This window comes from Ursus americanus, chromosome 28 (genome assembly GCF_024610735.1).
Source record: "Ursus americanus isolate L20-20 chromosome 28, mUrsAme1.1.p, whole genome shotgun sequence".
Classification (NCBI taxonomy): Eukaryota; Metazoa; Chordata; class Mammalia; order Carnivora; family Ursidae; genus Ursus; species Ursus americanus.
In genome coordinates this window covers 29,181,903-29,392,631 of record NC_142154.1, presented here as the reverse complement: position 1 = coordinate 29,392,631, position 210,729 = coordinate 29,181,903, and the positions used below count along the sequence as shown (strand labels likewise).

General features: G+C 50.5%; 3 protein-coding genes and 2 long non-coding RNA genes across 9 annotated transcripts; 3 read left to right on the top strand and 2 right to left on the bottom strand.

The window, feature by feature from the left end:
• Window positions 1–4,795: 4,795 nt before the first annotated feature.
• Window positions 4,796–7,020, top strand: LOC148107587 (uncharacterized). The gene is made up of 3 exons (XR_015722136.1): window positions 4,796–5,019; window positions 5,275–5,495; window positions 6,280–7,020. It is a non-coding gene; the product is annotated as an uncharacterized LOC148107587 (long non-coding RNA).
• Window positions 7,021–33,168: 26,148 nt separating this feature from the next.
• SEMA7A (semaphorin 7A (JohnMiltonHagen blood group)) lies at window positions 33,169–56,490 on the bottom strand. Its single transcript, XM_045795207.2, has 14 exons — window positions 56,276–56,490; window positions 43,219–43,370; window positions 42,653–42,694; window positions 42,200–42,292; window positions 41,900–41,984; window positions 41,670–41,780; window positions 40,875–41,014; window positions 40,074–40,258; window positions 39,012–39,120; window positions 38,731–38,929; window positions 35,792–35,919; window positions 35,442–35,596; window positions 35,170–35,231; window positions 33,169–34,860 (listed from the first exon to the last, which is right to left on the bottom strand). Exons 1-14 carry the CDS (start codon window positions 56,442–56,444, stop codon window positions 34,499–34,501), a joined length of 1,992 nt encoding a protein of 663 aa, XP_045651163.2. The 5' UTR covers window positions 56,445–56,490; the 3' UTR covers window positions 33,169–34,498.
• Window positions 56,491–66,801: 10,311 nt separating this feature from the next.
• UBL7 (ubiquitin like 7) lies at window positions 66,802–79,917 on the bottom strand. The gene is made up of 11 exons (XM_045795206.2): window positions 79,817–79,917; window positions 78,036–78,248; window positions 76,958–77,077; window positions 73,225–73,307; window positions 72,345–72,429; window positions 71,765–71,822; window positions 70,888–71,021; window positions 70,577–70,626; window positions 70,184–70,351; window positions 69,513–69,635; window positions 66,802–67,051 (listed from the first exon to the last, which is right to left on the bottom strand). Exons 2-11 carry the CDS (start codon window positions 78,217–78,219, stop codon window positions 66,914–66,916), a joined length of 1,143 nt encoding a protein of 380 aa, XP_045651162.1. The 5' UTR covers window positions 78,220–78,248; window positions 79,817–79,917; the 3' UTR covers window positions 66,802–66,913.
• Window positions 79,918–80,034: 117 nt separating this feature from the next.
• LOC123790732 (uncharacterized) lies at window positions 80,035–88,746 on the top strand. 2 transcript variants are annotated; one of them, XR_006779181.2, is made up of 4 exons: window positions 80,035–80,268; window positions 80,526–80,645; window positions 86,108–86,173; window positions 87,132–88,746. It is a non-coding gene; the product is annotated as an uncharacterized LOC123790732 (long non-coding RNA). The 2 variants fall into 2 exon arrangements; XR_015722135.1 differs by having other exon boundaries at window positions 80,035–80,645.
• An 83-nt stretch (window positions 88,747–88,829) lies between these two features.
• Window positions 88,830–198,265, top strand: ARID3B (AT-rich interaction domain 3B). Of its 4 annotated transcripts, XM_087856788.1 has the most exons (13): window positions 88,830–89,351; window positions 113,403–113,638; window positions 125,581–125,724; window positions 127,921–128,282; window positions 132,029–132,221; window positions 147,256–147,887; window positions 177,920–177,991; window positions 178,190–178,262; window positions 190,557–190,740; window positions 192,075–192,355; window positions 192,463–192,717; window positions 194,085–194,186; window positions 196,196–198,265. In XM_087856788.1, the coding sequence occupies exons 6-13, from the start codon at window positions 147,333–147,335 to the stop codon at window positions 196,357–196,359; spliced, it is 1,686 nt and encodes a 561-aa protein (XP_087712914.1). In that variant the 5' UTR covers window positions 88,830–89,351; window positions 113,403–113,638; window positions 125,581–125,724; window positions 127,921–128,282; window positions 132,029–132,221; window positions 147,256–147,332; the 3' UTR covers window positions 196,360–198,265. The 4 variants fall into 4 exon arrangements, with proteins under 4 accessions (XP_087712914.1, XP_045651159.1, XP_045651161.1 ...); XM_045795203.2 differs by lacking the exon at window positions 113,403–113,638; XM_045795205.2 differs by lacking the exon at window positions 113,403–113,638 and having other exon boundaries at window positions 88,832–89,351; window positions 194,088–194,186.
• Window positions 198,266–210,729: the final 12,464 nt, after the last annotated feature.

Genomic DNA, 210,729 nt, shown 5'->3' with positions numbered 1-210,729 from the left:
AGAAAGGGAGCCCAGAGCTGGTAGTCTGGAGCCGGCGCGTCGGCCCTACTGAAACCCAAGCTCTGGCTCCCTGCTCCCTGCCTGTCGGTACCTGGCTTGCGTCTCCTTGGCCACATCTCAGCCCAGGATGCTGCTGGAGCTCTAACCGTGCCGCTGGCAAGAAGGAAGAAGAGAAGAACACAAAAAGGGCAGTCCCTGCTAAGGAGCTCCACTGAAGGGGCCGCCCTCGAGGGGCCGCTCAGGCCCAGTTACGGCTCGTTGGCAGAGCCTGACTGCATGAGGGCGCCTAGCTGTGGGGAGGCTGGGAAAGGCAGTTTTCACTTTGCTGGCAACATGGCTGCTGTAAGTTAGGCCAAGTCAGGAAAGAACGGCCAGGGAGCCTAGTCCCTCCATCCGGTTTCACCAGGATGCAGCTGAGAATCTGACTCAGCTGAGAATCTGACTCGTCTAACATGTGCGTCTGTTGTTCAACCCCTGCAAAATTTTCAGGGGGCAGGAATGTACCTGGGACCCCAGAAAGCCCCTAGCACAGTGCCTCACACAGCACTTTCAGTCGTGCAGTAGACACTCAGTAGGGGAGTTCCCTATCCCATGATAAGCCCCTCTTCTCTGGGAAAGACCCCCAAAACACAGAGGTGGGTTGCAAGTGACCCTCCCGTCTGGCCACAGATGATAGTTCTACCTGAGTTATCAGTTGACCCAGAATGGGTCATTCATGGTCCCTTCCAGAACCTTCAGAAGGTCATGTGAGGAGACAGCATCAGTCCTTCTGTGGCGGCCAAATGCTGAGATGTCCACCCGGAGAAAAAAAGCCAATAGAGAGAAGGAAGCCAGAGCCAGAGCTCCTCAGAGAAGAACACTACAAAACACACGAGTCACAGCCGGGCCTTGTCTCTCATTCCCAGAGCCCCCAGAGGCCCAGCTACTCCTCCATCCTCCGGTCCAGTACAGAGTGGACAGGCCCCCAGCCTTGCCACCAGGGGCCAGCAGCCTCCGGGGTTGGTGGGGGCCTCGGGAACCACACAAGATGGGGGAAAGACAGTGTCCGAAGGCAGACAATGCTGGGTGGACCAGAGCCATAATAATACAGTTTTACATCATGAAACAAGCAAAGGCTTCGGAGCGGACGGATGCGGGTCAAATCCCAGGTCCACCACTGAGCGGTCGGGTGGCCTTGAGCAAGCCACTTGAGCCTTAACTTCTTCATCTTTGAAATGGGGCATCACACCTGCTTTTCAGGATTGTCGCAAGGATTAAGATAATGAGGCACTCAGAATATGCGTGGGTTCCCAGAGGAGCCTCGCTAACTTCCCCGCATTTAATGCCCCCCCCCCCCGCCACCCCCTGGTTAGGTTAGGATATAAACACCATACAGGAAAATTCTGTTTCTTCCCTCGTTTCTTTCTTTTCACATGCCCAACTCCAGACTGGGGCAGACTGTCAGGAAGTCAGGCCACACCTCCCCCCCCATACCCGGCTCAGGATGAGTTTCTTCTATGTTCTAATGCCACCACTCACACTCTAACAGTTCAAGCGTCCGGGGTTGGGGGGCGGGTGAGGCAGGACCCAGACAGTTTAGAGAGAAACCAGCCCTGGTGACAGGCCTCAAGCTGTGGCATTTCTAATTTGAAGCAGCAAAATGTGACTCAAAACTCAACACTAAATTCCTTTTGTTGTTCACTGTTTCTCCTCTCTCTCTCTCTCTCTCTCTCTCGCTCTCTCTCATTCTCGTGTTTTGTTTTGTTTTGTTTGGCCTTGGGAGGGGTCATGTGGCCATTTGCCAGTGGTGATACCTTCCCAGGAAGAAATGACATCTGTCCTCCCCACCCAGGCTGGCATAACCAGGGTTTATAAGGCCTGAGTGTTTGTGCCCTGGAGGAAGGGGATCCCATTTGGGGTACTTTTAATGGATCCTGGTCTATTCCTTCTAGCCAGAGAGAGTGAAATAAAGGAGAATATGGGACTGAGTTGACAGAACTTTTGGGGTGGAAGAGAAGTTGGGTGGGGGAGGGGAGAAGAGGCCTCCCATAACAACCCCCTATAAGACCTCGCTCCACTTGGGCCAAGCACCCATATGAACTTCCCATGGGGGAGAGCAAGCCTGAACCCTAATCTTCCCTCAGAGGCCCTGTGGCCCCTCCCTGCTCCGAAAAGACCCCAGACCCCTGTACATCCAGAGGAGCCCCTGCACCCCAACTTGAGAGGTTGAGTAGTACTCCCAGAAGAAGCGAAAGAAGAGGACACTACCACTCCCTCTCCCCTTCACCATTCCTGTCCCCACCCTGTCCCCTGAGGCTTGACTGTGCCCCACTGCCAACCCCACCCCCTCATCCTCACTGATATCCTATCTCCTGCCTCACCCTAAGACAAAGAGCTGTTTTTAGGACCTCTGTAGGCCCTGGCGTCTTTATTTCTGACAGCTTCACCCCAGATCAGTGCAAGCATATTAAAATATTCAAAATCTGCTGTAAAATTTTTGAAAGGATATTTATAATTTTGCTCTTGAAACCATTTGGCTAAGAGGAACTGATTTAAATCACAATTGGGAATTCTTGTAAAACGTAGCCCACACATTCCTTCAAATGTAATGAAAATTTTATGAATCCTAAATTTAACAATTAATGAGGTTGATATAATGTTACAGTCGGACTTTTGATTAAGAATTTATTGATTTCAGGGGCGCCTGGGTGGTGCAGTCGTTGGGCGTCTGCCTTTGGCTCGGGGCGTGATCCCGGCGTTATGGGATCGAGCCCCACATCAGGCTCCTCTGCTGGGAGCCTGCTTCTTCCTCTCACACTCCCCCTGCTGTGTTCCCTCTCTCACTGTCTGTCACTCTGTCAAATAAATAAATAAAATCTTTAAAAAAAAAAAAAGAATTTATTGATTTCAGTTTTGCAGTGTTCTTATTTAGAACCAATCATTTGTTAAAGCTGTCAAATATTCACATGGTCCCCTTTGGGGGCTCGGGCCATGGGTTCCTCTAACGGGTAACACAGAAGTAACCTGGACCTGTAGGTCTTCCCTATCTTCCACCCAAGCATGCACACCTTCTCTCTCTCTCTCTCTCTCTCTCTCTCACACACACACACACACACACACACACACACACACACACACACCTAACAACAAACATCGCCTTGGCTGGACTGGGGAGGCAGAGCCCAGCTGCGATGGGGAAGACAAGGGAACCAGTTCAGAGCAGGGAGGGAAGCGATGTCATGTCATGTCCCATCAAGTAAGAAAGGACTTCCTTACTGCAACCAGTGGAGGGAGCTGCTGAGGGCACAGAGTCTGAGACAAGCTGGCCTCAGAGGCTGCCACAGACACTTCTTCCCTCCTGAGGCAGGTGGGTACTGGCGGCAGGAGAAGGCACCACTCACCCTGATTTTCACGCAGCAGTTGCACAAACATACGTGGGGCCTAGAGAGGCCGCTGGACACAGGGGCTGGAGGGTGGGAAAGGCTGACAGCGACGCAGACAGGCATACAGTCAGACACACAGAGAGGGCGGTGAGATGGGGCAGAGAGGGAGGGAGGGAGGAAGGGAGAGGAAGAGGGTGGGGAAAGCAAATGGTTGAGAAGAAGCCCAAATGAGGGGCGCCTGGGTGGCTCGGTCATTAAGCGTCTGCCTTCGGCTCAGGGCGTGATCCTGGCGTTCTGGGATGGAGCCCCACATCGGGCTCCCTGCTCCACTGCGAGCCTGCTTCTCCCTCTCCCACTCCCCCTACTTGTATTCCCTCTCTCGCTAGCTGTCTCTCTCTCTCTCTGTGTCAAATAAATAAATAAATAAAATCTTTAAGAAAATAAAAAGAAGCCCAGATGAGGGCAGGGAGAAAAGTAAAGTGGGAAGAGGGCTGGTCTGGGTGCCAGTACTCAGGGGGAGGGAGGCATCTCTTGGAATTGTGGGAGCCCTGGGACAGCAGCAGCTGGTGTCAAGGCCAGCCCAGGGATGCGAGCGCAGGGCACCAGTTCCTCTGAGAGTCCTTGCTTGTTAGGTCACCAAAGCCTTCTGGAGGCAGAGGAGTCTGAAGGGGCATCTGTGCTTGGCAAGAACCTCGCCAGCACCCCAGCACCAGAGGGAGGGGCTGGGCCGAGGCAGAGAAAGGCCACTTTGTGCTCATTCCAAGGTCACTGGGGTGAATCCAGGTACCCACCTGCCGCCGCCTTAGCCCCAGCTTGTCAGCGCCTCGGAAGTTAAACATTGTGCCACTAGGTGGAGCCAAAGCCCACGGCAACGACATTGGGCTGGGCTGGGAAGCTCCACCGCCCGGGTTTAAGAGGATGGTGGGCTCGGGAGGCAGAGGACTAAGGGAGAAAGGAGCTAAGGCTCGGCCCTACGGCGAGGCCAGGGAGGGGACGGGACAGCCGGCCCCTGCTCAGAGTGGACTTATTGCACCTACAAAGTCTGCCTTAGCCGTAAAGGTTAAACGGTGTCAGAGAGGACCGGGGGCCGAGGGGGCGGGGGCTCGCACGTGAAGAAGGTGCCGCCTCCGGATAGGGAGATCCCGGGAGCGGGCACTGGCCGGGTTCACACTTGGCCCCGGGGTAGGCACCCTGGCCGCCGTCCCTTCCAGCACCCCCAAGAGCGGAGCGCAGGCCTAGGATTCCGTGGACAAGCGCAGACGACCCAGCAGGGGAACGCGTCCGCACGCCGCGGCTGCAGGTGGAGGCGGCGGGGCGGGGCTCGGGCCGGGAGGCTCCGCATTGGACGTGGGGGTTGCTGGGGCTCTCGGATTGGCTGGGGTTGAGGGGCGGGGCCGAGGGCGGAGCTGAGAGCCGTAAAAACCTGAATAAAGACTGTGTGGGGAAGGTGCGCAGACCTGGCGCAGGTGTTCTTAGGCTGGAGCGTGAGCCACAGAGCTGATGCGACGTCCGGGTTAAGCGCCGGCCATGTTGTCCCCAGGCACAGGTGTGCGGCGGGAGACCAAGGTCCAGGCTCCCCTCACCTCCGGGACAGCCTGAAACAGGACTCTTGCTGCCCCTCCCCGTGGTCTAACTGACCTCCCTCCGGCCAAACCAGGTAGGTGTCCAGACCTTTTCCAACCCTCTCGCCCCCTCTGGCCAACAGCTATGCCCTCCCTTTACCTTCATCTTTCCCTCTAAATAAGTCTCCTCCCAGAGTCTATTAGCGCTCAGCACAGAGCCCGCCCGCCCCCCGTAATGCCTCAGTGGATCCCCCCCCCATTCTTCTGTGGTGGCCCTTTCAATAGGATGAAGGAGGGGCAGGGAGCCACAAGGCCACATGGTTGCCATGAGTGCATTCCTCCTTCCACAGACAGGTACATGTGCCAGACCCTGTAATGGGCACCAGAGATAGAGCTGTGAGCAAAACGAACGGTCTCTGCTGTTCCCCAGTTTCTACGCAGACTGTTGGACGAAGAAGAAGAGACAGAATTTGAGAAAACGGACAGGTTATCCCCACACTGGGGTGTGGGTGATAATGTTTAGCTTCGACAGTGGAATAAAGAAGTTTGCAGAAATGTATTGGGGTTAAAGGTAATCACACCTGTAAAAACTGAAAATGATCAATTAACATCGATATCAAGAAGAAAAATTGCCCCCTTGTAGCTTTTCCATTAAACAGGGTGCTGCTTCAAGCAAACCAATATGCAAATACCAACCCAAAGGTGACTTCTATTTGGGAGGAAGGGGAAGAAATTAGTTGTTTGATTCTATCCAGGAATCAACCATAAGGTTTCCCTTACATGGCAAATTGCCTTTGAAATCTGAAGGAAGAAATTTCCTCTGTGGACACACCAAGGGTCCCCTCAGGACAGTGCAGCCAGTGTCCACTAGAGGGCAGCAGAGAGCTAGAGATGCTAGAGAGAAGAGCCCTCAGAGGAGTAGCCTAATAGAAACAATACCAATAATAGTTCACCTTTATTGAGTGGTTACTCTAGGCCAGGCATCCTTCTAAGGGCTTTATAAAAAATTACCTCATTCCACCAACCCTATGAGGGGGGGATCCATTCAACAGATGAAGGAACAGAGAGGCTAAGTAATTTGCCTAAGCACACACAGCCAGTAAGTACATGCCAGATGCAAACACTGAAGGGGAGCTGTAGAGCCTGCATGCCTCACACCGTGCAATTCTGCTTCCCGGGAAGAGGGCAGACAGGATGCAGAATGGGAGGAGGCAGCTGAGGTCCCTGCAGGCATAACCCCAGCGGGCTCTCCAAGGCCACTTGCAGAAGCCAGCACCAGACAAGGGCTTTTAGCTCATTGAGGACCTCGAGTCCTCTGTCAGGTAAGGTCAGGACATCTGAGCTTCCCACCGCAGATGCCGCCCATGCCTCGCCAGGGATGTAGCCGTGGGGAAGTGGCACCAGTCCACCCCAACACCACCGAAGCTGGACCCAGCTCTCCAGGGCCCACCGCCATGGTAGACCCTTCCAACTGCCGTGGCCTCTCAGGCTTAGACATGTGAAGCTGGCTTCAACCCACCATCTCCCTCATCCCTTAGGCAGCCCCCACCCCGCCTACCCCCACCACAGGCCTGGCTCACTGCAGTCAAGAAGGGGCTGGTCACAGAGGTTGGGGTCCAATAAACAGAAGACATTGATGAGGGGGCACCTGGGTGGCTCAGTCGTAAAGAGTCTGCCTTCGGCTCAGGTCATCATCCTGGAGTCCTTGGAGCCCCGCATCGGGCTCCCCGCTCAGCAGGAAGCCTGCTTCTCCCTCTCGCACTCCCCCTGCTTGTGTTCCCTCTCTCGCTGTCTCTCTCTGTCAAATAAATAAATAAAATCTTGAAAAAGAAAAAAAAAAGGCATTGATGAGGACCCTGTGCAGGATAACCCCGAGAGGCGTTTTAGACCAGAGCCCAGTCCTTTCTCGTTTTCGTCCCTGCTAAGCCGCCGCCGTGTGCCGTCGCTGTGCTCACCACACAGGTTGCGAGGCGATCTCGCTGGGTGACCTGAAACAAGCCGTTTATCCACCCTGCCTTCTGTTTTTTCCTTTTCCATGAACTACGAATGGGAGACCAGGAGTTCTTGACTGGGGACAGACATTGCGTGGGTATGCCTGAGTACATCTTTCTAGATCAGGGTTTCTCAGCCCTGGCACTGTGGATGTTGTAGCCTAGATCATTCTTTCTTGTGGGGGCCTGTCGTGGGTGCTGCAGGGTGTTTAACAACATCCATGGCCTCTCCCCACTCATGCCAGTAGCACCCCCGCCTTCCCAGTTGTGACAGTAAAATAATGTCTCCAGACATTGCCCAGTGTGTCCTGGGGGGTTCAGAAACATTGCAGAAGAGGGGCGCCTGGGGGCTCGGTTAGGCATCTGACTCTTGATTTCAGCTCAGGTCATGGTCTCGGGTGGTGAGACCAGGCTCCACACTGGTTGGGGAGACTTCTTAAGATTCTCTCCCTCTCCCTCTGCTCCTCCCCCTGCCTTGTGCGTGTGTGTGGGAGCGAGCACGCACACACACCACACACACACACACACACACACATTCTCTCTCTCTCCCTCTCTCTCTCTCTCAAAAAAGAAAAGAAGAGAAACATCGTAGAAGAGCTGCAGGAAGCCGCCGGGCTAGGTGAACTGCAAGTTCATCGGTGTCCTCTCCTGTGGGGGGGGGGCGGGGGAGAGCAGGGCTGCCTGCCGGACGGTTAAATGAGGCAATGGGTAGGAAGCACTTAGCCTCCATCTTCTTCCTCATCCCTGACCTTCTGGGATTCTAAAGGGTCTGCTACCCACAGAGGGGCAGGGATGCCACTTTTAAGAAAGAACCTGAAAGGCCCAATTCTTACCCCAAGTTCTAAGGGCGGGGAGCACTTCAGGCACCCTCTCTGAACCAGCCCAGCTGCATGGCCTTTCTGCCTGCGCCCCCCACCCCACTTCTGTGGAGAGGCTGGGAGGGGTGCACAAGGGTGGCATGCTGCCAGGGACCGTTTGGGAGAGGAAGCAGCAGGACCTCCCCGGGGCCCCACTCTCTGTGCGCCCTGCCAAGGCCGCCCACACCTACCGCCTCTCTGGGGCCCCTCAGCCCTGGTCTGGGAGAGCTGGCTCCCCTCCAGCCCAGAACCCACAGACACAGGCCCCAGCTGCAGGTCTTCCCTGTGTCCCCATGGAAGCCCCAGGACAAAAATGGGGCGGTCGATAATCCTGCTTCCCAAGGCAGACCCTGCATTCCTTCTCTCACCTTGTTTGGTGGCCTTCATGCAGCACTGCTATGTCCCACGCCCTGCTGGAAGGGCCAGAAGGTCAGAGGGGAACTCAGTGGTGCCCTGTAAAAAGTTTACACCCAGCTGCCTGGGCTGGGGGAGGGGCCCTGCTGCGTGGCACGTGCTCGTGTCTGCGGCAGCAACATTCCTACCACGGCGGGGACCGAGGTGCCAGTGTGATGTCAACGAGTGCGAGTTGTGTCCACCCCCGGACACAGTAGCCATAAATAACCTTAGTTTAGATAACAGTAAAATAATTGGGAAGTAATGCGTTTTTCGTGCATATTTCCCTTTGTAAGAAAATATGTTTAATTGTAAGTTTGTAAAATCTGTAAAATTTAATTATTAACAATGACTGAGTTTAACAACCAATTCAGAAAATTCCTAAAAATTCAACCACCAGCTCTCGAAAGCCACTGCCAGCCAGCTCCAGTCCCCCTCTAGGCATCGGATGTGGTCCATGACCCCGAGATCACACTAGCTGAGTAAGGAAGATGGGCTCACCCATCATCAGCCGGAGCCAGAGTGGGGCCATGGAGAAACCTAGGGAGGCACTGACCCTACCCAGGGGTTCAAGGAAGGCTTTCTGGAGGATCCCAGAGAGGGGTGCGGAGTGTGCCAGGCTGAAGGGAGGGCTGGCAAAAGACCAGGAGAGGAGAAAGTGCTTGGCACACACCAGAAACCAAAGCGGGAGGCTAGTCCTGCTGAGGGGAAGGCTGGGCTCCTGTGCAGGTCCTGCACTGACACCTCTGTCCCTTGGGGCAAGTCCCCTCCCTTCTCCAGGCATCTCCCTTCTGTCAGACCGGGGCCTTGAGCCAGATGGTCTCCCGGCCAGTTGGCTGTCTAGAGCTCCCAGGAGTCTGTGGAGGGGCCTGGCGAGGGGTGGGGGAGAGGCGCCGGCCCACAGGATACTCTTTGCAGCCAAGTCTTTACCTCTCCCCCCCTTCCACCAGTTCCCCCAGGTGATGCCCGAAACTCCTGGTTTGGCTGCAGAAAGTAGCTCTAATTACAGTCATTTAGAGAACAGTGTGCTGCGTCTCCTAATTACCAAGCCGTGCAGCCCCAATTACATGTCTAAGGAAGCATCTCAGGAGCCCCCTTCCTGGGGCCAGCCCACCAGCTGCAGCCCCAGGCCAACCAGAAGTGGGGGGGCAGGCTGGCAGCTGCTGCCAGGCCTCCCTCCATAGCTCCCTTCGTGCCAGACCATGCAGGAAACGCTGCTTCAGAGGCCTGCCCTGGAATGGGCATGAGGTGAAGGGAGGCAGGGGAAGCGCCCCCAAAAGCGGGGCTTGCGACCCCGGGAGGGCCAGAGGCAGGAGGCCTCCACATACACAGCGGGTGTGCTGGCCGACCACCGCACAAGTCAGAGTCTGAGCCGGGGAAGGAGGCTGGTTAACGTTTAGGAAGCGATGCCCCATGACTAAATGCAGATTCTCTGGCCTCATGCCATCACCACCCACCGCAAAACCCCCTCAGAAACAGCCCTGCCCCTGCAGAGGGGCCGTGTAGCCCTGCCTCGCATGCCTGCTGGGTCAGGGAACTCAGGACCCCAAGAGGACCCCAAGAAGAAGCCTGTCTTCTCTTTGAGAGCTCCATTTATGAGAAAGAGAAGTCTCCCTCTGTGCGATTCCTACCCACGGGTCCCATCTCAACCCCCTGGGGCTGCTGTTTGTCCGTCCTGGGGGTCTCGATGGATGCCGCCCACTGGTCCTCTCCCAGGCAGGTGTCCGGCCCCTGAACCTTGCCTGGGTCCTCAGCCAGACCAGTTTCTGAGAGGACCCTGATTTGTGGCTCCCGGGGCTTCTCCCTGAACACGTGCTCCTGGGGGCCCACATCCAGTCCCCCAGCACTGGGCTGACAATTTCCAAGTGGTTTCCAGCTTGAGTCCCTGACCATTGCTTCCTACCCCCTCCCACAACCTGGCCATCCCGGGCTGCCCGCAGGCCCACACCCACACCCTGCCCCAAGCTAACCCCACAAGCTTCCTCTGCCCTGCCCCCTTTATACCCAGTCCTCACGGCCTCAAACTCCAGCACTTCCTTCTCCCAAGTACAACCAGATTGCATCCCTCTCCTCCAAGACCCCTGGTCCTGCCCCACTCAGGCCACCATCCTCGGCCACCTAGAACCCGGCGAGGCCCCAAGCTGGTCTCTCCACTGCGTCCCAAGAGGCACGGAGCCTGGAAGTCAGGTGCATGGCTCCGTGGGTTCCATCGCTGGCTCCTCCGCTGCTAGCTGGCCTCCAGGTCTTGAGTGAGCTAGTTAGCATCTCTGTGCTTCGTTCTCTTATACTGGTATCTGTCTCCTCTGTGCCTGTGAGCAGGGTGGTTCCCGAGGAGTCAGACTGGCCACTGGGGGACAGGGACAAGAGGTGATAAAATGAGGCAGAGAGGAGCCAGGAGGCAGGTCTCTGAAAACATCTGTGTTCCAATAAGAGGCCCATGAACTTGCTCCCAAGATGAGTGGAAAGCCTTCAGGATAAAATCTCCCACCGATTTTGTATCTTAGATGGTGCCCAAGGATGTCCTACTTCCTCTCCTGCAGAAGCTGAGAGCCTGCCCTGCCCTGGTTGGGGGGGGGGTCTGGCTGCAGCCCCCACATCGGCTCTAGAACCAGCAAGTAATGGAGCTCTGCTGGGCACAGCCCTGCCTCTCTCACCACAAGGGACCGGGACGGGACAAGCTGAATCCCAGCCTGGGAGGGTGGGCCTGCGGCCAGCAGGCGCCGCTTGTGCAAGCATGGCCCTGGAGGCGGGGGTCGGGGGAAGAGTGACCTCACATCCGCCACCTACGAAGCTGTTTCACAAACATATTATTAGCTTGTTAATTAATTCTCATAACAGCCCTGGGAGTTGGGTGTCATATCCCATTTTATAGGCTCACTGAGCAATGGTCCTATTACACACCCATCAGGACCCTGCTCGAATATTTAGTGCCTGGGTAGGAGGGAGGCTGAGGGTTTCTCCTGAAGCCGGTGAGGCCTGCAGGTGGGAAAGGGGTCACAGGCTGGTGGAAGGTGTGCCCAGAGCTGAGGCCTGCCTGATGCCAAGAAGAGGGGTGGGGAAGGGCGGGAGGTAGGCTGAGACAGGTGTTCTCAAGCTGAGGTCTGGGGGAAACCTCCTTGAGCCCCCCTGATTATCATACAGATGGGGAAACTGAGGCCCAGGCAGGAATAGAAACATGCATAAGGTCACTCAGCCTGTCAGCGGCTGAGCTGGGACCTGTCTTTTAGGCTGGGGCTCCACCTCTACCCAGGGTATTCTGAACTGGCCAGAGGAGTAGGGGGGTGCTGGTGGAAAGGGAGGCCCTGTCCCAGGGCCTTGGGGAGAACTGAGGATGTAGCCCTTCTGGGGCCCCAGCAGCTCGCACTGGGCTGGCCAGCAGGCACTGATGAACTTCCTGGACTCTCTGGGTGGCCAGCAGAGGGTGATGCTGTCCCAAAGTGAAAGCTCCCAGGCTCCCAGCCACCTCTTCAAGTCCATCCCAAGGTCCCCAGGCAGGTGCAGGGGAGGGGCGAAACAGAGTTCCCAGGAGCAGGAAGAGCATGCAGGGCTGAGAATCAGGATCCCTGGGCTAGTCCTGACACCAGTCCCCTCTTGCCTAAGGGTCCAGTTTCCCCAGCTGAGCACTGGGGGGAAATCAGCCCTTTTCCCCCTCCTTACATGCCCACCAGCTCCATCCAACCTCTGCTCTCTGGAAAAGAGAATGCATCCTAGGCCGCAACCCCGCATAGAACTCTTGCAAAAGAGGCTAGACCTAAGGAGGAACTTCCCGAGGTCTCCACAGAGTGTCCCCAGTGGATTCCCCGATTGTCCTTACCTAAGTCCTACTCTGGGGGACGAGAAAGATGGTCAGACTGCTGTGCAGAGGGAGGAGCTGTGTGTCTCTGCCTCTGTCTCAGGCCTCCCCTTAGGTGAGGGGAGAGAATTTTCCCCAGGACAGCCGAGGGAGAGGAGTGGGGGTGATGCACCAGTCCAGGCCCCAAAAGAGATCCCAGTACAGGGCAATTGGCCCATTGTGAGAGGGCTCCCCGTGTCATCCCCAATAGCCTATGACCCTTCCCACTGGTGAGGTTTCCTAGGACCAGTCTTCTAGAATCTGGTCGCAGCAAGAATCTCTGCTCTGACTGAGAGCTCACTGTATCTCCTGAGGCCTCCGCTCAGAGTCCCAGAGGTTCAATGTCTAGGGGCAAAAGTCCTGGGACAGACGCAATGCAAGATCTGGGGCACTGAAGATATTGAGATCCCCAGGTCAGAAAGAACCCCCAGCCCGGCCTCCCCCCACCGAGATTTGAAATGCCTAGAAGGCTGGAGGCTGTCATCCAGGTGGGCTGTGCTTTGCCGTGGTAAGTCGCACCCTCTCTGGTCCTTGGCACCCAGCCTGGCTGTGCCTGGTCCGGGACAGACCAGATGGTCTCTCAGAGGCCCCTTCCAGCATCGCGGTTCTTGAGTTCCCAATGCTGTTCCCACATACTCCCATCCAGGCACTGTCTGCGGGAAGCCGCTTGTAAAGCCAGGTGTCCCACCCTCAGCCCTACAGTCCTCACGAGCTGACTGGCTTCTCTGCCCAGAAAGTGGGCAGGGGCTGGGGGTCGTAGCGGGCAAGAAACATGGAGATGGTGACCTAGGGGGGGCAGTGTCCTGGCAGGTGTAGGCTTGCACCACGGAGAGGGGCTGGTGACTCACAGGGACCCAGAGGGGCATTTCCTCCTGAGCCGAAACCAGACAGGGAGCGCCCAGACAGGGAAGCATGGGTGGGAGGGACACACATCCTGCAGCTTTGTTCTCCCAGGTGCACGTCCAGGCCAGCATTTCCGGGAATCACGGTGACCCTCCTGCTGCCTCACGCTGTCGTCAGAGTCTGTCCCCCGCCCTACTGCTCCCGACTTTACAGTCAGAATGCCCCCCGCCCCCACATCCCACTGCCACCAACACCTTGCTTCAACCGCCGTCTCCTCCAACCTGGACCACAGTAAGAGCTCCTTCATATCATCCGTCTCCACCCCCGTTCTGGGGCTTTCATCCCCCCACCCCATGTCCCCACCCCACCACCCAGCTCTTCCTCAGCCCCTCCCACCCCATACTTTGCCCATTTCGTACATACTCTTCAGGTTCAAGCCAAGTCATCTTCTCCTAGAAGCCTTCCCTGACCCCCCTGGCACCATATACCCCTCTCCGGAGCCCTGGAAGTAGCTGAGTATATGTATGTAACTGTATGGTCCGCGATGAGTGCCTGCATCCCCCACGAGGTCAGAACTAGGTCTAGTGTGGCCTCCGTGGTCTCCACAGCACGTGGCGCAGTGCCAGGCACTCAGTGAACACACGCCGAATGAAGGGATGTCCCGCGGTGCGTCTGCAGCCCCGCACCAGCTCCTCTCGGAAACCCTCGTCATCTGCGATCCCTGGAGCCTCCTACTGGTTGGGCTGTGTGGTGGGAACTGCGCAGCCTGCCCCCAGACCCCAAGATCAGGGCCAGACTCAAGACCCCTGTAAATTCCCCAGCAGGTGCCAGGGATAGCCTCAGGGACACCAATTGCCATGACCTACTGACTCAAAGGAACCGCCCCCCCCCCCCAACAAGAGGAGTCCCAACTAGAATCAGATGCCCAGAGAGGGTCAGGGCCCAGCCCAAGGTCACACAGCAAGGCTGCCACAGAGCTACACCAAGAATCAGGGCGCCAGCTCCGGCTTAGGGTTCTCCCCGCACTATAATAAATGTGACTATTTTTAGGAAGCTAATTAGCAAGTCAAATATGACTCCTGCTAATAATAATACCACCTTTATGCTTTTCAGTCTCTGCATCACCTCATTTGCTCCTGCAACGGCGGGGTATGCCAGGCAGTGAAGTAGGAGGTGATCTCATTAGAAAGGTGTGGTCAGGAAAGAGGAAGTGACTGGTCCTTCTGCCTGTCCCACCAGCTCAGTTTACTGATGCTCCCAGAGGCCACAATGCCCCAGAGGCTCATGTCTCCAGGGGCTGGCTCAGAGCCTCTCAGGGGGCCTGCTGTCCTGTCCTCTTAGGGTGCCCAGCCCCACCCACCCAGCCGAAGTCAGCCTCCTGCTGGCAGCCCCCCTCGTGCTGGCTGCAGCCCCAAACCTGCCTCTCACAGCTGCTGGGCTTCAGGTGGCTTCGAGGGCTGGTCTCCACTGGGTAGGATTGTTTCCCCTGCAAACCTCTAGCACATGGAAAGGATAGTTCTGGGCAAAGAGGCACGGGCAGCCTAGCCTGGGTTGCCCCCCAACTTGGGACCCATGCTAGAATAGAGGACATCTTCCTCCCAAGTGGCACTGGGTCAGGACCAGCCTCTCATCCCTCAGGCCCATCTCCTGCCCACTCCCCCCTCCCCTGCAGAAGCTCCTGGGACATCCGGTAGCACCAGACAGGGCTGGGTGGATGCAAACATGAGGTCAGATCCTCGATTGCTTCCTGCGACTTCCCAGAGGAGGGAGGTATGTCCCACTGGGATGCAGCTGTGCTGTTCTGTCGGGGAAATGGGTCAGGGCAGGGTGCGACAGAGGCCCTGTTTCTCAGCGGGGCAGCCAAAGCCTAGGCCGGAGCGCTGTGCCCCTCACCTCCAGTGTAAGAGTTCGCACCACCTGAGATGGTGGTGCGGTGAGACCCAGAGTTTCCAAGAGTCTCAGCTCACAGCACAAGGACCCCTTGGGGTAGGTCCTTTCCCCGGACTCAGGCTGGGGAGCTGTGCAGTCAGGAGGGCTTCTCAGAAAGGGGGTGCTGTGGGGACTCACAAGCAGACTGGGCACAGCAGGTGCAAAGGTGTGGAGGAGAGGATGGGCTCTGTGATGGTCTCTCAGATGAAGGCCCCTGTGCCCCACCTCAGCTGGGTAGCCTGGCCTGCAGGGGAAGAATCTGGACTCCTGGCCCCCACAAGTTTGGCATGAATTGGTCCCCAGCTGTGGCAACTGCCCCAGGCACTGCCCTTTGGAGGCTCTTCACTGAGAAGTCGGCTGCAGCTACTGGTCCCTGCTGGTCTGGGAGGAGGGGGCTGCTTCCAGGAGGGAGACAAAGGCCATCCTTTGAGAAAGAAGTAGAGGCCTCCCAGGGGGGCCCACAGATGCCCTGGGGGCAACAGGTGTCTCTCCCTCCCTCCACTACCTGCTGGGATGAGGTGGGCACCCCCTTCACCCAGTCCCAGACCTGGTCCCCACCAACAGGGAGCCCCCACCCTAGGGGAGCTGTGTTGGCTGCAGGACAGCGGCTCCCCTGGCCGGGGACGGCAGTGATGCTGACACGGCAAGAACAAGGCTATCGCTGAACAAAGAGAGATGGAACGGGGGCTGCGTGTGCAGGAATGGTTCCTGAGCTGGCGGCCAGCGTCATTGGCTGTGTCTGAGGGAGGAGGCACAAGATCGCCTCTCCCCGAGCGTTCAGTCCAGCATGTTCCTGATCACAGCCTTGGAAACAGGGCTGGCATAGGCCCCTTGTGGCCACAGCTCAGGGCATACTGCAGCGTTCCTGGGAAATCCCTGTCACCCCCGCCAAGGGCCCTCCTCTCCCAAAGAGAAAGGTCTCTGAATTGCTTCTGAACCCTGATAGCAGGGTGCCTTAGCCACTCCCACCGCCCCTTGCCCTCTCTGGGCACCGCACCCCCCTCTGGGGTGGGAGGGGGAATGTACATTAACAAGCTAGCCTAGAAAGGGCCGTGCTGAACCCAAAGGCAGGCCTCACCAAAAGGGGGGGGCTTAGATACCTAGAGCCTTGCGGCCCCCACCCCACTGTGGGGGGGGGGCAGCAGGACAGGTGCAGGAGCCCTGCAGTCGGGCCTGTCACACGGCATCAGAGAAGGAGCTGCCAGCACTAGTGAGGGTTAGGAGCCCCGGGGAAGCTGAGGCTTTTCAGCTGAGTGAGCGAGAAACATTGTCTAAAGTAGAGTCGGTGCCCCACTTTCTGGCACAAGTGGGAGAGGGCTGCCCACCGCCTGCAGGGTCCAGGACGGAGTAGTCCACAGAGCCGCATGAGGCAGCCTAAGGTCAGGGTCCCAGAGAGGTGGGGGACAGAGGGCAGCAGACACCCCTCCCCAATCCCGTGTAAGGAAAGCTCAGCCCGCTAGGTAGGAAGGGAGGGGCTGGTGCTGGAGAGGAGCCCCGATTCTGATGGCGGGGGAGGGGGAAGGCCAGCTCCCTAGACCGAGAGCTCAGCGAAGCTCAGTGGCCTTCATCACCCTGGTCCCGTGGGGCTCAAGTGCAGGGATACAAGTAGGGTGGGCACATGCACCCCGGAGCAGGGTCCTGGGGGTGCCCCAAGATAGCCTCAAGCTTGGACCCAGGCAAGAAGGGCCCCTGCCCTGGACCCCACACTCTAGACGATCCCACTCTGTCCCTCCTCTGACTTCCTGCCCACCCAAGGCCCATGCCCCTCCTCCTAATGCAGGACCCCAGAATTCCCCGACCCACAGTCTGCATGAGCCTTCCCCCCCCCCCCCGCCCTGCAGCTGGCATGCACACCCCGGGCCCAAGGGGCGGCCAAGAGCAGCTATTGCCTCCTCCGTGGATAAAACCTGGCTGGAGGGGCTGGGGATGGGCTCTCCCCATGCTGCCACATTCCAGCAACCGGACCCCAGGAGTCCAGGAATTCTAAATGCACCTTGGCCTTCCAGGTGGTTCTCAAGGAATGTTCATCCACGTGGGAGGCTAGCGTGTGTTCTATTTCTCAGTTTGTTAGCTTGATTTATAACTGAAATATCTAGCCATACATGACGTGGCCTCCACTTGTGCCTCTGCCCCGAGCCCCACGACCGTTAGGGGTGGGCCTAGCAGCGGCGCTTCATGCAGGGTCCCACACCCCACCACGTGCTTCCTCATTCTTGCTCTGAAGCTCGCAGCCTCCTTCCTCTGGGATGCCCTGGAAGGGATATGAACCCCAAGCTCCCAGGCTGGCCCACCAGCTCCCTGAAGCAGGGGCCAGGCCCCAAAACTCCACTCCCTCTTCCATTCCCGAGCTGACTCGGGCCCCTCACCTGGCAGCTGGCAGCTGGCAGTGGGGGTCGTCCCAGGAGGCTGGGGGCCTGGGGGGAAGGAAGTAGTACTTACTGAGCACCTCCTGTGAGCTAGGTTCTGGAACCATCTCCCCTAATCCTCAGGAGCCCTCTGGGACCTTGTCGTTGTTAGCACCCCTTTGTTGTAGGTGAGAGGCTTGCCCAAGGTCACACAGGTGCCACAGAGCCTCACCTCCGAGCCCTGAGCCCTGGCTCCTTGCACTTGAGTAGGCAAAGGAAAGTGGGGGGCATTTGTGGCTGGGACATTTGTGGGAGACAAGGGATAAACAGAGAGCAGGCCTCTGTGGGTCACAACAGGGAAGCCAGATCTAGCCAGCATGTGGGGACCCCAAGCCCTGACCGCCAGCCCCCTTAGGAGCCAATCCCCAGTCCGCAGTGGAGGGCCCTAGGGACTGAGGGGGGTCCATGAAGCAGTCTGTGTGCTGAGCACTCTCAGGCCCCGAGGGCCTCTCACCAGAGGAGATGGAAATCTTTCACGTGTCTGTGAGAGCCTCGGGAACCCCAGGCATCCGGGAAACCAGCCCCCGAGATAAGAGGGGAGATTAGATTTACCCGGCCACATGGAGTGTCCGGCCGGCCATGTGCAGGGGACAGATAACACCATGGCCAGGCCTCTCCACACCTTCGTTTCAGTGCCCTCCGTGTCACCACACAGTGTGGCCTTGCGTGAGTCGCTGAGCCTCCCACAGCCTCAGCTTCCCCACCTGTCAAGAAGGAAAAACAACAATGTTCTCTCTGTGAGGCCTTTTCTTATCAGGTGAATAATAACGCTCCAGGCCTGGCACCTGCTCGGAGTGCGTGTGTGTGTGTGTGTGTGTGTGTGTGTGTGTGTGTGTGTGTGCAGGGGGAGGTTAGTTCCTTTTCCCCGAAATTAAGAGGTAGTTCCGATTTTCAGAAAAGAGGAAGTAGGTAGATTCCTGAGAACCTTCCACCAGAGGGGAAGACCACCCCTGGCAAGCGTCTAACTCTGCCCATTCAGTACATGAGGTCCATGTGTGCCTGTGAAGGGCGAGGGTGACCAGACACGGGCTGTAGAGCCAGCACCTCTCCCCTGAATTCTCGCCTACCTGGCCCTGCCTCCACACGGCCGTTCCCTCCTGGCACGTTTGGCCCCGGCCCTGGCCCTGGAGAGGGTGGGAGCTCAGGAGGTCTTCCCAGGCGGGAGCCGGAGGCGGACACAGGGCCAGTGAGCATCTCTGGCCCAGTCATGCTCAGCAGAGCCCCTGCCTGGCAGGCTGGGCTCCACGGTCGGGCTTCAGTCCGTCTGGTCCTGCTCCCCAGGAGCTCCCTGGCTCCAAGCCTTTGCTGGGGTGGCCCTCCCATCTGGCCCACCCTTCTTCCACCTCTGTGTCTGCCGTGTTGCCGCACCTGAGAGCCCTTCTCTAGCCAGGGTAGGACAGGGACCTATACCTGCGTTTTCCAGAAATCTGTTCAAAAGACACCTCTGTTTTCACCGGTTTCTCTTCTGGTCTTCTCACCGCAGCAGGAATAGCCATCATGTTACCTGAAAAGATGTTCCTGCCTCTGTCCCTCCCCTCGCTCTGACCAGTTCCCCTCTCATCACCTCCTTAGCACCCATTCCTCTCTTCTCAGGACGCAGCAGCCAGAGTGAGGTGGGAGGAGGTCATCTCTGCCGCATCTCAGAGAGGCTCCGGGGAACCTATGGCCCAACCTCCCCCACCTCCGGCCGCTGCCTCTTGGCATCAAACCCTCTGCTTCCGCCCTTCCCGTCCTCCAGGAACCCTCTCAGCCTCACCTCCAGCTCTGCCTGGCAGCTCTTGAAAGTGTTGTCCCCACTCTGGCTTCATGGCCCCCCGCCTCCCACCTCCCCTTGACCTGAGATCTGACTCGCACCCCACGCTCCACCCAGGGCCCTGGCAGCCTGTCTGTTGTCGCTCCTTGGCACTGGCACACGGACTCGGCTCCTCAGCGTTGTCCCACATGGCTGACCACTCGCCCCCAGGCCTCCTCCCACCTCCCTGGCCATGCCTCCCCCAGGCCTCTTCTTCTCCCTTCTCCCGATGCCACCTTCAAGTGAGCCCCCACCCAGAACTCTGTCCTGGGCCTCTCCTTCCATGGAGACAGACCTCTCCCTCCCCTGGCTTGTACTCCTCCTGCACCCCCTGGGGTTGGCCCGCTGGCTCCGCTCCTGAGCTTCAGACCAGATAATCCACGTGCTACGGGACACTGCTTCTGGCTGCCTCTCGGGATCTCGCTGGAACCTGCCCTCCCCCACCGTCTCTCTCTCTCTTTCTCTCTCTCTCTCTCTCTCTCTCTCTCTCTCTCGTTGACCCAGATGCTGAAACCAAGCACACCTTTCACTTTCTCCCACCAGATCTCATCCGATCTCGAGGCATCGAGTCCCTCCTCTGTTGTGGACACCCGCACACCCACAGCTGCACCTGCCATCCCCTGTTCAGAGCTCTCCCCAGTTGCCCACGCTGTGCCCCACTTGACGTCTGACGAACACCTCGGGTGTCCCAGCTCCTGCTCCTCTGCCTGGAACGCCCTTCCTCCACGGAGGCGCAAGGCTCACTCCCTGGCCGCCTTTATGCCTTTGTTCAAATGTCACCATCTTGGCGAGGCTTGCCCTGACCACCCCATTCAAAACTTCAGAAGCTTCCTTGACCAGGCCTGCCAGTCACCCTCAGCTTTATCGTATGTTCTCCACGCTTGTAACAGACTCTGTAATTTACGTATCGTCATATTTATGGTCTGACACCCCCAGCTAGAATGAAGGCTCCTTAAGGGTGGAGATTTGTCTGTTTCAGTGAGGGACGCCAGCTCAGTTCTTGGAGCAGTGACCGGCATGCAGTAGGCATTCAATGAGTTTGCTACAGGAGTCAATAAATGGTGGGATCTGGGGCTCCTCCCCTTCCGCAGTAGCCACACCCCACTCACCAAGTTTCCACCTCCTTAAAAGCTTTCAAATCTATACCTGAGTCCTGCTCCCCAGAGCCGCTGCCTTCGCCCCAGGCCATGTTGCTCCGATGTCTGGCTTGTCTGACTCTCTGTGGCCTCCAGGCCACCACGCTGAGAGGCAGGACCAGGCAAGGGCTCAGGAGCCAGGCTGGCGGGGTTCTTACCCTGGCTCTGCCAGTCACTGTCTGTGTGACTTGGGGCTGCTTCCCTAACCTCTCTGTGCTCAATTCCCCCATTTGTGAAAGAAGGATGATGATAATGGCACCTCCCTTGTGGGGTTTGGAGTGGCGGAGAGGTCTCCGTGAGACAATGTGGGTAAAGCATATTATAAACCGGGGCGACTGCTGCAGTTGCCAGACCCCGTGACCAGACGAAGCAGAGTAAGACCTACTGAGTCCAGTCCCTGGGCTCCTGGGGGTTTTCGGTTTCTTCTCTGAAAGACAGGGACCCTCCTGAGCTGGCCTCCATCTGACTTGCCTGGCATTGTCCCTTCATTCTGATCACCCTAAATTCCCCAGGTCTCCTGAGCCGTCATGCGGCGTCCTGCCCCTGCCTGGCATGGACCACTTTCTCTGACTCGTACTTGCTTTTTCACTGGACAGAAATCCCAGAGCTTTTTTGCACCTTCACGCACAGAGAGCTTCCACATTCCTTCTACAGCTGCGTCGTGGTCCGTCATGGGGAGCTGCCCTGCCGGGGCCACCCCACGCCAATACTCACACAGGGGATTCCCAATCTTTTGCCGCCACAACAGCGCTGCTGTGGATGCTTTTATCCTCGTGTCACCTGCACGTAGGTGTCTCTGGGGGGCAGAATCCCAGAGGTGGGATTGCCGGCCCAAAGGTAACTAGTGAGGTATGAGCTGCTTTCCTGGCGCATGCCCCCGCAGAGCCCAGAGCCAGACGCGGAGACGGGGACCCTGAACTCAAGCCCTGCCCTCCGTTCCAACCTGCCTCCCTCGGAAGCGGGACCTGAGCCTGCAGCAGGACCGAAGGCCGGCTCTACTTTCTGCCCCTGTTGTGGTCGGTGCTCTTGAGCCCGTATGGAGGGATCCTGGGGACACAGCCGGGGGCACTGGGGAGGCCGGCCCCCAGACTCTTGAAGAACACTTTGAGCTTTCATGCGTGCCAGGGGCGAGGGGTATGGACTCCCGCCCAGGGTCTCCCCACCTGGGTCCCCTCTTCTGGCCGCTGCCACTGACCTCCCCATTGGCACACACAGGACCCCGTGTTGGCCCCCTCAGAGATCGAGCAGGGGTGGGAGCCGGTGAGCAGGGTGCAGGGTCAGTGCCCAGCAGGGCCTGGGCAGTCGGATGGATCCCTGAAAGAGGGACAGGCAGAGCTGTGAGACACCGAGGTGAGCGCAGCTCCAAAGAGCCAGGCCGGGCCATGCCACACAGCTCACATACCCGCTGGCCCTCCCAGAGACAGAGCCCAGTCAGCCGCCACCTGCCATGGGGTGGGGGCTGCCCGTGCCAGCTTCGCGCAGGAGGCCTCCCGGCGCAGAGGTGAGGGGCTCGGGAGGGTCCCAGCTCTCCTCCGCTTGGCTGAGGCCTCAAGGTCCTGTCGGAGCCTCCCTGCTCACCCTCTGCCCTCTTGTCCCCACACATCCAGTCCACCCCAGTTGGTCATATGGAGACGCTTGAGCTCCCCACACGGGCCATTCTTTCCACCACCGTGCCTCTGACCACGCAGGTGCCCTCGGCCCAGGTTTGCCTGGCTAACACCTACTTTTCCACAAAGACAGAATCCAAGAATCACTTTGATTTTAAAGCACCCCTCCTCCCCAGTTCACTGCTGTCAGACTCTGGCCCCCACTGGACAGCTCGTCCCAAGGGCACCAATGATGTCCCGAGGTCTATCCTCACAGCACCACCAGCCTAGGCAACTAAGCCCTCCGGGGGAGTTTGAGCCATGCCAAGCCCTTGGCCTTGCCAAAATCCCCCACCTGACCGTGCCGCAACACCAGGGCAGCCCCAAGGAAAAGCCAGTCCTTGAGGCCCTTTGCTAAAGATCCAGAAATTGCCCTGGAAGCCCCACAGGAGCTCCGTGATGGGGAAGTAAGGCCTTCCGGAGGCCGGAGCAGCGGGAGGCACCTCAAGGACATCATCTTCTGGACTTTCCCGTGCCCCCATGACTCAAGTTTCTCCACAGCATGGGTGCTGCCAGGGAACAAGATCAAAAGATAACGTCAGCCCGAGTGCACTGAGCCCTAAGATGAAGAAATGAGGGGATGTAGGGAGAAGGGGACAAGTGGGCAGGGTGGGCTTGAGAGCCACAGGGCTCCCAGCTCCTAGAGCTCCCAGCCCGCCCCCCTGAGCACCCTGGTCAGGCTGGTCCCACCTGTCTATGCCCCACTGGCACTACCACCACTGCCTTTACCAGGGCCGAGGGTGCTGACGGAAGGACCAGAACTGCTCTGCTGTCTGGGAGGACAAGGGGCTGCATCCACCCTGTCCCCACACACCTCAACACCTGAGATGGCCAGGAACTTACCCAGGGGCCCCATGAGTCACTGAGAGTATGAGGAAGAGGGTGAGCTCATTTCAGCTTGGTCCTAGAAAGTATGAGTTCATCGGGCGGGCATTCCCCAAATCTTGCTTTGAGGCCAGCCATGGAGGCTCTAAGCTATGAGATATGAATGCAGGAGAGACCACCAACTCTGTCTGCCAGCCAGGTCCGGCAGTAGCTCCCCCCTCCCACAGAGAATGACCCAGCCGGGCTCCAGCCTCCTCCCTCAGACTGCAGGACCTGGGCAGGTGGAGGGGGTGGGACAGGAAGGCAGGCTGAGGGAGGTAACTCTGCCTCCGTGGTGGGCCCATCCCCTACCCCCACCCCTGGGGTCTCAGGGGGCAAGTCAGGCAGAACTGAAACTGGGCAGAGAACAAACCAGTCGGAACAGGCCCCAGGGACTAATGCTCACGCTTCACGCACACACACCTTGCCCAGCCCCTCCCCCCAGCCTGGGAAAGTCTTCGAAGCTTGCTTCCTCCTGCCACCTCCCCTTCCCTACCCCCTGCCCCATGCTCCCCAGGCCTCACCCCATTCGGAATTGAAAGGACCACAGCCTAGGGGAGGGGTCTAGGCTCCTGTTTCCCTCCACCACTGCCTTCTAGGGTGACCTTTGACAGACCATTCCCCACTCTGAGCCTCAGTCTCCTCATCTGGCCTGGGCCGCTGGCCCATGATCTGGAGAGATGAGGACTCGGCACGAAAGGAACAGGCTGTGTGGGCAGACGGGAGGCAAGGAAGGGACTTTTCAGCCGGCAACGCTAAGGCACTTGGCACCTTGACCATCGCCCTTTCCAGGGACGTGAGTGCTGGGAGGGGGCAAAGGTGGGGCGCGGGCCACGGCAGAAACGGTGCCTCTGCTGGAGTCTTCCCGCTTGTCCCTCGCACGCACATAGGGCCCCGGGACTCTTCCTTCACTCCCCTCGCCACGGGCGCCACGGTTTTCAGTCTGGGTCCCCTCGGCTCTGCCAGGGCGGCTGGAGCCTCTGTGTCCCCGCTCCCCCGACCCCGACCGCAGGTGCAGGCCTCACACCAAGTAGGTCCTCGACAAAATAGGTATTGAAAGAAGAAAGGCACGGAAAAGAACAAGCGTTGGTGAGGACGTGGAGAAAGCGGACCCCCATCGCTGGTGAGAATATAAAATGGTCTAACTCTGGGGAAAGTGGTTTGACAGCTCCCCCGAAGCTAAACACCATGTGTTTCCTCAACTCTACCCCCAGGCAGACAGACACCCCGAAGAATAGAAAACAATGCCCGCAGGAAAATGCGCACACCAGCGTCCACACAGCACTACCCACAACAGGCAGGAGTGGGAACAACCCAGGTGTCGGTGAACCGATGAGCGGGTAAAGAAAACGCGGCCGAGGCGTGGGTGGGCTATTACTCAGCAGGGAGCGGAGGGGAGGGTGTGAGTGACAGATACACACTGCGATGTGGGTGAAGCTTGAAGACCGTTACGGTAAGTGAAAGAAAACCAGGCTCATAGGCCACATCGTGTATGACTCCATTGATGTGAAATGTCCAGAATGGGCAAACCCCTGCAGACAGAAGATAACTTCATGGGGGGAGGGGAAGGGCAGTGATTGCCAAGGCACAGAGTTTCTTGGGGGATGATGAAATGTTCTGGAATTAGACGGTGGTGATGGTCACGTAACGTTGCAAATACAGTGGAAAGCACTAGATTGTACATTTTATCTCAATTAAATATAAAACAAAATAAAACAAAGGCACGCTACCTCCCTAGGGATGAGTTGGAAGACCAACCTATCTGGCTGGCTGGTTTGCATCTGAAAACACCAGCCCACGGGAGCCACTCTTTGCCCCACCGGCTCACCGCACCCCTGCCCCCAAGCTCAGCCTGGGAGGGGTAGGCGGGCAGGGCCCCGGGAGACCCAGTGGGCCTTGTAGTGGGATGGAGCCCTCTCCTTGTGTCCCCGGCTTCAGGACAGGTGCCCCCAGGACAAGGGGACTTGAGGTGTGGCTACCGTCTGGCCTCTGACCCTGGTCCTGTCCCCTCCTTCAAGTGCAGCAGCTGTCTGCCTCACACGGTAAGTGAGGGTGACAGCCTGAGGACTGGCCACGCCCCCACACGAAGACCTCTCCTTTGGCATGTGTTCCAACAGTATATGGATCCGCAGTTGGGAAGTTCTTCCTTTGGTCTGACTATAGTATCTGGCTCGGAGTCAATGAATCAGTCTGATTCAACGTTACTCAGCTTCAGGCCCCCACAGGGGTCCTCACCCCACAATGTTCACTTCACCATGATGGAGCAGGATGTGGGCTCCCTCCAGCCCCCTTAGCAGCTGCTTCCTGATGTGGTATTGGTGGGAACCAGCGAAACGGCAAGGCTGACACCCTCTCCACCCACCTGCGGCAGCCCCCCAACCAAAGCGGAGGGGCCCCTCCCCCACCCTAGGAAGATGCATTGGCGGCCGCCCTCCCCTCTCTTGAAACAGGTGGTCCCATCATCTTTCTCTGATGGCCAAGCATCAGGTGCGAGCGGATGGCGTGTGAGAGGTCCCAGCCCACGGGGCTGTTTCTGCCCCAGGCGTGACCTTTTTCATTTCACCAGAGGGACCCCATGTGTCTGCTGGCCTCTGCTCTGTACATCCTGTGTCAACCGCAAGCCCAGCAAAGCAGAGGAGTTTAATGAGTAGCTGCAGAATGAGTAAGCGAGATCAGATAAACTGGTCTGGAGCCCATTTCTTGAGGACAAAACCCAGGTGCATGTTTTTGCTGTGCAGTGTTAATAAATAAATTACTTACCCTCTCCGTCCCCATTTCCATAAAATGGAAATGATAACAGTCTCGACCTCATAGGGCTGCTGAGAAAATTAGGGTAATTATGTAAAACTTCTAGAATCGTCTCAGGCATATGCATCATAGGTGGTGTAGGGCCACCTCTCTAACTGCTTGTGACACTGTCCTCATGGTCGTCCCTGTTGAAGCCAAGCCAGGGCGCTGGCTGACCAATGCCCCTCACGGCAAAAAGGGAGGGTGGAGATAAGTCGCACGTCTCAGAAGGACCTCTGGGCTCCACTGGGTCAGTCCCAGGTCCTGGAGGGGGGCTTTAGCTCCTGCCCCGCAAGCCTCCTCCACACAGAGCCTGTGTTTAATAGGTGCTCAGTGAGTGGGCTGCTCACAACAGACAGGCTCTGGGGACCACTTGAGCCCAGATGCCAGGGCAGGGCAGGTCCTTGGTGACTCCAGGGGCTTCCTGCCTGCCCAACGTCCCCTCCCCTCCCCCGCCATGGGATCACTTTGACCCTGGGAGACCAGGGAGGCTAGGCATTCCAGGAAAGCCCTGATCCGCCCAGGAAACCCAAGTACCTGGTAGGGCCTCATCTGGCCCATTGTCCTGAAAGGACGGAAACCGAGGCCTCGGTCACCATGAACCTCCCCCAGGGACATCCAGCCCCCAGCTCTCTATGGGTGGGGTACATGTTCAGCCTTCCTCCCAACAGCCTCCTGACCCTGGGGCTTCCTACGGTCCAGTGTTCCTCTGTTCCCAGCTCCCCAGTGGGCCAGAGGGCATCTGGGCAGAACTCCAAGGGAAGGGGCATAAAATGGGGCTGGGGCTGGGACCCCGCGGGGCCAGTGCATCATCAGCTCCACATTGCCTCTTCGTGTCCCTCTCTCCCCTGCTCACCTCCAGGGCAGTCTCTCTGTCTCTCTGCAAGTGATGTTGGCCCAGTGATCCCCAGTGGATTCCCCAGATACCAATGGGGGTCCCAGCCTATGTCTTCAAGCCCCCAGTTGTCAGTGCCAGGGAGGCAGGGACAGCTGGAAATTAAATGTGGGTTTGCCTTGAGCCTGTAGCACACGAGAAAATAGCTTCATGCCCCCAGGTCGGTGGACAGGACCCAAGATGGTCACGCCTGCAGGTGTGTACACGTGACCAGATAATGTGCGCGGTCCTATGTGCCTACATGTTATGTGTACACATGCTTATTCCATGTGAGTGAACATAAGAGAACACAGAGAGAATCAAAAGGGACATGAAGAGACAGACCAGCCGACACAGAAGGAGTGAGACTGAGACACAGAAAGGCCATCTTCCCTGGCAGGGGCTCTTCTCTCATTACACTGATTGGGGTGGGTCTCTAGACGAGGCGAGCAGACAACAGGTGGAGTTCAGGAAGGGATGTATCAGGGCCAGGATGATGACAGTCCCGTGCCTCCTCATTCAAAGGGCCAGTCTGGGCCTTTTTCAAGGGCTGTAGTTTCCTCAAGCTAGGGTCCCAAGGATGCCATCCAGGGTGCAGAAGAGCCCCAGATGACTCTGGAGAGGGAGGGTCAGGGAGGGGAGCACCCCTGACATGCCCCGGAGCCAGAGATGAATGTCCTAAGACTGACACCTCATGGTGGCCAATGTGCACACTGAGGAGGGCCCCCATCTCCTGGGAAATGAACGCAGTGGTGGGAGTAAGAAAACCTCAAGAGTCTCAAAACTTCCCCAACACATTTACCTTGGCCAAAAAACATCTAGATCACACCCACCCTTGCCTCTTTGAGGGCAGGTGCTGTGCAAGGGCGGGAAGAGGCAAGAGTCTTGGGTTCTGGGCTAGGCTCGCATGGGTTATGCAGCTCTGGGCAAGAAGCTCCCTTCCCAGGCATCATCTCCCCCATCAACTGCAGGACAGTAATGCCCACACTGGCATTCTGCCTCCCAGGGCCTTGGCCAGCTTATAAGGAGATGTTGGGGCAAGAAGGGGCTTTGGTAATAGGATTCCCGGAACCAGCAATAGGAAGATCCGCCCCATGAACTCAGCATTTCCCTGAGAGTCACCCTCCCAAAGAGGAAAAAGTGACTTCCGCTGCCCCCACTTCCGGCAGCTGGGACCCTGCTCAGCTCAGAGTGGGGAAACTATCACGGGCCAGCAGCGTCACCTGCTCGCTCACTCTTGCCACAGAGCGGGCCCCCAACCCCACGCTTCATACTCAGAGCAGGATGTGCTCTCAACGGCGATCGTCCGACCACAGAGTGAGGGGATGAGTCGCAGCAGGGCATCAAGATGTGGAGGTTTTGGTCCCAGCTCTGGCAGGCACTCCAGGTTGCCTTGAATATCTCCTCTCTCCGGGCATCAGTGGGGAGTCCTGCCGGCCCACTTGCCGCTTTACCAGCTGGCGGGAACCTCAGAAGCTCAGAGCTGGAGGACACCAGGGCTTCCCGCGAACCATAGATATGGATGACCCAAATGGGGAGATGGCCTTGGCACTGAAAGCTCCCCCTGGGCTCTACACTCAGTATGGACAGAATGGCAACAGCTCTACCACGGGCTGCCAGATCTGAGAGGGGCAGCCCCTCTCTGGAGGGCAGGACAGAGAGAGCTGGAGGACCCCTGCCTGGGGGATGGGAGCCAGCAGACTTCCAGCCTGTGCCTGGCCCCACCACTCCAATTTGTTCCACCAGTCCTTCCATACAGTTTACCCTTTGCCACGCACTGTAGCCTCTCACACCGCTTGGTTTTGCACCTGCTGGTTCCACTGCCTAGACTTCCACTTCACCTTGACTCTGTGTCCAGCCAACATCCATCCCCCCAAGAATGGGAAAGTGGACAGGACATGGGGTTTGGAGGTCCAGGGGGTCAGGGCCCTGTCTGCTTGAGAGGGCAGAGCAGTAGGCAGACCCCCAGCAGGCCTGACAGTGGAAGCACTGAGCTCAGGGTCCCCAGGGGCCGAGATGGGACCAAGGCCGAGAAGACAGGGGGTCGGTAGCTGGGGCCGACTGTGCAGACAATCTGGGCTGTGGAGGAGCTGGCAGGCGCAGGGCCCGGCTCGGCGCGGGCAGCTGTGGGGGAGGCTGGAGCTGCAGACTATTTTTAGGCTCCTGCTGGATGGAGACACAAGGATGCTCCAGGCTATCGCCCTTGCTTGCTGGGGAAAGACTAAAGTGGCCCCAGTTGCCCCTGGAGCTCAGGAGCTTCCTATTTTGTCCCTAGAGACTAGGGGCTGGGGCCAGAAAGTAGACTGGAAGCATCGCCAGCACCCCGGGGGAGGCAAATGCCCCTAAGAGGTGATTTCCATGTCATTTGCATGCTGCCCTGCTTCCTCATCAGAAGGACCCAGAAGTTCCCGTTCAGAGGACCAGTGGTGGGGAAGAACTATCACCCAAGTCCACCTCCAGCTGCCCCTTCTGGGCTTTGAGAGTCCCGAGAAGGTGATACGTGCTCTGAAATTGGAAAGCACAAATGGGGATTTTAACACCCTGTTGGAGCTCTTGCCTGAGCTCAGGGTGGCAAATGCGTTCTATCTGATTCATTGGCGGTGGTTCCCTGAAGAGCAACGTTGACAAGGATGCATTCATTCATTGCACAAATAATTACTGAGCACCTACTGTGTGCCAGGCACTAATCTAGGTGGAGATTTAGCTGTGAGAAAAAAGAGAGAGGGGCGGCTGGGGGGCTCAGTCGGTGAAACATCTGACTCTTGATTTCGGCTCAGGTCATGATCTCAAGGTCATTAGATCGAGCCCCACATAGGGCTCTGCGCTCAGCAGGGAGTCTGCCTGAGCTTCTCCCTCTCCCTCTGCCCCTCCCCCAGTTCGCACTCCCAAATAAATAAAATAAATCTTTAAAAAAAGACCACGTTCCCTGTCCTCACAGAGCAGATACTTCCCAGCAGTGCAGTCCAACAGAAACATCTGTGAGCCACAGGGACACTTCTCAGTTTTCTCGTAGTCACATTAGGTAGAAGTTAAGAGAAACAGGTGAGATTAACTTTCACAACATATTTTATTTGACCCAATATATCCAAAACATTTTCATTTCCAAGTGTAATCACTGAAACAATGTTATTAATAATTTTTTTCCCTATTACACCTTCAATATCCATTATGTCTTTTAGACTTATGGCACCTCTCAGTTCAGATGAGCCACGTCCCAAGTGTTCGGGAGTTTTTGAAGAATGTCGTTCCGGAGGAAATCTGTCACTGATCTCAGGAGAAAGAAATGCCGCCATTGATTAGTAATGTCTGCTGTGGGCATGAGTCAGCCCCCTGAGCTGGGTAAAGTTGCAGGCCACGTTAGCCCACATGTTCTAGGTTATGGGCCCAACCCGAAGCATGTGTTCACCCTGCCTGAGCCCTCCGAGCCCATCCACTGGCCCAACCTGACTGAACTGCCAGTGTGGGAGGCCAGGCCTTCGGGAACTTTATTCAGGTGCTGGCCCGGCAGTCCTGGCACGCGCACCATCCTTCAGAAAGGCACCCGCACGCCAACGGGACAAGTGCTTCCCGGGTGTGGCTCTGGGCTCTTTCCTCTCGCGTGGGCTGGCCTGTGGCCACTGGCGACCCTGGGAATGTGGTTTTGTTTTTGTTTTCTTCCCAAGGACTCTTCCTCCCAGAGTTAACCAATATCAACATAAAAGTGTTTCCTGAGCCTGAGTTAGCCGTGTCAGCCCTATTCCAGCCCACAGACCTCCTGGCCGGAACCCCAGCTGGGAGGGCCCCGTCCAGACAATGAGAGGCTAAAATTGGGCCACGGAGGCGGCTGGAAATGGCTGGGGATGCGAGAAGGGCGTGAGCTTGGGGTGAGGCAGGCGGGGATGACGTGTGGGCACTGGAGGCCCCCATCAAGCCCTGATCGTCTTCACCATCATTAGACTCATCATCACCCTCCCCCTGCTCAAAATCCTTCGATGGCTCCCTAGTACCTGCAGGACGAAGATCGAGGGCCTTAGCTCCCAGGAGCTGGCAGTGACGGAGTCATGCGATCGCACTTCCAGATACTCGCTCCTCTTTTACCCATGGATTCAACAAGAATGTGCTGCAGGCACTGTTCTAGGTGCTAGAGACTCAGCTGTCACCCAAACTGGCAAAAGACTCCCTGCCTTCCCGGAGCTCACACTACTGCAGCCAAGCCCGGGACGCTGTAGGCCCTGGTACATCCCCAGGCCTTCGCAGATGCTATTCCCTCTTCTTCAGGGATTTCTCCACTCTAGGGACTTCTATTGTCCCCTAAGTCCCCCTCAAACCACCGCATAACCACCACCATGGGCTGGGTAAGTGCTTCCCAGGATCATCACCGTCCAGCCCCACTTCTGCCTCCCCTGCCAGGCTTCGAGGGTCTCAGGGGCAGGGGCTGTGCCTTCCTTAGCCAAGGACCCTGGAGCCTGACTCACCCTAAGTCTCCATCTGCCCCCTCCCCAACCCACAGCTCACGACCAAGCAGGCCCAGGCATCAGTGGTGCTAGTGGAAGGGACGGTTCTGGACTCTTCTGAAGAACTCAAAGTCGTTGTGAAATCTCTACCTGGGATCATGCTACTCCTGGCATTCCAGGGGACAGACTCACAAGAACGAAGGTCGTAGGGGACTGAAGGAGACCAGGGTAGAGAAGGCAGGGATGTGCGGGGCTGTAAATGGCGGTTAAGGACATCAGGCAGCAGAGAGACTAGATGGCAGCGGCCTTCCTGCAGCGGAGATAGGACAGCAGGAGGCGGAGCCACCAGGGTAAACCTTAGTGGCCCTTTTGGGTCAGAAAGGAGTCTCCCATTCCTTCTAGCTTCCCTAGCGGAGCTGAGCTTTGGTGTTTAACAGTCTTAACTCCCTGTTTTGCCCAACCCCTCCTCCCCTCCAGGTGGCAGGGGGTGATGCAAAGAAAGAAGGCAGAAGGACGGGCCTGGCTCCTGCCCGCAGCCTGGCCCCCAAGGGGCTGATGTTGGTGCCCTGATATCATGGGGGATCTCCATGCCTCCAGGCCCAGCCAAACGGTCCTGATGGTCCATCACCATCCAGGACCCACTGTGTTTCTTGCCCACGGGGGGAAAACAGGTCAGGAGCCTTGTGCCTGGCCTGGCCTCTCCCCGCCGCCTCATTTACATGGATTTACAGGGTCTCATTTCATGCCTCACTGCGCACGGCTTCCTCCTGCCCAGCCTCTGCTGGCGCCTCTATCGAGACAAAGGAGTGTGTTCTGTCCCTCCAGTCTTCTCCCAGAGGCCCATCCGGGTACCGAGAGCATCCCGGCTGGAAAGAGGGAGACTGCTGAAGTCCAGAGAGAGCAGGGACCTCGCTGGAAGCCACCCAGCCGTCGAGGCGGGGGCGGGGCTTGGTCCCACACTTTCTCCACTAGCTGCCCGTAACACCCACTCCTTCCTGCCTTTCCCCCACCACGGGGCAGGTGGGCTTCCTGAGGGGTGAGCTCTGCTGCTACTGCTGCTTGGCTGTGAGCTGGGAAACAGACAAGGCCAAGACATAGACGCTGAGGTCCCTCCAAGACAAAGGAAGTTGGTCTCAGAACAGAACTGCACGCAAGAAGGGGCCCCACACGGGGGAAGGCGAGGTCTGCCCAGATCACGAGGGCAACAGCGGACCCACATCTCTGCCCCCAGCCCAGGGCTCTTCTGGGTCCCCCCAGACTCCCAGACTCCTGGCCTCAAGCGCCTGCTGTTGCCTTGGTCATCCTGGGGAGGCTGGGTGTGGGGAGGAGAGAACCAGGCAGAATCTTCAGTTGGGGGACTGGCCCAAGAAAGCACAGGTCAGACTGACAGGGAGGGGGTGCCATGGGTGGGGGTGATTCTAGTTTTGTGGGTTTCCGCCAGAGCCACCCGGAAGCTGGGCTCAGACTCAGAGAGAAGAACTGTCCCAAATCTGCCACGTCCCCCTTTCCCGCAGTTATTGCTCAGGACAGTCTTCCACCCAAAAGGCCTGTGTCCCTCCCGCAAGGGGCAGGAGAGGAAGGAACAAACGGGAGGCGAGGCCCCAGGAGGCCTCCAGTTTCCCTCCTCTCTGCATCCTTCCCTCTGGGCGCCCCCATTCCTGGTCCTGCCCTCGGTCTGGCCCACTATCCCTCTGAACAGCCTCCTAACTCCCCTCCCTGCCCCCCACCCCAGCCTCAGGGGCCCTTCTCATCCATCCTTCTGGGTTCTGAAACCTGTGCGCTTTATCTTAGCCGGAGCTCAAGAGTTTCCAAGGCACAGATCCCACCCCGGCCCTCATCGCCACCCCGGGGGCTGAAAAGCCAAACTCAGGGTCTAGCACACAAAGCCTGCACCCCGCCTACCAGTCCCCCCTTGCTCACCAGCCAGCCCCTTTGCATGCAGCCCTCACCCAGGCCCCGGCCCTGCGTGGCAGGCCAGGCTGGAGGGAGTACTTCATCTCCACTTGGGCACCACCGCCGGCGGCCCTCCAGCCTTCTGCACACATACTTCCATCACCACGCATTTGTGCCACCGGGGTCTCCCTCCCAGCGTGGGCCCCCGGAGGGCAGGGGGGCCTGAGGCTGTTGCTAGCCTGGCCAGGCCAGGCCTCTCAGGAGAGTGGTGGGAGGTGGAGCCTGGGGGGAGAGGAAGGCCAGCTCCCCGAGGTGTGAGGAGAGGAGGCAGAAGCTGCCTGGGTTCCAGTCGACAGCCTGACAGGACATGCACTGCTCGGGAGGTGTGGGTCCAGATCCGGTTCCTGCCTCTCCCTAGCTACGAGCTCTCCTGAGGGCTTCCTGGGCTCCAAGGACAGAGACGGTAAGTGTGTGAGGCTCACACAGGCAGGAGGTACTGAGCCCTGCACAGGAGCCCCCCACCCCCTCCCCTGGCCGGGATGGCTTTGCAGGCAAGGAGCAGGCACAGGTAAATAAATAGTTTGTTTATTAGTAATATGTTACATTATTAAAGTGCATTGAGAAGAGATGCAGGGGCCAAAGCTGGAAGGCCGCCGGCCCCAGGCCCTGCCCTGGGCTGGCCAGACGCAGCCAGAGAAGGGCCCAGCTCTCTGCTGAAATCCATGGACAGGGCTGGGAGCGGAGCCACGCCCCTGGAGAGCTTGGCCCAGGCTGTCCCCACCGGAATTCACAGTTTAGCCTAAGTTATAACATGTCCTGAGCTGAAGGTGGGAGACAGGAGCATGGAAGCACAGCCCCTGGGGAAGGGGGCTGAGGGGAGGGGAGGGGACCCCCCGCCCCCCAACCCCCAATGCCAAGGGCAGAGTCCTGGAACCTCCCCCTGAGGACCCGGCTCCTCCTTCTATATGAATGTGGTGAACCTAGGGCTCAGTTTCTCCTTCATTCTCCCCTGTCTCCCTCACCCTACCCCCTCCCATAATTGCCCCCCATACCGGGGGACTGGGACCATGTTCCCCTCAGACTGGGATCCCAGGGCAGAGCCAGCTCATGCCACTCTCCGCGAACCCATGCCTGTCCCTAGATTCTTATCCTGTCCCCGGAGCCTCAGACTGGGAACCCCCACCCCAGCCCATGTCTTCCCCAGTCCCTCCCCGTCCCACCCCACCCCCAGCATGTAGTTTTGGTATTTTCATACAGATGCAGTCAGAATTAGCTATACATGAAATAAGCCTAACATAAAAATAGAGCTTTTTCCGTCCTTCCGTCCGGAAAGCAAACATCCTTCAATAAACATGCAAGGCCACTGCCTGCTGGGACCCAGCGCCGATGAGGGAGCCTCAGAAGGCAGCCCTGGGCCTACAGGAACAGCGGCCACCCCTGGCCACGGCAGGAGGGAGGAGGAGGGGGTGGTTTGGGTACGGAGAGTCCGGAAGGACTCAGGCCTCAGCCCCAAGGTCCAGAGCCGGGGTCCCAGCTTCCCTCTCCAAATCCCACTCTCTGGCCCACGGGCTCTTGGGCTGGGAACATCACTGCGTTCAGTCAAGTCTGAGGAGGAGTGTTCGAAAAGTAGTCTCCAGAAGATTAAGTCTGAAGTCATCAACACCCCAGCTTCACGGCAGCGCCTTCCTTCCACGGCCCCCAGCCCCGGCGCCCCACTCGGGCCCAGCAGCCGCCTGCGGCTGGCCGTCTCCAGGCCTGGTGTCCTTCACCGGGATATGCAGTCCCCCTGGAAGAAGCAGCGGGCCAGGAGCTCGCCGGGCCCGGCCGTCTCTGGATGGGAGACTCTTCTCGTGCCCCTGAGGCTGTAGGAACCCACGCCATGCCCAGCCCCAGGAGGCCCTAGTGGACCAGCAGGCCAAGAGCGAGCGTGGGCAGGACACCCAGCCAGAGGGAGGTGGCCAGGGCCCGGGCGCGGCCCAGCAAGTGCTCGGCCGTGGCGCCGTCCTCGGGCAGCAGCTCCCAGTGCTGAGCCTCACGGAAGTAGGAGCCCTCCTGGGCCTCGCAGCGGTAGTGGCCATACTGGCGGGCTGTGAGGTTCTCAATGAACAGGATGCAGTTGGGGCTCTGGTGGCCCGGCTCGCAGCTCTGCTCCACGTTCTCCTCGTGGCGCCAGGAGTACGTGGCATGACGGGACTCCATGGGGCAGCTCAGGTAGTAACGAGAGTTCCGAGCCAGGGAGACCTTCTGCAGGGGCGCCTTGTCTGGAGAGGGATGGGGGAGGCAGCCGTGAGGAGGGGGCCGAGGGCTCCCGAGGCAGCTGTGTTCTCCCCTGCTGACCAGGCCTCCAGGGCCAACGCTCCTAAATGAACACGGTGCCCCACCTCCTCCCGACTCTCCCCTGCCTCCCTCACCATTCCCCTCTCCACAACCAGCCCATACCGACGGGGGCCCCCTCCTCAGGACTGTCCTGCCCCATCTGCCTGGGGCCCCCAGGACCAGGCCATGTCTCCCTCAGATGGGGCTGTACCACCCTCAGCAGACAGGGGCCCCAGCAGGGCCAGATTGGCTACCTGGTTTGGGGTTGGGGCACTCCGTGTGTGGCTCTGCCGGATTAATGGACTGCAGCACTGGCCTGGAGTTGGAAGGTGGGGTGAGGCTAAGTGGACAGGAGGCCACAGGTCTGGCCCCTTCCCTGTCCTCACCCCCACCCGGAATCAGCTGCAGTGCCGTCCCCCCCCCCCCCAGAGGAGGGCATGGCCCAGCACCTCTTGCGGCCCACCAACACCACCCCCACTCCTGTGTTCACCTGCCCCCAAGGGACAAGGGATCCGGGCCAACGTACCCTTGGGAGCTGTAGATAGAGACACAGCGGCCCTGGTCCCAGCCGCAGTAGGGGTCTCGGGCCATGAGGCAGCCATGGCAGCCCCCACCGTAGACCTCACACAGGTCCAGGGGCACCTGGCTCACCTCCCACTGGGAGCTCACATACAGCTTCCGCTGGAAGGAGAGCAGGACTCAGGTCAGCTCAGGGCCCCCGGCCCCAACACTCATTTCTAAGTCACCAGGCCAGCCCTGCCTTGGCAGGCCCTGGGGCCCAGAGGCTCTTAAAAGGACATGCAAATCACATGCAAAGGAGCTCTGGCCTGCGGCACCGGCTAGCCCCATGGGCTGCAGCGGGGTGGGGAGGCTCACCCGCTCGGTGTCCAGCGACAGGGCCTGGATGGCGGCCGGGTGGTGAAAGGGCTGGATCTCCATGATGTTGAAGACGAGGCTGCGTTCCCGCTCCTCCGACTCCACCACCTTGTGGATGGTGCCCCTGTCTGTGGGTGAGGGGCAGAGGGTCAGCGGGCCGGTGGGCGGGAGTTCCACCACAGAGCCGGGCAGCCTCCCTCTAGGCTGGGCCAAGCGAAAAGACGCATGGGGGAGGGCTGGGCAGTCAGGGCTCAGGCGGGGGTCACAGCACTGGGGTGGGGCGGGGTGAGGAGAGTAGGACTGGAGAGGGATGTGGAAGCCTGAGGACGACTAGGGAGCTTTGTAGGCTGGGCCACAGAGGCCATCCCAGGAGGCCCAAGGCTCCCCAAGGCCACAGGGGCAGCTGGGCCATGAAGAAAGGAACCGGCTGTCCTCAGTGCGGTGTGGGGCCTCTGTGCGTTAGCCTTGCGCACTGTCTAATCCTCCACACTCTTAAGAGGTGGGTATTACCTTCCCAATTCCGGGACGAGGAAATGAGGCTCAGAAAGGCCAAGCAACTTAGCTCAAGGTCACATAGCCGGGGACTGGAACCCAGAGTCGTCAGAACCCCACCCCTCAGCTTCTATGACTCCCCTGCTTCCTGGACTCTTTGGGGATGTTTGCTTTAAATAAACTTTTCATTTTGGAATATTTTTAGCTTTACAGAAAAGTTGCAAAGATAGTACAGAGTTCCCGAATACCCTTCACCCAGTTTCCCCCAATGTGAACATCTTACGTAACTGTGGTACATGGTCACAATGAAGCAACTGACACTGGGACATTACTATCACCTCAACGACAGACTTTATTTGGATTTCTTGGGTTTTTCCACTAATGTCCTTTGTCTGTTCCAGGATCCAATCTAGGACTCCACATTGCACTTAATCTTTGGGGATTTTTTAAATTTTTATAAAATCTTTGATCTGAAAAGGACCTCAGATGCCACATAGAGATTCCCAAGGTCAGAACCAGGCTGCCTGCCTCCAAGGCCATGCTGTGTCCATTCATACCTGTCAGGGACTAATGGGCATTCTGACCCCTGGGTTCTCCCATTCCCACCTCACCCGCTGTCCCAGTTTCTAGAATAGCCTACCTCCCTCTCCCTCCTTCCCAATTTCCCAGGGCATCACTTGCCCCAAAAAAGCAGTCAGATGATCAGATGATCACCCACTTAGGACTTTCCTCTATGTGGCTATGTTCCCCCTCTGCGGGCTCCGAGATGTGACCAGATGCTCCTTTGTCCTGACTAGCCCCCAGCCTCGCTGCTGCCTTCACGCCCACACCTGCTCACTCCCCTCCATCGCCTCCACGGCAGCCCCTGAGTGCCTCCCATAGCTTCTCCCAGGTGTGAGAGCCTCCCACTCTCTGCAGAGGGCTCTGAAAGTTCTATTTCTTATCTGGCCCCAATCCTTCCTGCTGCAGACTCCAAAATGGTACCTCTCCAATGGCCCTCACGGAGACACCAGGACAAATGCCTCACTATTCAAGTGCGCTCACCTCCCAGATCTGCAGGAGGGGAGCTCACGGCCCCACCCAGCTTTCCTTGTCCTGTCTCCTGCTCTCAGTCCTTCCTCTCCTGCACCCCAGTGCCCTGCCGTCCCCCCCGGCTGACCACAGCAGGTAGGCCAGCCACCACTGAGCAGAGCAAAGACAGGGGCCTGTGGGTACAGCCAGGATGAATGGAGGAGGAAAGAAGTGAGGGCTCAGGACCTAGAAGCCAGGCCCCTTGGGGAATTCCTCTCCCCAAGGCTTCCAGGAGTCAAACAACCACAGAGATCACTATGGCCCCGAGAAAGCCATAAGGTGAAGCAATAGCAGAAAGCCACATGGCAGGGGAGGTATTGAGGGTGGGTGCCTGAGGCCCTGACCATGTGGCCCCAGAGGTGCTAGGCCCCTGGGGAGACGCTGCCCTTTCTCATGGCCCCACCACTCGGTCTCAAGGAAGGCCTGCGGCCCCCGGCAACACTGACCTCCACGCCTGCTCCCAGGAGCCCCTTTGCCCACAGACTGGGACCAAGAAGATGCCAAAAACTCAGCTCGGGGCTGGCTCCTCCACAGCTGTTGGCTTCCCAGAATACAGGGGTATCTCCCAAGGCATTCCCCCCAGCTTCTGGGGTCAGCAAAACCCTGACCCCCATGGAAGCCCCTCGGTGGTCCTCTGCACGACTCCACAAAGGGGGGCGGGGAGCCTGGGTGGCTCAGTCGGTTAAGCATCTGCCTTCAGCTCAGGTCACGATCGCAGGGTCCTGGGATGGAGCCCCACATCCAGCTCCCTGTTCAGCTGGGAGCCTGCTTCTCCCTCTGCCTCTGCCACTCTCCCTGCTTGTGCTCTCTTGTGCTCTCTCGCGCGCAAATATATAAAATATTTTTTTAAAAGAGACAGAGAGAGACTCTGCAAAGGCTCTGCTTTTTGGAAGTCCTTCCTCATGTCACACTAAATTCTTGGCTCCCACATCAAACGTTTCCCCTCACCTGCATAGTCCCACAGACGGGGAGAGAATCCAACTTCCTCATTCTGCCCGGCAGGGACCCGCGGGATACCAGTGACCCGCTCCTTCCTCCTGACTTTCCAGTTTCCTTCCTACCATCTTCCCAGGGTCCGACATCTGGACTACACCCAGCTTTGCTCAGACTTGCTACATTTCTGCTTCTGAATGCTCACACTTGCTCTTCTCCCATCCTAGGATACCCTCTTCCCCTCCCTCTGCCCCCACCTCCTCCAAGAAGCCCTCCCTGCCTGACTCTTCCACAGCCACACATACTAACCCCTGACAGCTCTCGGTCCATCAATTCTTCCTTCCAGGTATAAAGATCCAACCGCAAGTTAGTTGTATTATTCTTTATGCCTTTCAGATCCATTTTTACAAGGCAGGCCGGAAGGCCCCAGGGCGGCCCCTCACCTGTGGTCAGGTAAAGCACGTGGAAGGTCTCCCCGCCGCTGGCCTGCATGCGGTGCACAGCCACTTTCTGGTAGTGGTACTTCGAGTGGAACAGTGGCGTCTTCAAAGGCCCCATAGGCTCCACCCTCTGCGCCACCTCAGGGTGGCTGTCAGCCACCTGGAAGGTCTCCGTGGGGATGGGCTGCCGGTCTGGGAGACACTGCGCAAGAGGACAGGTCCAGGTTAGCGGCGCGGCTGGGAGGTGGGGCTGACGCCTGGGCCACGGTAGGGGGTCAGCCTACCTTGCCAGGCCGAGGGTTGGGAAGGCTCGTATGGTAGCCCTTGAGTGAGGAAGTACGGAAGACCTTGTCGATGTCCCCAAGCGAGTACACACAGACGGCCGAGTAGTTCCTGGGGGACACAGAAACTGCCTCACTGGGGGGCCAGGGACCCCCCCACACACACACACCCCCACTCACCCAGGCCAGACCAGCACCAGACAGGGACATAACCAAGCCCCCCCCCCCAACCCCCCGTGAACTCTGTGAGGACAGGGACTATCCTGGGAGTCAAGCCCAGTGCCTAAGATTATCAAACGCCAGTGAAGGAAGGAGGGAGGGACAGTAGGGGGGAAGGAAGGAGGGAAGAGGGAAGGAGGGAAGAGGGAAGGGAGAGAGGCAAGTTCAACCACATTTCTTTCTGCTGCCATCGAAAACCCCAACCTGTGTTCTGTGACAGAATCACCAAGGGCAGAGGCCAACCCCGGGGCCGGAGCATTCCAGCTGGGCCGTCCTCCAACCTCCCTGGGCCCAGCGGCAGCCTGCTGCTGCCAGAGGAGGCCAGACTCCTCGGAGGCTGGGTCTCCCCGCACAGGAACATCAGAGCAGGGGCTTGGCCTCCCCACCCCGTCCCACAGCTCTCCCCGCACACTACCCAACCGGCACTCTCGCCTGCCTTGTTTTCAATCAACGGGAGTGATTAAGAGGTGTGAATGATCAGGTGTGGGCAGAGCCTGAGCGGGTGTGATAGCACCCGGCACCCTAAGTGGCCTCGGCCGCCTCTTCCCAGCGCCCCGGCACCCACTCTGAGCACACAGCCGCTGGACTCACGGGCACAGGTGTGGCCATAAGCACGCATACGGCGCGTGCGCGCGCACCCGTGTGCACAGACTCCCAAATGTACCAGCGCCCGCATCTCCCTGAGCACGGGCGATCCCCCACCCCAGGCCCAGCAACAGCCCCGTCCTGTGACCCTGGATGCCCTGCTCATGCCACATAAGCCCTCTCCTCCGCAGCGCCCAAGCCTTCTGATGCCCACTGGCCACTTCCCCGACGCCGGCCCTGGCCCCGGCGAGGGTCACTCACCAAGGGTTGGAGAAAACGCCATAGACTCGAGTGTCCCTCCACTGGCCGTTGGGGTCAGGGAGCAGAAAGACGTCCTGCAACCTGTTGAAGTTCTTGTTCGTGGCCACGTCGCTGCACACCAGCATGGCCTTCAGGAAGGTGTTCCACTTGGAGACCGACAGGGAACTCTCGCCACCCTGGTCCCCCTGGAAGGGTGAGGAGGAGGGAGAGGCCCCTGAGCCCCTGCCCCGGCTGCCGGGCTTCGGAGCAGGCACGGAAGCTCCGAGAAGGGGGCGTGACCTGCCAGGTGCCCAGGCACAGCTGCCTGTCCTCTCCGGCCAGGTGCTGGGGCCGGGCTCCCGCCGCGGGCCTGGCTGACCCAGGGCACAGGGCCAGCAGTGGGGACGCGCAGGCTACAGCGGCCTGGTCCCCATGGAGCAGGCCAGCTCAGATGCGCATTTGCCCGCCCGCACACACACACGCTCACACACGTGCCACAGACACACATCATAGCTCCTTCACACGGGAAACAAACACATGTAAACGTACTGCCACACTCACGAACACACTCGAACACATTGCACATGAAACCACGCATGCCCACGAGCCCAACCACCTTCGCCCACTCACAGATGCACAGACCCCCCCCCCCCGCCATGCACACACATTCGCTCCACAGTCCCACACCCAGACTCATTCACACATCTCACACGCTCCTTCATACAAACACGTATGACACCTGACCCAGGTGTGTTTTCACACATTCGCTCACTCCTGTGCAGGCACAGACACACACTCTTGTCCACTCAGCCACCCGCTCACCCTGCACAGCTGGGCCACGCGGGACACGTTGAGAGGGGCCTCGGGGTTTTTATCAGGATTGTCCTCCCGGAAGAAGTAATAGATTTTGTCATCATAGGCCTGGTCTTGGTGCACAATGGTAGCCTTGATGAACTGGGGGTCTGCCAGAGACACGGGCAAACGGGTGTGAGGTTGGGAGTCTGCTCAGAGGACCCACCGCTGTGCGCACCCACCCTGTGTGCACGTGAGCACACACACACCCCGAGTCTCTACAAACAAACCCAGGGCAAATCAGACCTAGAAGAAAAGTCAGAACATCGGGTCCAATAGCCCAAGGGACCTGAGACTCTGCACCCCCACCCCACACCTGTTTTGCCCTCTCCTGCAAAGATGTCATCGGCCCAAGAGCAATGACTTCATGCCTGGGGACTGGGGGGAGGTCCCTGGGGGCCCCTATGTCACTTCTGCCTAATTGGCAGAGCCCTAATGAGGAGGGAGGAGGTGTTGCCCCCACATGAGCTCAGCAGAGAGATACGCTATGGCTCTTGGGGAGCCCGTGCTGGGTCTGCGGCTTCCTCCGTTTTGCTCCCAGAGTGTTCTGGGCCCATTCTGCCTCCACACCATTGTCTCTGCTGTTCCCCTGCTCCCTTACAGGTCAAACTCCTCAGCTCTGGCTACTCAGGCCCCCGGTTTCTTGAGTGGGCTGGGCTCCAGCGGCCTTCGGGGAGCCCTCCAGGGGAACAGGAGGACCCCATCCACCACCCTGGGCATTCACACCCCTCCAGCCCCTTCCAGCCCAGCCGGAGCCTGATTTACTCTGCATGACGGTATCACTGGTGTACAGCTCGATCTCGCCCTGGATGCGGCGGAACCGGGGGATCTTCCCGTTGTATTCCTGCTTCCGGATTGTGGAGTACACCTCGTCCCCTGGGCATGGGGGGAGGGCCATGGGTAAGGGCAGACAGCTCCTGGAAGTCCCTCCTCCGAGACTGGGCCACTGGACATGGAGCTGACCACCCTCCCCCAGCCCAAGGCAGCAGCCCTACCGTCAAACAGAACCAGCGAGTTCTCATCCGGGCTGAAGGGGGCATAGCCTCTCCTCTCGCCAAGTGACTCCACGGTGCCATTCACCTGGGGGAGACCAAGTAGGGTCAGACAGCCATGTGACGCCACGGCCACTGCCTCCCACGGGCGCCAGCTTCCCAGCCAGGGTCCCCCTCCTCTCAGGGACTCTATATAAGGTGAGGCCAGCCTCAGAGTCCGCCCAGCTCCTTCCCAACACGGAGGGCGGAAGCCCACTCAGACAAGACTGGGCTAACCAGGTCCACGGGGAGGGGCCTTCTCACCAGTCTCCAGCAGCTGGGGCGCCGGGCATTGGTGCCGCAGATGAGCAGACCCCCCCCCTGCCTCTCCAGGAGTGTGATGTAGTTCTCGCAGTCCTGCCAGGGAGAAGGGGAAGGAGACAGGTTGGCTGGAGGCCCCGGCAGGCCTAAACACTAGGACCCTCAGCCCTGGGGAAGGAGGCATCAGAAGTGTGAGTACAGGAGGCACCCTCCAAGGGAGAGCCCAGAGGGGATGCTGCTGACTCCAACCCCCCAAGAACAGAGTAAGGGCAGAGAGGCCTTGGAGAAGGACCATGTCTCCCCCTCAGAACTGGGAATCCTGAGGCAAGGTTACCTCTCTCCTCCCAGACATGGCTCCCAAGGCAGGGCCATGCCTCCTTCCTCAGACTCTCAGGGACTCCTGTCCCTTTTCCAAGGAAGTCAGCCTCCTCTCTGTATTACTTCTCCCCCACTCACCCGCTTGTCCAGGCAGGACCCCTTCTTGGAGCCAATGTTCACCTGGGGGGGAGGGGAAAGCATCAGTCCACTCTGTCAAGGCAAGATGCCTGTAAGTACTTCCCATGCATCCTCAGGATGGGCTCATCTTATAGATGAGGGCTCTGAGAGGCTGAGTGATTTACCCAAGATCACACAGACTGTTTGGCCTGATACCCGGAGCCAAAGCCCAGGGCCAGAAATCTCTGAAGACAGGGGCCATGGGGTTCTGGAGCCCAGCTTCCTGTCCAGGTCTCCCGCAGCAGCACTAGCCACTTGGCCTGGGGGGCTAGCTCTAGGCCTTTCTCCACGCCGCCCCAATATCCACGCCAATCTGGGCTACCTTTAGGGAGCCTCTCCCAGGCCATATATGGGATATAATAGAGAGTGGACGGTTTAGGAAGAGGGCTAACTCCCATGGATTCCCTGAGACCCCTCACCAAGGCCAGAGGGGAGACAAGGAGAGAAATGGGCGGAGGAGGAAGGGAAGGGCTCAGCTCTGATCCTGGGGCCCACAGAGGGATCCAGGCAGAGGGGTCTAGGCTCACCGTGCGCACGGAGGCATTCTTGCCCTCGGGGAAGTCGAAGAGATAGACCTTGCCACGTCCGCCCACCCACACGGAGGAGCTGCCCGGCTCGTGGAAAAGCACTGTGTGAGGCTCTGCCAGGCCAAAGTCAACCCAGTCCTGTCCTGCGCGGCCTGGGGAAGAGGCAATTGGCAGAAACGTTGAGGCTGGGCCCTGGGCAGGAAGAGCCTGCCCCCACCCCCCGCCAGGCACATCAGCACCTGCCTGACAACTAGGGTTTGGGTCAGGACTAGGGCAGTACCAGGACTCAGAGCCATGAGTGGGAGAAGCGAAGGGTCCCCTGCTAGGGTCCAGCAACCAGCTGTCCTCGCCCCAGAGCCACAACCCCTATCCTACAATATGTGTAACCTCTGCATGAGGGCGGGATTTAGGGGCCCCCTGGGGAAAACAGACCCCTCTGCCCCCAGCCAACATACACACACACACACACACACACACACACACACGCACACACACCGCACACACAGTCTGTTACTCCTAAGAAGCTGGGCTCAGGCTTGGGGACTTGACCAGGACTCCCCTGGCTTTGGTCTGTGAGGCTCACCACTGCCAGGACAGAGCCAGCGGCTACCTCAATCCCCTGAGGGTAGCAGGGCCTCAAAGCAGCCCACTTAGAGTCAAGGTTCCCAGGGATCACTTTGGTCAGAACCCCAACCCCTCCTTTGGGAAGCCCTCTCCAACCCTTCCTGGCCTACCCAGCCCCTTAGTGAGCAGACCAGCTTAGATCAGAGCTAGAAAGGAATCTGAGCCCCCACTCGTCCCCATTTCTATAGATGGGAAAATGGAAGTCCAGAAGGAGGCAGCCCAAGGTCACAGGGTCAGTAGCAGGTGCTGAATGACACCCCACACCGCAGCCCCCCCAGCTACACTCAGTGGCCTGGCCTGCTCTGGACTGGTTTCACAGGGGTGCGGCTGGCCCCGGCGGGGGATGATCGGCCCTCCCTCCGCAGCAGCTCTGGGTCAGGGAGCCCTTCACAGACCACAGCCTGGGCCTTTAAGCAGAAGGGCTGACCAGGGCAATTTTGCCCAGAAAAGAAACTGTCTGTAGCCACTACCTCCAGGGAGAAGATGTCTCATCTCCGGTGACATTGCTGAGGTCGGCCCGGTTGCAGGACTAAATTACAGAGATGGGACGGCCTGTGGCTGGGCCCCCCGCAAGCAGCCCCAGCTAGTGTCTCCCCGCCCCGACCAGCTTGGGGCTCACCCCAGAACTCGGCCCGACTGCTGTTTACTCAGCTGCAGCAAATTCAGGGGCAGCCACCTTCCCAGGGACACTGAACAGGACACAGCCCAGCTGGCACAGAAGAGCGTTGCCATGTCCTTGTGTCTGCCCCGGGGCCCTCTCATTGCCATAGGAGCCAACCCTACTGATTCTGCATCCAACGGGGCGCACCTTGTCACTCACACCCGCGTTCCCTTCCCTTAGGCTACCGCCCTGCACAGTCAGGTCAAACCTGGAAGTGGGATAGTCTCAATCTTCACCTCCGTTTTGGCCTGGCTCACAGCACAGAGGAGAAACTCAGGGCCCCCGGGGGACACGCTAGCCCAAGGTCACGCCAGGAGGGAAGACGACTGGCTCACAGTATCCGTGCTCAGAGGTGCCAGCTCCGCAGACCACCGAGAAGCACTGAGCTCACTGTCTTCAGCTTCCCCCGGCTCTCCTGGAGCGCTCCACGCACAGCCTGAGCAGCTCGGAGTGTCAGGCCTCACTGTCCCCCAGGCTCACCCGCTCAGCCCCAGCTGCGCAGGCCGGTGCTGGGAGCCCAGCTCTGCACTGGGTTGGGGGTGGAGTGCTGGCCAGGGCTCGGGCACCGCATGGCTGGCAGGTCTCGGCGCCTGGGCTCCCCCGCCTTTCCAGTTGGGGTAAAATTAGAGTGCTAGGGTCAGCTGCCCGGCTCCCCTTTCACTGGCAGCCAGCCAGGGATCCAGACAGTCTGCGGCTGCTCCCCCTTCCACTCCCCTAGCCAGCCATGGCCAGGAAAGGCTGCATGTCTGCATCTGGAGATGGGCTGGGGCCTGAGAGCTGAAGCCCCCAGAAGCCTACGCCTCAAACCACCCCGGCCTCAGAGGAGGGGCCCGCAAGGCCAACCACATCTCTGGGAGCGGGGAAAGAGGCACCAGAGTGCTCCCCGGGGACAGCTTTTTTCTGGGGGTGGCAGTCCTGGGGAGTCAAGCCTGATGGGAGACGCATGGCCTGGCCTTGGAGAGCCAGATGTGAGGAGGAGATGCGGCCCTACACTGAAATCCAGACAGAGTGAGACAGCGACCCGGAAGCAAGCTTCCCTGAATCGCGTGCAGAACTGTCCCGGTGCAGAACTCAGGGCTGCTCGCAAAGTATCTTGGAGCACACAAAGGGAGGGAGGGCGAGGGCTGCCCGCAGCGGGGCTGCAGCGTGGCGGGCTACCGCCCCAGGCCCAGGGCAGTCCCGCACGGATGTGCAAGCCTGAGTCCCATGCCCTTCAAATCCGGGCTGCAGCAGCCAGGGGTGGGTGAAGCAGGGACCGTTCGCCCCATTTTGCAGAAGAACACACAGGAGCCAGGCAGCATCGCCTCCCTTGACCCCCAAGCTCCCGCCCCTCCCCACCCTGTGCCTGGTGATGTGTATGGGTAGGACGGCACCAGCTCAGCCCCAGGACGAGGCCTTGGCCCATTCTCCACCCCAACCCCAGCCTGGCTCCCGAACTGCCCAAGGCCCTCAAAGGGCCTGATTGTGCCGGGGAAGTGTCTGAGCGGCAGCAGCTCGATGAATACATGAAAGGAAGCTTTGTTCAGGTTGCAGGAGCGGGGGCTGGGGGGCTCAGGGGCAGGAGGTCTGCCTGGAAGTGAAGGCAGCACCAAGCCTTCACAGCCAGGACCCGTGGCCCCATGGCACCATCAGAGAGAGCTGGGTCAGGGAGGGGGTGGCCTTCAAGGCTCTGCCCAGGCCGGGGCTGAGCAAGGCCAGAGCTTGCCCCTAAGAAGGCCCAGCCGGGTGAGCAAGTGTCACCTCCTTAAATGCGTCTTTTTGCTTCCCAGTGAATCCAAAGGGCTGGGGGAGGTGGATCAAAGCTAGATGGGTCGGGAACAGGCAGGAAAAGAATTCCAGACAAGGGCAAGAGCTGAGCCAAGGTGGGGAGGCTGACTGAATGGGGGGTACCTGGACCTAAGGGCCCTGAGCGTGACGGGGCAGGGAGCCCAAGGATACGGCACATCAGTCTGCAGTGCTGACCCCCCCTCCAGGCAGGGCTAGGATCGGGAGAGCCGCCCCTCTTCCAGCATCCCCCCTGCTCTCCTTGCTTGACCAGCCCCCTCTGCTTCCCATCCTGGATGTCTAAAAGGAGAACCGTCTGGCACCGTGTCTCCCCCCTCACTCCCCAGCCTGACGCATTAGTGGCTGACTAAGTGGTAGCTAAAAGCTCCCAAAATAACCAGGGGTTCGGGCAGGGGAGGGGGCTCGGGGCCCAGGGGGAGGGCATGGCCCCAAAGGTGGGCCAAGACACCAGACCCCCACCCCCATGTGATTCTGAGCCAATCCTTGCTCCTTCCAGACCGAGAAAGAGCACACTCAGGCTGCTCTATACCCATCTGGCCTCCATGGTCCTGACTTGCCATACTCCTGATGGCAGCAGGAGCCACAGGGCCTGGCCCCAGCCAGAGAGGAAGGTCACGAAGATGGCTGGGTGTGGAAGGCAAGATGCCATTGGAAAGAATCAGACCTGATTGCTCTTATGGCCGCCACCCTCCCACCACTATCCCAGTGGCCTAATGGCTGGAGCAAGTGTGGACCCCCAGAGGGTGGGTTTTCTTAAAGCTGGCTGGCCTGGAAGGGAATCGTTCCTCCTCTCCTTCACTCTGGGTGCTGTCACCATCTGGTCCTGTCCCCACATCCTCATTGCTTACGAAAGATAGGGGCAGCCCAAGAGGAGTGTAGGAATGGGGGCTGGAACATAGGGGGTGATGTTATCCATGAAGGCAGCAACAAGGGACAGGCCCCGTGGTCTGGCCCGGGCAGGGACAGCCTTCCAACCTGACCCACTGACCCGAAAGGCCTTGAATGCTAACCTCAAGGAGCCCTTTGAAAGTGGGCATTGAGGCAGGCTCTAAGAATGGTAGGAATGTGGGCACCCAGCAGGGAGTGCCTGAGTCAGGCAGCCAGGGAGACCCAGGCATGGGGCAGGAGCCAGGCCAACCTCAGACTGGGGACCCAGCCACATCCTCCCACCCTGCACCCCACCCTGCATTGCCAGGCCCACCTCACACCCTCTCCGACCACACACACCTGGCTGAGAAAGAGGAGGCAGGGCCCATGTGTGACCCAGGAATCAGGGTGCAGCCTCTCCACCCTTTGCAAGCTATACCCCACAGGTCAAGGTGGAAGGGAGAGGATCTGAACAACCACTGAGCCCAGACAGGCTGTGTCACTGGCCCAAGGAACCAGAGGTAGGGCCAAGCCACAGCGCAGGGCTTCTGGTACCCATCCCCAGCTCCAGCCCTCCAGGACCACATCGAAGACCTCCCTGAGAGCCTCTTGATTTACAAAACACTGTACTTCTCTACTTCCCTGAGTCATCTCCTGTTCCCCTTCCTTCCCTCCCTTGCCCACTAGGTGAAAACTTGCTGCGCTGAAGGGACACATCCTCCCACCCACCAAGGCCAGCTATGGGTGGGAGGGGAGCATGCCTCACATGTGGGCTCAGCCCCGGCTCCAGGAAAGCCTATGCTTCCTTTGGCAGCCAGGTGGCTGGTTGGTTTGACCAGGGCCTTCCCGGGTTCGGTTTCCTTCTCTGTGGATTGAAGGGGCTGGTACCTGCTAAGGTCTAGGTTTTATGACCCAATCTTTGTTCTAAGGACAAATCACAGTACTGAGTTCATGGGTCATTTGGGGGAAGTGTGGGATTATGAGTCCTGGAAAAGTCACAAACAGCTTTTTGAATGGAGGTGGGAACAGCAGAAGAAGCCAACATCCCCCTCTACCTCCATCAACTAGCCTGCAAATTCCCCAACCACCCTGCAAAGAAGGCAGGACAAGTGTCTGTACCCCATTTTATAGACAGGAAAACTCAGCCCCCCCCAAATCAGCAAGGGCTGTGTGCTCCCTGCACTGTCCCACTGTGCTCAAAGGACCACAAGCCTGGCTGGGGTGGGGGGAGTGGTGGTGGAGACAAGCGGGGGCAAAGGCTTTGGAGGAAGGGGCAGCGTGGACGGCAAGCTGTGGGGGCACTGGACTGAGCCAGACTCGGGGGACTCAGGGAGGGAAGGCTGACCCCGAGGCCCACATGGAGCAGGGAGGAGTCCCCAAGGCCTAGGGAAGGCAGGAAACCCAGGATGGACAGCACGTCCTGCCCACCTTCCGTCTGGTCTTCAGCCCAGCAGGTTCTAAAAGCCCCAGAGTGAGGTCGAGGTCAATGAGTGGCTCCGTCAAAGGAGAGGACGGGCAGAAGGGCAGGGCCTGTCCTTGGGCCCAGAGCCAGGGCAGAGGTGGGGGAGAAGGCAGAGCATGGCTTCACCACCCCAGTGGAGGAACAGAAGGCTCCCCAGCTCAGCCTTAGCCTGGGCCGGCGGGGAGGGTGGGGGTAGGCAAGGGCATCCCGCCAGCATAGCTGGTGAGGGAGAGCGGGCAGAGGCCGGGCTGCGCAGGGTTGCATCTCTCCAGAAATCAGAGCTGCCGAAGGAGGAGGTCAACAGCAATGGCGACAGAGACGTCCCTACCACCTCACCCTTCCACTGCACTTCCTCTGTGCCAGGCTCTAGTCTCAGGGACTTTTAGATACATTAACTCCCTTAATCATCGCTGAACTCTTCTAAGGCGGGTTCTCTCATTCCCCGCATTCTACAGTGAGGGCATTGAGACACAGAGGACTCGAGCACCTTGCCCAGGATCACACCGCTATCGAGTGGTGGAGTGGAGGTTGGGGCTCAGGCAGAGTGATTCTGGAATCCGTGCTCATAGCACTGCGCCCTGTAGAAGGGCCCTTGGAAGCTTCCAAGCCAGTGCCTCCCACACAAAAGAGAAGACTGGGGACCAGAGAGGGTGGAGCCTGGTCAGAGGCCTCTTGGCACATGAAGGCCTGACCTCTATCCACGATGCCCTAAAGAGGGTATGCAAAAGTGAGCGTGGGTGTGTAGGCCTGAGGCATGAGGAGTACGGGGCGGGTAGGAATCTGGGGGTGCAGCACAGCACTGAGTGCTGGCCAGCATGACTGATTAGGAAGATAAATCTCTTGAGATCTCTGTCCAAAACAGAAAACACTGTGCGGCCTGGGGTCGACCACAGTGAAGGGCAGGATACGCTCATGAACCCTCCTTTACTATCTGCCCAGCCAGGTTTCTACCCAACCAGCACCTGCCAAGAACACTTGCCTCCACCCCTGACTCCTCAGCTCAAGAACCCACCATGGCTCCCACATGCCTATCCCAGCAGGGCCCTCCCCCTCTGCCTGGCAGTCGAGGCCCGTCTCTGCTCCTCTCTGCCGCAGCTCTTTTCCTCCTCCTCACCTTTGCTTGTGCTCTCCTTTCCCGTGATTGCCCTTTCCCCTTCTGTCTGTGCACATGGTCTTACCTGTCCTTGAACACCTGGCCTCCACCCCCCTGGCTTTAGGAAGTGTTCCAGTTGCTTCAGCCCTCACACTCCTCCCTCTGACCTCGTGCTACACACCATCTGGCAGACACCATCTTCTCTCAGACCACACTGTCTGGTGGGATCTTGCCTCGACAGTGGGGTCCTTAAGGTGAAGGCCACACCCCCTCTCACTCCATGGGCCCTGCCAAGCCAAGGCTAACGTTGGGCAAGTAAGGACAGCTCAGATAGTAGGGAGGGGCGGACAGGGACAGTAGGGCAAACTGCCGTGCCAGAGGAGCAGACATCTTGGAACAGGTTCCTGGGCTACTGACAGGGCACCGAGTTTATCGAGGTGACCTTCCTTCCTCACTAGGCTAGGCGAAAGCCCTGGGCCCAGAAGATAAACAGCATGAGTGGTTCTCCATGCCCCACTTTGTCCCCACCCCATGCACCTGCCCTTCGCTCTCGCCTGGCTCTTCCCCTCCCCGGGACATCTCCCCAGTTGTGCCACCCCGCACTGACCTGTCCTGCTCTCACCACCTGTCACAGTCCTCGGCTATAACTACAGGTTCCGGATCTCTCAGATGCCCTCCCTAACCAGGCAGCAGGCCCACCTCTCCAGGCACCGGTGTGCTCCCCAAGGGCAAACCCAAGCCTTCTCCTGCTCTCTCCCCTAGAGTTGCTGAGCACGGACGGACCCAGGCCCGGGGGCAGGTGCTGGCCGCCCTCCACAATGAGAGCTGCCCCTGAGGGTGTTAGCACGGAGCCCGAGCCCCTGATGGCAAGCAAGGGGTGCAGGAGGCAGGGCAGGATCAGCCTAATCCCAGGCTGCCTTGACGGTTAAACCCAGATTAGCCCAAGCCGTGACACAGATCAACCTGCCCTCAAGACCTGAGGCCCAGCTGCCCTGAGGAAAAGACCAGAAGAGGCACACGGAGCTGGCCCAATCCAAGGTCCCAAAGGGAGAATGGTCACGGCCGGTGGGGCTCCTGGGAGCAGACAGCACTGGGGCAGGAACAATCGGGGCTCAGCTCAGCTGGCCAAGGAGGAAAGGGCTCAGTGAGCCCCAAGCCTGGGGAAGGAGCATGTAAGCAGGCAGACAGGTAGAGGGAGGCCAATAGCTGAGGCCAGGAGCAGGCTTGGGCGGAAGATACAGCCCTGGTCCCAGCTCTGCCTGTGTCATTGGATGACCTTGGGCCAGTCCCTGTCATCTCTGGCCTCAGTTTCCCCCATCTGTGGCATATGCGGTTGGCCCAGCTGATCTCTGACATCTGTCTTCTGATGTCCTAAGCTCTGCCCCATCAGGCTGTGGGCTGCAGTCATCCAAGGTTTCTTGGAGGAAGTGAGACAGAAATGGCAGAAAGGAGGAGAAGGGTGATGGGGGTGACAACCAGCAGGGCAGCAGCCCCAAGGCAGGAAAACGTGTGTGCTGGGGAGAGGTGAAGACAGCTGTATGGGAGATAAGGGGAGTGCAGGGCCTGGCCACCAGGCAGCACTGGGGAAAGTAGTAACTCTGTTGCCGCGTGTTCTAGGTGAACCGTTCAGCACAGTGTCGTGGAAGGACGGAGGGGCCACAAGGGGACAGATCCCCTGGTCCCTTGTGGCCTGGACCAGCTAGGAGAGGGGGACGCACATGTTCTCTGACAGGGAGGCCAATAAGGAACCACCATCCTCCAGGCTCTGGGAGGACCCCTTCCCCCCCTACCCTGGGAGGGAGGAGGCTTCTGGGGGCAGGCAGGCCTGGCCAAAAAAGGAAACTAAGAGAAGGGGAAGCTTTCCGGCCCCAAACCTACCAACCAGAGTAGAGGAAGTATGGTCAGTCTCTTGTGACATAGCCAGACGCTGCGTGGTGGCTAAAATGAGGGACACGGGGCTGGGTGGGGGTGGAGGACAAGACGTCAGCTGGGACCTCAGCTGTCAACTCCAGGGCTACCCACACCCACCACTGCCCCCTTGCTGGCTGCTGGACCCCTGCCCCTGGTCCGAGCCTCGGCTCACCACCTACACATTAGGGCCTTGGCCTGGCACTTCGCAAAGAGGGGTGCCCAGTTGTCCCTGTTTCTCCTGAGGGATGGAATGAGAGAGGGGTGCACAACTTACACAAGCACGCCCACCTCCGGCCCTCACCTAGCCCACTCCCCCCAGTCCCACTAGCCCAAGGAGTGATCTCCCCCCGCTAAGGAGGTGAAGGTTCCTGGAAGGGGAAGCTGGTCACAGGAAGGGCATCTGCCCCTCCCCCACCAACAATGCGTAGATGGTGCCAGCGGACTCTTCCCCACCATGGAGAGTCTCTGCTGAGATACAGCCTGCCTCATCTGGAGAACCCTGCAGTCAGGAGTTAGGCAGAAAGCTCCAGTCTCCCCCAGCCAAGCCCTAGCTTCCCATCAGGGAGCTATGACACTCAGGAGGCCTCCCCTGCCAGCCATGGTCCTTCCTCCCACTGGCTATGTAAGGTCAAGTGGCCCAACTCAGATGTCCCCTCCTTCAAGAAACCTTCCTGGAGCCCCCAAGCCCTGGCTTACTCAATATCTCCTTCCTGGGGTACCCACTCAGCTCCTCTCCTCTCCCTGGTCCTAGTTGCAAGTTTTTGGGTCTGAAATCCTGTCACACCAGGTACTTCCTCCTGTCCCTCCCCTCCCCAGCTGGCTTCTACTCCTCCTGCCTTCCCAACTTACCACCTCTTCCAGGAAGCCCTCCCTGATTGGGCAGACTGGGTTAGGTACCTCCTCAGCCCCCCCCCATAGCTGCCCTCTGTTATGGGCCCTGCCACATTTTATTGTAACCAAAGGTTGACCTTCTTGTCTGTCTCCCCATCTACACTAAGAAGTCTACAAACTTGTCTACTTTCTCATCCCTGAGTCCCTGAGCCCTGCCCTAGGACCAATACAAGGCTGGCCCCAGCAAATGTCAAATGTCAAACATGCTACATTACAATGCCACCTTTGAGACTACAAACTAATGAACCACTTCCCCCAGCAGGTCTCAGCCTTCAGCTTATGAGACAGAAAAATAGGAAAGAAAACAAAACTCGAGGATTTCCCCTGACTTCCCAGGTTTCGATTTCTCCTCAATGCTAAGGTTTGAACCGGCCACCACAGCCTCTGCTCATCCCAGAGAGGCAGGAGTCCCAGGGGATCCGTGCTCTGGTAAGTATAAGCTCCCCCCCCCCTACCTGCTTTGGACATCTGAGGAAGCTGAGCCTCAGAAAAAGGCAAGTACCCATCCAGAGTCACACAGAAAATCAGGTCAGAGCTAGGACCAGAGCCGGGCTCCTGACCTCTGCTCTCTTTCCCCCACACCTTGGATGTCTTAGGCCTATGCCCGCATCCACCACACCTCAGCCTGCTCTCAGAATCGTCACTCTCCAGGATGGAGGGGCCACACAGCTTGGCCGGACGCTGCCAGTGACGTCACCGAGTAGCTCTCCCAGCTCAGGAAACCCCCTCTCTCCTCCTGGGAATTGCCCCCCTTCCCTGGTTCTGCAGGGGGAGTTCACCTTGAAGGTGATGAGCACATCTAAGTCCCCAAGGGGGCAAGGATTTCCACTGGAAATGCTGATGCTTGGGGAGCCCCAGCTGTGACCTCATCCCCTGGAGGAGGTGACAATAACCCCCTGCCCTGGGGAGTCGCCCCATAATGGCTCCCCCAGCAGCCACCAAGTCAACAATAACATCCTGTTGTTTAATTGGACAAGAGAGAGCACAGAACCGGCTGGGCAAGTGGAGACAGGAGACTGGGCTCTCTTTCTCACTGTGGACATGCTGGCTCCCCTCCGATCTTGGAGGTCAGGACCTTCCTGGGCTTCTCCATCTCCTCCAAACAGGGATAGCATGAGAGAGGAGTACTCAGCTTACACAAGCATGCCAACTGCCTGCCCTCACCTGCAACCCTCTAGTCCCTGATGGCAGGGAGGTCAGGCCCACACTTTGCATCCATGACTGGTCCATGTGTCACTGACGCCCTCGGAGGACAATCTCCAGAGCCCTTCCTGATCTGGCGAGCTCTGAGGGTCAGAGACAGGTGCAGAGTTCAAGGGCACCCAGCAGGTCAGTGCTGGCACATCTGTCTCTCTCCGGGCCAGGCCTTCATCAGGCTAGAGAGGCATCGACCTCCCCAACAAGTGCGGGCTGGGTATCTCCCCAGAACTTTCTGACCTGATCTTTCCCTGAGGCTTAGGAATCTAAGCAACACAAAATAAATGAAAGAGAAGAACCGTCCATACCTATTCCAGTCCCCACACCTGTCCTGGCTGAAAACTAACACCCCAGGCTCTGCCTCAGAGAAAAGTGGCTCCAGAAACACCATTATCTTTGGTCTGGTCATTGGTGGAGGCCCACCCTCACAGCACCCTACCCCCTGGAAGACAGGGACCTAGGTCTACAGCAAGGCTGGAAGGTCCTTTTCTCAGCCTACTCCCTGATTTGCCCTGCCCAAAACCATTCCTGTCCGACTGCCATGTGTCACCCCACAGGAAACAGGAGGCAGCTGTCAGCCAGGCATACCATCACCAGCTGGTGGTCCTGGGGGAGAGGTTGATGGCAGGATCTGTCTGGCCAGTGGGGCACCTGGCACTGGCAAAGATGAGCGAAGACTGCCTTTGGACAAGATAGGTGAGGGGGTGGCAGATCCCAGTAGGGATCAATAGTGCATTACCAAGCAGAGGGCATGGCCAGTGCGAGCCAGGGTGGTACAGTCGTGAACTGTGTGCAGTGGAAAGAGAGGTGGAGCTGGGTTAGGAGCTTTGAAAGTGGGTAAGAGGACTGAAAGCATCTTTAAATAGCCCCAGGGTGGGGACTAAGTGCCCTGGATGTGGAGGTTCACATTAAGTGCTAAGAAGTGGCTGTGCATTAAGTATGGGGGGAGGGGGCTTAGGAAGACTTGGGGGTAGGGGCAAGCAGAGCCAAATGCAAGGGGTTTGGTGCGGGGGTGGGGGGGGGGATCCCAGAACACTCAGATATGGCCACATGTGCTCTTCAAAGTGCCCAAATGCTGTGCTGTCCAGGAGAGCCAAGAGGACTGACGCAAGGCAAAGATACTGGGAATGCAGAGCTGATATGAGTGAGGGGTGTGCAGGTATCCACCATCCACAGATGACCAGAGGTCCAGCTTCCTGCTCTACTCCCACCAGGAATACCTCTGGCTGGGTAGCAGAGCTGGCCCCCAAAGTTCCTCCTTTATGGCCAAAAAATTGCCTAAATCCTTCTCCCCTCCCTAACTCAGAACTAGCCCTGGTCCTGTGCCAGATCAGAGTCCCCAGTCTGCACTGTGAGCTCACACGCTGCAGAGTGACCTTGGGCAAGTCACATTCATTCCCTCCGCTGCAGCTGCAGATCGGGCCACTCGTTTTGTGTGTGGGATTTTTTTCCGCTCTCTGCTAAGAATACCTGCCCCAGATAATGCTCAGGCTCCCGGCAATTCCTGCAAACCGCATCAGGCATCAAAGGCTCCCGGCAGGGCCAGACCAGACCAGTCCCCCAACCCCCACGAAGAGTCCACCACCACCACAGGGGGGCCGCAGTGCCGCCAAATTTGGGGGACAGAGCCCTGTCGGTCTAGGGGCGGAGAAGCATTTGTGTGCAATGCAGGGGAGGGAAGCTCACTCCCTCGCGGCAGAAAGCCTCAAACCCCATCTAGCCCGCTTTCTGACCCATTGTACAGGGCTCTAAAGTGAGGCGCCCCTGGGGGAGACTCTGGTCCCCCAGGTTCACATATCCATCGCGGCCTAAAAGCTGCACTCCCGCCCCAGATCCGCCGCCTGGGGGTCCCAACGACCGCGCCCCACCCAACGGGCACTGCCCCCCACGCTGGCTCCGATTCCTGGTGGCAACTGCCACGTGCGGACAAGGGGGGAGCGGCCGGTCCCGGCATTGCAGAGGCAGCGCCCGGGTGCCCCAAGGCTCCGCACCGCACCGTGGCCGGGCTCACCACAGGGTGCCCACCCCTTTACCCGGCCCGCACTCTGGGCCGGGGCGGGGGCGGGGGCAGGCAGCGGGGTCTTTGTTCCCGCAGCCGGAGCGCAGCGGCGGCGGCAAGGGGTCCGCGCCCCCCTTGCCGGCCCAGCCTGCGCCCCGCGCGACAGCGGAGCCCGCCGCTGAAGAAGAGGAGACCTGGGTGGGGAGTCCCGGCCGAAGAAAGGGTCCTGTACAGAGGTTCTGGGGCTGAAGGACCGAGAACGCCCCTCGGCCGAGAGAAGGGCCCTCTCCCTCCCCTGCGCCCCGGCGCTGCGGTTCCCGGCTGGGGGCGGACTTGGAGCGACTTAGCCGGGGCTCCGGCCCCCGCCGCTCGCTCACCGCAGCGTTACAGCCCGCTCCGGCGTGCCTGCGCGCACACTCACACACTCACCCAGACCCACACGCTCCCCGCGGGGACAGCCCGGGACCCGCAGAGCCGCGCACGCACTCCCTCCGGGGCCCGCACACTCCGCACTCGCCCCGCGCGGCGTCCGATCCCGTGCCCCACCGGCCGCGCGGCGCCACCTACCTTTCCAGACAGCGGAGATGCGGGGTCCGCTCTTCGGGTGGCCTTGGGTGGCGGCGGCCGTCCAAAGCAGCAGCAGCAGCCGCAGCGGGAGCCGGGACAGAGCCAGCGGGCCGGGGACGCGGGCGCGCGGGGCGCCAAGGGAGGCGCATCCGGGCGGAGGCGGTGTCATCCCGCAGCCCGGGAGCGACAGCGGCGAGCAGCCTAGACTGAGCCAGCGCCCCACCAAAAGCAGAGCTAAGGCGAGGAGGCGGAGTCAAATGCCTGACCCCACCCTCCCCTCCCCGCCCCCTCTCGCAGCCTTTCTCGCCTCGCTTCTACCCAAGGGGGGCGCAGTGCCCACCGCCTGGAAACCTTCGCCACCCCCTCCTCGGCAACTCCAAGGAGAGAACCCAGGCCGCCAAGGACTAGACAGACTTGTGGTCTTCTGTGATCGATGGCGGGCCCTGTCCCCTCTCTGAGCCTCAGATTCACTCTCCACCACCCCATGAAAAGGTTGGCCTAGAAGTACCGGGGGAACTCTGCCAGGGTACAGACCAGGTAACCTCACTAATGGCCAGCTAACTGGTTTGGACTCTGAAAGCTGTGGTTCTCAGAGGACAGACTGGCTTGAGTGGACACGGTTCTCTCTGAGCCTATAGGGAGGAGCAAGATGCTTTCCCCTAGAGGCAAGGGTGCTGAGGGTAGATGATCTGTGGGGAGCACTCAGCACCCCATCATTGCTCTGCTGTGAGAACACGGGATTTTCATCTTGGCCTGACTCCTTCCCCTCTCCCTTCTCCTCCCTTCCCCAACCAGCAGCCTTCTGGGCTGCCTCCCCCCAGCCAGCTGGTGTATGCTCAGAAAATCCAAACTCATTTCCATGTGAGTGGAGGGGGATATAATTAAGAAGGTCCCTTTCCCCAGTAGAAAGAGAAGGGAGCATCCTGCATTCCCAAGCCTCACTGTCCTGAAGGCAGGGTCAGACCAGCTTGAGGGAGTCTCTGTCCGCAAGTTGTGCAGGGCTCAGCCATGCAGGCAGCCCGACGCTGGGCAGGATCCAGACCCAGTCCCTCCACAGTTCCGTGAACAGTCCGGGCAGCTCCTCCATTAACTCATCCTCTCAGAGCCACATGCCTGCCCTTTGTAAAGGGGTCTCCTCTCCCTCAGGCCAGAGACGGCCCAGACTCTCCACCTCTGCTTGTGCCTGAGGGAACCACGGATGGGAATTCCACTTCTCCAGGGCTTACTGGATACCTATCTCCAGGTGGGCTGCAACAAGAGGAGACAGAGGCGCAGGTGGGCCTCTAGGAGCCACACATCTAGCTGGACTCCATTCACATGCTGCAGATCCCAGCAAAAACAGGGTGCAGGCCGCCCCAGGCCGCCTCGGCCCCAGCCTCAGCCCCAGCCTTTTGCCCTGCTCCATGGCCAGGAAAGTTTTGTTACCAGGAAGTTTTGCTTTACCATTCCATAATTTGTTTCCAGCTATCCCCTTCCTTCTTCCCTATGAGCCCCAAGATACCCCAACAGACCAAAAGGTGAAATCAAGATGCCTCCAGACAGTGCAGGGCTAGGTTCCTGGCCTCCCGGGTGGGACCAACAGCTTCCAGAGGTACAGTGCCCCAAAGAGGGGGAGGCTGTGGACAGTTCAAAGTGTCCCTCCCCATGCATGCACTCGAGCCTGAGGCCCTGATATGTGGCAGCATATCTTGGCCCAGGCTAAGTCTCCAAGATACTCTCTCTCTCTCCAGCCCAGGGCCTCATCTGCTGAGCTGTGTGGCCTCCAATGTCTGCCCTCTCTGCAAAGATAAGGAAAATTAAGAAATCACCTGCTCCTGCCTTTAAGAACTGAGAATTTCGAATTAATGATAATAACTGCCCATGTGCCAGGCAACTCACAACACACTTCCACCTACGTGACCCCCAGCAGTCCTACATTGTCTCTTTTGCTGAGGGAGAGGGTAGAAGCCCATATGACAGGACAGTGAGGCACAGGGATGGGGAGCAGGCTTGCCCAAGACCAGCGGGCTTTTCAGACTGCAGTGCCTGGCACAGAGGTCACTCTGCGCTGTCCGCGCTCCGCTCCGCGGCCTCGCTCTAGCTCTGCCCACCTCCATAGTTTTCTAAGGTACGGGCTTTTATTCAGCTCCCTTTGCGCAAGAGAAAACCAAGGTACAGAGAGGGAATGCGATATACCCAAGGTCACACAGCTAGGTAGAGAGGGGTGGGGTAGCAGCTCGGACTGTCTCCCTGGGGCCCCCACCCTCATCCTCTGCATCATAACGCTCAGCTCTCCGTGCACTGCCCCCTGTTGCTGCTGCCTGCTGTGTATGGCTGGAGCCTAGATCCAAAAAGACCCAGACAGGGCCCAGGTTACCAGGTGCCGGGCAGAAGGGCAGGCCAGCGCGGCTGGGCTCAGCCTCCCAAGCAACAGGGCAGCAGATGGAAACCGGGGTAGATGCCAGGGAAGTTTTTTTCCAGGCTGGGGTGCGGATGAGGGGCTAATGCTGAAGACTGTTCCACCCCATGTCCCAGGGTGGGCCTCTGGCTGGCCTTCTCCAGGCCCAGCTTAGCACCTGCTGCACTAATGGGCACCCCCACGCTGGCCAATCCAGGGGCAAAGGGCCAGATGGCAGCCCACTCCTGGTTGGCTACAGGCAGCCAGGGGAGATGAGAACTAGGCCTATGATTGGGGCAGTAGATCTACAGAAGAAGAGAGCAACTAGACTGTGGGCATACAGGGGAGCAGGGACCCAGGGTGGGGGAAGCAGAGCAGGACTGGTGTTTGGGCATGGACTTCCCTGCCTCAGGCAGCACAGGGAAATCCACTGAGAATAGTTAAGGTGATGACAGGAGCCTGTCTGCCTCATTGGAGGCCCGGGGTAGCTTTGGGGCCCGGAGCAAGGGTGGGGGCATAATCCCCACTGACAGCAAATGGTGGGAAACTGATCAGCAGAAGAAGCCACAGATGGGAATGCTGACGGGTGTGAGGGGGTTGTATTCCTGTCCTCCCCTTCCCCATGGCTCCCCCTATGGGGGACAGGAGCGGGGGCGGGTGGGGGGAGAAGGCTGAGAGAAAGAAATGGTGCAGGGGCTCCTATCTAGGAGAAAAATACCTTGAAGAGGTCTTCCCTTTGGGTAGCTGAGGCACAGTCAAATCCAGAAGGCCCCTTGGAGAGTCCGAGTAATGGACACACACAGACCTGAAGTTCAGAGCCCCGAAGCAGCACTGGGACCCCTCCCCAGCCTTCCAGGGCCCTACTCAGAGCATTCCTCCTCTCTCCAAGCTTTCTCTGACCCCATCCTCAGCCCTGATTCCATGGTTACACTTGGTCTTCAAGGAGTGACCAAGCCCTCACAAGAGCATCGTCATAGGCATAAGGATCCCGAGCCCCTAACAGCCCCTGCATGCAAGACCCACCATGCTATGAGGCCTCAGAACTTGGTGTCCACCCAGGCCTTCTGTCCACTCACAATAGCAGCTCTTACTGCCCACCCCCCAGCCACCACTAGCACCCACGGTGGGGGGAGGGGAGGCGGCAGAGCCTGGGGAAATCCTGAGAAGAGAAAAGCGGATGGGGTGGGGCTGGGGAACACTGGGAGGGCACACGCTCTGTCTACAGGGCAGCTGCTACTCAGCCCCGGCCGGAGGGGCCATGGGAAAGTACACCCAGAATGACAAGCAGTCTGATTTTTCAAGAGAAGCTGAAAGTTGAATTTTTATTGAAACTCCCAGTTTTAAAATATTGGCAAACACTTCAAAGGTAAAATGTTTATGGCCATGTAGACCATGTCTGGAAAGTCCAGCTTACTGCGTACTCGCTGTAGGCAGGCCCGTGACTATCTCATGGACACAGGCATAGACACCACAGTCTTAGCTTCCCCTGGACTTGGCCCAACCCTCTGAAGACCACGCCAGGGTTTAGGGATGGACCACGTGAGGTGCACATAGGAAACCCTTCTCGGCTTGTGCGGGCCCTGGTCCCACAGTTCACCTTTCCCTTAGGGCTCTGCCTGCCCCTAAGACTCTGCCAGGATGTCCGCCTTGAGTCTCAGCCCCTCCCCACCTATCCAAGCCTGACTCCTCCTTCCAGGCCAGCTCCGGGCCACCACCTCCACCCCCCGCACCTGAGGGCCAGCACTTCCCAGCAGCATTCCATTCCTGCATCTCTGGCCTCTGTTCTAGTTATTCTAGATGCATTGTCATTCATTTGGCTCACCCTAAATTGCTAAGATTGGGGTCTGGCCTGCTAAGTGGAGAGACAAAAGCAAAAACCCACGGTGGGGGGGGAATATTCAGTGATTCAGGAGATCGGCAGATAAGACCTAGACCTTTTCTCCTTCCATCAGGGTATTCAGCTCACCTAAAAACATGTCAGGTCCTGACATGGCTTCCAGGAGCAACCCAGTGTCTTAGCCCCAAAACTCCGCCGGCTAGGCACTGGGCTTGTGGCAGGAGTGCCACCTGGTGGCCAGTTTGGAACAGAACGGAGTCGGCCTAAACTAGACTCAGATACCCGCAAGCCTTTCTGGAGACAAACTCCTCCCTCCGCCTCACCATACCCCCTACCCCCATCCCCATCTCTGAGCCTCCATTCTCAGTGCCCATGGCCTGTGGCAGAGAAGGATCTCGTGGGAGTCATGTGGAACCCATCTAGACTAACAAAGTCTCCTGACTAGAAGTGGCTGGGAGGTCAGAGAACAAATCCCAGCATGGCCATCGACCCAAGTTAGGGAAGGCCCTGCCCCAGCCCGAGCCTCCACTCCTTTGTTTACAGAAGGACAGAGAGGAGCTATGCTTCTTCTGGTCAATCTCAGCTCTAAACCAGAGATCAACAAAGCTCTCTCATCCTACTTTCTCCATGTCCTTCTTGTTTGTAGGTTGAAATACATATGCTTTTAAAACTATCCCGGTAAGATAGGCGTCCCAGGATGCTCCCAGCTCCGATGTAATGCCTGAGCCTGCTGGGCCGCCTGCATGAAAAGAAACACTTGCAGACATGTGGTCTCCCATAAACCATTTCTGGTCTTCCATAGATACAGTGATCTAAGAATCCCAATTCTTGACTCTCAGAGGTCTGATCCGGGAGCCCCTCACAGCAGCCCTGATGGCGGTCATGCAGCCTCTTGCATACCTCCAGTGACAATGAGCTCACCTCTAAGGCAGCCTTGCTGACCCTACTTAGCTCTGATGAAGCTGTCTCCCCCAGGGAAAGACTCCTGCGCAGTGGTCCTACATCTGTCCCCTTAGGCCACACAGACCATGTCTAATCCCTCTTCCTGGGATAGAGCCAGGGGATTTCAACAGGGGATTTCAACACAGAGGCCATGCCCTTCTAAATCTACTCTTTTTTCAGGGTAAATAACCCCAGTTCCAACTCAGTCCCTCATGGGGTTTTGCTTGTTCTCTGTAATCCTGGCTGATTCCTAGGACATCAGCAGTCATTTAAGAAACTACAGAGAAGCTCTTAGGTGCTGGGCAGCCCGGTTTGTGTCCACCTCCTTAAAAAATAGGGTAGCAGATCAGAACACAACATTTAGAGAAGAGGCTGAGTAGTAAAGGGTTGGAAGACTGACTTCCCTCCTGACCAAGCCCCTCCAAAGGCACTGCCTTACTGGGCTGGGACAGCAGGCTGCTAAATCCTATTGATCTTAGCCCCGAGTCATCCTTGGGCCAATTCCCACCCATCAGCAGTGGCTTTCTGGAACACTGGTTGAGAAAGATGGTGAGTATGAATCTGGGCCTACGAGGGGGAAAAATGAGACCCCATCCTGCATGAGAGCGATTGGTTTTCCAGTCCCCACCACAGGACCTTAGACTGTCCGTATTCCTGTCCCTCTTCTTAGGGTTGCCTCGTTATCAGGACCCTGACTCCATCAGTCATCTAGAATATTCACCAGCCCAGCTCTGAGTGCCCTGCCATCTCCGATTTGCACATTGTCAATCTCCACTTATATAAATTGAGGGAAAATGTCAAACAGGACACAAGTAAGCTCCAAGAGGTTAGGCTGTCTGAGGAAAAGACCTAACCCTCAGCCAGTCTCACTTAGAAGACGGAATCCCTTCTAAGACGCAAGCTGCCACTTCCTGGAGGGATGAGTGCTGAGCAGGCCCCACAGTGCCTCCCACGGGCTTCCAGGGCCTGGCGGCCAGGCACGAGGCCCCAGGTGATGGACCGATGGAATCATGCCGATCCAATCCCACCCCAGTCCCAGAAAGGCCAGTCTCCCGGCATGGTCACGTCCTGTGACAAGAGGAAGCACTCGTCTGTAAAAGGGGGAGTATCTACTTCTCAGGGTTGTTATGAGGTTCAGCTGAGATGGCATCTGTGAGTGCCTAGCTCAGGGACTGGCACAGAGGGGGGCTTGATAGATGAGTACCAAGGTACCGCATTGCTGTCGGCCGCTTTGCCAAGGTACAGGAGGGCAGTGCCTGGGTCTCTGCACGAGGCATTTCAAGCATACAGGAAGCTGAATTCTGTTACCAGCAACTTCACTACCAGAGCGTGAAGGAGCCAGACAGGGCTGGGCCCAGGGAAACGAGGGGCAGAGCCAAGCCAACCTAACCCCCACCCAGGCTCAGAGGGGGCTTGGAGAGGCTGGGTAAGCACACGGAAGCCTGGAAGTTGGAGGTGATTTAGCCCCCCCACCCTGACTTTCTCAGCAAACATGCGATGCCATGGCCTGTGGCAGAGGTGACATGCGATGCCATGGCCTGTGGCAGAGGTGACAAGAGGCCAGCTCAGGGTAGGGCTCTGAGAGCTTGGTCTGGGGCCCAGGCCAGATGGGGCCCATGTGCCCGGCAAGCTGTGCCAGCCCAGCCCATGCCAGCCCAGCCAAATTTGAGTTATATCAGGAGAAGAGATCTGTTCAGAAAACTCACCCATCTTTGCATATTTACATATTCTATTTTGGGGTCTCTTCCTTTTTTTTTCTCCCCTTAGCTTCCTAGAAAAGTTCTCGTGATCAATTCCAACTTCACCTCTGCTGAACTGCAAAGGCTCACTCTCAGCCTCATCTCCCCTCCATCTGCCAGCCGTCTTCCCTCCAGCTACCCCCTCACAGGCAAGGCTCCCCGGAGCGCTCTCCCTTCCCTGCCTCTGCTGCCCCCACCTATTCAGGCCTCGACCCCTATCACTGGGCTCTGGGTCCATGCTAACATCTCCCCAAGGTCGCCATGGCTCAAGTCGGCAAGTCCAAGGTTACAAGCCCCAGTTACCAGGTCTCTCCGTGACAGCTCACGGCACCTGACCAGGCCCTCACTGCCCAGTTCCTTCCACTCTGGCAGCTATGACGACTCCTGGGCTCGCCATTCCCAGAAGCAGCAGAAGATATCATCCGTTCCGTGTTCCATGGTCACCAGTCACCACCCCTACACAGTCTAACTCCTTAGAGTCCCTTTCCTGCTACCTGTCCCTGAAGTGTTGAATTCCCTTCTCACATGACCCAGGCCCAGTCCTCAACTTAAGAGCTCCTGATCATTACTGTCTCCAGCCTCAGAACCATCCAACTGTTCGACAAGACATCCCCACCTGGCTGTCCCATGGCACTGTGAGTCCAACATGTCCCAAACTGGCCCTGCATTCCAAACCCCATGCCCCATCCCTTATTCTTGCTGCCCTATCTATCCACGCCTACCCTGCCACCACCCCCTCTCCCTCGTCCCCACGGCTAGTCTGTCTTTCACATCTCACCTCCCTCCCCTCCACCCAGCCCCCCTGCTGCGGCTCTCGTCAAGGCCCCCACTTGTGTCCCATCTGCAGGCAGCAAGCCTCCTAACTGGTCTCCTACTGCCAATCTCACTTCCCACAAATCCAGCCTCCACACAGCTGTCAGGTTACCTCACAAGAATCCGGCTCCCCCACTGCCCTGCCTAAAGCCATTCACGGTGCTCTCTGGTGTCGGGATAAAGCCCAGGCTCCTGAGTCTGGTCAGACCCTGCAGCACCTCCCACTCCCCTCCCCCACCCCATGCACCAGCCAGGGCCAGTAGTGGGAGGTGTAGGACAGACTGGAGTTCCTAAGGCGGACTTGCCTAATGCCTGAGACTGTGGCCAGATGACCTCACCTCTCAACCCCAGTGTCCCCATCTGATAACCGGGGGTAATTAGTTTGCTCCCCTTTCCCAAGATGCAATATGAATGGATTCCTCAAGGCTAGTTTGCCCTCCCCTCACACCACCACACTGCCCGGTGAGCCCGTGGTCAGTGCTCAGTGGATCACAGCTTCCTCACTGGCCTTCCCCCCATCAAGCCTGCCCTGCTCCCCACCTGTTCACCCACAGCAGCCAGTGGCCTCTCTAAAATGCAAACCCCGCTCTCCCGATTCAAAATCTCCTGTGACGCCCCAGCGTCCTTAGGGGAAGTCCAAACTCCTTACGACATGGCTTAAAATGACCCAGCTTCTGCCCACCTCAAAATCTACCCTGCCCCACAGGGCTACAGGAGTCCTGTTGTCCCCACTCCCAGCCCACTCAACATGTACACCTTCCTGCCCGATTCCTCCTCCCCCTCAGCTCTAGGTCAGGCGCCACTCTCTCCAAGAAGCTCCCCCTCACACACACACCCCCACCCTCACCCAAGTGAGCTCCCCTTCCTAGGAGCCCCAAGCCCAGGGGACCTGCCTCACGGGCTCTCATCAGGCTTTAGTGTAAACATCTGTTTTCCTGTCTTCCCAGTGACGTGGCTCTGTGACAGCAAGGACCCCAGCAGGTTTACCTGGCACAGAACAGAAGCTGGATGTTTGTTGAGAGGGTGAAGGGAACAATGGTGAGGAAGGAGTCCTTGGCCCATGGAAAGCCCCAGACTCCGTAGGGCCACTTATCAGACTCAACATATATTATTTAAAATGTGGCCAAAGGAAGCAAAGCCAACTTGCCAAGACCCTGGAGGAAAGAGCTGACAAAGAAGGGAAAGGGAAATCGTGGAAACGGTTCAATTCTGGGAAGCAGTGCAACTGGTATTTGGGAGTCAGTTCCAGGGACAGGACAGGGTTACCCAAATGTCCCAGAGCATAAAGGGGAGGGGGGAGCGCCAGTGCCTCTGAAGGCAGTCCCCAGGGGCAGAGTATGACCTGCCACAGAATGAAACTAGCTCTAGGCAGGCAGCAGTGTGGGGAGAGGAAGGGCTGTGTCAGCCCCATTTGACCAAGTGGTCCCACGAGGATGGAAGGAGCCTTTGTTTCTACCACAAACAAGCCAGGGGCACCGGGTACAAAGACAAGAGATTCCTAGAAGAGGCAGCTGGGCTCCAAGCAGACCACTGAGGCACAAAGAGGCTTGGCACCAAGAAACCTGGTGAGTTCTGAACCTTTTCAGCCAATGCGAACCTTTCAATATTAATTCTAGGACTGAGAGGGGAATGTAGCAAGACTTCACGTTTTCTGGCGGAGGGAGAGAACAATGTGCTATTCAGGCCATATCTGGAACTGTGGGTCCCCCCCCACCAAGTACCTCTTTTTAAGAGCATCCCTGATAAATGGGAAGTCACACAGAGAGACCAGGATGTGCTGGGTACCAACACGAACAGAAGCCAAAGGGGCAAGGGAATTGCCCTTCCTCTCCGTAACTAGAGCCACGCTAGCAGAGCAGAGAGCGGCAGGCTTGTCTGTGGGACTAAAGGCCAAACGCTCTGGGGAACAAAGGACAGAGGAGGCAGTCCTTAGGACGGGGGAGACCTCTTGTCCCAGGAAGTGACAAGCAGAAGCTGAAGGACCGTGACTGTGGATGCTGCGGACAGAACGTCTGCCGAAGGCACAGGGCAGGAGCAGACCTCTGAGCTCCTTTCCACTGAAACACCATCTGAGGAGAAGGATGTGACAAAGTACTCAAGGCACATGAAACCCACTCGCTCAACTTGGACGTGTCTGCAACGCAGTAGGAAACGCTGTGCCAAGGGGAACGAGAGCTCAGGCAGATGGAGCGGCAGCTTGGGGGTTGGTGCCCTCTCTTCAAGATGAAAGCTGAGCCCTGTTCGTGTTGGTGTTGTTGTTTAGTATTGTTATTTAACTGCTCTTGTATTTACGCCTTCAGGACAGAGAAGAGGGCCCTGCCTCCTGGCACCGCTCTGAGGCCTGGAGTCTGCCGTCATTACAGCATCAGTGGCAAAGACTGCCTGGGGAAACTAGGCCAGGAGAGGGACACAGAATCTTCTGGAAGCCTGTGGGAAGGCAAGCTGCCCTACCTGCTCCCAGTAAACGTACCCCTGGCCACTCCCCAGCCTGGGGTCATCTCAGAAGCACACGCCTCCTCTGGCCACAGCGACCATACAGCAGCCACCCTGGACACTGGGTGGCAGCCTTGCTCCAGCCTTGGCCATGTCCTGAGGATGCCACAACACCCCAAAGTACCAAAGGGTCTGGGGCTATCATGGGAAACTTCTCCTGAAAGACAGTATGGGCATCACACAACATCCCATGACATGGGTCTAACATTTTCCACCCAGGGCTCAGAAGCGGGGGCGAGCCACACACCAAGTCCCACATGCCATGCTTGCCCCCCTGCCTCCACCAGCTCAGATCAGCCAGAAGGGCCACGCAACGGACAAGGCGGAAGGTCAACCATCAGATGTATTGGGGAGAGGAGAGATGGGGCACCTGCAGGAGTGCCTCCCATAGGCAGCCAGCTTGGCAGTTTGCTGGGGGGGGGAGAAGGAACAGGAGGTCATGGGGCTCCCCCGGCAAAGATGAGCTCCAGGGCCGCTTGGATGTCGCCACCAGTGGCCTGCAGGGCCCGCAGGCTCAGCTCGTCGTCCTGGATGCCCATGTCCCGCAGCTGCTGCAGCTGAGGCTGCCACTGGCTCTGCAGAAAGACAGGAGCGGGCAGAAGCCGTCAGCTGGGACCCTACGAACCCCCGCTCAGGGGCAGAGCGGAAGGTGGGTTCCCACAGCAAAGTCAGAGGGGCTGGAGGCTTTAGAGAACAAACGAGAAGTTTTCCCAATTAAAAAAAGGAAAATGTCACCATAAAGATCAAAAGAGAAGGCGCAGATTACTCACAGTCTAAATTTCAAAAAATTAAACGACTTTCTTTCTCCCGTTCTATGTATAGACCGACAGATACGTACACACGAAATGGGGGGAAGGCGTACATTTTTAAATTAGTTTTGTTTCTGAGAATGATGCAGAGTGAAAAGTCTCACTCTATCCACTCCCATTCCCACCCCAGAGAACCTATTTTACTTTTTGAGAGAATACAAATATGTATCCTTATATCTACCCTTTTCTGAGACCCTTGTTCTACATTCAGCAACCCCTCCCACTTTTTTCCAACATAATGTATCCCGCTGATCTCTCTATGCCACGAAGTAAAGACTTCTTTATTTATTTCTTTTTAAAGATTTTATTTATTTATTTGAGAGAGAGAGAGAGAAAAAGCACAAGCGGGGGGAGGGGCAGAGGGAGAGGGAGAAGCAGACTCCTCACTGAGCAGAGGAGCCTGATGTGGGGCTCGATCCCAGGACCCCGGGATCATGACCTGAGCCGAAGGCAGACGCTTAACTGACTGAGCCACCCAGGCATCCCTAAGTAAAGACGTTTTAATAACTGTACGATATTCCAACTCATGGACGTCCTAAAATGTACCGTAACCACGCTGTTTCCAACCTTTTGCCGTCACCAACGACGCCGCAGTGACTGCCTCTGTGCAAACGTCACTTTCTACATGCACGTACCTCCATCTCCAGGATGAATTCCAAGAAATGGGGCTCTAAGGAGTCACAGGGCTTTAAGGCCATCAGTATTTCCTTTCCACAAAGAGTCTGCTCCTGCCCTTTGCCCATTTTTCTATGGAGTTCTTAATTCCAAATTACTAGAATTCTCCATACCAGGAAAGTTTGCCCTTTGCCTGATAATGTGTTACAGACTTTTTCCCAGTGCGTTAGGCTTCAGGACTTTGCCTGTTTTTTGTTTGTTTGGTTGGTTTGGTTTGCTGTGCAGAAATGTTCACTTACAAACTCAAAATGTATTCCTCTTCATGTAATGGCTCCTGGATTTTGACCCTCAGCTACAAAAGAACTCTTCTACTATAAAGGTTTAAAGAAATTAACCCACATTTTCTTTCAGTACTTGCAAAGCTTAATAATACCTGTACCTCATGAAGAAGGAAGTGCACAACTTAGCGAAGACAATGTGCTCACTTGTGGGAAGGAAAAGGCAGCGGGGATGACATGCAAATTCAAGAGGCGGGCATGCAAGGCTGAGGCGTGGAGGGCTTTTCAAAAACCACACCAACCAACTCGGCCCCATTTACAGGCCAGGTGGAGCCAGTGAAAGCTCCTGAGCTAGACAGCAGAGTGAGGAGGCATCTAGCTGGGGAAGACAAAGGAACAGAGAAGACAAGCTGTCCCTGGGTCCTGTTCCTGTTCCCCTCACCGTCCACCAGGGCCACGCGGTCTAGAGAAAACCACAGGAGCTTGAACCCTGTCTTTCCCACTGGATGGCTTCATGACCCTGGACAAGTTCCAGAAATGCTACTCACCCCCAGGCTCAGGTGAGGAGCAAAGGAAACAGAGTGCAGCAGACAGCTCATGCACGAAGATATGCAAGCAAACATCGGTCCCTAGGGCCTTCCACTTAGCTGCTAGGGTGACCCTCCCAGGAAGCAGAGCACTGATGGTAGCCTTCCCTGCTTAAAACCTTCCATGGCTCCCTGCTGACTGCAGAACCCAGGCTGGTGTCCTTACCCGAGCAATCCAGGCCTTCATGCTCGGGCTCCCGCTCCCCTTTTCACTGTCTCCATCTAGGATCTTCTCCACAAGAACACTGCCTTCTGGCCTGTAGGCTTGGGTATGTCACATGTACCTCTACAGGTGGCTGCCTCTGCGTGGACACCATCCTCCCATCCAAATACCTCCTTCCCCACCTGGCTAACCTCTAACTAATTCTTTGACAATCAGCTCTGCTTGGTACACCTCCATGGCAGGGATGATGATGGCTTGTCTCTGCCCCAGGAGCTGGACCCAGGTCTGGTATATATGCACTCAACACTCGGTCAATGCTCGTGGAATGAATGAATGACTCCTTGACTCAAACTGCCCCAAGTATCCAAGCTACGCAGTCAGTGGAGTCAGGCCACAGTCACAAGCTACAGGAGTGGAAGCCACAGGGACAACAGCCCTTGCTGGAAACAGCCTCTCCTGTCACCCGCCATGCCCCAGCTGTTTCTAAAGTGAAGAAGGCCCTCTGGAGAGCAGAAAGAAGCTGACTATCCAAAGTAGCTAAGAAGTCGCCAGTAACTAGGACACCAGGAGGAGGGAAAACTGACCTGAAGGCTGGGCTGCCCCGAGGCCTGCAGGGCATGCTGTAGGGCTTGGCTGAAGAGATCATTGGTGATGGGCGTCCCTGACTGGACCCCAGAAGACATCGGAGAGGTCCCCGAGGAATGGCCCTAGAGACGAATCAGCAGTCAGTGCCACCCTCAGAGCCACCTCAATCTTCCAGCCCATACCAGCTGTTGTCACAGCACGCCATCGTGGGTCCCTAGGGGACCCAACTACTGCCTCCCAACAGAGACCTACAGGAGATAACCACACAGGGGTAACTAAAAGCTCACTGTGGCCAGGAAAGATTCTATCCTCTTCTGCTCCAGGGAAATAGAATCAAGCCCCTGACCTAGCCTAGGACCCCAGCACTGGCAGAGATGCCCTTGGCAGCTAGAGTGACGATTACCAGGAACACTTAAGCTGGATGGCTGAGCCCCATCAGGGATGAAGAAGGGCACATTGTATGAGGGGAGGTTCTTCTGAGGGCAAGGAATTCTGGACTATACTGAACCCCGGAGGCTGAGCCTTAAGGGCAAGGGGTGGGGGGAGGTCAACCAAGCTGCCCTGAGAACCCCACCATGGCTCCCAAACCAGATGGAGTACCAGGGTCAGTACCGCTAGGGAGCTTCTCCCCGGAGGGCCCGGCCTCCCTCTTCAGGGCCTCCCTCCGTACCTGGGTGCCAGGAGTCGGCGTGTGAGAGCTGCTCTCCGGAGTGCTGGCCAGGGCTAGGGCGGTGGCCAGCTCGCTCTGGGTGATGGGCCGGGGGCCGGCAGCTCCACTGTACCCCAGGGAGGCTGGGCGCGAGCTGGGGGTGCTGCTAGAGGGCGTGGACCTGGAGCTCTGGAGAAGGGAGGCACTCAGGGAGGTGGCACTGTGACAGTCCCAGATGAACCCCGCCCCTGCTACAGGAACCACCTGAGCGGCTGCCAGGCTCAGAAGGGAAGAGTAGGTCAAGACTGGCCACTAAAGGGGTTAAGACCACCTCCTAGCTTGGGTGTGCCAAGTCCCAGGGAGAGGCACATCCCTGGCACCACCTCCTCAGTGGCAAGCAGCCAGGCCACTTACTGGGTGAAAGTCGTCCTCGTCGTCGGAGAGCCCTTCAAACAGGAAGCCACCTGGAGGAGGGAGAACAGATTTGGGGAGGAAGAACAGAAAGGCACAGGCGTAGCTCCAGAATCTCAGCTCAGATACTCTCCAAATTCACATTTTCATCCCTCCCCTTGGAAAATTACAGGACAGATGCACTCCCTGACTCAAACCGAGAGTTCCCAAGGAACGCCCTCTGCCAGCGCTATACATAGCTGCTGAGTAAAGCAAATCCCTGGGCCAGGGCCGGCTCCCCAGGGGGGCTTACGTTACACTGCCCTGGGGCCCACCTGGCATGTCCCGGTACGAGCTGGAGGTCGCGCTCCGTGACGAGGAGTCGGCTCCCGGCAGTGGGGTGCTGCCAGCCACCGAGTGCAGAACCAGGACAATGGCATTGACCAGGGCTGGGTGAGCAGGCACCAACCTGGGACAGAGGTGGGAAGAAACAGAGGGTGACCAGGAAGGACCGAGCACCCTGGGCATGACAGAGGTTCTGGGTGCCCTCCAGACAATCACACTGCCCGTGCCCACCTTTGAATTCCTCAGCACCTCCCATTGCCTGGCTCTGTCCTCCTGTTGCTCTGCCCCCAGCAACAGCGGCAAGGTCTGTGGTCCGAGGGTCCACTGCAGATGTTCACCTGCCCCTCCAGCAAGGCATGATGGGACATGCACAGTCTAGGAGGCTCAGGGGTCCTTCTCCAGTCTCGACTCCATCTCAACTTTCCTCTGGGAAATCTCTGGGAGGACCCTTCTCTTCCCGGGGTTGGGCCATTTTCTTCACTTGCAGAATAAGGGATATGAACTTTACTGTGTCCCTTCTGGCTCTAAAATTTTAGGGATCAATGCATCTGCTTCTTTCCCCATCCTTAAGTATTTCCAAGACTCCTCCATGTCTACAGAAAGAGAGCTGAACTGAGCCTGGCCCGCAGAGCCACCGCCCTCAGAACGCTGCTTTGTCTCCACATCTCCATGTGTCCTTGCCCTTGAGCTTTGTAGGTCTACCAGTAGCCCCTGCTCTTTCTCACCTCCTGACTGACATACTTCACAGGTGGACTCAGGAATAGATGAGGTTGGGCTCAAAGAGCAGAATCCTGGACGACAATGAGGTTTCTGGGCCGACCATCTGGGGAGGAATAGGGGACCCTTTAATAAGATGGGTGTACTTACGTATCAAGCATGCTGGGATCAGCGAAGACAGAGAAGAGGTCCTTGTCCTGGAGAACGCCTGAAGGAGAACAGGGCTCACCTCAGAGACTGGGAATCTAGCCAGATCCAGGAGGGTAAAGAGGCTGTAGGCCTCAGAACAACCGGCTCGAGAGGGACATAGGATCACAAAGCAGCTCCCATGAGAAGACGGTAAACGAAACACCAAGAAGCACAAGCCAGGTGTTCTTCATCTTGTGCCCCTCTCACTGCCTCCCCCTGCACTTAGGTCACACGCCTCGGACTAACACGCCAGCCTCTCTTCCCCATACGTCTGGGTTCTTCCCTAAGCCACCAATGAGTGCAGGAAGTCTTCCCTGCTGGGGGCTTACTGCTGCCCCCATTTGGCATCCTCACGTCTCATTTCTGACGTTAGGTAGGCCATGATTTCTCGGTGGCACTGACCGCTCTCCGAGGGCTGGATATAGGGAATGCGTCTTGGTGTCCCTCCTCCCCCAACAAGACCGGTGATTCTGGACAAGATGGTAATTGCCTTCCCCTGGTTTCTCCTTGTCCAACAACTCCCATTTCCTCCGGCGCTTACCGAGAGCTATAGGGTCACTGCTGAGGCCTGGGGTGGCCACGATGATCTGATCCAGAGACTCTTTATTGCCGAGCATCTTGAAGACCTGCAGGGGAAATGGGGGGGCTGAGCACTCGACTAGCCCAATCCACTCAGCTAACACCCGCACGCTGCTGAAGGGCTCCCTCCCGCTACAAGCTCACGCACACACCACCACAACGGAACCACAGCCCCAGGAACAGACGAACCTCTTTTTGCTCTAAGATTGTGGCTTACTAGAGGGTAAACAATTAAAAAAAAAAAGCAAGATCAGAGTAAACCTTCCATTTCTATTCTTTTCCCTCATCTACAGTTCTAATGCTTCCAAAATAAAAGCTCTCTTTAGGAGCCCAGGAGCAAACGTTCCTCTAGGTCCCAAAAGCCCTTTTCAATCTCTGTAAAATTATCATTTTGTCTGCATACATATTGGGAAGTTTGCAGCTCTATTAATTTGGCTTATCAATTCTCCTACAGAGACACCTCAGCGCATTTTCCCAGTGAGGAAATCCAGGTAAGGAGCAGTGGGCAGGCAATTCAGCGGAAAGTCAAAGAACGAGGCCCAGCAGAAACAGTATGTGGATCCGCTGGCTGCAACTACATTCATGCCATGAGGCCAATATCAGGAGAGGTGGTACCATTACCATTAGAGGGAATCAACAACACCTAGCTGAGAGCGCCTCTTTGGGGGATGATAGGGCCCTACTGAGACCCACAGGCATGACAAAAACTCCCGGAGGAACTCTCGGTAGCCATGGCGACGGGCTGCCGGCTCCCACTCTACACCACTCACCAGCATTCGCACCCTCACCCTCTCCCGCCATCCGGGCAAGAGGCTCGGGAAGGGGCCTCGGCACGCACTCACCGCCTCCCTGTAGGAGGAGCTGCTGTGCAGGGCAGTGTGCAGCACCCGGAACTCCCTCAGGGCAGCCACTTTGTCCACAGGTTCTGGGGACAAGACACTCAGTTACCTACAAGCCGGCCCTGGCCCTGGGCAAAGGCAGAGCAGCATTCCCGCGCGCTCCCTCAGCGCCCCGCTAAGCACACGCGCGCCGGTGCAGAAACACCCACCGAGGCCACAGATGTGAAAACCCGCGCTCTCTTTTAAGCCTCTCCTGTATCTAAAACAAAGAGATTCCAGTTCCGGCAGAGGTCAATCTACCCACATGGAAGAGACGGTTCTGATCGATCCCCCACTGCGGGAATTCTAGACTTCCTACATTTGCAAGGGGGACGGTATAATCCACTCGGTAGACTTTTCTACAGAGATTTAAAATAAGTACCAAAAGCCATCTGAACAACACAGAGCGATGCTGACACAATATGTTAAGGGAGAGAAATAGAACACAGAGTTGTACATATGTTCTCTAGTAAAACTACGTAAAATGTGTCCACGTGCACGTGGTCCCGGGCTGGAAGGGGACAGAGGGAAGAACAGAACTTAGGAAGGGTGGCAGGATCAAGGCTGATTGTTTCCTCTTTGATATCTTCTTTCAGACTTCAGTTATATTATTTTGAATTTTTAAAAAAATGTATTAGAACGACCCAAAAAACCACACTGTGCTCCTAGGGTTCTCTAACAACCTTGTATTACATGCCCCATCGCAAGTGCTTCGCTGAGACTCAAAGCTCCCTTCTGATCTTTGGACACTAGGATTCATTGCATACATGGGAAAGTTCAGCAGCTGTCTTAGTTTACTTGGTTACTTCACTATTTAGGACATCAGTCCATTTCACAGGTGAAGAAATCTGGGTAAAAGGAGGGCGAGGAAGTAGGAAGTCCACACGGGATCACACTTTTAAGTGTGGTTCTCTTCACCTAGGACAGCTAGTTGTGATTATACACACTGTGTACTGCCCAACTCCAGGGGCCCCCATCCCAAAGCAAGGGGAATGGTACCCCGGGGTCTGGGGCAGCAACCATGTCCTTACCTATGCTTCTAATCAGGACAGTGGTGTCTTTCAAAAAATATTCATCTTAAGTGAATTACCCAATTTATTCATTCAACAAACATGTACTAAGCAATTTACTCCAGGCCTGGTTTGGGGAAAGGCACGGGAAGGCAAAAAGATACGACTCCCCTGCCACAACAAGGAACTCTTGGGACAGGGGAAGCAGCGAGACTAGATCAAACCCACAAACACCCCATGATAAAATAGCGTGCTGAGGCGCTCTGCAGAGATGTGGACCTCCGTTAGAGCACTGGGAGCCGGAGGCAGACAGCCCTCGTGCAGAGGGCAGCCTAGGACACAGAGCCGTCTCCCAGGGGAGGCCATCTGAGAGGGTGTTCAAGGCAAAGCAGATGTTTACTAGTGGGAGAAAGTCCTAAGCTTAAGTGAGAACATGTGCAAAGTCATGGGAGCATGAAACAATGAAGTGCTTTGACAGAACAGCAAGTTGGTCTTTGTGGCTGGAGCTCAGGGTACATGTCGCTGCTGGAATAGCAGGCAAAGTGAGATCCTGAAGAGATTTGTAACCTGCCACAGAAACCATCAAAGGGATCCAGGTGGGAAGGAAGGGACTGACAGGTTCTCCTCCTACAGGCGCTAATCTAGGGGGAGATCAAGAAATGTGCTTCCTTTTATAAGAGCACTCAAGGATAAAATATCCAAAATGCCATCATGATACGTTTCTTTTCGGATCTGAGTTTATTCTCAACCCCAATAAAACATGCCTTTGTTTCAAAAAGAAATCTCCAGGCCAAAGGAAGGAGGAAAAGGACTCTTAATAGCTTAAGCCAGCAATCGGCTAAGAGTTATGGTTGTCTCTACAACACCTCTGAGCTAATCGCAGTCTCACTCTTTGGAAGTGGGAGGCAGCCAGCCCAGTGGAAAGAATGTGGGCTCAGGAGCCAGGAAAACCCGATTCACATCCCAGCTCTTGCACTCACTTCCTAAGTAGGTGACCTTGAATAAATACCTTCTTTTTTTTTTTTCTTTTAAAGATTCTATTTATTTATTTGAGAGAGAGAGAGCACGCTCGTGCACGCATGCAAGCAGGGGGAGGGGCAGAGGGAGAGGGAGAAGCAGGCTCCCCACCGAGCAGGAAGCCCGATGAGGGACTCGGTCCCAGGACCCTGAGATCATGACCTGAGCCGAAGGCAGATGCTTCACCGACTGAGCCACCTAGGTGCCCCAATAAATACCTTCTCTAAAGCTCCTTTTCTTCATCTATAAAATGCTAATGCTGTCATCTGGCCTGCAGGTCTAATGATTAAATGGGATATCAAAGAGAAACAATCTGGCTCGAAGGACCAACAAATGTTACTTTCCTTCTGGCAGTGCCCTCCAGCCAAAGACCAGAGGGGCACACCTGCAGTGGACCGCGTTGGGTTTACTGCTCTGTACAGAGAGGAGGATGCATACCACGGGAAGTGTGGGCATCTCGACCAGATGATGTTAGAGAAGACGCAGGATCTGGGCTTTGGCTGTGATGTGGGGGGACATTTAAAGAAGCAGGGCTGTGTTCCGGGTTGAATGCTGTCAGGAAGTGGGGGTGATTTTATGATTGGATATCTTAACAATTCTTACCTAGAAGGAAGGAAACCAGAGCAAGGCTGAAGCTGTAACTAGTAAAGAGGGAGCTGTCACTCATGATAGCCAGAGACAGGGATATGGGGTCATTTTTGTGATGCAGGCAATGTTCAGGGTTTTGTCTCTGTTAAGAAACGAGAGGGATCTTATTGTTGTCTTGATCCATTACTTTCTCAGAGTGGGTGGCCTTATAGATGTTGGTGATCTGTGAAACTGTTCATGTTTCAAGGCCTCGCTGAGGGCCAGGCCAACCCCTGAATGTCAGAGGCTGCCTTTCTCTTTCTCACTTCCCATGAGTGGACAAAAGGAGATCCTTTGTCCTTTACGTTTAGAATTGAAAAGAGGAGAAATTTCAAGCTGATAACCAATCACAGCAATCATGAACGTACAAAAACATGTCAAACTGCCAGTTTCACAAAGCTAATCTTTTTATACAGCTTAGCTTTATCCTTGGGGAAGCTTTTAAAACACAGAAAATTTAAATTATGAATTCTAAGCAGCACCTTTTATTAATAAATCAAAAAGGCATTAAAGGTCTTGAAAGTTTACTCCAAGAACTACTTCAATACTGTTATTTTCAAGCTTCAGGAAAATACATTACTAGGCTAGCAGAGGGGGGCCTGACCGAATAAATCACCGCCTAGGGCCACTTGTGGGAAGATTTGCGAAGGAGGACTAACTACATCATTACAGGAGCACAAGGAGTTTCCAGCTTTTTTCTAATGAGAACAACAACAACAAAAAGATACAAAGTTCATTGAGAAATCAACTGTTAATCTAAAGGAGTTTAAACAGACACACACTCCCTACCCCACTAGGAAACAGTGGGTAATAAACTTAAAAAGTGGAGCAACAAACCCCCTTCGGTTAGTGGTGTTGACAGCAAGTAGACCAAAATCTCACTCTGTCATCAAGGGAGACTAATCCAGTAAGTAATACCGATATCCTCCATCACCATCTCAGTAAATCACCTTTTTATTCCACCCAGGCCATGCCTCAAGAACACGCAGACCCTTTCCTTGTAGAGATTACAGGGCTCTCCCTATCGAAGGGTCCTTACTCACCTGGTTTCTGATCAGGCTCGGGCCAGGACTTCCGCAGAACATGGACTGTGGACCCAGGCTGAATGCCGTAGAAGTCAAGGGTCTGGTCATCTTTAAGCTTCCGGCCACAGTATATCAGATCTAAAAAGAGAACGGCCCATGTATATTTTGCTCCTCAAAACAACGTAGATGATTTCTGCCCCTAAGAAACTTATCTTGACTGGACAGATAGCCAGAGAATGATACTTGCTTTAAAAAGTACACTTATTTAGGGGCGCCTGGGTGGCACAGCGGTTAAGCGTCTGCCTTCGGCTCAGGGCGTGATCCCGGCGTTCTGGGATCGAGCCCCACATCAGGCTCCTCCGCTATGAGCCTGCTTCTTCCTCTCCCACTCCCCCTACTTGTGTTCCCTCTCTCGCTGGCTGTCTCTATCTCTGTCGAATGAATAAATAAATAAAATCTTTAAAAAAAAAAGTACACTTATTTAATACATAGATTTTAATAAAAATCATTAGCTAGTACAAAGTCAAAAAATACAGAATCTATGCACAGGAAAGCTCTAGAGCTTAACATCCCGGAGACTGCTCGATTTAAATGAATGGGAAAATGCAACAACAAAAAGGGATGAACCAACGGATCCCTCAGCTATTATAAACTACGTTTATAATTTAATTCCTTCTTCCTCCACCTAGGATACCCTTGCCATCCTCCTTTCCTTTTTCATTACCTTTCCTCTAACGAATCAAGCAATCAAAAATCTTTCTAATCATCCCTCAAAACCCATCTTGAATACCACATACTGGGGGCCTCCCCGGACAATGCGCTCCTCCTTCTCTAGTCTACCCCAAATTCTTGCTCTTCCATGTCATAGCTAAGGAACTCTGTGATAAAGTACCTCAGTATAACACACAACTGAAATGGCAACAATGCTTTTATTACATGGTTTGTGTTTCTATTCACCCAACAAGACTCACTTCCCCGGACAGGTAACATGATGAGGCAACAAATCCCAGACTCTTAATTTACCCTTGTAATTCCAGAAGTACCTCCCCAGAAAGAGATCAGAGCAGCAGCCCATTCCCAGTCCACAGAGACTCACCAATCAGCTCAGGGTCTGGAACAGACTCCTGGAGTTTGCCAGCAATGAGCTGCTTCAGAAATGAAATACTGTAGCCCCCCAGTGAGTATTCACCCAGCTCTGACTCTGGCAACTGGAGAATAGACTTTGGGGCAAGTGGCTGGTCAGCCAGCTTCACCGCCAGGTGCCAATCTGAGAGAGACATCCTCTCTCTTTCGCGCTCTCTCTTTCTCCCTGTAAAGGAACAAAGCCTTAGTAGTTAAAGCGCAGACCACCACCCTGCACCACCCCCACCCCACCAAGGGGTTGAATAAAAGCTAATTCAGTGTGACACTGTTGGAAAAACACAAGATGCAACATCGGGAGGCCAGAACTAGAATCTGGGGTCCTCTCCTTACTCATCCTATGATAAACAGCACAAAACTTCAGCTCTCTAGGCCTCAGTTCCTTCATCTTTAAAGTGGACATAAAAACACCACCTCACCTAATAGGAATGTTGTGAGGTTCAAATGAGATCATCCAACCCTCTCCCTAATGTATGCTCCTTATTTCCAATTTTCTTCATCAACTCTTCTTGAACTGCGATAGCTTTATAACAAGCTCCCTGCCTCTTGCCTCTCTCCCTATCAAATATCCATGCCGCAAGCCAACTCATCACTTTATTTTTTTCAACTCAGTATAGTTAACATACAGTGTTGTATTCCTTTCAGGTGTACAATTCAGCGATCTGACAATTCTATACATTACTCACTGCTCATCCTGATTAAATGTATTCTTAAGCCCTATCACCTAGTTCACCCATCCCCCCACCCAGCTCCCTTCTGGTAACCATCTGTTTGTTCTCCACAGTTAATCATCGCTTTAAAACACAGACCTTATCAAGTCATTCCTCTGCTTAGAACTCCTCCAATGACTCCAAACCACTTCTATGAATAAGTCTAAACTCCACAGCCTGGCTTATGACAACATTCTTTCTGTTCCCTCTGCTGGCCTTCCTCCCCAAACAGAGCCCTGCCCTACCCTAACCTCCCCAGCATCGAAGTCCAACCCCCAGGAAGCCTTCACTCACACTGCAGGTATTCCTCCTCTCTTAGGTCTCTTAGCAAACTCCAACCAAAATCAACTCAAATACAACATTCTCAGTCCCCTCTCCCTTTCCTCTGAGTTCTCACATTCCCTGAGTTCTCTCAGGGCAAAGCGTTACAAATACCTATTTAATTCTCAACCCTCCACCCCCAACCCATTCTAGGAGGCCCTGGAAAGCAAAGACTAGAATTTTTGCCTTTATTGTCCCAATGCTTCGCAAATGTGCCCAGAAAATGAATCAGGAACTCCGAGGGCGGAGGAATCTCATAGGACAAAGCAAGCCCTCGTTATAATCATTAGTGCTTCCAAAGAGGCCTCTAGCAGGCAAGACTGTAAAAAAAAAAAAAAAATAATAAATAAAATAAAAAATGTTAAAGGCCATGTGGCTTCGAGGCTGCACAGCAGACCCCAAGGAATCCTCAAGGTACCGATCTACTTTAATAGTGTTCAGGTTTATGAGAATAAATAGGTCTTTTTATATACCATATCACATTTAATCCTCACAATTGTTCCCTGAGACAGGCATTATTATCATCCACATATTACAAACGAGGGAACCGAAACTCAGAAAGGTGAAGTCACTGGCCCAAGGTTACAGACCGCTAATAGTGGGGCAGGGACACTATCTTTTAGGTGACGACCCCACCGCTCCCACGGAACCAGCTAACTAGTAAACACACTTCCAGCCCGCGCGGCCCGGGGCCCGGCGCCCTCACCCGTCCCGCGGAAGGAACCCGGCCGCAGAGCCGCCGGTGTAAACACACTCCGGTCCACTCGCCGGAAGCCGGAAGCCCTGCGCTGCACTCTGGGAGTTGCAGTTTCTGCTGCAGCCCCGCCCCTTCTGAGGCCCCTGTAGGCTAGTGGAGCTAATGGCAAAGCTTCCGGTTGACGGGAAGGGCGTGGCTTCTAGGCCACTTGAAATTTCCCGCGGGAGGGTATCTCCGCGGCTTTCGCGGGCGACGGGCCTGGTACCTGTCTGCCTTCCAGGGCCCGAGTCGCGGGACGTGGGCCTGGCGCAGCCCGGGAAGCGTGCAGAATCCGTCGGCTACGGCAGGCTGTGACGGCGCCGCGGGAGAGAAAGCCCGCCCGCATCCCCTCCCGCTGCGATCTTGGCCCCCCTCACCCCCGAGGGCGCTTTCCCGAGCGATCTCCTCAGACTCGGCCAGCGGTACGTCGCCGTCCTCCCCCTAGAAAATCGCGTGCCCCCGGGTGAAGTCAGCCTCTTCTGTGTGCTTCTCATCGCCAACCTGCCTGTGGAGGCACATGGGGAAGGGAGGGATGACTCCCTCTAAACCGTGGAGGGGTGTTACTAAGTCGAGATCCTGATACCTCAACACGCAGTGGCGAGGTTTATAAAACAGTCATCCACTGAATTTGGGGAGAGGAATTTCCACTGAACTGTCATAGAGAAACTTCTTATTTTAGATGCACGGTTAGAATTGGATTGTTTGCACAGAAGTTAAAATTAGCGCTAAAATGTTGAAGAGGGGCTGCTTCTAATTGGACTCTATTCGAGGATGAAGGACTAAGGAAAGAAAAAAACAGGTAAATATAAGAAGTTAACGAAGTTGATCATAGCAGCTGAAGGCTGATCTGGTGTGCATAACCGTTAAAGTGTAATTCCAGAACATCCCAACGTAGGCCAGGGATTGGGGCAGCCACTAATGAAGATAGCTTGATTGAGGAGAGCAAACCGACTGCATGGTCTGGGAGGGCCAAAGCATTGAGCCCCTCAGAGATTGAAACACACCGATGCATGAAATTGAAACCTTTAAAAAGTTTGCACCCTATGTCAAAGGGCAAACTGAAAAAAAACAAAAAACGATGCATCAACACTAAGAGAAGACAGGAAAAATTCTCTCTGCTTGGTTGGGCAGGACCTGATGTGTGAAAGAATAGTCTTACCTGAGAATTTGAAACCCCAGGTCTATACTTTATGCAAGTTTGTGGTCAGACTTTCCCAGAAACATCCAAAATTGGTCCTAGGGTCTGCATTTTAACATACAGTAACAGTAGTATACTACGACCAATGAGTAGTTGCAGAAACTGAAGCACTATTAAGAGATTAAAGATTCAGTGGCAGGTGAAAATGTGTAGCTGGGTGGCTTTTGTATGAGTTAAGTTGATTTTGCCGAGGTCTGCTATTTAATAGGGGAAAAAAGGCAAATAACATGTCATTTGAGCATCTACAATTAAAATCTTTTAATCTAATGTATTCTTTTACAGAAAGCAACAAAACCCAGATCTATATGAATAAAAAATACAAAACTAAAGATGTGAGAATAAAATCAGATAGGATGCACAAAGTGTCATCTTAAGTATTACCACAAGTTTTGTTAAGTCCACTTTAGAAAGAATTTATATACAATAAAATGTACAGTTTAAAAAATGGTCCTGGGGCTCTTGGTAAAGCACATTTAAATTATTAAAGACATTAAAGAAGATATCAAGCCTTTAAGAATAAGACATGATGAAAAAGAACAGGCATATTTCAGAAGAACCAAAAAGAACTTTTAGAAATAAGTATTGTCACTGAAATTAGGAATTGCACAAATGTAGGTCCTTGTCAAGAATGTGTATTGTGAATATCCTCCCAGTTGGTGGCTTGCTTTTTTACACTCTTAATGGTGTTTTTAAAGAATTTCTTATAACTCCAATTTATGAAATTTTGTGTTGTTGGATAGTGCTTTCTATGTCCCATTTAAGAAATCTGTGCCCTAATTTTTTATTTTTATTTATTTATTTTTAAGATTTTATTTATTTATTTGACAGAGAGAGACAGCCAGCAAGAGAGGGAACACAAGCAGGGGGAGTGGGAGAGGAAGAAGCAGGCTCATAGCGGAGGAGCCTGATGTGGGGCTCGATCCCAGGACTCTGGGATCACGCCCTGGGCCGAAGGCATACACTTAATGATGGAGCCACCCAGGCGCCCCTGCCCTAATTTTTAAAAAAAGATTTTATTTATTTGAGAGAGAGAGAGAGAGAGGAAGAGCACAGAGGGAGAAGCACACTCTCCACTGAGCAGGAAGCCCAATATGGGACTTGATCCTGGGACCCTGAGATCATGACCTGAGCCTAAGGCAGATGCTTAACCGACTGAGTCACCCCGGCACCCCTCTTTGCCCTAACTTTGAAGATATTTTCCTGTTATCTTCTGTAAGTTTTATCTTTCACATTTAAGTCATGATTAATTTCAAATTAGTTTTTATGTGCAAAGTGATATAAGGAATCAAGGTTTCTATTTTCCACATGAGTATCAATTGATCTAGCACTTTTTTTTATCATGTCCCCACTGAATTTCAGTGGTAGTTTTTCATAAATAAGGTGACTGTTTTGTAAGTGTCAATTTCTGATTATTCTATCTCAGTGGTGTATTTTTCTATCCCTGTGCCAATACCATACAACTTGATTTCTGTAGCTTCAGAATAGGTCTTGATATCGGGTATTTTACGTCCTCCAAATTTGTTTTGTTTTAAGATGGATCTATCACTAATAGATGACAATTGTTAACTTCTTTTATACTTCTAAAAATTATATTGATTTAGATAAATGCATGTATTCAACAAAATTTAGATTATACTGCATATGTTGAGTAAGCTAAATATTTCCCGATATGCTCAAGTGGCCTTTGATGACATGACTTTTCCATTTGTTTTTAAAGATTTATTTATTTTATAGAGGGAGAAAGTGCGAGCAGAGAGAATGACAGAGGGGGACGAGAGAAGCAGACTTCCCCCTGAGTGCAGAGGGGGATACAGGCCTGGACTCCAGGACTCTGAGATCACGACCTGAACCAAAATCAAGTCTGACACTCAACCGACTGAGCCACCCAGGCACCCCCCATTTTTATTTTAAAATAATTTGAAGTTTACAGTCAAGTTGCAAAAATAATACAAAATAACTCCCTTTTAACCTTTACCTGAAGCCCCAGTTGTTAACATTTCACAACATTTACCTTTTCATTCTTTCTCACCGTCTCTAGATACATTATTCTTCTCCCACCCCCATCCCCAAGCCATTTGAAAGCAAGTTGCAGACATGATGCCCCATTACTCTTATATATTTTAGTGCGTACTTCCTGAAAACGAAAACATTCTCTCCTACATAGCCACAGTACAACCTATCAGAATCAAGAAATTAATATTAATACAGTACTACTATCTATAGTTAATCCACAAATGTAATTCAAATTTCAACTGCCCCCGGTAGATGGAGACTGCTGGGTTTTTTTTAAGATGTGTTTATTTGAGAGAGAGTGTACGCGTGCACACAAGCCAAAAAGTGGGGAAAGGGTAGAGAGGGAGAGGCAGGGGGAAAGAATCTCAAGCAGCTGGGCACGGAGCCAAAGCGGGGCTTGAACCCAGGACTCTGAGATCATGACCTGAGCCATAATCAAGAGTTGGACATTCAACCAACTAAGCCACCCAGCGCCCCCTCACTGCTGTTTTCATGAGTGATGTGGGAAATTTTGACAGTCTGTCCTATTAGTCATCAATCCAAACGGCTTTGGTTTATTTTAGTAGGGAATGGTATTTAGAAGGCAAGTCTGGATGCTAGGTGTGTTTATTGCCACTGGGATGTAGTTATTTCCAGTCCCTCTCAGTGGATAGACCTAGGAAATAAATGAATGTTTACACACATAAACTCATTCATCTGTATTTCTATTTCATATGTATATGAAATATGTAAATGTAAGTTATATATGTTTTAACACCAATACTTCAAATTCTAATCCAACACCACGCTTTTTTTCTAGTCTTCTCCTCCTGTTTAATTTTACTGCTCATCAGAATGGCTCCCATTTTCCACAGTATATTTAGCTGTATTTTCTCATGTTGAAATTCATAGCACTATCACAGTAGAGCCCCTTCAACTTGAGGCTGAATCCTTCTAACATACAATCCTGGAAGTTTTTGATGGTTTCCACACTATCTGGCATGACAAAAGTTCCAGGCTCATCTGCCCCAGACACACGAATGAGCTATTCCTTCAAGAAGCTCAAATGGTTTTTAGGGGGAAATTGTATTTCCAGATCACAGTCGGCACTGGAGATGCTCATTGCTGCCAGACTGATCATTATTTCTTTTTTTTTTTTTTTTTAAGATTTTATTTATTTATTCGACAGAGAGAGAGACAGCCAGCGAGAGAGGGAACACAGCAGGGGAGTGGGAGAGGAAGAAGCAGGCTCATAGCAGAGGAGCCTGATGTGGGGCTCGATCCCGTAAAGCCGGGATCACGCCCTGAGCCGAAGGCAGACACCCAACCGCTGTGCCACCCAGGCGCCCCCAGACTGATCATTATTTCTAAGCCGCTTTGGTGGTCAGAGCTAGAGAGAGCTCTAGACCTATACTAATTTATATCTAGATCTATATTCATAGAGATAAAAAGTTTATACTGCTACTTCAAATTCAAGACCGCAGGGTTTTTTGGTAACCTTTTCTATATTGCACGTTTATTTCCTGTCTTCCACATTGAAAACCCTAGTTCTCAAGAACATAGGGGGTAATCCATAATTACTCATTTACTTTAGCCCACATTACATAAACAACACTCTCTAAAATAGCAATACAATCATCATCGATATAATTATTAAACGTTTAAGGGGCACCTGGCTGGCTCAGTCAGAAGAGCTTGAGACTCTTCATCTCCAGGTCATGAGTTCGATCCCCACATTGAGTGTAGAGATTGCTTAAATAAATAAGTAACTTTTAGGGGTGCCTGGGTGGCTCAGTTAAGTGTCTGCCTTCAGCTCAGGTCATGATCCCAGGGTCCTGGGATTGAGCCACACATCGGGCTCCCTGCTGAGCAGGGAACCTGATTCTCCCTCTCCCTCTGCCTGCCACTCGCCCTGTTTGTTCTCTCTCTCTCTCTCTCTCTCTCTGTCTCTCTGTCAAATAAATAAACAAAATATTTTTAAAAATAACTTGGGGTGCCTGGGTGGCTTAGTTGGTTGGGGTCTGCCTTTGGGTCATGATCCTTGGGTCCTGGGATGGAGCCCTGCATTGGGCTCCTTGCTCAGTGGGGAGTCTGCTTCTCCGTCTCCCTCTCTCCCTGCTTGTGTGCGCTCTCTCTCTCATTTGCTCACTCTCTCTCTCTCAAATAAATAAAATCTTTAAAAAAATAAAAATTAAAAAAAATTTTTAAATTAAAGAGAAAGTTTAAAATTTTTTTTGCATATACTTTTCACTCTACCCCTCTATTCTCCACTTCAACAGACATGTTATATATTATCTGAATCTATACCATTAAATACTTTACCTTCTTCCTTTTAGCACTTTTAGTTTCCAAAGAATTCTGTGTTTAGTGCTCACCACTAGTTTTTTACAACTGTAACTCATTCTCTACTAGATTTCCCAGGAAGGTTTACAATATTCCCTGAGCTTTTTCATATCGATAGCCTTTACATGTGAAACTCAGTTTGTTTTTTTTTTAAAGATTTTATTTATTTATTCGACAGAGATAGAGACAGCCAGCGAGAGAGGGAACACAAGCAGGGAGAGTGGGAGAGGAAGAAGCAGGCTCATAGCGGAGGAGCCTGATGTGGGGCTCGATCCCAGAACGCTGGGATCACGCCCTGAGCCGAAGGCAGACGCTTAACCGTTGTGCCACCCAGGCGCCCCAAAACTCAGTTTTCTGAACATAAAATTCTGGGCTCACATTTTCTTTCCTTGAGATAATTCATTTTCTTATAATGAAAACCTAATTTTCTTTCCCTTACAACTTGTTTGCTCTTTTTACTCGCTTCTAGTTTAGTCAAATATTTTTCCTTTTCGGGGTGCCTGGGTGGCTCAGTCAGCCTGACACTTGATTTTGGCTCAGGTCGTGATCTCAGGGTCGTGAGATCAGGCCCCAGGTTCAGCTCTGTACTGAGTGTGGAGCTGCTTAAGATTCTCTCTCTCTCCCTTTCCCTCTGCCCCTCCTTCCTTAACACGCACGTGCAGATGCATTCACTCTCTAATAAAAATAAGATAAAATTTTAAAAAATAATAATTCTCTTTTTCTGTAAGGTCCTGTGATTTTACCAGACGATGTCTTGGTGTCGCTTGTTCTAGGTCAGTCTTCTCAGGCATGTGGTAAGATCTTTTAAAATGTAGTATCAATTTTTTTTTTTATTTCAAGATAGCTTTTTTGAATTACAAGTTTTAAAATAGTCCTGTTCTCTTGCTCTGATTTGCTTCTTAAGGAGACTCTTGTTATTCATATGTTGAATCTTTTTTGTCTTTCTTCAATATTTGTTGCTTTTTCTCCAATCTTTTTATATCTTTCTTTTTGATTTTTAAGATGTTCCTCCTTTCCTCCTTATATTTCTCTCACAGTATTATCTGTTGTATTTATTCCTTCTTGCATCCCTTTTGGTTTAGACTCTATTTTGTATTGGGTTTTTTTTTTCTTTTATTTATAATGTTCCTTCCTGAGTTCTGTCACCTCATTTCTGAGCTTTCCTAGTTCTAATTGATGCTGTGCTTTTTCTTAAGATCTTTTAGTTCATTTTGGGATGCCAGGGTGGTTCAGTCAGTTGGGCAACTGACTCTTGATTTCAGTTCGGAACTTGATCTCAGGGTTGTGAGTTCAAGCCCCATGTTGGGCTCCACTCTGGGTGTGGAGCCTACTTAAAAAAAAAAGAAAAAGAGGGGCGCCTGGGTGGCACAGCGGTTAAGCATCTGCCTTCGGCTCAGGGCGTGATCCCGGCGATCTGGGATCGAGCCCCACATCAGGCTCTTCTGCTATGAGCCTGCTTCTTCCTCTCCCACTCTCCCTGCTTGTGTTCCCTCTCTCGCTGGCTGTCTCTATCCCTGTCAAATAAATAAAATCTTTAAAAAAAAAAAAAAGAAAAGAAAAAAAGAAAAAAAGAAAGAAAGGTCTTTTAGTTCATTTTGAAGTAGGTGGTTGTCATTTATATCTGTCTCTTGCTCGTATCCCATTGGTATGCTTTCACTGTCTTTAGGGATAGAATTCTTCTCCTTATTCTCTTTTTCTTATAATAATCTTGTATGAGATTTGACTTTCTTTTCTGTTGTTTATTATGTATAGCTATGAACACTTATGTTAAAAGGCAAGAAAGGTCTCCAATCAGCAGCCTACTTTACAACTTAAGGACTAGAAAAAGAAGAACAAACTAAACCCAAAGCTAGCAGAAGGAAGGAAATAACAAAGATGAGAGCAGAGAGAAACGAAATACAGAAGAGAAATATCAGTGGAACCAGAAGTTGGTTCCTTGAAACAATCAACAAAATTGACAAGCTTTTAGCTAGATGGACTGAAAAAAAGAGAAGACAAATTACTCAAATCAGCAATGAAAGTTGGGACATTACCACTGACTCTACAGAAATAAAAAGACTGTAAGAGAGTACTGCGAACAATTGTATGCTAACAAATTGGATAACATTGATGAAAAGAACAAATTCCTAGAAACACAAAACCTACCAAGACTAAATCATGAAGAAATAGATCTGAATTAGAACTATAACTAGTAAGGAGACTGAATCAGTAATCACAAATCTCTCAATATCTGACAACTAGGTCATGTGGAGAAATTTTGAGTAACACACTTTGCTTAAAAAACAAACAAACCAAAAAAGAAAAGCCCTGAACTTACTGGCTTCATTGGTGAATTCTACCAAACATTTAAAGAACTAATACCAATCCTTCTCAAACTTTTCCAAAAAACCGAAGGGGAGGTAACACTTCCCAACTCAGTTTACAAGGGCAACATTATACTGTTATCAAAACCAAAGACAGGGGCGCCTGGGTGGCTCAATCGTTAAGTGTCTGCCTTCAGCTCAGGGCGTGATCCTGGCGTTCTGGGATCGAGCCCCACATCAGGCTCCTCCGCGAGGAGCCTGCTTCTTCCTCTCCCACTCCCCGTGCTTGTGTTCCCCCTCTTGCTGGTTGTCTCTTAGTCTGTCAAATAAATAGATAAAATCTTAAAAAAAAAAAAAAACCAAAGACACTACAAGAAAACTACAGACCAATATGCCTTATGAGCATTGATGCAAAAATCCTCAACAAAACACTAGCAAACAATTCAGTAGCATATTAAAAGGATTATACACCATGACCAAGTGGGATTTATTCCTGCAATGCAAAGATAGTTCAACATAGAAAAATTTATTAATGTCATTTATACCACGTCAACAAAAGGAAGGGGGAAAAACCACATGAGCATTTCAATACAGAAAAAACACTGACAAAATCTGACACTCTTCTAAGATAAAGACACTTAACAAACTAGCAATAGAAGGAAACTACCTCAACAAAATAAAAGGGGCCTTCTTAATTATATCCCCCTCCACTCACATGGAAATGAGTTTGGATTTTCTGAGTAAACACCAGCTGGCTGGGGGGAGGCAGCCCAGAAGGCTGCTGGTTGGGGAAGGGAGGAGCAGGGAGAGGGGAGGGAGTCAGGCCAAGATGAAAACCCCGTGTTGGGGCGCCTGAGTGGCTCAGTCAGTTAAGCATCTGGCTTCTGCTCAGGTCATGATCCCAGGGTCCTGGGATGGAGCCACACTTCGTGCTCCCTGCTCAGCAGGGAGTCTGCTGCTCCCTCTCTCTCTGCCTTTCCCCGTTTGTGTGCTCGTGCTCTCTCCCTCAAGTAAATAAAATTTTTTTTTAAAAAACTTCTGTTTTCTCACAGCAGAGTAAAGATGGGGTGCTGACCCCTGCCCTCTGCCCGCCTCCTGAAGGGAAAGCATCTTGCTCCTGCTTATAGGCTCAGAGGAAGTGATGTCCACTCAAGGCAGCCTGTCCTCTGAGAAACAACTTTCAGGATCCAAACCACTTAGCTGGCCATTAGTGAGGTTACCTGGTACTAGACCTGTCTGCTGGTTTGTTAAGACCCCCCAGCTTCTAGGTCAACCCTTTCATGCGGTGGGGGTGAGTGAGGCTCAGAGGGGACAGGGCCTGCCATCGATCACAGAAGACCACAAGTCTGTCTTGGCCCCGGCCGGCTGGGTGGCGGCGAAGGTGGCCCGGGGCCGTTGGCACCGCTCACTCGCGGCGAGGAAGGCTGCGAGGGGCGGGGTGAGGTCAGGCGTTTGACTCCGCCTCTCCGCGCGGAGATCGCGGGGGCTGGGCGGCTGGCTCCTCTTGCTCCAGGTCCTCGGGATGTCACCACCTCTGCTCACAGGCGCCTCGCTCAGACTTTGCTCCTTGCCTCCCGGCTCCCGCTGCGGCTGCTGCGCCTGCTTTGGACAGCCGCCGCCACCCAAGGCCACCCGAAGAGCGGACCCCGCATCTCCGCTGTCTGGAAAGGTAGGTGGCGCCGCGCGGGGCGGGTGCGGCGTGTGCGGGCCCCGGACGGAGTGCGTGCGCGGCTCTGCGGGGCCCGGGCTGTCCCCGCGGGGAGCGTGTGGGTCTGGGTGGGTGTGGGAGTGTGCGCGCAGGCAAGCCGGAGCTGGCTGTAACGCTGCGGTGAGCGAGCGGCGGGGGCCGGAGTCCCGGCTAAGTCGCTCCAAGTCTGCCCCCAGCCGGGAACCGCAGCGGAGGGAGAGGGCCCTTCCCTCGACCGAGGGCGTTTGCTTGCATGTTTCCGTGCACCAGCTGTCTGCTGCACTGTTTCCTTTGCTACTCACGTGAGCCTGGGAGACGACTGTCATTTCTGGAACTTGTCCAGGGTCATGAAGCCATCCAGGGGGACAAGGTTCAAGCTCCTGTGGTTTTCTCTAAACCCCGTGGCCCTGGTGGACAGTGAGGGGAACAGAAGCAGGACCCAGGGACAGGTTGTCTTCTCGGTTCCTTCATCTTCCCCACCTAGCTACCTCCTCACTCTGCTGTCCAGCTCAGGAGCTTTCACTGGCTCCACCTGGCCTGTAAATGAGGCCGAGTTGGTTAGTGTGGTTTTTGAAAAGCCCTCCACGCCTCACCCTTGTGTGCCAGCCTCTTGAATTTGCATGTCATCCCCGCTGCCTTCTCTTCCCACGTGTGAGGCCCTACTTGGAAGGAAGCCCTGTCACGTAGTTTTAGGGTCCATACTGACTAGACTGCTCCAGTCCCTTCAGACCTAAAGCGGACCCTTTGCCTTTAGCCACCGTTGGAATGGACGAAAAAACCTTCGTTTCAGCCGCTGTTGTCAAAATGGTTAGGCTTTTCAGTGCCTATCTGTTGACTATTTATACGAATTCCTATTCTCAGATCTGTGACATGCCTCCTTACTTCCTTCTGCTTCTTTCTGCACAGATGCTAATACCCTGCGAGTTTGCAGTTACCAACAGTTTGTCCTCACCAGCTTGTATTTTGGAGTTCATGGAAATACCATCACCTCGTATATAATTCTCATAATGCTGCCATGAAAAAATACCACAGACTGAGTAGCTTATACAATAGAAATGTATTTCTCACAGTTCTGGAAAGTCCAAGATCAAAGTCTAGCAGGATTTGGTTTCTAGGAGGACTCACTTTCTGGTTTGTAGATGGCTGCGGTGTCCTCACCTGGCCTTTCACTTGTGTATGTTCATGGAGAGAGAGAGAAGGAGAGAGATCTCTCTCTCTTATAAGGCCACCCAGCTTATTGTATTAGGGACTCATGACTTCGTTTAACTTTAATTACTTCCTAAAAGCTCTATCTCCAGATAATGTCATATTGAAGTTTAGGGTTCAATGTATAAATTGGGGGGCAAACAGTTCATAGCACCTAGTTTTTATAAATACTGTCCTTGGGTTTTGGGTTTGACCCCAGTTGCTTTGTTTTTAATTGGGGATCCAGAGAGATTAAAAAGCCTGCCCCCCATTATCTTATCCTTTTTTCTGGCTAGAAAAAAAGACAAATATATGATTTCACTTATATGAAATACCCAGAGTAGTTAATATCATAGAGACAAAAAGTATAAGGGTGGTTGCTAGGGTCTGGGGGAGGGGAGAATGGGGAGTTACTGTCTGGTGGTCATAGAGTTTCAGTTTTGCAGGATGAAAAGAATTCTGGAGACGGATAATGGTGCGTTGCAATGTGACTGTACTTAATACCGCAGACTTCAAATGCTTAGAATTTTATGTGCTTTTTATAACAATTAAAAAACAGGGGACACCTGGCTGGCTGAGTCAGTGAAGCATGGGACTCTCGATCTCAGGGTTGTGATTCCAGCCCGATATTGGGTGTAGAGATTACTTAAAAAAATGACATCTTAAAAAAATTTTTTTTGAAGAAAAAACAGGGGAAAAAAGCTATGTCACCACCATCATCTTCCAGAATCCTTCTCTCCAAACTTCTAATCCTTAAACAGTGTTCCAGGTTAAAACCCATCAGCACCTAACTCTTCACATCCTTTTCAACAATGAGTATTATCTTTCTTTAGTCCCTGGCTATTGGATAGACTTAAAAAATGAACTACATTAAAGTTTTAATTTGTCTTAAAATAATGACAAAAGATGTCACTGTAGTACACCGGTCAGTGTTATGAGTTACAAACAACAAACACTTAACTCTGGTTAACCTTAGCAGAAAGGGAATATATCGGAATGGTGCTGTGAAGCTCCCAGAATCAGCGAAAGCAGACATAAACAAACATAAAGGGAAGCTAGAACCAACCTTTAGAAATATCCTATGTCAGTCTACTTACGACCTTCTACCCATAAGCCTAGTTTTGAAATCATGGTGCTTGCCACACTCTGGAGATTGTTCCTAGGGCTAAGGTCTTATCCTGTTCCTAAGTTCCTGGGCAGATTTATCCCCTCAGAAAAGTAGTTCTTTTTAAAATTTTAATTCCAGTATGGTTAACATACAGTGTTATGTTAGTTTCAGGTGTACAATAGAGCAGTTCAACCATTCTATACATTACCCAGTTCTCATCATGATAAGTGTACTCTAATCGCCATCACCTGTTTCACCCCTCCCTCCACCCATCTCTCTCCTGGTAACCATCACTTGTTCTCTATAGTTAAGAGTCTATTTTTGGGTTTGTCTCTTTTTTTGTTCATTTGTTTTGTTTCTTCAATTCCACATGTGAGTGAATTCATATAGTATTTGCCTTTCTCTGACTGACTTATTTCATTTAGCATAATACTCTCTAGCTCCATCCACATTGTTGCAAATGGCAAGATTTCATTCTTTTTTTTATGGCGGAGTAATATCCATCGTATATATTTACCACATCTTCTTTATCCCTTCATCTGTTGTTAGACACTTGGGCTACTTCCATTATTTGGCTATTGTAAATAATGCTACCATAAACGTAGGGGTGCATATATCTTTTTGAATTAGTGTTTCTGTATTCTTTGGGTACATACCCAGTAGTGGAATTACTGAATCATAGGATAGTTCTATTTTTAATCTTTTGAGGAAGCGCCATACGGTCTTCCACAGTGGCTGCACCAGTTTGCATTCGCATCAACAGTGCATGAGGGTTCCTCTTTCTCCACAGTCTCGCCAACACCTGTTGTTTCTCATGTTGTTGATTTTAGTCATTCTGACAGGTGTGAGGTGATATTTCATTATGCTTTTGATTTACATTTCCCTGTAATTAGTGATGTTGAGCGTCTTTTCCTATGTCTCTCTCTCTTTTTTTTTTAAGATTTTATTTATTTATTTGATAGAGATAGAGACAGCCAGCGAGAGAGGGAACACAAGCAGGGGGAGTGGGAGAGGAAGAAGCAGGCTCATAGCGGAGGAGCCTGATGTGGGGCTCGATCCCGTAACGCCGGGATCACGCCCTGAGCCGAAGGCAGACGTTTAACTGCTGTGCCACCCAGGCGCCCCATCCTATGTCTCTTGGCCATACATATGTCTTTTACCCATTTTTACTTGGATTATTTGTGAGTTTGGGTGTTGAATTGTTCTTTATTTATTTTGGATACTGGCCCCTTATTGGCTATGTCATTTGCAAATATCTTCTTCCATTAAGTAGATTGTCTTTCAGATTTGTTGATTGTTTCCTTTGCTGTGCAGAAGCTTTTTATTTTGGTGTTCCAATAGTTTATTTTTGCTTTTGTTTCCCTTGCCCCAGGAGACATATCTAGAAAAATGTGACAGCCGATGTCAGGGACATTACTGCCTGTGCTCTCTTCTAGGATTTTCATGGTTTGAGGTCTCACATTTAGGTCTTTAATCCATTTTGAATTTATTTTTGTGAATGGTGTAAGAAAGTGGTCCAGTTTCATTCTTTTCCGTGTAGCTGTCCAGTTTTCCCAGCACCATTTGTTGAAGAAACGATCTTTTTCCCATTGTGTATTCTTGCCTCCTTTATAGAATATTAATTGACCATATAAACAAATCATGGGTTTGTTTCTGGGCTCTTTATTCTGTTCCACTGATATATGTGTCTGTTTTTGTGCCAGGACCATACTGTTTTGATTACTGAAGCTTTGTAGTATCTCTTGAAATCCGGGATTGTGATGCCTCCAGTTTTGTTCTTTTTCAAGATCGCTTTGACTATTCAGGGTCTTTTGTGGTTCCATACAAATTTTAGGATTGTTTGTCCTAGTTTGGTGGAAAATGCTGTTGGTATTTTGATAGGGATTGCATTCAATCTGTAGATTGCTTTCGGTAGTATGGACATTTTATCAATATTTGTTCTTCTAACTCATGAGCATGGAATATCTTCCCATTTGTTTGTGTCCTCTTCAATTTCTCTCATCAGTGTTTTATAGTTTGCAGAGTATAGGTCTCTCACCTCCTTGGTTAAGTTCATTCCAAAATATTTTATTATTTTGGGTGCAATTTTAAATAGGGTTGTTTTCTTAGTTTCTCTTTCTGCTACTTCATTATTAGTGTATAGAAATGCAATGTACTTCTGTATACTGATTTTGTAGCCTGCAACTTTATTGAACTCATTTATCAGTTCTAGTAGTTTTTGGTGAAGTCTTTCAGGTTTTCTATGTATATAGTATCATGTCATCTGCAAATAGTAAAAGTTTTACTTCTTCCTTGTCAATTTGGGTGCCTCTTATTTCTTTCCATTGTTTGATTGCTGAGGCTGGGACTTCTAGTACTATGTTGAATACAAGTCGTGAAAGTGGACATCCCTGTCTTATTCCTGACCACAGAGGAAAAGCTGTCAGATTTTGCCCATTGAGGATGGTATTAGCTGTGGATTTTTCATATATGCCTTTATTATGTTGAGGTATGTTCCCTCTAAACCTGCTTTGTTGAGGGTTTTTATCATGAATGGTTGTTGTACTTTGTCAAACGCTTTTTCTGCATCTATTGAAACAATCATCTGGTTTTTATCCTTTCTCTTGTTGATGTGATGTATCATGTCTTATGATATTGAGGTATGCTCCCTCTAGTATCTTGGTGAGAATTTTTGCATCCATGTTCTTCAGAGATGTTGGTCTGTAATTCTCCTTTTTGGTGGGGTCTTTGGTTTGGGGATCGAAGTAATGCTGGCCTCATAAAATGAGTTTGAAAGTTTTCCTTTGATTTCTATTTTTTGAAACAGCTTCAGAAGAATAAGTATTAATTCTTCTTTAAATGTTTGGTAGAATTCTGCTGGGAGGCAATCTGGTCCTGGACTCTTGTTTGTTGGGAGATTTCTAATTACTGCTTCAATTTCTTTGCTGGTTATGGGTCTGTTCTGGTTTTCTATTTCTTCCTGTTTCAGTTTTGGTAGTTTATATGTTCCTAGGAATGCATCTGTTTCTTCCAGATTGCCTAATTTGTTGGCATGTAGTTGCTCAAAATATGTTCTTACAATTGTTTGTATATCTTCGGTGTTGGTTGTAATCTCTCCTCTTTCATTTATGATTTTATTTCTTTGGGTCCTTTCTCTTTTATTTTTGATAAGTCTTGTTAGGTGTTTATTGATCTTATTAATTCTCTCAAAGAACCATCTCCTAGTTTTGTTGATCTGTTCTACTGTTCTTTTGGTTTCTATTTCATTGATTTCTGCTCTAATCTTTATTATTTCTCCTCTCCTGCTGGATTTAGGCTTTATTTGCTATTTTTTCTCCAGCTCCTTTGTTAGGTTGTGTATTTGAGACTTTTCTTGTTTCTTGAGAAAGGTTTGTATTGCAATATACTTCCCTCTTAGGACCACCTTCGCTGCATCCCAAAGGTTCTGAGGAGTTGTGTTTTCATTTGTTTCCATGGATTGTTTAAATTCTTCTTTAATTTCCTAGTTGACACATTCGTTCTTTAGTAGGATGCTCTTTAGCCTCCATGTATTTGTATTCCTTCCAAATTTTCTCTTGTGACTGAGTTTCAGTTTTAAAGCACTGTGGTCTAAAAATATGCAGAGAATAATTCCAGTCTTTTGGTACCAGTTGAGACCTGATTCGTGACCCAGTATATGATCTGTTCTGGAGAATGTTCCATGTGCACTCGAGAAGAATGTGTATTCTATTGCTTCAGGATGAAATGCTCTGAATATATCTATGAGGTCCATCTTGTCCAGTGTGTCATTCAAAGCCCTTGTTTCCTTGTTGATCTTCTGCTTAGGTGATCTGTCCATTGCTGTGAGTGGGGTGTTAAAGTCCCCTGCTATTATTGGATTGTTATCAATGTGTTTCCTTAATTTTGTTATTAATTGGTTTATATAATTGGCTGCTCCCAAGTTAGAGGAATAAATATCTACAATTGTTAGATCTTCTTATTGGATAGACCCTTTTATTATGATATAGGGTCCTTCTTCATCTCTTATTACAGTCTTTGGTCTAAAATCTAATTTGTCTGATATAAGGATTGCCACCCCAGCTTTCTTTTGATGTCCATTAGTGTGATAAATGGTTGTCCACCCCCTCACTTTCAATCTGGAGGTGTCTTTTGGTCTAAAATGAGTCTCTTCTAGACAGCATATCGATGGGTCTTGTGTTTTTATCCAGTCTGATACCATGTGTCTTCTGATTGGAGCATTTAGTCCATTTACATTCAGAGTAATTATTGAAAGATAGCAAATTAGTGCCATTGTATTTCCTGTAAAGTCACTGTGTCTGTATATTATTTCTGTTCCTTTCTGGTCTTTGTTACTTTTGGACTCTCTCTTCACTCAAAGGATCCCCTTTAATATTTCTTTTTTTTTTTAAGATCTTATTTATTTATTTATTTGAGAGAGAGCACACAAGAGAAAGCATGAGTGGGGGGAGGGGCAGAAGGAGAGGGAGAAGCAGGTTCCCTGCTGAGCAGGGAGCCCCATGCGGGTCTGGATCTCAGGACCTTGGGGTCATGACCTGAGCTGAAGGCAGACTCTTGACCAGACTGAGCCACCCAGATGCCCCCTCCCCTTAATATTTCTTGCATGGCTGGTTTAGTGATCACAAATTCTTTTGGTTTCTGTTTGTCCTGGAAGCTCTTTATCTCTCCTTTCATTCTGAATGGCAGCCTTGCTGAATAAAGTATCTTGGCTGCATATTTTTCTCATTTAGCACCCTGAATATATCATGCCAGTCAATTCTGGCCTGCCAGGTCTCTGTGGACAGGTCTGCTGCCAGCCTAATGTTTCTACCTTTATAGGTTATAGCTCTTGTCCCGAGCTGCCTTCAGGATTTTCTCTTTATCTCTGAAATTTGCAAGCTTCACTATTATATGTTGAGGTGTGGCCTATTTTTGTTGATTTTGAGGAGGGTTCTCTGTGCCTCCTGGACTTGAATGCCTGTTTCCTTCCCCAGATTAGGGAAGTTCTCAGCTGTAATTTGTTCAAATAAACCTTCTCTCTCTTGGGGCACCTGAATGGCTCAGTTGTTGAGCATCTGTCTTCGGCTCAGGTCATGAGCTCAGGGTCCTAGGATCGAGCCCTGCGTCTGGCTCCCTTCTCAGTAGGAAACCTGCTTCTCCCTCTCCCACTCCCCCTGCTTGTGTTCCCTCTCTCACTGTCTCTCTATCTGTCAAATAAGTAAATAAAATCTTTAAAAAAAAAAAAAAAACTTCTTTCTCTCTTCCTTCTTCTGGGACCCAAATTATTCTAATATCGTTTCACTGATTATGGTATCGCTGATCTCTTGAATCCTCCCTTCGTGATCCAGTAGTTTTTTATCTCTCTTTTTCTCTACTTCCTTATTCTCCATCATTTTGTCTTCTATATCACTGACTCTGTCTTCTGCTATCCTAGCAGTTAGAGCCTCCATTTTTTATTGCATCTCAGTAATAGCCTTTTGATTTCAACCTGATTATATATATATTTTTTTAAAGATTTTATTTATTTATTCGACAGAGGGAGACAGCCAGCGAGAGAGGGAACACAAGCAGGGGGAGTGGGAGAGGAAGAAGCAGGCTCACAGCAGAAGAGCCTGATGTGGGACTCGATCCCGTAACACCGGGATCACGCCCTGAGCCGAAGGCAGACGATTAACCGCTGTGCCACCCAGGCGCCCCTCAACCTGATTATATTTTAAATCTTTTCTTTCTCCAGTAATGGATTCTCTAGTGTCTTCTATGCTTTTTTCAAGCCCAGCTAGTATTTTATAATCATTGTTTTGAATTCTAATTCCTACATCTTACTTGTATCCATATTGATTGAATCCCTGGCAGTGAGTACTGCCTCCTGTTCTCTCTTTTGGGGTGAATTTTTCCATCTCATCATTATGTCCAGAAAAGAAGAGATGAAAGAGAGAGAAAATACAAAAATAACAACAAGACACCGGAAAAATATACACTAAACAAATCAGAAGAAACAGAACCCCCCCCCCAAAAAAAAAAGAGAGAGAGAGAGAGAGAAATCAAACAAGAAGTAGAACAGAACAATAAACTAGATTCTGGGTGTATTTTGGTCTGTTTGTTAGAAGAAACTAGATCCCAAAATAGGAGAACAAGAAAAACTTACACAAAAATAAAATTAAATACAATGTAAGGGAGCCAAAAATGAAAAAAATATATATAAAATGTAAATGTAAAAATGAAAATTTAAAAAAAGACTTAAAAAAGAATTGATAAAATAAGAAAATAGCTGAAAAGGAAAAAACATAAAACTGAAAGACTAAAAAATAATAAGAAAAAAAGCATGAATGCTATATACTGTTTTCCCCAAGAGCTGAAGTTTTGCAAATCTCTTTGATCAGTAAATTTGATATTAGCTGATGTTTCTGCTGGTCTTCTGGGGGAGGGACCTGTTGCGCTGATTCGCAGGTATCTTTCCCAGGGTGGAACTGCACACCCCTTGCCAGGGTGCCAGGCTCAGTGTAAGTGACTCCCTCAGATCGCACTATGTGGCTGTTTTGCTCCCTGAAGGCTTTCAGCACCAGTTGGGGGGGTGGAGGATGAAAATGGTGGCACCCCGATCTGCAGCCCCCACTCTCCAGTGAGCCCTCACCGAAAAGCAGTCAATCACTCTTATCTCCCTGGCTTCCGTCAGCACTCTGTGTTCACCTAGCCCGTGACCCAGCGCTTCTATTTCAGTCACACATCCTGCTTCTAGTGTCCAAACCCTGCAGACTCCTGTGGCCCACACCTGTGCTCTTCCTCCCAGAAGAGGGAGGGGGGTTTCGCTGCAGTGCTGCCTCTTGCTGGGCTTCTGCTTGGAGAGCAGTCACCCCACACTGCCTCGGTTAGCAGTTTATGGCAACACGGAGTGGAAAGTTGGTGCCTAGGTTCACTGTTTGCAGATGGCTTCCCCGCTCTGACGCTTGGGGACTCTGCGCACTCAGGCACCCCCATTCTTTTTGTGACCCCAGGGATCCTGAGATCACACTGTCCCACCTGGGATTCCACCCCACATCGCCCCCTGAGCACCTTTCAGGCAAACTTCTAAAAGTTAGGTTTTGCATGCTGCTTATAATACTTTCTGGAACCTGGCTTATGAAGGCTCCCTCCCACCGTGGTTTATCTTCTGATATATTGTTTCAGATTTATATCTCTGCAACTCCTACCATGCAGAATTGTAGAATTGCGGCAAATTTTTTTCTCCAGTTAATTTCACAGGTATTCGGAAAGATTTGATAACTCTCTGGCTGAATTCCAGGGACCAGATGAAATTAGGGTCTCCTACTCTTCCGCCATCTTAACTCCTCCCCCTATAATTGTTGTCCTCTTGTTGGATTGTTCCCTTTATGATTACATAGTGTCCTTCTTTGTCTCATTACAGTCATTTTAAAGTCTATTTTGTCTGGCATAAGTATTGCTACCTTGGCTTTCTTTTCACTTCTGTTTGCATGTTAAATGCTTTTCCATCCCTTCACTTTCAATCTGCAGGTGTCTTTAGGTCTGAAATAAGTCTCTAGTAAGCAGCATGTATGTTTAAAAATATTTTATTTATTTACTTATTTGAGAGAGAGAGAGTGAGCAAGAGAGAGAGAGCATGAGCAGGGAGAAGGGACAGAGAGAGAAGGAGAAGCATACTCCTTGCTGAGCAGGGAGCCTGATGTGGGACTCGATCCCAGGACCCTGGGATCATGACCTGAGCCAAAGGCAGGTGCTCAACAGACTGAGCCACCCAGGCACCCTCGTAGGCAGCATATAATGGGCTTTGCTTTTTCATCCATTCCATCACCCTATATCTTTCAATGAGCATTGAGTCCATTTACATTCAAAGTAATTATTGGTAGGTATGTACTTATTGCTATTTTGGTACTTGTTTTGTGGTTGTTTTTCTAGTTCCTCTCTGTTGCTTTCTTCTCTTACTCTCTTCTCTCGCAGTTTGTTGGATTTCTTTAGTGATGTACTTGGATTCCTTTCTCTATTTTTTGCATATCTATTGCCAGTTCTTAATTTGTGGTTACCATTAGATTTAAGTATAGCATCTTATGCATATAGCAGTCTATATTAAGTTGATGGTTGCTTAAGTTTGAACCCATTCTAAAAGTGATGAGGGAACAGAGGGCAAGCTGAGGACGGGGCAGAGGCTGACACCCGGCAACACCCCCCCCCCCCATGGGATGTGCGTGGCATTCCTCAGGCACCCCTGGCTGCCCAAAAGCTAAGGAAAAGAAAAACAAATGGTGAACTAACAGAGATCGCAATCCTGCAAGACCTGAGTCTCCCTCAGTTTACCCATGTCCTAGTGATTTACAAGGAAGAAGCTTCTTATCAATAGCCTAACTTCCAGAGACCCATAATTTGGTTTCCTGGAGCCCTAACATTACCAATTCTCTCCATAAAATTGAGGGAGGCTGAGGCAGAAGGACATGTAAATAAAATGGAACTTCTTTTAAACCTGCAGCCCATTGACAAGGACATGTGATAGGAGGAAAGTAACATTCTCCCTGGAAGCTCCCAACTACCTTACTGTTAACACCTTCTAGATGGTCAACAACCTTAACTTGACAATAGCAAGGCCTCCAGTGTCCTGCGAGTCTTCTTTAACATATGAAAGTACTTTCTCAACCTCCCTTTTTCCTCACCTCCCCCAACCCCATGGTATACAATCAGCCACCCCTCACAACCCCGGTGCAGCAGCTCTTTCTGCCCACAGGTCCTGTCCCCATGCTTTAATAAACCACCAATTTTGCACCAAAGGCGTCTCAAGAATTCTTTCTTGGTCGTTGGCTCCGGACTCCACCCCACTGAACCTCACCTATATCCCACAACCTCATCAAAAGCACTAAACTTTTACTCCTGTCCCCACCATGTTTTGGGTATATGATGCCATACTTTAGATCCTTTTATTTTGTGAATTTCTTGACTGAATTTTGTAGATATACTTAATTTTACTGCTTTCATGCTTCCTACTTTTCTCCCCCCTACTTATCATCTCTCCTTTCCACTCAAAGAATCCCCTTTAACATTTCTTATAAGGTTGGCTTAGTGGTCATGAATTCCTTTAACTTTTGTGTGTCTGGGAAACTCTTTATCTCCTTCTATTCTGAATGATAGCCTTGCTGTATAGAGATTCTTGGTTGCAGGGGTTTTTTTCTTTCAGCATTTTGAATATATCATTCCACTTCCTTCTGGTCTGCAAAGTTTCTGTTGAAAACTCAACTATAACCTTATGGGGTTTCCCTTTTACATAACTGTTTTCTTTTTTTCTTGCTGCTTTTAAAATTCTCTATTTATTACCATTTTTTTGCCATTTTAATTGCTATGTGTCTTGGCGTGGACCTCCTTGGGTTAATTTTGTTGGGGGCTCTCAGTGCCTCCTGGATCTGGATGTCTGTTTCCTTGCCCTGATTCAGGAAGTTTTCAGCTATAATTTCTTCAAATACATTTTCTGCCTGCTTTTCTCTTTCTTCTCCTTCTGGGATCCCTATAATGCAAATGCTATTATGCATGGTGGTGTCTCTGAGTTCCCTTAATCTGTTTTCATTTTTTATTATTCTTTTTCTTTCTCCCATTTGGCTTGTTTTCCATTATTCTGTCCTCTATTCTGTTCTGCTTCTTCTAATCTACTAGCTCTTCCATCTTGTGTATTGTAAATATCAGTTATTGAGTTCTTCATCTCTGATTGGTTCTCTCTCTCTCTTTTTTTAAGGTTCTATTTATTTATTTGACAGAGAGAGGGAGAGAGAGAGAGCAAGCATGACCAGGGGAGTAGCAGGCAGAGGAAGAAGCAGGCTCCCGCTGAGCAGGCAGCCCGATGCCGATGCTAATGCCGGGTTTAGAGACAAAGGCAGATGCTTAATGACTGAGTCACCCAGGCATCCCTCTAATTGGTTCTTTTTCATTTTTTCTATCTCTTTATTGAGGGTCTCACTGAGGTCCTTCAATCTTTTCTCAAGTCCAGTGAGTATCTTTATGACCATTATATTAAATTCCCTATCAGGCATATTACTTATCTCTGTTTTGCTCTCTTACTGCAATTTTGTCCTGTTCTTTCATTTAGGACATATTCCTCTGTCTCCTCATTCTCTCTAACTCTCTGTGTCTGTTTCTAAGTGTTAGGAAAGTCCGCTACGTCTCCTCTTGCAAGTAGTAGCCTTATGAAGAAGAGGTTCTTTGGTACCCCATAGTGCAATATCCCCCGTTTACCAGAACCCGGCACTTTTGGGGTGTCTCCTACATGTGTTGTGTGTGCCCTACTCTTGTGGTTGAGCCACCTTTGCCTTTGGTCCAAATGTCTGCAATGGTTCTCTTTGCCTGCTCTGAGCAGGGCTTGGTCCCTGTGTTGTTAGTGGGCCAGTCTGGGGACACCCTGGGGTTGAGTTGAGTCAGAGCAAGTGTTTGCCAGAAATGCATTAGCACCAAACTTCGGGGCACTTTCCCTGTGTTGTCCCCTGAAAATCTTTCACTGGAGTGTGAGGCCTGCAGTCAGACCAGATATCTGCCCCCAGCCCACTGCTAAGGCTGCAGTTAAACTGTTGTGTGGTTGTCTTCGCCCTTCCCCTGGGCAGGAGTCACTCTGGTGGGCTGCTGACCCGTTGAGGTGGCTTACACACTGCCCCGCTTGTGGCTCTGCTTTGGGTGGACTCCTGCTAAGGGGTACATGTTGGATCAGGCAAGAGAATGTGGGTGTGGGGTATGTGGTGTTAACAAGGTATGCACTGGTTTGTAGCTGTTTGGAAAATTCCTGCCCAGGGCATGTTGGATGGGGCAGGTCCACAAGAGAACATGGCTATTAGCAAGCTGGGTGGAGCGTGTACATAGTGCCCTGGTTCCCATTCCTAGGTGGAATTTGTTTTGCATGTAAAAGGACCACATCACTTCACAATAAGCAAAGGTAAAGCAACCCAAGTGCCCGTCAACAGATGAATGGCTAAACAAAACGTGGTATATACATACAATGGAATATTATTCAGCCTTAAAAAGGAAGGAAATTCTGACATATGCTACAACATGGATGAACCTAGAGGACATTATGCTGGTGAAATAATCTGGTCACAAAAAGACTGTATGATTCCACTTATATGAGGTACCCAAAATGGTCACATTCGTGTAGATAAAAAGTAAAATGGTGGTTGCCAGGGGCTGGGAGGTTGGGGGGCAGGGGGAACGGAGAGCTATTGTTTAATGGGTATAGAGTTTCAGTTGGGAAGGTAAAGTTCTAGGGTGGATGGTGGTGGTGGTTGAACAATAATAAGAACGTACTTCATGCTGCTGAGCTGCACCCTTAAAAACGTTAACATGGGGCTGCTGGGTGGCGCAGGTAGTGAGGTGTCTAACTCTTGATTTCGGCTCAGGTTGTGATCTGAGTTCCAGGCTCCGCACTCAGCATGGAATCTGCTTGAGAGTCTCTCCCTGTCTCCCTCTGACCCTTCTCACACACCCCCCCCACATGCACACATACTCTCTTTCTCTAAAATGGATAAATAAAATCTTTTTTACAAAGTTAAGATGGTAAATTTCATGTTATATATATTTTACCACAATATTTTTAAAGATTTATTTATTTATCTGAGAGGGAGAGAGGTGGAGGGTGTGCATGCTTGGTGTAGAGGGGAGAGGGAGAGAGCATCCCAAGCAGAGTCCTTGCTGAGTGCAGAGTCCCAGGCGGGGCTTGATCCCACAACCCTGAGATCACGACCTGAACCAAAACCAAGACTCAGACACTTAACCAACTGTGCCACCCAGGCGCCCCTATTTTACCATAATTTTTCAAAATGAAGAAGACCCCCATCACCAAGCACCCATCCAAAAAAAGGAACACATCAAAATTTGAATGATCCCACCCATCAGTCAGTGGGCTGGAACTCCTCCAACCCTTCACTTGACAGGAAACTCTTCTATGAATAGAGATTATGAGCTCACTGAAATGACTATAAAATATAAAGATAGGTATTGGTATGTATGTGGGTCTCTTCCTTCCTCTGGAGCCTGAAATAAATAGGACTACCTTTATGGCGGAACATTAATTTCACAAATGTTCAAGTGCCTATTTTATGCAAGGCGTTACGCCAGCAGCTGGGGGAAAATGTGAAAACGAAGCACATACAAGAAGTTCATAGTCTGGAAGGGATATGTCCATGCATAAATTTTTTCATGAATAATTTGAGTATGAGATAAAACATGAAATGTTCCCTTTTCTGTGCCCTTAAAGCACCCTGTACTTCTCAATTATTGTATGTGTTTCACTGTACTGTCATTAGCTTCGGGTTTCTTATTCCCACACTGTGGGAGCTTGTATTCATCATCCTCCCTGTGTCCGTGCCCTTTACCACGAAACTGTGCGATCAATGCCTGCCCAGCATGAGAAGAGTAACTTGCCCGCCCCTTGACTCTAGTTTCCACCATTTGGCTCGCTTTGGCCAGTGGAATGTTAGCAGCTATGATGGCTTGATATGGACTCGAACATCGGGAGCTACCCTTCGTGCATCTCTGCTGTCACGGTGAGACCACGCCTGGGCTGGCTCGTGGTGGGTGACAGGCATATATGGCAGAGCTGATCTCCTGAATTACCCTAGCAGAGGCCAGCCCAGAGAGCGAGTGTCCGCTGAACCTCTAGCCACGTCCGTGAGCCCAGCCAAGGAGACTGTACAAATTATAATTGTACAACTTGATAAACTTTTCCCTAAGTGCACACATACGTATAATCACCACCCAGATAAAAAACCAGAACATTCACAACACCTCGGGAGTACCTCCTTTCCAGTCATTACCCACCTCGTCCTCCAAAGATAACCATTATCTTGACTTCTAACACCAAAATTTAGGTTTTGCCTGCTCTTGAACTTCTTCTGAATGGAATCATACCATATATCGTCTTTTGGTCTGGCTTCTTTTGTTCAACATTATGTTAATGAGATTTTCCCCAGTTGTTTGAACAGCTGTAGTTCCTTCATCTGTACTGCTTTGTAGTATAAATGGTATGACTGTAACACAATGTATTTATTAATTCTACTATTTGGGGTGTTTCCCAGTCAAAGCTATTAGGAATGGTGCTGCAGCAAATATTCTTTTTTTTTTTTTTTTTTTAAGATTTTATTTATTTATTTGACAGAGATAGAGACAGCCAGCGAGAGAGGGAACACAAGCAGGGGGAGTGGGAGAGGAAGAAGCAGGCTCATAGCGGAGGAGCCTGATGTGGGGCTCGATCCCAGAACGCCGGGACCACGCCCTGAGCTGAAGGCAGGCGCTTAACCGCTGTGCCACCCAGGCGCCCCTGCAGCAAATATTCTTACGTATGTCTTTTGGTGAGCCGTAGGCATGCATTTCTCTTGTATACGTAGTTAGGAGTAGAATTGCCGGGATATAGGATAAGTGTGTGTTCAGCTTCATATATGTTGCCAAACAGACTTCCCAAGTAGTTATACCAATTGACACTCCCAAAAGAAATGCATGAGTCCCACTTTTTCTACTTTCTTGCAAACACTTGGTATTGTCAGTTCTTTTAATTTTAGTCATTCCAGTGGGTATGTAGTAATATCTCATTTTGGCTTTAATTCACATATGGCTTATGACTTAGTGAACAAGAATACATTTTCCTATGAGCATTCGAATATCCTCTTTTCTGAAGTGTCTGTTCACGTAAGATTCAAGTTTGTGCCTGATAGACTTCTGCTACAGGATCAGAAGGACAGCTAGGCAGGTCATGAGGCTTCCAGAAAGAGATCCTGAAGATAAAAAGGATTTGCATCAGCTCAAACCCAGCCTTTTCTACATTAGAAATAATACATCGGGATTCCAATGTAAGACCCTGAATGCTATGAAATCAATACCCACGAAGGAGGTGATGGGTCGGACACATGGTAATGTGGGGGTCTTCAAAGGAAACCCATTGGGTGGTTGCTGATAGACTCACAAGTTTTCAGGTATCTTGGAAACACCAGGACTTCAGGGTCTGGTTCATAGCCACACAGGCTCAAAAAGGACCTTTTGTAGACACAGTGAGTCAGAAGTTAATGTAAAAGCCAGAAGGCTGATGTATTCGTTTACACTGTGAACCAGAATTGCCAAGCATTCTGGTCTCTGATTAGAGTACTCTCTCCCTATAAGAAAATAACTTGGGAGGTCAAACACAATCAGAAGCCTGCATGATGAGCTGGAATCAGAGCACCAGAATGAGAGATGGGGGCTGGGAGTAATAGGAGCATGCTTCCAAGACCTTCACGGTAGAAATGGATCTGCTATTGGAACTGGACAAGATATGACCTTGGGCCCGGTCTTCCTCTTCTCCACCAGTGCTTGGATCGATGAATGCTGTCAATGTTACTTTAGAGACTCTCTTTTTTCTTGCTGTTTCCAGTGCTAACTAATCCCCTTCTGATTGATTCCTTCTTTCTTTAGCTGTCCTGGAGGACATTTGTTGATTGTGTTCCTATCATCCGTTTCCCTACCGTACTCCCCAGAGGTCCCTGGCCCCTTTTCAATAGACCATAGTTTCAGGGCGCCTGGGTGGCTCAGTCATTAAGCGTCTGCCTTAGGCTCAGGGCGTGATCCCAGAGTCCTGGGATCGAGCCCCACATCAGGCTCCTCCGTTGGGAGCCTGCTTCTTCCTCTCCCACTCCCCCTGCTTGTGTTCCCTCTCTCGCTGGCTGTCTCTCTCTCCGTCAAATAAATAAATAAAATCTTTAAAAAATATATAGGCCATAGTTTCCATTTGGAGATCTGATCCATGTAATTCCTGGGATGATTCCACCCCAAATCTAGGTTTGGAGCTTGTTACCTAGGCTGAGCAAGAGCACATTCCATCCTCTGAGCCCCGTCTTGGGTTGAACGTGTTGGCTGCAAATGCTGAGAGCCTGATAACCCTCTATTTGCTGTTGGGCATGAATGACAAACTTGTAGCCCTGGGAGCCATCTGAGGACCAAAAGGGGAGTCAGCCTCAAGATTATTCTGACACAGAAGAAGGCAGAGTGGAGAACTAAAGAGAAACCGGATTTTTGGTGATTTCATTAAGCTGTTGGATCAAGCTGTTGGACTTTTCAGTTACTTGAGCCAAGGTATTCCTTTTCTTGTGTAAACTGTTTTCATTGGTCTGGGCAGACCCAGTTGATTATCCAATATCTGTTCTCCTCTTTTTCCTTATTTACAGAACCTCCAGAACCTCTTATGAATAAAAATATTCAGCTCCTGGGACACCCAGGTGGCTATGTCGGTTAAGATACTGCCTTCAGCTCAGGTCATGATCCCAGAGTCCTGGGATCGAGTCCCACATCAGGCTTCCTACTCAGGGCAGAGCCTGCTTCTCCCTCTGCCTGCCGCTCCCCCTGCTTGTGTGCTCTCTCTCTCTCTGACAAATAAATAAATAAAATCTTTAAAAAAAACAAAAATTCAGCTCCCCTGGAGCAAAGGGTTGCAATGTGGCCGATAAGATGCAAGTGAAACTCACTAGGAAAATTGATTCTGTAGAAGTGATTGACTCCCTGACTTAAAAAAAAAAAAAAAAGAGGGCAGATTCACTGGTGCATGCATTCTGCCTTCCTCTACCCCCTTCTTCCAGCCTGCAAAGCAGATACAACATCCAGAAGAGTGACAGCGAACTTGTGCTTATAAACCAAAAGACATTAAGGATGGCCAAAGAAGATAGAAGGAGCCTAATTCCATGAACAGCTGTGCCAGCCCCAGACTGCATATGCCAGACCCGTCGTAACATGAAAAAAAGTAAACCCCTTATTGGGTTAGCCACTCTGTTGGGTTTTTGTGAAATGCAGCCAAATGCAATCACTTAGAGAATTCAGCCCATGAAACATGGACTTTAGTGACTGGTAGAGATGGGGCCTTGGGCTGTGAGCGTGCAGACATTGCAGACGGGAATGCCCACAGCCTCCTTATGCAGTGGTGAAACATTGGGTCCATTTGCTCTTCAATGGGAGATACCCTACATGCCAACCAAGTCTGCTGTGTTGGGGAAATAACTGGAATAATTCAGAGTCTTTGCACGTGCAAGTCACTTTGCTCCACTTTCCACAAAGTCCTGAGAGAGACCAGTGTCCTAGAGTTATCCATGCTGAAGGAAAAAGGGAAGACGTTCCTGTTCACTGAGCTCCTTCACTAAGGAAAAACACTCTGCCTAGGGTCTGCAAATCTTTGAAGGAGCCTCTCATCATTTGGAGATTTGCAGGACTGAAAAAAGATTGTTCTTTCTCTTCTCTAAATAGGAGTGGTGACTGCCAAGCAGTAGCTTAGAAGAAGATAAGACTGGTGTCCTGAAACTTTCCTAAGCACCTTCCTCAACAGAGGAAGTGAGGCCTCCAAAACATTCTCTTCCCACTCCAGTCTTTTGTTTCCAGTTGTCTCAAGTCAGTAAACATTAATTTGAAGGCTTGAGGCATAGGCAGGACACAGAGGCCAGAAGGTTATAGAGAAGGACTTTCAGGTTGAAAGACCAGGGCTACGGAGCACCTGGGGGGCTCCATTGGTTGGGTGTCCAACTCTTGATTTTGGCTCAGGTCATGATCTCACAGTCATGAGATTGAGTCCCATGTCTGGCTCCATGCTGGGGTGTGGAACCTGCTTGAATTCTCTCTCTTTCTCTCTGCCCCTCCCCACTTGTGCTCTCTCTCTCTCTTAAAAAAAAAAAAAAAGATCATGGCCATATAGGAGCTTTGGCTGTGGCTACTCACACTTAGGACTGAATAGGAGGCAAATAGACTGGAAGCCTACAACATTTTTGTGGGAATCAAATTACCAAAAATGAGAATTTAAGAATCTGACCAGAGTTCACTTCCTGATATGATTGAAGAGGACAATGAACAAGAAGTCTCTTCAAGAAGATGGAACTTGGACCACAGAGCTCAATCAAAGAGGGATATCCTCCCGGGGAGTAGGTTGGCTGAGTATGGAGATTACTGTCAGGAGGGAGTGCGGGTCACTCCTGTCTAGCAGAATCTGGTATTTGCTGTGGCTGGACTTTCCGTTCTTTCCCTTCCTATGTGGGAGTTGCATTTCGTTCCTTCTCCTCTTATATGTGGAATATGTTGGGGGAAATAACTTGCCTTTTAGTTTGCAGGTTATTGGACTCTGAGGCTTCCCATCAGGGTTACATGGAGAAAACTGGGTATTGGCTAGGGATCCGGGCTTTTGAGATGGATGCAATGTCTGGGCGAGACCTCAGCACTGTCTCCGTTAGGGAGGGTGTATATTCTACCTGAGGGAGGATGGATAACCAAAAGGGCGGACTGTGGCAGTCACTGCTTTTTCCTACCCAAGAATGATTCTCCTTGTCTTCTTTATTAGTGGAACCTTGGATTTGTTTGGAAAAGCAATATGCCTGGCTAAAAACTACACCAAGGTTTTCTGGCCAATGAGACATCAGCAGAATTCTGCCAAGGATATCTGGAAAAGCTTTGCTTTCTGGCTAAAGGTATCATTCCTTCTCTCCTTTTCACTTCTTTTTCTTGCCTGGAACCAGATGGAAATTTGAATCTTCAGGAAGGAATGAGGAGCATTGGAAGTGGTAAATATGTGGATAAATGTCAAAGACTACTTGTTCTTCTTGGGTTTTGTACATGCATGTGACTAGTTAAAAATAATGTGGGAGTTTCCCTTTTCTATGCTCTGGAATATTTCAAGTAGTTTGGAAGGTTTAGGAGATTCTCCTATGAACCCATCTAGGTCTCGTGTCTTTTTGAGGAATAACTCGTGTGTTTAAATTTTTTATGTTTACTGGGGTCAATTTCAGTGAATGATATCCTCCTAGGAAATCATCATTGGTTTTTAAATGTGTTGGTCTAGACTTGGGAAAAGTCGTATCTTAAGATTTTTTATTTTTCTTCTGTTTCAATGGCTCTTTCCTCCCTGTCATTTCTTATCTTCCATAATGATGCCTTTAATTTTTTGTTCCTGATTAGATTAGCTAATGGTTTGTTTGATTGATTGGATTGGCTTGATTTGATTTTTTTTTTTAAGAACCAGCAGTTGGATGGATTTATTCTTTTTAGATTTTTTTCTGCTAACTCATTAATTTCTGCTTTTGTCTTTAATAGTCCCTTCATTCTGCTTTCTTTCAGTTTACTCAATTTTTTTAAGCTTTTTAATTGATGTTTAATTTTACTGAAACAGTTCACTTCATGCAATATATTTTCTTCTAATGACTGCTTTTACAGTATCTTATAGCTTCAGATAAGCTGTTTTCATAATTGCTATTTCATAAAATTCTGCAATTTGATTTGTATTGCCTTATTGGCCCACGTGCTTAATACAGTGTTGTTTTTTAATTGGTAGAGGGATCTTTTTGCTCTTAATTTTAATTATAATTTTTTTGGCTCGTGATCAGAGAATGTTGCTTACATTATTGTTATTCTTAAAGTCACTGATGGGGGCGCCTGGGTGGTTCAGTTGGATAAGCTGCTGCCTTCGGCTCAGGTCATGATCCCAGGGTCCTGGGATCGAGCCCGCATCGGGGGTCCCTGCTCAGTGGGGAGTCTGCTTGTCCCTCTCACTCTGCCTCTTTCCCCACTCGTGCTGTCTCTCTCTCACTCACTCTCTCTTTCAAATAAATAAATAAAATCTTTCTTTAAAAAAAACAAAGTTACTGAGATTTTCTTTTGTGACCTAATGAATCATCCATTTTCATGAATGTTCCTTTTGATTACCCAGTAGCCAGTGTTCTGATCCACCAGGTCTCAGACCTGTGTCCTCAGTGTCTTCCCTCGTGGGATCAAACCCTCTCCTTCGGAGGCTAGTTGGCGCCGATGTTTTTGGTATTGGCCTCCTCTAGGACCAGCTGCACTCCTCTCTTCCACACATCGTCCCTACTCCCCCCAACCCCCGCCCCCCCCCCCCCAAGCTGCGGTTCTGCTGTGAGCTCTGGAGCTGGCTCTGCGAGTTCCAGATATTTATCTCTCCATTTACATGTAAATTGAAGTGTGAGGTATTCTCCGTCTCCTAGGAGGCCGTAGGTGAGAGCTGGGGTGATTTCATTTGCTGTCACTGTTGATCTGTGTGGTTTCGGGAGGATTGTGAAGGGATTTAGAGCTGCCATTATTCTACAGGAATCGGGGAGCTCTGTGCTTTCCTTTTATCATATCGACTTTGCTGTTTCTTCTTCAGACCTGCCTTCCACTGGTTTACTCAAATATTCTCTTTTGCCCATTCTTTTTCCTAAACGTTGAAGTCACAGTTCTATTTCTGTTCTCTGAGTGGTAACGGCGAAAAGTGTAGCACACACATTTAGCTTAGCAAAGTCTAAAGTTAACATCACTGCCTTCCTTCCAAACAACCTAAGGACCTTAGGGTGCTTTGAGTCCTGTCACCTCCCTCTCATGATGCTATTCTTACCAAACAATTTGGAGTGCTTACTATGTGCTGGCTTGATAAAATAATGAACAAAAGGGGGGGGGGAGTGTAGAATCCCTGTTCTAAAGGATTTGCATTTTAGTGGGAGAGACAAACAAGATACAAATTTGAAATATGTAATATGTTACATAATGAAAAGTACTACAGAGCAAAAATTAAGCAAGGTGGGGGAATATGAAATCTCCCCTGTGTGTGTGTGCGTGTGCGTGTGCTTGTGTGTGTGTGTGTGTGTGTGTGTGTGTGTGTGTGTGACTAGCCATGCAGGTATCTTGGGGAAGAACATTCTAGCCACAGAGAGTATCAGATGCAAAAGCCTTTGAGGACTTTTTGGCAGGAGGCCTGTGAAGCTGCAGTGAAGAGACAGAGGGAAGAATGGTAAGATGTGAGGTCATGGGAGCTAATGAGGAGACCGGAATAGAGCCTCACAAGGACTGCAATGTGGACTATGGTCCATATTAGGAATTTGGGCCTTTATTCCAAGATGGGCCCCCCATGAAGGGTGCTGAACAGGAACTACGTAGTCTGGCCTATGTCGTACCAGGACCACATGGGTTACTGAGGACAGATGGCTGAGACCGGGCCAGTTAGGAGGTTACTGCAGTAATCCACGTGAGAGGTGATGAAGGCTGGCCCAAGCTAAGATACCGGGGCAGGGGAGGGGGGGTGATGAGAAGTGATTGTGTCCTAAGTGTATTCTAAAAGTTGATTTGACAGAATTTGATAACTGACTAGTGTTAAAAATAAGGCAACGGACCCAAAATGGAGTCCCTTATGCTAAGCCCCGTGTCACCAAACTGAGACTTAACTGAATTATAGTTTTGGCATCTCCCAGAAGTAGAATCTTAAATCAGTTGACCAGGAATCACTCAGTCTGCACTAGTGAGGTAATCTGCCTGATAGACCCCTGCCATCCCCTAAAGGAAAGTGACCTCACCACCACAATCCACTTTTTGCTGGTATAGCTTCCTTGTTCCCGCTCCCTTCTGCCTATAAGTCTTTCACTTTGTTTAGCAACTTGGAGTTCCTTTCTCCCCGCTAGATGGGATGCTGCCTGATTTATGAATTGCTGAATAAAGCCAATAAGATCTTTAAGATTTACTGGGTTGAATTTTGTTTTTTAACACCAGTGAGTTGTAAGGAAAACCAAGAGGACAAGGATGACACCCAAAACGTTGCCCGGAGCAGCTGGAAGGATAGAGTTGCTATTAACTACCTATTGCCTCGCATTTAATCACATGTTGATGGAGGCTGGATTCTAAGAATGCCCTCGATGCCCCATGAAATCCCTCCCCTTCGAGTATGGGTATGATTACATCCTGTGGTCGTGTTATGCTATATAGCAAAAAGAAGGCTACCCAGGTGGGCCAACCCTAATCACAGGCCCTTTAAATGCACAGATCCCCCCTCCCCCCCCCCCCCCACTGGTGAGCAGAAGGGGAAGTCAAAGATTCAAAGTCTGAGAAGGACTTGCTGTACTGATGCTGTTTTAACGATGGATAGAGCACAAGAGGAGGGGTCCAGGCAGCCTCAAGGAACAGAGAGCAGGGAACGGGACCTCAGATCCATGGCCACAAGGATCTGGCTTCTACTAACAGCCTGAATGAGTTTAGAAGCAGGTCGTACCCAGAGCCTTTAGGCAAGAGCCCTGCCCAGCTGACATCTTGATTTTGGCCTTGTGGGAACCTGAACGGAAAACAACTAAACTCAGACTTCTGACCTACAGAACTCTGGGATAATAAGTGGTGTTGTTATAAGTTGCTAAGTCGGTGGTAGCTTTTTACACTGCAATAGAAAATGAAGCCTCACGGCCACACACAGCTCCTAGGGAGGCTGGGAGATGGCGCCTCCAGCTGGCCATTCACGGGCATTGTTAAACTTGAGGGTGGGATGCCTCTATAAAAAATCAAGAGAAGAATGAGTGCTGGGGGGATGCTAAGATGTTCTTGCATACGCTGTAAACCTGCCTTGTCCGATACAGCAGACACTGGCCGCGTGTGGATAGTGGACACTTGAAATGTGGCCGGTCCAAACTGGGATGTGTTACAATCATAAAATACCCACTAGATTTCAGACTTTGTATGGAAAAAAAAAAGGGATGTAAAATATCTCATTAAGTATATTTTATATCGATTATATTTTGAAATGATAGTATTTTTGATATATTTGATTAAATAAAATACATTATTAAGCTTAACTTTCAACCCATTTCCTTTTACTTTAAAAAATGTGGTTACGTATGTAACTGAAAATTTCAAATTACATGTGTGGCTCTAAAACTATACATTATAGTTTTATTGGACAGTGCTGCTGTAAACTCTTTTGTACATCTCAAATTTTCTTCATGTGTCCACGAATTAAATTTTTTTAAATGTTGTTTTTTTCCTTTTCAACATTACAGGTTTAAAAAGGCAATGTTCCCATAACAAATAATGGCAAAGAAAGGAGTTCCTAGTCACCCTCAGCAAACCTGCCTTCCCAGACGCCAGAATACACTGGCTGGGCTTGTGCATGCATGTATAGGAGGTGGGGTTGACGGTGATGACATTAGGTGACTGCCATCATGGAGGTGGAAATGGTGCTGTACCATCATGATTCATCCCTTAAGGCTGGGCATACCACAGTCACAAATAAAATGTAAGTTCTAGCAGCAAAAGGGAAGGGGTGGCTGTTATATAGGAAGATGATCACAGCCTATCATTATGGGAGGGAGAAGAAGGGACCTGCAGTCTGTCACGGCTAGGTCCCTTCAGGACACGTGTGTACTGCCCCCTGGTGGACTATGTTGGCACTTCAGTCAGGCCGCTCAGAATCCCCCACTTCCCACCTCCACCGTGTCCAAGCCATCACCTCAGACAAGCATTATCCTAAGAGATTTCTGATGGGTCTCGCTCCTTCTCCTCCCGTCCACCAGAACGACCTTTTTCTTTAAAAAAAAAAAAAAAAAAAAAAACCAAACAGATTTATTTATTTGAGAGATACAGTGCGCGCCTGCACGCACGAGTGTGGGGAGGGGCAGAGGGAGGAGAGAAGCCAGTTTCGCTGTGTGGAGCCCCACAAAGGGCTCTATCCGGGGACCCTGGGATCATGACCTGAGCAAAAATCAAGAGTCCCATGCTTAACCCACTGAGCCACTCAGCCGCCCCCAGATGACCTTTTAAAACCTTCATCAGATCACGTTATTCTTCTGCTCAAAACTCAGGAGCAACTTTCTTTCTCAGAGTTAAAGCCAGTGTCTTCATTTCCCCTCCTACCCATCTACCCCTTACTCCATGCCAGCCATGCTGGGCTGCTTGCTCTTCCTCTGCCCGTGTAACACACCACGCATGCGCTCGCCCTGGCCGTTGCTATCTCTTCTACCTGCAACACGTGGGTTACTCTTTCACCGCTGAGCACAAACGTGACCATATCACCTTACTGCACTAAATAAAACAAAACAAACAAACAACAACAAAAACCACAGACGTCCACCATTCTACATCGCCCCCTCAGCTGGATTCCCTTTTTTGCCGTAGCATGTAACACTGTGTGACATATTGCGTATTTACTTGTTACCTATATTGTGTATTTGTTTATTACCTGTCTGTCCTGCTGGGATGTATACTTCAAAAGGGCAAGGAACTTGTCTGTTTTGTTCACCGTTGTATCCCCAACATTTAGAATAGGGCTTAGCAAGTAGTAGATGCTCAAAAATATTTGTTGGATAAATAAGTGAAGCAAGATCTGAACAATGAATAAGCATTGTATGGGCTCCTTGCTTTATCCTAGAATATGAAGACTTAATGTCACATGAGGTCAACTCCATAAATTTCTATAAAATTAATTTCAATTACAGTCTCCACCAGATTGCTTTTTAATTGGATTAGATTATTTTAAAATTCATTTGGAAAGAATAAAGTACCTATGAATAGCCAATAACGTAGGAAGGAGTACGCTAAGGGTACACTTGGCTTACCAGATATCGGAAGACACCATAAAGCTACCATGATCAAACCCATATGAAATTAGCATAGGAATAGACAAAGGAGCCAGTGTAACTGACTAGAAAATCCAGGAATAGAAACCTGTTTATTGGGGGGTGGGGGAATGGGATAGACCGGTGATGGGTAGTAAGGAGGGCACGTATTGCATGGTGCACTGGGTGTTATACGCAACTAATGAAGCATCGAGCCTTACGTCGGAAACCGGGGATGTACTGTATGGTGACTAACATAATATAATAAAAAATCATTAAAAAAAAAGAAACCTGTTTATAAGAATAGAACATAATAAAGGTGAAATTTAGTGATAAAAGGATGAATATATAAGAAATGTTGCTGATGTTATCTACCAGGGAAAAAGCTAGACCCCGATTTTACACCATTTACAAAAACAAGTGCCAAGTAGATTAAATGCTGAAATGTAGTTGGTACTTTAAGAACTCTAACATAAATACAGAATATTGTTAATTTTGTCCTCCTGCCAAATGAAGACATATGGCTGATTTCATCACAGTCAGAACTTATAGTGCACATTCTTAATCCCTTTGCTTTAAAAATCCCATTTCATGACTGGGCTCAGAGTATTGAAGCCCAAGCAGAACAAGGAGGGAGTCTGGTGGGTAGAGGTGGACTGGTGCTGGTCAAGAGTGAGGTGTTGGAGCTTAAGCACAAGGAAGGTTTCCATAGGGTGATGGGGATGTGGCAGTAGCCACCCAGCTGGGATGTCAGAGTCCAAGCCAGGTAAGGAGAGAGTTCAAGGAGGGGCAGGATAGTGGTGACGCAGAAGATACAAAGGGATTGATCAAATAAGTAAATATGTCAAGGATGATGGAATAATAGGAACCAAATTTCTCACTATCAAAAATGAAAGGACATATAGTCATGGAGAAACCAGAAAAACCCTGTGGTCTTGGGTTGGAATTGGAATGGTTTTCATTTAATATAAATAGGTAATAATGTATGCATAAGTATATGTATGTATATCTAAAACATATATTCCCTTGATCTGTCCACTGAGAAAGACTGGGAACAACATTATGCCAAAGCAAGAAGTCTACTTAGCACTGAGATCTTAGATTCTGAGTGCTGAGAAGCCTGCAAGAGACCATCTTAATCAAGTAAATCAAGTAATCAAAGTTAACGTCACAAGTAATGCACCAAATTGAAATTGTCCATCACCTGATAAGATGCAACGGGAAGGTATTCCTGCCAGAGTGCATAACTTGAATCTAGACATGACGAACCATCAGACAAACTCAGATTGAGGGACAGTCTACAAAACACCTGGCCTGTCACCATCAAAAGTGGTTGTACTGGTCAAGGAAAGACTGAGGAAATGTTCCAGACTAAAGGAAACCAAACAGGGATGAAAACCAAAAGCTGGTGATCCTGGGTTGGCTTCTTTTGCAAGGCCATTTTTGGGACCATTGGTGAAATTTGGGTAAAACTTGGTGAAACTTGCTCTGGGGGTTCAATTGCAGTAACGCATCATTGTCAACATCCTGGTTTTGATGGTTGCGTCGTACGTATGTCAGAGGATGTTGTTGATTGTAGGAAATACACACAGTAAGGTATCTGCATGGGTGCCAGGGCATGTTGCTGGCAACGTACTCTTAAATAGCTCAGGACAAAAAAGTTCTTTGTACCAGTCTTGCAGTTCTTCTTTAAGTTTGACATTATTTCAAGATGAAAAGAAAGGGAAAATCTTGTTTTAACCATTGATCCCAAGGAGGAAAAAAAACAAAAAGAAACAAAAAACAAAACTGCACAGGTACAATTCGAATTTACATTTTTGTGTAACCCTATACATACTTCAATACAAAATAATGGCAACTTCTAGAAAGAACGATTTGATGTATTCCTAGAAAGAAAGGAGTAATTGACATAGTAGGCCAATCTGTGATCATCCATACTAGTAATCCATATTATCCATGCTAGTATAATTCCAAATACCTGTGGCGCACCACTGCTGTTGTACTGATTCAACGAACGTCCTCTGCCCTGGAGAATGGCACCCTATCTTCGCAGAGCATTGCTTCGGCTTCAGCTGTGCCTTCAGCACACTGCCCCAACAGTCTATGGGGCAAGCATTTCTTGTATCAGGTATAGCTCAGGACGTGACCCTTAATACCATGGCTCTGGGCCTATTCCCACAACACTTTCGCTGTTAAGTGGGCCCCTGACCTGATATACTTCTGTGAGAGTCTGTGATAGTGGGTCAGATATTCCATAAGCCCTCGGTGAGTGGCGCTGACCAAGACCTCGTGGGGAGGAAAGCAATTCCATACCTGGAATATATATGTCTGTTCCTTCGAGAATGAACCATTGGCACTTCCACGATAGAAAGGATCCTCTGTGCTCTGGGCCTGCTTCAGGCCACACTCAGAGCTGTCAGTCTCTCCTGCTGTAGACTGCAGTGGGATCCCCAGGTGTATGATACGCTCAAAACCTGCAGAATCCCCCAGGGGGTGGGTTTTCTTGCGGTAGATGGGGGTAATGTATCTTCTACTTTGGAGGGGAGTCGTCCTGCCCCAGTGCCTGGACTCCTCAAAATTTTATGCATGTAGAAGGCCCCGAATCTTCACAGAGCTCCCTCTGGAGTGTGTGCGCCTTACCAAAGCCACCAGTTTTCTGTTCACTCTTGCTCATCTGGCCCGTTGATGGAATGCCACTGAAGCGGTGTATCAGTATGGTACTCTGCAGTATGTCCAGATATCCAGATCTCTTCAGACGATGTTATGACATAGCATAGGAAACATAACCCCGGGGCAAAACTTTAAGTGTATACCGTTGTCCATTCAATGTAAATCCTAATTTTTTTGTCTGTCCCTTTCTATCTGATTGGGATAGGAAAGAACACATTCGCCAAACCAGTGGGTGCATAGCATGCACCTGAGACCAGAGTAACCTGCTCCAGCAAATAGACCACATCTGGCACAGCAGCTGTAGTCAGGGCTGGGGTACCTGGTTGAGCTCGTGGTTGTCTATAGTCACCTTCCAGGATTCTGGGTTCTGCAGGGGTGAGAATCGTGAATTTAACAGATATGCGATGGAAACCAGCTTCCCTGCATCCTTTATATCCTCAAGGATGGAACTAATCTCTGTTGTCTTTACTCTCAGCACTTTTCTTTGTGGACCCCAGGAACAAATGAACCCCCATTATGTATTCAGGGACTGAGAAATGACCATTGAGTGGGTCCGAGAACCCAGTGGACCCTTGTAAGCCAATCCTAAGACAGGATTCTGCTTATTACCTGGCCCCATGTGTCTCCCCAGCTCTTGCAAGATCCATCCTAGTGGTGACTTTGCACTATCTCCTGGTCCTTGCCAGAATACTGAATCCTGTAACTCGAAAGAGGGGTCCCAAATTTATTCCTTGGTTTGCAAGGGTGGTTCAATATTTGCAAATCAATCAACGTGGTACACCACATTAATAAAAGAAAGGAGAAAAAACAGGTGATCATTTCAATAGATGCAGAAAAAAATTCAACAAAGTACCACATCCATTCATGATAAAAAAAAAAGTCCTCAACAAAGTAGGTTTAGAGGAAATATACCTCAACATAATAAAGGCATATATGAAAACCCACAGCTAACATCATCCTCAATGGGGAAACTCTGACAGCTTTTCTTCTCTGGTCAGGAAAAAGACAGAGATGTGCACTTCTACCAATTTTATTCAACATAGTACTGGAAGTCCTAGCACCAGCGAACAGACAGTGCAAAGAAATAAAAGGCATCCAAATTGGCAAGGAAGAAGTAAAACTTTCACTATTTGCAGATGACATGCTACTATATATAGAAACTCTGAAAACTCCACCAAAAAACTGCTAGAACTGATAAATGAATTCAGTAAAGTTGCAGGATATAGAATCAACATAGAGAAATCTGTTGCATTTCTCTATACCAATAATGAAGCAGTAGAAAGAGAAATTAAGGAATCAATCCCATTTACAATTGCACCAAAAACTATAAGATATCTAGGAATAAACCTAACCAAACAGGTGAAAGATCTGTACTCTGAAAACTATAAACACTGATGAGAGAAATTGAAGATGACACGAACAAATGGAAAGACATTCCATGCTCATGGATTGGAAGGACAAATATTGTTAAAATGTCTATACTACTCAAAACAATCTACAGATTTAATGCAATCCCTATCAAAATATCAACAGCAATTTTCACCAACCTAGAACAAACAATCCTAAGATATGTATGGAACCACAAAAGACTCTGAATAGCCAAGGCAATCTTGAAAAAGAAAAGCAAAGCTGGAGGCATCACAATTCTGGACTTTAGGTTATATTGCAAAGCTGTAGTGATCAAAACGGTGTGGGGGCGCCTGGGTGGCTCAGTTGGTCAAGTGTCCAACTCTTGATTTTGGCTCAGGTCATGATCTCAGTGTTGAGATCTCAAGCCCTGCATCAGGCTCCATGCTGAGAGTGGAGCCTGCTTAAGATTCTCTTTCTCCCTCCGTCCCTCTAAAAAAAGGACAATATGGTACTCGCACAAAAATAGACACATAGAGCAATGGAACAGAATAGAAAACCCAGAAATGAACCCACAGCTATCTGGTCAATTAATCTTCAACAAAAGAGGCAACAATATCCAATGGGAAAGAGACGGTCTCTTCAAGAAATGGTGTTGGGAACACTGAACAGCAACACGCAGAAGAATGAAACTAGACCACTTTCTTACACCACACACAAAAATAAACTCAAAATGGATTAAAGACCTAAATGTGAGACCTAAAATCATAAAAATCCTAGAAGAGAACACAGGCCGTAATTTCTTTAACATCAGCTATAGCAACTTCTCTCTAGATTTATCTCCAGAGGCAAGGGAAACAAAAGCAAAAATAAACTATTGAGATACATCAAAATAAAAAGCTTCTGCACAGCGAAGGAAACAATCAACAAAATTAAAAGGCAACCTACAGAATGGGAGAAGATATTTACAAATGACATATGTAATAAAGGGTTAGTATCGGAAACGTATAAAGAACTTATGAAACTCAACACCCAAAAAATGAATAATCCAATTTAAAAATGGGCAGAAGACATGAATAGACATTTTTCCAAAGAAGACATACAGATTTCCAAAGAAGACAACAGACACAAGAAAAGATGCTAAGCATCACTCATCATCAGGGAAATACAAAGCTACAGTGACATATCACCTCACACCTCTCAGAACGGCTAAAATCAACAACACAAGAAACAACAGATGTTGGCAAGAATGTGGAGAAAAAGGAACCCACTCTCTTGCACTGTTGGTGGGAATGCAAACTGGTGCAGCCGCTCTGGAAAACAGTATGGAGTTTCCTCAGAAAGTTAAAAATAGAACTTCTCTACTATCCAGTAATCACAGTACTAGGTATTAAGCCAACGAATACAAAAATACTAATTTAGGGGCGCCTGGGTGGCACAGCGGTTAAGCGTCTGCCTTCGGCTCAGGGCGTGATCCCAGCGTTCTGGGATCGAGCCCCACATCAGGCTCCTCCGTTATGAGCCTGCTTCTTCCTCTCACACTCCCCCTGCTTGTGTTCCCTCTGTCGCTGGCTGTCTCTCTCTCTGTCAAATAAATAAATAAAAATCTTTAAAAAAAATACTAATTTAAAGGGATACATGCACCCCGATGTTTATAGCAGCATTATCTACAATAGCCAAATTATGAAAATAGCCCAAGTGTCCATCGACAGATGAATGGATAAAGAAGATGTGGTATATATATACAATAGGATATTACTCAGGGATAAAAAAGGAAGGAAATCTTGCCATTTGCAATGACATGAATAGAACTAGAGAGTATTATGCTAAGCAAAATAAGTCAGAGAAAGACAAATACCATTATGATCTCACTCATATGTGGAATTCAAGAAACAGAAACAAATTTAAGAAACAAATGAGCAAAGGGAAAGAGAGAGAGAGAGAGGAACCAAGAAACAGACTCTTAACTTTAGAGAACAAACTGGTGGTTGCCAGAGAGGAGGTGGGTGGGGAATAAGGTAAACAAGTGATGGGGATTAAGGAGCGCGTGTGCTGTGATGAGCACCAGGTGATGCACCCAGGTGCTGAATCACTATATTGCACACCTGAAACTAATATTACACTGTGTTAACTAACCGGCATTTAAATAAAAACTTTAAGGGCACCTGGGTGGCAGAGTCGATTAAGCGTCCAACTCTTGGTTTCGGCTCAGGTCGTGATCTCAGGGGTCGTGAGATGCAGCCCCATGTGGGGTTCTCAGCATGGAGTCTGCTTGGGATTCTCTCTCCCTCTCCCTCTCCCCCACCCCCATCTCCGGAACAAATAAATACATTTTTTTAAAAAACTAAAAAAAAAAAAAAAGTAGGTATTTGATCCAAAATTGGGTACATGTAAAAGAGAGAGAGAAGGGGGGGATCGATGAACTCTTCTTTCCTGATTTTACGTTCCTTCCCCCTCCAACAAGCACCCTCAGAATCCTGTCCCACGTGCATTCCCTCTGGCTCCTCCAATTCATACTGGCTGGCCTCGCCGCTCCTCTGGGGCAGAGTCGCTTTCCTCCCATATCGGGCCACACTGGGCCGAATCACTTCCATGCGGGGTTAGGCTGCCGCTCATCTCGTGTAGGCCTCGTGGCTGGGAAGGGGTCCCTGTTGCTTTGTGAGGGAAAGCCATCTGCATTGTCTCCCAGCACAGAGGGAGCGCTGGCTCTCACTAGGGAGAAGTGGGCTACTTCTGGAGGCTCAGAAGATTCAGAGGAATTTGTGGCGCTAAAATCTTCAGGAGCAAACACCCAGATATCTCCATTCCATGTGTCAGAATCTCAGGTTTTTCCAACCAGGACCCTGACTTTGGCATAAGAGATCTGCCTTATTTGGGAACGTAACTGTCTTTGAAATCAGTCACTCAGACTAGTAAATCCCGGGCTGAGTCCCTAGCTTCTCCGCCCCTCCACTGCAGGAGGTGTGGGCTTCTCTCTATGAACCGAAGAGGCCCTCTGGTTTTCAGATCCAGCATTATCCTGTCGCACATCCGCGGAGCTTAGCAGTAGCTCTCCAGTTCCATCATCCTTACAGCTACCATCTCATCTCCTATGTACATCTCAGGCATCTGGTACCTCGTGCCCTCCAGAGCATTCCATCCTATTGGTTCACTCTCCCAATTCACCACTGGCTGTACTCCGCCTACCTCCAGTGATGGGTCCTCGTTGTCAGATGGGTGGCGATCCAGCTCCAAAACCCCATCTTATCACCAGCTTTCTCATCCAGTTTTGGTACCAACTGTCAGAAGGTCAAGTTCTTGAGAGTTGATGCTGAGATGGAGTTTGGGATGTAAAAATCTTGGTAGAGATCCACACCTATGAAAGGAAGGGAGCAAAAGCAGGATTGGGCTGAAGGAAGTCTGTGCTGCAGGGTCACCAAAGTCTCAGCCAATCAGCAGGTCAGCATGGAGGGAGAGGTCCCATCAGGGTTGTCAAGCATCAAGTCTAAATGGCTAGACCTTTATACCCCTACTTTGTTAAGTCACCAGTTGCAGCCTGCCCCAGGAAGGGCATGACCTTGGGCAAGACGGCCCTCTGCAGGCTCTGAAAGAACTGACATTGGAGACTGTCTGCTGGCCACTATCCCTGCAGCTGGACAGCAGGTCCTTCCTTGAAGGGGGATCTGGACAACACATCGCCATGTGTCTCACAGTAACATGAAAGTGCATAACACTCGGTGTTATGCACCCAGCTCAAGAAATCACAAAAGCCCCATTTATCCCTGGTGTTTCTCCTTCAAGGTAACTATCCTCCTATCACCGTAGTCTCATTTACCTGCTTTTTTTTTTTTTTAACTGTGATCAAATACACATCACGTAAAATTTATCATCTTAACTATTTTTAACGTTACAGTTCAGTAGTGTTGAATACATTCCCATTGTTGTGCAACGAATCTCCAGAACTCTTTTCTTCTGGCAAAACTGACCCTCCCTCTATATGCATATATACCCATTAAACAATTTCCCATTCTCTCCTTTCCTCGCCACTCACAACCACCATTGAGACCTGTCTCTGATTTTGTCTACTCCAGGTACCTCAGATAAATGGGATCACACAGTATTTGTCTTTTTGTGGCTGGCTCATTTTACTTAGCATAACGTCCTCAAGGTTCCATGTTGTAGCATGTGTCAAAACTTCCATCCTTTTTAAGGCTGAGCGATACTCCCTTGTGTGGGTACACCTTACTTTGTTTACCCATTCTTCTGTCAACGGACCCTGAGGTTGTTTCCACCTTTTGGCTCTTGTGAATAATGCTGCCTTGAATGAGCGTGCTCCTTTGCCTGCTTTTGAACTTGATGCAAATGGAATGAATTATATCACGGGTATTCTTTTGTGGTTAGTTTCTTTCCTTCAACATTATGTTTGTGAAATTCCTCCATCTTCTTGCATATAACGGGAGTTTACTCTTTCTCATAGATATATAGTAGTCTGTTGTGTGTCACACCCTCATCCATTCTACCACCGATGGACATTTAGGTTGTTCCCAGGTTTTAGCATTTATTTATGAATAGTACTGCCCTGAACAGTCTTGTTCGGGCCTTCTGGTATACACATGTACACGTCTCTGAGGGTATATACCTAGGAGTTCAGTGGCCGAGTCATAGGTTATATACGTGCACTGTTACTACATTCTGCCTCACAGTTGTCCAATGGGCTGTACCCACCTCCCCTCTCCGGAGCACTGAATGAGAGTTCCAGATGTGTCACACTCTCGGCAGCACTTCACATCATCACTCGTTGTAATTTTAGCCATCCTCATTAGTATAAAGTCTATCTCATTGTGGTTTTAATTTGTACTTGCCTGATGACTAATGAGGTTGAAAAACTTCTCCCGTTCATCGGTCAGTTGCCTATCCTCTTTTTCAAAGTGCTTGCTTATGTCTTTTACCCTTTCCTTAATCAGGGTTGTCTTTTTTCTTATTGATTTTTAGTTTTGTAGTATTTGTATGTACTTTCCAAAGAGTGTTTAATTCTCCAGTGCGGTTCGCATGGTCTTGCTGCAGAACCCAGGGATCTCTCTGGGGCTTGTCACAAATGACACACACCGTCTTCACCCATCTCCCCCGACCATGTGCATGTATATCCTTGATAAGTGTCCGTTGTCAGTTGTATGGATTGCAAATATAGGCTTCCTCCCTGTGGCTTACCATTTTGCTCTCTTAATGGTCTTTGATGAACAGTAGTTCTTTATCTTAATAAGTTTGAATTATCGATCTTTTTCTTTATGGTCAGTATTTTCTGTGTTCTGCTTACTAATTACTTTTAAAATATGTTTAAGAATAAACATGTACCTGTTGAAATAAGAATATCCCTTTGTGGCCCGCCTAAGGTTACGTTGCGTAACACCAGTTACGCAGGTCCTCAGTGGCCCATTGGATGAAATGCAGACTGGCCAATGTGAATCACATGATCGCATCCCCACCAAGCTCCCCGGGCTCCTCTCATTGCTCCCTCCTCTGCATTTACCCCTTCAGCTATTTGCTTGACTAACCATCCAGCACTTATATCAGCAATTCTGGAAACAGTGTGCCAGGAACTATAGCAAACACTCCTCCTCTTTCCCACCAGGGCCCTGATTTTTTATTTATTTATCATTTTTTTAAAGTAATCTCTACACCCGATGTGGGGCTCGACCTCACAGCCCCGAGATCAAGAGTCACATGCTCCACTGACTGAGCCAGGCAGGTTCTCCCAAGACCCTGATTTTGTTCAGACATCCACCCTCTTCCACATGGCCTCATGCATCGGTGGGGGGGGGGGGGCATCCTGATTGCCTAATCCAATCATCGCTCCACAGTCCTCCTGCCATGGGACCGAGTTCTGGCTAAGGAAATGTGTGCAGCTCCTGGAAAAGTCATCTTTGCTCCTGCCCAAGAGAACAGGAAGAGGGGCCCCATTCATTCCTTTGGAAGTTATGGGGTCTCAGGGCAAATTCCATACACTGAGCACAGAGATTGGCCTGAAAGAACCTGGGCCGTTGATTATGTCAAGCGATCAGTCTGCATTTCCTTCTGACTTAAGCCCATTCGCATCAGTTTCAGTCCCTTTCAGCTGAAAGCACCTAGTGACCTGGGTGAATGACCGAACATGGACATCTTTGGTGGACTGTGATGTGCAGGGCCAGCTTCACCGGTGTGTGACCTTGCTGTCACGTGAGGCCTCATGCTTTGTAGCCCCCCACACCCCACTTGGTTTACTGTTCTGCTGTTACTGTTTCAAAACTCTTTTTTTTTTTTTAAAGATTTTATGTATTTATTTGAGAGAGAGAGACAGAGATAGCGACAGGATAGCAAGAGAGAGCAGGAGCAGAGGGGAGAGGGAGAAGCAGGCTCCCCACTGAGCAGGGAGCCCGACACAGGACTCAATCCCAGAACCCTGGGATCATGACCTAAGCCGAAGGCAGACACTTAATGGACTGAGCCACCCAGGTGCCCCTCAAAATTCTTAATAACTTATGATCAAGGGGCCCTGCATTTTCATTTTGCCCTGGGCCCCCCAAATTGTATAGCTGATCTTCGCGGCGTGACATTTCTTCTCTCTTTGTTTTTCTTCATCTGCCCTCTCAAGCTTTGAATCTTCACAGCTTCACCCCGGTCCAGACGCTTCATCTGTAAAACCTACCAGCTTAACTGTAAAATGAGGAGGTTGAGCTCATCCTTCTGGATGCTTTCCAGCACTGTTAAGAATTCAGCTTTCCCCCAACCCATTTTGGTAAGTAACGACTTTTCAGTACCCAAAAGGGACCACTACAGGCAAAATCCAAGCCCCCTGGCCTGGCACTCATCTTCTTATTCAATAAGTTGGCTGTTCGTGTCACTCTTTCAACCTCAACCTCCATCGCTCTCCAGTGGGAATCACCCACATCGGTCAAAATGAAAACAACAGAGGCACCCGGCTGGCTCAGTCAGTAGAGCATGTGACTCTTGATCTCGAGCCCCACGTTGTGAGTTCGAGCCCCTCGTTGGGTGTAGAAATTACTACGAAAATAAATAAATAAAGCTTAAAAAAAGGAAAACGATAATAACAATGAAAACAATGCCTGTGAATAGAGGTTTACAGGCTAACACGTATTACCACATTTGATCCTTGCGATAATTCTGTGAGATATAGTTTTTAAAATTACCCTGTACCTTTGTTCTGTTCCAAATAGAATTTGCTGATCAGCATTACGCATAGTGCAAAGCCCGCGGACTTACTAAGTATAGTTAGTTACTCGTCACTTTTAACAACTTTATTTTGAGAAAATTTCAGACTTGTTGAATGGTTGCATGAAGAATACAAAGACCTACCGTATACCTTTTATTCAGATTCCTAAAATGTTAACATTTTATCACATTTGCTTTATCATTCTCCATATATTTAAATACACGCATATATACACACTTACGTATTCATTTAGGGGTAAAAAGGCATATCTGTAATTTACTTTCAAAAGGTCAACTGGCTCAGGAAATAACTATATATATATATTTAAATATGTAATATACAAAGTTATATGTTATATATTAATATATATTATTTCTATTATATATACATTTCCTCAACGATTTGAGAGAGTAAATTGCAGATATGATGCCTTTTTACCTCTAAATACTTGAATATTTCCTGAAACAAGGGCATTCTTTTTTTTTTTTTTTTTTTTCTTGAGAGAGAGTGAGAGAGCATGAGAGGGGGGAGGATCAGAGGGAGAAGCAGACTCCCCTCTGAGCAGGGAGCCCAACGCGGGACTGGATCCTGGGAACCCAGGATCGTGACCTGAGCCGAAGGCAGTCGCTTAACCAACGGAGCCACCCAGGTGCCCTGAAACAAGGGCATTCTTTACGTAACAACAGCACGATTACAAAATGTGAAAATTAACATTGATACACTAATGCTATCTAACCTATGGACCTTATTCCGATGTCATCAGTTGTCTCCATAACATCCTTTATAGCAAAGAGGAAAAAAGTATTTTTCTGGCTCAGGATGCAATCCAGGATCGCATGTTGTATTTCATCAGCAGCTCTCTCTAGTTTCCCTCAATCTGGAACAATTCCTCAGTCTCTTTTTGTCTGCCATTACCCTGTCACTGGAAGAATACAGGCCAGATGTTGTGTCCAAAATCATTCCATTTAGGTCTATATGGGTTTTTTTCCTCACGATTAAGTTCAGACTATGCATTTTTGGCAGGAATATCAGAAAAAATGATGCTGGATTCTCGTTCATTAAATCAGGAGGCAAATGATGTCTCTTTGTCTCCCTACTGGTGTTGTTAATTAACATTCCTAGGTTAAGGTGCGGTTGGTCAGGTTGTTTGTTGTCTATTTCGAATTAATAAGTTCCATGGGGGGGGGTATTTGTATACTGTATCCTATTCCTCGTAAAACTTTCATGCACTAATTTTAGTATCCATTGATGCTAAAGTTACTAATTGTTTGCTTTTTTTTTTTTAAGATTTTATCTTTTTTTTTTTTTAAGATTTTATTTATTTATTCGACAGAGAGAGAGACAGCCAGAGAGAGAGGGAACACAAGCAGGGGGAGTGGGAGAGGAAGAAGCAGGCTCATAGCGGAAGAGCCTGACGTGGGGCTCGATCCCAGAACTCCGGGATCACGCCCTGAGCCAAAGGCAGACGCTTAACCGCTGTGCCACCCAGGCGCCCCAAGATTTTATCTTTAAGTGATCTCCACACTCAACGCGGGGCTCAAACCCACAACCCCAAGATCAAGAGTCACATGCTCCACCGACTGAGTCAGCCAGGCATCCCAAATCACTAATTCTTTTAGCTGAAAAAGTACACATGACTTAATGGTTCAAAAAATCCAAACGACATAAGGAATATAGGAAACAGTACAGTGAAAAGTAAGTCTTCTGATAACAGATCCTGACTCCCTGCTCCTGTTACTTGTTTTTTCTGTGTCCTTGCAGCAGAGACAACGTTACAGGATGCTGAAACCTACTTCACTTTCTTCTTTCTGGGTAGGAAGATGACAGCACTTCCTACCCTGCCTTACAGCAAGGCCGTGCCCAGGAGGCCAGCTCTGGCTCAAGGGCTACGCAGAGAAGTGATATGTGCACTTGTGGGCCAGAACATTTAGTTCCAGCGTACGACTCCCCAGCTCACCATCCCGTTGCTGTGGCAGCTGTGGAAGCCATGGATTTAGATGGTGGAGTTGCCAGACGGAAACAGCCCGGAGCCCTGAGTCACCACATGGACAAGAGCGGCCCTCTAGGGTTGCCCGTCTCATGTCAGACACGAGTCTGCTCAAGAAATATAAGCCTCTGCTGTGGTGAGTAACTGATATTTCAAGTTTCATGTCACTACAACATGATTTAGTGCATCCTAGTAAAAATTTCCTGAAAATGTCCCTCATGTATAAAAATATGTATTTATGCATAATTTTACTGTATGTAAATGTATTGTGAAACAGTCCGTATCTTCCTTTTCTTACCTAACCACATCTTTGAGATCGTTCTACATCAGAATATATAGCTCATTCTTCTTCAGAGTTAGAAAGTGCTCTATTATGTGAATGGACATTAGGGTATTTGGAAGGTATCTCTCTTTCATTTAAATTCCTTAAATAGGTACTATATACATATAGTTTAAAAAACAGTTCAAAGAGTATGTGCAGGGGCACCTGGGTGGCTCAGTCAGTTAAACGTCTGCCTTCGGCTCGGGTCATGATCCCAGGGTCCTGGGATCAAGCCCCATGTGGCTTCTCCCTCTCCCTCTGCCCCTCCCACCCCCGCCTATGCGCTCACGCTCTCTCTGTCTCGCTCTCAAATAAATAAAAATCTTAAAAAAAAACCCACAAAAAACCAGTATGTGTGAAAAATTCTCCCTCCCGTGGCTTCCCCGAGTGAACACATTTCCCACCAAAGGTAAGCAATATTTCCTGGTCTGTATGTGTACTTCCCGAGATATGTTATACATAGGATGTTGAAATGAACCTCGCTTAGTCTCGGGTTTGTCTCAGATCCCAAAACAATGAAGTCACCTTCCAAGTTAGACGCAAACCCACCACCACAGGGTTTACAGTGGAAGATTATAGAAAAGCAGCTTTTCGCTTGGTTCACCACCCACCTCCAGCCTCTAAAAGATGTTAGAGAGGTTGAAAAAGATAGGAGATTCAAGGTTTTTCTAGAAAGCTATCGGTGTCCCGAGTCATTGCCATCCCCCTCACCTCATCATAAGAGGGATGAGCCCCTCACCTCACACGGCTGGAAGGAGTTTTCTGGGATCACCCAGCAGTACATGGTATGTGTCCTTCCAACCTGAGAGACGCAGTGGCAGTGTCTATAAGGCTGGCATACGTCAAGGTGAAGGGCTGGCTCAGGCACCCCATGGAGTAGAGCTGAGGCTATCGTTTGGGATGTAATAGCACTTTCCACGGTGGGTCAAATGAACGTGTTTTGCTGTGGTACGCACGTGCGGGGGGGCTGGAGAAGCACGGTCTTGGATCCTGTTCAAGAACGCTGCCCAAGGGACTGCATTTCCGTGGGAGGTGGGTGGAGGCACATCCCCAGATGCCCAGAGTCTTGAGAAAGAATTATGAACAAACAACCGTAAAAGCAGGGCATTCATCTACAAGAAAGAAACCACAAAGATATGATCCCCATTGACGGAATGAGGGAGCTTTATAGAACTAAGGAATCCAGTCTCTTCCCCAACAAGAGTAGCCTTAAATCTCTGCGAACCCCAGAGAATGCAGATGCCACTCGGGACAGCACTAGTCAAAGACAAACTTGACCGTCTGGCCTATTACTTCCTCCATATGCTCCAACTTTAACAGGCCTTGCGGCTGTGCCAGTCATTCCCTGAAAAGCATGCCTGGCTGTAGGTGCAGACGGGGGCTGCAATCCAGCCTGCTTTCCACGCTCCAAACCGTGTGCCCTGGCAGGGGGTTGTGTCTTCTCAGAGAAGAATTGCCTTTTTCTTTTTCTTTTTTTTTTTTTTAAGATTTTATTTATTCATTTGACAGAGAGAGAGAGACAGCCAATGAGAGAGGGGACACAAGCAGCGGGAGTGGGAGAGAAAGAAGCAGGCTCCCAGCGGAAGAGCCCGACGTGGGGCCCGATCCTAGAACTCCAGGATCATGACCTGAGCTGAAGGCAGATGCTTAATTGATCTGAGCCACCAAGGTGCCCCGAGAAGCCTCAGTTTTAAATCAATTTTAGAGTGATGACTATTCTGGGCTGGACATTTTTGTTGCTTAACTGATGCTGTTCGGGAGACTAGCGTGACAGGAGGACTTATGACATATAAGAGTGATCAGCAAAGTTGAGGGACTTGACCAAGATTTCATCTAAGGGGGCAAGAGGAAACTAGGGCCCCAGAGAATAAATTAAAGGGCCAGTGGAAGAGTTGCATGCTGTAGTGGAGACCTCCAGCTCCCTCCTAATGCACATTCCCTCCTTCAGGCACAAAGCCAGGCAATGTTTCCCAGTGTCCCTTGCAATTAGGTAGAATCTTTAGACTTCATTCTCACCAACTCCATGTGAGACAGGTTAGGGTTAATCTGATGGGTGCCACTTCCAGGACTGGCCTAGTAACAACCACTCCCCACATCCCTCGCCCCATGAAACTCTTTTCTTTCCTTTTCTGCTAAGTAGATATAGCTGGTGACAAGGACGCAAAGGATGATAGACAGAAGGAACCTGGGTCCATATAAAATACTTACTAAGCACAACGGGAAAAAGAAGAACTTGACAGTGCAGAAAACTGGCAGACAACCACCTTAACCAAGTGATCAAAGTTAATATCACCATACCATATGCCTTCTGATATGATGTACTGAAAATAAATGATACCACTTCTGCAGTGTTCCTGCCAGAAATGCATAGCCTCAGATCTAATCAGGCAAACGCAAACTGAGGACATCGTACAAAATAATGGGCCTGTACTCTTCCAAAGGTCAAAGCCAGGGTGCCTGGGTGGCTCCGTCAGTTGAGCAACCCAACTCATGATCTCAGGATCATGAGATCGAGCCCCCACATCAAGCTCCATGCTCCAGGCAGAGTCGGCTTTGGGATTCTCTCTCTCCGCTCCCACCTCCCCCCCCCACACGCACACACATGCGCACACGCTCTCCCTCTCTCTCAAATAAATAAATAAAAATCTTCTTAAAAAAAGTCAAAGTCATAAAAAAAAGACAGCAGATTATTTATTTAAAGGAAAATAAAGAAACTGGACTTTCTTTCTTTTCTTTTCTTTTTTTTTTTAATTTAAGGAGGCTCCACGCCCAATGTGGAGCCCAGTGCAAGGCCTGAACGCAGGACTCTGAGATCAAGACCTGAGCTCAGATCAAGAGTCAGATGCTCAAACAACTGAGCCACCCAGGTGCCCCCAAGAGATTCGACAATTTTAAATGCAGTGTGTGATCCTGGACCAGAAAAACAAGTTTTTGTTATATTTTGATATAAAGGATATTTTGGGGACATTTAGAAAAATATGAGTACGGGGGCGCCTGGGTGGCACAGTCATTAAGCATCTGCCTTCGGCTCAGGGCGTGATCCCAGCGTTCTGGGATCGAGCCCCACATCAGGCTCCTCCGCTAGGAGCCTGCTTCTTCCTCTCCCACTCCCCCTGCTTGTGTTCCCTCTCTCGCTGGCTGTCTCTCTGTGTCAAAATAAATAAATAAAAATCTTAAAAAAAAAAAAAAAGAAAGAAAGAAAAGAAAAATATGAGTATGATCTGTAAGTTAGGTAATAGTATCGTGTCAACGTTGATTTTCAGATTTTGAGAATTGTAGACTGGTTATGTAGGAGAATGTACTTGTATTTATGAAACATATACTAAAATATTGAGGCATAAAGGGATATTGTGTTGTAAATTACTCTCAAATGGTTCATAGAATATAATAACATGCATACAGAGAGAGAAAGAACAATGAACCAAATGTGGTGAAATGTCAACATTTGCAGAGTCTGGGGGCAGGGTATATGGGAATTCTTGGTACTCATTTTGCAACTTTTCTGTAAGTCTGACAGTATTACCAAATAACTTCTTAATTATATGCACTTGAACACCTAGAGTGGAAAATGATGGCCCGTAAGACAGAGAACAAAAGCATGGAAAGAAGGACATGTGACTGAGTGGTTCCTGGGTAGAGGCTTTGCACTTCCTACAGTCATCAGCTTGCTCCAAGGTTCTTGTGTTCGGTAGCAACTTCTAAGGATCATCTGCTTTCTGGCAGCTCTCAAGGAACCTCGATTTCAAATTTCCGGTAAGTGCAATTTTCCAATTTTTATTGTTGTATAACAGACAATGTCATCTCAGCTGAGGAACATGAATCCAAAGATCAAGCCTTTGGAGCTTGACTGCTATAAGGTCCTTTTGAAGCAAGGTTTAAGTTTCTAGGATAGTTCCAAAATACACAGTCACCTGGTCTAAGGGCATTCAGAAGCTGGTTAGGTGGCCGGCAAGGGAATGTGGCCTGTGCTTGTTACTGATTAGACTGAGTAGATGGGGTTAATCCTTTGCAACATGCAGCCAGCTCTGCCTATAAGGGGTTAAATCCAGTATAGGTGGAGAGATTCCTAGGTATATGGGCTTGCCTGCTAGTGACCAATTCAAAGAGGGACAATTTGTGAGTTCCTGAATGGGAAGAACACGGGAGTCTTTTTTTTTTTTTAAGATTTTGTTTATTTATTTGACAGAGAGAGAGAGAGAGAGCACAAGCAGGGGTAGTGGCAGAGGGAGAGGGAGAAGCAGACTCCCCACTGATCAAGAAGCTCGATGTGGGACTCGATCCCAGGACCCTGGGATCATGACCTAAGCCCAAGGCAGACGCTTAACCGACTGAGCCAAGAACACAGATCTTAAGCACCAAGAACAGTACTTAAGCCCGTGGGAACTCAAGTGGTGTCCGCTAATTTAGCTAATTAAAGTATCAATATTTCTTCTGTTTTCTCCACTTTTCCAGGTGACTGAGAGTGATAAGAGCAGTGAGATTTCTACATGAGAGGCAATACTTTACATAGCTCAATAATTGCCCCAGTAAAATATGTTTATCATGAGATGCCAAGTTGGAATATCCTATGGAGGGAATGCAAAGTCCAATCGTTTCTTAGCCACTGTTGAGTGCTGTGGCTTTTTGAGAAGCGGACGCTTCAACTCATCAGAAAAGAAACACACTATTACCATAAATACTCATGACTCATATAGGGAGGTAATTGTGTGAGGTCTCTTTGGATATATTCCAAGGGTCTCCTAGGACATGATTCCAATATATGTCCCACTTTCATAAGGTTTCCTAGCATACCTTGTTCGCAGGTGAGGCATGCATGGACCATGTTTTCTGCTGTCTCAGAAAAGTTGCCCCATCAATGTTTAATATCATGGTGAACTTGTGCCTTCTGCGGTCTCCAGTGTCCATTAGAAGTTTTCTGGTGCTGTTAGAGGCTGACTTCCTGGATCTTGCAACCAATCGTGTGCATATATGATGGCATTTTTTTTAAGATTATTTATTTATTTATTTGACAGAGAGAGAGAGAGAGAGAGACAGCCAGCGAAAGAGGGAACACAAACAGGGGGAGTGGGAGAGGAAGAAGCAGGCTCCCAGTAGAGGAGCCTGATGCAGGGATGCGGGGCTCAATCCCAGGACCTGGGGATCACACCCTGGGCCGAAGGCAGATGCTTAACAACTGAGCCACCCAGGCACCCCTGTATGATGGCATTCTGGAACCTCTCCGTAGGCTCATCATTCTTTTTTTTCTTTTTTTTTTTTTTTTAAGATTTTATCTATTTATTCGACAGAGACAGCCAGCGAGAGAGGGAACACAAGCAGGGGGAGTGGGAGAGGAAGAAGCAGGCTCCCAGTGGAGGAGCCCAATGTGGGGCTCAATCCCACAACGCCAGGATCACGCCCTGAGCCAAAGGCAGACGCTTAACCGCTGTGCCACCCAGGCGCCCCTCATCATTCTTTTTTAAAAGGAGTCCCTGTGTTTAAAGATTTCAGATAGAGCAGCTTATTAGGATAATGATCTGCAAAGCGTTTCCTCTAATTTTTTTTAGTGTGGGCCTCTACTTAATGACAGTAATTTCCAAGACATCAAGAAACTTGCTTATTTGGTGTCTGTTTTTAATAGGGACACTTGAGGAGATAAAAAGAAAAAAACGGTTTCTTTCCATGATCGTCTGAAGTCACGGACCATGAGTCAGAATGTCAGAGGGTATTGGTAGCTCCTTGCTGTATTTAACAAGACACAGTAAGAGGTAAGCGCAGGCAAGAACGTCCTGGTTTGCAAGCACACATGCAAAGGAATCGAGGGAGCCCAGAAGTGGGGCCTTGCGCCCCCACAGCTGGGAAGAGGACTGAAAAGGTTATCCATGAAGATGTTTCAGTTAAACAGAGGACTCCAGCACTAGTGCAAAGAACAGTCTCGAGGCTTTCCTTCCACCTAAGCTTTGTTTCATATGGCTTCCCTGTAACTGCCATTAAGTTGGGAGAGAGAGGCATGGAGTAAAGAAATAAATGAAAGTTGATACATCTATCCTGAAAAAAGTCTTTTAGGCATGATTTCTGGCACAAGAAGCTGCTTAGAAGCGAAACGACCTGAAGTTTCCGAGGGAACTGTATTGCCACAAACCCACAAGCCTGGCCTGAATAAACAATTAAAGCCATAAAACAATACTTGGATCTCCCTACCATTGGGAAGCAGGCTATTGGTCATATAGTCCCCAAGGAGGGCATGCTCCCCACTTCACGTATAGCCAGGGGGAGCAATGGCTGAGGGCTGACCCAGGGCATAAGGAGAGCAAGGACAAGATAATTTTTCCTGAAGAGTAAAATTGGGTCTTATCTAGGAGCTTCCTTGACTACCAGGAAAGGGCGTCTTCGCAATGTCCGTCTAGCAGGATTCCATGATTGCTTTGGACATGAGTGTTCACGTTTCCCATTCTCCCTCTTCCCAATAGTTTTTATTGTAGTTTTCCTGTCCCCTCTGTCACTGTGTAGTGGGATAGTGGTGAAGTGGCAAAAACTTGGCTTTTAGTTATGGGTTGCTGGACCACGAGAAAATTCATTCAGGCCAATTAAAGAGGACTGTGATACAAATTTAGATATGAATGCCATAATTGGATAGGACTTCTCGTGGTGTCCCTTAGGGGAAGGGTGAGTATATTTGGTGACCAGAAAGACCAACTGTAACAGACACCTCTTGCTGTCTAAGAAAAGCCATTATTCTCTGCAGGCGCACAGCTAGCCTCTTTCCCATATCCCCTTCCAATTTGGGAGTGCCCGTATGACAAAGTTTTCTCCAATGTAACGTGAGTGGGAGCAAAGTGTACCACTTTGTGACCTATGGGGTGGTACAGCACAAGATGGAAGGAGCCTAGGGTCCTGAATAATAGCAATGAAAGACAGCCATGTCCCAGACCTGAATATCTGCCCAGGACTGTTAGGTAAGCAAGAAATAGACTATTTGGGGGCGCCTGGGTGGCTCAGTCAGTTAAGCGTCTGCCTTTGGTTCAGGTCATGGTCTCCAGGTCCTGGGATCGAGCCCCACATCAGGCTTCCTGCTCAGCAGGGAGTCTGCTTCTCTCTCTCTCTCTCCCTCTTCCCCTCCCCACCACTTGTCCTGTCTCTCTCTCAAATAAATAAATAAAATCTTTTAAACAAACAAAAAAAGAAATTATTTTGCTGAGTCACATTTTTGGATCTATTTCCCGCAGTAGTTTAGAGACATACCCCATGAGTCATGCTTGTTCAACATAATGATTACATACGTACATCCTTTTTAAACACAGTTATTAATGGTAACATACTAACCACCCTGTAACAAATCTTGCTTTTTTTCATTTAATGTCTTGGAAAGTGTTCCGTATCAGTACATTAAAAAGTTCCTCATTTTTCTTTCCTTCCTTTTCACTTTTTGAGAGCATTAAGCACCACAGTATTTTACCAGTTCCCTACTGACGGACATTTAGGCTGTTTCTGGTCTTTTGCCAGACACTCTCATGCTCAAATTCTTTAAACTGGTCCTCCACAAATGCAAGATACAGGTCAGCTTCACATCCAGCATGCTCTAGTTTTACTCTCTGATGCAGGACTTAGCTTCTTTTAGCCAAACTGCAAAGCTAATATGTGACATTATTGATTCTCCGTGGCACATTATGATAAATTGTATGTTGAAAAATAAACACAAATGGTTACAAGTTAAATATTGACAGTGCTGGGAGGAATATGGCATGGTGGTTACCAGCATGAATTAGAGTCAGACAGCCCTGGGTTCAAATCCCAGCCCTGCTCCCTATAACAAGTAACTTAACCTTGGGCAGGTTACTTAACTCCTCTGAGCATGTTATCTCACCTATAAAATGGGCGTTATTGTGAGGATTAAATGAGAAGGTAAGCGAAGCATTTAGCGCACAATAGTCATCAGTTAAGAAGTACTGTAGATTTTTCCTTAATATGGCATTTTTTTCTAATGACCAAAGAAAGCGAAAGTTAGACTTGACTCTGAGGTTAGGGCATGCATCATAAGTATTTTTATTCTTTTTTTTTTTTTTTAAGATTTTATTTATTTATTTGACAGAGAGAGAGGCAGCGAGAGAGGGAACACAAGCAGGGGGAGTGGGAGAGGGAGAAGCAGGCTTCCCGCTGAGCAGGGAGCCCGATGAGGCTCAATCCCAGAAAGCTGGGATCATGACCTGAACCGAAGGCAGACCCTTTTTTTTTTTTTTTAAAGATTTTATTTATTTATTCGACAGAGATAGAGACAGCCAACGAGAGAGGGAACACAAGCAGGGGGAGTGGGAGAGGAAGAAGCAGGCTCATAGCGGAGGAGCCTGATGTGGGGCTCGATCCCGTAACGCCGGGATCACGCCCTGAGCCAAAGGCAGACGCTTAACCGCTGTGCCACCCAGGCACCCCCGAAGGCAGACCCTTAGGACTGAGCCACCCAGGCGCCCCAGGTATTTTTATTCTTAAGATGGGAATTGTTTTGCAAAAGATTAAATCATTCAAGTTTTTTTTTCTTTTTTGAAATTTTATTTTACTCTTTTCTGTAACTTGGTACTTTCTTTTTAAATTCTACCACTGGCATCTTCCCATGTCAGTAGAAATTACAGACATTATTGTTTTTAATGGCTCTACCCATTTTAGGAGTAACTATTCATTTTTAATAAGGACAAAGCCCTCCAATCTTGTGACTATTCATATGAGTTTTCTATCAAACTATTAGGGTTTGACTGTTTTGGGTCAGGGCTGATCCTGTATTACAGGTCCAGGAAATTCAGTCATTGTCGATGGTATCATTGATGTTAAAGCAAACGAAACAGAGGCTTCGTTGCTTTGGGGAGTGAGAAAAATTGTAGAAAACGCATGCAAATGTAAATGCCATTCTCCCGCACTTGAATTCCAGAAGTGAAACTGGAGGGCTGAACTGTCCATATTAGGAAATGACTGGTTGCTTGATGACCACAGAGTTAAGCTCAGTATTTTGCTTTTGTGGGGTTGGGGGTAGCATGGAAGGGAACTGGTCAGGAGGATATTATTATTAGATCAGTTAGCTTCAGAACCACTCTATTTGCTTCCAGCATAATCTCAGTGCAGTTCTAAGCATTTAAAATCAAACTTTCACTTCAGTTGGAGAGCCTGAATACCCAGCTCAGTTGGGGTTTTGTTTGTTTGTTTGTTTTTTAATGCGGGGCTTCAACTCTGACATCAAGCCCTGAGCTGAGATTAAGAGTCAGGTGCTTAACCAATTAAGCCACCCAGGCACGCCCCCAGCTCAGTTTTTTTTTTTTTTTTCTCTTTTAAAATATTTTATTTAGGGACACCTGGGTGTCCCTCTGCCCCTCCCCCTACTTGTGCTCTCTCTTTCTCAAATAAAATATTTTTTTAAAAAATAAAATATTTAAAAAAATATTTTATTTATTTGACAGGGAGGGAGAGAGAGGGAGAGAGAGAGGGCATGAGCAGGGGGAGCAGCAGGCAGAGGGAGAGGGAGAAGCAGGCTCCCCACTGAGCAAGGAGCCTGATGCCTGGCGCAATGCCAGGACCCTGGGATCATGACCTGAGCAGAAGGCAGATGCTTAACCGACTGAGCCACCTAGGCACCCCCACAGCTCCGTTTTTAAAGATGAAGTTTCTGAATCAGATTCCCAAATGAGGTTATCTGTTATTCCCTGAAGTGGCAGCAGGTGAAAATCCTGTGTTAAGATTGGTTTGAATCAAAGCACCCAACACGTGCTTTTGCTGTGAAGTAGTAATGAAGGCCTGGGATACAGACAACCCTTCCAACCTCTCTGGCGTTGCATATATTTCACCTTAATAAAATACCAGGAACTCCCGTTATACTGTACTCAGTTTTCTTTAGCTAAGAATGAGGGATAAAATAGCAATAAGCCGGCAATGGGAACATGGCTGTGTCGTGTCCTTGGCGGGGGCAATAAAGACATGACGAGCCGGGGACCCACACACCTCTAGCCTCACAAAACCAAGTGCTTCCCACCTTGTATTTGAGAAACTCCCTTTTCTCCACCCTGTATTTGGGAAGTTTCTTTTTCACTGAAGTTTCTCTAGGATACCTTGTATCCTCTGAACCCATGTTTCCAAAATACTTACCGCCATAAATTCTCTATACTTTTCTCCTGAAATTGACATTTTTTTTTTTTTTAATTCAGAGAGGACAGGAATCCTGGCCAACCTTAACAACAGAAAATGCATATTACTGTTCTTGATAACTCAACATTCAGTGTTGGTGCTTGGAAATAAAAAAAAAATGTTGATGGATGTAAAGCCCCCCCCCCCCTCCGGCATGTGTAGATGTCTGTGGATACTTTATAGCAATTGGTTGGCTCCATGATTTTCCCAGCCAACCGAGCTCACTGCCAGGCCAACTACAGCTCAGGCATCCTCTCCTCTTAGACTCACCAGCACTTGACAGCATCTAGCTTATCACAGCTCTGTTGGGTGGGGAGCCAGATGGCTTCCAAAAAGTCCCAACCAGAGGCACAGACCAGATGTCTCGTTCTGGGACAGATGGCTTGAACTGCCTCCTGCTGCCTTTTGCTCTGCCAGTCTGCAGGACTGCTGAGTGCTAGGGCCACCGCAGAAATCTGTATGGAGTTTGCAAAGACGCTTTCAATTAAGTATCAAGGAGAGTGAGACAATCCAATGTTTTCAAAGGTGAGTCACTTTGGGATTGGTGAGTCCCTTTTTAATTGCTTTAGAGGTCTGACTTGTTCTATTCCTCAGTGAGGGGAAGAACAATATAGTCAAGGCAGTTCACCAGAATGTTGGCCAATCCCAGAGCCACAGGTTTGGAAAGGACCTTTGCAGTGAGAGCAGGTCGAAAGGGAATATGGCAAGAGAGCAGCTACCTGCAGAAGAATGCTGGCTGCCCACTGCCAGGAGTCCTCGTTACTTTGAAGGCATTCTCAGAGTTCAGCTTTGGGTCTCAGTAATTGGGTGCTGGCAGTTTTCCAGGGTTGACTGGCTTGTGGAAGCTCACACATCAGGTAACTCAAGTCATCAGGCACCAAATAACAACTGTCTGATTCAAAATAGGAACAGTTCAGTAAAAGAAAGAGTCAGCCTGAGGGGCATATCCTCCCCGCTCCCTGGGAAAACACACTGCACAGTGAAAGCCTGATCAGGCTGTGGACAACATTACTGGTGCCTCCACCTCCGTGATGAGGTCCCTTCAAGAATCTGTGGACTTGATCCACCACCTTTCCTACCATATTGGACGGCCACACTCTTTCTCTACACATGTTCATAACATTTACTCAGCAGAGGCTTTACACACACTCACAGAGGCTCCTGAGACTACACCTTGATCTCAGGACAAGAAGAAACCTTAATCATCTGGTTACATTTTAATTTTCCATGGCATTAAAGGTAGCATACCTGCAGGACAGTCCTCTTCTGCCTTACTAGGGTAGTCAATCACGAAACCTCTTGTGGAGCCAATGCAAGCTGAAAATGTAATCACTGGTAATTTCAATGGGAAAACATTTTATGTTTCTTGAGTCCCCAAACTGACACCCATTTGTGCTAATATGCCAAATCTTATTAAGACAGACCCAATTACATTAATAATATTGGCTATCATGAACACAAACGGAAGCCAACTTTCCCTTTACTAGTTATGACTAATTACATTATTATTCTATAATATACCCATTTCCCTGTTCTTAGCTTATATGCCCTGTACACGTAAGATTAAATTTATAACAAAACATATAAATGATACCCAATACTTACACAATTCAACTTTTAGTTTTAAAAAAAGAGCAATAAAATCAGTGAAAACCATGCAAATGATATTAGTTTTACCGAACAAGTTGAAATACAACAGACATGACATGTAAGATTACCCCTGCTGTAAAAAAGCAAAACAGTGAGAGATCAGATGGGAGCACATAAGGTGACATAGACTAACTATGTGAAGGGGATGTATGGTGGCTCTCTTCTTTAGGTACTAAGCAGCTCCAAGACGTGCATCCGACTAAATCCAGCCTAACAGATGCAAAGAAATGCCCTGGGTATCCTTTATCTTTTATTGCAAAACAAACCACCTCAAAATTTATTGCTTTAACTTTAAAACATACACATTATTCTTCACCGGTCTGTGGGTTCACTGGGGATTTCTTTTGGTCTGGGCCAGCACAGCTGGACTTAGAGAGTCTACAATGGCCTGGCTCACATGCCTGGTGCTTGGCAGGCTAGTTGGTCTAAGGACTTGTTTGGCAATTGGTTAGATGTCAGATGAAGTGCTGACCTCGTGTCTCTCCTCACCCATCGGGTCAGCCATGAGTTTTTCACAAGGTGGTGGAAGAGTTCCCAGCAGCAAGAGAGAGCAAGCCATAATTTGTAAGCACTTTTTAAAGAATCTCCTTGTATCAGATTTGCTAATGTCCCATAGAACAAAGCAAGTCACAGGGCCAAGCCTAGATTCAGAAAGAGGAGAGACTACACTTCGTGAGGGGAGAGGCTGGAAAATACCAAAGCTATTCTGTTCAATCTACTATACCTCGGAAGCCAAAATAGAAAGATTGAATGATATTCCTTATAACCAGAATGGGTGATTATCTCAGGGTTTAGACACATTTCCATGGTTGTGGGGGGGAAAGTTTTCTATTTTAACTACTGAGGTCATCTAGTAAGGCTGCCATCTTGGGTCCACTACTGCACCTGAGGGAGAGATAAAACCAAATAGGTAGGCAGAGGCTAGGGCTCTGTAGGCCACATAAAGGAATTTCAGGTTTGATCCCAAGAGCAATGGGAAACCATAGAGCATTTTAAGGAGAGATAAGATCATTTGGGCTGCAGTAAGGATAGTAATTCTAGAAACTTTTCCAGGAAGGGGAATAGTGAGATAAGCGTTTAGTCATAGAATATAGGGTCAAAGGAACGATTTTTCTTTTGTTTTTTGGATTTTTTTTTTTTTAAAGCAAAAGATGGTTGAAACTAGAGCTTGATAGAATACTGACGGAAGGATCCAATATTGCAAGAGGTTAGAGGGAGAGCCCTGGAAACTGGGAAGGGAAACTCGAGCACACATGAAATATTTGACTTACAAAAAAAAAAAAATCACACAATAAAATTGATTGTATTTTTGTTGTACAGTTCTATGGATTTCAACACATGCATGATTCATGTAACCACCACCACAATCAGGATACAGAAGAGTCCCATCTCCCCAAACCCTCCTTTATGCTATCCCTTTATTGTCACTCCTCCACCCCTAACTCCTGGCAACCACTAACTTATTCTCCATCACTACAGTGTTCATCTTTTCAAGAGTGTCACTTTGAGACTAGCTTCTTTCATTCAGCATAATGTTTTTATTGCTATGTTGTTATAATGCCAAGATGTTGGGTGTATAAATATTTCATCCTTTTATATTGTTGAATAGTGTCCCATTGGGGTTGGCTTCTGATAGCATTCCCCAGGTCAGTAAATGGTTTCACCATTCTACCAGTTACTCACGCCAAAAACCTTGACTTCATCCTTGACTCTTGACTCTCTTCTTCAAACTACACATCCAATCCATCAGTAAATCCTGGCGGCTTTACTTTCAGAATAGACCTGGAATTTGACCACTTCTTACTACCTGCACTGCTGTCATCTAGTTCAGGCCACCATCATCCTTTGCCAGGGCAAGTGCTTCTACTCTTACCCCTCCACCGTCAGTCTGTTCTCTACACAACAGCTAAAATGAGACTTTCAGAGATTTAAATCTCATCAGGCCATTCCTCTGCTCAAAACTCTCCAGTGGTTTCAGTGTTAACAATCCAAAGTTGTCACCATGGCCTAAAAGACCCACAGGATTGGGTCCCTGACTACCTCTCTGATCTCTTTTCCTGCCACCATCCCCCTCACTCACTCTGTATCAGCTGAGGGGTCTCCTTGCTATTCTGTTAGCAAGCCAAGCATGCTCCTGCCACAGAGCATTTGAATCTGCTGTCTCCTCTGGAACACTCCTTCCCTAGACATCCACATGGTTGAGCCCATCATGTCAATTCCAGTTTCTGCTTATCAGTCCCTCTCTAACACCTAAAAGAGCAGCTACCTGACACCACTGTTTAACCCTTACTCTGCTTTGTTCTTCATCATAGCACATATATATTCGTTTTTCTCTCAACACTAGAAAAATCTTTTAGGATGAGGACTTTTTTTGTTCACTGCTTAACAAGCACCTAAACGGGTGACTTGCCTGGCATATAGTGCGAGTTCAATGAATATTTTTTATTTAATAAGTTATAGAAGGAAAAGACAGAACGGGAACACATGTCGATTTCTAGATTTTAAGGCATTCTACATTTATTTCATTTCATTTTATTTTAATGTTGGTATGGTTATCATACAGTGCTACATTAGTTTCAGGAGTACAATATAGTGATTCAGTAATTCCATACGTTACCCGGTGTTCAAGTGCACTCTTTAATCCCTCATTTATTACCCACCCCCCACCCACCTCCCCTCTCATAACCGTCAGTTTGTTCTCTATAGTTAAGAGTCTGTTTCTTGGATTTTCTCTTTTCCCCTCCCTTTACTTGTTTATTTTTTTTTCTTAAGTTCCACATATGAGTGAAATCATACGGTATTTGTCTTTCTTTGCCTGACTTACTTCACTTAGCGTTATGCTCTCTAGTTCCATCCACATTGCTGCAAATGGCAAGCTTTCATTCTTTTTTATGGCTAAGTGATATTCCATTGTGTGTATACCACATCTTCTTTATCTATTTGTCTATTGACGGACACTCAGGCTATTTTTATAATAATCTGGCTATTGTAAATAATGCTGCAATAAACATAGGGGTGCGTGTAATCCTTTTATTTAGTGTTTCTGTACTTTGGGGGTATAGGGCATTCTGCATTTTCTGTTACTTATACAGTAATATAATCAGGGGAAGGTGCATGGCAAGTATAGGGTTACAGATTTGCAGAGATACCGGAAAGCAAGTTAACTAGAAAAATATTATAATGAAATTTCCAGGTATTGTTCAGAGCCCATTTAAGGCTTAGATTAATAACTTAGTGATACCAGTCTGTTCACCAGGCTGAATACAGGCATGGAGAAGCATGTTCGTCCATCTAGGGTGGAAGACTTAGGTGGGGAAAAGAGAGTGGCGAGCAAGCTTAGGAATGAGAAAGAGTAGGATTGTAATAGTATACCGTTGTATCTATGATTCATAAGAGGGGAAGTGAAGAATGTGGACTAATGGGGGCTTTCAAAGGATCAGAGGTACTGATAAAGTGAAAAAAGTTATGAAGAACTTCTTGAGCGGTCAAGCTGAAAGGACATCAGGCTGTAATTGGACAGAAGGATGTTCCAATTCTGATTTGTGACAGGATAACGTTTCTTGTGAAAAGGTCCAGATTTTTTATTAGGATTGCCAGGCTGATGTAATAAGGGTCGCTAGAGATGAGGCCCGGACTGTAACCAGGCAGTTTGACTGAAATTATCAAGACGGAAGATAGAGGAGAATAAAGTAAGACAAGGAGCTGGATGCACCAATACACAGATGATCTCTAAGAGGCGGTTAAACAGGTGGCAGTCTTAAGAGTAAGCGTCGGAGAAGCAAGGGTTTTTACAAGAGGTGACCGTATTCGGTACATGGTCCCCCGACCTTCTGAACCTGGGAAGTGAGAATTCTCCAGGGGATGAAGCATCCTCAAGGGACAGCCAGTTCTCAGTCACAGAAGTTCAGAGATAACTGATCTGGAAGCGGGAATCTCAAGGAAGATCGGTTTGATAGCAGGGAGTTGGGGAGGGGACCAAAGCAGAAAAAACCTGGACGCCCCTCGTCCTTTATTTACCTTCCTGCCAACTTGACGCCGCGCCACACCAACCTCCGCAACTAAAACACAGGCAGGAAAGAGTGAACGCAGACCGGCCTTTTTCAACTCCGCGCGGAAGTCCTCACACCGGAATGCCGCGGAGTCCGCGCTTTCCCATTGGCGGAAACTTCCGCTAACGTCACTCCGCTTCCGCCAACGACTCGGTCGGGCGGCGCGTCCCTAGAAGTCACTTCCGCTTAACCCCGCCCCTCGGTCCCTTTTTGGCCTCTTCCGGCCTTAGTCCCCGCCCCGTCCAGTGTGGCCCCGCCCCCGCCCCGCCCCGGGCTCGCGGCCCCGGCCCCGCGGCGCCGTTTCCGGTGCGGGCCCCGCCCCGGCTGTGGCCCCCGGCTGCGGAGGAGTCCGAGGAGCAGCTGCTGCGCCGGGGCCTGAGCGGCCGCCACCACCCCCGCCGGCGGATCCGGAGCGCCCGCACAGGTAAACCGCGTGGGGCCCGGCTCCTTCAGTCGCGCGGGAGCGGGGGCTGTGGCAGGTGGAGGGGCCGACGGGGTGCGAGGGGAGGCAGGTGTGTGTGTGGGGGGGGGGGGGAGACGCCAAGGCGCGGGCGGGCGGAGCACGGGGGCCGCGGAGGAAAAGTGAGAGCTCTGGGAGGAGACCCGAAACGCCCTGCAACCCTTAGGGTGATCTGAGATAAAGAGATGGGAAGAGTAAGGGCCCCGGGAACTGAGGGCGAGGATAGGTGGGGTTGGGGCGATCGAAGAAGAGCCAGTGGATTGGCTGGGAGGGCTTGGTAGAGGTAAAAGTGATAGGGCTGGACTGGGGGGTATAAAGAAGGAGGAGGGGCTGGCGTAACCGGGGAAGGAGGTATGGGGCTTCAGGGGGACCGGGGCCAGAGGGATCCGGCAGCGAAGGTAGCGGGAACGGTAGGGGAGGCTGGGTTCAAAGCTACAAGCAGTCCGTTGTGCAGGGCATGGTGGTCCGGGAACTTTAGGGGAAATGGGGGAGGGGGCCGTGTGAAGGGATGAAGTGGCTTAGATTTCTGAGACACAACTTTTCTAAATGTAGGCAGGTGGCATTGTTGTTTGGATCTTTCTGCTTAGGGACGGGGTAGATGGGCTCTTTGGGGGAGGGTGTGTGTATTGAGTTGTGGAACTGAGTCATCTCAATCTTACTAAGAGGCAATGAGACACCTCCCCCTCTACTGGGGACAGCACTCTGAGAAGATGGTGCCACAGGACAAGAAGCAGTTGTACAAAGACTGGCGGGACTCAGTTGAAAAATGATTCCTCCTGTGATTGATTGACTGTGATGATTATAAGGAAAATTAAAATGACCGCCTAATTATTTGCTTTATTCTTTTGTTTAATTTTTTTTGACGCCCATTGTTTTTATCCTAAATGAATACTTTTGCCAGCTGGATTTAATGTGGGTGTAAATCTTTTCATGTTTTGTTACACTATAAAAAGGGCTAAAGCAGAATGAAAGCAGTGCTACAAGCATAACTCACACTTTCTCAAGTGCCAAGAAGAGAGGAAGTAAAGGCAGTAAGAGGCAAATCAGGATTTGAATCTTTCACAGATTACAGAAGGCAAAAGAAGTGCTCAGATAAACAGACAATGAGACTTTTTATCTTTACTTTTTTGCCTAGCTTTAAAAATTGCACCTTTTCCCCCTACCCATTAGAAGATTAGTAAATCCAAGCAGTTTTTATTGCTAGGGATGTGATTCCTTCCCCATGAATTTTGAAGACGCTGAAGTCATGTAGTATTTTTTATCTTTATACTCAGTTCTAAAACAGTGAAACAATGCAAATATCAAGTCTCAACCTGTGCAATGAAGCTTCTTTCATGTGATGACAGCATCGTACGCCATGTTGCACGGCCTCTTCACCTAAATTTGTCCGTGCATGGTAATCCACTCCCTTATGGAGACTTGCCGAGGAAACATAACTTAAGTGAGGTTTGTTGGGGGTGGAGATCTAGAGAGGAGGAAGGGAATGGGGGAGCTAGAGTGGAGAAGAGGGTGTGAAAGGGGGATGTGTTTGGAGACTGGTAAGAATGCTGATAAACCTGCCCCCAGAATACTTTTGGCCTGAAAGCCTTTTCTGTTTGCGTTTGTCATTGAATATCATAGTAGAAGTGAATCAGAAGGAAAGGGGATGTGAAGACATTTACTTGGCTGTTTATGAAAAAGAAGCATTAACTTGTTGTTTAGACAATACTGATACCTGTTTCAGTTTAATTGACTTTAAAATCTCCAGAGGAATTCCCCCCTGTTTGTTTTTTGAGTGACCATTGCAATTTGAAACTCTTTCCTCCTTGCGTGTTTCTTTCTTTCATGTTGTTGAAATTGGATTCTTTTTGAGGCTGTAATGTACAGTTAGGGTGGCTTAGCCCACTTGAAAAGCAGGCTGGCAATTCGATCTGGGAAATTTGAAAAGTTTAAACCGAAGAGCAGTTTGCTATGTTCTGCTTTTGTATGAGAGAAATCATTCTGTCTACCTGATAGCTCTGTGTCTACCTAGGATGGTACGTTCTTTCTCTGGTGGGCCTGGGAACATAAGCCACGTTCTCTCTTTCGTAGGCAGGCCCTTCTTTCCTTCGTTATTGTGGTTTTCATACTCACAACCTTTGTACAGTGCAAACCCAGTTGCCTTTTCAGTAATAAACAGGCTAATGTTTGATAACGTCAGGAGAGAAAGATCAGAACACAGAGGTTTGCAGGCTAGATACCGTCAGGAGTTACTTCTTTTTAAACCCACAGCCCTCCGCCACTGCTGAGATTCATCCCGCATTTCCTCTCTAAAATCCCTTTTTTCCTCACACCGGTCCCTACCACTCCCCCCCCCCCCCGCCCCCATTCCCCCCAACGCCCACCACCACTCCTCTTAGAACCCAGGCTTTGGAGCATATGTTTAGTGTTCAGAACTCACACTCTTTACTAGAAAAAAGAAAGTCTTTTAATACCTGTTTTACCATTTTTTCCCCCTTGTTTCTCACTTAAGGTTTAGACCCAGTGTGCCGGCTGGGCTGTACCCAGGTTCAGAGCCATGCCAATCGGCGGGTGAAGCTTGAGGCAGTGATGGAGCCACTGGCGCAACAGAAGCAGCCGCGGCAGCCCCAGCCACAGCAGGCCCCGCACCTGGCTCCGCTGCAGATGGATGCCAGAGAGAAGCAGGGGCAACAGATGAGAGAAGCCCCGTTCTTGTACGCCCAGAAGCTGGTCACACAGCAGACTCTCCTTTCTGCCACCCCCGGGAGGCCATCTGGCAGCCCCGCCCTGGGTCCTTTGGCCAGAGGGCCACCAGCCGCAGCAGTGGCCCGAGTTTTTGAACGGAGCAACGTGAACTCCGAGCCCGAGGAGGAGGAAGGAGGTCTGGAAGACGAGGATGGGGATGATGAAGTTGCAGAGGTGGCCGAGAAAGAGGCCCAGGCTGCGTCCAAGTATTTTCATGTGCAGAAAGTGGTTCGCCAGGACCCCAGAGCAGCGCCCGGATCTGGTCTGCTTGCAGCACCGGGGCTCCCACTGCGTGGACAGCAAGCTAAAGAAGACCATACCAAAGATGCTTCCAAGGCCCCACCTTCAGTCTCCACAGCTGGGCAGCCGAGCTGGAATCTGGATGAGCAACTCAAGCAGGTCAGTCTTCGTTGTGCGGTGGGGGGGGGGGGGGGTGTCGTCATTTGTTCTTCCTAAAGGCTGGCCGAGAGGAGTCGTCCCAGGGCCAGGATCTCTGCCAGTCTGTGCCTTCTCACCCCACCTCTGTGACCCAACGGCCTAGCCGTGAATAGACTTTGAATTTTTTTTTCCCTATACTTAACTTGTTTTCTTGACTACAGCAATGAAATGTATAAGTTACTCCTAATATAGATTGTTTCCCGTGGGATGTGAAAGAATGTCAGTACAATCTTTTTTTTTTTTTTTTTTTTTTTAAAGATTTTATTTATTTATGTGACAGAGAGACAGCCAGCGAGAGAGGGAACACAGCAGGGGGAGTGGGAGAGGAAGAAGCAGGCTCATAGCAGAGGAGCCCGATGTGGGACTCGATCCCGGTACGCCGGGATCATGCCCTGAGCCGAAGGCAGACGCTTTAACGACTGCGCTACCCAGGCGCCCCTTTTTTTTTTTTTTTTTTAAGGAAGGATGGGGTTGCAGCAGTGTTAGGAGGGATATCTAAAAATGCAATGTGTGACTCTAATTACAGTTCTTTTGGTTAAAAGAACATTCTTGCCTAAGACCCTTCCTTACCTCCAGGCTAAACCAGGATCATGCTCTTTAAGGACAGTTTTGTTGTCTTGCAGTTAAGTATAGCTGACAAGAAGCGCTTGCGTTGTGTGTGTTTTCCAACAAAGAGCATTGCAGACATGATTTCATTCACCCTTACACAAACCCCTTTGAAACAGGAAAGGGTAGACCTCAAAATTCCCAGTTTAGCCAAGGCAAGCTTAAGTGATTTTCGAGCATGGGTGAGCATCTCAGGAGCTTTAAAAAAAAAAAAACAGATTCTAGGGTCTTAAAGAATTATCTTGGGGTGGAGCATAAGGAATCTGTCTTCTTCACCAAGCCTTTGGCTTCTAATTGCTCTTCTCTTTCGGACCTGCAGCGACGGGTTGTTCCAGGTTAAGTGACTCATTGATGCTTAGATAGGGAGTTTGTGACAAAGCTGGTAGTATCTGGGTACTCCACATAAGTACATGCTCTTCAGTGGCCCAGTGGTGCTCTTTGGAAATCCGTCGTGAAGAGCTGTGGGTTTTCACAGGGCAACTGAGAAGTCATCTAAGAAAGGTCCTTTGGAACCTGAAAAATCAGCTTTGTGTAAAGGAGCCCTGTGAAGTTGATCAGAGTTTTAGCACAGCAGTGTTTGCCGTAGATTCCAGAGCCAGCAAAGTGGGGTTCAATTCCCATCTCTTCCATTTATTATCCTTGTGATCTTTCGGAGGGCTCTCAGTCTCTCTGAGCCTGGGTCTTTCATCTGTGAAGTGAAAATGGCAAAGCATGCCTCCCAAGGACGGTGTGAGGTTTGACCGAGCTAGCGCGCGGCGGGGAGTAGTGCTCCGGGGGGCTCTTTCGTGCACAGAGCGCCATCCTCTGCTGCGGCCCCACGGACAGGCTCGGAAGCAGGCAAAAGATGCCGAGGCGCACCGGGGTTTTCCCTCAGATCGCCGGCGGTAGTGGCTGAGCTGGGACTTGGATCAGAGAGTCCCAGCTTCCACGACAGCGGCAGCCTGGCCGCCAGCCCAGACCCGCCTCCCGGCTGATTGCTTTCATTTAGCAAAACATCTGTGAGTTGCCTGCAGCCCCCGCGCTGCCTTGTGGCTGGCAGAGTTCCATGCCGGCCGCTGAGTCAGCTCGTGGCGGGATCCCGCCCTGACAGCACTGGGAAAGTTCAGGCCCGAGGCGGCTGGGCTGCCCCCGCCTTGGCAGCTGGCCAGCCTCTGCGTGTGTGCGGTCGTTCCTAGAAAGTGCAGCCGCGTGCGAGGAACAAGTGGAGCTCCAGAGCCTGTCTGTCTTCAGGAAGTGCAGCAGGTGTTGAGGTCAAGCCATTAGAGCTTTGAAAAAAGACTCTTGAGAAGCGGCGTGTGCGTGCACACTCGGGTGCACAGTGACAGGCACCCAGCGCCGTGTTCCGGGCGCGGCGGCCCCATGACTACACAGTTCATTGCTCAGGGGCTGGCTGTTGGTTTCTGAAACCCTTTGAGCTCATTTTAAGTTTCTGAGGCATACTCACTAATTATAGACTGCCAGGCGGAGCACCTGCCAGAATGTGTTATAAATACCAGTGGCGCTGAGACCTCATCTCACACCCTAAATTCCCCTTCCCCTTGGATTTGGAGATCGAGAACTGGGTTAGGGGGTCATTGTTACAATGACTTTGAAACCTCAGATGCCCACCTCCTTTTCCTTTTGAATTTAATTTTACAAAATTGCTTTGGTCTGTGCCCTCCTCCTTTGTCTGATCCTGCCTTTAAAGGAGTAAATAAGGGCTGTCCAGGTGGCTCAGCTGGTTAAGCATCTGCCTTCGGCTCAGGTCATGATGCCAGGGTCGGGGGTTTGAGCCCCACATCATGCTCCTTGATCAGTGGGAAGTCTGCCTCCTCCTCTTCCTCTCCCTTCCCCCCTGCTGGTGCTCTCTTGCTTTCTCTCTCTCTCGCTCGCAAGTAAATGAACAAAATCCTAAATAATAAAAATAAAGGAGGAAATAATATGCTTAAGGATTAAAAAACCTTTTTTTTTTTTAAGTTGTGCTTATGAAGTGGGACTGAAAAAATATCCTTGGGGAGAGCCTGTAGAAACCATTACAGACCATGAAACTAGCTTTTTTATTGTTCACAGTCTTTTGTTTCATATGCAGTTAGCTTGTAGAGAGCAGAAGTGGAGTATCCCTTGCTCCAGCAACAGCTACAGAGATCTTCTGCGGGTAATACAAAACGGTCTCACTGTCCATGCGTTGCGGCGTCCATTTTGTTCTTTTATACAACAGACTTTTACAGAGGCTTCTTTGGGCCAGGCCTGAGCTCCATGGACTAAGGAACTCACAGTCTAAGCAGAGACCTTGTGGAGACCTCAAGGGACATTGGGTCTTGGCTTGCTTGCAGGAATTTCACTCTGTCCTAAGTCAGCTGAAGCCCAGCTGCCCCGTCTTAGTTATGCTGCAGATATTTTATTCTTTTTTTCCCTTTTGTTTTTAAAGATTTTTATTTATTTGTTTGAGAGAGAGAGAGAGAAGGAGCACGAGTGTGGGGGAGAGGGGGAAGCAGACTCCCCGCTGAGCAGGGAGCCCCATGTGGAGCTTGATCCCAAGACCCCGGGATCACAACCTGAGCCAAAGGCAGTTGCTTAACCGACTGAGCTACCCAGACAACCCTACACTGCTGATATTTTAAAACAAGGTTTTGTTTCAGACATTCACATACCAAGGTAAAAACGTTAATTTTGTCTACAGCGTAGCTAGCATAGCTTGGTAAACCAATAGGAATACTCAAAAAACATTTTGTTAGACTTTGGGGGGTACAGGTTGGCAGGCATCTGCCAACCAAAAAGCAAAATTTGAAAAGCTTAAGGACCCCACAGATTATCTTTTGTTTTGTAATCCCTTTCTTAGAACATGTGAAGTCAAAATAATTTTATGGCTTCTCTTTAAAGAAACTCTTAGAAAATAATTGATTCTTAAGGCCCGGATCGTTAGAGTATAGTATTCTCTGACACCAGCGTGATAGGAAGATGGATAATGCCATTGAGCCAGGCATTCTAAAGCCCATCAGATTTCCATGGGCAGAGTAAATAATTGTAAAACAAGGCAACAGACAAAGAGCTGAGTGTCCCTTCTCTCGAGGGAGATCAGTAGAGCCCTGTCAGCATACAACCGAGTGGGGGGTGTTGCTGGCCTATTAGGGGTGGTCTTCTGGCCTCCTGGGGGGTAGTACAGGCAATACAGGCTTTGTCTGTCTTGAGCCTGTCAGTGGAGCCAGGTTTCCAGAAGTGTGTAGACTCCCTCCCAGAAAACAGAAAGATGAGCAATGACCTGATAGGCACGGGGGAGCCACGATGTGTGTGTTTGATTTTTTGCATACTTGGGCAGTCACCTCGGTTACTGAGTGTGGGAAGGAGGAAGGATGGCTGACTGCTTGGTCTCTGGAATCTATTACCAAGAGTTCCTCTAAGTAGTAAGGTGCCGTTTCTTGGACTAGGCCTTGGACGAGGCACATACTGCATGTCTTTGGCACATTTGAGCCTTTTTGTAAAGATTGTGCGAAGTATTGCCTGAATACAAATAAGGTCATAAGCTTTCCTCACTTTTCTTTGTAAGTCTGTCTCACATGCCCTCAGCTTCTGCCGTCACAGTGGAATCCGATCAGTGGTTCTAAATGGAGGTTGATCTCCCCCCACCCTGCTCCCAGATGTTGTTTGGCAGTGTCAGGAGACATGTGTGGTTGGGGAGACTGAGATGGGGGAGATGTCCTCCTGGCAGGTAGTGAGTAGAGACTCTACTGGTAAACATCCTGTCCTGCACAGGCCAGGCCCCCACGACAAAGAATTACCTGGTCCAAAATGTCAGTAGTGCTATGTTGAGAAACCCTGCTTTACATTGTGTAATTAGAGAAAGAACGTATGCCGTGCTTTCATCGACGCTGCCCTAAACTGTGTTTCTTTGTGTTTCTGTCTTGGTCGCTGAAGAGTTTGGCAACCTTGAGTTTTCGTCACATCTACTTTCAATATCTCTATTGAGTTCATGTCTTTCCCCATAGTCACTTGGGTGACCAAACTGTCACTTAGGAGAGGGTTGCGACCTAGAACTTGTGCTCTCTCATTTGGCTTGACCCGTGGTGCTTCCAGCCTAGTATTCCATGATGTCTAAGATGTCTGTGGTGATTTGTGAGACAGCTTGGTTGCCCTTTTAGACGTTAACCCCAAAAGGTTAAGGCATAAATACTCAGCAAACGTGTTAATTAGTAACAGATTTAATTATTAAATCAACATTGGTTTTGGAGCCAGAAGATGCAGATTTAGATCCTAGCTGCACTGCTTGCTCGCTCTAGTACTTGGGACAGGTCTCCTAACCTACCACACTGAAGCCATACATACATGTATCCCAGAGGATGGAAATCCTCTCCCACCGTGCTCAGGGAGCGATTGTAAAGTTGTTACAAAGGTGAAAGAAGAATATGATGTGAAAGATCTTTGTAAATTTATACCATCATACAGAGGTTGGGTCAGGTTGGCATTAGCACCGAAATACTTTCCGAAGCTGTAATTCTTCAGTCTTTACTACTTTTATAGGTCAAGATGCTCCATAAATCCTAGATACTGCTCTGAAACAATTCCTTTTCAAGTTTGCCAGAGCTGTGACCAAACTCTCTTATTCTGGAGTTCTCCAAAACATTTCAGGATTATGTGAGCTGAAACCATCGCGCTTTTTATTTAGTCGTCACTTTTAAAAAAATCTTTTATTTTCTCTGAATGAGAAATCATTGTACTTTTGAAGCTGCTTCTTTCCATGTTAAAATAGGGGTATGTGCGTGTTTCTTCTTTAGGTAGAACTAAGCTTTATTTACATTGAAGTTTTTTTAAATTGTATTTATTATTTATTTGAGAGAGAGAGAGCACGAGCCAGGGGAGAAGCAGAGGGAGAAGCAGACTCCCCACTGAGCAGGGAGCCCAATGTGGAACTGCACCCCAGGACCCTGAGATCGCGACCTGAGCTGAAGGCAGATGCTTCACTGACTGAGCCACCCAGGCGCCCCATATTTACACTGAATTGTTATAAATACATGGTCATGACTTAAATGAGGTCCTTATCCTTCTTACCAAACATTGATCCCACCACACACATCTGAGATCCCAGTCCCCCTCCTCATTTTCAGGAACTTGCTCCATCAGAGAAAGGCCTATTTCCCTGACTCTTTGGACCCACTGGCTTGGGAAGCTTTTTCCACATTCATATGTGTTCTGCCGTCTCCCAGATTTAAAAACAGCAACAAAAAACTCCTTTAATCAATAAATTGGACTGGTTCATTTGTTACAAGGGAATAAGGAGTCATTTTTTTAAAAACTTTCCCTTGGGTATATATCTCCTTCCAGCTTAGTTCTCATTGTCTCCTGTCCCCGCAGCAGAGCCTTTCAGAGGCACTGTTCGCACTCCTACCTCCACTTTGTCACCTCCAGCTCACTCCTCAGTGCACTTCAGTCTAGACCTGACTCTTCCGTGTTCCTGGAACTCTCTCGGTGAGGCCTCCCAGCGACCACCATTTTGCTAAGCCCAGCCTACCCTCACCTCACTTGATTTCTCAGTGGTATCAAATACAGTAGACCACTCTCCTTGAAATATTCTCTTCCTTTGCTTTCCGTACCCCCTCCGTTGGCTTATTTTCCATTCTCTTTCTCTTCTGTCTGACCATAAAACCCCAAGTTCCCCAAGGCCTAGTCTTAAACCCTCTTCTCTATATCCCACCGGGCAATTTCTCTCAGTCTCAGGATTTTAAATACTGTCCACAAGCCATTGACATCAGTGTGCATCATTTGAGCCCGTGTTTCCATTCTGAGCTCAATTGCTGTGTTCCCAACTACCTTCTTGACATTTACACTTAGATATTTTACTGGCATCTCAAGTTTAACACATATAAACCTGAACTCTTGATTTCCAACCTAGTCCCCTACAATTACTTCCTCTTTTATTTTTCCTTCTCTGTGAAGAACGTTTCTCTCCATTTGGTGATTCATATCAGAAACCTTAGCGTTGACTATCTCTCATACCTCCTACTCTGTCACTCTATCTGGTGACGTCCAGTCATCACCACGCCTTATCAATTCTCCCATCTAAACGTCTAGAATTCTGCCCCTTCTCTCCTTCTTCACTATCACCTACCTAATCCAGGCTACCCACCTACTGCTGGAGCTATCAACACGTGTCTCTGTCTTCCCTCCCCCATTCTAATCCATTCTCTACACAGTAGCTAGAATGATCTTCTAAAAAACAAATCAGATGATGTCACTCCTTTAATGCCATCCAAGTATGATGTCAGTTGCTCTAATTGTAAAAGCCAGGATCTGCATAATCTGATCCCTGCCTGTTTGTCAGCCTCAGTTTTGTGAATCTCCTGACCTATCACTCGATCACCCTGGCCTTTTCATATGCTAGTCCTGCCTAGAACACTCCTCTAGGCTAAATCTGCCCAGCCCTCAGTTCTCACCTTAAACCTCACTTCCTCAGAGGCAACGTCTCACCTTTAGTGTAGATCAGGTTATATGCTGTCATTGAACATTATCCTTTTATATTTCCGTGGTTGGTTGGTTTGGTATCTGATTCCTATACTAGAGAGATGGCAAGCTCTAAGAGAACAGGGACCATCTCTGCCTTGCTTATTGTATACCAGTGTCCAGTGGAGTAATGGCCGATCATAGGTGCTGAATAAGTATTTGTGTCTTCCACTGTCTTTTACTTGGCCCTGTTTCTGTTTCTGCTTTTTTTTTTTTTTTTTTTTTTTAGATTTTATTTATTTATTCGAGAGAGAGAGAGAGAGAGAGAGAGACAGCCAGCGAGAGAGGGAACACAAGCAGGGGGAGTGGGAGAGGAAGAAGCAGGCTCATAGCGGAGGAGCCTGACGTGGGGCTCGATCCCAGAACTCCGGGATCACGCCCTGAGACGAAGGCAGACGCTTAACCGCTGTGCCACCCAGGCGCCCCTCTGTTTCTGCTTTTTAATGCAAATAGCTCCATTTCATTTTTTTTAGAGCAGTCTTAGGTTCACAGCAAAACTGAGCAGAAGGTACTTTGATTTCCCACACCGCCCCTGCCTCAGCCTATGCGCACCTCCCCCGCTGTCAGAATCCCCCACTGGAGTGGTACATCTGTTGCAGTTGGTGACCCTGCACTGAGACATCATTATCACCCGGAGTCTATAGTTTATCTTAGGGTTCACTCTTGGTGTTGTATGTTCTGTGGCTTTTGACACATAATGGCGTATATCCACTATTGCAGTATCGTACAGAGTAGGTTCACTGCCCTAAAAATCCTTTGTGCTCCGCCTATTCATCCCTCCTTCCCCTTCAAGCCCTGGCAACCCCTTATTTTTTTTTTATTGTTTCCATAGTTTTATCTTTAGAATCATATAGTTGGAATCATGTAGTACATAGCCTTTTCAGGTTGGCTTCATTCACTTAATAATACACATTTAAGATTCCTCCATGTCTTTTCATGGCTTGATAGCTCATTTCTTTATAGCATTGAATACTATTCCATTGTCTGGATATACCACAGTTTATTTATCTGTTCACCTTTTGAAGGACATCTTGGTTGCTTTGGCAGTATGAATAAAGCTGCTATAAAAATCTGTGTATAGGTTTTTGTGTAGACATAAGTTTTCAGCTCATTTGGGTGACTACCAAGGAACAGGACTGCTGGATTGTATGTTAGGAGTATGATTAGTTTTGTAGGAAACTGCTGATCTGTCTTCCAAAGTGCCTGTATCATTTTGCATTCCCACCAACAATAATTGAGGGTTCCACATCCTTTCCAGCATTTGGTGGTAGTAATGTTTGGTATTCTGGCCTTTTTTTTTTTTTAATTGAAATTATCGTTGAGATAATTGTAGATTCACAAACTGTTATAAAAAGAATAATTTAGAGAGATCCCTGGACACTTTGCCCAGTTTCCCCCAACAGTAAAAGGAAAATTTATTTTTATTTATTTTTATTTATTTTTATTTATTTTTATTTTATTTATTTATTTATTTATTTATTTATTTATTTATTTAATATTTTACTTATTTATTTGAGAGAGAGAAAGAGAACACAAGCAGGGGGAGTGGCAGAGGGAGAGGGAGAAACAGACTCCCCTGCTGAGCAGGAGCCCAACTCAGGGCTTGATCCCAAGACCTTGAGTCAGACGCTTAAGGGACTGAGGCACCCCGGCGCCCCCAGTGGTAACACTTTATAAAACCGTAGTATGATATCACAATTTTGGATATTGACGATGTTATTATCCACTGATCTTATTTAGATTTTCCGAATTTTACTTGTATTGTGTGTCTATTTTTTAAGCCTATTTAGTTGTATGTTTATATATCTTCCGAAATTCTTGCTAATAAATGCATTTGAAGCTGTAGATTTCTCTGAAGGTCACACTTTTGCTGTGTCCCACAAATGTTGGTAACGTTTCCATTGGTTAGTACTAAACATTTCATTATTTCAGTTCTCATTGCTTCTTTAATCCATGGGTTGTCCAAAATGTTTTTTAGTTTCCAAATATGTGGGTTTGTAAAATATATTAATTAATAGCTTTATAGTTAAGCTCTAACCATTGTGGTTAGAGAGCTGTGTGATAATAATTTCCTGGAATTTGTTACAGTGTCCTTTGGCCTTATGTATGATCAGTTTCTATAAATTCTCCATTTGTGCTCGAAGGAATGTAAATTTTCCTTTTGATAGATGTGAGGTTGTGTATCTGTCTGTTGGATCAAGCTTATTATTAGTTGTGTTATTCAAATCTTCCTTATCCTTACTAAGTTTTGTTTGTGTAATCAGTTTCAAAGAGAGGTGAATTAAAGTATTCCAGGTAGGACCTGCTTTCTTTTGATGAGTGTTAGGACATTTTTTTTCTTACACGTTCCAGTCTTTACATCTTAAGACCACATGTAAAAGACCTGTGATCTCTGCCTTTTTATTAGATTAATTTAATCCATGTAGTTATTAGGATCGGTGGTACATGTGGGTCTATTTCTGCCCTCTAGCTTTGGATTTTCAGTTTGACCGAGGGTTCTCTTTGCTTCTTGTTTTGTCCTCTCCTATCTTTTGTTCATTTGATTGAGGTTTTTTTTTTTTTTTTTTTTTTATTTTTATTCAGTCTTTGTCTCCTCTACTGGTTTAGAAGTTATATTTCTGGGGGCGCCTGGGTGGCTCAGTCATTAGGCGTCTGCCTTTGGCTCAGGGCGTGATCCCGGTGTTCTGGGATCGAGCCCCACATCAGGCTCCTCCCCTTGGAGCCTGCTTCTTCCTCTCCTGCTCCCCCTGCTTGTGTTCCCTCTCTCGCTGACTGTCTCTCTCTCTGTCAAATAAATAAATAAAATCTCTTAAAAAAAAATTTATATTTCTGTTTCTTTTCTTTTCTTGGTTTCATTTAGATTTTACCTTGCATTCTTGACTTTTTATACTACTCTCAAACAATATTAGGACCTTAGAGATTCTAGTTTTAACTTCTGCTCCACTCCCATCTTCCGGTTTATTGTGGCCAGTATTTTAGTTCTGGTTTGTTCTAACCTCTCCCCCAAATTAGCTTTTTCCCCTAATGCTAATGGTGAGTTTGGACTTCCCAACAGGTTTATCCATTTCTTCGCTCTCCATGACTTCTTACAGCCCACTCTCTCCCTTTAGGCTTGGTCTTCTTTATACTTTTTACCAACTCTTTTGGCAGGGATTTGTATATAGTAAATTTAGTCTTGGTATGTCTGAAAAAAGTTTTTTTAATTTATATCTTTATTTTGCCATTACTCTTGTGTGATTGATCATAGCTTTTAATTCTAGATTGACCCTGATTTTTCTTTTTCTCTTTTCCTTTTTTTTTTTTTTTAAGTAGGCTCCACACCCAGTGTGGAGCTCAACACAAGACTTGAACTCACAACTAACTCTGAGATCAAGACCTGAGCCTAGATCAAGAGTCAGACACCCAACTGACTGAGCCACCCAGGCACACCGCCCCCCGCCACGCTTTTTTTAAGTAGACCCTGATTTTTCTTAACACTTTGATATGATTCCACTCTCTCCTAGCAGCTGTTTTGCTGTTGAGAAGTCTGTTGTCAGTCTAATTGTCATCTTTGTTAATCCTTTTTCTCTCTTGCGGCTTTTAAGGTTTTTCCTTTTGTCTCTGTTATTTTGCAGTTGCACTTCAGCATTCTAGGTTTGGACTTATTTTTATTTATTCCACTTGGGCCTTGTTCTGTTCCTTCAACCTGATCTGAGTTCTTTTTTCCCTTGGCTGCTCTTTTTTTTTTTTTTCCCCTTGATATTTTTCTCTGTGTCTTTTACAGCCTTATCTCTTTATGTCATTCTCCTGCATTCTGGAATATTTTCACATTCTATTTCCCAACTTTGAATTCTCTCTTCAGCTCTGTCTATTCTACTTAATAATGTAAAAAATTGTTTATCTTAATAGTGTGTTTAATTTCTGTACTTTTTTTGACTTTTTAAAAATCTGCCTGTTTTTACCAGTTGGTTTCCATTCCTTCCTTTAAGCTCTTTGAACATCTTTAACTTTTTAAAAACTATATTTAGAACTTTTTATTATAGAAATTTCCAGCATACAAAAGAGAGAATGGTAATGAACTGCCTGTGTCCTTTACCCAGCTTTCAACAATTACCAACATTCTGCCATTCTTTAAACATGCTTATTTTAGAGATGCTTTTAGATGATTCTCTTATTATCTCATTCTGGGAGTACAGGTTCTTGTTTCATGTTACTCTTCCCTCTTGTGGTGTGTTTGTTTTCCCAGTGTAAGCTCATTTTGAGTTGGGATTTGGTTCCATGGGAGTCCCATGTGCTAGATTACGGAAGCATTCCTGAGGGGAGTTTTGTTTGCTCCTCCGCGGGGACCCTTCAAGTTTAGCTAGTTGTCATTGTTTTGGGGTGATGTGAATTTGGAGTCTCCAAATTCATTCTGTGCCTGGTGAGAACCTGGACTTCCATCTCTTATGGACCCAATTTTTCCATGAGGGCCATGGTAAACGGCATGGTTCCTTACTTCTTTTCAGGCCAGTGGGCAGTTTTTTAAGCCCTAGTTAATGTGTCATCCTTCCTGGCTGCTGGCTTTATGCGTTTATCTCAGTGCTGGGTCCTGGCATGCAGGGGCCCTGCAGCCTGGGCTCCTCTCCCTTGGGATTAAATCCGAGGTCCTCAGCCCTTAGATGTCAAGAACTACATCCTACAGCTTTGGCACCTGCTCGCTGCTGGTTGATTCGTTTTTGTTTCTGGCACTGTGGACTGTGCTTTCTCTCTTGGTTTCAAGCTTAGCTATATGCGTAAGAAGTGTGGAGTGCTGAATTTTATCTAGCATTTCTGAGTGAGGTTTTCTTTGGAGAGGGAGGGGAGCAGTAGACTTCCTCCATATCAGTCAGTCGTGGTTTTGTTTGCTGGTTTTTTGTTTTTTTTTTTTTTGGTTTTGATTTTAATACCTATTGCCAGTTACTTTTCTTATTTCATTGAGGTGTATGAGGCAGGCCCTGAATTATCACCCTTTATGTGTTTAGTTTACAGATGAGGAAAGAATTGTGCTGTTTATAGTCTCACAGTTGGGAAGCTGGGCTATTAACCCAGGTGCCTCCTCCCATGCTCCCTCTCACTATTCCAGATAGAGCGGGGCAAAGATAATCTTTTTTTAGTGCTCACATTACTCTAAAAGTAACTTTGATTTATTTTTTCTCATTGTCAGAGTAATTCAGACTCATTTTAGAAAACACAGAAAATATAAACGTTTGTAAGGGCAAAAATATATTCACCATAACCACATAACTTAGATATAACTGTAAACATTTTCCTGTGCAGAGTTGACCCTTGAGCAACATGGGTTTGAACTGGATGGGTCCATTTATATGTGTATTTTTTCTTGTAAATACAGTACAGTACTGCGGATATGTTTTCTCTTCCTATGATTTTCTTAATAACAGTTTCTATTTTTTAGCTCAGTTTTCTGTAAAAATACAGCATATAACAAAGAATATGTGTTAATCAACTATATGTTATCAGTAAGACTTCTCGTCAATAGTGGTAGTTAAATTTTTGGGGAATCAAAAGTTACACTCAGATTCTCCACTGCACGCACGGTCGGCTTCCCTCATTCCTAACCCTGGTGTTGTTCAGGAGTCAACTGTATTTCCTTTGTGTTTAAAAAAAAAAAAAAATGCCTATAGGGGCACCTGGGTGGCTCAGTGGATTGAACATCAGACTCTTGGTTTCTGCTCCAGTCACTATCTGAGGTCCTGGGATCAAGCCCCAGGTGAGGACTCTGAGCTCAGCAGGGAGTCTGCTTGAGATTCTGTCTGTCCCCCTGCCCCTCCTCACAGCACGCACTTGCGCACTCTCTCTCTCTCAAATAAATTTATAAATCTTAAAAAAAAATGCCTGTGATAGGCATTTTATATATAATTTCATGCCCAACTTTCATCACCTAGTAGACCGTGAGTAATTTTATCATTAAAATTCATTGTAAAGGATTATTTTAAATGTTTAATTTTTTAAAATACATATTACAGAAGTTATATTAACTTAAATAATTTTAGAAATATAGAAATGTATAAAGGAAAAGCCTGACTTTCAGTTGGTCATTGTTAACACTTGGTACTCTATATCTTTTCAAAACTTTCTTCTTTACAAATAGATTTTGCTTGTTTTTTTAAAAAAATAGAACTCTACACATTATTCTGTAAGGTACTATTTTACTCAGTGTTACAGCTGTCTTTCCCTGTGTGTTCATATTGACTTATTAATATTTTTGTAAGCATTTATCTCAGAATTATACAAGTAATATGAATAGATGCTCAGGAAAATTAAAACCACATAGGAAGATACAGAATAAAAATTTATAGTTTAGGGGCGCCTGGGTGGCTCATTCACTTAAGCGTCTGCCTTTGGCTCAGGTCATGATCCCAGGGTCCTGGGATTGAGCCCCACATTGGGCTCCCTGCGCAGCGGGGAGCCTGTTTCTCGCTCTGACCCTCCTTCTCTCGCATGAGCTCTCAAATAAATAAATAAAATCTTTTAAAAAATTTTATAGTTCAAAAAAATACAGTGTACTGTTGCCTACTCTGTCCCTTCCATCTCACCCCACCCTGTCCAACAGGAGGCTGCAGTTGGCATGAATTGGCTTCTAGGGCTTTTCCTATATATTTACCTACTTAACTGTGTAGTTATAGAATGTGTTAGAGAAGAGAGTGTGTATGTGTGTTGTTTAGTGTAAATTAAACTATCTGTGTAGATGCTGTATAACCCTCTACCCTTGTGTCTGCATTTCTGTGATACACGGTGAGGTTATCCTAGAGATTGAGTTTGTTGTATCACAGGGTATGTGTATATTATTATCTTTTCCTGTTTGCCTTTTTTACCTGCTTGTGGCCTTTGTCCATTTTTCTTTTTTTTTTTTAATTATAAAAAACCATGAGATTACCCTCCTAACAAAATTTTAAGTGTGCAGTACATATTATCTATAAACACAGTGCTGTACAGAAGATCTCTAGAGCTCTTTCATCTTGCATGATGGAAACTTAAACCTGTTGAACCGCCACTCCCCATCTCCCTACCCCGCCAGCCCCTGGAGACCACCATTCCCCTTTCTGCTTTAATGAGTTTGACTACTTTAGATACGTTATGTAAGTGGAATCATGCAGTATCTGTCCTTCTATGACTAGCTTAGTTCACTTTCGTTACATTTATTTAACTTTTTATTGAAGGATTTACAATATAATGCTCTCCAGGTTCATCGATGTTATCACATCCTGCAGGATTTTCTTCTTTTTAATGACTCAGTAGTATTCTGCAGCTGAGTAGAGTTGACACACAATGTTACATTAGTTTCAGGTGTACTATATAGTGATTGCCTGAGTCTCTACTGTATGCTGTGCTCCCCACAAGTGTAGCTACCATCTGTCACCATGCAATACTGTTACAGCATCATCGACTAGATTCCCCATACTGCACCTTAGCATCATACCATCTAGGTCTACCCGTGCTGCAAATTGCAGGATCTTATTCTTTTTTATGGATGAATGATAGTCGTGTGTGTGTGTGTGTGTGTGTGTGTGTGTGTGTGTGTGCGTACACCACATTTTCTTTATCCATTCATCTATCAGTGGACCCTTAGGTTGCTTCCATATCTTGGCTCTTGTAAATAATGAATAATACTGCAGTAAATATAGGAGTGCACATATCTTTGCGAATTAGTGTTTTCATTTTCTTTGGGTAAACACCCAATAGTGGACTTACTAGATCATATGGTATTTCTGTCTTTAATTTTTCAAGGAACCTCTTTACTAATGTGGCTATACCAGTTTACATTCCCAGAAGCAGTGCAGCAGGGTTACTTTTTCTCGACTGTCTCACCAACACTTGTTATTTCTTATCCTTTTTTTTTTAAAAGATTTTATTTATTTATTTGACAGAGAGTGAGACAGCCAGCGAGAGAGGGAACACAAGCAGGGGGAGTGGGAGAGAAAGAAGCAGGCTCCCAGCGGAGGAGCCTGATGTGGGGCTCAATCCCAGGACTCTGGGATCACACCCTGAGCCGAAGGCAGATGCTTAACGACTGAGCCACCCAGGCGCCCCTTGTTTTGTTTTTTTTAAGATTTTCTTTATTTATTTGACAGAGAGAGACAGCGAGAGAGGGAACACAAGCAAGGGAAGTGTGAGAGGGAGAAGTAGGCTTCCCGCCGAACAGGGAGCCCGATGCGGGGCTTGATTCCCAGGACCCCAGAATCATGACCTGAGCTGAAGGTAGACGCTTAATGGCTGAACCACCCAGGCGCCCCTGTCTTTTTATTTTTTTCTTAAGATTTTTATTTTTAGGTGATCTCTACACGCAACATGGAGCTTGAACTCACAACCTGAGATTAAGAGTCACATGTTCCATTGACTGAGCCAGCCAGGTGCCCCTTGTCTTTTTGATTCTAGCCATTTTAACAGGTGTTAGGTTATATCTCATTGTGGTTTTGATTTGCATTTCCCTGATGATTAGTAATGTGGAGCATCTTTTCATGTGTCTGTTGGCCCATCTATATGTCTTTGGAAAAATGTGTATTCAGGTCCTCTGCCCATTTTCAAATCAGACTATTTGGGGGTTTTTTGGGTGTTGAATTATATAAGTTCTTATATATTTTGGATATTCCTTATCGAATATATCATTTGCAAATATCTTCTTCAATTCAGTAGGTGGTCTTCCGTTGATGGTTTCCTTTGCTGTGCAAAAGTTTATTTTGGTGTAACCCCAGTAGTTTATGTTTGCTTTTGTTTCCCTTGCCTATTGAGACATATCTAGAAAAATGTTGCTAAGGCCAATGTGAAATAAATTACTGCCTGTTTTCTTGTAGGATTTTTATGGTTGGAGGTCTCACATTTAGGTCTCTAATCCATTTTGAGTTTATTTTTGTGTATGGTATGAGGAAGTGGTTCAGCTTCATTCTTTTGCATGTAGCTGTCTAGTTTTCCCAACACCATTTATTGAAGAGACTGTCTTTTCCCCATTGTATATGCTTTCCTCCTTTGTTATAGATTAATTGACCATATAAGCATGAGTTTATTTCTGTAATACCACATTTTCGTTATTCATTCATCTGTCAGTGAACACTTAGGTTGATTCTGTATCTTGATTATTGGGAGCCATGCTGCAGTGAGCATGAGGGTGCAGATACCTCTTCAAGATCCTGATTCTTGGGGTACCTGGGTGGCTCAGTGGTTAAGCATCTACCTTCAGCTCAGGTCATGATCCCAGGGTTCTGGGATGGAGCCCGGCATCGGGCTCCCTGCTCAGTGGGGAGCCTGCTTCTCCCCCTCCCACTGCTGCTCCCCCTGCTTCTACTCTCCCTCTCTCTGTCAAATAAATAAATAAAATCTTAAAAAAAAAAAAAAAAAGATCCTGATTCTTTTGGATAAATATCCAGAACTAGGATTACTGTATAGTAGGTCTGTTTTTAATTTTTTCAGCAATCTCCATACTGTTCTCTGTATTGGCTATACCATTTTACATTCCACAGATTCCAGTTTTTCCACATCCTTTCCAATACTTGTTATTTTCTGTTTGTTTTTATAATGGCCATCCTAACATATGTGAGGTGTTATCTTATTGGTTTTGATTTGCATTTCCCTAACGATGAGTGTTACTGAGCATCTTTTCATGTGTCCGTTGGTGATTTGTATGTCTTCTTTGGAGAAGTATTTATTCAAGTCTTTGCCCCCTTTGTAATCAGGTTATTTGGGGGTTTTTTGCCATAAGTTGTAGGAGTTTGTTTTTGTTTTTTAAGGTTTATTTATTTGAGGAGGGGTGGGGGGAGGTGCAGAAGGTGAGGAAGAGGGAGAGAAGCAGACTCCCTGCTCAGCGTGGAGCCCAACTTGGGGCTCCATCTCATGACCCCAAGATCAGGACCTGAACCAAAAGCAAGAGTTGGATGCTTGGGGCACATGGGTAGCGCAGTTGTTAAAGCGTCTGCCTTTGGCTCAGGGCGTGATCCTGGCGTTCCGGGAGATCGAGTCCCACATCGGGCTCCTCCGCTGGGAGCCTGCTTCTTCCTCTCCCACTCCCCCTGCTGTGTTCCCTCTCTCGCTGGCTGTCTCTGTCAAATAAATAAATAAATAAATAAATAAATCTTAAAAAAAAAAAAAAAAAGAGTTAGATGCTTAACCAGACAAGCCACCAGGCACCCCTGTAGGAGTTTCTTACATCTTTGAATGTTAACCCTCATCAGATATATGATTTGCAAATATTTTCTTCCATTCTGTATGTTGCCTCTTGCTCTGTTGATTGTTCCTTTAGCTGTGCAAAAGCTCTTTATTTTGTTGCAGTCCCATTTGTCTGTTTTTACTGTTGTTGCCTGTGTCCTAGCCAGGAAATCATTGCCAAGACTAATGTCACAAAGCTTTCATCCTATATTTTCTTCCAGGAACTTTATCGTTTCAGGTGTTATGTTTAAGTCTTTTATGTATGGTATAAGCTAAGGGTCCATTTTCATTCTCTGCATGTAGATATTCAGTTTTCCCAGCACCATTTGTTGAAGAGACTATCCTTTCCCCATTGTGTATTCTTGGTACTCTGTCAAAGATCATTCGATCATATGTGTGTGGGTTATTTCTGGACTCTGTTCTGTTCCCTTGGTCTATAATATCTGTCTTTATGCCAACACCATCCTGTTTTGATCACTGTAGTTTTGTGATATGTTTTGATACCAGGAAGTATGAGTCCTCAGCTTTGTTCTTTCTCAAGATTGATTCAGCTATTCAGGGTCCTTTTTGGTTCCATATGAATTCTAGAATTGTTTTTTCTATTTTGGTGGGGGTTGACTGAACCTATACATCTCTTTGGGTAATATGGACATTCTAACAATATTAAGTCTTCCCATCCATGACCATGGGATGTCTTTCCATTTTTCTGTATCTTCTTTAATTTCTTTCAGCAGTATTTTATAGCTTTTAGTACACAGGTCTTTCACCTCCTTGGTTAGGTTTATTCCTGAGTATTTTATTTGTTTGATGCTATGGACTATGGGATTGTTTTTCTTAATTTCCTTCTTGTATTGTTCATTGTTAGTGTATGGAGACATAACTGATTTTTGTTTGTTGATTTTGTATCCTGCAACTTCCCAGAATTCACTTCTTAGTTCTAATGGTTTGTGTGTGTGTGTGTGTGTGTGTGTGTGTGTGTGTGTGTGTGGAATCTTTAGAGTTTTTACATATGAGATTATATCATCTGCAAATAGAGATAATTTTACTTCTTCCTTTCCAGTGTACATGCTTTTTATTTCTTTTTATTTATTTCTTTTTCTTGCCTAATTGCTCCAGCTAGGACTTCTAGTACTGTGTTGAATAGAAATGGTAAGAGTAGGCATCCTTGCCTTGTTCCTGACCTTAGAGGAAAAGCCTTTAGGTTTTCACCATTGATATGGTGTTAGGTGTGGGCTTTTCATTCATGGCCTTTAAAATGTTGAGGTTTTTGCAAGTTACTTCTGTTCCTAGTTTATTGAGTATCTTTGTCATGAAAGGATGTTAAATTTTGTCAAATGTTTTTCCTGCATCTATTGAGATAATCATGTGATTTTTATCCTTCCGGCTGTTAATGTGGTATATCCCATTGATTTTTGTGTGTTGAATCATCCTTGCATCCCACGGCATGAATCCCATTTAGTCACGATATACGATCCTTTTAATGTGGTGTTGATTGTGGTTTGCCAGTGTTTTATGAAGGCTTTTGCATCTGTATTCATCAGATAATTTTCTTGTAGTGTCTTTTTCTGGCTTTGTTTATCAGGGTAATGCTGAGCTCATAAAATGAATTTGGAAGTATTCCTTCCTTTTTAAGTTTTTAGAAGAGTTTGGGAAGGATTGGATGTTAATTCTTCTTTAAATGTTTGGTAGAATTTACTTGTGAAGCCATCTGATTCCAGGCTTTTCTTCGTTGGAAGGTTTTGGATTCTGATTCAGTCTTCTTACTAGTTATAGGTCTGTTCAGATTTTCTGTTTCTTCATGATTCAGTCTTGGGAGGTGGTAAGTTTCTAAGAATTTATCCATTCCCCCTAAATTTTCCAGTTTGTTTCCAAATAATTGTTCAGAGCAGCCTCTTATGCATCCATTGTAACATCTTTCTTTCATCTCTGAATTTAAATAAATTTAGGCCTTCTCTTTTTTTTTCTTAGTTTAGCCAAAGGTTTGACAATTTTGTTACCTTTAAAAAAAAAACCAACTGTTTTTCTAGTGCCTGCCTTACTTATTTCTGCTCTAATCTTGATTATTTCCTTCCTTCAGCTAACTTTGGGCTTAGTTTGTTCTCCTTTTTCTAGTTCTTTGATGTGTAGAGTTAGATTGTTTGACATCTTCCTTTTTAATGTAGGTGTTTATTGCTATATAAACTTCCCTCTTAGTCCTGCTTTTGCTATATTCCATGAGTTTGGGTTTGTTGTCTTTTGTTGCCTTTACCCATTTTTCTATTCTGTTCCTTTTGTTTTACTGAGCTGTAATAGCTCTTGTGCATAGGCTCTTGTCTTTATGTTCTAAGTATTTTTCACAGTTGCTGGTCTTTCATGTTGTAATTCTTTCATCAGGTAGGAGTTTAAATTTTGATGTGGTGAAATCAATTGATCTTTCCCTTTATGGTTTTTCTCATATTTAAAAAGGCCCCCCTCTCCCCAGGATTATAGATATATATATTATTATAATTTTATGATTATATATATATTTTTTTGTTTTTTTGTTGATTAACTCACTGATTAATCTTTTTTTTTTTTTTTAAGATTTTATTTATTTATGTGACAGAGAGACAGCCAGCGAGAGAGGGAACACAGCAGGGGAGTGGGAGAGGAAGAAGCAGGCTCCCAGCAGAGGAACCCGATGTGGGGCTCGATCCCGGAACGCCGGGATCACGCCCTGAGCCAAAGGCAGACGCTTAACAACTGCGCTACCCAGGCGCCCCTATGATTATATTTTTAAATGTAGATCTTCATGGGAAGGATGTGAAGTAGGGATTGGCTGTTTTATAAAAGCGAGGCTATCTGTGACTGGCTGAGCAGTGTTCTGTCCCGCAGACAGCACCTTCACGTGTTGTCTGTTGCCTTAATGTCATGTAGCTGGGCTATTTCTAATTTTTTGCTATTATAAATCTCTCCTGTATTTCTAGTCATTTCCTTAGGGTAATTCATAGGACAGATTATGAGATCAGGAGGAGACTGGGACAGTGAAGCAGTTACAAGCAGGGGTTCATTTGATTCTCACCTCCTCTGGTTGTTTTGCAGCCTTCTGCCAGGTGTTTCCTCATGCCTTCCTTGTGCTTTGGTTTTCTTGTCTGAAAAATGGGGGTCTTTATAGTAACCCCTCAGAACTGTACTGAGGTTTAAATGTTTAATACACGTGAAATACTGGAACAGGGTCTGGCATGTAGTAAGTACTCAGTTATTATCTGTTGTTCTGTTGCTGTTTTTATTGTGATGGGCATCTTAAGGCAAGTAACTTTCTGGAAAGGCCATACCAGTTTTACATTTCCATTATGGGAAGATGGGAGATCCCACTCCCCCAACCCTTGTTATCATTGAATCTTATCATTTTTCAAAGTTCGATTAATTCGTAAAATTGAATATGCATGATGGGCTCTTTTTTTTTAATGTACACTTTTTTTTTTCTCTTTTTAAGATTTTATTTATTTATTTGACAGAGAGAGAGACAGCCCGCGAGACAGGGAACACAAGCAGGGGGAGTGGGAGAGGAAGAAGCAGGCTCATAGCGGAAGAGCCTGATGTGGGGCTCGATCCCAGAACGCCGGGATCACGCCCTGAGCCAAAGGCAGACGCTTAACGGCTGAGCCACCCAGGTGCCCCAATGTACACTCTTCTGTTACCCTTTTGAACCTTAAAATTAAACTGCTGTCTTTAAGAAATGGTTTCTGTTGCCTTCTAGGTCCCTTTAATAGATCAGTATTTTTAGAACTCAAAGCCCACCTTCCTTTAAGTATTTGCTTTCCCCCCAGTTCGCCGCAGCCTGCGGTGATCCTCCTGAGTTGATGCCCGCGGCTTGTTCTTTGGGTACTGACAGTCATTTGAGCCCCTGCCATTGCCGGTCCCTGAGCAGGTGCACTGCCCTCACGGAGCTGTAAGTCACCGTGTATGAGGGAGCGCAGCCTGGGAGAGGTGACAGGCAGCACAGGGCAGTGGGCATCAGACACACGCACCATGGTGCCACCCCTGGGATGGGGTTCTGGGGTTGGGAGAAGCCTTCGGAGAAGCTCTCAGAATTGCAAAAGGGGCTGACTTTTAAATACAGACTGCAGCTGTTTTCTGTGTGAGGAAATCTGCTCTGTGGAATACCAAACTTGAAATGAAATATATATATTTTTTTTACTTTACAAAATAATTCATCACAGCATTTTCAAAAAATGTGTTCTTCCTATACATTTAAATTACGTAGCTTGGGGACACCAGGCTGGCTCAGTCGATGGAGTGTGCAACTCTATCTCTGGGTTGTGAGTTGAGCCACACGTTGGGTATAGAGATTAGTTAAAAATAAAATCTTTTTTTTTTTTTTAATGTACTTATGTGGGGCACCTGAGTGGCACAGTTGGTTAAGTGTCCAACTCTTGGTTTCAGCTCAGGTCATGATTTCGGGGCCCATGATCTTGGGGATCAAGCCACGTCGGGCTCAGGCGGGACCCCGCTTGAGATTCTTTCTCCCTTTCCCTCTCCCTCTGCTCCTCCCACACACACACACTAGCTCCTTCTCTCTCTGTCTCTCTCAAAAATAATTCTTTTTAAAAAATGTAGCTTGCAGGGCACCTGGGTGGCTTAGTCGTTAAGCGTCTGCCTTCAGCTCAGGGCGTGATCCCAGAGTCCTGGGATCGAGCCCCGCATTGGGCTCCTTGCTCTGCTGGGAGCCTGTTTCTTCCTCTCCCACTCCCCCTGCTTGTGTTCCCTCTCTCGCTGGCTATCTCCCTCTCTCTGTCAAATAAAATCTTAAAAAAAAAAAAAAATGTAGCTTGAAAAAAAAAGTTCCGTGAAGTTTCATGAAAAAAGTTTCTGGAGCAATGACTTTAGCAATTTCCCAACCTCTTCAGATCTCAGTTTCCCCTCTGTCAGATGAGGTGTTCTCAGCTCTCCACCGCTGGTTCTCAGAGCTTTGTGGTGTAAATGGATGGCAGCGGCCATTGTGGGAGTTGAGGCTGCCTACTGGAATTCTGCTGGGAGCAGGAGCTGGGATTTGCTCTGTGGCTGAGACTTAGACTTGGCTGGCCCAGCCAGTTCACTCTTTGGCAGAGGGGTAGCCCCATCACCAATACTGCACTTTAGTTTTTCTTCCTCCCTTTGTCGGAACACCCCATTTCTGGGCGGTCTTCTTGGTTATGGCCTGGAGGGATTGTGTGCCTAGCTGGGAAGGTAGGACTGCTGTCCTGTCCCCTCCCCCACACTTGCTCCTTTCTACTGCTTAATCAGAAAAGTGTCCCTTAGCTCTTTTTCCAAGCCACCGAGTTTGAATCGATCTTTGCTGCTAGTAAGACGTGGGGAGGGGCTTTCTGGTTCCTGCTAAAGTTACCTGACAGCGGAAGGTGTGCATCTGATAATTATAACTCTGGTGCTTCCAAGGCCTGAGCGATTTAGCTAAGAGCAGTAATCCTGATCTTATCAGGAGGGTTTTGTAGTCCAACAGTGTTGTTTATAACAATATCTGTTTTACTTCCTGGGGCTTCAGTCGTCCCTTAGGGTTCTCCTATAATCCTGCGCATTACCCCTTGTGCATGTCTCATTACCTCCTGGAATTGGTTAAAAGTGGTGGGAGGGCAGAGATGTTTTCCTTTTCTTCCTACCAAGATCTGGGAATTGGACTTCTAATATTACAGCATCATCAACCTGGCCAGCAGTAGACAGTCACAGTGTGGTATAGGTGATACCTGCAGTAGACCGAGGTCTAGCCAAAGAGAAGGTAATTTATGGGTTGCTTATTTAAAAAATAACAATAGTAACCACAGCAGTATTCAGCCCAAATACTTGGGTTACATTTTATATTTCAAAGCAATTAAATAGTATTCATGAGTTTGAGATCAGCTCCTTTGAAGTCTAGTTCTTTTGCTAATGACTACTTTGAGATTCAGGCCCCAGGAATTTGCCCAGATCCTTGACCTTGGGGTTCAGAATCTATTAAATTATAGAGTAGACAGAAAGGAAACACATTACTGTTCTGTGTTTTCAGAGAACACTCAAGAATCTCTGTAAGGGTTGTCGGTATGTGTGATGGTGTTCTAAGGACAGGACGGTTTCTTAGAGGTTTCAGAATATGGGGAGCCCACGTGAAGAGTTGGAAGCTTAGCCTCTGTACTTTCAGTCTGAAGGAAAGGGTTAATTCTCGCCTTGGGGAGGAGTGAGGAATGGGAACTAAAATTGCTTTGGACATCTGAGCTGTGCTTTAATAAGATATTCCAGGTGGTCAAGGAGTAATCCTAAAATAGCCTAGATACTTAATTGCTTTTAAAGTCAGGCGCTCCTGTCTCTGGGGAGGTACCGCTCTAAGGAATGCAGTGCTGGCTCCTAAGATCTTGGAGGCGTGGTCTGGTTGTGCCTTTTTTTTTTCTTTTTCCAAATCCCAGTAAAAAGGCCCAAGGTAGCCTTCTTGGGTCAGGAAACACTAGTTGAATCTCTCCCTTTCTCCCCCCAGAAGCTTGGCTCTTGCCACTGCCAGCTGCCATAACCTGGCTCCTTGTAGGGTTGTGGGATATTCTCTCTTCCTGTCTCTGTCAGTCTGTATCTCTCTCTTTCTCTCTCTCTCTCTCTCTCTCTCTCTCTCTCTCTCTCTCGCGCGCGCGCACACACACACACACACACACACACACCACCCACCAGAGACAGTGGTCTATTAGTGCTCGAAGGCTTCCTGCTTGATTCCCTGCCCAGCGTCTCTCCATTTCCATCAGAACATAGCTTTCTCATGATAAGATTGATATTCGTCCTCTTCCTCATTCGTCCTCTTCCTCATTCGCTGCCTTAGTACGGATCCCGTCATTTCTCCTTGGTCCTACTGCGGCCCACCCCACCCTGGATTTTGCACGGCTCCTGCACAGCCAGCCAGCCAGCCAGCCCCGGTGCTGGCTTTCCCTCTCTGGTCTTCTGTGCAGTTTACAAAAGTAGTATGTCGACATTGCAAATCATTACTGAGGGCCATTCAAAGTGTCTGTTGTTAAACGAAGAGTCATACTGCTCCCTTACTGGAAAGACTACACATTGTGAAGGTGTTAGTTCACTAAATTATTCTATCATTTCAGTGCAATCCAGATTTTCTTCGCTGGGGTCAAGGGGGAAGCAGGAGAGCAAGTGATGGGGCTTGACAGACGAGTCAAAGTTAATCTAGAAAAAATAAGCAATTGTTTTTTTTAATCATCCCTCTCTCCATTAAGCTCCACGAGGTCAGAGTTCTTAACTGTCTTGTTCTTTTTCCCTGAGAATCCTTCACGGTATCTAGTATGTCCTAGGTGATCAAATGTTTATATGTGAATGAATATAGCAAAAAATTGAAAAGTGAAAATCCCCCATAATCTCAGTCTAGTTAGGTATCTACATACATTTGTATATATATATTCTATTTTCTCCAACAAAAGAGGGTCATTAAAATGATCTAAAACACCAGTTTAATCATTTATTTTTCTGTTCAGAAAACATCCACCACCTCCCTCCTGTTCACAGTTCAGAGTTTAAATTTCCTCCTGGTATTCAAGGCATCTCACAGCCTGTTTCCACCTCAGCTATTCAGACTCGCATCCTCCCTGCCAAAACACGCCCTGTTTATCCCCCCACTCCATGCTCATTTACACTGTAAATCTCCCTGCAGCCCATTCTTCCAGGCTGGCTTTATCTCTGCCTCTGAGCCGCCCTCCTTTCTTCCACCTCCTGGGCACTTTGTGCTTTGGCACTTTGACTTGCTCTATTAAATGCTGCTGTGTCCAACTTGTTTTTCCAACTACGCAGTAAAACTCCCAGTGGGGAGAATCACTTTCTTGGACGTGGGGGTATTCTCAGCAGCTTGCACAAGACTCTACCTAGGGTGAGTTCTCAGGAAATCAATGTTGAATGAATTTGTCATAGGGTCTTTGCTTCTCGGGACAGAAAGGGCCCCTGGAGGCCCTCTCATCCAGCCCTGTCTCATGTGGATTCCACAGCGTGACATCCCAGACAGATGGCCATCCAGAGATAGGAAGCTGGACACCTCCTGAAAAGCCCCCCTCCATTCCTGGGCAGTTCGGATTGTTAGAGAAGTTCTTCTTCTGTCCACCTGAAATTGTCCTCCTGGCAACTTCTGCCCAGTGACTCTAGTTCTGTCCTCTGGGGCTTTACAGAAAATAGGAAAAGAAAAGAAAAAAAAAAACAAAAAAAAACACCCTTCTTTTACAAGTCAGCCTTTTAGATTTTCAAGGAATGAATACATTTCCCCTCTGTCTTCTTGATCTTCCAGGGTTGAGGTGTTGAGGAAGCACCGTGTTAATTTTAAGAAGCAGTCAGGTGAGACTGATTCATTGGTTTTTGAAGGCCTTTTAAGCGTGAGTCACAGTGTTCTGTGCCACATTCTGCTCGTCCTCTCAGAGGCATAACCTGCTTACCTCTCTTTCTCTTTCCCCTGATGCCCTGGCCCCGGGGGAAGACCAGGGCCCATCCTACCCTGGATGTTCTGTTTTGGAGGTAGTGGTGAAAGGTTAGCAATTCTTACTCCATTACCACCCAGTTCCCTAGATAATTCTCCCGGCCGGTGATGTGCAAAGGCTGGTTTCCTGGTGGGCTGTCCTTCCCAGATAGCACCAGTGAGCTGAATCAGGGAATAAAAGAATCTCCCTTCAAGAGGAGCCCCGAGGGCCATGACTTGGCTTTGCAGGCATTCTGTAGCCATAGGATTGTCTTCTCCCCCTCCTCCCTCTCTCCTTTCCTGGTGTCCCAGTGAGAACACTATGTGCTGTCCTTTCCACCCACCAGGCAGAACGGCGTAACAGAGAGCCAGACCTGGGTTCATTATATGTTGGCGCTGCCACTTGGAAGCTCTGAGACCCCGGGCCAGTGAAGTAGTTTGCTCTGTGAGCCACTGTTTTCCCATCTCTAAAATAACCACCTCTGTCTCACACAGTTTGGTGAGAAAATGCCTGCTAAGGCCCTGGGCCAGCCCGTGCTGTGCAGATGCACAAACGTCAGCTTGCGGCTCCCCGTTCTCCTTCCCCAGCCTTCTTGCGCTGCCATTTTTGAGGGATTCCAAGGCACAACACCGTGGCTTCCCTGGGGAAAAGAAGCTGAATGTGGGCATGGGAGCCAAAGCTAGTCTTGGGTGGGTATTTGGGACCAAACTGTCAGTTTCCTGTGAGCTCCTGGTGAGATCAAAGCGGTTACGAGAGTTCTCAAGTGGGAGAGGCTGGACGGTTGTAAATGGCCTAAGCAAGCACTGGCCGCCCCTCCCTACCGTTTCTTCCCTACGCACACTTTGGGGCTTTTGAGGCTGTTGAATGCTGCTGCCTGCGGCACTCCCACAGAGCCTGTTCCCCTGGGCGTAGACTTGCAGTGGCCCTTCAACTGAAATGCTTTTCTTGGGGACCCCTTGACACTGTTGAGCTGGCTCCCTTTGGACATGTGTTCCCCACACTCACGTTTGCCACTCCCCACTTGCCTCCCCAACATGGTCTCAGTTGGCCACAGCTGGCATCCAAGAAAAAAATCATCATTGGGCTTCCCGCAGTGACACCCGCAGCCTGGTGATAGGCCAAGAAACGCACACATGCATTCGAAGTGCCTAAGGGAGCGGTGTTTTGCAGTAGTTGATCAGAGCGGAAAATAGAGGCGTTGTGGGGCTGGAGGTCCCTGTCTTTCAGTGAATGTGTCCGCGCTTTCTATGTCCTGGGGGCCGGGGATACCCCGACGGGCCGTCACAGACTGGGGACAGAGGCAGGGTCACAAGTTGCCAGCACACCAGGTGACAGCCCAGAGGAGAAAGGCATTGATTCTGCCCGGTGGGCATAGGCCTGAGGCTTCATGTGGGGAAACAGCATTCCAGCAGGACTGTGAAGGGTGGGCAGGTCCAGGAATTACTCTCACTTCAGCCAGAAAATCCTGTGAAGCAGGGTTTAACTGCCCCGAGACAAAGAGAGCAATGCAGAGAGAGTGGACATTTCCCCATCAGCCCCAACTGAATATTTTAGATTAAGTAATGGCCCATCCTTGCCTTGGACGAAAGAAAACACCTCCACTCCTAGGAAACTCTTGCCCCGTATTTTCTTTAAATCATCACTAAAATTCCGATCTGTGGAATGGTTCAGACGGTGGGACTGCCCAAAGAGTTGGATGTCCTCTTTCCATCCTGTTCTGGCAGATCTCCCTGTCCTCTGCAGTCACTGAGCTAGGGGTGCTTCAGGCTAAAATCCCACCACTAAGCAGATTTTTAAGGGTTTCATATTTAGCAGGCCATAGCTAGTGAAGGGTCCAGCCCTCCCACCACTTGGGTTCTGATACCATTTGAGCAGAGCTGGAGAGAGCCAAGGGTCCATGACAACCCCCAGTCCCGCTCCCCACCCCCCCACCCCCCCAAGGCGTTCTCCTCTGTTCCTGAGCTGAGCTCTCGCACCTGGGTGTTTATTTTCACACGTAGTCACACTGTGGTTGCACTGGTGTGCTTGTTTTGACACTCCTCCCCTGCTGTGGGAAGCCCTGTCTGGGTCCTGGGTTGTGGATTCTGTCCTCCCCACCCAGCTAAGTGTTAAATCATTTCTGAGGGAGCATTCTGAGCGCCTGGAAGTTACTGTAATTAGCAAAAAACTGTGTTTTCATCTCTCTTGGTGACCGATAGAGAAAGAATCCTCCTGCGAACAGAATCCGCTTCAGATCTCCAGCTAGAGAGAGCTGGGAATTGAGCTGCCACAGTAAACAGCTGACATAACAGAAGCGGCAATGATCCCCCATTAAATGTCTTTCAGCCGATAGGGGCTCCCGGGATAATTGACTTTCCAGCAGGAATTACTGGCTCAAACAAAATCACTGGGCATTAGGGCAACCTCCTGCATCCTTTGAAAGGGGGACTGTAACTCTGTCTGGTTTTGCTGACCTGACAGGCATAATTCGTCTTGATTATTCATTGTGCTGGTTGCCACCAGATGACACCAGATTTCTGTTGACTGTAATTACAATGTGGGGGTGAATCTTAGCTGCTGCTTTTTTTTTTTTTTTTTTTTTTTTAATAGTGTTTCTCCTGCTTGGTTATTGGCCTCCTTGAGCTGAAGAGCTGTAGGGAGATCTCTAACAACATCTGCCTGGGGAGATGAGTGCACAGTCAGATAGCATTTACTGAGTACTTCCTTACACACACCTTTTACAAGATAAGCAGGGAAACAGTTTGGTGTGGCCTGTTTCATTTCAGCTGACAGAGTGTCAGTTCTTCTTGGTTATACTTACCTCCCTGTGTACTAAATTGCTGCTATCAGAAAGTAGGTCTGCATCTCAGAGCCGTCTTTGAGTAGGGGAAGCAAAGTATGGTCCCAAAATATAACTGAAGAGTAACCTCCAGCTTTCAGGCAAGCTTGATTAGAGGGGGAGATAGGCAAGAAGGGAATTAGACCAGGCTTTTGTGCTATTGACGAGGTTTTACAGCGCAATCCCTGCGCAGTCCAAAGAATGTCCTCCCAAGAAACCTCTGCTCCCCATCCCCAGATGCCCCTCCCCAACCATTTGCACACCCCAGTGCTTGCGCATGCGCCTGTAGTCCTGGGGGAAGAAGTGAGAGTGACAGGCTCCGTGTGTCCAGTCCCATCCACCGGGTCCTCTGCTGATCAGCATGGCAGAAGTGAATGGCAGACTTCTGCTGTGACATTTCATATTCCCCACTAGCGGAGGGCCTTTTTGACTCTTCTGTACGGTAGATGCATGTATTTTCAGAAGAGGTGCTTCATTGATTCAAATAGCCAGTTTTTGCCTTTTAGCAACGTTATAGTTCATCCAGCATTTACTGGGGCCTATGACGTGCCAGGCAGTGTGCTATATGCTGGGGGTACAAAGATGGATGAGACACTTTTGCTCTCAGGGAGCTTACAATGTGGTGAGGATGATAGATAATTCCAAAATACGTTAAATTCTAAACTCAAAATGTACAGAGATTGCTTTCAGAGTACCTAGTGCAGTCTAATCTGACTGCTCCCCCAGAAGATGTTGCCTAATCTGAGGAGTAAGAGTTACCCAACTGAATTAAGGCAGGAAGCAGGTCCCAAGAACATAAACAAAGGCATGTTTTCCATTTCCTCCTATTCAGCTGAGTGGTGTTGGTTTAACCTAATCAATTAAATTAGGATTAGGTTTTCATTATTTCTCTAATGGAAATGCATTTCACCCTAGTGGCACAGTCTCTGTACCTTGGGAATAATGTCAGGCTCTGAGGACCCTCCTGTCACTAGACTTACGGCTTCTAGTGGGTGGCTTGGCCAAGAGAGACCAGAACTTCAGGACCTGTGTCCTGCTCCCTGTGACCCTTTATCCTCCACTTAGAGTATCATGAGGGAAGTTGGGCTAGGTGTCTTTATAACATACTGTACAGTATCTAAGCACACCATAAAAATCGTACAAATACATATACCATACATAACCTGAAGAGAAATGGTACAGGTCAGAATTATGGCTTCTGGAAGATCGGCTGGAGATGAGCAAGTTCTCAGGAGGTTGGGCCTCTGTGTCCTTCTCTTCCAGGGTTATCAAGGATTAGTAACACCCACCCTCCTCCAACAAATGGACGTGATTCTTCCACCTGACTCCCTCCTATTTTGGAACTGTAACTGAAAGCAAAAGAAGAAGGTGTCCCCGTAGGAGTGGCAGGGGTGATCAGCTGAGCAGTCTTTTATAGTCTAAGCCAGGATAGCACAGTTGCTGAGGGTCTTCGTCTTTGCCCTAAATGATTGCCTCGCCCTCTGCCACCCTGTCCTCTTCCCTTCTGAACTGTGTGCTTTGTTCCCCTTCAGAATGGTGGTTTGGCCTGGAGTGATGATGCGGATGGAGGCCGGGGAAGAGAGATCTCTCGAGATTTTGCCAAGGTCTGTAATGTTTCCTTTGTGATAATGAAAGGGGCAGTTCTGCAGTGGGTTGTTGTATCTGATCCCCAAGAAATAAGGACAGGAGTGGCCTGTGAGTCACATCTGGTGGTTGTGTATCTCTGGTGTGAGCCTTCCTGCATTAGATGGAATTTTTCACTGTGTTTTTTTTTTTTTTTCTGGGGGGTACCGGGGTTGCAGCTGTATGAACTGGACGGTGACCCGGAAAGGAAGGAGTTCCTGGATGACCTCTTCGTCTTTATGCAGAAGAGGGGTGAGTGTGCAGTCTACTCAGTTTTTCAACGTGATGAATATGAATTGAGTGCCTACTGTGTGCAAGTCACTGTTAGCCATCCTCCGTGCGGAGTGCCAGCATCTTACTTAGCCCAGGAGAAGAAGAGGCATTTCCTGCCGATCCGTTCTGGCCTTAGCAGAGTAACTGGCAGACAGTGAGATCGAAATGCACAGAGAGGGCCTTGGCAGAAAATGAATGGAATGATCCATCCGGATTTGGTCCTGCCTTATTTGTGATGCTCTCTTCTGATTAGCTGGTCTCTGGAGGTATTTCAGATTCAAATGTACTTTTTCCTTAGCCTTCTATCAACTTTAGACATCACTTAAACTAGTATATGGGGTTTCCTGTTGGTGTACCTAGTCTCGCAGAGACTGAGAAAGGCCAATAAAAGAATAGAGGTCCCTCAGGATTTGCTGAGAGGGTCTGAAATGATCCATGAAAAGGGAAGGCTAACTCTTTTTTCTTATCCATTGGCTCTTTGATTTTTGCACCCCCTGGCTTTGTTGGGGCGTTCCTGCAGTTTAATTGTAGGTTACATGGGCATCTGCTTTATAATGCACCTTCCCACTTCTCTGTCCATCTCTCCTCCTCACTCCCATCCCCCTTCCCCAGCCATCTCCACTTCGGACCCTGGCGTGACTGAGTCTTGAGCCCCGTGACTCAACTTCCTGGCTTTATATCCTGTTATAGCAGTGAGTTCACCAGCCAGGTCAGCCCTCAGGAAGCATGACCAGAAACCCAGCCTCTCTAGGAGAAGGTCCTCAGCAGCCTGCATAGCTCCACCTTTCATCACCCTCAGGGCACAGCCATACGAGAGAGCTGTTCCCACCAGCCTCATGTCTGGGACCGTGCTTATGTCTGAGCACGCATCCCCTGGTTTCTGTGTCAGCTCCTTTACTGAGACCTGGGACTGAAATCCTCCTCTTGGGCTGAGCTATCGTGGCAGCCCCCAGCAGGTACTATTCTATGTGAACTCCTTTCTCTCCTTCTTCCCTCCTCCCCCTAACACACCCTTCCCTCCCCGCCCCTTCCTCTTCCTTTACCTTCTAAAGCCTCATTGCTGTCCTAGTGACTGCTGGTTTGCTTACAAAGACCACTGAAAGTTTTGAGTCTCAGTGTCCTCCCATCTCCAAGCCTCTCAAAGCAGTCGAAGCAGCCTCATTAGTTTACTCCTCCAACTGCTCTCTGGAGCTGCATGTGTCGGTAAAAAACAAGAATATAATCCTGAAAGATAATGTGACTGGCAGCAGTGAAACTCCCTGGTTGCCCTGAGAGCGAAAAATCCACTTAATACTTTGGTCTCCCTTCCAATTACCTTTTAATTATTTACAAGCGGCACAAGCCCAGCTGGTGCAAACCCAGGAGCGCTCTCGTCTCAGAGGGGCTGCCGCAGCAATATAGATCGTAATCAGCACTGCGGCTCCGCTGCGTTCTCTTCCGCTTTATTGTCTGTCTCCCATCCCCGAAGGATTTTTAAAGGAAAATGGAAGTTAGATCAGCCTAGCCAAGAGTGAATCTCGGAAATGATGTGTTTACCGCTCTGTGTCCCCACTAGACGAGGAGCTCCTTGAGGACAGCCACTTGATCATTTCTCTGTGTCCCCAGTGCTAGCACAGGGCCAGGCAGGGAGGTGCTCAAGAGGTGTTTGCGGTGGGAGCAGTCCTGTGGGTTTTCCCTACTCAGCAGGCCCTGCCTGGGGAGGCCGAGCTGCCCCCCTTTCAACAGCCGCCCTGTCAATGGAAGTCAGCAGCAAAGAGCAGCCTGCGCTGAGAAGCCCGCCCCTCCGCGGCAGCTGGGCACTGCCAGACTGCCGTCGAGTATATATCTGAGCGACCCCGAAGCAGGAGTAAGTGACTTCCTTTGATCGTGTCAGTTTACCATTATTCGGGCTGGACAAATCTTTTTCTGTCCTCAGCACTTAGGTTAGGTATTTCACTGTTTGCTGGCATCACCCATAGAAACAGAGGAGTCCGTTTTGCTGCTTGTTAGCTACGCGAATACAAGGTTTCTCAGCCTCAGCATATTTACTTTGGGGACTAGGCAGTCCTTTGCTGTACGGGGCATCCCCCAGTCATGATAACCAAAAATATCTCTAGATAGTGTAGATGTCCCCTGGGGGAAAAAAGCACACACCCCCCATCTCACCCCCCGTTGAGAACCACTACTTTAGAAGGATGGGAAAGAGAGTGAAGGTCTAAAATTTCCTTTGCAGAGAAATTCTTTATGGAAATCATCTTACCCCCACTCAGGTAGCAGGACCTGAGGGCGGCGGGGGCCTGTGCTGAGAATTATCACAAGCGCCCCTCCCACTGGCTGAGTGCCAGAGGAGTGGGTGCTGGGACCCTGTCCTGGGCTGGAGTACAGGGGAGGCCTCTGGGAGGAGCTGCACCTCCCCCGGGTAGGAAGTAACAGGAGTGGAGGACCCACACAGGCGGAGGTGGAAGCGTGGTGGCCCCGTGGCCCAGGCACAGCTGGCAGAACCCTTGTCTGTGGCCTGGGTGGGTCAGCTGGCACCCCACTGTGGAGAGCTGTGTTTGGCCAAGAAGTTAGCACTTCAGTCTATGCACGTAGAACACGGGGAGTGTCGCCAGAGCTGGGCCTTCAGGAAGCTCACTATGGCAAGCAGTGTGTGTGTATGTGTCTGGGGTAGAGAGGGGAGAGCGAGGCAGGGTGGAGATTGTGCCCTTCATACTCATGGTGATCATCTCCCTGGAACACTGGCAGCTGATAGTCTAACCTGGAGGGGGCGCCTCAAGAGGGCCGGGAGCAGATCACATTTTACTCATGTGAAGCTTGCTGTCTTTGCTGGTCACACAACAGTGAGACCGAGGCCCCCTGGACGTTTGTGACTATTTCATCACTCCCAGATCAGAGTGTCTGGGGCACTCAGGAGCCAGATACCGTTAGTTGGGTCCGAGGAAAAGCCTCAGAGACACCGGCAGCCAGCCAGTGTCTCCTCCTCCGGAGCTGACGGGAAGAATTGTAGATTTCACAGGAGCCACTGAAAACGGCCTGAGTTTCAAAGGCCTGGTGACTCCCAACTGGGCCGGGAGTGGGGCCGGGCAGCTTTGACACTGCGGGCTGCACTGCAGAGGAAGAGGACAGGGCTCCGAGGGAGGCAGTGGCTAGCACGCTGCCGCAGTGACCGCAGCTGCAGGTGATAAAACGGCTGTCCAGTGGGAGGGGCCAGGCCATAACTGCGGCTTTGTGCGGGGTCTCCTTCGCTTGTTAACGTGTCTGAGTGAATTGACTGCAACAGATGGGCCTTTCAGCTCCAGGCACCTTGGTTTCTGGGCCAGACCAGGGTGACTTGCACCCTGATGACCCCTCCCCCACCAGCAGAGCAAGCTGCCCTAGAAGGAGCCTGAGAAGAGGCCCAGGCAGGGCCCCACCGGGCCCACTGTCTCCTGCCTGCTTTGGGAAACGGCTGCCACAGCAACTTCGGGAGGCATATAGCAGGGCAAAGAACTGTGGACTGAGTGCAAAGCCAGGCTCACCCCCGCCCTCCCCCCCCATCTCCGTGATCTGGAGCAAATCCTTCTCCTCCTGGGGGCCACAGTTTCCATGTATGTAAAATGAGAGGGTTCAGTTAAAGTTAATCTGGAAGTTTCTTCCAAGTACTGTGTTCTGTATTACGTCCATGACTGTCTTTAGAGCTCCCAACAGATAATGAGCCACCCTCAGTGACCAAAAAGAGAAGAAAAGCCCCTTTAGCAATTTTCTACCGAAACAGTTGTGTATAAACCATACCAAGGACCCCCAAGACCAAGTGCTTCTCCCCTTTCCTTGCCTAAGCCAAATGGAATTTAAAAAGTTTCCTTTGCTTCTGCCCCCCCCCCCATGTTTCTCTAGAAAGATTGGTTAGATTTCAGAGTTCCGATGCCCCTTCTTGCTTACCTTGGCTGCGTGTGTGCGGAAAATACACACGTTTCTTTGCCAAAAATAAAGCCAAACTATTGTAAATAAAACTCTCTGGCTAATTAAATTGACTGTGGGTGGTTTCTGAGATACCATTCTGTGATAGATTTTCCAGGGGGAAATCTAGGTAGGCCAGAGGGGGACTAATTCTAAGCCCGATAAGCAGAGGCTTATAAACAATTCCATTCTTCATCACTAAGGAAGAAAAGCTTGTTTTCTTGTTCTCTAGGCCGTGAAACAGAAAGAAATCGATTTTGCTGTTATTTTTATTATCCCGTGTGCTTTATAGAACCCTTTCAGCCCATTTTCTTTCTTTTTTTTTTTTTTTATTTATTTATTCGATAGAGATAGAGATAGCGAGAGAGGGAACACAAGCAGGGGGAGTGGGAGAGGAAGAAGCAGGCCCATAGCGGAAGAGCCTGATGTGGAGCTCCATCCCATAATGCCGGGATCATGCCCTGAGCCGAAGGCAGAGCTTAACCGCTGTGCCACCCAGGCGCCCCTCAACCCATTTTCTGATCTCCCCACAGCTCCAGCTCTAAGGGGTAGAGAGAGCAAAGGTCACCAGGTTAAGGGACTTGCCTAAGGCCACAGAGCCGATTTTAGCATTTGTCCCCTAACTCCCGGGCCAGTGCCTTTTCCCTCTCCTGCGCTTGAGAAGCTTGGTCCCTAGCGCCAGCAGCTCTGTCACTTCCTGTTCGGGCACTGGGCCGGCCTTGTCTCTCCTTCAGCCTTCTGAGCCCCACAGAGAATGCTGGTCTGCCTCCATGGTGGGGTGTCTGGGAGGGTCTGACAGCATCTAGCCGATTAACACAGAGGTAGAACTCTTCGCGAAAGAGGGGTCTTCATCTTATGGTAAGGCCTGTCTCTCAGTGCAGGCAGATGTGCAGTAGCACAGAGGCTGCCATCTGTCAGGGCAGGATGGGGTAGGGGTGGGGGGCATAGGAGGTGGCAGCTCTAACACTCGTGAACGCACCCAGAGCACCCTCTCCCTGCCCTAGCTGGACACACCAGGTCTTAGTCACACAGAGGACGAGTTTTGTCAAGACCTCACCCAGAGAACTGCCCTCCTTCCCCCACTAGTTCTGTTCAAGGCTGCAAACTGACCTTGGTTTTCCCAAATGGATTGTTGAATCTGTTTCTGATGTGTATATACAAAGAATTTACTGTGGGAAAAGGGTTTGGTCTGCCTCAAAGTGCAATTTGAGTGTTTTTCCTTCTGTTGTGTGCTTATCTATCCATCTCAGGCAAGGAAACGTTCATGACATATATTGCTTTGCCTTTTGGTGGAGGCAGTTTCTCATATATTCTTTGTATCTTGAAGTAAATGGTCTGTGCCATGGACACTTTTCCTGATAGACTAAAATATGTTCTCTTTGTCAGATGAAATAGTCTTTGGGGCTTCATTTTCTAACTTTATCCCCAAATGAAAGTCTAAAATGGAAATCTTTGTCTCACGATTAGCCTTTGTCTGAGGCCAGATCTTTTTCTCTCCCCAGGTGTTCCAACTACTATTGATACAGTGCTTTTTTCTTTTTTCCACTTGAAGAGCCCAATTTTGTCATTAAATTCAGCCCCTTCCGCTTCAAATCTTTTTTTTTTTTTTAAGATTTTATTTATTTATTTGAGAGAGAAAGAGAGCACGAGCTGGGGAGAGGGGCAGAGGGAGAGACACACTCCCCACCGAGCAGGGAGCCCAACGTGGGGCTCGATCCCAGGACCCCAAGATTGTGACCTGCGTCAGAGGCAGACATTTCACTGAATGAGCCACCCAGGCGCGCCACCCCCCCACCCCCACCCCCCGCCCCCCACCGAAATGTTTTGATACTTTTAGCACTTGGTAAAATGGGGTCGATAGTTTTGCCTTCTTTGTTCCAGGTGAACTAATATTTTGTACCTCATCCAAGGGTTGGTGCAGGAAAAGTCTAAAGCAAGGGTTTGGTTACAACACTTGAGAAGCTAGTGCCATGGATTGAAAATGGAAGACAGCCATGCACTCCCTAGGCCAAAAGGCCCTTGAGTAGTTGTGCCTTTCCTCAGCCGACTTTCTGCCCACCTCCTGGAGACACCAGCCGGGTGTGTTGATCAGCAGCAGTCAAAGCAGAGAAGACCCAACGGTTGACCTCCTTCTAACTCCGTGGCCAACTTCTCTGAACAGGGTTTTTAAGGAAGGAGACAGCACAGCGCTAACCTTCATTTGGTTATTAGCCATAGAGAACACAGCGTTTAACATTGACCTTCACCCGGAGCAATTAGTCTGAGCTGGAGTATCAAAACGAGTGAGGAGTTTAAAAGTGAACCTCTCAGGTTGTGGTACGTGCCGTGCTCCCACGCACGGCTGCTGGGAGTATAAGTGGGCGTGAGCGCTTCGGAAGTGTACTTGGTAGGATTTACTACAGCTAAACATAGGCCAACCCTGCTACCCAGCGACTCCACTCCTAGGTGTATACCCAGCAGAAGTGAGTGCTGCGTTCACTGAAAGACATCTCAGGAGTCTTTCAGAGCAGTGCCATTCGTTAGAGCCCCCAACCTGGAAAGAACCCCGGTGTCCGTCAGCGGTAGAATGGACAAACAGTGACACAGTCCTATAGTGGAATTCCACACGCAACGAGAAGGAATGAACTGCTGTACACACTGGTGGGCTCTCACAGACCTAACGTTGAACAAAAGAAGCCAGACACAAGAGAGTAGATACGACATGGTTATACGTATACAAAGTTGAAGAAAATCACCCGCCGCGATACAGGTCAGGATAATGGCTGCCTCCTGGGAGGGAAGAGGTGGGGATGCATATTGAGTGGGAAGGGGCACGAGAATTTCCTGCGCTGCTGAAAACGTTCCGTGTGTTGATCTGAGGACTGGTTACAGGGCTGTACACAGAAGGAAAACTCCAGTGAGCTGTACCCTTCAGCTTAGTGCGCTGTAGTATGTATCTGTTAGACCTGCTCAATGGGAAGTCAGAGGTAGAAGGCTTCAAGACACCTGTCAGTGCAAAATTGGGATATCGGTCCGTCTTGCCTCTGCTTTGCCTTGTGGAACAGTCGACCACACTTGTGCTGCACGCTGCCAGATGTGGCTGCCTGGTTTCCTAGTGTGAGGTATTTTCTACGTAAACAAGTTAGGAGGAAAATCACCAGTCATCTCTCTGCCTGTTCATGGGCAGCAGGACCAGAGCAGAGCAAGAATTAATATGCAGAGGAATGGACAGGAAGCCTGTCTGCCTGTGCACATTCCCTGCTTCACATGGGTCTTAACTCTTCTAGCTCTCTGCTCGGCCATGCGGCTCTCTTGACAGGCAATGGAAATGATTAATGATCTTTTCTAAAGCCAGGAAAAAGCAGCGAGGGCCCTTGGCAGGACCATGTCCTGGGTCCTGGGCCATCACCCCTGATCAGTGGGCAGGAAGGGAGCCGTGCGACTCTGTCTGGGGTGCCTGCCCCCGATTACGTCTGGTCATCATTGGAATGGGCCCATTCTCTGTGGTGGGGAAGAAGTGGCCCTCCCTTCCACACTCTTGCCATCTCCCATCTTTATCTTCACTGCCCAAGGAGGCCATCTCCTCTGTCTGCCCTCACCCCTACCCCTAGTCTGTCTCCGCAGTCTAAGTGGCAGGAGGGAGAGCAAAGTGCCAGGGAGCAGGATTTTTGTTGTTGTTGTTTGTCTCCACGTGGCTGGAAGCCCCTGATGACAGCTTTAGCCTTGCGAGTGCCAGTGCCCAGCAGCATTCCCACCACCCAAGGGTTAAAACCCCAGGAGCCCCACAGCCTCCCTGGGTCCCTGGCCATCATAAAAGCCTTTTCTACACTGTCCCTTGGGCTGCCTCAGGCTCCCTGGCTGAAATCTGATAAGGGCCCTCTTTGTTGGAACTGTCAGTCTCTTTTATTGAGGAGGGAACTGGAGACCAGCGGCATTTCTTGGGGTACAGATAAGGCCCTGGATTCCTGTCAGAAGGAGCATGATTAATGAGCCTCAATCCTAGCTCCTGCTTTGATAGCAGTGACTGACAGTACACAGGCTTCCCCATCAGGTGCTCACGCCCCCTCTGGGAGGCATGATGTGGGCGGAGATTAGGCCTCCTGTGGGGCCAACACTGGTGACCCACAGAGCGCTCTCTGCAGTGGCTGCTTGCCTCCGTCCTGGTTCCTTGCAGGTTGCTTTTGCACTTACTATGGACAGAGACCTGTCACCTCTCAGATGAAGAGCCTCCTTAGAGGAAGATACAATCCCGCCCAGAGAGCAGGCCAGAGACGTCCCTCTTCCCCTCAAGGTTGGAGAAAGAGCAAACGCTGTGGTCCATGGCCACACAGGGGCCTTCCTAGGAGAAGCTCCTAAAACCAAGTCACCCTCCCTTCGGTAATCATCACGACTATCAATTTTTGTTTTAAGTTTTTATTCATAGACTCATGGGACTGAAAGTCATCTAGTCCAAATTCCTCATTTCATAGATGGGGAAACTGAGACTTGAATATGTCAACCCCTCATCCTCAGCCCCCAGTATGATATGTTGGTTCTCTTTCTTGTTCAGAAGGTAAACTCAGCTAAAAGGCCTTCCCTCGCTCTCTCTCCATAGCTGAGTCTCCTTGGGACAAGGGAGAGAGCTGCCAGGTCCAGTAGGCACAGAGCGGACTGTAGAGACAGCCCAGCCTGAGGATCCAGCCTCTTTCTTGGTTGTCAGAAGAATCGAAGCCAGGGCAGGTTTTCTGTTTGGATTGTCTGGATAATGTGAGAAAACCATACCGTCATCTCAAGCTAGCACTCAGAATAGTCTCGGCTTTGTTTCTGACAGCACCCGGGGGGCCTCCTGCCCTGGGAGCTATTTTTAGCAGTTTTGCAGAAGCCCAGACTGTGGGATGAACGCGCCCAGTCTCCTTATCCACTGATCTCTGAACCAGGGTGCCTGTCTGACCACAGAGCAGGACTGTGGGGTTGCCACCTGGTGCCAGTGCACCCCAGACCTATCGGTTTCTCCCCAGAGGGGCTGGGAAGAAGTCACTTCTTGGTTAGATTTATAGCCTTAACTTCAAATGCCACTTGCTCCTTCCTTGTCTTCTCAGCTCCCCTACCTACCTCTCTTGCCCCTGCCCTGAGCAGTTCCAGCCTCATGCAGTCACACTCCACGACTATAAAAAGGTGCATTTTTCATGAAACGTCTACAACTGTAATATCATTATCTTTCAAAGAAGCCACCTCAGATAACTGGACAGTCCAGTGACTACTCAGAGTAAATGTGTAATTCATCTCTAGGGAGTTGCCTCCAGAGGCAGTGTGCGCCACACCTGAGAACCTCTCATGGTTTATGACTCCACCTCATCTTCAGATAAAATCTTTATAAATAGCCTGGTCACTTCCTATTCTCCTGACTTGCCTCCATGAATGACTGTTTCTACACGTAAAATTCACCCTTTACGTTTGAAGGTTTACCACCTTTGGAGATTCTAATGAAAAGAGTGCCAACTCAGAAGGCCCATTTGCTGATGGATCTCCAAAACCGCAGGGTAGCCGGTTCCCCGAAGTGGCTGTTCTGGAGAACAGTGCTGCATCAGCTGGGCAAGGCCCCTGCCTGGTGCTCACACACTCAGCCGCGCCCATCTCTGTAGGGCACAGACCCCACCGTATTCTGCTCTTTAACCCCTGCTTCCTCTTCTCTTCGACCCCATCGAGCACAGGCACAGATTCTTCACCTTCTCAGAACCCCCGGCTCTCCATCCGTTCTGCTGCCGCCTGTCCACTTTGCATGGGACGTGGACACAAAGAGCTTACGCACCCTGGGCCTCCCTTCCCCGGGCTGTTTACTAAGGGTCGTGACCCTGCTGAACCTGCTGGGACCTGAGAGGAGACGGTGACTTCTGCTCAGGGCTGTCAGCATCAGACACGTGATGCTGGTGATGGGTCTGGCGGGCACCCTGCAAGCATGACAGAAGTACGTCTGAAGGTCCCATTTGGGTAACCCGTAGCTGGGTGCTTTGGCTCCGAAAAACATGTCTTTTTTCCATCTGCACGGCAGTTGAGTCTATTAAACACTGTAATGCTTCAGGCATGGTGGAGGAGACACAGGCTCTGCCTTCACGGAGCCTGCAGTACTCCTGGGACGCCAGGCGCACGTACGTGGAACGATGAGAGACTAATTACCTGCCGAGCTTGTAGGGCTTGTAATAGGAATTCTGAGAGAGAAGAAATCCCTCTGAAGTGGGGTTGTTAGAAGATTCTTCCTGAAGGCCAGTGTGGAGAGGATTTGAGCAGAGGCAGGGCACGTTAGGCTCGATGAGGGAGAGCACAAAGCACAAAGTAGAGTAGAAATGAGCCTGGTTTGGGGAGGGTCATGAGGAGACCCAGCCAGAGAGTGAGAGTGCATCGTCAGGATGCTCGAAATACTTCACAGGCAATCTTCTGAGGGGCGTGGGGGCCCCAGGTGATGCGCCTGGGCGGCGTCAGGGTCCGTGGGTGTGGAACAAGGAAGCGAGCGTCGTGGGGGCCGCAGCGCGCAGGTGGAGCACGTGGGCAAGAGGCCACCGTGAGCGGAAGGGAAGATTCATGTGAGAGGCGCCTCCTAACCACCTCAAGGTGGGTGATAGGGGAGAGAAGAGCCAGTGCCGCCTGAGACCTCAGAGGATGATGCTGTTCCTGGAAGAGGAGGAAGTGGTGAGAAAGGAGGGGCTGGCTTTGGGGATAACGGCGAGCTCAGTGTGAACATTCTGACTTGGAAGTGAACAGGTCACCGTGAAGATGTCCTGCAAACTTCTGAAAATGTGAGGGGACCTTGAGAGTGGTCCTTCCAGAGTCTGCAGGTGATGCCATGAGGATGTGAACTGGCCTGGGCCTTGAGTGTGCTCGGGCAGACAGGCCTCCAGAAGGAGATGGACCTTAGCCCTGTCCTGCCGGGCGACCCATTCTGCCATACCAGGCTCTTGTGTTTATGTCAGGAATCGGGTTTATTGTCCAGAGCAGCACAGGGAGGAAAAGTTAACCAACAAGCTGTGTGTCTCGGCCGTGTACCCACAGTCCTCTGATATTTTATCTGTGGATCTTTGGATCTAACACTATGACCCCTTTGTGTTTGACCCTCCGAGGACCAGCTGACCAAGACGGAGTTCTCGAAGACGTCCTGCCCCTTCCTCACACTTAGAAAAGAGGACTGGTGCTGCCACACAGCCCCCCATGTTCATGCTGCTTGCTTTTCATGGGGCCCTTCGCTCCATTCTCTCGCTTGAATTACTCTATGAAAGAGTTGTTGAGGCCAGCATTTCAGGGGTGGGAAGAAAATGCCATTCCTTGAGGGGAAAGAAGCAGGAGGAGCTGAAACAAACAGCACTTCTCGAAAAGCAAGCTGGCTTACCGTGCACAGGCAGGCAGCAAGACCTGGGCAAGACTGGGGCGGTGGGAGGGGGCCGAGGCAGAGGAGAGCAGCCTGTGTACAGTAAAAGGAGTCTGCCATCAAAAGGCAACAAGTCTCGTACCCTGCCCCGGACGGTGACCCTTCCCTGTGGAATTCTCCCCTCTGACCTCCAGATCATTAATCCTGAGGCTGCCAAATGACAGTCATCCATCACGCCTCCTGCCGAGCATCCCAGCGGCCTGTGAAAGGACCCCGGGCCCGCCCTCTCTGCCGTCCCCTGGTGCTCATTAGTGGGCCTTCCTGCCTGGTGCCAGGCTTCCTAATCAAGTCCCCGGCTCCTCTCACTTCCCTTCGGGGGCCAGTGGCGGAAGCTGCTCTGACCCTCCCTCTTTCAGAGGCCAGGGAGGGGTGGAGCGATTAGTGGGGAGGGAGTCGTTTAGTGGCTTTTCATCCCTCTGGAGATGTGTGTGTCCAGCAGCTCCTTTGACTCGGTGGGGACACAGGAGACAAAACATTTTTCTGTCCTGTCGCAGGAGAGGAGGAAGCAGGCGGTATGCAAATGAAAACACTGTTACACTGTTACAAAGTGCACCAGAGCTGTGCAGGTGGGTGGTGGGATAGCTGGAGTGGCTTCCGAAGGCCCCAGAGGAGTGTGAGTTGCCAAATCATTAGGACAGAATCTGGACTCATCCTGCTAGCCAAAAAAAAAAAAAAAAAACCCAAAACTAAAACCCAACTTTGAAGCCATCTAGTGTAGCCCTCTTATTTACAGTTGGAAAGACAGAGCCAGAGAGGCTAATGTTTTAAGCAAGACCACAAAGCCCGTGAGTCGGACCTGTCTTTCTGCGCATCCCAAGGAGAACTGGCAGCTAGTCTGATGGCTTCCAGCTTTGGGAATTTGAGTCGGAGTAAAGCAGATTCATGAACATATTTCCAACTCAGCAAAAGCTGGGCACGTGCATATGTCTTCTTTCCTCTGCTTGATGACACAACCCTCTGTTTCTCTGTTTGGGCGATCACAGGGACCCCCATCAACCGAATCCCCATCATGGCCAAGCAGATCCTGGACCTGTATATGCTGTATAAGCTGGTGACAGAGAAGGGGGGCCTGGTGGAGATCATCAACAAGAAGATCTGGCGGGAGATCACCAAAGGCCTGAACCTGCCCACGTCGATCACCAGCGCCGCCTTTACCCTGAGGACCCAGTGAGTGGCGGGGGCCCTAGGGAAGGGAGCTGAGGCTGGGAGAAAGGGGATGTTTTAACCTAGAGGAGAGGAAGGAAGGAAATTCCACTGTACAGTGGGCAAGATGAGAGGAATTCCTGACGCAGCCAGGAGCTTTCGGAGACCTAAGTGATCATGAGAGCCACCATTTCCCAAGTGTCTCCCTAGGCTGCTTTGCCATTCCGTGTCTTTCGGACCTCACTGTCAACCCTGTGACATAGGTGCTATCCAATTTTTCAGGAAGCAGAAACTGAGTCTCAGAGGTTAAACGGTTTGATCAAGGCCATACCAGCTAGTAGTGGTAGAGCCGAGGGTCACCCCTGGGCTTCTGGCCCCATAGCCACTCTTTCCAGGACATTGTCTCCCACACGGCACCTCCACCTTAAGCCTAGCCCTTCCTACCCGATGCTCCGCTTGCCCAGCAACAGAGGACCTGGGATTTGGGACCTATTTTTGTCATCATTTGAGTTAATTATGAGGGTAATAGGAGCAGGGGAACCAAGAGTAGAATCAGAGAATGAGGGCCGAGGGGAATCTATTCTTTGGAACACACTGGGTGTTGCTCTCTGGAGAATACAGAATGAGCATCAGTGAGGCAGTATGCTAAAAAGGAGAAGGGTTTTATCTTTGGACCTATTGTAGCAGAAGCTGGGGACAGAGCTGTAATCAGTACAGCAGTTCCTCTCTCAAGGTTCTTGGGTAGAGAGGTGCTTTCTGGGACATGTGATGCCAAGAGGGACAGGAAACATTGCTCCTATCTGACCGGCCTGACTCAGAATGGTTAGGGCATCCAGGAGCCAGGAAGATATTGCAAAAACATTTCTTTTTTCTTTTTTTTTTTTTAATTTTATTTATTTATTCGACAGAGATAGAGACAGCCAGCAAGAGAGGGAACACAAGCAGGGGGAGTGGGAGAGGAAGAAGCAGGCTCATAGCGGAGGAGCCTGATGTGGGGCTCAATCCCAGAACCCCGGGGTCACTTCCTGAGCCAAAGGCAGACGCTTAATGGCTGTGCCACCCAGGCACCCCTGCAAAAACATTTCTAAATGGCACCTCAAATGGTGCCAAAGCAAACATGAAACATGAGTGAAGATGTTCTTTATTTCTCTTAAGGAACAGTGCCTCCAGTTGGAGCAGAGTTTGGTACAGTGTTGAGTAGCAGCCAGAGAGGCCTGGGGCAGGGCATCCGGCCTCCCTGGACCTTTCTCTTCTGCCAAGTGATCCTGTGTCCCAGAGGCCTGTCCCACAGAGACCCATAAACTTAAGCGGAGTGGCCTCTGGTACCATTCTGGATTATTCTCCTTCCTTCCCTCCAGGTACATGAAGTATCTCTATGCCTATGAGTGTGAGAAGAAAGCCTTGAGCTCCCCGGCCGAGCTCCAGGCAGCCATCGACGGCAATCGGAGGGAGGGCCGGCGGCCCAGCTACAGCTCCTCCCTCCTTGGCTACTCACCTGCTGCCGCCGCTGCTGCCACCACCGGGGCCCCTGCCCTTCTCTCCCCACCCAAGATCCGCTTCCCCATCCTTGGGCTGGGCTCCGGCAGTGGCGCCAATGCCAGCAGCCCTCGGATATCCCCAGCAGCCGCTCTCAGGAAAGGTCTGCAGGGCCCGGCGGGGAGGAGGGTATGCAGGGCGGGAGTGGCGGAGCCCACTGTCAGGCGGGAGGGGGAACGTGAATCAGGCCGGCTCTGGTGCCTTTGCCAGGTGATGGAGTCCCGATGACGACAGTGCCCGTGCCAAATCGCCTGGCCGTGCCCGCGACCTTGGCAGGCCAGCAGCCCAGTGCCCGGACGGCCACGCTGGAGCAGCTGCGGGAGCGGCTGGAGTCAGGGGAGCCCCCCGAGAAGAAGGCGACCCGGCTGTCAGAGGAGGAGCAGCGTCTGGTGCAGCAGGCCTTCCAGCGCGGCCTGTTCAGCGTGGCACGGCAGCTGCCCATGAAGATCAGGGTCAACGGCAGGGGTGAGTGCGGGCGGCGCCCCCTCCTGCTGGGTGCTCACCGGGGCTCCACTCCAGGACCCGGCCATGTCCCAGGACTGGCATGGGGGCCCCTCCAGGTCCCCAGAGCGGTCTCAAGGCCACAAAGCCACATGGGGCTCCTGCGGCCACCGGGATCTCAGCTCACCAGGCTGACCGAAGATTGCCTCAGGCAGCACCTGTTCCCTGGCAAAAAGAGGAGTTCTTGAGGGAGGAGGGGCCGGAGGCCCTCGGACAGCTGCTGTGGTTCTCTTCCTCACCAGCCTTTTGATCTATCTCAATGAAAGGGCTTCGCCTTCCCCGCAGCACCTCCCCGGATGTAGGTCTCGGCCCTGGGCTCTGGGCAGAAGGCAGCCCCTCCATTCCCAGGCCTCCACGAGGAGCCTGAGTGCCTCAGGCCAGGTTGCCTGTGACCCTCCGGAACAGGGGGAAAGAGGAAATACAAGTTTGGCAGCATCGTTGACATCCTTCCCTTCCCCTCCTCATTTTTCAGGTGCCTTGCCTTCTCCTCTCCTGAATTACACACTCCATGCCCCTTGTTCCTCCTTTCTCCCCTCCGCCCCCACATTTTTCTTTGCCATTCTTGCCCTTGACTCTGTTGCAGAGCATGTGATGGGAAGAAGTCAGGTGTGAAGGGAGCTGTGTGTATTCACAGGCAGCACTCCCTGCCCCCCTGTCCCCAGGTGAGGAGCAGAAGGACGCTGGCGGCAACAGCTCTGCTCCATTCCCCTCTTAGGGCCAGTGCCTCTGGTCCCGCACAAGCCAGACACTAGTAGAAAAACAGCTCATCTGGAAGAATTCTTGGCTGCATGGTGAAAGCGCAGTCTGGGGTGAGCCAAGCAGCAGCCCCAGGTGCCAGCGCCTGCAGCTTTCCACAAATGGGTTGAAATGGGTCACAGGTGCTGGGCCACACACTGGGCAGGCAGACCCTCTCCTTTAGGACCCAGTCCGCTTAAAGGGAGGAGGAAGAAAGGTGGGTTCTCAGAGGTAGTGAGTTCCCCAGCCCGATGGGTGGTGGGTGCTTAGTTAGGGTTGGCTGAATCGCGTTGAAAGTATCAGTGCACAGCCAGGAGCCGGGGTCGGTCCTTGCTGCCTGTGATCCCTTTCCTTGGACAGCAGAGGAAGCGGGGGAAGTAAGTGGCTCCGCAAAGAATGGAGAAAGCAAGCGATAGGACATTGGCAAGCCTGGGTTCTCTTGCCAGACCTGACGCTCAGGAGAAGGTTGTACGGGTGCTTTCTAGAAGTGGGAGGCCTCGGCCAGCTGTGACCAGTCCGGGAGAGCGGGAGAGCCTCGGAGAGGACACTGCAGTGCCGGGAAGTCTGACCGGGCCTGCTGTCTCCCTTGTCCCCAGCAGAAGACAGAGCAGAGGCCTCGGCTGCAGCGCTGAACCTGGCCCCAGGCAGCATCGGGAGCATCAGCATGTCTGTGGACATCGACGGCACCACCTACGCGGGTGAGGCTCTTGGAACTCCGAGGGAGATCACAGCGTGGCAGCCCTGGCTGGCCCCACTTATCACCCTCCTGTCTGAACCCCTTCCTGGGGAAGGCTTTCTTGCATGTAGTCTCAAGGTTCCAAAGGTTAAGTGGTTTTTCCCGCCTAGGAGAAGCTGAGGGTTACCAACCAGAGGACAGATTCCCCACCCCCACCCCCCCGCTTTGACAGAACGATAGAAACCCTCTGTCTGACCCTTTTGGACCAATGGCTGGCTCGTTAATTGCAACCGTCCTTCAGTGTGAAGCCCCATAATCCACTCCATACCCATGCCCTAAACATCGTGTCATAAGCCACCCCGCCACTGCTGTCCCAGTCCTGTGACACCCGCTCTCGGACCGGCTCGACCCCGCTCTCCCTAAACACCGCCTGTCTTTCCCTCTCTGTAAAAGAGACCAAGGGCTGGCACTTAGGCAGAGGAATCTGAATGCGGCAGAAGCAGCCCATTTGTAGGGTTTTGCCCAGGCCTTCACAGTCGTCCCTCTCAGTCTAGTTGGACAATGGTTTGTTTGCTGGCCTGTTGGTTTAGCACCTCTACCAAGTCTTTCCAGTTGCTGGAAACCAGTCCTTTCCCCACCCCCATTTCTTTGGTTTAGGTGTGAGGTTGAGAACAAGCCCAGCGACTCTTACTAAGAGTAGCTTGATGAGTGGGGCCACAGGGCCCGGGAGGTGCCTGTTGGAGAGACTTTAAAGCCGCACCTTCCATCTCCCTGGGGGCATATCCTCAGGGCATGTTCTGTCCCTTTGAATGCTCCTGGGGGTGGGGCTGGGGGCTGGGCTCCCGTGGGGCAGGCCTCATGCTCTGGATCTCTGCTGGGCCGCCAGCAGTGGGCACAGGGTTGCAGCCAGGAAAGGGACAGAGTTCCTCGAGGCAGCCCACAGAGAAGAGCGATGCCAGATTGCCTTGCCAGTCACCGCATGGCTGGTGCTTCAGAGGCCACATTCAGAGGTCTCTGCCTGACATGGGGGCCCCTCAAGGAGACCCCAGCAAGCCAGCAGGCAAGGCCTAAGTGCTCTTTGCCATCTGGTGGTGTTCGATGGTCTAGGAGGCTTGGCTTGGGGGCTGTGAGTGGGTCCACGGAGGAAGCAGAGAAGGAGGGGATTCGTGTCTGGAGCTGATAATCCTCTCATCCTCTCAGGAGAAAGGAGGAGATAGCACGTCCTCTCAGAATGGGGAGCAGTCAGAGGTGAAGGTTCCCCGGACCTCACCTGCCTCAACCTGTCCCACCTGTGCCCTTTGTCAGTGGGTTTGCAAGTCGCGCAGGCCAGGAACCAGGAAGTTGTTCCCAAGAGCCCCCAGAGCCGAGCAGACCCCCCCCTACTCTGCCGTCTCCCACTCTCCTGCCACCCCACACCGCTGCTACGCTGGTTTGGGCCTCTCCCCACTGTTGGAGTAGCTTCCTTGCAGGCCTCCATCACCCCGATTCCTCCCCGCCGCACAGAGAGCATTTTACAACACCGATCTCATCATGTCCCTCCCCTTAAAACGTCCAGGGGCGTCACCGCTACCGCGGTGTAGGGTAACACCTGCCTCCTGAGAGGCATACAGGCCTCCTGTGTCTCCAGCCTCACCTGCCACCAGGCCTTGCCTTGGCACTCCTGCTCCTGAGTCCACGCTGCCAGGCAGCCTCCCCGCCGCAGCTCTGTCACAGCTCTGCCTGGCACGCCAGTCCTTCCTTCGGCTGCTCTTCCTGCCAGCCCAGCCCAGGCATGCTCTCCCCTGGAGCCTTTCCTGACCAGCTCGCCCCTGCCTTCTGACACCTTCCCTTGGTCCTCACCAGCCCCGAGGGAGGGGAGCAGCACCCGCAGAGCACTGGTTTACCTCTTCTGCCCCCCCGCCGGCCCGTGAGCACCTGAGAGGGCAGGTGTTCCGGACTGCGGTCGGTGGCCGGCGCGGTGCACACGTGCGGGGGCAGCACGCCTGCCGCGTCTCCTCAGCGGCTCACACTCGCTCCCCCCTCCCCCGCCAGGTGTGCTGTTTGCCCAGAAGCCCGTGGTCCACCTCATCGCGGGGCCCGCCCCCCAGAGTGTGGGTGGCAGCGCCAGCGGCAGCAGCAGCTCTCACTGCTCGCCAAGTCCTACCTCGTCCCGGGGCACCCCCAGCGCCGAGCCCTCCACCAGCTGGTCCCTCTGAGGGGCAGGACCCGGCTCCCCGCACCCCACTCTCCTGTCGAGAGCAGAGGAGGTTGATGCACAGAATTTACCTCATCTCACGGAGCCCATGTCAAACACCATTTGGCCAGATGTTGAGAGTTTGGACATGTCCGTCTGTCCAGGCTCCGTTCAGGTCCTGCTGTACTCTGGGGACAGGGAGAGCTGCAGGGGCAGGACAGGGCAGCGTTGTCCAATCAGGGATCGTCCTGGAGAACCGGGCGGGGTCTGCGGGCGTCCAGCTTCCTCCCGGGTTCCCAGGCCACCTCCCGTCCCGGGCACAGTGTATTGACAATCTGTAAGCCGGCACAGGGCTGGAGGCCCTCCACAGCCCTTCCCCTTTAATTTATTGCCCTTCCCCTGCCTTCTGCCGTGACCCCAGGGTCACTGGCCTTTTCCCTTGCTCAGTCCTCCAATCTTTAACTCCCACGTGGGGCTACTAGGGGCCAAGACCATGCCTTCGCGGCCCTTCTCTGCTGAGCATGGGATGGGGCCCTCCTAACCCACCCTGCCTACCATGTTTGGTTCCAGGGGTGTGGGTGCCTCATTCAAGTCTTGAAGCAGTCCTCAGGGCCCCACACTCCCCTTTTAGTGCTCCCAGGAAGGGGCACATGAGGGCAGTCCTCAAGTCCCAGGGCTTACCGGGTACCTGCTGAGGGAGAGGCAGAGCCTCAGGGGGCTGCCCAGGCAGGCCCTGGCACCCGTTTCACACTGACCCTTTTCTGGCCCTCCCAGACCTCACGCCCTCACTCGCCCATGTTGGCCAGCTTTCCCAAGAACAGCCCACTTGTCCCTTGGGTCCTCCCTTCTCATGGGGCCACCTCAGCCCCAGCACCCCCAAACCTGCTGATGTCAGGTTCGTCGAAATACCTCAGATTTGTAATTGTTGATGTTTGATTCTTCAGGAAGTATTTGCATCTCTGAAATCTTTTTTATATGTGTTTTGCTGACTTTCTTGTTTTTAATTTTTATTGTTGTTATTGTAGCACCAAAGAAATGAAAGCAGATCACCCCCAAAACCGAGCAAACATTTGGTACCCCAGCCCCTCCAGCCCTTCACTAAGACCCCAGTGAGGGGGCGGGGAGGCAGGCAGGAGAGATGACTCAGGGATCACAGTGGCGGGGGAAGCGGGGGAACGAGAGGCCTGTGCTCAGGAAGGTGGGGTCCTGGGATCACACAGTTTGGGAGATGGCCCTTGACCCGTTTCCTGGCGGAGCAGAGCTTGTCCCGCACCCCTCCCTGGCTCCCCAGGGTGGGGCCAGAACGTTTGCGCTTCACTCAGCAGTCCCATCTCAGGGTAGGGGCAGGCCGGAGAGGCTGAGCCACCCCAGGGGATAAGGAACGCTGTGAACTCCGTCCTCCTCTGTGTCCCTGGTCTGGGGCAGGCTGCTCCCATGTTGGAAAGATGAGTGATTGTCACACAAGGCTCACCTCTCATTGAGTATGCCCTGCAGAGCTCAGAACACCACCCACTGTGATGTCATCGGGCTCTGGTGTGACAGGCCACGCCGCCGGCAGGAGCCCTCCCACGGCTAGCGTTCGGCCCCCGTCTACGAAAGGAAAGGGAAATCAAAAGCTTGAGCACAAAACAGCTACCTCAGCCCGGTAAGCTGCAGCTCTGCTGGACTGCGTCTTCTCGCTCCCCACCCCAGCCTTCCGCACACTCGCTCTCACACACACACTCACACAGCCCCGTCCACTGGGGCCTGACCCTCTTCTGGCCTCAGGAGCCGTCCCCACCTTTCCCACCAGGTAAGCGCAGGTGGTGGGTGGAGAAGGGCATCTGGGATCTGGTGCCAGGAGGAGCCCAGTTGGCTGGCGCTGGGTGCACTTGAAAGTGTCGCAACATTTGGCCAGTGTGTCTTTCTCAGGGGTTTGGTCACGAAGGATGGACTCTTCCCAGCCGGAGGACGCAGGGACAGCGCACTGTGGCTTTCTGGTCATTGGATCCTCTCCCCATCCCCAGGCAGCTTGAAAGCCCATGAGTGGGGATGCCAGCAGGTGTCCCAGGAGCAGGGCCCCAGGCAAGAGAAGCTTTCCCTGAAGGCCACAGGGCAGGCTGTGGGCCAGGGCCGCTCTGGCCGCCCTCCCCTCCCGTCCATGTGTACTCTGATCAGGAAATGTGCTAGCACATGGGTAGCCTAGGCAGTGATAAATACCTCAGACGTCCTCTCGCAGCAAGTGTCTGTATATGTGGTGGTTTTTTTCTATCTTACATGTTCTCGAATGTTTATATTTCAATAAACCTCTACCTCTTCACACAAGCAGGTCTCTCAGGTGCTTTCTGTGACTCTCCCAATGGGCAGCGAGACCCCAGAGTGCCCAACCCGTGATGCACATCCTGTGGCTGCGATCTGGTTCTGGTGCCACCGAGAGAAACGGGCAGGGAGGGAAAGCATGGGAGATCCGGAGCTGCCCTCCTCCACAACAATACACACCTCACTGGTCCGTGCCGCTCCGAGGCCCACAAATGGGGACCTCTTTGCCTTCTGGAAGTGCTAGCAAGTCAGGGAGACACTGGGGCAGTCTTGAGCCTCTCTCACTGATTTCTTTCTTTTCTTTTCTTTTCTTTCTTTCTTTCTTTCTTTCTTTCTTTCTTTCTTTCTTCTTTCTTTCTTTTTCTTTCTTTTTCTTTCTTTCTTTTTCTTTCTTTTTCTTTCTCTTTCTTTCTTTCTTTCTTTCTTTCTTTCTTTCTTTCTTTCTTTCTTTCTTTCTTTCTTTCTTTCTTTCTTTCTTTTTTTTAAAGATTTTATTTATTTATTTGACAGAGACAGCCAGCGAGAGAGGGAACACAAGCAGGGGGAGTGGGAGAGGAAGAAGCAGGCTCCCAGCAGAGGAGCCTGATGGGCTCGATCCCAGGACCCTGGGATCACGCCCTGAGCCAGAGGCAGACACTTAATGACTGAGCCACCCAGGCGCCCCACTCTCTCACTGATCTCTAAACACCTTTTGAAAGAAATGATCAGTCCTTTAGTGCTTTTTTTTTTTAATATTTATTGATTTGAGCAAGAGAGAGCAGAAGTGGGGGGGGAGGGAGAAGCAGACTCCCCACAGAGCAGGGAGCTCAACTCGGTGCTCAGTCCCAGGACCTCAGGATCACACTTAACTGACTGAGCCTCCCAGGTGCCTTTTTAGTGCTTTCTAAAAAAGTAATCTCTTCACCCAACGTGGGGCTCAAACCCACAACCCTGAGATCAAGAGTTGCCCACTCCACCTGAGCCAGTCAGGCACCCCTAGTCCTTTAATAACTGGTAACCAGTAGTTGGTATCACACCTGACAGCTTCCTGTGACACAGCAGGGGCTGCCACGTGTAGCCGCAGCGGCCCTAGCCTATGAGAGTGCAGAGATGAGAAGCAGGGTCCAGAGACCTTCAAGGTGGGAACAGTGCACAGTGACTGCAGGGGGGATGCTGAGGGAGAAAGTGGCAGATGAGTAAGGCTCCTGACAGACCTGGAGAATCTAGGAAGAACAAGGCGCCAGGCCACTCAATTCTTTTTTTTTTTTTTTAAGATTTTATTTATTCATTTGACAGAGACAGGCAGCGAGAGAAGGAACACAAGCAGGGGGAGCGGGAGAGGAAGAAGCAGGCTCCCAGCGGAGGAGCCTGATGTGGGGCTCGATCCCAAAGCACCGGGATCACGCCCTGAGCTGAAGGCAGTCGCTTAACGACTGCACCACCCAGGCGCCCCTGTCCCATTTCAAATTAAAACACAAGACTATCGTAAAGACCTTGAGCAAGGGAAGAATTTCTCAAATTAGACCCTCCAAAAGAGTTTACCAAAAGATACTGGTATTTAAAATGACAAACTTGAGGGGAGGTTCTGGGTGGCTCAGTTGGTTCAGCCTCTGCCTTAGTCCTAGGTCATGATCTCAGGGTCCGGCTTCCTGCTCGGCGGGGAGTCTGCTTCTCCCTTTCCCTCTGCCTGCCTCTCCCGCTGCTTATGCACACGCGTGCGCGCTCTCTCTCTCTCTCTGTGTGTCAAATAAATGAATAAAATATTTTAAAAATCAGAGGTTTTTAAATAAAATGACAACCTGGGAGAAGACGCAACACAAAATGAACGCTAGCCAGAATGGTGTGTGCGTGGTTGTGTGTGTGTGTTTTAATGCTTATTGTTAAAAGCAAAAAGAAGGGGGTGACTGAGTGGCTCAGTCGACAAGCGACAAGCGTCTGCCTTCAGCTCAGGTCATGATCCCAGCATCGGGCTCCCTGCTAGGCAAGCCTGCTTCTCCCTGTCCTCCTGCCTGCTGCTCCCCCTGCTGTTCTCTCTCTCTCTCTCTCTCTCTCTCTCTCTCTCCCCCTCTCCCTCTCCCTCCCTCCCTCTCTCTCTCTCTCTCTCTCTCTCTCTGTCAAAATCTTAAAAAAAAAAAAAAGTGAAAAGAAGGGTTGGGGAGAGGGGGCAAAGTCACGAACAGGTGTTTTGTAGAAGAGGAAATACAAATGGCTGGACCTCATTGTGATCAGGGAAATGCATAGAAAACCATTCTACGCCATCAGATTGGCACAAACTTTAGTCTTCCAATATACCAGGTCTCGGCAGGGATGGGGAGGAATGGCAGCTCTCACAGACTGCCAAGAGAGTGTAAATTAGTCTAACCACTTTGGAAAACACTTTGACATTATCTAGTAAAGTGACACAGGCCCAGCAATTCTGCTCCTAGGTTTGTACCCCAGAGGAACTGCAAGGATCCCCCAGGAGAACTGACAGCAAATTTCTGAAGGCTGGTGTGTGCTGTTTTAAATTCTAAGCAAGAATTAACTCCTTGGATCCTCTACACATTTATGAGATGGGACTATTATCCCCATTTTACACATGAGGAATCCGAGGCACTCAGAAGTTGAGTAACTAGCCTGAGGTCCTATAGCTAGTGAGAAGAACTTGCAGGGGTTCTGATTCATGGCGACAGAGCCCAGTGTCTGCCCTCCCTGCCACTGCTAAGCATTCTATACACACTGTCTCATTTCCACGCCACCCATACCCCTATGAGGCAGTGACTTTGTTCATTTTACAGATGAAGAAACTGAAGAGAAGTGTGCTAGAAGTCACACATCTAGTGAATGGCAGGGCTGGGAACGGAGTCTAATCAGCTGCCCTAATCTCTCCTGCATGTGCCTGCCTTCAGTGAGGGGCAGGGGCGACGAAGCAGAGGTTGGAGGGGGTGTTTAGTTGTCCCAAGTCTCCGTTCTGCCCACGTCCCCCTTGCTCTGCATAACCGGGAGTCACCTGCCGGCCACTAGCAGCCCCAGGGTTCTCCCGGAGTAGCCGCCCGGGCTCCGCGTCGCAACCTTCCCCCACCTCATTGGCCAGGGCTGGTCACGTGCCCTCCACGTAGCCAATGGGGGCAAGGAGGCGGGGTGACCAGGCGTGGCGCGGGGAGGGAAGTCCGGACGCCGACTGCGCCTTGCCTGACGGTCCCCGTCCAGAAGGAAAGGGGAGTTGGTGGCTTGCGGCTGCTGAAAGAAGGTTCGGAATCATCACCGGAGGGAAGGGAAGAAGGAACCGACCAGAGAAGCAGGAGCGGGATGAGTGGGGGCCCTGCTGCGCTTGGAAACAGTGAGGTACGAAGCCCGACAGCAGCTGGGAAACAGAGACAGACAAGAAGGCCAAGGGGGTGGCGGGGTCGCCCTCTGTGCCAGGAAGCAAAGAGGAGCCGGTCTGCGGGAGTGAGCCGGTGGAGGGTGGGTGCCTGGCCTGAAGAGAGGGCCCTCCGGGAGGGCAGCGCTCTGGTTTGGAGCGCACTGGGTCCTTGACAGGGGACCCAAAGCTCTCGGGCCCATGTAAGCAGAAAGGAGAGGGATTTATTTTCGGGGTGTGGAGGAGCCCAAGGACAGCGGGACCTGGGGCTGGCCTCAGCAAGCGCTGCCCATGGAAGGTACTCCTCTCCTTCTGAAGACCAGCTCACCCTGCTCCCCAGACCACAGAGCAACGTGACATGACCATCCCAAAGGTCAAGTTTATGTCTTCTCCATACAAGAGACCTCCTGGGCTGAACCAAAACCTCTCCATCCCAATTCCACTTCCTGGGAATTGTCGGCTCCATTTGCTCTCACTGAAATTCAGCTTTTTCCACTGTGAAAAACAGATCAGTTGACAGTTCCCAAGTTCTCTCTGTGTCCAGTCTTCAGCCCTGGAGAGACTACGATTTTGTCTCCAGTCTAGTGATCAGGAAGGGCCCATTGGCTCAGCTGGGCTCAGGACCCAGTGCTGGACCCATCCACTGAGAACTCAGCAGCCCGCACAGCAGTGGTGTGAATGGCAGGGAGGGCAGAGAACATTTTGCAGAAGACGACGCTGGAGAAACAATCTCAGAAGTGTTCTGTCCTTCCACCCTGCCAGAGTCCCCGTCTGCAAAACTCTGCTTCAGTTAAGTCAGTAGATGGAGGGAGTATAGAGTGACGGAGTTGCGTAGGATTCCGATTCTGGAAGCACGTGGCCCAGCTGACAAAGCTCTGTAGGGCAAGGAAACACACAGCAGAGTGGGGAAGGAAGTTCAGAAAGAGAAAAATGGCCAGGTGACCTCGAGGGAGGTTAACTCTAAGCCGGCCTTGCCTGTGGCCATTGAAGATGGCCATTCTATCAAGCTCAGAAACTGAGAAACCACCTTTCTGGGACAGGTTAGGGGAACCAGGCAGCTTAGCTGCTGTTTTGCTGTGTGACTTTGGGCACATTACTGCCCTTGTCTGGGCAGTTTCCCTATCTGTAAAATGGGGACTATAGAGTGATCTGAGACAGAAGTGAATCAGAACTCACTTTGAAAACTCTAAAGCCCAGTGCCCAAGGCCTTCCCCAGTAAGGCAGAAGGTCCATGGTCATCCTTCTGCCGGCAGCAGAGCGGTGAATGGATCCACCAAGCCCCACGAGGACCCCAGCTCCCCACTGGCCACTCCCTGCCCAGCTCTACTCCTAGCCACAAGGGTCCCCCTGGGAAAGAGCAGGTGGCCTCATCCACCGAGAGTCAGGAACTTTGTGCCAACATGGGCATTTCAGGCCCTATGGCAGGCAGGGGACAGGGAGGCTTCTGACCACAGCCACCTATGACAGGTCCCATGGCTCAGGCCTGACACAAACCCTGGCATGGGGGGCTAAAGGCATAACCATACAGGCCTCCCCTCAACCCAGGGAGTCCTTGCCCACCCTTGGTTCCTGAAGCCTGTCAGTCCGCTGTCAGCTCACTGAGGCACAGGGCTGACCTCAGTCTCTTGTGTGGCAGAGTGAAGCTGTGAGCCTCTACCCTGGTGGCTCTAGGCCTCAGTCTCCACACCACCTTTCTCCCCCAGTCTGGGCATTGCCCCAGTTGCCAGCTTTTCTCAGACCTCTCCTCCCTGGCTCTTGGACTTTGTCTGACATCTGAGGACAGATGAAGCGGCATCTGACCCCGTAGAGGGCAGAGAGGCAGGACAGGTACCAGGTGTGGAGTAACTCCAGCTCTACTCAGGGAAGGGGAGGCGAGCTGAGGAATCAATTCAGAACCAGCAAAGTCCCAAGCTGGAAGGACCCTTTGTTCCTGTTTCCCCCTCCAGCTTGCAGATGGGGAGACGGAGGCAGAGAAACTGGGCCTGGGTCCCCCAGGGAGGCAGGGGTCTGCCTGCTCCTCTGGAGAGACCCAGCTGTTACCTTCAGGGGTTGAGAGGTGGCTGGAGGTTCCTGCCCTCCCGGTGCTGGAATGCTCAGAGCTGTACCAGACCCTGTTCCCAGCCTGAGGGTCAGAACTCTTGGGGTCTCCCAGGTCCCACCGGCAGATATGACCGCATTCTCTAGGGATCCCCAGAGAGCAGCTGAGGGAAAAGATATAGGAGTCCCCAGCCCATGAGGCTCGCCCATGAGGCTCCTCCATGCAGGGTCAGAAAGATGAGGACCTCCGTGGTATTCAAGCATAAAGCAGGAGCTGCTCCGGGCAGTGCAACATGCTACGTTGTCTGTCATTGGCGGCTGCATATTACACATTGTTTCCTGAGTTTATTAATTGTGAACAATGCCTTGTTGATGAAATACTGGAGAAACAGACTTAGTGACTAAAGCCCTATATGCGGGGGTCTTGGGCACACCTCCACCGTTCTATGACTTTAGTACTGACCCTACCTGGACCCCAGGGGACACTCAGGGGGACCGGCAGCAGGTACTGAGCCAGGTGCACTGTCTCACGTAATCCTCACATCATCCTCTGAGGTAGGTAGGATGGTATCCCCATTTTACAGATGAGGAGACTAAGGCCCCGAGAAGGCAGACTTGCTCATTCCTCACTGAGTGGGTGAGTGGTGGAGCCGACACGAGCACAGGACTCTTTGGCTCTGAACGCCACTCTCCTTTCATTTGTGACCGCAGGCCCAGGAACCCAGAAGTCCTAACACCCTGTCCCTCCAGAGCCCACCTAGCCATGCCCCTCCTGCTTCTCCCCCTGTGCTCCCCTCCTCAGAGAGAAGGCAGGCCAAGAGATACATCAAGCCCCAGGCCTGGCACTGTGTCCCCCGGCCCCTGCCCAGGGGATGAGAGGGCTCTCTCAGCGTGTCCCCGGATGCCCTCTCCTGTCTATCCCAAATCCTTATGGAAAGGAGAAGAGCTGTGAGCACCTCTGTGAGGGAGGGAGATTTCTTCCCTCAGAGCCCCTCAGATCCGGGTACCCCTCCCTCCATGGTCCTCACTTTTCTACCAGCTCCTGCTCCAGGGCCCTCAGCTGCTGCTCTAGCCCCAGCTTCTTGGCAAGGCTCTCTGCCACCTTGGGGAGGAGGGCAGAGAGGCAGTGAGAGGTGGGGAGGGGTTTGACCGAGTCTGGGAGGGGCAGATCAGGGGCACGTGGGATGAGCATAGGGGACTGTGGGCCCCCTGGGCATGCAGGCCCGGCAGAGGCACAGAGGCGAAGCAGTGCTGAATACTGGGTTCTGGGCACCCTCTGAGGCCGGCTGCTGAGCCCCTCCAGCTCCGGATCCCAGATTCTCTGGAGCTCAGCTCACAACTAGGCCAGCTCCAAGCCCACCTCTTGCAGGGAAGTCTGGGCAAGGGGGGCGGGGAGAGGAGGTCATTGGCTCCTAACCTGATCTGGTGCTTCAGGACATCACCCCACTCTGGTCCCGGAGCCCCATTCTCACAGGGGCCTGCCTGGGACCCTGCCTTGACCCAAACAAGGGGCATAATGGCCATCAGGTGCTGGGAGAGGCTGATAGAACAGCACTTGGGGGAGGGAGCACGATGCCCTCATATTCCCGCGTATCCAAAAATACAAATGGGTGATACTCCCTCAGTGCTCCCCATAGGCTACACCACCCAGCCTGAGGGCTCTTGAGAGGACACCAGGTCTCCAAACCCTCCCCATCTCCAGATCCTCCCGTCTCCCTGCATGCAGGCCCTGATGCACTTTGCATTGATTGGTAAGCCCACCCTGTGTGCCCGGGCCCCTCCCAGGGCCACCCCGCAACAGTGCAAGGGTGGCACCACCAGGCGCTCCAGCCTGGGATGGGTCTAGGGTCTGCTCTTGGCCCTCAGTGAGCACACCCTGATCCCAAGTCACTTGTTCCAACGGGCCAGGCACCCCACCCTCCCTGCCTCCTGAATTCAGCCCTGCCTTCACCTCCCCACATGGCCTTGGTCTCAGCTACTCTGGTCCCTGGTCACCAGGGCCCAGTGTGGTCTTAGAGGGCCTGGGCCACACAGCAAAGATGGATCAGAGTCTTGTCCTCTGCCTGAGGAGCCCCATCTCTAGCCCTGCCCCCACCTTGATCTGAGGGAGGGCAGCCAGGACCCCAACCAGCTTTTACCTCCTGTGGGGGCAGGAGGAGCTCCTGCCCTGCCTGCCCCCGAGCTCTCCCCTCTGCCTCTGGTGGTGCCCACCCTCAACACTCCTTGGCTCCTCTGCCAGCTTTGGCTCTGGCAGCTCCTGGGGCCTGGTAGGGACAGCAAGATCTGTCCCTTCGTCCCCACCCCATTCTGAGCATCATTAGCCCACCCAAGGCCAGTGGGCCACTCGGCTGGGGCACAGGCCCAGTTCTTAAGAGCTGGAGATAGTGTGACCCGGGGAGGGTGACCCACTGGGTAAACCAAACAGGGTCATAGGATCAGTGAGGATCAGAACCCCTGAGTAGTGCCGACACCTCGCCCAGTGTACCGACGAAGAGCTGAGCCAAGACAGCCATGGCCACCAGGCCACAGCCTCATCTGTGTCCTTAGGAACCCTGTCCTCCCCACCTGGGGGGCCCAGGGAGAATTCCACAGGGACCTCCCCGACAGGCTGTGTGGCAGAAGCTGAGGAGAGTGTGCTTGACTGGTGCCCACTCAGCAGGTGCCAGTCTGGTTCCCAGACCTCTGCAGGGGGCCTAAGGGTGGAGTGGAGCTCACCTGTCCTGTGCAGATTCTGGGGGCTTGCCCGGGGGCTCTGCTGTGGCCTGTGCCTGTGGGAAGAGAGCGGGTGGCTAGGACTCAGGGACACTGGCCTCCCTTCTAGACTGTATTGTCCAAGTTCTCCTTTTTGTTCTGGGCTGTGGGCAGTCCCGGGCCACGCTGACCTGAGGGAACCCCAGGCAGCCTTTAGCTCTTCCCCACCTTCCACCTCTAGATCCTGGCAGCCATCTGGCTTTTCTTCCCCAGAGCCTGCATCTTGCTCTGTTGCTGGTCCATCTGAGGGGACCCCCACCCTATCCTCTCATGCCCATAAACTCACACAGGCTCTTGGGTCTAGGTTGGGCCTGGCCTGCAAACGGGAGCCCGATCCCCAGCCTGGACCCGAGCCTGCGGGGGCTCACTGAGCCGTGCCCACCCCTCCTCACAGTGGCCCCTCCTGTGGCCCCTCCAGTCTTTCTGCAGCTGTGTCCGGGGCCTGGGGTTAAATGAGGGGAAGAGCAAGACAACAGCTAGGTCCCCAAGATCTCAAGTCATACCCAACCCACCCAACAGGAAGGTAGAGGGAAGCAAATGGGGAGGTGTTACGGGTTAACTGTATACTCCCTCCAAGAGCTATGTTTGTGTTTAACCCCAAGGACCTCAGAATGTGACCTTATTTAGAGATAAGGTCTTTGCAGAGGTAATCAAGGTAACATGAAGCCATTAGAGACAGCCCTAATCTAATCTGACTGGTGTTCTTCTAAAAGGGAACTCTGGGGACACACACTCACACACACACACACCCGGGAGCTCCTTGTGAACAGGAAGGCTGAGGCTGGGGGGATGCGTCCCCAAGCCGAGGAACAGCAGGGACTGGCAGCCGCCCCCAGAGCCTGGGAGAGGCAGGCCGATGCCCCTACAGCCCTCAGAAGGCACCGCCCCTGCCGGCACCTCCTCCCAGACTTCCCACCTCCTGAGCTGTGAGACACGAAGTGTCTGTCGCTTACGCTCTCCCCACCCGGGCTGTGGCACTTGGCACTTGTCGGGGCAGCGTTACCACACTACCACAGACGGGGAATGAGGCAGTTCCCCGGGGCCCCGCAGGGCCCTGTTGGGAAAGGGGCCGTCCTCCTCGAGGCAGCCATGCCTGCCCAGCCTGAAGCGTGGACGGATAGCAGCGAATGTTCTGTGGCTGCATGCCGACCCCGCTCTGAGCCTTTTACATGCTTGCTGGACTGAGCCGTCATCCTCAGCTCAGGGAGAACTGGAACTGTTCCTGGTGTCTGTCTGTCTGTCTGTTTACAGAGGAGGCCCAGAGAGGGAGAGTAACTTGCCCAAGGTCACGTAGCAAGCACACTGTGGAGGCAGGATTTCTGCCCAGGATTCATGCTCCAGAGCTCAGAATCTTACCACTGATTTGGGGACAGTGAAGAGCACAGAATCCTGGGATTGGGCAGAGGAAGACAGACTGAGGGAGAGCCCTGGAAAGGGTCAGGTAGGAGCTGAGGTTGGGGATGGGATGGAGATGGAGGATGCTGGAGGCCCTGGGAGCCCCTCATGCCTCTTGCCAGCCAGCTGTTGCCCAGTCTCCCTGAGAGCCTCTGCCCTGCTGTGACTTTGGCCAATTGGTTGCTCCCCACCAGACCCTTGCCCATGACCCAGGGTGGAATTCTAGGCCACCCTCCCTGGACAGGCGCAGAGCCCGGGGCATCCACTTGCTCACACAAGGGGAGTCCTGGGCAGGCCTCCCTGGCGACTGGAGAGAAATGGCCTACGCTGTCCCTGAGAAGCAGAGGACTAGAAGGCCTGGAGTTGGGGCCTACATGGACACCTGTTTACCGGTCCTTTGCAGGTCGTTTGCATAGGGCCCACCCTGCACCACTTCCTTCTGGGCACCTGAATGTGCCCCGAGGGCCCACCCTCCGGCACTATGTGCTGTCTCACGCCGTTGTCCACTGCAGACCCCCGTCTTGACTAGCATGCACACCCCAGAAAGCATAGTCTCTCACCAGGCCCCGAGGAAGGAAGCTCCGATCCTCAGGGGTCTGGGTTGAGAACAGACAAAAACTTGAGATTTCTTTCTGTACAAACACGCAGTTGCAGACAATCACTGCAAATTTGCTTCCCTGAGGAACTAACAGCCCTCCCTGAGCAAAGCTCTGGACCCCAGTTTGAGATACAGTGATTTAGACCAACCCCACATTTAATGAGCCCAAGGCCAGCTAAGCAGTGCTTCTAAGACCTTCCCTCACGCTCCTTCCAGCTGGATCAACAGATCAGCCCCGCTGCGGCAGAGCGCGCCCCCATCCTGGGCCCTTGCAGCTCTCCATCCCTGGGCCTCCCAGCCACCACCTTGCTGACTCTGCTTCTGTGTGTCTGTGTGCACATCTGGGAGCATGTTTGTGTCTCTAGGGCCGTGGGTGGGTGTGTGTCCACCAGTCTGTCTGCTTGTGCACCCAAATGTTTGCTCTGGGGGACTAAGGGAGGGCACCAGCCGGAAGGAGGCGGTCACCAAACTGGAGTGCAAGTCTGGTGGACAGGGCCCAGGACACCTAAGCCCTTGCTCTGGCCCCTGTTGCACATTTCACCCCCTCACCCGCTCTACTTCTCAGCTGGGTCAGGGACTGTTCACAGCACTGCCACCTCCACGCCTCTCGTCTTTGGGTTTGCATGTGTTCCTCCCTCTTGCTGAAATGCCCTTCATTCCTTCGCTGAGGATGCCTGTTCATCCTTCCATGATGGTTCAGAGGCTCCGAAATCCCCTCGATGCAGAGGACCTACCCATCTGCTGCCCTCCTCTCCAACTCCCACAATGCCTTTCCCTGCAGCAGGCATATTAAATTGTAATTGCTCACTTGATGATTGTGTGGCCCCAAACCACAAGCTTTTGGGGACAAGGAGTGGTCTGATCTGACTTCGGTTCTCCTGTGCACAGAAGAGGGCCAGACACGTAGTGGATGTTCAGTGAAATTACGCTAAATGGATGGATGCCTGGGTGTGTGGTTGGCTGGGTGGAGCATAATGAGGAAGCCGCAGCAGAAGGTCAGCAAGTGTAGGGTAAAGCTAGGGGGCATCCTCAGAGCAGGAAGAGACTAAGTGGCCTGCAGTAGGGAAGACTGGACAGGGGGGAAGAGAGTGAGGAGGAGGGGCCTGTAAAGGAGGGAGAGGAAGGTGGACAGAGGGCACCCAGCTGGGGAGGCCAGGCCTCACTCTATCTCTGGCAGCTCCTCTTTAAAGTTCAGGGCAAATGCCACCTCGTGCTCGTGTGCCTTCCAGGATTTGGCCACCTTCTGATGTGATTCTTCCGCCTCTAGCTTTCCCTGCAGGGGCACTGGTACCTCCTGGGCCTGGAGGGTGCTAGTAGAAACGGAGCAGGCTGGACACTGCATGGGCCCCAGATCGCCCCAACCCATTTTCAGTGGTTTCTTTCCAAGTTGCACAGATGTCCTCACGATGTCTCACTGGCTGGGATGGGGACGGGGGCAGAGATGCCTCCTCTGTGGCCCCTACCCCCCCCACACACACACGCGCGCGCAGCCTCTGTCCTGGACCCTTCCACTCCCGAGCATCCTGACTTGAGCCCAGCAGCTAAGGTCATCTAGCCTCTCCCCTCGCCCCACCCCCCAGCCTGGCCCTGGGCCAGCAGCAGGGGCTTGGCCATGTGTGGCAGAGACAGGACTTGTTGAAGCTGAAAGATTTCCCACATGCTCCCCTAAAACAGCCAAAATGGACAGCCAGGAGTGTCGATGCCTGGGGAAGGGAGCTTGGCTTTGGCCACATGGTTCAGGGTTTGGGGTTCTGGACTGTTCCAGCTGGATACAGAGGCTGGCCCACCTCCTGCCTACAGGGTCATCTCACCCAGTGTGGGAGCAGGACACCCACTCCAGCTTGGACAATCTGAGGGTAGGCCTGAGCGGCACTTGCCGGGTCTCAACACTGCTCTCCCCGCATGAGCCTTGGTGCTCTCTGCCTCTGGGGCCTGCACGGGGACCTCTGACACCTGCTCTCCTTGAGGCCGCTAGGATGGCTACTCTAAGCAGA

Bases quoted from the DNA above. Each gene is read 5' to 3' on its own strand.
- UBL7 (XM_045795206.2), bottom strand. From the start codon at position 78,219: ATGTCTCTCTCAGATTGGCACCTGGCGGTGAAGCTGGCTGACCAGCCA. The intron at 72,430-73,224 runs GTGAGTGCGTGC...TTTCCCCTGCAG, and splicing joins GCTCCTCCTACAGGGAGGCG to GTCTTCAAGATGCTCGGCAA. The intron at 69,636-70,183 runs GTACGGAGGGAG...ATTCGTCTCTAG, and splicing joins CGCCGACTCCTGGCACCCAG to GGCCATTCCTCGGGGACCTC.
- ARID3B (XM_045795203.2), top strand. From the start codon at position 147,333: ATGGAGCCACTGGCGCAACAGAAGCAGCCGCGGCAGCCCCAGCCACAG. The intron at 177,992-178,189 runs GTCTGTAATGTT...CCGGGGTTGCAG, and splicing joins TCTCTCGAGATTTTGCCAAG to CTGTATGAACTGGACGGTGA. The intron at 192,356-192,462 runs GTCTGCAGGGCC...TGCCTTTGCCAG, and splicing joins AGCAGCCGCTCTCAGGAAAG to GTGATGGAGTCCCGATGACG.
- SEMA7A (XM_045795207.2), bottom strand. From the start codon at position 56,444: ATGACACCGCCTCCGCCCGGATGCGCCTCCCTTGGCGCCCCGCGCGCC. The intron at 38,930-39,011 runs GTAGGCTGACCC...CCTCTTGCGCAG, and splicing joins CCAACCCTCGGCCTGGCAAG to TGTCTCCCAGACCGGCAGCC. The intron at 34,861-35,169 runs GTAGCCAATCTG...ATCCCTCTCCAG, and splicing joins GTGCCCCAACCCCAAACCAG to ACAAGGCGCCCCTGCAGAAG.